The 288,358-nt window shown below is 43.0% G+C and overlaps 3 protein-coding genes across 4 annotated transcripts; 1 reads left to right on the forward strand and 2 right to left on the reverse strand.

Moving 5' to 3' along the window:
• Positions 1-48,165: 48,165 nt before the first annotated feature.
• Positions 48,166-182,579, reverse strand: ASIC5 (acid sensing ion channel subunit family member 5). 2 transcript variants are annotated; one of them, XM_040420519.1, is made up of 11 exons: positions 182,251-182,579; positions 181,991-182,137; positions 100,058-100,379; positions 97,045-97,282; positions 93,786-93,908; positions 90,594-90,743; positions 84,331-84,478; positions 55,240-55,296; positions 53,070-53,238; positions 50,547-50,638; positions 48,166-48,642 (listed from the first exon to the last, which is right to left on the reverse strand). In XM_040420519.1, exons 1-11 carry the CDS (start codon positions 182,264-182,266, stop codon positions 48,461-48,463), a joined length of 1,644 nt encoding a protein of 547 aa, XP_040276453.1. In that variant the 5' UTR covers positions 182,267-182,579; the 3' UTR covers positions 48,166-48,460. The 2 variants fall into 2 exon arrangements, with proteins under 2 accessions (XP_040276453.1, XP_040276454.1); XM_040420520.1 differs by lacking the exons at positions 181,991-182,137; positions 182,251-182,579 and adding an exon at positions 101,889-101,947.
• Positions 182,580-186,546: 3,967 nt separating this feature from the next.
• Positions 186,547-202,812, forward strand: TDO2 (tryptophan 2,3-dioxygenase). Its single transcript, XM_040418581.1, has 12 exons — positions 186,547-186,669; positions 186,755-186,860; positions 188,291-188,381; positions 192,552-192,622; positions 193,649-193,776; positions 194,674-194,860; positions 195,021-195,128; positions 197,713-197,824; positions 198,942-198,999; positions 199,086-199,165; positions 200,048-200,138; positions 202,174-202,812. Exons 1-12 carry the CDS (start codon positions 186,635-186,637, stop codon positions 202,325-202,327), a joined length of 1,221 nt encoding a protein of 406 aa, XP_040274515.1. The 5' UTR covers positions 186,547-186,634; the 3' UTR covers positions 202,328-202,812.
• An 11,894-nt stretch (positions 202,813-214,706) lies between these two features.
• On the reverse strand, positions 214,707-259,702 carry CTSO (cathepsin O). Its single transcript, XM_040420521.1, has 8 exons — positions 259,418-259,702; positions 255,993-256,098; positions 242,513-242,652; positions 228,757-228,924; positions 228,506-228,627; positions 219,680-219,843; positions 216,967-217,059; positions 214,707-215,788 (listed from the first exon to the last, which is right to left on the reverse strand). Exons 1-8 carry the CDS (start codon positions 259,661-259,663, stop codon positions 215,754-215,756), a joined length of 1,074 nt encoding a protein of 357 aa, XP_040276455.1. The 5' UTR covers positions 259,664-259,702; the 3' UTR covers positions 214,707-215,753.
• Positions 259,703-288,358: the final 28,656 nt, after the last annotated feature.

A 288,358-nucleotide genomic window follows, 5' to 3' on the forward strand; every position in this document is an offset into this window, starting at 1 on the left:
AGCCAACTAAAGAAGAAGCACCTCCTTTCCCAAACAGCTCTGAAAAGTGAAAGTTCTTTTACAGTACTTCCCCCCATTCTTGTATCCCACAGCACTTTATAATTGTTAGAATTTATAATTATCACGGATTGCATCTGCAGGGAACAATCCTCTATGGAAAGGAATGCACCATGTAGGGGCTGACTTGAGTTTTTTATGGTCAAATTGCTTATATTTTTTTGTGTGATTATAAAAAAATTGTTTGTTGTGATTAATGCAATAATTTTTTTTTCAAGTGTAGAAACCATAATTATGCCAAATTAAACCAATTTGTGTCACTCTTTAGACCGATTTTAGTTGCAGAAATGCAGATGCATTACTAAATCTGGGCAATAGTGTGATCCCAGCCTGTCTGGCTGGGTAATACTGCATATCTTGAGCCACAAGTCAAAGGGTTTATAAACTGCAAGCAAGTGGCAATTCGGCACATAATTACTGGTGACTAGTGTTGATCACGAATATTCGAATTTTTATCGCGAATATAGGTACTTCGAAAATTCGCGAATATTTTGAATATAGTGATATATATTCGTAATTTCGAATATTCAATTTTTTTTTCGATTTATTTTAATTTTTTCGATTATTATTATTATTTTTTTCAGTACACATGATCCCTCACTGCTTCTAGCTTGTGGGCCAATAAGAAGGCTGCAATATACTTGACTTTAGGAGTAGTAGTGTTTGCGAATTTTGCTCTATATTCGTTTTTTTTTTAATATTCGCTATATTGCTATATATTCTTGTTTTAGAATATTACGAATATTCGAAAAAACAAAGTTATGGCAATACAGAGAATATTCGAAAAAAATCGAATAGAGCAATTTAGCTAATATAGTGCTATAATCTTTTTTGTCTAATAGTTGTAAGTTGAAAAATTCAAATTCCGAAAATTCGCATATTACACAATCATTACCTTCGAATTTTTGAATTTGCGAATTTTTGACGAATATTCTACAAAATATTCGCGAAATATCGCGAATTCGAATATGACCCCTGCAGCTCATCACTATTGCTGACACCATCTACTTGTGTTGCTCCACCTTCTGTCAATGAGGACCCCCAGAGAACATAGGGACGCTTTTAGTTTTATTTTCCAGGGCCAGTTTAAGTTCCCAGTCTGCCCCTTGAATAGTATGATGTGTTACCAGTAGTGATGAGCTGCAGGGGTCATATTCGAATTCGCGATATTTCGCGAACATTTTGTAGAATATTCGTCGAAAATTCGCAAATTCAAAAATTCGAAGGTAATGATTGTGTAATATGCGAATTTTCGGAATTTGAATTTTTCAACTTACAACTATTAGACAAAAAAGATTATAGCACTATATTAGCTAAATTGCTCTATTCGATTTTTTTCGAATATTCTCTGTATTGCCATAACTTAGTTTTTTCGAATATTCGTAATATTCTAAAACAAGAATATATAGCAATATAGCGAATATTAAAAAAAAACGAATATAGAGCAAAATTCGCAAACACTACTACTCCTAAAGTCAAGTATATTGCAGCCTTCTTATTGGCCCACAAGCTAGAAGCAGTGAGGGATCATGTGTACTGAAAAAAATAATAATAATAATCGAAAAAATTAAAATAAATAGAAAAAAAAATTGAATATTCGAAATTACGAATATATATCACTATATTCAAAATATTCGCGAATTTTCGAAGTACCTATATTCGCGATAAAAATTCGAATATTCGTGATCAACACTAGTCAGCAATACCATAGCACAAAATACCATCCCAGCACAACCATGTACCACAGTTCAGCACAATATATTGCCCCAAAAGTTGTCCCTTTGTGGTGGTCATTAATATCTGCCATTTTCTGTCCTCCTCTAACAGTCGCCTTTGATTAAGATATGGAGTAGGGGGATTAGGAGGTGAGATGTGGCCACATTAGTTGAATTCAGGAGGACATGTGTGTTTGCTGGATGGGTACATGAGTACCTGATTCTCACAGTGTTAGTTACTGCTGAAAGCTCATTATGTACCTGGCCAGCGGCAGAGAGGAGGGCTTGGGCAGCCCCTTGGGGATTTGCCCACTGGGAAATTTCCCTGTAAGGGAATAAGGTCTATTGGCCAGTCCACCTCGATACTATCAATACAACCACATAACTAGACCTTTGGAAAGCTAGTTTGTTACCCAATGGAGCACATGTTTTTTGCCACTACCCCATTTTAAAACGACTCATAGACACACAATAATACAGGCTACTGGTGGCCAATAGGTGACTCTCTGGCTGCTGGGAATTTACTCCCGGCATGCCCTTACATCAACTATGCTCCTGATGTTTCTGCAATCTGAGCAGCAAAATTCCATGAAACCAGCATTCTATAGACACTCTACATTTGTACTGTTAGTGCTATATACAGTATGTACATTACTTATCTTGTATAATAATTATGAGTTACAGTCTGTATTATCTTCCAGAACTGTAATCACTATTCTGCTGGTGTACATACATGATTTCAAGTCTGTATTATACTCCAGAGAAGGGGTCTAAACTTGGGGAACAGACCAGGGTATGCACTCTACTTAGTTTACATAGTAACATAGTAACATAGTTTATAAGGCTGAAAAAAGACATCTGTCCATCCAGTTCGGCCTGTTATCCTACAAGTTCATGCAGAGGAAGACCAAAAAAAAAAAAAACTGTGAGGTAGAAGCCAATTTTCCCCACTTTAGGGAAAAAATAATTCCTTCCCGACTCGACTCCAATCAGGCAATCAGAATAACTCCCTGGATCAACGACCCCTCTCTAGTAGCTATAACCTGTAATATTATTACACTCCAGAAAAACAACCAGGCCCCCCTCGAACTCTTTTATTGTACTCACCATCACCCCCTCCTCAGGCAGAGAGTTCCATAGTCTCACTGCTCTTACCGTAAAGAATACTCTTCTATGTTAGTGTACAAACCTTCTTTCCTCCAGACGCAGAGGATGTCTCCTCATCACAGTCACAGTCCTGGGGATAAATAGATGATGGGATAGATCTCTGTACTGAACCCTGATATATTTATACATAGTTATTAGATCTCCCCATAGTCGTCTTTTTTCTAAAGTGAATAACCCTAATTTTGATCATCTTTCTGGGTACTGTAGTCCCCTCATTCCAGTTATTACTTTATTTGCCCTCCCTTGAACCCTCTCCAGCTCTGCTATGTCTGCCTTGTTCGCAGGAGCCCATAACTGTACACAGTACTCCACGTGTACATTTACACATTAGTCACCGTATTTTTCGTCCTACAAGTTGCACCTAGGTTTTAAAAAAGAAAAATAAGAGAAAAAAAATATTTTTTATCTGATCTGAGGTCTGATAAAAATATTTTTTTCTTATTATTCATTAGCAGAGAAAAAAAGAAAATATATATTTTTCATCAGACCTCAGATCAAACTCCTAAATCAGATCCCCAATCCTCATCTGACCTAAAATAAGATCCTCAAACCTCATCAGACCTTCAAATTAGACCCCCAATGCTCGGATCAGACAACACAAATCAGACTCCCAGTGTCAGATCTCCCCCCATGCTCAGATCTCCCCCCTTCTCAGATCTGACCCCCCCCCCATGCTCAGATCTGACCCCCATGCTCAGATCTGAGCCCCATGCTCAGATATGAACCCCATTGCTCAGATCAGACCCCCATTGCTCAGATCAGACCCCCATTGCCCAGATCAGGACCCCCCTATGCTCAGATCAGAACCTTCCATGCTTAGATCAGAACCTCCCATGCTTAGATCAAACCCCAATGCTCAGTTCTATAATTTAAAAAAATCTCTTCCCTCTCCTGAACAGGCACTGGGCTCCTGCTCGAGCACCTGCTACTCTGCAGATCTGACACGCTCTCCACTGTGACCTGATGAGCACATTGTCAGGTCATAGTGCGTGTCTCCACATACTACGTTCTCACACTGTGTGCATCAGGACGTAGTGGAGAGTGAGCTGGAACTTCAAAGTAGCAACGGTGCCCGATCAGGTAAAGAGATCTGAGCATGAGGTGGAGAGTGAGCCGCCTGACTGCTTCCCGGCTCCACAGCTAGAGCCACACTTGAAGAAGCAAAGAGCCGCATGCAGCTCAAGAGCCACGAGTTGGCCACCCCTGGACTAGTGATTTGTAAAGTGGCAAGACTATGTCTATGCCCCTTTTCATGCAACCCATTATCTTATTAGCCTTGGCAGCAGCAGCACTGGTTTCTACAGCTTAGTTTGCCGTTAAATGTAATTAGAACACTAATAGAGGATTTAGATGAGGGTATAGCTTAAAAACAGTCATCTATTATGGCACTGGAGACATAACTGGGAGACATAAGGCACTTCCAATAGAGGGAGATTATTCTATTAGAAGACTACAGGATTTTTTTAAACTATCATTCGACATGACATTCATACAGGGTCAGATTATAGGGAGGACCTTTCAGAGTAAGCTGTTGAGTCATGAGAAATATCACTTTCTCTGGCTATTATATGACTTGTATTTGCCATTTTCCACCAGTTTACCCCCCTGTATGCTCCGTCTCTAATTGTCAGTTTTCCCTGAGCTCAATTTCAAACTGGGTAGATACTAGCTGCTATGATTTCTCCCATATACACAGCACACTGAGAAGGGGAGATCCTGCTCCCCATCTCTCTGTTACATAGCCTCAGAAAGAGCAGCATGGAGGACATTATACAGCAGTAGTGGGCAGTGTGGTAGTGAATCCAGCACTGGAGTGAGATTTAGAAAAAAACTTTCTACTGCTAACAGTTACATCTCTGTGTGTCTCTCTGCCTCTCTCTCGCTGTAGGTAAGTTGCTGGTAAGTTGCAGTGATTTGCTCTATGATAGCAAAGCCTCATCTTGGCTTTTCCCTGTGCCCAAAATTCTGTCAGTGATAGATTTTCTTCGATTGTCACAGTTGCCACGTGTCACACTGCAACATCATTGGCAATCATTAGAAGCAATGTCGTGTAATTTTCATGTTGTGCGCAATATGCCACCATGTAGCCTCAGCCTAAGAGATGGCTTTTATAACTTTAGTTTGCTTCTCATCCCAGCCCTGCAATCAGTGACTGTGTGTGTCCAGATTTTTGTATCTGGTCTGGTAATTTGACAGCATTAAATTGTCTGCTGCATCAGTTAATCGGCCTAGTGAGTTAATAATCCATGACTGATAGCCAGCACAACAGCTTGCTGCACGATTTGATTGTTTTAAGCCTGTCGTTTACCTGTCCATTTCTGTGGTCGTTTTAATTAAATTCCAGAGCATGCCAATATCTTCTGCGCACTCAGGGTCAATACACCAGGCAGAGTATGAGGGATAGATCGGGAGAGACTGGAAAAAAATCTATAATGCATTAGTCTGTCACACAGGATTTTATCATAAGTATTGTCTCCTATCTCAGTAGAGTTTTTGAGCTCTACATGCAGTGGTGTATACAGTTTAATTCTAATTTATATAAATTACCACTGAATATTGGTATATTAATTAGAGGCATGGGATCCATCATTGCATGGCATAGCAAACTGTATTGTTACAGCCACATGGGACATATATGCTATTAATTTTTTGCAGCGGAAATATTAGGGACATATGTTGCCTTACATTTCATATACTGTATGTCAATGGTGTCGCAGCGTGAAATGTTGCGACTGTGACGCGATAGTCGCATAAAATCCAATACGGCTGGATTTTGTGTGACAAGTTGCTTATTGTACGTGACTTTAAGGGTGCAGCTACATGGCGACCCTGGTTGTGTGGGACATTGCAGTGTAGCAGTGATCCCATAGAAATAAATAGGGTTGCAGCGCCAGTCACATGTGCGCCACAAAATCGACCCCACAAAAAGATCTGTGTCACTGTGTAGTCGTGCCTTGACTCCATTGACTTCAAAGTAAGTCGCGCCACACGTTACACGTTACACTTACAAATTCCTTGTTGCAGACAAGTAGCACTTAGTTTTGGGTCACCGTGTAGCCATAGCCTTACAAGATCAGCAAAGTGCATAAAATCTTAAAAATCATCATCCATATGCTGCGAAAAATTTCTTTAACAAAATCTGCACATAGCTTGTCCTGTGGTGGGGGTTTTAAATCAGAAAAATTTCAATTTACGTTGCTGGTTTTAAATACTGATTTGATCATTTGCAATGCAAACCTGTGGAATCAACTATTTGGTGCATATTTGGTGCTGTGCTTTGGGGCGTGTGGACATACTCTTATAGTCTGCTGGAGGCAGGCTGTGGCCTAGCATTACCAGGGGAAGCTATTACCAGTGCATCGCCCCCACATTTTCACCACTCAGATACTGTGGTCACATTTGACCAAGGCATCTGAGTGGTTAAATATCTGCGATCGACATTATAGCTGGGTGTCTGTTGTATGAAACATCAGAAACCCGGCGTCTATGGCGCCAGTGGAACTTGCGAGCAAGCGCCATATTTAAATTGATGACTTCTAAGCGTTAAACCTTCTTTCTGGTGTAGAAAGGTAAAAGAATTTGTGCAAAATGTGCTACTTTTACACCAGGCTCACTTTAGAAAGTGGGTATACCGGGTGTCAATGGGAGGAAAGGGGCGTGTGTGGGATCAGGATGGAGAAGGATGGAGGAGCTCTGAAAAATGAGGTGGAATATGATTGGCTCCTTTGGGAAACTAAGCCAGTTTTCCTTCATACCAATTTTTATAAATCTCCCACTATGTTTTGAACAAATATCCAAAAATGAAAGGCAATTGAAAAAAAATTCCACAAAAATGTTTATAGTGTGTTTCAGAATGTTTTATTGTAAGACTATGTTCACAAGGCTTCCATTTCTAACAGAGGGCATGATGCTTTCTCAGATCTGTCATATGATGAATCTAAGCAGTGCCTTACTTATAATGGGTTTCCTAAGGGTCACATACTTTTGACAGTATGGCGTGCTATGCTTATTGTCAAAACTGATGGAAGCTTGACTGAACCCCCTGTGGAACCTAAAATGCTAATGAAATAAAATAAAAAGCTCATCTCTGCATAATGGGATTGTAGCACCAATAATTTTTTTCACCAATAAAAACTGGGTACTGATGCAGCGAAACCAGGCAGAAGACAAGAGGGTGGGAGTTGTAATAGGGGGTGGTGGAGGTGGTAGTCCACCCAGTGGCTATGATCCTCCCTGGAGACTGGAGACGGTCTCCTGCCTAGGGGTGGTTTGGGGTGCTCTTGGTGTTGGTGACTAGCAAGCCAGGTAGGAACGGCCAGTGCTGAGAGGCCATGATAAGGCTGGTTTTGGTGATACCGATATTTGTCTTTACTGAAAAGTCTTGGCAAAGTGCAAATACACAGTTCTTATTAAGTACCGTCTAAAGTAGGCACAATTCTTGTCAATGGTTGTGGTGGACAGTATATCCTGAGACTGTGAATATGAGGTGAACAAGCCAGGGGTTCTCTCTCTGATTCACTCTCTAATAAACCAAGCTACCTTTCTGTTTCAGCCAATGGGGTACAATATCTCTAAATATATAAGGGGTCATTTATCAATCTGAAATACAGTTAAATTAGGCATATTTCAGGCGCAGATTGCAGCGCAACAGCTAGTTGCACCACTATCTGCAAGTTCTCCCCGCTGCCAGGTCTATAATTGTGAGTGTGGTGTGGGTGGGGAGGGGACGGGCCAGCAGACTTGTCTCATTTACCATTTTCTACGTCTGTTTTAGGCGTAGAAAATGGTCTAAATGTAAGACAGCAAGGAAGCTATCTTACATTTAGGCTACTTTCACACTCACGTTTTGGCTTTCCGTTTGTGAGATCCGTTCAGGGCTCTCACAAGCGGTCCAAAACGGATCAGTTTTGCCCTAATGCATTCTGAATGGAAAAGGATCCGCTCAGAATGCATCAGTTTGCCTCCGATCAGTCTCCATTCCGCTCTGGAGGTGGACACCACAACGCTGCCTGCAGCATTTTGCTCTTCACTTGCCGAAACTGAGCCAAACGGATCCGTCCTGGCACACAATGTAAGTCAATGGGGACGACTCCATTTTCTCGGACACAATCTGGCACAATAGAAAACAGATCCGTCTCCGATTGTTGACTTTCAATGGAGTTCATGACGGATCTATCTTGACTATGTTACAGATAATACAAACGGATCCGTTCATGACGGATGCACGCAGTTGTATTATTTTAACGGATCTGTTTTTGCAGATCCATGATGGATCCGCCCAAAACGAAAGTGTGAAAGTAGCCTTAGACTGGCGCTGGTGCACGGAAGTTATGCAGAGGCCGGCGACTCTTCATAATATCAGCGGATCCTCCACCAGCGCAGGGCCTTTATTAAGAGTGGTGTCTAAAACACCAGTCTTAATAGATTTGCCCAATAGTCCTTTAATACATGGCCATTCTGTCTCTTTAGTATGTTGGGTGTCTGTAGTCTCTAGCTCAACCACTTAGCTGTGAAACCCAAAGCATTACAAGTGCATACTATTCGCAGACCTGTTCCATGCACAATTCCCTTGCAATGGCTGCTCAACTGTCTATTAAGTTCAGTTCTCCTTTACCTCAGAGGCTGGCATCCGTTTCTGTCCCCTCTGGTTCCATAAGCTGACCATTCAAGCTGCAATTTCAGAGCCGTTCACCATCACATCACTACTAAGTGAGGCAGAAACCCCCTCTTGAGGAAGTGGGTAGAGCAGCACATAACTACTGTTACAATGGCCGGCTAGTTAACGCCATATTCACAGTGCTCAGGGGAAAATTTAGACTGAGTAAGTCCACAATTTAACACTTTACCGCTTATGATGTGGGACACATATTCTTTTTTTCTAACCTGTTCTAGTAGTTTTTTTTTTCATTCCAGTTTGTTCAGGGGCATTGTTACTACCAGACATTTAGGGCATAAGCCCCAGATTTTTGGCCCGATGCTCTGAACTTCCAAGTAAACAACTTGGTCAACTGTAGCTGTTCTTTCAAGATGCAGATACAGTTGAATAATATGGTGGAGCTGTCATTTATCTGCTACACCATTCGCTAAACCATATGTAACTCAATGCAGGTGCTATGAGGTCACCTTATCCCTCCAGCCTGTCCTTGGGGTTCCATTCTGATACAGGCTTATAGACCCCTGTACTCCAGTTTTTGTGGAAACAGCTCTAGGAGAGTACACATTTTATTATATTAAGGTGACACAAATATTGTGGAGGCACTGACACCTCTGCTTTGTGGAGGGCACTAAAGTTACTTTATAACTGTATGGGGCCCAGGGATGCCTAACAGGACACCTGTACTTTTGTGCGGACACTAACGTTACTTTATTATTTCATTAGGGGCAGTACTATATTGTGTGTGTGTGAAGGGAGGGTCACCAAGAGAGACTAATGCTATGTCGATCTGATAAGGGAAAATCAATACTTGTGTGGGGGGCACCAAGAGGGCACTCTTACTATGTGTGGGGAACTAAGAGGGTAGTATTATTGTGTGATGGTGATTAAAAGGGGCACTACTATTGCTGTGTAAGGCACAGTGGGGGCACTTTTGCTATGTGGAGGCACTAATACTGTTTGGGTCTAAAGAAGGCATTATTACAGTGAGTGGACATTGAGTGGTGACTATTATTGCCTGGGGATAATATAACTATGTATACTTAGGGGGGCATTAAGTGCGGCACTATTGCCATCTGGGGTACTATATGTTTGCCACAATTATTTTTGTGGGGCTCTATCTGTGTGCCACTATTATATGAGCAGGGAGGCAAAATTAAATGGGGACAGTAGTATGGGAAGTTTGTGTGGCAGTTGAGGTTGGTGCACAGGGAGGAGGAGCCCTGTGCCCATCACCTTTCGTCAGCGATGACTCTTGTGTTGTCTACCTCCAGCTTTATAATAGAACTGTATAATAGAGTTGTTAACTTTCATTGTAATTCTGCCTGTGATGATAAGGAGAGAACTAGTGATGAGCGAAGTTATCAAAGATTCGATTCAGCTCCTTTGCCGAATTTCATAAAGAAATTTGATACGTTATTCATTACTTTGTCACGAATCGCATTCCATTTTCGCCGTCCCCGTCTTGAACCCCTCAGATGCTGTGTTTTTCGCGGATCACGGCATATGACATTAAAATTTAGGCCTTTCAGGGGTTAATCAGGGTAAAAAAAAATACATACTCACTTTATCCATTTGCTCGTGGAGAGGTAGTCGCAGCCATCTTGATTAAAGAAACCACTCAAAATCTTGAGCATGGTGACGTGTAATGTCATTACATCATCATGCTGGCTGGGTAAAGTGACGTTATCACTGATGACATCACCGTGCCCAGCCAGCACAGTGATGTGGTGATGTCACCACGTGCAAAATTTTCCACGTTTCTTCAATCAAGATGGATGCATGGGCCTCTCAACAAGCAAATGGATGAGCTGAGTATGTTTTTTTTTACTGCCATTTCAGGAAAAATAGATTTGTTGCCACGAAGTGCGAGGAAATTAGGCTTCGTGGCAAATCAATTTTTTTTCAGAAAATCAGCTCAAAGTCAATTCGTTTGACTTTGATTCGCTCAACAACAGGACCAAAAATTATATAATTATTTTTTTTTCATATAAAACACATTGGGGGGTATTTATCAAATCAGATACATGAGTTTTATGGTCTAAAAAGTCTCAAGTCATGGCAACTGCAACATTTGTTTACATTTGCAACATTTCGTGATCCTCAACACTTTCCACGGTGGTCGAAATTTAAGAGCTAAAAGTGAGATTAGACCCCCTGGTGTAGTTTTACACATATAAGTGTAAACCACATTACCAAATGAATTACTATGGTGTACTATTTCATAAATTTGGTGCAGGCACACAAGGCAAAGACAGACTTAAAACTGACACAAAAACAACTGCAAATGATAAATGACCCATTACCTTTAAGTATATGTAAAATCACTATGCTGGTAAGATAGTTTGTTTTAAGCAATGTTATAGTAAAGGTTTGTAAGGACATCTGCTGGAACAACTGCAAAATGCATCAATACCGTCATACTGAAGTGAGGCTAATATTATTATTATGATATTCTTTATTTTTGGTTGAGGCTTTGGGGTTATTATCTCACTTCTATATACATTGTATAAGAAACTATTTAAAACTACCACAAGAGGACACAGTTTTAAATTAGAGGGGCAAAGGTTTAAAAGTAATATAAGAAAGTATTACTTTACTGAGAGAGTAGTGGATGCATGGAATAGCCTTCCTGCAGAAGTGGTAGCTGCAAATATAGTGAAGGGGTTTAAGCATGCATGGGATAGGCATAAGGCTATCCTTCATATAAGATAGGGCCAGGGACTATTCATAGGATTCAGTATATTGGGCAGACTAGATGGGCCAAATGGTTCTTATCTGCCGACACATTCTATGTTTCTATGTAAAACTATTTATGTGAAGATGCATAATTTTGGATCTACTAGACAAGCACATTAATGATATAGATTTTTTTTACATGTTAAAGTTGTTGTTAGCAGGATATTTAGAATTTGATATTGTAAATTGGTTATATATATATATATATATATATATATATATATATATATACTAGCTGAAGGACCCGGGTTCGCATGGGTATATTTCATCTATTTCATTTAATGATTGTTTGTCGTTAAAAGATATCGACAGTATCCACTATAACAGTGACATCTACAGTACCTCGCCCCCTTAACACCTTAACGACAGGGCTCATTTTCACCTTAACCACTTCCCATCTGGGCCCTTTGCCCCCTTCCTGACCAGGCCAAATTTTGCAAAACTGACATATCTCACTTTATGTGGTAATAACTTTGGAACGCCTTTATTTATCCAAGTCATTCAGAGATTGTTTTCTCGTGACACATTGTACTTCATGATAGTCATAAATTTGAGTCAAAATATTTCACCTTTATTTATGAAAAAATCCCAAATTTACCCAAAAATTTTAAAAATTCGCAATTTTCTAAATTTCAATTTCTCTGCTTTTAAAACAGAAAGTGATACCTCATAAAATATTTATTATTTAACATTCCCCATATGTCTACTTTATGTTGGCATCATTTTGGAAATGTCATTTTATTTTTTTAGGACGTTAGAAGGCTTAGAAGTTTAGAAGCAATTCTTCAAATTTTTAAGAAAATTGCCAAAACCCACTTTATAAGGACCAGTTCAGGTCTGAAGTCACTTTGTGGGGCCTACATAGTGGATATTCCCATAAATGACCCCATTGTAGAAACTACACCCCTCAAGGTATTCAAAACCGATTTTACAAACTTTGTTAACCCTTTAGGCGTTCCACAAGAATTAAAGGAAAATGGAGATCAAATTTTTAAATTTCACTTTTTTGGCAGATTTTCCATTTTAATCAATTTTTTTCTTTAACACATCGATGGTTAACAGCCAAACAAAACTCAATATTTATTACCCAGATTCTGCGGTTTACAGAAACACCCCACATGTGGTCGTAAACTGCTGTATGGGCACACGGCAGGGCGCAGAAGATAAGGAACTCCACATGGTTTTTAGATGCCATGTCCCATTTGAAGCCCCCTGATGCACCCTTACAGTAGAAACTCCCAAGAAGTGACCCCATTTTGGAAACTAGGGGATAAGGTGCCAGTTTTATTAGTACTATTTTTGGGTACATATGATTTCTTGATCATTCATTATAACACTTTATGGGGCAAGGTGACCAAAAAATTGGTTGTTTTAGCACAGTTTCTATTTATTTATTTTTACAGCGTTCACCTGAGGGGTTCAGTCAAGTGACATTTTTATAGATCAGATTGTTACGGACGTGGCGATACCTAATATGTATACTTTTTCTCATTTATTAAAGTTTTACACAATAATAGCATTTTTGAAACCAAAAAATTATGTTTTAATGTGTCCATGTTCTGAGAGCTATAGTTTTTTTTATTTTTTGAGAGATTTTCTTATGTAGGGGCTCATTTTTTGCGGGATGAGGTGACGGTTTTATTGGTACCATTTTGTGGGACATACGCGTTTTTGATCACTTGGTGTTGCACCTTTTGTGATGCAAGGTGACAAAAATTGCTTGTTTTGACCTTTTTTTTTTTTTTTTTACGGTGTTCATCCGAGGGGTTAGGTCATGTGATATTTTTATAGAGCTGGTTTTTACGGACGCGGCAATACTAAATATGTCTATTTTATTTTTTCTATTTTTAATTTTTTTTTTTATTCCTTACTTGGGATTTTTTTTTTTTTTTTACATGTGAAACTTTTTTTTATTTTATTTTTTCAACCCTTTATTTTTATTTTATTTTACACTTTTCGTCCCCCATAAGGTCATACAAGACCTCTGGGGGACATTTACTTCACTTTTTTTCTTTTTTTTTTTTTTTTACACTGTTGATTTCTCCTGTAACTGGGGCTGACATAGTAGCCCCAGTTACAGGACAAATGCACCCCTATAGAGGCTGTGCACCCCAATCCTGCGCTGTACAGCCTCACAGCAGGGCTGATCGAGGTCTCTGAGAGACCTCACACAGCTCCTGCACTCTCCGGTCACGGCGGTCACATGACCGCCGGGCCGGAACAGGAAGCGCACAGCGCTTCCTGCTCTGCAGACACAGCACTCGGTGAGCGCTGTGTATGCAGCGATCGTGAAGGCAGGGACACCTGGGCACTGTCCCTGCCTTGTCTTAGGGTTGCCCTGCTGTCACTGACAGCGGGCAACCCGATCAGCAGCTGCACGATTAGCGTGCAGCTGCTATTTCTGACAGGACGTTTTAAAACGTGCTGTCAGAAATAGACGTGCACCCATAGGACCTTTATATCCTATGGGCGGACGTGAGGCGGTTAAGGACCAGGCCATTTTTTGCAAATCTGACCATTGTCACTTTATGTGTGAATAACTTTAAAACGCTTTTACTTATCCAGGCCATTCTGAGATTGTTTTTTCATCACAAATTGTACTTCATGACACTGGTAAAATGGAGTAAAAAAATAATAATTTTATTTATAAAAAAAATACCAAATTTACCAAAATCTTTGAAAAATTAGCAAATTTCCAAGTTTAAATTTCTCTACTTCTATAATACATAGTAATACCTCCAAAAATAGTTATTATTTTACATTCCCCATATGTCTACTTCATGTTTGGATCATTTTGGGAATGCCATTTTATTTTTTGGGGATGTTACAAGGCTTAGAAGTTTAGAAGCAAATCTTGAAATTTTCAAAAACCCACTTTTTAGGGACCAGTTTAGGTCTGAAGTCACTTTGTGAGGCTTACATAATAGAAACCACACATTCTAGAAACTATACCGCTCAAGATATTCAAAACTGATTTTACAAACGTCATTAACCCTTTAGGTGTTCCACAAGAGTTAATGGCAAATGGAGATAAAATTTCCGAATTTAGATTTTTTGGCAAATTTTCGATTTTAATCCATTTTTTCTAGTAACAAAGCAAGGGTTAACAGCCAAAACAAACTCAATATTTATGGCCCTGATTCTGTAGTCTGATTCTGCACCTTTTAAACCTGCCCCTCTCCCCCAGCCATTAACTCCTCCTGAGAAAGCGATACTATACGCGAAACGCGCGTCGAGGAGCACCTCCGCCCTGGCACCAGCCCCTTCCTTATACTGGTATGTTGCCCCACTATTTTATGCACCTCTTGGTCGGTAGACTTAATTGTTCAGGGCCTTAGTAGTGTTGCTGTATACTATAGGGGGCACGCTTGTATCTGTCCATTGTATAACCTTTGCCCTGATTGATCATTTTTTTAATAGGATATTCCTTCCACTATGCATTGATCATCAGGGTAATACTCATTTCCACATTGGGATAGGGCTGCTAACAGGGTGGTGCATGACTGTTTTTGTCCCTGCTTTTTTATCTTTTGTGACATATATTGTTGTTCATGTCCATATTTTAGTGATATATTAATAAAATTTGACTTTTTTACCATTCTATAGTGGTGTGTTATGCACTCCTCTTCTTGTTGTGTTACCCCATATGTGGTCGTAAACTGCTGTACGGGCACACGGCAGGGGGCAGAAGGAAAGGAATGACATACGGTTTTTGGAAGGCAGATTTTGCTGGACTGGTTTTTTGACACCATGTCCCATTTAAAGTCACCCTGATGCACCCCTAGAGTAGAAACTCCAAAAAGTGACCCCATTTTAGAAACTACATCCCTCAAGATATACAAAACTGATTTTACAAACTTTGTTAACCCTTTAGGTGTTCCACAAGAATTAATGGAAAATAGAGATAAAATTTCAAAATTAAACTTTTTGGGTAGATTTTCCATTTTAATAATTTTTTTCCAGTTACAAAGCAAGGGTTAACAGCCAAACAAATCTCAATAATTATGGCCCTGATTCTGTAGTTTACAGAAACACTCCATATGTGGTCGTAAACTGCTGTACGGGCACACGGCAGAGAGCAGAAAGAAAGGAATGACATACGGTTTTTGGAAGGCAGATTTTGCTGGACTGGTTTTTTGATACCATGTCCCTTTTAAAGCCACCCTGATGCACCCCTAGAGTAGAAACTCCAAAAAGTGACCCCATTTTAGAAACTACATCCCTCAAGATATACAAAACTGATTTTACAAACTTTGTTAACCCTTTAGGTGTTCCACAAGAATTAATGGAAAATAGAGATAAAATTTCAAAATTAAACTTTTTGGGTAGATTTTCCATTTTAATAATTTTTTTCCAGTTACAAAGCAAGGGTTAACAGCCAAACAAATCTCAATATTTATGGCCCTGATTCTGTAGTTTACAGAAACACTCCATATGTGGTCGTAAACTGCTGTACGGGCACACGGCAGAGAGCAGAAAGAAAGGAATGACATACGGTTTTTGGAAGGCAGATTTTGCTGGACTGGTTTTTTGATACCATGTCCCTTTTAAAGCCACCCTGATGCACCCCTAGAGTAGAAATTCCAAAAAAGTGACCCCATTTTGGAAACTACGGGATAGGGTGGCAGTTTTGTTGGTACTATTTTAGGGTACATATGATTTTTGGTTGCTCTATATTACACTTTTTGTGAGGCAAGGTAACAAGAAATAGGTGTTTTGGCACCGATTTTATTTTCTATTTACAAAATTCATCTGAAAGGTTAGATCATGTGGTATTTTTATAGAGCAGGTTATTACGGACGCGGTGATACCTAATATATCTACTTTTTTTTATTTATGTACATTTTACACAATTATTTCATTTTTGAAACAAAAAAAATCATGTTTTAGTGTCTCCATAGTCTGAGAGCCATAGTTTTTTCAGTTTTTGGGCGATTATCTTGGGTAGGGCATGATATTTGTGGGATGAGATGACGGTTTGATTGGCACTATTTTGGGGTGCGTATGACTTTTTGATCGTTTGCTATTACACTTTTTGTGATGTAAGGTGAGAAGAAAATAAATTTTTTTATTATTTTTTAGGGTATTCACCTGAGGGGTTAGGTCATGTGATATTTTTATAGAGCAGGGTATTGCGGACGCGGCGATACCTAATATGTGTAGTGCATTTTTTATATTTTTTAATCAGTGATAAATGTGTTTTTTTATTTTTACTTTTTTTTAACTTTTTTTTTAACTTTTTTTTGACCCAGTGCTGAGACTCTGCTTGCTAACCGCTCGGCCATCCTAGAAATGAGAGGGGGTGGCCACCTCCCCCCCCTGCAAAGCCCGCCAGAAGATAACAATGAAAGCTGCAGGGGGGGGTTAAATTTAAATTTAGGTCATTTTGAAGATTCTGATCCCCGCGGTCATGGACAGCGGGGATCAGAAACTTCCGAAAGTGCTGCAAACCGCAGGTATGAATTGACCTGCGGTTTGCAACGATCGCCGATACAGGGGGGTCACAGGACCCCCCTTGGCATTGTCCCAGGGTGCCTGCTGATTGATTTCAGCAGGCACCCAGTTACGATCACCGTCCGCCGCGCGGCGGTGATCAGAAATACACCCTGTACCCCCTGTGTCCTTAAGAGGTTAACAGTGGTCTCCACAGCCCCCTCCACTTAACACTGACACCCCCCACAGTGTCCCATCTCCTTAAAATGAAACCTCCACAGCAGCCCACCCCCTTAACTTTGACCTTCACAGCAGCCTGCCCCTTTAACCGTGAGTTACACAGCAACTCACCCCCTTGACAGTGACCTCCACAGGGGCCCGCCCCTTAACAGTGACCTCTACAGAACCTGCCCCTTAACACTGACCATAGGTTATAGTCCCCTTAACTGTGACCTCCACCATTCCTGGCCCCCTTAACAGAGACCTCCACAGCGACTGCCCCTTTAACATTGACTGCCACTGTACCCCGCTCCCTTAACAGTGACCTCACTGTATCCTTCTGACTTAACAGTGACCTCACAATACCCCGCTGCCCCTTTAATAGTGAAGAAGGAAGATGGTCGGCACTCGACTCTAGTGCACGCTGTCACGGGAAGGAGGGAGCTCCACCGAAAAATGCAATAAATTCCCAGCGGATGCTCGTTCTATTCAGTTGATATGCTTTTTTATTCCAATAAGTACATCCAATCAAAAAGGACTCGTTTCGGCCCGTCCAGCATTCGTCAGCTAACAAAGTAAACTAATTCACAACCCTAAATCACAGTTCCCCTCTCACGTGTGATGACGTCAGACACCCAAACTGGGCTGTAGTCTGGGAAATGTCAATCAATCGTAAGACAAATAATGGATAAGAGGAATTATGTTAAGGAAGTGATGCGCCAACTTTCGGACACTGACACATATATGGCATTGGTGTCACGTCTGTATGTGAGCAACAAGAGCATACACAGAGAATTAGCTACTGACCGGACCCAAACTAGGGAGGATAAAGAGTGACCCCTGTCAGACCCTAAAAGCTCTCCCTATGCTGCTAAGCACATGTCCAGATCCAAATGGTGGATCGAGACATGCCCGCGTACCTAAGGCTGATGACCACTGTGACCCCTACAATAGTGGAAGGGGCACGGCCACCGGTGCCCTGCTCAGAATATGGACGGAACCGGGGTCGCCTCGGATCCAGTCAGCAAACAAACAAACACACAATGTCTGCACACTTAACTGAAGGAGCTGCAGCAGCAGTGAAAACAGATCCAAAGTCCGCAGACACTATCCGAAGTACTTGCTTCAGCAGAACTCAGGTCCATAGAAAGATATCACACAAGTGAAGATACTCAAGCGAGAGATACAGCTCAAATGAAAAGTATAATCCACACCCTACAAAGGAGGAGGGGTGATTTAAAGGCAGAGAAATCAAACACAGGAGTAACAGCTGGGAGGAAGGAAACAGAAAGTAAAGACCTCAACACAGGGGCGGAGAAACAGAGCAGAGGGAACTCCTCCAAGCTCTAGTAGTGACATCATCACAGGGGTGGAGAAACAGAGCTGTGAGAACGTCTCAAAGCTCTGGTAGTGACAATTGGATAATGATCCAGTGTTTCGGATTAAGAATAAAATATCTGTAGTGGTCCACCATTATGCATCTTTGGGGGCAATTGATGATAAGATGAGTAAATTTTTGATTAATCAATCACCAGTGACCCCTGTATTTTACATACTCCTAAAGGTGCATAAAACTCTTGTGGACCCACCAGGACGCCCCATAGTGGCGTCTGTGAATTCTATTTTATCTCTGTTAGCAATAGTTTTGGAGAAAACCTTAACGCCATTAGTGAAGAAAACGGCTTCTTTTCTTTTGGATACATCACATTTTCTTAACATAATAAAAGAACTAGGTAGGATTTCTAAAGACAGCTGGCTGGTCACAATAGATGTGGTCAGCCTCTACACCTCCATCGATCATGATGTGGGTGTAGAGGCAGTGTCTTTATTATTGCAATCTAGTGAATATAGCAATACACAGCTAGAATTTTTGTCGAAATTACTACACTTGGTGTTGTTTGAAAACTATTTCCTGTTTGGAGATGCCTTTTATCTAGAGTGTCTAGGGACTGCGATGGGCTCGAATGTGGCCCCGCCCTACGCAAATTCATTTATGTCATCGTTTGAGGAAACTTATGTACATAATGATTTATACTATCAGGAGAATGTTCTGCTATGGAAAAGATATATAGATATTTTTTTTTTTTACGTGTTGGCGGGGCCACTCAAGTCCCTTGTGGCCTTCTTTGGATATCTAAACTATGTGTGTACTAAACTAAAGTTTACCATGACTTATGATCAATCGAAAGTACGTTTTTTGGACACCTTGATTATTAAAAATGAAGATGGTTGCCTAAATACAGATCTGTTTAGGAAGGAGAATGATAGGAACAGTGTGTTACACTTCACAAGTGCACACCCCTTGCCTTTAAAAAAAAGCCATCCCGAAATCTCAGATACAAAGAGTGAAACGTATTGTATCTAACCAACAGACACAGAGAATGGGAGAGATGTTAGAAAGATTTAAGTCTAGGGGTTACCCCAAGCTACAGTAGCCCCCATAAAGGCTAATAATAGTAGCAAAGATCCACGTATTGCCTTTACACATAAATTTCATCCCTTTAAGAAACGTTTTGATCATATTGTTCATAGACATTGGCCGCTGTTGAGTAAATCATACCCACAGATAATGGAATTTAAAAATCCCCCTTTGAGAGTTGCAATAAGCGTGGTACGAACCACCGTGACCAATTAGTCCATGCCGATAGTGGCACTATGAAAGTGACTCCTCGTCAGAGGACAATAGGTAGCCAGAAGAACGGTATTTCCCAGCTCAGGTTTCAAGTGTTGGAGCAAGTTAAAAGACAGAGAAGAGGTGGTGATATTAAAAGTCAATTATTGCGTAGAGAAGCTTATTGGATTCACACTCTGGGCACATTACAGCCCAGAGGACTTAATAGGGAATATGAAGTTATCCATCTGGTGTAAGGTAGTGTTGCTGTATTCACTGCTGATGTGCTGTTCCAGCATTTATTCTTCCGTTTAAGATAAATTGCTGTATTTGTGTAACCATGTAATGCTGCCACCCTGTGGTCATTCTTGTTATAGGTTTCCTGAATGTATTATGTAAATCCAATTTGCCCTTTGCTCTCTGTCTACTCCTCCCCTTTAGGTGACATCACATTCTGTTTTCTCTGTTCCTATGTGCGCCTTTTCTGCAACAGACTCAGAGCTGGTGAGAGCATTTCGCTTTGACCTCTAATATCCTCTAATGTCCTCTATATGTCTTTGCTCAAGGTAAACTCAATAAATTACCAAAGCATTTCCATTGTAGCCTCCTCACTGGAGCTTTACATGCAACTGGTACCACGACCTAGGTATATTAGTGAGTTCAGCTGTCTACCATTGCTTGTACAGAGATTACCACTCACAACCAGTCAGAGACTTCTCTAACGTACATCTGTGGCAGAATAGCTGAGTTATTCATTTTGACTATTTCTTTTACAGATAGCAATCCACGATGATTCACTGCAAGTTAGCGGTACCTACATTTATGTTTGTATTCTGTGATGTGCATTTTGATTATGTTTTGTTATGTCCTAATTATTTGTCTTACGATTGATTGACGTTTCCCAGACTACTGCCCATTTTGGGCGTCTGACATCACACGTGAGAGGGGAACTGGGATTTAAGGTTGGGAATTAGTTTACTATGTTAGCTGAGGAAGGCTGGACGGGCCAAAACAACACGGTGATAACTCTCTGAGTACAGATAATGTAGTAGATGGGTGTGAGGCCCAGAATTTCTGAACACACACAGTGTTACCTGAAGTCTGGGGCCAGGCTGCTACAGAGTGGGCCAAATTCTACATCCACCCTCCCATCACTACAGGACATACAGGGTAATACAGCTGTAGTGTACGGGAACTGTAATACCCGTCACTACCAAAGTGTCACTTGGTGTGCTGTCGTCCCTCCTTAATTATGGGAAGTTGCTATATGTCAGTTTTATAGAATGTAATGTGATGCATGTATTTTCCTTATACTGAAACTTGCATGTACAGGCCTGCTAGGGGTGTCATTCCTACTTCTAGTCCATAGAGGGAGCTAGGGAGCCCTAGTTGATATAAGGCCCAGTCAGGGAAGTGCAAGGCAGACGGAGTCTAGTGTCTGTAATCTACAGTTGGAGATTAGACAATGTCTGAGACAAGTCCAGGCCTGAAGCCTGCTGTCCAGGAGAAGATTCCCTCCTGAATTCCCATGTGCAGAAGCAGGAATATGTTAGACCAAGAGCCTGAGGATCCATTCAGAAGCTGAGAGAGACAGAGGCAAAGATCAGGAAAGCCAGAGGTACTGAGAAAGACAGAGGAGGTACTTATAAAAGCTATAGCCAAGGATATAAAGCCAGAATTAGGTTAATGGGCCTTGGTGAAGAATTGCTGTATTCCAGGATCAGACAGAATTAGAGTGCAAGCTCCTGTGCTGCAAGTCCTGTGTTCAACACTCTGTAATTACCCTGCTATAACTGAATTGCCTGCATCGACCGAATTGCAAAATCGACTGTATGCTTAGGAACTGCATTTCCATTATTGTCTCTGCTTGCAAAACTACTAAAGTTGGAGTTCTGTTTTAAGACTACGTTTCCTCAATTTATTACTGCATCCACAAACGGCGTGCCACCGTTTACTTGGCACTGGCGTCACGAACTATTTCTACCTATACCTGCCCTTGCAGAGAGTCAGCTGTACCAGGTTAGTGTATATTGCACTACATCACCCAGAAACACCTATTGCACACAACTTGAGTACGCTGCACAGCGCCCCATACCTCTTACATCCAGTGAGGTCTCCTTTGATGTAGATGTTCCTTCCCTCTTTCCTCATCTTCTCCTTTCAAACCTTCAGACCAGACGACAATTTTAAGCCATTTCTCGTCTCTGCAGTTTGACCAAAAAAATCTTAGTTTACTACTTTTCCATCATCTTCCCATCTTCGGGACAAATCATCCTACCACCCCCAATACTCTGCCTGCTGTGCTCCCCAATATTACACTGCAGAAACAGATAAACCCCCTGATAATACTAGTACCATGCAGATAGTGCCCTTCAATAATTATTGGCACACAGTGCCCTAAAATAACTGCACCCAGCAAATAGTGCCCCTGACACTAATAGTGTAAACCTAACATCCCCCAAAAATAATTGTAGTAAGCTGATACTGTGCCAAGGGGCCCCGAACAGCAATACTGCTCCCAAAAGTCCCACTAATAGGAATAATTCTCTGCTAGAGCACACATGGTAGTAATAGTGCTCCTACAGTGCCCCCAACATATCCCCACTGTGCCCCAGAAGTAATTCTTCTCAGTGCCAGCACAGCTTCGTCTAGGTCTGTGGGCGGCTGCTGATTATAAGTATCATTGGCAACTAAGAAAGCAGCAAGAAGGAGGACTAGCAGCAGCCAAAGCTCCATCAATAGTAAATTTTTATGAATGTTGAGGGGCAGCAGGGCAGTGGGATGTGTTTGAGTGAGAGTCACTCAGAGCAGCAGAGAGACTCACTGAGGCCAGCAGCAGCCATTTTAGTCAGATTACAGCCATTATGCATTTCTGGCTCTAATCTGATTGAAATGGCTGCTGCTGGCCTCAGTCTCTCTCTCTGCCTGCTCTGCCTCTTTTTTTACAGGTGCCCAGCCCAGCACAAAGTGTGTTTGACCCTCAAAATGGTGTATTATATTAATCGCACATCAGTCAGTGCAGACCAGCACCCCCCTAAGCCCCGCCCTGCCTCTGTTGGAACTGCTATGTGTTCCCCTCATCTCCCCTCCTAGATTGGCCAAGGAACTACGTACTCTGCAGCCAGCTTTGTCAGCTGGAAATTTTTGGAGCAATTTTTCAACAAGGACCTTCTGGTATTGCACCATTTTGCTCATCCTCTCCACGACAGGAATGAGAGATGAGAAGTTCTCTTTGTAGCCGGGGTCGAGAAGGGTGAACAACCAGTAATCTAACATGAAGTCAGCCATGTGTGCCAGAGTCCCAACAGACAAGACTTCGCTGTCCTCATCAGGAGGATGACTCTCAATCTCCCCATCCTCTTCCTCCTCTTCTACCCATCCACGCTGCACAGATGGAATCAAACTTCCATGGGTACTACCCACTGTAGCAGAGGCAACCGTCTCCTGCTCCTCCTCCTACTCATAATCATCCAATTTGCCCTGAGAAGACGAACTGAGGGTGGTCTGGCTATCACCCTGTGTACTGTCTTCCCCCATTTCCACCTCTTCCAAATGCAAATGGTCCGCCTTAATTGTGAGCAGCGAGCATTTGAGTAGACACAGAAGTGGGATGGTTATGCTAATAATAGCGATATCGCCACTTGCCATCTGTGTTGATTCCTCAAAGTTTCTGAAAACCTCACAGAGGTTAGTCATCAATGCCCTCTCGTCGCTTCTGAAGAGCAGGAGCTGACTGGAAAGGCGACGACCATGTTGCAGCTGGTATTCCACTACTGCCCTCTGCTGCTCACAAAGCCTGGCCAACATGTGGAACGTCGAGGTCCAGTTCATGCTCACGTTGCACAACAGTCGGTGAGCTGGCAATTGTAAGCGCTGCTGCAGCGTTGACAGACTGGCGGAAGCTGTCGATGACTTGCGGAAATGAGCACACACGCGGCACACCTTCACCAGTAGCTCAGGCAAATTGGGGTAGGTTTTGAGAAAGCACTGAACCACTACGTTGAACACATGGGCTAGGCATGGTATGTGTGTGAGCTTGCCAAGCTCAAAAGCCGCCACCAAGTTACAGCCATTGTTAGACACAACCATGCCTGGTTGTAGGTTGATTGGCGAGAGACACAGCTCAGTCTGGTCCCTTAACCCCTGCCACAGCTCTGTGGTGGTGAGCTGTTTGTCCCCTAAGCAGATCAGTTTCAGAACCGCCTGTTGCCGCTTCCCCACTGCAGTGCTACACTGCTTCCAGCTACTGACTGATGTCTGACTGGTGGTACACAATGATAATTCAGAGGTGGAAGTGGAGGAGGAGGCACAGAAGGAGAAGGAGGGGTTGCAGCCACTTAGGTAGCTGGGGGTGGAAACCATGATGGAAGTAGGACCCGCAATCCTTGGCGTCGGTAGCACCTGTGCCATCCCAGGGTACGACTCGCTCCTGGCCTCCACAACGTTCACCCAGTGTGCCGTCAGGGAAATGTAGCGTTCCTGGCCAAAAGCACTTTTCCATGTGTCAGTCGTTAAGTGGAACTTCCCAATAACTGCGTTGGTCAGGGCACGGGTGATGTTGCAGGACACATGCTGGTGTAAGGCTGGGACTGCACACCGTGAAAAATATTGGCGGCTAGGGACAGAGTACCGCAGGACAGCCGCCGCCTGAAAGCCTCAGTGTCCACAAGCCTAAATGGCAACATTTCCAGGGCCAGCAATTTGGAAAGGTGTGCATTTAGTGCTATGGTCTGTGGGTGGGTGGGTGGCTGGGTATTTGTGATTTTGTTCAAAGGCCTGGGGTATAGACATCTTTATGCTGCGCTGGGACACAGAAGTGGATGTGCTAGCTGATGGTGCTTGCAAAGGTCCAGGTGCATGGTGGGAAGCATCCGGGCCTGCGTCTTAGACATGGGATTGGCCAACACGTAACACAGGGGAAGAGGAGGCAGTGGTGGGACCCGCAGACACTGGTTGTGGACCCGGGCGTTCGGACCACCTATTAGGGTGCTTTGATGCCATGTGGCGGATAATGCTGGTGGTGGTGAGGTTGCTAGTGTTCACGCCACTGCTCATTTTGGTACGGCACAGGTTGCAAATAATAATTCTTTTGTCGTACGCACTTTCCTCAAAAAAGCGCCAGACTGTGGAACACCTTCCCCTTGACAAGAGAGATTGCTGCAAGGGGGTGCTCAGGGGAACAGTTGCGGGCCTGTTTGGTGTGACCCGCCTTCTCCCTTTTGCCACCCCACTGCCTCTTCCAGCCTGTTGCGGTGCTGCGGATCCCTCCCCCTCTGTACTGTTGTCCTTGCTCGGCTTGCCACCTTCCCAGGTTGAGTCAGTGACTTCATCGTCCAGCACCTCCTCTTCCACTTCCTCACTCTGGTCATCCTCCTGACTTCTTGACCTAACAACAACCTTGTGTCTCATCCTCATCATGAACCTCTTGAGACACTAATTGCGGTTGACTTATTGGCAACTGTGTCTCATCATCATCTACCTCATTAAACACTAATTGCCGTTCCTCACCATCATCTTCTTCTGACTGTGGATTCTCCAGAGTTGGGAATCAGGGCACAAGATCTCCTCATGTCCCTCTTCAAGCGGGCTTGGCGAGAGGCCCAAATTAAGTAATGGCGAGGAAAACAGCTCCTCGGAATATCCGAGTGTGGGATCACTTGTTTGCCAAGACTCTCCATGGTGGGTGGAAGGAGTATCAGGGTGAGAATTCTGTTGACCAGACTCTTGGCTACTGAGACTGGACTTTGTGGAAGACAGGATGGTGCTTAACCGACTGGAAGCATTATCTGCTGCAATCCAACCGACCACCTGGTCTCACTGGTCTGACTTCGAGAGTGGTGTCCTGCGCCGCCCTGCAAACTGGGACATGAAGCTAGTGTAGGAAGGCGCAAGAGTCTGTCATTGACGGACGGTATGTATCAACGAGGTTCCTGGCCTCGGTGAGATAAGCACCGATAATTTTGTGTGTCAGCGGCAGCTGGTGCTCGTTGACACTGTTTTACTTAGTGTGGCTGTAATCCAATTCGGGCTTGTTCTTATTGGGGGCAGCCAAAGAGCAGGGTGGGTGGCTGTTCCCCACGTCCAGGCCAGGTTTTGGGCTGGGGTTTAAAAACCCAGCCAGCAGCTCAGCTGGGTGTGGTATGATCCTCCAAGTGATAGTGGAGATGTGGAAGTGCTCTGTTTTGGGAGCTGAGATCCGCCATACTGCAAGGCTGAGAGCTGCATGAGAGCCGCCTGCTGGGAGTCAGGCGCCCTAAAGCCTGCTGTGGTCTGCCAGGTGATTTATGTTATTTTGGGAACTCTTGCTGTGTGAACTAACACCAAGACCCTGTAAAGCATTGTTTTTCTTTTCTGCCTTTTCAGTGTGAATAAACACTGGACTTTTGTTTTTTCAACCGTGGTATTGCCTCTGTATTGCGTCCGCTTACCCTGCCTACCAGAGCAAATCCCTACAATTGGTGGCTTGGAGAGGGCAAGTGCAGTGAGGCTGGCGTGATCGCCGAAATATTTTTGGTTTGCACACGGGTGTATTTAGTTTATCAAACCTGCTAGATTTAAACCTGTGTCACGTGACAAAATGGAGGCTGTTTTGAAGACCCTCATGGAGGCTAATCTGCAGCAGCGAGAGACCAACTGCAGCAGCAAGAGACCAACCAGTTGCTGCTACAACACGTAATGGCTTTGCAAACAGCAGGAGCAACCCCAAGCGTCCACGATGCCCAGAAAGCAGTCCGTGCATCGATCCCTAAGATGACACCCACAGATGACATTGAAACATACCTGGCGATGTATGAGAAAGTGGCCACCAGGTAAAGGTTGCCCCCGGACCAGTGGGCTGAGGTCGTTGATCCTTTCCTGGCATCAGAGTCTCAGCATGTGTATTTCGATTTGCAGGACGATCAAGTGGCCGACTACCCAAAAGTAAAGGGGGAGATTTTGGCAAGACTGGGGGTGAATGTGCTGGTCCAGGCCCAGCGGGTGCATCAGTTCAACCCGGCTGAGCCCATGAGACCGCAGTATTATAACCTGCTTAACCTGTTGCAAAAGTGGCTACAACCTGACGTGCTGAGCCCCACTGCTATGCTGGAGCGGTTGCTAGCAGACAGGTTCTGGAGGGCTCTGCCACCCCCTTTCCAGCAATAGATTGGCCAGGTCTCTCCAGGTAATGCGCTGGAGATGGTCGACCTGGTGGAGCTCTATGAGGCGAGGCTACCCGGAACTTACAGGGGGGTTCTTTTGGGAGGGGGGCACTCAAATCCCGTGTCCCTCCACCCCGGACCTGGCGACTGGTGCCCACCAAACCTGCCTGGGATGTGGCCCCTGTGGACCCCGCTCCAATGGTCTGCTGGTGGTGTTGGGAGTCTGGCCATGTTCGAGCGGACTGACCACAGCAGGGGGAACCCATGGACACGAACTATGGCTTCCGTCAATCATTATATGCCAGGAAACTGTGTGCCATGGGTGCTCCGGAGTCTCTGAACCACCTGTGCCAGGTTGAGGTGGGAGACACTCCAGCGGAGGCTTTGTTCGACTCAGGGAGTCTGGTGACCTTGGTAAGGGCTTCCCTGGTATACTCTGATGAGTACACCGGCCGTAAGGTCGGAGTCATATGTATACATGGGGACTTAAAAGACTACCCCAGCAGGTGGACCCACGAGGTGGCTGTCGCAACCAACCTACACTATGAACTTATAATAGGGAGAGACTTCCCGGGCTGTGGCCAGTTACGAGAGTGACTGATACCCATGAGACAGGGGTAACCCTAGCAGAATGGCCCGGCTCAGGGTGTAGACCAGAACCCTGGGAACCTGAGTCCGAAGGGCCAGCAGTAGGGGTGACTGCCACTTCGGTGGAAGAGGGGGAGACAACCCCGCTAAGTGTGATGGTGGGAGACATGGAGGACTTGCCACTGGGTCCTGAGCTGGCAGACCTCAATGTCTCTGGGGATAATTTTGGTACAGCCCAGCACCGGGACCGAACCCTATCCCAAGCCAGGGAAAATGTATTAATAGTAGATGGTGAACCACAGCAACCAGGGGCAGAGTCGGTGTTCCCCCGTTTTGTGGTTCATCAGGATATGTTGTATCGGGTAAATCAGCTGCGAAGTGAATCCATTGAACATTTGGTGGTGCCCCAGGCTTATCGCAAACTCGTGTTAGAGTTAGCTCACCAGCATGTTCTCGGGGGTCATCTGGGAATGCAAAAAACACAGGACCGGATACTACAACAGTTTTACTGGCCCAGTGTGTTTAAGGAGGTGGACGAGTTCTGCAAATCTCGCCCGACCTGCCAGGCAACTAGCCCCCAGCACCTTTTTTGCAGTCCCTTGGTGCCTCTCTCAATCATCAAGGTACCGTTTGAGCGAATCGCTATGAACCTAGTAGGCCCAGTACCGAAGTCCGCTAGGGGACATCAACACATCTTGGTTGTCCTTGATTACGCCACTCGGTACCCGGAGGCAGTGCCACTGCGACATGTATCAGCGAGACTTATAGCTAAAGAGCTAATGGAAATGTTCTCCCAAGTGGGGTTACCTAAAGAGGTCCTGACTGACCAGGGGACCCCTTTTATGTCCAAGGTCATGAGGGAACTCTGTAAGTTACTGCGTATTAAACAGTTACAGACGTCCGTGTACCATCCACAAACGGACGGACTGGTTGAAAGGTTTAACAAAACTCTAAAAACCATGTTAAAAAGGGTGGTGTCCAAAGATGGAAAGGATTGGGAACTTCTTCTGCCCTATCTCATGTTCGCAGTGCGAGAGGTGCCCCAGGCGTCTACTGGGTTTTTCGCCCTTCGAATTACTATATGGCAGACATCCTCGTGGTTTGTTGGATGTAGTCAAAGAGGCATGGGAACAACAACCCACTCCGCATAAAAGCGTCCTTGAATATGTTACCAAGATGAAACAGTGGATAGAGACCGTTTTGCCTCTTGTCAGGGTGCATATGGAGGCCGCTCAGCGAGCCCAGAGTCGGATCTATAATCGGTAGGCTCGGGTCCGGATCTTTAACCCGGGTGATCGGGTTTTGGTTCTGGTGCCAACTGTGGACAGTAAGTTCCTAGCCAGGTGGCAAAAAATTGGAGAGGTAAATTACAAGGTACACCATCCGGGGAGGCGAAAACCGGAGCAGGTTTACCATGTTAATTTACTAAAACCTTAGAAGGATAGGGAAACCTGTACGGAAGACAGCCCGCGGCCGGGCTTTCTAGGGCAATTCTGTCTGATGCAAAGGAAGCGGTTGCCACAATAAAAATTGCTGACAGCCTCTCCGCTAAACAGGCTGAGGAAACCAGGGAGTTTGTTAGTCAGAACACGGATGTGTTCTCAGACCTCCCTGGACGCACTTCCATAATCCAACATGACATTGTCACTGAGCCTCAGGCAAAAGTCCAGTTAAAGCCATACCGGGTGCCCGAGGCTCGGCGAAAAGCCATCTCGGAGGAAGTGCAGCTCATGCTGCGGCCAGACATCATTAAGGAGTCTAAAAGTGAGTGGGCCAGTCCTATAGTCTTAATTCCCAAGCCAGATGGGACGTTACGATTTTTGGAAATTAAACGAAATATCTAAGTTTGATGCATATCCCATGCCTTGGGTAGATGAACTTATTGAGATTTTAGGCCAAACCAGGTATTTTTCTGTATTGAACCTCACCAAAGGGTACTAGCAGGTACCCTTGACGGAGGCTGCCAAAAAGAAAACTGCCTTCGTTACATCAGAGGGACTGTACCAATATAAGGTGCTACCCGTTGGACTGCATGGCGCCCCTGCCAGTTTCCAACGTCTAATGGACATTGTACTTCATCCGCCTCGGCTTTCCTAGACGATATTATCATTCACAGTACCGACTGGGAAAGTCACCTGCCCAAAGTACAGGCCGTAGTGGACACCCCTTCGAAAGGCAGGACTAACAGCTAACCCAAAGAAATGTGCGATAGGTTTAGAGGAGACTAAATACCTTGGGCACGGAGTCATCAAACCCCAAGTAAGCAAAATAGAGGCGATACGGAATTGGCCCCGACCTGCCACCTCTACACAAGTAAAGTCGTTCCTGGGAATGGCTATTACATGAGGTTTGTCCCCCATTTTGCCACTTTAAGAGCCCTGTCAACGGAGCCGCTAAAGGGATGGAAGTCCGTGATAGTCCGCTGGAATGACCAGGCGCAAGAGGCTTTCTCCGCTTTGAAGTCGGCCCTGTGTGGGTCCCCGGTTTTGGTGACGCCCGACTTCAAGAGGGAATTTGTGGTACAGACTGATGCCTCTGAAGGCCTCGGTGCAGTACTGTCTCAGGAAGTCAACGGGGAGGAGCATCCCGTTGTCTTCCTCAGCCGTAAGCTCACTCCAGTGGAGACCCGGTACAGTATAGTGGAGAGAGAGTGCCTGGCCATCAAGTGGGCACTCGAGTCTCTCCGCTATTATCTGTTGGGGAGGAAGTTCCGTCTGGTGACCGATCACTCCCCTATCAAGTTGATGAGCCAGGCCAAGGAGAGAAATGCTTGGGTCACCAGGTGGTTCTTGTCTCTGCAAAGCTTTAAGTTCACAGTAGAACACAGGGCAGGCCGGTTACAGGGAAACGCGGATGCCCTGTCCTGAGTACACTGTCTGGTGTGTGTTCACCCTCTTAGGCCTCTTTCACATGAGCGTCATGTTTTTGGCCCGGATAAGATGCGGGTGCGTCGCGGGAAAATGCGCGACTTTTCTGCGCGAGTGCAAAACATTTTTATGCGTTTTGCGCGCGCGTGAGAAAAATCGGCATGTTTGGTACCCAAACCCGAACTTCTTCACAGAAGTTCGGGTTTGGGTTAAGTGTTGTGTAGATTGTATTATTTTCCCTTGTAACATGGTTATAAGGGAAAATAATAGCGTTCTTAATACAGAATGCATAGTACAATAGGGCTGGAGGGGTTAAAAAAAATAATTTAACTCACCTTAATCCACTTGTTCGCACAGCCCGGCTTCTCTTCTGTCTTCATCTGTGAGGAAAAGGACCTGTGGTGACGTCACTGCGCTCATCACATGATCCATCACCAAATAACAATAATGATTGGGTCTCCATCCCGATCATCTCCTAGCAACCTGTGCGTGAAAATCGTACCGCATCCGCACTTGCTTGCGGATGCTTGCAATTTTCACGCACCCCTATTCACTTCTATGGGGCCTTCGTTGCGTGAAAAACGCACAAAATAGAGCTTGCTGCGATTTTCACGCATCACTTGTGCACAGCCCCATAGAAATGAATGGGTCCGGATTCAGTGCGGGTGCAATGCGTTCACCTCACACATTGCACCCGCTTGGAAAACTTGCCCGTGTGAAAGGGGCCTTAGGGTTGAACAAAGGGGGAGGTATGTAGGAAGGCGCAAGGGTCCGTGCGTCGGTGAGATAGGAACCGGTAATTTTGTGTGTCAGTGGCAGCTAGTGCTCGCTGACACTGTTTTACTTAGTGTGGCTGTAATCCAATCCGGGCCAGTTCTTATTGGGAGCAGGGTGGGTGGCTGTTCCCCATGTCCAGGCCAGGTTTTGGGCTGGGGTTTAAAAACCCAGCCACTAGCTCAGCTGGGTGTGGTATGATTGTCCAAGTGATAGTGGAGATGTGGAAACTCTGTGTTTTTGGGAGCTGAGGAGATCCGCCATGCTGCAAGGCTGAGAGCTACATAAGAGCTGCCTGCTGGGAGTCAGGCGCCCTAAAGCCTTCTGTGTTCTGCCAGGTGATTTATGTTATTTTGGGAACTCTTGCTGTGTGAATCAACACCAGGACCCTGTAAAGCATTGTTTTTCTTTTCTGTGTGAATAAACACTGGACTTTTGTGGTCTTGCCTCTGTATTGCGTCCGCTTACACTGCCTACCAGAGCAAATCCCTACACTAGGTATCGTGGATGAGTGTGTTTCTTGTGCTCTGGCAGCAGGCACAGTTTAATTGCGCCCAGGGACACTTCCCTGTCCCTTACTGCTTGGCTTGCACATATTGGTATATATGCTTGCAAGTATGTCACACGTACAGTAGCGCAGGTTTTGTAAGTGTATGCGCAAATAAAGTACACAGAATGTCACAGATGTTTTTAGGATGCGCACACGTTAAACAGGAGGTATAGCGCAAGTAATGTCGCTGTCACCACCGCCTAATAAAAAATTACACTGAATTAATGTCACTGATATTTAGGTTGCACAAAAGTAATACAGGAGGTATAGCGCAAGTAATGTCGCTGTCACCAGCGGCTAATAAAAAATTACACCGAATTTATGTCATTGATATTTAGGATGGGTAAACGTTATACAGGAGATGTAGCGCAGGTAATGTCGCTACCACCAGCAAGCTATTTAGCGCAGTTTGCACTAAAAATATATATTGCTGCCAGATACAACTATAGTCCTTAAAAGGACTTTTGGATCTCTAACAAGTATAAAAACGAAAATATTGCTATTTCAGTCCCTACACTATCTCTCCTTTCTGCTCTCCAGCTCCCCCTGACTAATACTGAGCTGAACACGTGTCATCAGGTGCTATATAGCACCCAATGACGCATTCCGGCCAGCAAATGAATGTAATGCCAGCAGCCAACATGGCTACAGCATTACAGTGAATGGCAGTACCTACCCGCACGTTTATTGGCTGCGTAGCAGCCAACAAACGTGCGGGGAGGAGACCCGAGCATCGCACTCGAGCACGCGCTATATTCGGCCGAACACTGTGATGTGCCGAGCATCATGATGCTCGAGCCGAACTAGTGCTCAGCGGAGCATGGTCCCCCAACACTAATCACATTTGAAAAGACCTTGAGGTACCTTTACAGTTGAAAACTTTGAAATCAACACCCCTCAAGGAATTTATTGAGGGGTGTAGTAGGCACTTTGACCGCACAGGCGTTTCATAGAATTTAGAGACACTTGGCTGTGAAAATTAAAAATGAAATTTTTTCCAATAAAATGTTCTGCTAGCCCCAAATTTTCAATTTTCCCAAGACAAAAAGCACCCTTCAATTTGTTATGCATTTTTCTTGAATATGGCAACAAGTCATATGTGGTCATAAAGTGCTGTATGGATACACCACAGAACTCAGAAGGAAAGGATCGCCATTTGGCTTTTGGAGTGCAGACTTTGCTAGATTGATTTTTGGTCTGCATGTCATATTTGAAGAGACGCTGAGGTACCTCTCCAGTGGAAACCCCAAGAAGGGACCCCATTTTGCAAACTACATTTTCCAAGGAATTTATCAAGAGGTGTAGTGAGTGTGACCGTACAGGCCTTTTTATAGAATTTTGGCCTAGCTTTTGCCATCTGAGACACAACAAACTTCTTAAATTGTAAGGTGGGTTCTACTGGGTACGGAAATGTCATTAACAATGACGTAAACTGCTTTTTGGGTATGCTGCAGGGTTCAGAAGGCAAAGACCACCTTTTAGCATTCGCAGTACAGATTTTGATGGACTGGTTTATGGGAACTATGTTGGTTTCAAACAGCCTCTGGGTTCCAGTACAGCCATTTTCTGAGAACCATACATTTTTTTATTTTTATTTTGATGGAGCTGTGTTAGGGCTTTTTTTTTTGCGGGATGAATTGCTATTATCATTTGTACTATTTTGACGTGCATACCAGTGGCATAGCTAGAACAGTGTCATAGTAGCCCTGTCCGTTTCCCACAGTCACTGTATATAATGTAATTTTATAATACTGCTGAGGGGGCCCTGACAATAAAATGTTTTGGCCCTCCTGTTTGGGCCCCTTCTGAGTTTGGGCCCCAAAGTAGCCACTTCCCCTGCTTCCCCTATAGCTACTCCCCTGGTACATTTTTTTGACCCCTTTTTATTTAGCTTTTTGTTAAGCAGGATGAAATAAAGGCAGCAATTCCTCAATTGCTTTCTGGGTTTTCACAAGTCCGCAAATGGTTCCGCATCCGTTCTGCAATTTTGCGGAACGGGAGCGGACCCATTCATTTTCTATGGGGACGGAATGGATGCAGACAGCACACAGTGTGCTGTCAGCATCCGCATTTGCGGAGCGCGGCCCCGATCTTTAGGTCCGCAGCTACGCAAAATATAGAACATGTCCTATTCTTGTCAGCTTGCGGACAAGAATAGGCATTTCTATAGGGGTGCCGGGCGGGTGTGTTGCGGATCCGCAACACACCACGGACGTGTGAATGGAGCCTTATTGTGGTGTACACTGTGTGGGGAAAAATGACCTCTTTATTCTGCTAGTCAATATATATATATATATATATATATATATATATATATATATATACATACACATAGTTTTGCTACTTTAACCTGTTCCGGACACATGACGTACCAGTACGGCATGATGTCCCGGTACTTAAGGACACATGATGTACCGGTACGTCATGTGTACAGGGAGTGCAGAATTATTAGGCAAATGAGTATTTTGACCACATCATCCTCTTTATGCATGTTGTCTTACTCCAAGCTGTATAGGCTCGAAAGCCTACTACCAATTAAGCATATTAGGTGATGTGCATCTCTGTAATGAGAAGGGGTGTGGTCTAATGACATCAACACCCAATATTAGGTGTGCATAATTATTAGGCAACTTCCGTTCCTTTGGCAAAATGGGTCAAAAGAAGGACTTGACAGGCTCAGAAAAGTCAAAAATAGTGAGATATCTTGCAGAGGGATGCAGCACTCTTAAAATTTCAAAGCTTCTGAAGCGTGATCATCGAACAATCAAGCGTTTCATTCAAAATAGTCAACAGGGTCGCAAGAAGCGTGTGGAAAAACCAAGGCGCAAAATAACTGCCCATGAACTGAGAAAAGTCAAGCGTGCAGCTGCCAAGATGCCACTTGCCACCAGTTTGGCCATATTTCAGAGCTGCAACATCACTGGAGTGCCCAAAAGCACAAGGTGTGCAATACTCAGAGACATGGCCAAGGTAAGAAAGGCTGAAAGACGACCACCACTGAACAAGACACACAAGCTGAAACGTCAAGACTGGGCCAAGAAATATCTCAAGACTGATTTTTCTAAGGTTTTATGGACTGATGAAATGAGAGTGAGTCTTGATGGGCCAGATGGATGGGCCCGTGGCTGGATTGGTAAAGGGCAGAGAGCTCCAGTCCGACTCAGACGCCAGCAAGGTGGAGGTGGAGTACTGGTTTGGGCTGGTATTATCAAAGATGAGCTTGTGGGGCCTTTTCTGGTTGAGGATGGAGTCAAGCTCAACTCCCAGTTCTACTGCCAGTTTCTGGAAGACACCTTCTTCAAGCAGTGGTACAGGAAGAAGTCTGCATCCTTCAAGAAAAACATGATTTTCATGCAGGACAATGCTCCATCACACGCGTCCAAGTACTCCACAGCGTGGCTGGCAAGAAAGGGTATAAAAGAAGAAAATCTATTGACATGGCCTCCTTGTTCACCTGATCTGAACCCCATTGAGAACCTGTGGTCCATCATCAAATGTGAGATTTACAAGGAGGGAAAACAGTACACCTCTCTGAACAGTGTCTGGGAGGCTGTGGTTGCTGCTGCACGCAATGTTGATGGTGAACAGATCAAAACACTGACAGAATCCATGGATGGCAGGCTTTTGAGTGTCCTTGCAAAGAAAGGTGGCTATATTGGTCACTGATTTGTTTTTGTTTTGTTTTTGAATGTCAGAAATGTATATTTGTGAATGTTGAGATGTTATATTGGTTTCACTGGTAAAAATAAATAATTGAAAAGGGTATATATTTGTTTTTTGTTAAGTTGCCTAATAATTATGCACAGTAATAGTCACCTGCACACACAGATATCCCCCTAAAATAGCTAAAACTAAAAACAAACTAAAAACTACTTCCAAAAATATTCAGCTTTGATATTAATGAGTTTTTTGGGTTAATTGAGAACATGGTTGTTGTTCAATAATAAAATTAATCCTCAAAAATACAACTTGCCTAATAATTCTGCACTCCCTGTAGTTCCGATCACAACAAGCTCGAACAAGGTGCCTGCTCAAATCATTGAGCAGACAACTGGGGACAATGCGCGGGGGGTCCTGTGACACCCCCCCGTGTCGGCAATCGCCGCAAACCGCAGGTCAATTCAGACCTGCTGTTTGCATCTTTTACATGTTGCGGCGGGCGGTGGTGCCATCGGGTCCCCATGCGGCTGTAGGGGGGACCCGATGGCATGGAAGGCAGCGCGATGCCTTCCTTAGGCATCGGCGCTGCCTTCCGGTGACGAGCCTGTGAGATCCAGACTCCTGGATCTCACAGACCGGAAGCTGTATGAGTAATACACACTGTATTACTCATACAGCCAATGCATTCCAATACAGAAGTATTGGAATGCATTGTAAATGGTATTAGTCCCCCAAAAGTTAAAGTCCCAAAGTGGGACAAAAAATAAAGTGAAAAAAAAAAGTTGAAAAAATAAAGTTCCCCCCCAAAAAAATTTAACGTTTAAAGTAAAAATAAACAAAAACATCATTTTCCCCAAATAAAGTAAAAAAAATTGATAAAAATGAGGAAAAAATTAAATAAATTGACATATTAGGTATCACTTCGTCCGTATCGACCAATTCTATAAACATATCACATGACCTAACCCCTCAGATGAACACCGTAAAAAATTAAATAAAAACTGTGCTAAATAAACCATTTTTTTGTCACCTTACATCACAAAAAGTACAACAGCAAACGATCAAAAAGGCGTATGCCCACCAAAATAGTACCAATCTAACCGTCACCTCATCCCGCAAAAAATGAGCCCCTACCTAAGACAATCGCCCAAAAAATATAAAAACTATGGCTCAGAATATGGAGACACTAAAACATCATTTTTTTGGTTTTAAAAAAGCTGTTATTGTGTAAAACTTACTTAAATAAAAAAAAGTATACATAGAAACATAGAATGTATCGGCAGATAAGAACCATTTGGCCCATCTAGTCTGCCCAATATACTAAATACTATGGATAGCCCCTGGCTTTATCTTATATGAAGGATGGCCTTATGCCTATCCCATGCATGCTTAAACTCCTCCAACTGTATTTGCAGCTGCCACTTCTGCAGGAAGGCTATTCCATGCATCCACTACTCTCTCTGTAAAGTAATACTTCCTGATATTACTTTTAAACCTTGCCCCTCTAATTTAAAAACTATGTCCTCTTGTAGCAGTTTTTCTTCTTTTAAATATTCTTTCCTCTTTTACCTTGTTGATTCCCTTTATGTATTTATAAAGTTTCTATCATATCCCTCTGTCTCGTCTTTCTTCCAAAGCTATACATGTTTAGGTCCTTTAATCTTTCCTGGTAAGTTTTATCCTGCAATCCATGTACCAGTTTAGTAGCTCTTCCTGAACCTCTCCAAAGTATCAATATCCTTCTGGAGATATGGTCTCCAGTACTGAGCACAATACTCCAAATGAGGTCTCACTAGTGCTCTTGTAGAGCGGCATGAGCACCTCCCTCTTTCTACTGGTAATTTCCTCTTGCTATACACCCAAGCATTCTGCTTGCATTTCCTGCTGCTCTGTGACATTGTCTGCCTACCTTTAAGTCTTCTGAAATAATGATCCCTAATCCCTTTCCTCAGATACTGCTCTATAAAATATCACATGACCTAACCCCTCAGGTGAATACCGTAAACAAATAAAAAAAATATATTTTTTTGTCACCTTACAACACAGAAATGTAATAGCAAGCAATTAAAAAGTCATACGCACCCCAAAATAGTGCCAATCCAAACCATCATCTCATCCCACAAAAATCATACCCATCTCAAGATAATCGCCTAAAAACTAAAAAAACTATGGCTCTCAGACTATGGAGACACTAAAACATGATTTTTTTTTGTTTAAAAAATGAAATCATTGTGTAAAACTTACATAAATAAAAAAATGTATACATATTAGGTATCACCGCGTCCGTAAATAACTTGCTCTATAAAATATCACATGACCTAAACCTCTCAGGTGAATACCGTAAAAAAAAAAAAAGAGTAAAAAAAAAAGATTTTTTTTTGTCACCTTACATCACAAAAAGTGTAATAGCAAGCAATCAGAAAGTCATACGCACCCCAAAAATAGTGCCAATCAAACCGTCATCTCATCCCGCAAAAATCATACCCTACCCAAGATAAATCGCCCAAAAACTGAAAAAAAATATGGCTCTCAGACTATGGAGACACTAAACATGATTTTTTTTGTTTCAAAAATGAAATCATTATGTAAAACTTACATAAATAAATGGTATACATATTAGGTATCGCCACGTCTTGCTCTATAAAAATCTGCTCTATAAAAATACTCCACATGATCTAACCTGTCAAATGAATGTTGTAAATAAAAAATAAAAACGGTGCCAAAACAGCTATTTATTGTTACCTTGCTCACAAAAGTGTAATATAGAGCAGCCAAAATTCATATGTACCCTAAACTAGTACCAACAAAAACTGCAACCCTATCCCATAGTTTCCAAAAGGGGGTCACTTTTTTGGAGTTTCTACTCTAGGGGTGCATCAGGGGGCTTTGAATGGGACATGGTGTCAAAAAAACAGTCCACCAAAATCTGCCTTCCAAAAACCGTTTGGCATTCCTTTCCTTCTGCGCCCTGCCGTGTGCCCGTACAGCAGTTTACGACCACATAGGGGGGTGTTTCTGTAAACTACAGAATCAGAGCCCTATATATTGAGTTTTGTTTGGCTGTTAACCCTGCTTTGTACTGGAAAAAAAATTATTAAAATGGAAAATCTGCCAAAAAAGTTACATTTTTAAATTGTATCTCTATTTGCCAATAACTCTTGTGGAACACCTAAAGGGTTAACGACGTTTGTAAAATCTGTTTTGAATACCTTGAGGGGTGTAGTTTCTTAGATTGGGGTCAGTTTTATGGAGTTTCTACTCTAGGGTGCATCAGGGGAGCTTCAAATGGGACATGGTGTCAAAAAAAAACAGTCCAGCAAAATCTGCCTTCCAAAAACGTATGGCATTCTTTCCTTCTGCGCCCTGCCGTGTGCCCGTACAGCAGTTTTACGACCACATATGGGGTGTTTCTGTAAACTACAGAATCACGAGCCATAAATATTGATTTTTGTTTGGCTGTTAACCCTTGCTTTGTAACTGGAAAAAAATATAAAATGGAAAATCTGCCCAAAAAGTTACATTTTTAAATTGTATCTCTATTTGCCAATAACTCTTGTGGAACACCTAAGGGTTATCCGACGTTTGTAAAATCTGTTTTGAAAACCTTGAGGGGTGTAGTTTCTTAGATGGGGTCACTTTTTTGGAGTTTCTACTCTAGGGTGCATCAAGGGGGCTTTGAATGGGACATGGTGTCAAAAAAAAACAGTCCAGCAAAATCTGCCTTCCAAAAACCGTATGGCTTCCTTTCCATCTACGCCCTGCCGTGTGCCCGTACAGCGGTTTACGACCACATATGGGGTGTTTCTGTAAACTACAGAATCAGGGCCATACATATTGAGTTTTGTTTGACTGTTAACCCTTGCTTTGTAACTGAAAATAATGATTAAAATGGAAAATCTGCCAAAAAAGTTTAATTTTAAAATTGTATCTCTATTTTCCATTAATTCTTGTGGAACACCCTAAGGGTAAACAAAGTTTGTAAAATCAGTTTTGAATACCTTGAGGGGTGTAGTTTCTAGAATGGGTCATTTTTTGGGTGGTTTCTATTATGTAAGTCTCATCAATGTGACTTCAGACCTGACTGGTCCTTAAAAGTTGGTTTTTGAAATTTTATGAGAAATTCAGATTTGCTTCTAAACTTCTAGCTTGTAACATCCCCCCAAAAATAAAATGCCATTCCCAAAATTATCCTAACATGAAGTAGACATATGGGGAATGTGAAAGTAATAACTAATTTTGTAGGTATTACTATGTATTATAGAAGTAGAGAAATTTGGCAAATTTGGTATTTTTTTTATAAATAAAAATGAATTTTTTTGGACTTCATTTACCAGTGTCATAAAGTACAATATGTGACGAAAAAACAATCTCAGAATGGGCTGGATAAGTCAAAGCATTTTAAAGTTATCGCCACATAAATAAACACTGGTCAGATTTGCAAACAATGGCCTGGTCCTTAACCACTTCCCATCTGGGCCATCTGCCCCCTTCCTGATCAGGCCTAATTTTGCAAATCTGACATATCTCATTTTATGTGGTAATAACTTTGGAACGCCTGTACTTATCCAAGTCATTCAGAGATTGTTTTCTCGTGACACATTGTACTTCATGATAGTCATAAATTTGAGTCAATATATTTCACCTTTATTTATGAAAAAATCCCAAATTTACCAAAAATTTTGAAAAATTCGCAATTTTCTAAATTTCTATTTCTCTGCTTTTAAAACAGAAAGTGATACCTCATAAAATATTTATTAATTAACATTCCCCATATGTCTACTTTATGTTGGCATCATTTTGGAAATGTCATTTTATTTTTTTAGGACGTTAGAAGGTTTAGAAGTTTAGAAGCAATTCTTCAAATTTTAAAGAAAATTGCCAAAACCCACTTTTTAACCCCTTAGGACTCAGCACTATTTCATCTTAAGGACTTGGCTATTATTTGCAAATCTGACCAGTGTCACTTTAACCCCTTAAGGACTCAGCCCTATTTCACCTTAAGGACTTGGCCCATTTTTTGCAAATCTGACCAGTGTCACTTTAAGTGCTGATAACTTTAAAACGCTTTGACTTATCCAGGCCGTTCTGAGATTGTTTTTTCGTCACATATTGTACTTCATGACACTGCTAAAATTGGGTCAAAAAAGTTAATTTTTTTGCATAAAAAAATACCATATTTACCCAAAAATTTGAAAATTTGCAAATTTCAAAGTTTCAGTTTCTCTACTTCTGTAATACATAGTAATACCCCCAAAAATTTTGATGACTTTACATTCCCCATATGTCTACTTCATGTTTGTAGCATTTTGGGATTGATATTTTATTTTTTGGGGATGTTATAAGGCTTAGAAGTTTAGAAGCAAATCTTGAAATTTTTCAGAAATTTACAAAAACCAAATTTTTAGGGACCACTACAGGTCTGAAGTCACTTTGCGAGGCTTACATAATAGAAACCGCCCAAAAATGACCCCATTCTATAAACTGTACTCCTCAAGGTATTCAAAACTGATTTTACAAGCTTCGTTAACCCTTTAGGTATTGCACAAGAGTTATTGGCAAATGGGGATGAAATTTGAGAATTTCATTTTTTTGCCTAATTTTCCATTTTAACCCATTTTTTTCCACTAACAAAGCAAGGGTTAACAGCTAAACAAGACTGTATCTTTATTGCCCTGACTCTGCCGTTTACAGAAACAACCCCATATGTGGTCGTAAACTACTGTACGGGCACACAGTAGGGCGTAGAGGGAAAGGTGTGCCGTTTGGTTTCTGGAAGGCTGATTTTGCTGGACTGTTTTTTTGACACCATGTCCCATTTGAAGCCCCCTGATGCACCCCTAGAGTAGAAACTCCATAAAACTGACCCCATCTAAGAAACTACACCCCTCAAGGTATTCAAAACTGATTTTACAAACTTTGTTAACCCTTTAGGTGTTGCACAAGAGTTATTGGCAAATGGGGATGAAATTTGAGAATTTCATTTTTTTGCCTAACTTATCATTTTAACCCATTTTTTCCACTAACAAAGCAAGGGTTAACAGCCAAACAAGACTGTATCTTTATTGCCCTGACTCTGCCGTTTACAGAAACACCCCATATGTGGCCGTAAACTACTGTACGGCCACACAGCGGGGCGTAGAGTGAAAGGTGCGCCGTATGGTTTTTGGAAGCCAGATTTTGCTGGACTGTTTTTTTGACACCATGTCCCATTTGAAGCCCCCCTGATGCACCCCTAGAGTAGAAACTCCATAAAAGTGACCCCCATCTAAGAAACTACACCCCTCAAGGTATTCAAAACTGATTTTACAAACTTTGTTAACCCTTTAGGTGTTGCACAAGATTTAATGGAAAATAGAGATACAATTTCAAAAATTTCACTTTTTTTGGCAGATTTTCCATTTTAATATTTTTTTTCCAGTAACAAAGCAAGGGTTAACAGCCAAACAAAACTCATTATTTATGGCCCTGATTCTGTAGTTACAGAAACACCTAATATGTGTTCGTAAACCGCTGTACGGGCACACAGCAGGGCGCAGAAGGAAAGGAATGCCATACGGTTTTTGAAGGCAGGTTTTGCTGGACTGGTTTTTTTGACACCATGTCCCATTTGAAGCCCCCCTGATGCACCCCTAGAGTAGAAACTCCAAAAAAGTGACCCCATTTTACAAAGTACGGAATAAGGTGGCAGCTTTGTTGGTACTAGTTTAGGGTACATATGATTTTTGGTTGCTCTATATTACACTTTTTGTGCGGCAAGGTAACAAGAAATAGCTTTTTTGGCACGTTTTTTTTTTTTTTTGTTATTTACAACATTCATCTGACAGGTTAGATCATGTGGTAATTTTATAGAGCAGGTTGTCACGGACGTGGCGATACCTAATATGTATACCTTTTTATTTATTTATGTAAGTTTTATACAATAACTTCATTTTTAAAACCAAAAAAAGTTTTAGTGTCTCCATAGTCTAAGAGCCATAGTTTTTTCAGTTTTTGGGCGATTATCTTGAGTAGGGTCTCATTTTTTGAGGGTGAGATGACGGTTTAATTGGCACTATTTTTGGGGTGCATATGACTTTTGATCGCTTGTTATTACACCTTTTTGTGACGTAAGATGACAAAAAATGGCTTTTTTTACACCGTTTTTATTTTTTGTTTTTTACGGTGGTCACCTGAGGGGTTAGATCATGTGATATTCTTATAGAGCCGGTCGATACGGACGCGGCGATACCTAATATGTATACTTTTATTTTTATTTATGTAAGTTTTACACAATGATTTCATTTTTGAAACAAAAAAAAAAATCATGTGTTTAGTGTTTCCATAGTCTGAGAGCCATAGTTTTTTCAGTTTTTGGGCGATTATCTTGGGTAAGGTATGATTTTTGCGGGATGAGATGATGGTTTTATTGGTACTATTTTGGCGTACATGTGACTTTTTTGATCACTTTTATTACCTTTTTTGGGAAGTAAGGTGGGCAAAATTTCAATTTTCTCATAGTTTTTATTTTTTTATTTTTATGGTGTTCACCGTGCGGGGAAAGTAACATGACGTTTTATAGATCAGGTCGTTACGGACGCGGCGATACCTAATATGTGTAGTGTATTTTATTTTTTTAATTTTTATTCAGTGATGAATGTTTTTTTTTTTTATCTTAACTTTTTTCACTTTTTTTCACTTTTTTTTTTGACCCAGACCCACTCATGTGACCCCCAGGGACCGCGGGGCATCAGAAACTGCAAAAAGCGCAGCAAACCGCAGGTCTGAATTGACCTGCGGTTTGCTGCGATCGCCGACACGGGGGTCACATGACCCCCCCTGGCGTTGTCACAGGATGCCGGCTGAAGGATTTCAGCCGAAATCCCGTTCCGTTTAACCCCTCGGGCGCCGGAATACTGATTTCGAGTTAGGACGTACCGGTACGCCCTGAGTCCTTAAGGACTCGGGAAATAGGGCGTACCGATACGCCCTGCGTCCTTAAGGGGTTAAGTGCTAATAATTTTAAAACGCTTTGACTTATCCAGGCCATTCTGAGATAGTTTTTAAGTCACATATTGTACTTCATGACACTGGTAAAATGAAGTCAAAAAAATTATTTTTTATTTATAAAAAAATACCCAAATTTACCCAAAATTTGTAAAAATAAATTCTCTACTTCTATAATACATAGTAATACCTCCAAAGATAGGTTATTACTTTACATTCCCCATATGTCTACTTCATGTTTGGATCATTTTGGGAATTATATTTTAGTTTTTGGGGATGTTACAAGACTTAGAAGTTTAGAAGCAAATCTTCAAAAACCCAATTTTTAGGGACCAGTTCAGGTCTGAAGTCACTTTGCGAGGCTTACATAATATAAACCACCCAAAAATGACCCCATTCTATAAACACCCCTCAATGTATTTCAAAACTGATTTTACAAACTTTGTAAACCCTTTAGGTATTCCACAAGAATTAATGGAAAATAGAGATACAATTTCAAAATTTCACTTCTCCATTTGGCTTCTTACAGCGAAATGCGCATGCGGCCGGCACTTCGCTCAAACCCCTGTATGCGCGAGATCTTACAGCAGGAGGAGGGGGGAGGGAGGGAGAGTGAGAGGCGGCACAGAGGATTAGGAGGCGGCGCAGAAGTCTGAAAAGGCGGCGCTGGGCACAAACGGCGGCGGGTGCGGCCGGCACCTTGCATCCATTAACATCCCCTTGGGCACCTTATTTGTTTAACTGACAGGTTAGTAATAGCTGTTTTTTAGTTAAATAAGCCCACAGATGACATTTATAAGCCCACATTAAGAATCGTGAAGATGCCCTGAACATCAGCATAAAACCTGGTGACAGAATCCCTTTAAGTTTTACACAATGATTTCATTTTTGAAGCAAAAAAAAATCATGTTTTAGTGTTTCCATAGTCTGAGAGCCATAATTTTTTCAGTTTTGGGAGATTACCTTGGGTAGGGTATGATTTTTGTAGGGATGAGATGACGGTTTTATTGGCACTATTTTGGGGTGCGTATGACTTTTTGATCGCTTGCTATTATAATTTTTGTGATGTAAGGTGACAAAAAATTGTTTATTTAGCACAGTTTTTATTTTTTACGGTGTTCACCTGAGGGGTTAGGTCTTTTGATATTTTTATAGAGACGGTCGATATGGACGTGGCGATACCTAATATGTATACTATTTTTTTTATTTATGTAAGTTTTACACAATGATTTCATTTTTGAAGCAAAAAAAATCATGTTTTAGTGTTTCCATAGTCTAAGAGCCATAATTTTTTCACTTTTTGGGCGATTACCTTGGGTAGGGTATGATTTTTGCGGGATGAGATGATGGTTTTATTGGCACTATTTGTGGTGCGTGTGACTTTTTGATCGCTTGCTATTACACTTTTGTGATGTAAGGTGACAAAAAATGGTTTATTTAGCACAGTTTTTATTTTTTACGGTGTTCACCTGAGGGGTTAGGTCATGTGATATTTTTATAGAGTTGGTCGATATGAACGCGACAATACCAAATATGTATACTTTTTTTTATTTATGTAAGTTTTACACACTAACAGCTTTTTTAAAACAAAAAAATTATGTTTTAGTGTCTCCATATTCTGAGCCATAGGTTTTTTATTTTTTAAGCAATTGTCTCAGGTAGGGGCTCATTTTTTGCGGGATGAGGTGACGGTTAGATTGGTACTATTTTGGTGGGCAAACGCCTTTTTGATCGCTTTCTGTTGTACTTTTTGTGATTTAAGGTGACAAAAAAATTGTTTATTTAGCACAGTTTTTATTTTTTTACGGTGTTCATCTGAGGGGTTAGGTCATGTGATATGTTTATAGAGCCGGTCGATACGGACGCAGCGATACCTAATATGTATAAGTTGTTTTTTTTCCCCCTATTTTTTACTTTATTTGGGGAAAATGATGTTTTTGTTTATTTTTACTTGAAACTTTAAATTTTTTGGGGGGAAAACTTTATTTTTTCAACTTTCTTTTTCACTTAATTTTTTGTCCCACTTTGGGACTTGAACTTTTGGGGGTCTAATCCTTTACAATGCATTCCAATACTTCTGTATTGGAATGCATTGGATGTATGAGTAATACTGTGTGTATTACTCATACAGCTTCCGGCCTGTGAGATCCAGGGAGCTGGATCTCACAGGCTCGTCACCGGAAGGCAGCGCGATGCCTTTCTTAGACATCGCGCTGCCTTCCATGCCATCGGGTCCCCCCCACAGCCCCATGGGGACCCGATGGCACCACCGCCGCCTCCGCAACTTAGAAAAGCCGCAAACCGCAGGTCTGAATTGACCTGCGGTTTGCGGCGATCGCCGACACGAGGGGGGGTCACGGGACCCCCGCGCATTTAGCCGAAGTACCTGCTCAATGATTTGAGCAGGCACCTTGTTCCGATCACCGCTCGCCCGGCGGCGGTGATTGGAACAACACATGACGTACCGGTACGTCATGGGTCCTTAAGGACTCGGGAATCATGCTGTACCGATACGTCATGGGTCCCTAAGGGGTTAAGGACCAGTTCAGGTCTGAAGTCACTTTGTGGGTCCTACATAGTGGATACCCCCATAAATGACCCCATTGTAGAAACTACACCCCTCAAGTTACTTAAAACCGATTTTACTACCTTTGCTAACCCTTTAGGCGTTCCACAAGAATTAAAAGAAAATGGAGATCAAATTTAAAAATTTCACTTTTTTGGCAGATTTTCCATTTTAATCAGATTTTTTCTTTAACACATCGATGGTTAACAGCCAAACAAAACTCAATATTTATTACCCAGTTTTTGCGGTTTACAGAAATACCTCACATGTGGTCATAAACTGCTGTATGGGCACACGGCATGGCGCAGAAGAAAAGGAACTCCACATGGTTTTTAGATGCCATGTCCCATTTGAAGCCCCCCTGATGCACCCTTACAGTAGAAACTCCTAAGAAGTGATCCCATTTTGGAAACTAGGGGATAAGGTGCCAGTTTTATTGGTACTATTTTTGTGGGACATACGCCTTTTTGATCACTTGGTGTTGCACTTTTTGTGATGTAAGGTGACAAAAATTGCTTGTTTTGACACCGTTTTTTTTTTTTTTACGGTGTTCATCTGAGGGGTTAGGTCATGTGATATTTTTATAGAGCTGGTTGTTACGGACGCGGCAATACCTAATATGTATACTTATTAAAATGTATTTCACTTTAACACAATAATAGCATTTTTGAAACCCAAAAAATTATGTTTTAATGTGTCCATGTTCTGAGAGCTATAGTTTTTTTTTATTTTTTGTGAGATTTTTTTATTTTTTGTGAGATTTTCTTATGTAGGGGCTCATTTCTGCGGGGTGAGGTGACGGTTTTATTGGTACCATTTTGTGGGACATACGCCTTTTTGAAAACTTGGTGTTGCACTTTTTGTGATGTAAGGTGACAAAAATGGCTTTTTTTGACAGTTATTATTATTTTAATATGGTGTTTATCGGACTGGGTCGATTATGTGATATATTTATAGAGCCGACCGTCACGGAGGCGGCAATACCAAATATGTCTATTTTATTTTACTTTTTCTATTTTTAACATTATTTTTTTATTCCTTTTTTTTTTTAACACTTTATTTTTTTTTATTTTTTTTTACACTTTTCGTCCCCCATAAGGTCATACAAGACCTCTGGGGGATATTTACTTCACTTTTTTTTTTTTTTCACTGTTGATTTTTTCCTGTAACTGGGGCTGACATAGTAGCTGACAATGAAAGACCTCACACAGCTCCTGCACTCTCCGCTCCCGGAGGCCACATGACCGCCGTGCCGCATAGCGCTTCCTGCTCTGCATACACAGCGCTCGGCGATCCAGAAGGCAGGGACACCTGGGCACTGTTCCTGCCTTCTCTAAGGGTTGTCCTGCTGTCACTGAGAGTGGGCAACCCGATCAGCAGCTGCACGATTAGCGTTCTTTGATCTAATTGAACTCGCTTCTCAGCGCTATATTAAAGTGTACAGCCCCCCATACTAATGCCATGGGGGGCATTGTCAGACAGCAGGGTTGCTGTTTGACTCCTGGGTCCTGCCGCCTACTAGGGCAGTACCGCTTTGTCACCGCATTGTCGCTGTGCCTTTTTGTCAGAATAGGTCTCACTCAAAGAGGCAACCTTGGCGTGGTGAGTGGGCTTATGCCTTTTGATCAAAACGTACACTAATGCCTCTTGTACAGCATACAGTATAGGGGTCTGTGCACTTTAGTATGGCGCTGAGAAGCGAGTTTAATTAGATCAAAGTATAGCATTGTGTATGTGCGATCCAGTTCTGTTTTTCTACCCTTGATATATGCAATTTGAATCTTTCTTCTTTATTACTGGTATCAGCACTCCTCCCATTTGGCACAGTTGGTTTTAATTTTGCAGAAGTCTGCATATAAGTGGTAATTGACCTGTAGCTCCTGATAGCAATGGACATGTTGTGTTAGACAACTGTTCACATGGTGCAGTACTGCGTGGTGGCCTTTGTTTATGTGGTGCTGCACTGGTGGGTTGGTGGGACCCAGTACCATGGGTGACATTGTCAGACAGCAGGGCTGCAGTTTGACTCCTGGGTCCTGCCGCCTACTAGGGCAGTGCCGCTTTGTCACCGCATTGTGCTGTGCCTTTTTGTCAGAATAGGTCCCACTCAAAGAGGCGACCTTGGCGTGGTGAGTGGGCTTATGCCTTTTGATCAAAACATGCACTAATGCCTCTTGTACAGCATGCAGTGTGGGGGGCTGTACACTTTAATATAGCGCCGAGAAGCAAGTTTAATTACGGTAGATCAAAGCATAGCATTGAGGATGTGCGATCCAGTTCTGTTTTTCTCCCCTTGATATATTTCTTGTTTATATCCCTGTGGTAACCCCAAAAGGGAAGAATACAATGGACAGTTAAAAGTTCCTTCATCTTTATAATTTTTTTTTACAAGATCCTGAAAAACCTAGATTCTAGTAAATATGTTTGCCTATTGCAGTACCACTACCACCTGCTAGAATGTATGTAAAAAGAGACAATTAAATGTTTTTTATTTTACACATACAGTAATCAAACAGATCACTAACTACTATACATACCTGTAAAATGCACAGGAAAGCATATCATAGAAAAATTTGCCTGTCAATGTCCTATGAATGTACTGAAAGATCTTGCACAGTCACTGTACATGCCTACATATCTGGAAAGTAGAATGGTTAGCTCCGACCAGCATATACACAGGTATGTACAGGTACATGGAAAATAACACCTGGTATGTAGAGACACATAATATACTGGTCATCAACATTGTTGCCCCTCTTGTTTATATCTTGATTGATTGTCAGTGCATTTTGAGATATTGGGTACTTTCAGAATCAGGAAGGCGCAAAACCAGAAGAAGTTAGTAAAGAGAAACTCCAGAACCTCTATGATTGTTATCACACTTGCTCCACAGAACAGACCCATCTGTCCACCCACGTCAGCTAAAAGCAAAGAAAAAAACAGAATGGGAGAATCTGTTAAAATTGTTGACATTGCTATGATGTACATTATCACTTTATAGCTGGTAGAAAATATTTAAAAATGAGCAACTTGGATCCAAATGAGTAAATCCAACTATATCAATTTCTATGCTGCATTGTACCCTTCAAAAGAGAGAATTAAAACAGGCTGGAGTAGACTATGGTCAATTTGTGCAATAGCAGATTTAAGAGTTTGGTTGAGGTGAACTTTTTTAGATGTACTACTAGCAGTCCGACAGGTCCCAATGCACAAGCAACCCATTTAAAGGCTCATGCTCTCTGCCATAGTACAACTTTATTCCCGCTGCCATAGAGATGCATGTATAAGGCCTCTAGTGTACCTCTGTATGCTTCCAATTTCATACGAAGGCATGCAAAATTTTCTTTATCTAATCTGTACAAAATCAACAAAGTAAAATCATGACATGCTCTTTTGGACTCCTTCCTTATGCACTCCTATGAGTCCAACAAGTCCCATGCACAAGGATTTCTGCACTAACTAAAGGCATTCTTAGAGGCAAGTTAGATGTTCTCTTACATGTAAATGTCTTTGGGTGAATATATACATGAAGTATGGGCAATGTGGTGTGGTTTTAAATTATTACTGTTCTATTTGCATTATCTATGTTTATTTTTTTTCCCTGTAGCTTACTCTATTGGTATGTTCAGGTTGCCTAGCCATCACTTCCTATCTGAGTATCATCTGAGTGGGCACAGGCGCCGTTCCACTCACCCTGTATCTGTCGCAGTTCCAGCCCCCCAGCCGGTATCCTGAGTGTGTATTAGAGATGCTATTCATTGAACCTCACCCTGTAGTACTTCAAGGTTTAATTCCTCTTTTGCTCTGTGTGCAGCTGCTTGACTAATGAGCTAATCAATTCTTATATATTCTTGGCTGTTTGTTCTACCACTTGCCTGAGCAATAGGTTTTTCTACCTTGCTAGAGATCCTGCAAAGGTGATATAATCTGTTTGTCTGCCTGTGTATGGGCTTCTGCCTGTTTCCCAGATTCTGAATCTGTGTTACCTGCCCTGACCTTAGGACCTTTTTGGTGGATTCACGCAAACTCTGCCCACCCTAACTTCGGCCTGTTATTGACTATAAAGTTGCCTGTACCCTCAGTGCCTCACTCCGGTGTCACAGACTCCTGTAGGTCAGCAGCCAACCACACAGAGACTACACCAAGAGGTAGTAGCCTGGTGCTTTTCCTGCAGTGAAGACCTGATCCCTGTATTTTTTAAAGGGTGAATACCCACGAGCCACCAGGATACAGCCCTCAGTTGTAACCCATACCTAAATCATTGGTTCACACAGTAGTTGCACCACCATTGTCCACAATATATATAAAAAAAACACGCACACACAAAAGAAGAACAAAAAACATGTTATATTAGATATTGTCCATGATTGCTGAGTAAGGCCTCTTGCACACGGCTGTTGTGCTCCCATGGCCATATTGCGGGCCGCATACGGCGGTTCTGCAATACATGGGGCACCGACCATGTGCACTCCGCATCACGGATGCGGACCCATTCACTTGAATGGGTCCGCAAATCCAGAGATGCGGTGCGGCGTGGAAAGGAAGCACGGAACCACTACAGAGTGCTTCCGAGGGGTTCCGATCCGTGCTTCCGTTCCACAAAAACATAGAACTTTTTCTATTTTTTTGCAGAACAGACGGATCACGGACCCATTCAAGTTGAATGGGTCTGGATCCATCCTGGCCGCTGAACGGACGTTGCCCGTGCATTGGTGACCGCAAATTGCGGTGCCCAATGCACGGAACAGAACCACAACGGCTGTGTGCAAGAGGCCTAATACAGATGACGAATGTAGTTGGAAGGTTCTTTTTCTTGGTAACTTACAAAGTAGTTCACTAGATGTCACAGCTTTCTGTTGCTTGGTTATTTTGTAATTTAACTCCTGGTATTTAATGTCAATGTACACCAAATTATTTCTAAAAAGAAAAACAAAAGAATCAAATGCATTTGCATATTGAAAGGAAACTAAAAATGTCAAGCAATTTCCTAATGAAATTCTGAAATGCCTTTATCACCTTTTGCTGCTGGCAAATGATTAGTCCAGCATCTTGTCATGTTGATCCCACCAAAGTGTCGGGATGCTGGACAAATCAGCTGTATCTCTGTGACAGCAGAACCCTATACTGCATGATTTCCTCAGTGCATCTTGAATATGGTAGTGAGCCAGCCCAACTTAACAAACTGGTTTCTTCAAGGACGGAAGGTGGAATAAATATTGTGGATCCATAATTTTGTTAACACCCATTTGATCTCACTGTAGCCCTTATCCAGGTTATAATGCTGGTACTCAAAGGAAGTAAAATAAGTAATGTTCCTCTGAATCTGTTGTGTCTTTTAAACTATGGCAAGCTAACATATGTCCTTGAAGTAATATGGTAGAGAAGTAGATCAACCGAGTAAGAAGTGCATTACTGAATACAGACTTTATTGTTTACCCATTAAATCTAGTAAAATATGTTTAGAACCAGTTGCTGACTGCCCACAGACCATAAATGTCTGGGAGGCCCACAATTATCATTTTCAAACATTCTACAGAGCTCTCTGTACAAATAAGCAGATATTTTTTGGAAAATAAATGAATATTGATGATATTATAATATGAAATCGTACATCAATATATCTTTTGAAATATAGTATACATTTTAACCATAAATCACAGCAGTTTTACAATGTTTCACTATGTTATGCAGTTTTTTTTTTAAGTAAAAAGTCATGGTGTTCTAGATAGTGATTCCAAAAGTAGTGACAATTTGTGGAAATTATGAGCAAAATATATCGTTTTTTTGCTTTTTTTTTCTATTTAAAAAAAATAATAAAAAAAATACATTTGTTATTATATTAAACCATTTGGATGCCCTATTTCTTCTGAGGAGTACATGTCGATTGGCAGAGAAATGGCTATCAAATTGGCACAGGTCTACAGTTTGAAAATGTGCCTGATCAGGAAGGGAAATAAAGGTTCTGGTCAAAAATTAAAGGTCCACTGTCATAGAAAGTAATGTAAATATGAAGAAGACAGCACTGCATAGCCTTCAACATTCAAGAGACTGATCTAGTGCAAGAGACCTGTGGGAAGTACAAGAAAACACTATTTTTAAACATGCATTGTTCTCTTTTTTAGGCTTGCACACACCCCTTTTATGGGCAGCATCTCATAAATGTGTCCTTTCTTGTGAAAGCTCTAGGTACTAAATATATTAGAAATGAAAATAAAGATATAAAGCACACCTGAGTTCCGGTGGGGGAACAGCCTGCCCAATCCGTGCTGCCGCTAGTGCACCGTGCCTCTGGATGGCTGCTCCAGCCCCATTGACTATAATGGGGGCGGGCCGGAGGTCCGGCCGCAGCACGGCAAACATGCCGAGAAGCGGACGGAATAAAACTACGACATGCTTGAGGCATAACTATTGCATTGCCTCAAGTATGAAATAATATTTCTACACATTTATCAACTGCGTTGTTTTTTATCTCACTTTTAAGTCTGCCTTTGGATTCTTGTCATGCACTAAATTTATGAGATGGCAAAAGGGTTTTATAATTCAGACACACTTCTAATGTGGTTTAGTCTTCTTAAGTGATTGCACGCCAGGGGGTCATCAAACATACTTTGCGACTGTGTGTGACATTTGTGCAACATTTACCAGTGTTTCTAATCATAAATGCACCTTAAAAGTGATCTATTTTCCAAAATAGAACAATTTCTCACTCCCTTCTGAAAGTGGCATGGGAGGCCAAAGGTCACAAAAGTTTCTGCAACAAGGCACTTGTGCCAAAACATGCAATCATTTAATGCCACAAAGCTGGCGTAACAGCCTTCATAAATGCCCCCCACTGTCCCTACAAAATATTAAAAATACACTGAAACGACAATTACACTTTATGTTAAATAACCATGACATCTAATAGAATAAGATTACATAACTTGTATTCTTGACCCTAATGAACATGTGTAGAACACCTTAATGACACCTCCTTTGTGTGCGGTCAATTTTGTTATCTAGCTCTCCTAGGCATGAAATAGCTGAACTAGGCATTCTTTCCTCAGGTTACATATTCAAAATCAATAGACTGTTCATTAGAAAACCATGGCTGATGTTTGTCTCTTGCTGTACATGATTTATGTTGCTTAGGTACATAGTGACACAACAATGTTTCATGCATTAAGATGTTTCACGCTGAGCTTCCTGGGCTTCCTCTGTTTGCAGATAATAAAATCCTAGCCTGAGACAATTTAGGGTCATTGATGAGCTTAGTAATTTCTTTGTGATCAATATTAAAACATGGATAAACCAGTATTAAGGTGACAACGGAAGAACTTTAAATCAGACTGGTGACTTGCACATTTACCTCATGTATGAAGCACTTTTGTTAAGTTTGGTGGAGAGATAATCGGCAGCTTTGTCACTTGGAAATGTTGAATAGGAGAGCGTAGCAGGATAGTCTGTTTCTTCACAAGGAACTGGACACGTAGAATTGTACATTCCTACACTACATAGTTCTTCTTTCTCTATTTCATCTGCAGACAGAGAGACATTACATACAGTATAGGCCCTAAAATGTTAAAGGTGTTCTACCACAATGAATAGCATATTTCTCTGTTAGACCATGCAAAATCTAACAATATTTCCTGTCTAGATATCGTTGTTACATTCTTGATATGGTGCTCCCTAGTTTTCTTTGATGCAGTGTCAGAACATCTACCTGATGTGTCCTGTGCTAATGACAAGAAGTTACTTCTTGTTCAGTATCTCTTACTGGTTGTCCTGCCCAAAATCAGGATTTTTCCCGCAACCCATGCATAAGAGGAGCTATTGAGCATGTGCACTGATCAGGGGTATTGGCCACATTAGGTGGACATTCTGGAAGAGAATCAGAAGAACAACAGGGGATGTTATAACAAGTATGTAACAGCAATATTGAAACACCTCTTTCATTTTGACACTTCTCGGGTCTCCAGCCGAACTCTGCTTCTTCATCCTCTGCTTCGACACAGCCATGAGACTGCTGCATTTAATCATTGGCTGCAGCAGCGTTGGTCACCATTACATTAATTTTTTGGATACAGTGACCACACGTCCATATCAAAACAGAGCAGAAAAAAACAAAGACCTGCAAAACAGTGGGCAAACATTGGAAAGTGTGCATACTGTGTGGTGGAGGATCAACAGAGTAAATATCATTTTTTTATTATTTTAAAAAAATTAGATTTTATTTATATAATGTTTTGCCACTCCATGCATTCTACTTCATTTTCTGGCTCTTTAATGTTCTCTTTTCTTTGGACTTTTAGCACAGTAAACAGTCACACTTGATTTTCTCACAATGAGTGACTCAGAGTATCACACATTACATGGATAAGTGCAATGCTCTTCTGTGGGCATCTTTATCAAGGCCTGTTCAGAGAATAACAAACAGAACTGTCATCTTAATTGTACACCCTACTGTTATACTAGCAGATACAGTATCTCACAAAAGTGAGTACACCCCTCACATTTTTGTAAATATTGTATTATATCTTAAAATCATATGACACTTTGATACAATGTACAGTAGTCAGTGTACAGTTTGTATAACAGTGTAAATTTGGTGTTGCCTCAAAAAAACTCAACACACAGCCATTTATGTCTAAACCGCTGGCAACGAAAGTACACCCTAATTAGCCATTTTCTCTCCCCAGTGTCATTTGAGTCGTTAGTGTTACAAGGTCTCAGGTGTGAATGAGGAGCAGGTGTGTTAAATTTGGTGTTATCGATCTCACACTCTCTCATACTGGTTACTGGAAGCTCAACATGGCACCTCATGGCAAAGAACTCTTTGAGGATCTGAAAAAAGAATTGTCACTCTACATAAAGATGGCCTAGGCTATAAGAAGATTGCTAACACCATGAAACTAAGCTGCAGCATGGTGGCCAAGACCATACAGTGGTTTAACAAGACAGGGTCCACTCAGAACAGGCCTCACCATGGTCGACCAAAGAAGTTGAGGGCACATGCTCAGCGTCATATCCAGAGGTTGTCTTTTCAAAATAAACATATGAGTACTGCCAGCATTGCTGCAGAGGTTAAAGGGGTGGGGGATCAGCCTGTCAGTGCTCAGATCATACACATCAAATTGGTCTGCATGGCTGTCATCCCAGAAGGAAGCCTCTTCTTAAGATGATGCACAAGAAATCCTGCAAACAGTTTTCTGAAGACAAACAGACGAAGGACATGGATTTCTGGAACCATGTCCTGTGGTCTGAATAGACCAAGATAAACTTACTTGGTTCAGATGGTGTCAAGCATGTGTGGCGGCAACCAGGTGAGGAGTACAAAGACAAGTGTGTCTTGCCTACATTTAAGCATGGTGGTGGGAGTGTCATGGTTTGAGGCTGCATGAATGCTGCCATCTGTGGGGAGCTACAGTTCATTGAGGGAACCATGAATGCCAGATCCTCTATGCAGCGCATGCACAAGCATGATACAAATACTGTGCAATCCAAAAAAAATCCATATGACTGTGAATCTGTATACTTACAAAGTGTTGGATATACGCAATTATAATACCGATGAAGATCACACTCTTCCCCAATACCTAGAAAGCAAGAAATAAACATCTGCTCATCAGTGTTGATTCTTCATAGAAATAATTCTGCTTATCATTGAAAAAGCACCAAACGTTTTTGGGCTTTGACCAAAGCAGAAAATTTTTGAGAAAAAGGAATCTATGAGTTCTACTTCCCTCATAGGACACACCATCTTTCACTTTCCATTTATAAACCTTGGGAGCTTTTAGTGGTTACATAAGAATAGAGAAAGAGTATTGTGATGAACTGCAGTACCAGACATATCCAATGGATAAGGCTGGTGCTGTTAAAGGAGGCTGCCAGTAAGAAATTATAGCATACAATACGGTTTGTTATTGATTTTACATTGATTTTTATCTAATATTTCTGGGCACTTGAATGCATTGAGATATACAATAAGGGCTCATTCACACCGTCATTGTCGATTTTTGTGGTCTGCAAACCCGGATACGCAAAATACAGATACCAGCAGTGCGCATCCCACACTTTCCGCTAGGCCTATTGTAGAAATGCCTATTGTTGTCCACAAAAGGGACAAGAATAGGACATGCTTTATAATTTGCTGAATGGCCACATGGATGTGATGACATCCATGTGTTCTCTGCATTTTTTGTGGCTCCGTAGAAATGAAAGGGTCATGTGGGATCCACAAAAAAAAAGCAAAACGAACGCATACCCAATATATGGTCGTGTGTGTGAGCCCTAATTGAATATTCTTGTTGATGGTCTTTACTAGTGTTGAGCAAAGCGAGCTTCGGATCATGGATCTGAAGTCTCTTCGGTCAAAACTTTGTTTGAATGCTGTACGAAGATTCGTCTCCATACAGAATTCGAATGTATGGGCTTCGGCGAGGTGAAGTGAGTTATAACCGAAGACTTGCGAGACTTCAGGATTTGATTTTTAAACTTTGAAACCATTTTAAAACATGGATCCAAAGTCTGCTTCGGTACCGATGTTCCAGTCTGTACTGAAGCCAACTTCGGATCCATGTTTTAAAATAGTTTGAAAGTTTGAAAATCGATGGCCAAAGTTATTCTTGCAAGACTTCGTTGATAACTCACGTCGCCTCGCTAGAGCCCATACATTCGAATGGTGTACAAAGTTTGGAGTGAATCGACTTGGATCTAAGATCCAAAGCTCAATTCGCTCAACACTAGTCTCAACACTCTGGCATTCTCATCGTTTCAGTTGGTAAAATCGGGACATCACCAAAAATAGCTGAGTACTGGTTCGGCTATTTCCCTCTGCCTCATGGAAATGAGTGGGAGCAGGTGCGTGGTGCGCTCCCATTCACTTGTGTGGGAGCAGCGGAAGCATCGGGAGCGGGAGCATCGCTCTCCCCAGTCTGTTCTTGCAGGTGCAGGTCCCACCTCTGGGACCCACACCTATCAGACAATAGGGGCATATCCTAGAGATATGTCCCCATTGTATGTGATGGGAATACCCCTTTAAGGAAATGCCTGGAAACAAACCTGACAATCTATTGTTTTGGTTAGTGTCCAGTTTCCAGAAGGACTGCTCTATGTAATTACAGAAGTGCTGGCCACCTGTCCAAAAGCAAATACATAGATTTCATATGTGGAGTCCGGGCTTTCAGAACCCCTTAGGCTCGAACATATAGTTTGTTTCCTTTTATTGCTAATGATTATTCTGGCTCCCAGAACAAGGGCCCAAGCAATCACACTATAAGGCCTCATGCACACGCCAGTTGCCCAGCCGTGGCCATATTGTGGCTAAGGTGGCCAGATGTCCGGTTTTAGGCGGGTGTGGCAGGCGCAACACTATGAAGTTCCTTTTGCGCTGTGGCATTAGAAGGATTTTGATATCTCTGACTTTTAGTCTAACAAGACTGTCTATTACTCTGTAATTCCTCTAGCGCCGTTCTATGGAAACAGTAGGTTTAAAGAGCACACCAAATGCTTCAAATAACTTCTTTATTAACTTCAACTTTTCTTCATATATAACACTGCCGCCTCCGCAGCAGATAGTCCATGTACAAAACAGTGTTGAAAAGATATCACAAAATGGTGGTATGCATAAGATGGTGGTTCAACTGTTCAATCTTGTCATTCAACATAAAATGGTGGATATATTTATCTCTTCAGTATCTGTACTGTCACTTTAAGTTATTTAAGCACTTTATCATCTCTCTGAGAGGTATATCTGAGATTTAACAGTTCTACTGTCTAAACTGGGTTTTCAGTTTGCAGTAACTATTTGCAAATTGGTTGAGTATGATCTGGTATTGTTGTATGCAATTTGGATTGCAATATGGAATTTGAATTTGGATTGTGAACTTTGTAGTTTGCGATTGTAGCTTGCAATTTGTATTTGGCGATTTGTATTCTGGCAATTTGAATTTGGTGGAACTGTAAGTAAACACACATATAACTGGTTCAGTATACAGTTCTAATCACTATACTAACAGTAGGAACATTATATAACTGTTCTAAATACCTATCTTGTTCCCATAAAACCCAGCACTCAGTGGAGTGAATGTCTTTTCAGCTCCTGTCTCTGGTGAATAAAGATTCTAGCAGCAGGAGCTGGGGGAATTCCCAGACAGGCTGTGTGTGAGGATGGCTGCGATTGGTGAAAACTCTTGCTGTGTGAGAAGCTGGTTGTGATTGGTCTAGACTTCTGCCCAGCAACAACAGATTAACACTATGCTATCTGTTGTTTCTGCTGAGTCACTTAGCTTACATTACAAAATGAATCTTAAAGGCATATTATCTTTTCTGCTTCTGTGAACACAATATATAACAGTTATATGACATCCAAAACATGATATCACAGTAAATAACTCTTTTGTCTTTAACCTCCTTAGCGGTTATCCCGAGTGTGGCTTGGGGTCACATTACACTGAAAGCAGCGGTAACCCTGAGCCACACTCTGTACCGCCATGAGTCGGAAGGCCAGGACGGATGGCCAGAAGTCCTCCTTTTTTGTTGTACAGGGGGACGGGACAGCAGATCCGCTCAGGCATTGTCATTTTAAGTAAATGGCAGGAGGCAGCGCCTGGAAGCACGTTTGGATCACACTGCGCGATTACGTGATGTCACGACGTTATCAGCGCTGCAGTTGCGCCGGCCAATTCTGGATTGTGCGGGAAGGAAGTCGGGAACAGAGGTGCGCTGCACCGGATGAGACCTCACATGTGCGGGCCACCTCCAGCCTGTGTATGGCCAGGCAGCCTGCAGAGAGCAGGTGTGTGCACTTGCAGCAAGGAGCAGAACAGGTTTGTTCGGGAAGTCAAAGGATAGTGGAGGACGAGCCCCTGGGGGCTCCCTGTGTGAGAGTGTGGCACCTGCACAGTGTAAACTTTTCTACTTAGCATGGAGGGTCCGGTCCAGCCGAGGCGCGCTATGGGCACATGTGTACGGCAGTTATTTGTATGTAGGAGATTCTGGCACAGAAGCGGATCTGCATTATTATCTAAATGGATCACCTGCAGATTATCCCCAGTCTTGTAGAGGACATGTCTGCACCTGCAGTCCTTTCACAGTAGTTATTAACCCCTCAGCAGTCCCCCCTTCACTGCAGGGGAACTGCTGAAAGGGTTAATAAATACTGTGAAGGGTTTCCCCCCCAACCCCCGGTGGCGATGGAAGCGTGGTTTCACGGAGGTGGGCGTGGTTACCGGTTTGGGGGCATGGTTGGTGAGGTCCGGCTTTCTTGGGTAAATGGGTCCGCAATCCGGAGCTGTGGTGGTGTTTCTGTCCGTGCCTCCGCACCGCAAAAAAATAGAACATGTTCTTTTTTTTTTGCGGTGGAGACGGATCACGGACCCAATGCACGAAACGTCCACACAACGGCCGTGTTCATGAGGCCTAACTATGAAGTTGTTAGTTCGAAGTGAGAACTACAATTTAAAGGGAACATGCCACATTTAATATGGTATGTGATCTGCAGGCAGTACATCATAAAACAGGAGAAACTAAGCAAATTTATATATTAAGGGAAATGTATCAATTTATATTGCCCATAGCAACCAATTAGATTCCACCTTTCATTTTTCAGAGCTCGTTTGGAAAATGAAAGGTGGAATCTGATTGGTTGCTATGGGCAACTAAGCCAGTTTTCTTTTAAACTAGTTTTAATAAACCTTCCCCATAGTCTTATGGAAAAAAAATCAATTTTAAGACAGGAGACTCTATTATGCTTTAAGATCTTTCTTTTTACTCCCAGCAGCAAATAGTTAACAACGTAAAACAGAAAAAATTCTTTACAAGATATGTAAATCAGTGTTCAGGAACAGCCAATCAACAGGCAGCATAGGTCATATAAGGTTTAACCCATCATAATAGCATCCTTCTTTCTTGCTGCTGACTCCCAGAAAGATATGTATTAATGTTTCTCCTCATAGGATTGTTAATATACACTGCTCAAAAAAATAAATGGAACACAAAAATAACACATCCTAGATCTGAATTAATTAAATATTCTTCTGAAATACTTTGTTCTTTACATAGTTGAATGTGCTGACAACAAAATCACACAAAAATTAAAAAATGGAAATCAAAATTTTCAACCCATGGAGGTCTGGATTTGGAGTCACCCTCAAAATTAAAGTGGAAAAACACACTACAGGCTGATCCAACTTTGATGTAATGTCCTTAAAACAAGTCAAAATGAGGCTCAGTAGTGTGTGTGGCCTCCACATGCCTGTATGACCTCCCTACAACGCCTGTGCATGCTCCTGATGAGGTGGCGGACGGTCTCCTGAGGGATCTCCTCCCAGACCTGGACTAAAGCATCTGCCAACTCCTGGACAGTCTGTGGTGGACAGAGCGAGACATGATGTCCCAGATGTGCTCAATTGGATTCAGGTGCCTTCGTCTTGCAGGAACTGCTGACACACTCCAGCCACATGAGGTCTAGCATTGTCTTGCATTAGGAGGTACCCATGGCCGACCATACCAGCATATGGTCTCACAAGGGGTCTGAGAATCTCATCTCGGTACCTAATGGCAGTTAGGCTACCTCTGGCGAGCACATGGAGGGCTGTGCGGCCCTCCAAAGAAATGCCACCCCACACCATTACTGACCCAATGCCAAACCGGTCATGCTGGAGGATGTTGCAGGCAGCAGAACGTTCTCCACGGCGTCTCAAGACTCTGTCACATGTGCTCAGTGTGAACCTGCTTTCATCTGTGAAGAGCACAGGGCGCCAGTGGCGAATTTGCCAATATTGGTGTTCTCTGGAAAATGCCAAACATCCTGCACGGTGTTGGGCCGTAAGCACAACCCCCACCTGTGGACTTCGGGCCCTCATATCACCCTCATGGAGTCTGTTTCTGACCGTTTGAGCAGACACATGCACATTTGTGGCCGGCTGGAGGTCATTTTGCAGGGCTCTGGCAGTGCTCCTCCTGTTCCTCCTTGCACAAAGCCGGAGGTAGCGGTCCTGCTGCTGGGTTGTTGCCCTCCTACGGCCTCCTCCACGTCTCCTGATGTACTGGCCTGTCTCCTGGTAGCGCCTCCATGCTCTGGACACTACGCTGACAGACACAGCAAACCTTCTTGCCACAGCTCGCATTGATGTGCCATCCTGGATAAGCTGCACTACCTGAGCCACTTGTGTGGGTTGTAGACTCCGTCTCATTCTACCACTAGAGTGAAAGCACCGCCAGCATTCAAAAGTGACCAAAACATCAGCCAGGAAGCATAGGAACTGAGAAGTGGTCTGTGGTGACCACCTGCAGAACCACTCCTTTATTGGGGGTGTCTTGCTTATTGCCTATAATTTCCACCTGTTATCTATCCCATTTGCACAACAGCATGTGAAATTGATTGTCACTCAGTGTTGCTTCCTAAGTGGACAGTTTGATTTCACAGAAGTGTGATTGACTTGGAGTTACATTGTGTTGTTTAAATGTTCCCTTTATTTTTTTGAGCAGTGTATATATATATATATATATATATATATATATATTGTCGTTTTTAGCATTACTGCATTTGGTTTATATATATTCATATATATTCATTATATACACATTCATATATATAACGCTTATATTTTATAATAGACTTTCCTAGGGTTTTGATATATACAGTCAGGTCCATAAATATTGGGACATCAACACAATTCTAAAAATTTTGGCTCTATACACCACCACAATACATTCAAAATAAAACTAACAAGATGTGCGTGAACTGCAGACTGTCAGCTTTAATTTGAGGGTATTTACATCCAAATCAGGTGAACGGTGTAGAAATTACAACAGTTTGCATATGTGCCTCCCACTTGTTAAGGGATCAAAAGTAATGGGACAGAATAATCATCATAAATCAAACTTTCACTTTTTAATACTTGGTTGCAAATCCTTTGCAGTCAATTACAGTCTGAAGTCTGGAACGCATAGACATCACCAGACGCTGGGTTTCATCCCTGGTGATGCTCTGCCAGGCTTCTACTGCAACTGTCTTCAGTTCCTGCTTGTTCTTGGGGCATTTTCCCTTCGGTTTGGTCTTCAGCAAGTCAAATGCATGCTGAATCGGATTCAGGTCAGGTGATTGACTTGGCCATTACATAACATTCCACTTCTTTCCCTTAACCACTTACCGTCACACTAACGCCGAAAGGCGTCATTTCTGCGGCGCTCCCAGGTCACACTAACGCCGATTGGCGTCATCTCGCGTGAGCCGAGATTTCCTGTGAACGCGCGCACACAGGCGCGCGCGTTCACAGGAACGGAAGGTAAGAGAGTGGATCTCCAGCCTGCCAGCGGCGATCGTTCGCTGGCAGGCTGGAGATGTGATTTTTTTTAACCCCTAACAGGTATATTAGACGCTGTTATGATAACAGAGTCTAATATACCTGCTACCTGGTCCTCTGGTGGTCCCCTTTGTTTGGATCGACCACCAGAGGACACAGGTAGCTCAGTAAAGTAGCACCAAGCACCACTACACTACACTACACCCCCCCCCCGTCACTTATTAACCCCTTATTAGCCCCTGATCACCCCATATAGAGTCCCTGATCACCCCCCTGTCATTGATTACCCCCCTGTCATTGATCACCCCCCTGTAAAGCTCCATTCAGACGTCCGCATGATTTTTACGGATCCACTGATAGATGGATCGGATCCGCAAAACGCACACGGACGTCTGAATGGAGCCTTACAGGGGCGTGATCAATGACTGTGGTGATCACCCCATATAGACTCCCTGATCACCCCCCTGTCATTGATTACCCCCCTGTCATTGATCACACCCCTGTAAAGCTCCATTCAGACGTCCGCATGATTTTTACGGATCCACTGATAGATGGATCGGATCCGCAAAACGCACACGGACGTCTGAATGGAGCCTTACAGGGGCGTGATCAATGACTGTGTTGATCACCCCATATAGACTCCCTCATCACCCCCCTGTCATTGATCACACCCCTGTAAAGCTCCATTCAGACGTCCGCATGATTTTTACGGATCCACTGATAGATGGATCGGATCCGCAAAACGCACACGGACGTCTGAATGGAGCCTTACAGGGGCGTGATCAATGACTGTGGTGATCACCCCATATAGACTCCCTGATCACCCCCCTGTCATTGATTACCCCCCTGTCATTGATCACCCCCCTGTAAAGCTCCATTCAGACGTCCGCATGATTTTTACGGATCCACTGATAGATGGATCGGATCCGCAAAACGCATACGGACGTCTGAATGGAGCCTTACAGGGGCGTGATCCATGACTGTGGTGATCACCCCATATAGACTCCCTGATCACCCCCCTGTCATTTATTACCCCCCTGTCATTGATCACACCGCTGTAAAGCTCCATTCAGACGTCCGCATGATTTTTACGGATCCACTGATAGATGGATCGGATCCGCAAAACACATACAGGCGTCTCCCTGGAGCCTTCCAGGGGGGGTGATCACCCCATATAGACTCCCTGATCACCCCCCTGTCATTGATCACCCCCCCCTGTCAGGCTGCATTCAGATGTCCATATGATTTTTACGGATCCACGGATACATGGATCGGATCCGCAAAACACATACGGACATCTGAATGGAGCCTTATAGGGGGGTGATCAATGACAGGGGGGTGATCACCCCATATAGACTCCCTGATCACCCCCCTGTCATTGATCACCCCTCTGTAAGGCTCCATTCAGACATTTTTTTGGCCCAAGTTAGCGGAAATTATTATTTTTTTCTTACAAAGTCTCATATTCCACTAACTTGTGTCAAAAAATTTAATCTCACATGAACTCACCATACCCCTCACGGAATCCAAATGCGTAAAATTTTTTAGACATTTATATTCCAGACTTCTTCTCACGCTTTAGGGCCCCTAGAATGCCAGGGCAGTATAAATACCCCACATGTGACCCCATTTCGGAAAGAAGACACCCCCAGGTATTCCGTGAGGGGCATATTGAGTCCATGAAAGATTGAAATTTTTGTCCCAAGTTAGCGGAAAGGGAGACTTTGTGAGAAAAAAAATAAAAAATATCAATTTCCGCTAACTTGTGCCAAAAAAAAAAAAATTCTATGAACTCGCCATGCCCCTCATTGAATACCTTGGGGTGTCTTCTTTCCAAAATGGAGTCACATGTGGGGTATTTATACTGCCCTGGCATTCTAGGGGCCCCAAAGCGTGAGAAGAAGTCTGGTATCCAAATGTCTAAAAATGCCCTCCTAAAAGGAATTTGGGCACCTTTGCGCATCTAGGCTGCAAAAAAAGTGTCACACATCTTGTATCGCCATACTCAGGAGAAGTTGGGGAATGTGTTTTGGGGTGTGATTTTACATATACCCATGCTGGGTGAGAGAAATATCTTGGTCAAATGCCAACTTTGTATAAAAAAATGGGAAAAGTTGTCTTTTGCCAAGATATTTCTCTCACCCAGCATGGGTATATGTAAAATGACATGCCAAAACACATTCCCCAACTTCTCCTGAATACGGCGATACCACATGTGTGACACTTTTTTGCAGCCTAGGTGGGCAAAGGGGCCCATATTCCAAAGAGCACCTTTCGGATTTCACAGGTCATTTACCTACTTACCACACATTAGGGCCCCTGGAAAATGCCAGGGCAGTATAACTACCCCACAAGTGACCCCATTTTGGAAAGGAGACACCCTAAGGTATTCCATGAGGGGCATGGCGAGTTCCTAGAATTTTATTTTTTTTGTCACAAGTTAGTGGAAAATGATGATTTTTTTCTTTTTTTTTTTTCTTGCAAAGTCTTATATTCCACTAACTTGTGACAAAAAATAAAAACTTCCATGAACTCACTATGCCCATCAGCGAATACCTTGGGGTGTCTTCTTTCCAAAATGGGGTCACTTGTGGGGTAGTTATACTGCCCTGGCATTCTAGGGGCACAAATGTGTGGTAAGGAGTTTGAAATCAAATTCTGTAAAAAATGACCAGTGAAATCCGAAAGGTGCTCTTTGGAATATGGGCCCCTTTGCCCACCTAGGCTGCAAAAAAGTGTCACACATGTAGTATCTCCGTATTCAGGAGAAGTTGGGGAATGTGTTTTGGGGTGTCATTTTACATATACCCATGCTGGGTGAGAGAAATATCTTGGCAAAAGACAACTTTTCCCATTTTTTTATACAAAGTTGGCATTTGACCAAGATATTTCTCTCAACCAGCATGGGTATATGTAAAATGACACCCCAAAACACATTCCCCAACTTCTCCTGAGTACGGCGATACCAGATGTGTGACACTTTTTTGCAGCCTAGGTGGGCAAAGGGGCCCATATTCCAAAGAGCACCTTTCGGATTTCACTGGCCATTTTTTACAGAATTTGATTTCAAACTCCTTACCACACATTTGGGCCCCTAGAATGCCAGGGCAGTATAACTACCCCACAAGTGACCCCATTTTGGAAAGAAGACATCCCAAGGTATTCGCTGATGGGCATAGTGAGTTCATGGAAGTTTTTATTTTTTGTCACAAGTTAGTGGAAAATGATGATTTTTTTTTCTTTCTTTTTTTCTTACAAAGTCTCATATTCCACTAACTTGTGACAAAAAATAAAAACTTCCATGAACTCACTATGCCCATCAGCGAATACCTTGGGGTGTCTTCTTTCCAAAATGGGGTCACTTGTGGGGTAGTTATACTGCCCTGGCATTCTAGGGGCCCAAATGTGTGGTAAGGAGTTTGAAATCAAATTCTGTAAAAAATGACCAGTGAAATCCGAAAGGTGCTCTTTGGAATATGGGCCCCTTTGCCCACCTAGGCTGCAAAAAAGTGTCACACATGTGGTATCTCCGTATTCAGGAGAAGTTGGGGAATGTGTTTTGGGGTGTCATTTTACATATTCCCATGCTGGGTGAGAGAAATATCTTGGCAAAAGACAACTTTTACAATTTTTTTTATACAAAGTTGTCTTTTGCCAAGATATTTCTCTCACCCAGCATGGGTATATGTAAAATGACACCCCAAAACACATTCCCCAACTTCTCCTGAATACGGAGATACCACATGTGTGACACTTTTTTGCAGCCTAGGTGGGCAAAGGGGCCCATATTCCAAAGAGCACCTTTCGGATTTCACTGGTCATTTTTTACAGAATTTGATTTCAAACTCCTTACCACACATTTGGGCCCCTAGAATGCCAGGGCAGTATAACTACCCCACAAGTGACCCCATTTTGGAAAGAAGACATTCCAAGGTATTCGCTGATGGGCATAGTGAGTTCATGGAAGCTTTTATTTTTTGTCACAAGTTAGTGGAATATGAGACTTTGTAAGAAAAAAAACAAACAAAAAAAAAAATCATAATTTTCCGCTAACTTGTGACAAAAAATAAAAAGTTCTATGAACTCACTATGCCCATCAGCGAATACCTTAGGGTGTCTACTTTCCGAAATGGGGTCATTTGTGGGGTGTTTGTACTGTCTGGGCATTGTAGAACCTCAGGAAACATGACAGGTGCTCAGAAAGTCAGAGCTGCTTCAAAAAGCGGAAATTCACATTTTTGTACCATAGTTTGTAAGCGCTATAACTTTTACCCAAACCATTTTTTTTTTTTACCCAAACATTTTTTTTTTATCAAAGACATGTAGAACAATAAATTTAGAGCAAAATTTATATATGGATGTCGTTTTTTTTGCAAAATTTTACAACTGAAAGTGAAAAATGTCATTTTTTTGCAAAAAAATCGTTAAATTTCGATTAATAACAAAAAAAGTAAAAATGTCAGCAGCAATGAAATACCACCAAATGAAAGCTCTATTAGTGAGAAGAAAAGGAGGTAAAATTCATTTGGGTGGTAAGTTGCATGACCGAGCAATAAACAGCTAAAGTTGTGGAGTGCCGATTTATAAAAAAGGGCCTGGTCTTTAGGGGGGTATAAACCTGTGGTCCTTAAGTGGTTAAAAAACTCTTTGGTTGCTTTTGCAGTATGCTTTGGGTCATTGTCCATCTGCACTGTGAAGCGCTGTCCAATGAATTCTGAAGCAGTTGGCTGAATATGAGCAGATAATATTGCCACAAAACACTTCAGAATTCATCCTGCTGCTTTTGTCAGCAGTGACATCATCAATAAATACAAGAGAACCAGTTCCATTGGCAGCCATTCATACCCACGACATGACACTATCACCACCATGCTTCACTGATGAGGTGGTATGCTTAGGATCATGAGCAGTTTCTTTCCTTCTCCATACTCCTCTCTTCCCATCACTCTGGTACAAGTTGATCTTGGTCTCATCTGTCCATAGGATGTTGTTCCGGAACCGTGAAGGCTTTTTTAGATGTCGTTTGGCAAACTCTAATCTGACCTTCCTGTTTTTGAGGCTCACCAATGGTTTACATCTTGTGGCGAACCCTCTGTATTCACTCTGGTGAAGTCTTCTCTTGATTGTTGACTTTGACACACATACACCTACCTCCTGGAGAGTGTTCTTGATCTGGCCAACTGTTGTGAAGGGTGTTTTCTTCACCAGGGAAAGAATTCTTCGGTCATCCACTACAGTTGTTTTCCATGGTATTCCGGGTCTTTTGGTGTTGCTGAGCTCACCGATGCGTTCCATATTTTTAAGAATGTTCCAAACAGTTGTTTTGGCCACACCTAATGTTTTTGCTATCTCTCTGATGGGTTTGTTTTGTTTTTTTTTCAGCCTAATGATGGCTTGCTTCACTGATAGTGACAGCTCTTTGGATCTCATCTTGAGAGTTGACAGCAACAGATTCCAAATGCAAATAGCACACTTGAAATGAACTCTGGACCTTTTATCTGCTCATTGTTATTGGGATAATGAGGGAATAACACACACCTGGCCATGGAACAGCTGAGAAGCCAATTGTCCCATAACTTTTGGTCCCTTAACAAGTGGGAGGCACATATGCAAACTGTTGTAATTCCTACACCGGTCACCTGATTTGGATGTAAATACCCTCAAATTAAAGCTGACAGTCTGCAGTTAAAGCACATCTTGTTCGTTTCATTTCAAATCCATTGTGGTGGTGTATAGAGCCAAAAATGTTAGAATTGTGTCGATGTCCCAATATTTATGGACCTGACTGTATATATATTCCTACACTCCTCACTTTCTTTTAGAGGTTTAATCAGTCATATTTTCTTTCCATTACCCTCACCTCTTACCGAAGTCACTTTTTACTTTCGGTTTACCTCACCGCTCCATTCCCTGCAGTGCGCACACGCTAGCTGGTCCTCAGCCTACGCACTTTTTTCTCTCACACAAGTTTCTGTCAGACACGCTCGGCATTCCTGTCAGATTCACCGCTAGTCAACTACTTCCAGCTCGGCTCCTCTACAGTTCTTTGCTGGCAAAAATCCCAGAAAAGGAATCGATCATTCTTTCAGGTCGATCCAGGACAGACTATTGGACGTTGCCGGTCCATTAACAAAAATTTTTGATTCTACTGAACAGGCCTCTATCTCTGGTAATCCAGTAGACTTATCAGTCCTGAAGGGCTGGTCTCAAAGGGCTATATGTTTATTGGGTAACATCAATGTATCTATATGCATGGAAAGAAAGAGGTCTATCCTCATGCGATTAGACCCACAGCTAGTACACCTCGCAGCTGCAGACAATACCCCATCTTCAGAAGGTTTTCTCTTCGGAGATTTCTTTCTATATACCACCACTCCTTTCTTCCCCACAAGAGGAAGACCATGGCGTGCCAGGGGCAATAGTGGATTCCCAAGGTCCTCTGCAGGTAAGGAATCTTCTTCCATATTCTTCCCACATTCCCTTGGGAGGTCGAATAAAGCATTTTATCCACATCTGGGCTATGATCTCAACAGACGCATGGATACTAAACACTGTGAGAGGTTATCAAATCAATTTTGTCTGTCAACCAATACAAACACAACTACCCCATCCTATAATATTCTCACATACAGATCAGGGTCTGATACAATTGGAAATCAAGGAACCATGTTCCAAGGGGGCATTAATCAAAATACCCGTAAAATCACTGGGTTTCCTGAGCAACCTCTTCTTAGTAAAAAAGAGGGATGGCGGCCACAGAGCTGTCATCAACCTGAAGACCCTCAACAATTATGTCTGTTACAGACACTTTAAAGGGGAAGGTATCCATTTACTGAGGGATCTACTCTTACAAAAAGATTGGCTCGCAAAAATAGACCTGAAAGACGCCTACCTTACGGTGCCTATGCATCCCATGTCTCAACCATACCTCCAATTTATATAGGAAGGTCACAAATACCAATTCACCAGCCTACCGTTTGGACTGTCTTCCGCTCCATGGTGTTTCACGAAACTATTAAAACCAGTGGTAGCAATCTTTCGGACTCGAGGTGTACGTCTCATCATTTATCTAGGCGACATCCTCATCATGGCTCAGTCTCATTCATGAATTCTCCTTCACATCCACTGGACTTTAACTCTCTTATTCAACCTGGGTTTTTTGATCAACTACGAGAAATTAGTTTTAACCCCAATGAGACAGATGGAATTTTTGGGGTTTCTAGTGGATACTCAATCTGCTACTCTGAGTCTTCCATCCAGGAAATTGAAGACAATCAGAAAATAAATTCGGTCTGTCCTCAACAAAAACTTAGTGTTTCTCCGAATCATTGCTCGGATTGTGGGTCTACTTTTGGCCTCAATTCAAGTGATTTTTCCTGCTCCCCTACACTACAGAGCTTTCCAACGTTTGAAAGATCAACATTTGAGGGAGGGGTTAGGTTATTCAGACTAAGTAATTCTAACCCCGGATACCAGGGAAGAACTCATTTGGTGGCTACAATATATCCAAGACTGGAACGGGAAAACCATAATCAATTTTGTCCCAAATATAATTATCAAGTCGGACGCCAGTCGATTGGGTTGGGGTGCTCGGTGTGGCTCCCGTTCCACAGGAGGGAAATGGTCCGCAGAAGAAACTTCCCTTCACATCAATTGCCTAGAGCTCTTGGCAGGATCTTTTGCCCTCAAAAGCTGCACGAAGCACAAATCCCATTTTTGTGTCCTTCTTTGGATGGACATTATAGCGGCAGTACAATACATCAACCATTTGAGAGGAACCAGATCGGAGACTCTAGCCAATATTGCTAAAGATTTTTGGCATTTCTGCCTAGACAAACATATCATTTTGAAGGCAGAGTACCTTCCGGGTTTGTCCAATACCATTGCAGATTGGAATTCCCGATTTCTTTCGGACTCCAGCGACTGGAGATTAGATCCCACTATCTTCCATCAGATCAATTCCCTTTGGGGTCCAATATATTTAGACCTATTTGCTTCTCGACTCAACCGTCAACGTCCTCGGTTTTTCAGTTGGCGCCTGATCCAGAATCTCTAGGCACCGACACTCTATCACAGTTGTGGCCCACAGAAATCCCTTATGCTTTCCCTCCATTCAATCTCATCCCGAGGACACTTCTCCTATCCATGTCTCAACAAGCAACTCTAGTATTAATAACCCCACTCTGGACAACTCAAACCTGGTTTCCCCAGGTTCTGGCAATGACAATAGATTATCCACATCTGTCAATCCTTCTAGATCCGACCGGACAGCAACACCCTCTGATTCTATCGGATCTTTTATCTCTAATAGCCTGGTTCACTTCCGGCCAACAAGACTTGATTGTGAAATTTCACAGTCAGCTAGAAACATCCTCTCTGACGACTGGGCTCCAGGCCTACGATCTTCTTACAGATCAGGCTGGAAGATTTGGTCTGATTGGTGCAGTCAACGGACATTGTATCCCGTATGTGCATCTCTCTAATGTCTACCGATCAGCCATCTCTTTTTATCATCCACCTATCCAGGCTTTACCAATAGGCAAACACCCTTTAGTTTGCAAACTAATGAAGGGCATTAAATTTTGAAGACCTCCTGTTCCCAAATATAACTTTACTTGGGACGTCAACCTGGTACTAAACTTGTTTTTAGCTTGGGAAGATAATGATCTCCTCCCATTGAAGTTGTTATCCTTTAAATTAGCCATACTTTTATGTCTAACATTTTTTTAACATGTTTCAGATGTCCGTTCATTAGACATATCTCGTAGACAATTCTTACCACAAGGAGTTCAGTTTTCTATTGTCCGTCGTACAAAAACTAATATTTCTTCTGTTTTCTACCCCTCTTTCCCTCTACAAGAAAAACTTTGTGTGGTTAGGTGTCTACAATCCTACAAACGTAGAACTTTACCTCTCAGGAATCCATCGGTATACCAACTCCTCATTTTATATTGCAGACCCCATTTACCAGTGTCACCGGCAACCTTAGCTAGATGGGTCTCTCAAACTATGTCCTTAGCTGGGGTGGACACTTCTCTTTTTGGAGCACATTCCACTAGAGGAGGTATGTCCACTAAAGTTAGACAAGCCGGAGGTTCTCTATCAGACATTCTAAAAGCGGCCAACTGGACCTCTGAATCAACATTTAAAACCATTTATTTCCGACCGGAATCACACGTTTCCATGGTATTATTCAGTAACCATTAGTTAGGTATTGATAACTTTTTCTTACAGTCATACAGTTGCAAGAAAAAGTATGTGAACCCTTTTGAATTATATGGATTTCTGCACAAATTGGTCATAAAATGTGATCTGATCTTCATCTAAGTCACAACAATAGACAATCACAGTCTGCTTAAACTAATAACACACAAATAATTAAATATTACCATGTTTTTATTGAACACGCCATGTAAACATTCACAGTGCAGATGGAAAAAGTACGTGAACCCTTGGATTTAATAACTGGTTGAACCTCCTTTGTCAGCATTAACTTCAACTAAACGTTTCCTGTAGTTGCAGATCAGACGTGCACAACGGTCAGGAGTAATTCTTGACCATTCCTCTTTACAGAACTGTTTCAGTTTAGCAATATTCTTGGGATGTCTGGTGTGAATCGCTTTCTTGAGGTCATCTCACTCCAATTAGCTCTTAGAGATGTTATTAGTCTAGGGGTTCACATACTTTTTCCACCTGCACTGTGAATGTTTACATGGTATATTCAATAATAACATGGTAACATTTAATTCTTTGTGTGTTATTAGTTTAAGCAGACTGTGATTGTTTATTGTTGTGACTTAGATGAAGTTCAGATCACATTTTATGACCAATTTGTGCAGAAATCCATATCGTTCCAAAGGGTTCACATACTTTTTCTTGCAACTGTATTATAGAGCATAAGCTTTGAACTTGCATAATGGAGTCTCCTGTCTTGATTTAAAATTGAAGATTTTCCTAGTTTTAATGAAGGAAAATATAGATTTTATGAAAGACAGGAGACGAACATTATCCCACCCTATTGACCTGACCCTTGTTCTTATTTTGTCTCTTTCCTATTAGTTTAAAACATCTATTATCTTCAGGACTGCTTTCTCAGCGAGTCATCAAATTCTACTTCAACCTCCAACCACATGCTGATTATAATTTAATATGCAAAAACAAACTCCTTTTAAATGGCAATTCTCAACTATTTTCTAACTATGGAAAACACATAGTGGGAGATTTATCAAAACTGGTGTAAAGGAAAATGGGCTTAGTTGCCCATAGCAACCAATCAGATTCCATCTTTCATTTTTCAGAACTTCTTTGGAAAATGAAAGGTGGTGTAACGGTCACGTCCACACACACACAGGGGGAAGGGTAGTGACCACTGCGCTCCACCCTCACCCCTGGCCCTGCCTACTTGCCTCACGAGTCCTGATGACAGGGGACAACTGGACAGCAGTCCCTAACTTAGGATATGTGCAGGGAAGACAGACAAGACAAAATACGGAACATGAACGGACTGGGTCAGAACCAAGAGAGCTACGCAGTACAACGGATTAAGCAAAGAATGGTCAGGAGAAGCCGGGGTCAAATACCAGGAGAGTAGCGAAGTACAAGCGGAGTCCTAAGAGAGTAGTCAGGTGGGAGCCGAGGTCACAAAACCAGGATGTATGCGCAGTACAGGAGGAGCAGGCAGAGGATCGTCAGGGAACAGGATCAGGTAAATATTCAGTAGTCCAACAAATAGCCAGGAACCTAGAAATTAACAGGCAACCTGTAGCCAGCAGGCTGCCTGTATTTATAGTGGGGAGTGAGGGTCATGTGACGTGGCCAGCGTCACATGACCGACAGACCAACCAGTCGAGCACCGAGTGATCAGCTCGGCGCTCAAGGCAGACTAGGAGCAGGGAGCCACCCAGCTAGTAAAGCCGCCCTGGGAATGAGGTCAAACACAGAACCTCATTCCAAAAGCTAAGCAACAGTTCTGCGGGCAATGGGGGACCGAGTGCACCTTCGGAACCCCGTGACAGGTGGATTCTTATTGGTTGCTATGGGCAATTGCTTCCCTGTCATTGCACCCACTACTTGCAAAGAAGCAATTCATTATCACAAAGCAAATTTTTTTGTAATATTCAGCGAATCAAATTTTAGAGAACTTCGCTCATCTCTAGTAGTAAGTATGGATACGTGTATGTTGTGAGTATGTATAATATGTACTGTATTTAATATGTATATACATGAAAGTAGTGAATGTTTTTATTATAAATAGTGATGAGCGGCATAGGCAATATGCGAATTTGCGATTATTTTGAAAATTTTTGGACGAATATTCGCCATAAATTGGCAAATTCGAGAATTTGTGATCTCGTCATTGTTTACTTGATTGTGAAAACGGTAATGTAATATATTCGCGATAAATTCGCGATTAGAATATTCTACACTATTCACGAATATGAATTTATAGCACTATATTCAAAATATTCGTTAAATTCTCGAAGTGGAGATATTCGCGATTAAAATTCGCGACTCGAATATTCGCGCTCAACACTAATTATAAATATATATATATATATATATATACATATATATCCCTTTAATACAGGACATCTCTGTTCATAATGCTCATCTTTAGACCAGAGTAGAGAATGATTGCAACAAGCATCCTTCACTCAGGAGGACCTACCTCGCATTACACAAGCAAACTGTTGATTTGTAATGCTGAATTTCCCCTGTGGTGGCGCTGTATGGGTCAGGTTTCACTACATATCACTAGCAAGAAGAGATTGCCTAAAGTGAAGAACTCCTTCAAATATATGCTACAAGTCATAATCCGTTATTATTAATTAAATAAAATTATTATAAATAATTAAATTCCATTTTTGTATGAACACTAGTAATGATCGAGCATGCTCGGCTGAACACCTGTTCGGCTCGAGCATCTCGATGTTCGGCACATGGCGGTACTCGGCCGAGTAACGCATTACAGTTATTGGCTGGCCGGAACTTGCCATCGGGTGCTATATAGCACCCGATGACGCATGTTTGGCTTATTCGTAGTCAGGGAGAGCTGAGCATAGGAAGGGACAGATAGTGTAGGGAGTGTAATTGAATATTTTTTTTTAAACAAAAACGTTTTAGGGACCCAAAAGTCCTTGTAAGGACTATTGAGTGTGACAGCAGCAATATATGTTTGTAGCGCAACTTGAGCTAAATTGCTCAGTGTTAGGAAGAGCTGTGCATAGGAAGGGACAGACAGTGTAGGGAGTGTAATAGGAAGGTTTTTTTTACAAAAAATTTTTCAGAGTTCCAAAAGTCCTTTTAAGGACTATTATGTGTGACAGCAGCAATATATATTTTTAGCACATCATGCGCTAAATACTGTGTAATAGGCCGCTGCGGACAGTTAAATTATTTGCGCCATATCTCCTGTGTAAAGTGTGCACATCCCTAAAATATTAGTGACATCCAGTTTACTTTCTCCGTAAACGGTGTCCACTGCGGACAGTTAAACTATCCGCGCCACATCTCCTATTTAAAGTGTGCGCATCCCTAAAATATCAGTGATATCCAGTGCACTTTTTCCATAGACGGTGTCCGCTGCGGATAGTTAAATTATCCGCGCCACATCTCCTGTGTAAAGTGTGCGCATCCCTAAAATATTAGTGACATCCAGTGTACTTTTTTCCGTAGACGTTGTCCACTGCAGACAGTTAAATTATCCGCGCCACATCTCCTATTTAAAGTGTGCGCATCCCTAAAATATCAGTGACATCCAGTGCACTTTTTCCGTAGACGGTGTCCGCTGCGGACAGTTGAAATATCCGCGCCACATCTCCTGTTTAAAGTGTGCGCATCCCTAAAATATCAGCGACATCCAGGGTACCTTTTTCCGTAGACACTGCAAACAGTGACATTACCTGTGGTACCTGTCCTGTATAACATTTCCTAATCACAAATACCTTTGTAAATTTTTTTGCGCATACACTTTAAATCCTACGCTACTGTACGTGTGACATACTTTCAAGCATATATCACATTTAAAATAAAGAAGGCAAACAGTAAGGGATGGAGAAGTGGCCGTGATGCTGATGGTGCACACAGAGGCCGTGGCCTTGGGCGCGGGGAAACTGTGCCTGCTGCCAGAGCACAAGAAAAACAATAATCCATGATACCTAGCTTCATGTCTCAGTTTGCAGGGCGGCATAGGACACCGTTCTTGAAGTCAGACAACTGCGACCAGGTGTTCCGTTGGATTGCATCAGATAATGTTTCCAGTCGATTAAGCACCATCCTGTCTTCCACCAAGTCCAGTATCAGTAGCCAGGAGTCTGATCAACACAATCCTCACCCTAATCCTCCTTCCTCCCACCATGTACAGTCTGGCCAAACAAGTGATTCCACATTTGGATATTCCGAGGATTTCTTTTCATCGCCATTACTTATTGGCCCTTTCGCCAAGCACGCTTGAAGAGGGACATGAAATCTTGTGACCTGATTCCCAACCTCTTGAGAATCAAGTCACAAGAACATGACGGTGGGAAACGTCAATTAGTGTTTAATGAGGTGGATGATGATGAGACACAGTTGCCAATGAGTCAACTGCAATTACTGTCTCAAGAGGTTAATGAAGAGGATGAGACACAGTTGTCAGTCACTGAGGTTGTGGTTAGGTCAACAAATCAGAAGGATGATCAGAGTGAGGAAGTGGAAGAGGAGGTGGTGGACGATAAGCCAACCTGGGAAGGTGGAAAGCCGAGCGTAGACAGCAGTACAGAGGGGGAGGGATCTGCAACACCGCAACAGGCTGGAAGAGGCAGTGGGGTGGCAAAAGGGAGAAGGCGGGCCACACGACACAGGGCCGCAACTGATCCACTACCTTGCGGAAATCTCCCTTGCCAAGGGGTAGATGTTCCGCAGTATGAGGCTTTTTTGAGGAAAGTGCGGACAACAAAAGAATAGTAGTTTGCAACTTGTGCCATACGAAAATGAGCAGGGGCGTGAACACTAGCAACCTCACCACCACCAGCATGATCTGCCACATGGCATCCAAGCACTGTAATTAGTGGGACGAATGCCTGGGTCCACAATCTGTGTCTGCGGGTTACACCACTGCCTACTCTTCCCCTATGTTACGTGCTGGTTAATCCCTGTCCAAGATGCAGGCCCTGATGCCTCCTGCCCTGCACCTGACCCTTCGCAAGCACCATCAGCGACTATATCCACTTCCATGTCCCAGCACAGCGTTCAAATGTCCTTACCCAAGGCGTTTGAATGCAAGCTAAAATACCCAGCCACCCACCCACAGGCCATAGCACTAAATGCTCAGCTTTCCAAATTACTGGCCCTGGAAATGTTGCCATTTAGGCTTGTGAACACTGAGGCCTTCTGCAACCTGATGTTGGCGGCCGTCCTGCATTACGCAGTCCCCAGCAGCCACTATTTTTCAACGTGTGCCGTGCCCGCCTTAAACCAACATGTGTCCTGTAACGTAACACGTGCCCTGACCAACGCAGTTACTGGGAAGGTCCACTTAACCACAGACACATGGACAAATGCATTCAGCCAGGGACGCTACATTTCCCTGACAGCACACTGGGTGAATGTTGTGGAGGCCGGGAGCAAGTCGTACCCTGGGATGGCACAGGTGCTACCGACGCAAAGAATTGCAGGCCCTACTTCCATCAGGGTTTCCGCCGCCACCTACATTAGTGGCTGCAACCCCCCCACCCCCTTCTCCTTCTCTGCCGCCTCCTCCACTTCCACCTCTGAATTATCATCTTGCATCACCAGTCAGACATCAGTCAGTAGCTGGCAGCAGTGTAGCACTGCAGTGGGGAAGCGCCAACAGGCCGTTCTTAAAATGATCTGCTTAGGGGACAAACAGCACACCACCGCAGAGCTGTGGCAGGGGATAAGACACCTGACTGAGCTGTGGCTCTCGCCACTCAACCTACAACCAGACATGGTTGTGTCTGATAATAGCCGTAACTTGGTGGTGGCTTTGGAGCTCGGCAAGCTCACACACATATCATGCCTAGCCCACATGTTCAACCTAGTGGTTCAGCGGTTTCTCAAAACCTACCCCAATTTGCCTGAGCTACTGGTGAAGGTGCACCGAGTGTGCACATTACCGCAAGTCATCGACGGCTTCAGCCGGTCTGTCAATGCTGCAGCAGCGCTTGAAATTGCCAGCTCACCAACTGTTGTGCGACGTGAGCACGCGCTGGAACTCCACGTTCCACATGTTGGCCAGGCTTTGTGAGCAGCAGAGGGCAGTAGTGGAATACCAGCTGCAACATGGTCATCGCCTTTTCAGTCAGCTTCTGCTTTTTACAAGCGAGGAGTGGGGCATGGATGTCTGACCTCTGTGAGGTTTTAAAAAACTTTGAGGAATCAACACAGATGGTGAGCGGCGATAACGCTATTATTAGCGTAACCATCCCACTTCTGTGTTTGCTCAAACGTTCGCTGCTCACAATTTAGGACGACGCTTTGCATGTGGAAGAGGTGGAAATGGGGAAGGACATTACACAGGGTGATAGCCAGACCACCCTCAGTTCATCTTCTCAGCGCGAATTGGACAATGAAGAGGAGGAGGAGGAGCAGGAGACGGCTGCCTCCGCTACAGAGGGTAGTACCCATGGAAGTTTAATGCAATCTGTTCAGCGTGGGTGGGCAGAAGAGGAGGAAGAGGATGAGGAGATTGAGAGTGATCCTCTTAATGATGACAGTGAAGTTTTGCCTGTTGGTACTCTGGCACACATGGCTGACTTCATGTTAGGCTGCCTTTCCAGCGACCTGCGCATTATACCCATTTTAGAAAACACGGATTACTGGTTGTTCACCCTTCTCGACCCCCGCTACAAAGAGAACTTCTCATCTCTCATTCCTCTGGTGGAGAGGATGAGCAAAACGGTGCAACACCAGAAGATCCTTGTTGAAAAATTACTCCAAAAATTTCCATCTGACAACGCTGGCGGCAGAGTTCGTAGTTCCTTGGCCAACTGAGGAGGGGAGACAAGGGGAACACACAGCAGTTCCAACAGAGGCAGGGCAACACTCTCCAAAGCCTGGGACAGTTTCGTGACACCCCACCATCACCCTCACCCTGATGCTCGGCCTAGTGTCACAAGGAGGGAAACATTTTGGAAGATGATGAAGGAGTACATAGCAGACTGTGTCACCTATACAGCTTGGAGTAAGACAACATGCATAAAGAGGATGATGTGGTCAAAATACTAATTTGCCTAATAATTCTGCACGCAGTGTAAATACCCCATATGTGACCCCATTTCGGAAAGAAGACACCCCAAGGTATTCTGTGAGGGGCATATTGAGTCCATGAAAGATTGAAATTTTTGTCCCAAGTTAGCGGAAAGGGAGACTTTGTGAGAAAAAACAAAAAAAAATCAATTTCCGCTAACTTGTGCCAAAAAAAAAAAAATTCTATGAACTCGCCATGCCCCTCATGGAATACTTTGGGGTGTCTTCTTTCCAAAATGGGGTCACATGTGGGGTATTTATACTGCCTTGGCATTTTAGGGGCCCTAAAGCGTGAGAAGAAGTCTGGGATCCAAATGTCTAAAAATGCCCTCATAAAAGGAATTTGGGCCCCATTGCGCATCTAGGCTGCAAAAAAGTGTCACACATGTGGTATCTCCGTACTCAGGAGAAGTTGGGCAATGTGTTTTGGGGTGTCATTTTACATATACCCATGCTGGGTGAGATAAATATCTTGGTCAAATGCCAACTTTGTATAAGAAAATGGGAAAAGTTGTCTTTTGCCGAGATATTTCTCTCACCCAGCATGGGTATATGTAAAATAACACCCCAAAACACATTGCCCAACTTCTCCTGAGTACGGCGATACCAGATGTGTGACACTTTTTTGCAGCCTAGGTGGGCAAATGGGCCCAAATTCCAAAGAGCACCTTTCGGATTTCACAGGGCATTTTTTACAGAATTTGATTTCAAACTCCTTACCACACATTTGGGCCCCTAAATTGCCAGGGCAGTATAACTACCCCACAAGTGACCCCATTTTGGAAAGAAGACACCCCAAGGTATTCCGTGAGGGGCATGGCGAGTTCCTAGAATTTTTTATTTTTTGTCACAAGTTAGCGGAAAATGATGTTTTTTTTTTTTTTTCTCTTACAAAGTCTCATATTCCACTAACTTGTGACAAAAAATATAAACTTCCATGAACTCACTATGCCCATCACGAAATACCTTGGGGAGTCTTCTTTCCAAAATGGGGTCATTTGTGGGGTAGTTATATTGCCCTGGCATTCTAGGGGCCCTAATGTGTGGTAAGTAGTTTGAAATCAAAATGTGTAAAAAATGACCTGTGAAATCCTAAAGGTGCTCTTTGGAATGTGGGCCCCTTTGCCCACCTAGGCTGCAAAAAAGTGTCACACATGTGGTATCGCCGTACTCAGGAGAAGTTGGGCAATGTGTTTTGGGGTGTCATTTTACATATACCCATGCTGGGTGAGATAAATATCTCGGTCAAATGCCAACTTTGTATAAAAAAAATGGGAAAAGTTGTCTTTTGCCGAGATATTTATCTCACCCAGCATGGGTATATGTAAAATGACACCCCAAAACACATTGCCCAACTTCTCCTGAGTACGGCGATACCAGATGTGTGACACTTTTTTGCAGCCTAGGTGGGCAAAGGGGCCCACATTCCAAAGAGCACCTTTAAGATTTCACAGGGCATTTTTTACACATTTTGATTTCAAACTACTTACCACACATTAGGACCCCTAGAATGCCAGGGCAGTATAACTACCCAACAAGTGACCCCATTTTGGAAAGAAGACACCCCAAGGTATTTCATAATGGGAATAGTGAGTTCATGGAAGTTTTTATTTTTTGTCACAAGTTAGTGGAATATGAGACTTTGTAAGAAAAAAAAAATAAAAAATCATCATTTTCCGCTAACTTGTGACAAAAAATAAAAAGTTCTATGAACTCACTATGCCCATCAGCAAATACCTTAGGGTGTCTACTTTCCGAAATGGGGTCATTTGTGGGGTGTTTGTACTGTCTGGCCATTGTAGAACCTCAGGAAACATGACAGGTGCTCAGAAAGTCAGAGCTGCTTCAAAAAGCGGAAATTCACATTTTTGTACCATAGTTTGTAAACGCTATAACTTTTACCCAAACCATTTTTTTTTACCCAAACATTTTTTTTTTATCAAAGACATGTAGAACAATAAATTTAGAGAAAAATTTATATATGGATGTCGTTTTTTTGAAAAAGTTTACAACTGAAAGTGAAAAATTTAATTTTTTTGCAAAAATTTCGTTAAATTTTGATTAATAACAAAAAAAGTAAAAATGTCAGCAGCAATGAAATACCACCAAATGAAAGCTCTATTAGTGAGAAGAAAAGGAGGTAAAATTCATTTGGGTGGTGAGTTGCATGACCGAGCAATAAACTGTTAAAGTAGTGTAGTGCAGAAGTGTAAAAAGTGGCCTGGTCATTAAAGGGCTTCTGTCACCCCACTAAAGTGATTTTGTTTTTTGGGGCTAGTTAAATTAGTTATATAGCGATATATGAAAATATAATTGTGTTCCTTACTTTGATCCAGCAGTTTATTCAAAAAACGAAGTTTTATCATATGCAAATTCGGTCTCTACCAGCAAGTAGGGCGTCTACTTGCTGGTAGCTGCTGCAGAAATCCGCCCCCTCCTCTTGTTGATTGACAGGGCCAGCCGGGATCTCCTCCTCCGGCCAGCCCTGTCGGCGTTTCAAAAATCGCGCGCCTGTGTCATCGGCGCAGGCGCACTGAGGGAGTTCTGAGGAGACGAGCCTCCTCATCTCAGAGCGCCTGCGCCGATTCAACACAGGCGCGCGATTTTTGAAGCGCCGACAGGGCTGGCCGGAGGAGGAGATCCCGGCTGGCCCTGTCAATCAACAAGACGAGGGGGCGGATTTCTGCAGCAGCTACCAGCAAGTAGACGCCCTACTTGCTGGTAGAGACCGAATTTGCATATGATAAAACTTCGTTTTTTGAATAAACTGCTGGATCAAAGTAAGGAACACAATTATATTTTCATATATCGCTATATAACTAATTCAACTAGCCCCAAAAAAAATAATCACTTTAGTGGGGTGACAGAAGCCCTTTAAGGGTGTTTAAGCTAGGGGGGCTGAAGTGGTTAATCATTTACATAAATATGATAATTTGGGGCAGGGTAATGAGCCCAGTCCTCCAGACCATAGAGCAAAGTGTGCAGATACTGCATATGTTTGGAAAATGTAATAAAAAGTTTGTGAAAAAAAAAAAAGAAAACCTCGCTGAAATGAGAAGTGCACCTCCCTGAAATTAGTTTTTGCAGGTTGGGATGTCTGGTATTTAGTGCTGCTGGTGGCATTATAACAGATAAGCGTATCCGCCTGTCAACTGAAAATGCTGACAGGTTGACTCTTATAAAAATGAACAAGGCCTGGTTTGACCATTACTTCTCGACTCCACGAGAGGAAAGCTTATGAACATAAAGACACTTTAAATGTGTTGTTTATAATGTACTGAATACACTGTATTCCCATGCACCCCTTTCACCACAAACAAGGTTATATGGTTTAATCTTCCTTTTCTCATCCTCCTTCTCCTCTTCCATCATATCAACACATGCTTATTCGTCACATATAATGCCCTCGCATATATGCCCTTCACATATAATGTTTTACAGGGTCAGCTCACCAGCAGGCCCTTGCATATAATTTTTTAGAGGGTCAGCTCACTACCAAGTCCTCGCATATAATGTTTTACAGGGTCAGCTCACCAGCACGCACTCTCATATAATTTTTTAGAGGGTGAGCTCACCAGCAGGCCCTCGCATATAAAGTTTTACAGGGTGAACTCAGCAGCAGGCCTTCAGCTACAATCTTTTACAGGGTGAACTCACCTGAAGGCCCTTGCATATGTTTTAGAGGGTCAAATCACCTGCAGGCCCTCACCTACAACCTTTTAGAGGGTCAGCTCACCAGCAGGCCCACACCTAAAATCCTTTACAGGGTCAGCTCACCAGCAGGACCTGGCATATAATTTTCTACATGGTCAGCTCACCAGCAGGCCCCCGCATATAATGTTTTACAGGGTCAGCTTACCAGCAGGCCTTCACCTACAATCTTTTACAGGGTCAGGTCATCTGAAGGCCCTCGCATATAATGTTTTAGAGGGTCAGCTCACCTGCAGGCCCTCACCTACAACCTTTTAGAGGGTGGGCTCACCAGCAGGCCTGCACCTAAAATCTTTTACAGGGTCATCTCACCAGCAGGCCGGCACCTTAAATCTGGTAAAGGGTCAGCTCACCTGCAGGCCCTCACCTACAACCTTTTAGAGGGTGGGCTCACCAGCAGGCCCGCACCTAAAATCTTTTACAGGGTCATCTCACCAGCAGGCCGGCACCTTAAATCTGTTAAAGGGTCAGCTCACATGCAGGCCCTCACCTACAACCTTTTAGAGGGTCAGCTCGCAAGCAGGTTCGCACCTAAATACTTTTACAGGGTCAGCTCACCAGCAGGCCCGCACCTTTAATCTTTTACAGGGTCAGCTCACCAGCAGGACCTGGCATATAATTTTCTACATGGTCATCTCACCAGCAGGCCCCCGCATATAATCTTTTACAGGGTCAGCTCACCAGCAGGCCTTCACCTACAATCTTTTACAGGGTCAGCTCACCTGAAGGCCCTCGCATATAATGTTTTAGAGGGTCAGCTCACCTGCAGGCCCTCACCTACAACCTTTTAGAGGATGGGCTCACCAGCAGGCCAGCACCTAAAATCTTTTACAGGGTCATCTCACCAGCAGGCCGGCACCTTAAATCTGTTACAGGGTCAGCTCACCTGCAGGCCCTCACCTACAACCTTTTAGAGGGTCAGCTCGCAAGCAGGTTCGCACCTAAATACTTTTACAGGGTCAGCTCACCAGCAGGCCCGCAACTTTAATCTTTTACAGGGTCAGCTCACCAGCAGGACCTGGCATATAATTTTCTACATGGTCATCTCACCAGCAGGCCCCCGCATATAATCTTTTACAGGGTCAGCTCACCAGCAGGCCTTCACCTACAATCTTTTACAGGGTCAGCTCACCTGAAGGCCCTCGCATATAATGTTTTAGAGGGTCAGCTCACCTGCAGGCCCTCACCTACAACCTTTTAGAGGATGGGCTCACCAGCAGGCCCGCACCTAAAATCTTTTACAGGGTCATCTCACCAGCAGGCCGGCACCTTAAATCTGTTACAGGGTCAGCTCACCTGAAGGCCCTCACATATAATGTTTTAGAGGGTCAGCTCACCTGCAGGCCCTCACCTACAACCTTTTAGAGGGTCAGGTCAGCAGCAGGCCCACACCTAAAATCTTTTACAGGGTTAGCTCACCTGCAGGTCCGCACCTAAAATCTTTTACAGGGATACCTAATAGGTAATTTGCGCGCATGCTGCCTTGCTTGGATGTGGTGGGCGTAGCTGTTTCTCAGGCTCCCTCTCCAGATTCGAACCCTGATTCCTCGTTACCCGTAGTCACCATGGTTTGCGCTGACAATAAAAGTTGAGAGGCCAGAAAGTTGAGAGGTCAGAAAGTTGAGAGGCCAGACATCCGAATGGATCGTCGCCGTCACAGGGACGTGCGAGCGGCCCCAGGTTACCTAGAGTCACCAAAACGGCAGCAGGCCCTCACCCATAATGTTTTCAATGGCCAGATCAGCAGGCCCTTGCTCCAAATGTTTTTGAGGGTCACCAGCAGCCCATCAATCATAATTTTTCAAGGCTGTGTATGATGCCCTCCTTTATGTGTAACAAAGGGTGTATTGTAGTGCCGGTTCCTTGTAATTTTTGGCAGCCCTTTCACTTAGTGCATAGGCTTTATGAGTGTAGGAGTCCCACTACCTGAACAATTGGACCACAATGTGAATGAGTGCCCCTTTTTGGCAGCACTTGCACTTTATATACAAGTAAATATACAGGAAATAATGTTTCCTATTAATTTTTCAGTTTTTTTCTTTCTTCGGTTTTGTGCGTATTATTGTCAGTCTGTAAACGTGGCGTACTATTCGTTCCCAGCAGCGACCTACGAGTACAAGATGCATCCAGACATCCTCCCCATGCTGTTCCCCAACCATTTCGGTGGTGTTTCCATCAATTTCTGACCTTTTCCTATGAACCAGGCACCCTCCCCTCTTCAGAGCAGGGGGTGCCTGGTTTAATGCTCGGGTTCTCCCATTGACTTCTATTATACCGAACTCCCGAGCATTCTGATGTGTTCGGCCCGAGTCCCCGAGGACCTGAGCACTATGGTGCTCGATCAACACTAATAAACACTGTTACCTGGCAGCAGAAAAGGCAGACATCCACATTTATCTTGTATGTGAGCAGACTTGCATTCTTGAAGGCATCCGTAAGTGCTGTAGACTTCATCATATGCCAGTACCAAATCAGGATTACATTCCCCCCAAGGATATTCCTGAGTAATTGTCTGAAATTTGTATAAAATAGATGATCTAATTTAGTGGTTTGAAAGGGGAAGGAGACCACAATTATGAAAGGTCAAAGAAAATGAACCCTGAGGTTAATTCATTGGCAAAAATAGCAGACAGCCATTATTTTATTTAAAGGGGTTTCAACTTTTCGCAGCTTTTTGGCTTTTTTAAATATCAATATCACTAGCAGTGTGTTCTACCGGTTGTAAAAACTCATACTCAGCCATTCCCCTCAGCTTCATTTCCAGTTCCCTGGCTCCCTTCAGTGTTCTTCCCGTCCCTGTCCTGTACACTTCTGGATGAACAGGATCACGTGCACTACTGCAGCCAATGACTGGACTCAGCAGTGACGTGACCCCAAGTGGCATATCACTGCTAAGTCCAGTCATTGGCTGCAGTGGCGTAAATTAATCCATCCATCCATCCAGAAGTTTACAGGATGGGGACCAGAAGACCACTGAAGAGAGTCATGGACCCAGGGAGATGGAACAAAGTGGTGAGGATCATGTGAGTATTAGGGTCCATTCACACGTCCGTTTTTTCTTTCCTGATCTGTTCTGTTTTTTCAGGAACAGATCTGGACCAGATCTGGACCCATTCATTTTCAATGGGTCCTGGAAAAAATCGGACAGCACAATGTGTGCTGTCCGTTTCAGTTGTTCCGTTCCGCATGTCCGAAAAAATATAAAACATGTCCTATTCTTTTCTGCAAAAATCGGATCCTGGACCAATACAAAGTCAATGGATCCGCAAAAAACGGAAGACATTCGTATGTCATTACGTATGTCATCCGTTTTATGCGGATTCCGTTCCTGGAAATTAGGCTTCCTCCCCAGTATTAAATGTGACCAGTGCGGCCCCCCTCCCTCTATATTCATTGGTGGCCAGTGCGGCAGTGCGGATTCCCAGTAAGTTTTCTACAGATCAGATTTTTCACTTCGTGAAAAACTCAGATCCGACAGTATATTCTAACACAGAGGCGTTCCCATGGTGATGGGGACGCTTCTAGTTAGAATATACTGAGAACGGTGTACATGACTGCCCCCTGCTGCCTGGCAGCACCCGATCTCTTACAGGGGGCTGTGATCTGCACAATTAACCCCTCAGGTGCTGCCAGGCAGCAGGGGGAAGACCCCCCTCCCTCCCCAGTATTAAATGTGCCCAGTGCGGTCTCACCTCTCCCCCCCCTCATCATTGGTGGCCAGTGCGGATTCCCAGTATTAATAAATGTGCCCAGTGCGGTCTCACCTCTTCCCCCCCCCATCATTGGTGGCAGCGGAGAGTTCCGATCGGAGTCCCAGTTTAAATCGCTGGGGCTCCGATCGGTTACCATGGCAGCCAAGACGCTATTGCAGTCTTGGCTGCCATGGTTACTTAGCAATAAATACAAGCATTATACTTACCTGCGACTGCGAGCTGCGATGTGTGTCCAGCCGAGAGCTCCTCCTACTGGTAAGTGACAGGTCTGTGCTAAAAGCAATGCGCCGCACAGACCTTTCACTTACAAGTAGGAGGAGCTCCCGGCCGGTCAGACATCGCAGCTCGCAGTCGCAGGTAAGTATAATACTTCTATTTTTTGCTAAGTAACCATGGCAGCCAAGACTGCAATAGCGTCTTGGCTGCCATGGTAACCGATCGGAGCCCCAGCGATTTAAACTGGGACTCCGATCGGAATTCTACGCTGCCACCAATGATGGGGGGGAAGAGGTAAGACCGCACTGGGCACATTTATTAATACTGGGAATCCGCACTGCCACCAATGATGGGGGGGGGGGGGAAGAGGTGAGGCCGCACTGGTCACATCCGCACTGGCCACCAATGAATATAGAGGGGGGGGGCCGCACTAGTCACATTTAATACAGGGGAGGGAGGGGGTCTGCCCCCTCCTGCCTGGCAGCACCTGATCTCTCACAGGGGGCTATGATTCGCACAATAATTGTGCGGATCACAGCCCCCTGTAAGAGATCGGGAGCAGGGTGCAGTCATGTACACCGTTCTCAGTATATTCTAACTAGAAGCGTCCCCATCACCATGGGAACGCCTCTGTGTTAGAATATACTGTCGGATTTGAGTTTTCACATGTTTCCGTTTTTTGCGGATCCGCAAAAAACGGATGACATACGGAAACATTTTCAGGAACAACGGATCCGCAAAAAACGGACCGAAAATCGGGATGTAGAAAAATACGGACGTGTGAATGTAGCCTGATTTTGTAAACAGGTAGAACAAGCTGCTGTTGATAATTAAACATGTTCAAACAGCTGGAAAACCCCTTTAACCCCGTAAAAGTCACATTAATGGGGTTCTCCAGGAATAAATAAAAAAAAATGAAAGTACTTAAATACTATTTTATAATAAATATATTCACAAATACCTTTCATTACAAGAATGGCTTGTTTTTTCAAGGGAGCAATCATTAGAAGAAATAAAATGGCCGCTGTGCTATCAGTACACACAAAACCTGTCCTAATCACAAAGGAGGACAAGTTACTTCACCACAATGAGCCATAGTGCTGCCTCATCCTCCTCTCTGCTCTGCTTGTCCGGAATTATGATCCTGAATACAGGTGAATCTCTGTGGGAATGAAGCTGTAGTGTAATAGCGCACATCACCGCTGCAGCAGTAATCACTGGCCTTGGTGCTGTACACCACTGAGGCCAGTGATTAGTTACAGCAGTCAGGTGAGGTACACAGGCATTTTACTGTGGCAGCCAAAACATTATGTCCCAGCTGCAGCTCGACAAAGAGAACAGGGTATTGGTGCTAGATCAAATAGTGATCAGGATGGTGAGTTTAAGTGTTTTGTTTTTTTTTCCTTTTTATTTTAACAGCACCCCTGTAGTTTGGCCTCAATAATTTGAACTTAGGCACCCCCTTCCAGCTCAGTACTTAGATACCATAACAATGCCAAGCTCTGTACTTAGATAAGGTAACAGAACCAAGCTCTATGCATAGATATAGCAACATAACTCTGTTACACACATACTTCTACACATGCCTGCACTATTTCATATACACACTGTCATACATGCATGTACTCTTACATACACACACTGTCATACATGCAGGCACTCTTACATGCACACACTGTCATACATGCAGGTACTCTTAGATATACACACTTTCCTGCATGCAGGCACCCTTTCATACACACACTGTCATACATGCAGGTAATCTTACATACACAAACTGTCATACATGCAGGCACCCTTTCATACACACACTGTCATACATGCAGGTACTCTTACATACACACTGTCATACATGCAGGCACCCTTTCATACACACACTGTCATACATGCAGGCACCCTTTCATACTCACGCTGTCATACATGCAGGCACCATTTCATACACACACTGTCATACATGCAGGTACTCTTACATATACACACTGTCATACATGCAGGCACTCTTACATATATGCACTATCCTGCATGAAGGCACCCTTTCATACACACACTGTCATACATGCATGTACTCTTAGATACACACACTGTCATACATGCAGGCACTTTTTTAAACCAATTACAATACATGTAGAATCCTTCCTCACCTAATGACCCTCTGTATTGCTAGTTGTGTCCCCAGGTCCTGAGCCAGGCTCCTCCCCCTCGTAGGGCTGGGCTCCAGACTGATCACACAGGCAGCAGTCCTTCTAGAACTCTAGAGCTGCCGCATTGGAGGAGATCCGGTCTGTGCTATTGACTGACAGGTTTTAGTCCAATCAGCACTCCTGGTCAGAGTAAGGCTGTTTCTGCATTATCTAATTTACATAAAAATGTGGCAAAATGCCTCTTTTTTGCCGTGATTTTATAAAAAACAGATCATGTGGAAACAGCCTTACTCTGACCAGGAGTGCTGATTACACAAAACTTGTCAGTTCCCATGAATCAGCGCTGGTGTGGATCCCTCCTTCTCATTTAGGATGAGTCGCAGGTAGCATGCATCCTACTGTGTACAGGGGCAGAGCTTATCGCAGATCAGGACAGGTTTTGTGTGAACTAATGGGACAGCGGCCATTTTGTTTCCCCTGATGATTGCTCCCCAGACAAAACGAGCCATTATATATAATGAAAGATATTAAAGAATATATATAAAAGTAATATTTAAGTATTTTCATTTTCTTAATTCCCTTTAAGATAGGAAACATACTTCTCAAAATGTTCCTTTTTTATTGTAGATTTTTAATTTGTATATAGTTAGTGGACAACTCTAGTGACTTAAAGAGGACCTTTCATGTTTTTTTTTTTAGTTTAGATAAGTATCTTTTCCTTACGCTGACCACGGCATACAGGGGGTTTGCGGCAGCTTGTACATCCTCATCGGGTCCCAGTGCTGCGGTGACGGGGACGCGATGGTTGCTATGACAGCCCAGGAGATCCAGCCCCAGCAATTTTTTGTCACCTTACATCACAAAAAGTGTATGAGCAAGCGATCAAAGAGTCATATTCACTCTAAAATAGTACCAATCAAACAGTCATCTCATACCGAAAACAATGAGCCCATACATAAGCCAGTCGCCCAAAAAATAAAAATTAACTATGGCTTTCAAAATATGGAGACACTAAAAAATTTTTTTTTTCAAAACTGCTTTATTGTGTAAAACTGAAACAAGCAACCAAAAAAAGTCATTTTTGGTATTGTCGTGTCCATAACAACCTGCTCTATAAAAATATCACATGATCTAAAACGTTGCCAAAACAGCCATTTTTTGTTAACTTGCCTCACAAAAAGTGTAAGATAGAGCAACCAAAAATCATATGTACACTAAAATAGTACCAACAAAACTGCCACCTTATCCCATAGTTTCTAAAATGGGGTCTTTTTTGGAAGTTTCTACTCTAGGGGTGCATCAGGGGGTCTTCAAATGTGACATGGCAGCTTAAAATTATCCTATTGAAATCTGCCTTCCAAAAACCATATGGCGTTCCTTTCCTTCTGCGCCCTGTCGTTAGCCTGTACAGCAGTTTACGACCACATATGGGGTGTTTCTGTAGACTACAGAATCAGGGCAAGAAATATTGAGTTTTGTTTGGCTGTTAACCCTTGCTTTGTTAGTGGAAAATGTTTTATTAAAATGGAAAATCTGCCAAAAAAGTGAAATTCTGAAATTTCATCTCCATTTTCCATTATTCTTGTGGAACACCTAAAAGGGTTAACAAAGTTTGTAAAATCAGTTTTGAAAACCTTGAGGGGTGTAGTTTATAAAATGAGATCATTTTTGGCTGGTTTCTATTATGTAAGCTTCACAAAGTGACTTCAGACCTGAACTGGTCCTTAAAAAGTGGGTTTTGGAAATTTTCAGAAGAATTTTAAGATTTGCTTCTAAACGTCTAAGCCTTCTAGCGTCCCAAAAAAATAAAATGGCATTCAAAAAATAGTCCAAACATGAGTTAGACATATGGGGAATGTAAAGTAATAAATATTTTTGGAGTTATTACTATTATAAAAGTAGAGACATTTAAATTTGGAAATTTTTCAAAATTTTTGGTAAATTTGGTATTTTTTTTTATAAATAAAGATGAAATTTTTTTTACTCAGTTTTACCACTGTCATGAAGTACAATATGACGAGAAAACAATGTGACGAGAAAACAATCTCAGAATGGCCTGGATAAGTAAAAGCGTTTTAAAGTTATTATTACCACATAAAGTGACACGTGTCAGATTTGCTAAAAATGGCCTCGTCCTAAAGGTGAAAAATGGCTGGGTCCTTAAGGGTTTAATGTACTTTATAAACATTTACTTCATGTTTGTAAGTAGAAGAATTTGCATTGGTATTAGCTATAGCAACCTACCGTATTATTCAACTTTAGAGCAACCAAGAGCTGCCCTTAAAATATCTTGATTCCTATACGGTCCTCGCTGTATTCTACAAAGCTATGCAAATATCTAGATGTTGACATTTATTGGCATTATAGCCTGCTGTTTTTCACTGGTGTTTGCTCTTTCTTTTTTTAAAACATAGTATATTATGTATGTAAATCTAATTAGAGGTATGAATATTCATGTACAGGAAACATTCTTGCCGTTAGATGGTCTCCTTGAATCATTCATTTGCATAATAAAATATAACATCCGCACTTCTAGCTCTATTAAATATGTAAGTACCTTAAAATATCTTATTAAAGTATGCGCATGCATCCCTGCAGGACATTGTAGACCCAAGCCATCAAATCTCGGACGAATCTTTGGAGAGTGTATGACAAATGTTATCCCAGCATCCACATATCCCAGTGATGGATCATCAGTGAATTCTGGCTAGTTTAAAAAAAACATAAAAAATCATTATAACATGATGCCAACATAACCAAAAGTATATGATGTGTGTGTGTAAGACGCAACATGCAAGCATATCAGAAAGCTATTGAATGGTACATACATGTGAAACATTTCTGAAAGCGCTGTATGGACAAATTGTGCTTGACATTCTCACAAGTTTTAAAGGCCCCAAACATCTACAAAATCGATTTACATCATTATGACCACTTCCTACTTTCGACATCGATACGCGACAGGAGATAGAAAGGCGCTCATAGGGTAAATACATCAGAATCTGCTCCTTGAAAGGAGGATGTAATCTGCTCACCTGTTTATGTTGTGCTAGCCTGGCACAACACCAGTGCGAGCGGAAGAGAAGAGGAATGATGATCGGTGCAGCAAAACTATCAGTAACCCTTAGGGCAGGAGCCAAACCGCCGGTGGGGTGAGGTATAACAGTGGAAATTGTCAAGACTGAAGTCATCGAGCTGATTGTTGATAGTAAGAGGCGCAAGTACACAACCAGACATGAGTGTTGCGATGAATAGGATTTTATTTTGGGATCAAGACAATAAAATGGCAATTTCTACTGTTATACTTTCGACATCGGCAGCTCATGAAGGAAGTCACGTGTATCAGATTTTCAAAAAACAAAAAAAAACAAATGCTGATTATTGGCTTTAAGGCAGGAGATGGCAGTGTGTGAATTGTTGAAATTCGTGAAAGTGTATAGTGATTAGTCTTGATCGCAAATTTTTATTGCGAATATCGGCACTTCGAGAAATTACAAAAATCTAGACTATAGTGCTATATATTCATAATCGCGAATATTCTATTTTTTTTTTTCATCAGTGCTACTGCTTCTTGCTTGTGGACCAATGAGAAGGCTGCAATATCTTAGTCAGAGCTTACCAACACCCCTAGCAACCAATAGGAAAGTTGCCTACCCCTTACTATATAAGAAACTCCCCAGCAGCCATTTTCTGCTGTTTTTTGCAGTTCTGAGAGAGAGAGAGCAGTGTCATTGCTGTGCTCTGTGCTTTCATCTGGATCCTATTCCTTATTCAATTACATTAGATAGTTAATTAACTCACATATATAATACAGATAGTTAGTGGGAGATTGTCAGTGTAGGTTAGATAGTGATATAGTATAGCTGATATGTTCCAGTGCAGGGTGTGATAGGAATTACTGTTTCTCTGATGTCCATACATATATGCTACAGACATAGTGCTGTGATGTCACAACAATACTTAGTGCACCAATCAGTAATATCTACTCAGACCTGATAAAATGTGAAGTTGCATGTATTGGGCAAAAAATATGCGCATCATTAGTGCCAATTTTAGAATTCGCTAATTTATTGAGAATATTATGCGAAAAATTTGCGAAATATCGCGGAAACGAATATTGCCTATGCCGCTTATAACTAATTGTGATTAGACAAATGGCAAATAAGCAACTTGGGAAGTGCAGAGCACAACATGAACATCAGCTACGAAGGTGCGTGAGGGCGGACTGATGCTACAGTGGAGCAGCTCACCGCCAAAATGAACCAGGGGACTACCAGACATGTATCTAAGGATGAGTTCACATCACGTTTTATGCGGCCACACCACATTTTGGTATCCTGGTGAACGGATGCCACTGTATGGTGTCCATCTGAGGCATTCGTTTAACATATAAGTGTTCATAGAAATGTTCATTCCCGATAATTGACTTGTATAATTGGGCAGTCATTGAGTCAATGAACAAGCAGATGCTTGATTATTGGCTGATGGGCATCTTTCATCATTCCTCCCACATTCAGTTTGCATCCCTGTACCATTGTATTATTATCCATCGGAACTCACACTGCCTGGACATCGGTGGTATAATAGCATCCTTATGTTCTTAAAGAGGACCTTTTACTGGCCTTGACATTACCTTATACAGTAAATACCTGGCTGGGTAGGGCATACTGCTGACATGTGATATCACTCAATTTTTACGGATGGTACAGAATTCAGGCATGCTCAACCTGCGGCCCTCCAGCTGTTGTAAAACTACAACTCCCACAATGCCCTGCTGTAGACTGATAGCTGTAGGCTGTTCAGGCATGCTGGGAGTTGTAGTTTTGCAACAGCTGGAGGGCCGCAGGTTGAGCATGCCTGGTACAGATGGTATGGATTAACATACAGGGTAGTAAAACCAAAATGGGGGGCACAGCGGGGGAATGGAGCACCGCATAGAATAAAAAATGAGTGATATCACATGTCAGCAGTATGTCCTACCCTGCCAGATGTTTATATGGTAATGTCAGGGCCGGTGAAAGGTCCTCTTTAAGTGATTGGTGTGGAAATGGCCTTGCTAATCTTCTGTATTTTGTTTTAGTCTTAGTATACATGTCGCAGGGGCAAAACTAAATATAACCTACAAAGCTCTAAGAGAGGGGTCACTGACTGGTGCAGTGATATGGTCCATAGAGGTGGGGAATTTTGGTCAGCTTTGCTCAACCTCTTCCTTTTGCTGGTAAACCAAAGATGAACTTATTTAAAGGGGTTGTGTCATTTGAGACAGTGATGGCATATTGCTAGGATATGCCATAAATGTCAGATAGGTGCGGTTCTCACCTCTGTGACCTGCACCTCTCTCTAGAATGGGGCCTCCAAAGTGAACAAATGTGCATCGCACATGCACAGCATGCTCTTTATTCACTTCTATGGAAGTTCCCAAAATAGCCGAGCGAGTGTGCATGCCCTGCCACCTCTGCATTTACCTCTATATAACTGCTCGAAATAGCCACTGGAAACAGCTGAGCCAGCACTCTGCTATTTCGGGGGGGCCCTGTTCTAGAGATAGGTGCGGGTCCCAGAGTCGGAAAATCCACCGATCTGACATTGGCAGCATATCCTAGCGATATGCCACCAATGTGTCAGATTAAACAACCCCTTGTATGGACTTTTCTTATTTACTTTGATGGCAAAAATGCTGAATGAAACTTTTAATGTTAAAATTAATATCATGAGGATTTTAGACTTCAAGTACCAGTCATTTCATTACCTGTTTTATATCAAAGAGCACACTTAATCCTCTTCCAGAAGTACTGACCCTTGCATGTGATTTACAAGAATTCGGATTGAAAGTGTAACAGTTTCCATATTCTGTGAAAACGTGTTCAAAGTCCTTAAAGAAAAAAATAAGAAATATAAAAGACAAATTCAATATATCATTTAACAAATGCTTTGATCTGAAATCAAAACTTCCAACAATAATGTCTGAGTTTGGCTGAATAGCTTTCTGTGTAATTATGTTTCATTATGTTAAAAGGAACCTGAAAAATCTATTTTCAACATTTAGCTATGCCCATTACCTTATTCTTTCAAGCATATTGTACCGATTACATCTTCATTCTGATTTTGTGTTTCATAGTTGCTATGAAAAGGTACCTGTCACGATCAGTGTGGGGGAAAAACTCCACACTAAACACAGGAGGAAAGGGGAACAGTAACTGGGCCTGGAAACTAGGGAAGAAACAGGTTACCTCCTAAACAACCCTAATCCGGGCCCTAACTACCTATCAATATGAATAGACCTTGAAGGTAGGAATATTCATATGCTGGATACCTAGGCCCTTATATCCCTATAAGGCCCTGGAATAAGGTTAGGACCAGAGGCAACTCATTCCTCCCCAGATGGACGAATGGAAGTCTCTGCCTCAGGCCCAGATACAAACAACAGGGAATATAACAAACACAAAACAATAAGAAAAGACAAGGCAATATCTGAAAGTAGAAAACTGGCAACTCCAGAAGCACCACAGAGTACAACCGACCAGCTATTTAGAAGGCAGGAAGAAAATCTATAAACCGCACCTCCAAGAGTGAGAAGCCAACAAGCAACACCTGAAGCAAGGGGTGTGGCATTCACCAAAACACAGACACAATAAGATCCACCGTGAACTTGTCAATTTAACCCACGAGTTGCCAGTCTCTCCGATCTCCTGGTACCTGCCACGGGTACGTCCGTGACAGTACCTTACTAATGCTTGCCATGCCTTCTTCCTGCCTCCTGGCCCTTGAGGGTGTGGCAAACATGACTTGGAGGCAGGAGTGTAACTATAGGGGGTGCAGAGGTAGCAGTTGCTACTGTGCCCAGGAGCAAGAGGGCGCCCAAAGACCCTTGTGCTACATAAAAAGACACCAATATTATAGAAAGTGCATGCTTGTCAAGTTAAACCTCTGGCTGGAGAGAAAGGGTTAGGTCAAGAATTTGGCATGGAGGGTTGCTGTTTCAATTTTTGCCTCGGTCAGCAGGAAGGCTATGTGCTCACCTGCCCTTTGCCACAAATAACTGAGAGAAGGGGGGCCCAAGCTGAACTCTTGCACCAGGGCCCATGAGCCTTTAGCTACTCCTCTGCGTCGAAGAATGCAAGAGCCAGCCTCCTCCAGCCAGCATTAGCATATGGTGGTATCGTGGAATAAAGTAGATTTTCACAGCAACCATAAAACATAAAAGCAGAATAAGGGCACCATCAGGAATAATATGCTTAAAAGAATAAGGTAATGGGCATTGCTAAATGTTAAAAATCGGGATGTCAGGTTCCCTTTAATCCACCTGTAAATATATACATTTGATATTGGAGCAGAACTTTATTTTTAGAAGAAAATCTAATTTTATGACTGGCATAACAAAGTAGATTGGTTTCATCTCCTTTGCTGTCAGTACAGTGCCAAAACTACTGCTTACCAATATTTACTAGCGACAAACTGCCTAAGGCTATGTTCACACAGGACTGATTTTACTGGATAATGATGGACACTGTAGTGGAAGCTGAAGAACCCCATCATAAGTCAATGGAGTCTGTCAGTTGATGTTGATTTCCTTTTTGTAACAGATCCGGCACTGTGTTGCATTTTTCTTATATAATAGAAACAATGATGAAAATGAACGGAGCCTAACAGCCACATTCTTCAATGGGTGTGTAAGACAATATGTCCCCAGTAGCCAGTCACACAGAACAGACACATTGCAATGAAGATTGGTGGTAAAACCAGGTCTTTTTACATGTTTTGCTCCCGCTCTATTTTAATTTAACAAAAAATACATTTAGGTGGAAAACCTCTTTAAAGGGAACCTGTCATGTGGATATTTGATTATAATCTAACTAATTATATACAATCATTAACTACCAAAAAGTACCTTAGATGTATTCACTTACTGGTGTGACAGATGGTTATCTCATAATATACACGAAAAGATGCCACATGCTAATGAGCTGATTAGAGTCCAGCGTGATGTCATTGAGTCCAGAGTATATTTAATTCAGAGCTATAGCCACTCCCCTGCCCACCTGCTGCTGATTCTTATAGAAAATAACTGTCATTCAGCAGCAGGTGGGCGGGGAGAGTCAGAAGCTCATGAATATTTATAAATCATCATTATCAGCTGGAGCTTTTCAATACAAGATGTTGGCAGATTGACTGGGTCAATTAAAGAAAGTGACCCAGCATTTTGCTAAGAGAATCAGTCACTTATTTATGTTGCCCTTAGTTAGGACACCATAAAACTGGTGACAGGTTCCCTTTAAGTCTTGTGATATACTGTATATAGTACATATAGTACATAGTCTTCTGTTAAAGAAGACACTGTATCCAATCAGTGCTGCCTGTGTCAGACTGTGTAGGGGACACCCCCCCCCCCCTCCAACCTAGGTGGTAACACCCATCTGGACCTTCATTGCAAACTGCTAGCAATTAATTTAGAATTTCTAGCAGGAATAATAAAGGGATGGCACAACATAGAGTCATAACAATAGAAGCTCCAGAATTGTTATTACATGGGAAATTTCAAGTTGTTACTAAAACAGACATGTCAAGAGGGATAACAGGTCCACTAGCATCATGACTACCCCCTTCTCCATTGACTTAGAATTGGTGTTAGTTTTTTTCCCCCTGCATAGAATAGCACAGCATACTACACTATTCCAACCAATAAAGAGCTATGGAAAGCTGGTGGAAAAGAAGCACTGCAAGCCATTGAAAAAAAAAGCCTTTTGGTTATATACTGGATAGTTGACTATTTAGCCTCATTAAATAAAAACCCAAATTGAAATAAGTATCAGAATTATATTGCATATGATATTCAGAATTTACAATAATTAGACATTGGTAAATATGTTTTTGTACGAGATTACTTGTAATTATTATATTTATATATACATATAGATAGATAGATAGATAGATAGATAGATAGATAGATAGATAGATAGATAGATAGATAACTGCTTATAAATTACTTGAAGAAGTCAGAGCTGTTATACCTCTGGGTAGCATGGCATGCCATAAAAATCACACTTCAATAAAGTGCTGTTATTGATATAAAATCCATAGTTTTTGGTGAAGTCTTTAATGCTGAAATTTTGGTTTAATTGCAAAAAATCAATGACTTCCTGTAAATTGTGAGAAATTTCCCCAGCGTTTGAAAAATGAAGAACTGTAGACACAATGTTCCACATGAAAAATGCAATACTCAGGTTGTTAACAGCATTTGTTTGGTACCTAAAAAACAAGAAAATATATGTATAAAGAACTCCAAGGTGACTCAAGTCAACAAAAGGAATAAATCCAAGTAAGGGTCCATTCACAGGTCCGCATGAATGGGTCCGCATCTTTTCCGCAATTTTGCGGAACGGGTGTGGACCCATTCATTTTCAGTGGGTTCGGAAAAGATGCGGATAGCACACAGTGTGCTGTCCACATCCGCACTTCCGTTCCACCAAAAAATAGAACATGTCCTATTCTTGTCCGCAGACACGGACAAGAAAAGGCATTTCTATTAAAGTGCCTGGCATGTGCTGTCCGCCGGTGTCCGTGTTTTGCGGACCGCAAAACACTTGCGGACGTGTGAATGGAGCCTAATTGTGAAAATACTGACTGACACCTTCTGCAGATGGAAATAGGAGGAACTCCTCTAGGGGGCAATATGACATAAAATGGAATATAAGTTATAGACACAAGGAGGTACAGAATCAGCTCATAGATAGCTCTACAACCTGGATTAGTGATGAGCGAAGTTATTAAAACTTCGATTTGGCTGCTTCGCCGAATTTCACAAAGAAATTCAGTTTGTGAACCGTAATTGAACCCCTCAGATGCCGTGATCAGTAATGAACATTGAAGGCTTTCAGGGGTTAGTCAGGTGATTTCACACAGGATCTTCAATCAAGATGGCCGCCATGGCCTCTTCACGTGCAAATGGATGAGGTGAGTATGATTACCCCCCATTTCAGGGAAAATTGATTAGTTACCACGAATCACGAGTAAATTCGGCGAAGTGAATTTTCCCTGAAATTCGGATTGAAGTCCACTTTGGATATTTCGATTCCCGCAACCCTAACCTGGATCACAGTGTTCTTAGGCTGTTACACCATGCATGAATCTTAATATTATCATAATTGCTAATAACTTAGTAAGTGTACAGCCCTTCTTCCATAGAATGCAAATTTTCCTTAACCTCTTGAATACCGGAGTTTTTTTTAGTTTTAATTTTTGTTCCCTGTCTTCCCGGAGCCATAACTTTTTTTATTTTTACGTACACATAGCCGTATGAGGACTTGTTGGGACAAGTTGGACTTTCTAATGCCACCATTTAATATACAATGTAGTGGGAAGCCAGAAAAAATACTAATGTGGTGGAATTGGAAAACAATTGCAATTCCGCCACAGTTTTAGGGGTTTTGTCTCTATTTCCTATATGGCACAACTGACCAGTTCTCCTCATTCTCTGGTTCAGTCTGATTACAACGATACCACATATGTGTGTTTTTTTTGTGTTTTAACACTGCAAAAGTAATAGAAACTTAGAAAAAAAAATTTTTTTTACATTTTTATTTTATTTATATTTTTTTACTTTTTTAAACATTTTTACAGTTTTTTTTAGCCGGTTCTAGGAGGCTACAATGTTCACTAGTCACATTTTTTTTTAGCTTATACTGTAGTTCTATAGAACTAAATTCTAAGCTAAATTTGCTATTACCCTATGTTGGTCTGCCACTTGCAGGCCAACATAGGAATTGCAACTCTAATACACTGGGTCTCTGCAGAGAGACTCAGAGTAATAGATCAAAGGACCGGCTTCCCCGATTGTCGCTTCTGGATTTTTTGCTATTTAGAAACTGTGGTTGTGCTTTACCACTGCATCTAAAGGGTTAAATGCCTACGATCAGCATTATTGCTGGTCACAGACATCAGCCATGGGCCTCTGCTGTTTGAAACAGCAGAGACCGACTGGCTATGGCGCCCCCTGCATGTGTGAGCCGGCACCATGTTTAAAGACCCTCCATGTACAGCGCTGGGAACCTAAGGGTTAATAGCAGGGTTAATAGCAGTCTGACCTTTCATTTTTTTGCTAATATCACTACTGAGAAAAGCTTTAAGGGGTTCTGCAAGAATGGGGGGGAGGACTTTGGCAACACTTCTTCTTCTACCCCAGGCCTATGACTCCACTGGGCCACCTTGATGTCAACATCTGGATTCACATCGCCAGGTGGTGACCAGCTCCCCTAACGTCATGACAAATGGTCATATGACGTAGTGTTATGTCAAACCTGATGTTGACATCGAGGGAACCCAGCAGAGCATTGAAGGCCTAGAGAAGAAGGAGCGGAGTGCTGACGCTGGGATGCAGATAAGAAATCTTTCCTTTACAGCTCTGGTCAAATGGGAGGGGTTTACTAAACCCCCCTCCCATTTTTGTACAACCCCCTTAAAGCTGTTTTTTCAAGATTTATATGTATCCCCTACAGGATAGGGGATAGGTGTCTGATCAGCTGGGGTCTGACTGATGTGCCCCCCACTGGTCACAATGGGTACTTGGCTATCTCCAGTAGCCTCATAGAGGATGAATGGAGCCGCAGCACTTACGCTCACCACCACTATATTTGTATGGGGAAAACACAGAACCCCTGTTCTCATGATTGGTGAGGGTACCAGTGGTTAAACCTCCACCTATCAGGCAATCTCTTGCAAAGCAAAAAAATATTATGGTATGTTATTGACACACAGATTAAAAGATCTGTTTGGAACAAAAAAAAAAGGAAAAAAAAACTTTGAAAATCCATTCTTAACTAATGCAAATAATATAACTTTTGTACCATTATAGCTAATTCCTTGACATAAATGTTAATGATAATTATCCAGACAAAAGCTCAGACTAAGATCCTATGCACATAGCAGTATTAATATGTGAATGTCCTCTAAAATAGGCTAATAAAATGCTTTAACTTTCCTAGAAATCATCAGTACCAATTATTGAAAATAAAATAGTAAATGTACCTGTTTAAATTACAGAACGTCACAGAAGGGAATTCAATTGTATCAGCATATTGGACAGTCACTGAAGTGGTTGTTGGCCAGCTGAAATAATTGACAACTCGCAGACAGACCTGTGAAAAAGCTGCCATGACAAAAGTCAAGACCACAACACCCCAAAGTACTCTACGGATTTGCCAACTTGTTCCATCAGTATTTCTTTCTACAAGGTTATGCAATCCATGGAATGAGGTGGAAACAGCAAAATCATGGTTATATTTCCGACGTTCTTCTACAGATGGTGCTCTGTGCTTTCTAACATAGGACTGTATTTTATACCAGAACGCTAGAAGAAAAGTAATAACACCATTATTTTTATAGGCACTCGCTGTGGGTTTATATCAGTAGAAATGAAACTCAGATACTATACATAATAACCACAAAACACAACTTCTAATGATTAAGTAGCTATCAGTAAAATATATATCCTCAAGCATTGACCCTCTAGCTATATGCAGAATATTGCACACAGAGAACATATCATCAGTATCGTGAAATTTGTTGTTTGTGAATCAATCCATGAGAAGTGGACCCTAGTGGCAAGTAATAAGTTCCGAAGTCAGCTCCAAATCTATTCTGCTAAATCTCTTGGGCCTATAATGGTGCCAGGGCCTGAGCCAACCAAAGTGCTGTGACCATTTATGGGATGAATTTCTACCTTGCGAAATCAAGAACCTATTTCCCCAAATCTTCTGTATTGTAGATGTATTTGTCCCTAGAAGCATATAGCAACCCACAGAGACCCATATCTACTCTGAATCTCTGTGGCTCTGTATTCTGAACCTCTTGGGACTCAGTGTGTCCCCAGTCAGCCTCCTGCACGTGGCTCTGTCGTGGGAACGAGCCATTTGAGAATTCTTAAGTATAATGTGTCCCCAGAGGTGTAATCACTTTATGGTCACATAGTGGTATAGGAATCATATAAAGAGTAGTCAGTCATCTATACAGATTGCTTTAATTCATTTTAAAGGTATCTCAAATGTGTGGTGTATGGAAACTTTGGTATGTGCACATTTCATACATAGAGCTCATCACACTCTATCTCTCAGAAAAAATTCAGAGGTGTAAAATGGCAGTGGAAATGACCCCATAGGTTGGCCTTATGTATGAGATAACTGTCAACCAAATGCTCAATTGGCTGACAGCTATCTCTCCCAACCCTCCATACATATGACCACCCTGATTAATATGCATGTTGTCTGAACATGGAGAGGGGAGAAAAGGACACCTTTAGCAGCAACTTGTCTCACTAAGAACAAAGGGATTGGGCATGTTGAAATCCAACAGCCTGATCCCATATGCATTAGATGGTCAACCGATCCCATGGGCAGGTCCAGCCAATATACATCTAATGTGTATAGCCAGCTTAAGTCATCAGATCTACACAATATAAGGTTTGATTCATATGTACTGTAGTCGTTCATTGGATTGGATCCTAGGTAGAAAAGAAATGCAAAGAAGAGCTTTATGCTGCACATTATTCGGGGCCAACACTCTTCTGACAAAGTTGGGGCTAGGACAATTATTTGTCCTATGATAAAATATTTAAAATGGTCAGCATCCACGGTGGGAAAAAAAAGAAGACATACTACGTGTGAAGAAAGCCTAAAATAAGTTAACCTGCGGTTTAAACCACCTTTAAAAACAAGATAATAAAACAATATAATTTATAGTACATAAGTGAAATGCTAAATGTACAAGAGCTACAATAACCCAGTTATATTCATATCATATATAGACTGGTTACTTCACAAATACAATGGAAAAAAGAACTGAAACTGTAAAGTGTACATACCATTTCCATCAGTCGATTTGTTTGGTTCATCCATTTTGCTGAAAAGAAAATGCAGAATCCATGCAATGTGTAAGTTCAGGTGAAGGTTTTATTGACAGTCAAGTGTGGGTGGAGAAATTATTGCCTGTGCATAACCGTGTCGTTAACCTGCCTGTGTTGCTACAATGCGCTCCACACACTAATAATGCAGACCTAATTACACTAATGTAGAGGCAATAAAATGGTCTGATTTGAATAAATGTGATTAAAAAAGACAAGTCATATCTAAAAAAAAAATAAGTACTGTAATACATTAGCAACTGAGAAAATAATACATGTTCATTGATTGCCTAGCATTAGCCACTAGGATTGGAGAAAACTAAAATCCTAGCTGCTTAAAGGTGTTTCCAGGATTACTATGGTTTTTAAGAGATATGCTCATGTAGTTGCCTACCTCATATATATCTTCCCTAAGCTTTTTTTTTTTTCAATTTGGACTTTTCAAATTCGTTTTTACCATGTAGACAAATTTATCTGGTTTGTTACATCCTGTATGTTGCACTTCCTGTTGCTGTATCCAACCAAACCCATGATGCACTTATCCTTTCTCTACCACAGCTCCAGCACCACCCCTAATAACGACCAGCTAGTTTATAGCTCCTCCCACCCTGCTAGTTACACAGACACTCCCCTATCACTGCCCTTGTTGCTGCTTTGATACGTCCATGAACACAACATCACAGGAAATAAGAAAGAGCTGCATGGACATGGTCATGTGACCACAACCCAGACTGGGAGATAAGAGAAAACATTTTTTTTTCATAAAAAAGTATATGTTCATTTCAGCTGTATTTAGTATAGAATTTTCTTTTTTATGCGTAAGATTTTTAAATACACAAATATTTTTTCATTCATACAAAAGTTTTTAAAAAGACAAAAGTATATAATGTCCAAATTTCCCTCAACATAAAAAAGTCACTTTGAAAGTGTTTCTAATGTTTTGGCACTGTATAACATCTTTTTTTTTTTTTAGCAGTATGGTACTACAGAAACTGTAAAAATAGGCCTACAAACATACAGTAATGGTTTTAGAAATGTTTTGTTTTGAAATTCTTTGTAACAGAAAAAAATAACTGATAAGAAAGGGAAAATATATATTTTTTCAAAATCTTCAGTTTTTCCTTCAATACTTTTAAAAATATTATATTTGTTATCTAATGGCACAAAATAAATATCAAATGTGTCCCGTGAAAAATAAAATCAAATACATTTCGGTTGGCTCAAAAATTTGTATTTGTAGTAAGATAGGCCCATTGCTAAAACTGGAACAAGGAAAGGGGTAAACACTCTGGTAATGAAGCAGTTAACAATCTTTTCATGTTGTTACACTTACCATTCTCGGGACTTGTAAATTCAGAGAAAAACAACTTCATTCCCTGGTCCTGTCGAATGCATCATGGGTAACATGATCCCCTTACCTCTAGATGCCTGAGAAATATTATTACAGACAATGGCAAAGACAAGAAAAATGGGTCATCAAGCAGGCTCCTTTTACTTTTTACAGCCTACCACCTCCTCTAGCAACCCGCATCTAGTGAATCCTGAACTACCCTATGCTACCCAGCCTTCTTCTTCTTTTGTAGAGAAGGGTGGCCTCCCATACCAACTACAGGGGTGACAACAGGGAGTCAACAAAGAGAACCGTTGGGGTGATTGATGAGGGAAAATGATGGCATGCAGATTATTAATCATGCCTCTTTAGTGTCCCTCTCTTCTTTGACCCAAGTCCCTCTTTCCTCTTTATTGACCCAAGTCCATCTGTCCCTCTTTGCTCCTTAAATGTCCGTATTTTTGACCTGGGAAATAAATGTGCATTAATACATTTACTAAATTGCTCCTTTCTAAACTACTTAAATGGTTTCTAGCTGCATATTAGATCTCAACTTCATTATCTGGTACAATTTGGACCTTAATATATCTATAATCGTATGAGTTATATGTTAATATTTAAGGCATATTGAAGCCCAAGAAAAAAAAATCTGTCCCAGGGGCTGCACATGCTTTAAAAAAAAATAATAATTTATACCTCACTGATCCCCTGCTGTACCTCGCTTCCTGCTACTATCTTCAAATGGCTATTAATTCTGGCCAATCAATGGCTGCAGCATTGACCCGCCTCATACAGTGATTGGATCTTTCACAAAAATAGCTGCAAGTGTTCCTCTTTGACCATCCAAAAAGTTGGGTGGTATGTATTAATCTTTCTTCCAGTGTACTTTGTGCCTTAAACTAGGTTTAATTTGTTTAACTGGATAAAGGATACCAATTTATTCACTTGAAAATTGAAATGGCTATTTTTTAAAACATAGTGATCCCTGCACCTATTTAGAACTGAGTCTTACATCCAGTCCAATTTTGTTGGGGAGCAAGGATTCTGCGCCTTTTTTTAATTTATTTTTTATTCACCCAGGGTGTTCTGGAGCGTCCTCCTGGCTTCCTGTCATACTGCCCGTTAACCTCTTCATCCCCTTTCTTCCATCACTGCTATAGCTCATCAGGGGTTGAAGCGGTGATGGAGAAGGGGGCAGTGATTTATATGGAGCGCTGAGCGGCGACTACAGTATGAAATGCTGCTCAGCGCTCCTGCTCCAGGCTCCCTCCCTGAAAGGGTAAATATTAACCCTTTCATCCCCTTTCTTCCAGCTGCTCCAGCTGCTCAGCGGACGAGATAACACAAGTGAGTGTCAGATGGGAATGAATATTCAACTTCCTGCTGAACTTTGTGGAACTGCAGCTGTGATACCTATTTGCATACAGATACATAAGAGCTTAATTATATTTTGCTGGGAACAATCATCCAGCGTATTGTGGAATGTTATGGAGCTGTGGCTGTAATATCTATATATCTATATATATGAACTATGGACTAAGCGAAAATATATCTTTATGCGACAATACAGCCATAAAAAGAAATATATAGGATCAGACCAACCATATATAGATCTGGTTAATATTGAGCATTATACTAAAACTGTAGATACAAGCTAACTATAACAAGTTACATACAGTTGCTAGACAAATCAGACTGTATAGTGTAATTTTATAAACTATTAAGTGTGGACACAGAATTAGAATCATTGATATCACTGTTTGATATTCTGTGCCATATTTTATTTGTATAACTTTTTTTTTTTACTTTATATCTATACTAGCAGAAGGACCCGGCTTCGCACGGGTATATTTAATCTATTTGATTTGATGTTTGTGTGTGTTGTTAAAAGATATCAACAGTATCCCCATAACAGTGACCTCTACAGCACCCCGCCCCTTTAACAGTGAACTCCACAGTCCCCTATACTTAACACTGCCCCCCCAGTGCCCCGCCACTTTAAAATGGGACCTCCACAGCAGCCCATCCCCTTAACTTTGACCTTCACAGCAGTCTATCCCTTTAACAGTGAGTTTCACAGCACCCCCACTCCCTTGACAGTGACCTCCACAGTACCCCGCTGCCTTAACAGTGACCTCACAGTATCATGCTGCCTTAACAGTGATCTCCACAGTGCCTGCCCCTTCAAAAGTGACCTCCACAGTGCCCGCCTCTTTAACAGTGACCTTCACAGCACCTGTCCTTTTAACAGTGACCTCCACAGCACCCCGCCCCTTTAACAGTGACCTTCACAGTGCCCGCCCCTTTAACAGTGACCTTCACAGTGCCCGCCCCTTTAACAGTGACCTTCACAGTGCCCGCCCTTTCAACAGTGACCTCCACAGTGCTCTGCCCCTTTAATGCTAGGGCTACATGACGACAAGCTATGGTGTCGCGCTGCAACATGTGACATGCTGCGACTGCGACACGATATTTGCAAAAAATCCATTCAAGATGGATTTTTCTGCGACTGTTGTATCACATGTCGCAGTGCAACACCATAGACTATCATTATAAAAATTATCGTGCGACATTGGTGCGACATCAATGTCGCACAACACATGTAGCAGTGTAGTTGTGCCATATGTGTCGTGCGACTTATTGTCGCTCGACACATGTCGTCATGTAGCCCTAGTCTAAAGCTGACATACAGCAGTGAAGAAAAATGGTTGGGTTGTTATGGAAACCTGGAGTAAAACTGTGTGTATGTGGAGACTAAGGTCCTGCGAGCTTCTATTAGCTGATAAGGGACATGTGACCGTGTGTATGACAGTTGTGATATGAAGAGAAAGACTTGCAGGCTTGTATTGGCTAATGCAGGTCATTTTTTGGGAATATCTCAGGAACTGTACTTCCTAGAGAGCTGTGACCCCACAAGATTTCTTTACAGGTAGCAAGGGATGTGTATACCAACTTTAGTTGAAATCGATGGTTGCGTTTTTGAGTGATGGCGGAACATACACACATATATATGGCCTTCTTTATATATATATATATATATATATATATATACACACTGTAAATATATATATATATATATATATATATATATATATACAATTGCAAGAAAAAGTATGTGAACCCTTAGGAATTATATGGATTTCTGCACAAATTGGTCATAAAATGTGATCTGATCTTCATCTAAATCACAACAATAGACAATTACAGTCTGCTTAAACTAATAACACACAAAGAATTTAATGTTACCATGTTTTTATTGAACACACCATGTAAATACTCACAGTGCAGGTGGAAAAAGTATGTGAACCCTTGGATTTAATAACTGGTTGAACCTCCTTTGACAGCAATAACTTCAACCAAACGTTTCCTGTAGTTGCAGATCAGACGTGCACAACGGTCAGGAGTAATTCTTGACCATTCCTTTTTACAGAACTGTTTCAGTTCAGCAATATTATTGGGATGTCTGGTGTGAATCGCTTTCTTGAGGTCATGCCACAGCATCTCAATCGGGTTGAGGTCAGGACTCTGACTGGGCCACTCCAGAAGGCGTATTTTCTCCTGTTTAAGCCATTCTGTTGTTGATTAACTTCTATGCTTTGGGTTGTTGTCCTGTTGCAACACCCATCTTCTGTTGAGCTTCAGCTGGTGGACAGATGGCCTTAAGTTCTCCTGCAAAATGTCTTGATAAACTTGGGAATTCATTTTTCCTTCGATGATAGCAATCCGTCTGGGCCCTGACGCAGCAAAGCAGCCCCAAACCATGATGCCCCCACCACCATACTTCACAGTTGGGATGAGGTTTTGATGTTGGTGTGCTGTGCCTCTTTTTCTCCACACATAGTGTTGTGTGTTTCTTCCAAACAACTCAACTTTGGTTTCATCTGTCCACAGAGTATTTTGGCAGTACTGCTGTGGAACATCCAGGTGCTCTTGTGCAAACTGTAAACGTGCAGCAAAGTTTTTTTTGGACAGCAGTGGCTTCCTCTGTGGTATTCTCCCATGAAATCCATTCTTGTTTAGTGTTTTGCGTATCGTAGATTCGCTAACAGAGATTTTAGCATATGCCAGAGAGTTTTGTAAGTCTTTAGCTGATACTTTAGGATTCTTCTTCACCTCATTGAGCAGTCTGTGCTGTGCTCTTGCAGTCATCTTTACAGGACAGCCACTCCTAGGGAGAGTAGCAGCAGTGCTGAACTTTCTCCATTTATAGACAATTTGGACTGATGAACAGCAAGGCTTTTGAAGATACTTTTATAACCCTTTCCAGCTTTATGCAAGTCAAGAATTCTTAATCGTAGGTCTTCTGAGAGCTCTTTTGTGCGAGGCATCATTCACATCAGGCAATGCTTCTTGTGAAACGCAAACCCAGAACTGGTGTGTGTTTTTTATAGAGCAGGGCAGCTGTTACCAACACCTCCAATCTCATCTCATTGATCGGACTCCAGTTGGCTGACACCTCACTACAATTAGCTCTTGGAGATGTCATTAATCTAGGGGTTCACATACTTTTTCCACCTACACTGTGAATGTTTACATGGTGTGTTCAATAAAAACATGGTAACATTTAATTCTTTGTGTGTTATTAGTTTAAGCAGACTGTGATTGTCTATTGGTGTGACTTAGATGAAATCACATTTTATGACCAATTTGTGCAGAAATCCATATCATTCCAAAGGGTTCACATACTTTTTCTTGCAACTGTATATAGATGTTTTTATTCCTATTTTTATATTATATGCTATATGTACAAATAAACGTTTAGTCCTGTATGCAAGACCAGAATGAGGAGTTCATACCTATTTTTGGATAACTTTTTCTCATAGCAAGATAAGAACCTCCGCATCTAACATCCAGCGTCTTCACAGGAGGGGGAGGGGGTAAGTGCACAACCCCATACATTTTATTATTATGAACCCTCCATAAGAGACATATCGCTGATGTTATACAGATCACTACATGTATCAAGCATTAAGATTTAGCCGATCACCCAGTTATCTGTAGGACATTGTAGAATGATCTGGACAATATTTGCTACTTGAGTTTTTAACCCTTTAGAGGTTATGCACTGACTAAGATACATTTAACCTACAAAATATCTACAAGAATAAGTTACACTATCATACTAGCATTTTTTTGATTTGGAACCAGCCTAATTCGAAGTATCGTCTGGAACGTTATCTGATTTAAATATACTGATCTGGATTTGATACCATATATTGATTTGAACTGTGTACATAAATATATATGTGATATCTGAATGATTGGCATGATTGCTGTTGGGTACCTTATCATTTGATCTATTGATTTTAAGGGTTTACTAATACTATTTAATTATGGATAATGTGGATTCTCTCACCTCAATGAATTTATGAATCTTGATAGGATCATGCTTATATATTAATTCTTAACAGAATTATGTATATTAATTTTCTCTTTAGGATCATGACTATATATGGATATTAATTGATCAATTGGTATCTATGTATATTTTAATACTTTTTTTAATATTTTACTAAACTTTTATTATATATTTTCTAATTATATTTCTCATTGGTTTCATTATAGTTTTATTTATTTGTATTTGTTTGTTGTTTATTAAACGATCAGAGCCGCATGCAAAACCAGTAAGAGGAGTGCCTACTGTTTTTCTTACATTTTTCATTATAAAAAATAAACATGTTTTTATATGAGGCTCTTTCTTGAATCATTAAGCAGCCCTAATAAGAGCCCTTGTTTATGATTTTGTCTTCATTTCTTTTCTTCATTTAAGCTTTCTTTCTTCTCCGGTTTTCTTAAATTTTTTCTTCTTTCTTCTAAGAGTAAGAGGCAGGGTCATACAGCATGAATGAGTACAGTACAGGGATTTACAGTACAATGATATACATGGAGCGCTGAGCGGCAACTATAGTATGAAGTACTGCTCAGCGCTCCTGCTCCAGGCTCCCTCCCTGGGGATAAAAAAATACAAGAAAAAATAAAAAAATTGAATTTTACTGTATAGGATATTATGAGAGGCTCTTTCTTGAATAGTTAAGCAGCCCTAATAAGAGCATTTGTTTATGATTTCTTCTTCATTTAACCCTTTCGTGACCAAGGGACATTGATGCCCCAGTGTCCAGGTCAAAATTTACAAATCTAACATGCGTCACTTTATGTGGTAATAGCTTTGGAACACTTTTATTTATCCAAGCCATTCTGAGATTGTTTTCTCGTGACACATTGTACTTCATGATAGTCTGAAATTTGAGTCAATATAGGTTACCTTTATTTATGAAAAAATCCCAAATTTTTGAAAAATTCACAATTTTCTAAATTTCAATTTGCACTTTTTGTGATGTAAGGTGACAAAAATGGCTTTTTTGCACTTTTTTTTTTTTTTTACGGTGTTCACCTGAGGGGTTAGGTCATGTGATATTTTTAGAGAGCTGGTTATTACGGATGCGGCGATACCTAATATGTACACTTTTTTTATTTATTTCACTTTAACACAATAATAGCATATTTGAAATAAAAAAATTATGTTTTAGTGTCTCAGTTTTTTTTGTTTTTTTTATGGTGTTTATCGGATGGGGTCTATCATGTGATACATTTATAGAGACAGTCGTTACAGACGCGGTGATACCTAATATGTGTAGTTATTTTTATTTTTTTCATTTTTTATTGGAAAAGGCAATACATTTTTTAATTAACTTTTAAATTATATATTTTTTTACTTTTATTATTTTCACATTTTTTATTTTTTTTTATCAAGTCCCTCTTGGATCTTGAAGATCCAGTGGGGCTGATGGCTGTACTATACTTTGCAATGCTCTTGCATTGCAAATTATAATACTATCAGATGTCCTGTAGGTGGCAACACCGGACGCTTTGCAAAGCCATGGCAACCATCGGGCCTGATGGTTGAGAGAGGGAGCCCCCTCCCTCTATTAACCCCATGAATGCCGCTGCCGCGGCATCTATGGGGTTACAGCAGAGTGTCAGCATAGAGCTGACACTCGCTGCTGATGGCGGCGGCTCAGGAACAGAGCCACCACCATTACACACAGCAGGGGGGCCACACCGCATCGGGGGCAAAGGGCAGGGGGCAGTGCTGGAAAGGGGGAGGGGGAAGGTACGGCCAGCATTGAGGGGCAGGAGCAAATGGGGGCAGGATGAATGTATGGGGCGGGGAGGGGGCGGACCGCATCAGGGGCAGGCTGCATGAATATGGATGGGGGCGGGGGGAACTGCATCAGGAGCAGGTGGGGACAGGAGGCACACAGGAGGAGGGCACAGATCGAGGGGCAGGAGGACACATTACCTGATTTCAGGCTCTGATCTGCAGAGCGCAGTTCAGAGCCTGGAACAGGCATTTTTTCACTGCTGCGATCCGATTGGTTAGTCTGCACAGACTAACTAATCGGATCTATTGTCGGCAAGAGACCACTCTGATTGGTCCCTTGCCGGCATTACTGCACTGTATGCTGTCCGTGACAGCAGCAGGACAGGGGCAGAAGCTTTAATCCAAGCGTTTTGCAGCGCTTGGATTAAAGAGCTGGCTTGACGTTTATACACGTGGTAGCTGCACGGGGCATGTGCAAATATCACGTATATAAACAGATTGCAGTTGGGAAGGGGTTAAGCTTTCTTTTTTCTCCAGTTTTCTTCTATTTTTCTATTTTTTCTTCTTTCTTTCACCAGTTGGGTCATTTGTGATCTCCTTCCTTTGTGTTTGGTGATGCAGGAAACAAACTGTGATTTAAACTTTTCCCATAAAGCTTTGTAATTAATTCATGGTATTATCATGAATTCAGTAAATAAAAAATAAATTAATAAAATAAAAATCAATTAAGCAAAGTTTAACTCCTGCTTTCTGTACTGCGCCACCGCAGCCGCCCTGGAGTGTACCTTCTTCTGCTTCTCTAGCTGGGCGCAAGCTCCACCTCCCGTCACTGCGCGGGCCGGATCAAACAGCTTCACGGGCCGGTTGTGGCCCGCGGGCCGTAGGTTGGGCATCACTGATATAAACTATACATAATATATACTATAAATATACTGAACTACTCTAAAATATCAGATATTGTAAGAATTCAAATATATGCAATTTTATAGTTATTAATTCATCTTAGGCTATCTAGAAGATACCGTAATAATAAATAATATATAGTAAATACATGATAAGATTACATAAAATTACAAAGAAATTACAAAAAAAAAATTCAGGAAATTGTGAAATACATTCAAAATATTCAAAATATACAGTTGCAAGAAAAAGTATGTGAACCATTTGGAATGATATGGATTTCTGCACAAATTGGTCATAAAATGTGATCTGATCTTCATCTAAGTCACAACAATAGACAATCACAGTCTGCTTAAACTGATAACACACAAATAATTAAATATTACCATGTTTTTATTGAACACACCATGTAAACATTCACAGTGCAGGTGGAAAAAGTATGTGAACCCCTAGACTAATGACATCTCCAAGAGCTAATTGGAGTGAGGTGTCAGCCAACTGGAGTCCAATCAATCAGATGAGATTGGAGGTGTTGGTTACAGCTGCCCTGCTCTATAAAAAACACACACCAGTTCTGGGTTTGCTTTTCACAAGAAGCATTGCCTGATGTGAATGATGCCTCGCACAAAAGAGCTCTCAGAAGCCCTACGATTAAGAATTGTTGACTTGCATAAAGCTGGAAAGAGTTATAAAAGTATCTCCAAAAGCCTTGCTGTTCATCAGTCCACGGTAAGACAAATTGTCTATAAATGGAGAAAGTTCAGCACTGCTGCTACTCTCCCTAGGAGTGGTCGTCCTGTAAAGATGACTGCAAGAGCACAGCGCAGACTGCTCAATGAGGTGAAGAAGAATCCTAGAGTGTCAGCTAAAGACTTACAAAACTCTCTGGCTTATGCTAAAATCTCTGTTAGCGAATCTACGATACGTAAAACACTAAACAAGAATGGATTTCATGTGAGGATACCACAGAGGAAGCCACTGCTGTCCAAAAAAACTTTGCTGCACGTTTACAGTTTGCACAAGAGCACCTGGATGTTCCACAGCAGTACTGCCAAAATACTCTGTGGACAGATGAAACCAAAGTTGAGTTGTTTGGAAGAAACACACAACACTATGTGTGGAGAAAAAGAGGCACAGCACACCAACATCAAAACCTCATCCCAACTGTGAAGTATGGTGGTGGGGGCATCATGGTTTGGGGCTGCTTTGCTGCGTCAGGGCCCAGACGGATTGCTATCATCGAAGGAAAAATGAATTTCCAAGTTTATCAAGACATTTTGCAGGAGAACTTAAGGCCATCTGTCCACCAGCTGAAGCTCAACAGAAGATGGGTGTTGCAACAGGACAACGACCCAAAGCATAGAAGTAAATCAACAACAGAATGGCTTAAACAGAAGAAAATACGCCTTCTGGAGTGGCCTGACCTCAACCCGATTGAGATGCTGTGGCATGACCTCAAGAAAGCGATTCACACTAGACATCCCAAGAATATTGCTGAACTGAAACAGTTCTGTAAAGAGGAATGGTCAAGAATTACTCCTGACCGTTGTGCACGTCTGATCTGCAACTACAGGAAACGTTTGGTTGAAGTTATTGCTGCCAAAGGAGGTTCAACCAGTTATTAAATCCAAGGGTTCACATACTTTTTCCACCTGCACTGTGAATGTTTACATGGTGTGTTCAATAAAAACATGGTAACATTTAATTCTTTGTGTGTTATTAGTTTAAGCAGACTGTGATTGTCTATTGTTGTGACCTAGATGAAGATCAGATCACATTTTATGACCAATTTGTGCAGAAATCCATATAATTCCTAAGGGTTCACATACTTTTTCTTGCAACTGTATATATGTTAGTCTATTTTTGTCTGTCTATTTTGGGTATATCCGCTATGATGAAACAATTCAAATATATATGATTTTCAGAACTATTACTTCATATTAAGCCATCGCCAAGATACTAATAGATAATAAGAATTACACAAATACATTAAAAGACAAAGCAGTGCTGAGCTTCCTTCCTTTCCCGTGCTATAAAGACACTAAATGCAGGGACAAATACTACCGTACTGCAGTTCCATGCGCCATCTGCTGTTTACAAACACAAATTGCACCCTGAATTTTCTCACTACTCTTTTTACGCACTTTGTTAGCTAATGAAACAGGATATCGCTCTGCGTTCACTCGATTCTACATGCTGCTACATCTGTAATTCAATTCATCAGAATCTCCTCTTTAACCCCTTAGTGACCAGCCTATTTTGGGCCTTACTGACCAAGCGTTTTTCTTCCTTTTTTTATCGTCGCGTTCCAAGAGCTATAACCTTTTTATTTTTCCATCTATATAGCTTTATGAGGGATTGTTTTTTGCAGGACAAGTTTTGGTTTTTAATGGCGCTATTTTGGGTTACATATAACTTTCTGATTAACTTTTATTAACTCTTTCTGGGAGAGAGATGGGAAAAAAAGCAAATTTTCAATGAAAAAAAAAAGCGTAATTTTTTTTAATGGGATTTTACATTTTTTTTAAACTTTTTTTCCACTTTTCCGCGGCATGTAAAGTGTTAAACAGCCCGGATCAACCATTCCAGCAAAATCAGTGCTCAAAATAAAAAATTGCGCTCCTTCACTTATTTATTGAATTTCTGTACCCAGTATAACATGCCAATCAATTCAAGAAGTGTAGTATGAGTCTCAGACAGCACCAGCTGGGCATTAAAGCACCATATCTATGGAAAAATTGCAATGCTCATTTTGCATGGTCTGCTGCTCATCAATTTCCATTGAGAGTCAGTTTCCAAAATTCCAAAATGGGGTCACTTCTTGAGGCTTCCATGTATTATTATTTCACCCCGGAGCTTCTACACTGCGTGCAGAATTATTAGGCAAATGAGTATTTTGACCACTCCATCCTCTTTATGCATGTTGTCTTACTCCAAGCTGTATAGGCTCGAAAGCCTACTACCAATTAAGCATATTAGGTGATGTGCATCTCTGTAATGAGAAGGGATGTGGTCTAATGACATCAACACCGAATATTAGGTGTGCATGATTATTAGGCAACTTCCTTTCCTTTGGCAAAATGGGTCAAAAGAAGGACTTGACAGGCTCAGAAAAGTCAAAAATAGTGAGATATCTTGCAGAGGGATGCAGCACTCTTAAAATTGCAAAGCTTCTGAAGCGTGATCATCGAACAATCAAGCGTTTCATTCAAAATAGTCAACAGGGTCGCAAGAAGCGTGTGGAAAAACCAAGGCGCAAAATAACTGCCCATGAACTGAGAAAAGTCAAGCGTGCAGCTGCCAAGATGCCACTTGCCACCAGTTTGGCCATATTTCAGAGCTGCAACATCACTGGAGTGCCCAAAAGCACAAGGTGTGCAATACTCAGAGACATGGCCAAGGTAAGAAAGGCTGAAAGACGACCACCACTGAACAAGACACACAAGCTGAAACGTCAAGACTGGGCCAAGAAATATCTCAAGACTGATTTTTCTAAGGTTTTATGGACTGATGAAATGAGAGTGAGTCTTGATGGGCCAGATGGATGGGCCCGTGGCTGGATTGGTAAAGGGCAGAGAGCTCCAGTCCAACTCAGACGCCAGCAAGGTGGAGGTGGAGTACTGGTTTGGGCTGGTATCATCAAAGATGAGCTTGTGGGGCCTTTTCGGGTTGAGGATGGAGTCAAGCTCAACTCCCAGTCCTACTGCCAGTTTCTGGAAGATACCTTCTTCAAGCAGTGGTACAGGAAGAAGTCTGCATCCTTCAAGAAAAACATGATTTTTATGCAGGACAATGCTCCATCACACGCGTCCAAGTACTCCACAGCGTGGCTGGCAAGAAAGGGTATAAAAGAAGAAAATCTAATGACATGGCCTCCTTGTTCACCTGATCTGAACCCCATTGAGAACCTGTGGTCCATCATCAAATGTGAGATTTACAAGGAGGGAAAACAGTACACCTCTCTGAACAGTGTCTGGGAGGCTGTGGTTGCTGCTGCACGCAATGTTGATGGTGAACAGATCAAAACACTGACAGAATCCATGGATGGCAGGCTTTTGAGTGTCCATGCAAAGAAAGGTGGCTATATTGGTCACTGATTTGTTTTTGTTTTGTTTTTGAATGTCAGAAATGTATATTTGTGAATGTTGAGATGTTATATTGGTTTCACTGGTAAAAATAAATAATTGAAATGGGTATATATTTGTTTTTTTGTTAAGTTGCCTAATAATTATGCACAGTAATAGTCACCTGCACACACAGATATCCCCCTAAAATAGCTAAAACTAAAAACAAACTAAAAACTACTTCCAAAAATATTCAGCTTTGATATTAATGAGTTTTTTGGGTTCATTGAGAACATGGTTGTTGTTCAATAATAAAATTAATCCTCAAAAATACAACTTGCCTAAAAATTCTGCACTCCCTGTACAGTTGTTAGCACAAGCTGTCTCAAATACACATGGTACTCCTGAGCCCTGATGTGTGTTCAGGCTAAAAATTAGAGTCACATGTAGGCTGTTTGTAAAATCAGGAAGCACAGCATAATAATAACAGGTTCCCTACTCAACGGCGGACACGCGGCGTCACAACACATGTTTATATATACATACACCATATATATGCAACACACATACACATTAATACACCATATACATGGTACACATACATAAATACACCATGTATACACTACACACACATATCACTCAACTAAGGAGCTAAACTATCAGCGGTGCACAAAGCAATGGAAGTGAACATCTCCAGCTGCCCTGCCACCACCAGATCGGGACTCAGACGGTAACACAGTTCTCTGATCCAGTTGTAATTTTAACAACCGAATCTGGCGAACTGGAGAGAACTGGCTGAATCCCATGCCTGAGAGTGACTGTGTATTTAAGCCTATGCTGATTGCTGCATGTAGGGCATTTAATATTACCTCTCACAGGTCTACACCAGGGGTCTCCAAACCCCGGCCCGCGGGCCACAACCGGCCCGCTTGTGCGTTCGATCCGGCCCGCCCGCAGCTGGCAGGTTGCAGGAACCAAATCCGCACAACCGCCCATGCTGTCACGCTTGTGTTGTGTGTTCGATTCCGCGCCCGCCCGCAGCTGACAGGTTGCAGGAACGAAAGCCGCACAACCGCCCATGCTGTCACGCTGTGCTTTTTGATTGGCTGCTGGGACCGCCGATGTCCCGGCAACCAGTGACGTCACAGGTGCGGCACCTCCCCTCTTCCCGCCCGCTGTTTGAAATAACAAATCCACGTGTGTAGCAGCGGGCGGGAGTCGGGACTCAGGAGTCCAAGAAGAAAAAAAAAAGAAGAGGAGCAGAAGCCGGCTACAGCGGAGGCAAGTGTTGCACAACGCTGATGGGGACACAATGGGGAACGCTGACATTGCTGTGCTGCGCTGATGGGGACACAAGCTGCTGAGGACACATACTGATGGGGATATTGCTGTGCTGCTGGGGACACTGCTGATGGGGACTTTGCTGTGCTGATGGGGACATTGCTGTTCTGATGGGGACACCGTTGATGAGGACACGGGTGTCCCCATCAATGGTGTCCCCATCAGCACAGCAATGTCCCCATCAGAGGTGTCCCCATCAGCGATGATGGGCACACTGCTGATGGGGACAATTCTGTTCTGATGGGGACATTGCTGGGGACACCGCTGTTTGGCACACTGCTGATGGGGACATGGGTGTCCACATCAATGGTGTCCCCATCAGGATAGCAATGTCCCCATCAGCGGTAACCCCATAATCGATGTCCCCATCAGCACAGCAATGTCCCCATCAGAGGTGTCCCCATCAGCGGTGATGGGGACACATGCTGCTGGGGACACCGCTGACAGGGACATTGCTGTGCTGATGGGGATGTTGCGGTGGACACTGCTGATGGGGACATTGCTGTTCTGATGGGACATTGCTGGGGACACCGCTGATGGGGACATGGGTATCCCCATCAGCGGTGACCCATCATCGGTTTCCACATCAGCACAGCGGCGTCCCCATCAGCAATGATGGGGACGCTGCTAATGTGGAAACTGCTGATGTGAACATTGCTGTGCTGATGGGGACATTGCTGAGGACACCGCTGATTGGCACACTGCTGATGGGGACAAAGGTGTCCCCATCAATGGTGTCCCCATCAGTACAGCAATGTCCCCATCAGCGTCCCCATTCTGATGGGGACATTGCTGTTCTGATGGGGACACCACTGATAGGGACACGGGTGTCCCCATCAACCGCGTCCCCAAAGGCAGTGTCCCCATCAGTGGTGTCCCCATCAGCTGCTAATGGGGACTCCGCTGATGGGGACATTGCTGTTCTGATGGGGACATCATTAATGGGGACATTGCTGTGCTGATGCTGACATTGCTGTTCTGATGGGGACATTGCTGTGCTGATGGGGACACCGCTGATGGGGACATTGCTGTGCTGATGGGGACAACGCTGATAGGGACACGGGTGTCCCCATCAATGGTGTCCCCATCAGTGGTGTCCCCATCAGCACAGCAATGTCCCCAACAGCAGCGTCCCCATCAGTGGTGTCCCCATCAGCACAGCAATGTCCCCAACAGCAGCGTCCCCATCAGTGGGTGTCCCCATGATGGGAATATTGTTTTTCTGATGGGAATATTGTTTTTTTGATGGGAATATTGTTTTTTTTATGGGAATATTGCTTTTCTGATGGGGACATTGCTGTTCTGATTTGGCCATTGCTGTTCTGATGGGGACACCGCTGATAGGGACACGGGTGTCCCCATCAATGGTGTCCCCATCAGCCGCGTCCCCAACAGTGGTGGCCCCTATCAGCTGCTAATGGGGACTCCGCTGATGGGGACATTGCTGTTCTGATGGGGACATCGTTGATGGGGACATTGCTGTGCTTAAGGGTGACACGGCTGATGGGGACATTGCTGTGCTGATGCTGACATTGCTGTGCTGATGCTGACATTGCTGTGCTGATGGGGACATTGCTGTGCTGATGGGGACATTGTTGTGCTGATGCTGACATTGCTGTGCTGATGCTGAAATTGCTGTGCTGATGGGGACATTGCTGTGCTGATGGGGACATTGCTGTGCTGATGGGGACATTGCTGTGCTGATGGGGACATTGCTGTGCTGATGCTGACATTGCTGTGCTGATGCTGACATTGCTGTGCTGATGCTGACATTGCTGTGCTGATGGGGACATTGCTGTGCTGATGGGGACATTGCTGTGCTGATGGGGACATTGTTGTGCTGATGCTGACATTGCTGTGCTGATGGGGACATTGCTGTGCTGATGGGGACATTGCTGTGCTGATGGGGACATTGCTGTGCTGATGGGGACATTGCTGTGCTGATGCTGACATTGCTGTGCTGATGCTGACATTGCTGTGCTGATGGGGACATTGCTGTGCTGATGGGGACATTGCTGTGCTGATGGGGACATTGCTGTGCTGATGCTGACATTGCTGTGCTGATGCTGACATTGCTGTGCTGATGCTGACATTGCTGTGCTGATGGGGACATTGCTGTGCTGATGGGGACATTGCTGTGCTGATGGGGACATTGCTGTGCTGATGGGGACATTGCTGTGCTGATGGGGACATTGCTGTGCTGATGGGGACATTTTTGTGCTGATGGGGACACCGCTGATAGGGACACGGGTGTCTTTGCGTTGTTTTGCTAAAGTTTTTTCTCTTTTGTTCTCAGTCATATCATGCTGATTACAAAAACGATCCATGTAAAATATATACATTTAATTTAATACATAACTGATTTTTTTTTCCGGCCCCCGAATACTTGTAAAATCTTCAATGTGGCCCTCCTGTTGAAAAGTTTGGAGACCCCTGGTCTACACTATGCAAGCTCAGCTTACATAGGAACACTGTGAGCACTACTATGTTGTTTTGTATGGTTGTAATTTTTTAGGTTTTAAAATATTTAATTGAAAACAAATCTTAAAGTGACATAGCAGCTAAAAGAATGCACATGACTGGTACAAATATCATTGTCTGGTAGTGTACATCATGGTGCTGCAGATTGTATTATATCTGTACATTACTCAGTTGCATAAATGAGAAAACATTCTGTTTTTAATTTTTCTCTTATTTTATCGCTCAACAAAGATAAAGAAAAGAAATAAAAAAATTGAAAAGATAAAACATCCAGATAGATGTACAATCGTAGGGATGGACAACCGGGTAAGGGAAAATAAGAAGCCACTATCGCAAATAATACTCATTCATGATATATACTCAGTTAGAAGAGAGATTCCTGAAATTCCTCCATGGGCCCCAAATACGATCAAATAAATGTGAGGTGTTTCCCAGTGGGCTAGCTGTTCCATACGGTATATTTGATCACATTTGATTAACCATTGTGGTATCGATAGGGGGGCGGTTTTAGCCGTTTTCCAGCTAGCTGCTATCAAGACCCTAGCTGCTGCTAATAAGTGCTGGTATAATCGAGTTTCATACCAAGTATTATAAGTTGATGTAAATAATCCCAGAAGACACAGCTGAGATGAGAACTTCCTGTTAGACATTTGAGGTAAATATTTACAAATGCAATCCCAAAAATTGGTAAAGACAGGGCAAGTCCACCAGATGTGTATAAAAGCACCTACGTTACCCTGACAATGCCAACGGATCGGAGTTGTAGATGGAAACATTTTATGAAGTCTCTCTGGGGTATAGTAGTACCACCTGGTGAGCATCTTAAAATAATTCTCCTGTAAGAGAGCACATCTGGATATCTTAGGAGTCTGGGACAACAAATATTTCCCTTCTGCTCCAGTGAATTTCAACTCTAAGTCTGCCTTCCATTTTTCAATAAAAGAGGGTTTGTCCGAGTTATTACGTGGGAGTAGTGATGAATAAAGTTTGAAAATTTTCCTCAGTGTTTAGGGCCATTGTTTCAAAAAGAGTGGGGGTAGGCTCCTTCATCACTTGCAGCTCCATAATAGTGTAGGTGGGAGATCTGAAATTGTGTCAGTTTATGTTGGATTTGACCTTTTGTGGTCGTGTCAGGTAAACAATACCCGTCATGGTAGAGATCTAGAACCACTGAGCTATTGCTGTTGCTAGCGTCTGACAATGAAGATCTGAATTCAGCAGAAGAGTCCCATATGAAATCTCTAATTTGTAGCAAAGGTGTTAGGGGGCTTGTGAGAAATACCATTGCCTTGATTGTGTTTCGGGTCACAGGTTTGAGCACTAGTGTTGAGTGAGCACCAAAGTGCTCGTGTGCTCGGGCCGAACACATCGGTATGCTCGTGTGTTCTACCAAGCACAATGGAAGTCAATGGGAGAACACCAGGCACCCCCTGCACGGAAGAGATGAGGGTGTCCGGTTCATAAAAAAAAGGTTAGAAATGTATGGAAAACCCCATCAAAATGGTTTGGAAACAGCATTAAGAGAATAGCTGGGTGCATCTTAGACTCCTATGATGTACGACATACAATAGAGAACCACAAAAAGGCTATATGCCAAAAGCCAGGTATGTGCAAGCCATCAATCTATACATGAGACAGATAACAGCCAGCATACCTTACAATGGCAGCCTTGTGCTCTATGAGATATTCCAAACCAGCTCACATCTGACTGAGAACCAGTAAACCTCAAAGTTATTTTGCATCTGTTGGATGACTTGGGTGGACCTGCACACCTAGATCAATATCATTAGGGTGACAAAAAGTTTTCTGATTGTCCTAATATAATATTTAATAACCTTTCTTTACAGTTTTGTCATGTAAAAACTCATTTGCATAAACATGGGCATATGGGAAAGACATGCAAATGAGCAGAATCTGCCTTGTTTTTCAGCTGTCATAAGACTGAAAACCAATAGATGGTGCTATTGTGAACAGCGCTATTGTGAACAGTGCTATCTATTGGTTTCACAGTCTTATGACAACAGACTAATAGTTTTGTCAGAAGACTATGAAACCAATAGATGGAGCTGTTCATAACTCTATTGGTTTCATAGTCTTCTGACAAGAATATTAGACTATGAGTCTTATGACAAGCTTATTAGTGTAGCCTTTTGCATGGAAAATTCACAATAAAAATTCGCGATTAGAATATTCACGATCTACACTTTAGTTATTACCCAGCTTTCCCAGTGTCAGATATCTTCACTGAATTATTACCCAACTTTACTAGTGTCAGATTTTATCACTGAGTTATTACCCAGCTTTCCCAGTGTCATATATATTCAATAAGTTATTATCCAACTTTCACAGTGTCAGATTTTATCACTGAGTTATTACCCAGCTTTCCCAGTGTCAGATATCTTCACTGAGTTATTACCCAGCTTTCCCAGTGTCAGATTTTTATCACTGAGTTAGTCATAGTCTTATGACAGCTGTAAAACAAGGCAGATTCTGCTCATTTGCATGTCTTTCCCATATGCCCATGTTTATGCAAATTAGTTTTTTTTTTACATGACAAAACTGTATAGAAAGGTTATTAAATATTATGTTAGGACAACCAGAAAACTTTTTGTCTCCCTAATCATATTGATTTAGGTGTGCAGGTCCACCCAAGCCATCAAACAGATCTGAGGTAACTTAGAGGATTACTGGCTACCCTCTTAATGCTGTTTCCAAACCATTTTGATGGGGTTTCCATCAATTTCTTACCTTTTATTGTGAACCAGACACACTCTCTTCTTCAGAGCTGGGGGTGCCTGGTTTGATGCTCGGGTCTCCCATTGACGTTCTTTGTATTAAATTGTACTCAAGCACCCAAAGTATTCGGCCGAGCACTCGGATCTGCCGAGCATAGTGATGCTCGAGCCGAACAGCAGTTCAGCCGAGCATGCTCGCTCATCACTATTGAGCACACTTTACGTTTTAATTCAGTCTTATGTGACCTGTGCATTATAAGGGAGTGTAGAGGTATGCTCGTCATTGATTGCTCTATAGATATATCCAATCTGCCCGGTGGGTTCCGTAGCCACTCTAACTCTATGGCCATGTGTCTCTTTATAATACAGGTGGAAGTCTGGGACTCCCAGGCCTCCACTACTGGTAGGCCTAATAATTTGAGCGTGGGACAGTCTAGGTATGGTATGGTTCCAAAGGAAGTGTGAGAGAGTTTTTTCCAGTTGTGTGAAAAAAGATTGTGGGAGGGGAATTGAAAGAACTTGTAGATAATACAGTATCTTTGGGAGGATCACAGTCTTAATTAAAGATCTGCACCCAAACCATGAGGTAAACGGATCATCATCTTGTGCCAGTTATCAACCAATATCATTGCTCAACAATTGCTTAAAGCTTTTGGCTAAAATGCTGGCTTTTAGATTACAACATTTTTCCCCACACCTGATTCATATGGAACACGTTGGCTTTGTAAGTGGTAAGGGTCAAATGAACACTAGTGTTGAGCACGAATATTCGAATAGCAAATTTTTTTACCGAATATCGGCAATTCGCTAATTCGCAAATATTTCTAATATAGCACTATAAATTCGCTATTTCGAATATTCTTTTTTTTTATTGTTAGATTTTTTTCTTTCCCACTTCCCAAAAGTAGTTCTTACCTGTCCTGAGGATTCCTGGCTGCTCCAGTCAGTGCCCGTTGCCGCTTCTGCCGACTTCCGTGCTCATGGAGCGTCCCCATCACCATGGGAACGCCTCCATACTAGAATGTACTGTCGGATGTGAGAATTAAGTTGAAATCGCAATGCGATTACATCAAGTTATATTAATCGAATTGCGATTTCAACTTAGCACTGCTATATTCCATATTCATTAATTCTAGCAAGCTGACCCATTAGAAACACAGCTCTAAGTTGAAATCGCAATTCGATTATTATAACTTGAAGTAATCGCATTGCGATTTCAACTTAGACCTGGTTTACTATGGTTGGCTTGGTAGAATTAGCGAAGATGACGAATATGACGAATGTGTTCGTCATATTCCTCAAAACGAAGATAACGAAGTATTCTCCATCTTCGTTTTAGCTCCATATTCAGTGGTGGTGAAGGTGACGATGATGACGTGTCGATGGATGTCACATGGGTGCCCACAAGAGAGAAAGAGGAGGGGAGTTCAGTGGGAGAAGCAGAGCAGCAGATAAGGGGTAGAAGGAGGAGAAGCAGGCAGAACTCGCAGTGCACAGGAGGCAAAAAGCACACTGCAAATGCATCTGGAGGGAGCCATCTACCAGGCACGGTCTCAGGCTCTGCAGTGTGGACTTTTTTTTTACCTGTCAGCTGCTGACAATAGTGTTGCCATCTGCAGCCTGTGCTGTCAACGCATAAGTCGCAGTAAGCCCAACACTTACCTAGGAATGAACGCCTTAAGAAGGCACCTGGCCTCCCATCACCGAGCCCAGTGGGAGCAACACCGTCAGAACCCACAAAGCCACACTCCTGGCACTCCACATCCTGCCTCTTCTCCTTCTCCTCTCATTTGTCCTCCACTCCACCTTCCACCGTGCTGTTGTGGCGTTTATCTGGCAAAAGGCAGGCTTCTGTGGCCCAAATGTTAAAGCATAAAAAGTTGATGACGCCGGATAACCCTCTTGCCCAACGGCTGACCGTTGGCTTGTCGGAACTGCTAGCCCACTCCAGTGGCCTACAGTAAAACTTGTATCCAGTGACTGCCTAATGTACCTCCAGCCACATCATCACAAGTTTTTTTCTGTCAGGTGAATGCCTAATTTTTGGGGCCTGTACTCCCGTGGCCTAAAATAAAAATTTTCTAGGCTCCAGCAGGGCACATTTTTGAGAGTTTCCCTTTAAGACGTATAAAAATGGACCTTGATTAACCCCTTAAGGACTCAGCCCTATTTCACCTTAAGGACTTGGCCATTTTTTGCAAATCTGACCAGTGTCACTTTAAGTGCTGATAACTTTAAAACACTTTGACTTATCCAGGCCATTCTGAGATTTTTTTTTCCGTCACATATTGTACTTCATGACACTGGTAAAATGAAGTAAAAAAAATTAAAAAATTTTCAGAAAAAAAATACCTAATTTACCAAAAATTTGGAAACATTAGCAAATTTCAAAGTTTCCGTTTCTCTACTTCTGTAATACATAGTAATACCCCCAAAAATTGTGATGACTTTACATTCCCCATATGTCTACTTCTTGTTTGAATTATTTTGGGAATGATATTTTATTTTTTGGGGATGTTACAAGGTTTAAAAATTTAGAAGCAAATCTTGAAATTTTTCAGAAATTTACAAAAACCCAATTTTTAAGGACCACTACAGGTCTGAAGTCACTTTGCGAGGCTTACATAATAGAAACCGCCCAAAAATGACCCCATTCTATAAACTACACCCCTCAAGGTATTTAAAACTGATTTTACAAACTTCGTTAACCCTTTAGGTGTTGCACAAGAGTTATTGGCAAATGGGGATGAAATTTGAGAATTTCATTTTTTTTGCCTAATTTTCCATTTTAACCCATTTTTTCCACTAACAAAGCAAGGGTTAACAACTAAACAAGACTGTATCTTTATTGCCCTGACTCTGACGTTTACAGAAACACCCCATATGTGGCCGTAAACTACTGTACGGGCACACAGTAGGGCGTAGAGGGAAAGGTATGCCGTATGGTTTTTGGAAGCCAGATTTTGCTGGACTGGTTTTTTGACACCATGTCCCATTTGAAGCCCCCCCTGATGCACCCCTAGAGTAGAAACTCCATAAAAGTGACCCCCATCTAAGAAACTACACCCCTCAAGGTATTCAAAACTGATTTTACAAACTTTGTTAACCCTTTAGGTGTTGCACAAGATTTAATGGAAAATAGAGATACAATTTCAAAATTTCACTTTTTTGGCAGATTTTCCATTTTAATATTTTTTTTCCAGTTACAAAGCAAGGGTTAACAGCCAAACAAAACTCATTATTTATGGCTCTGATTCTGTAGTTTACAGAAACACCCCATATGTGGTTGTAAACTGCTGTACGGGCACACGGCAGGGTGCAGAAGGAAAGGAATGCCATATACGGTTTTTGGAAGGCAGATTTTGCCGGACTGGTTTTTTTGACACCATGTCCCATTTGAAGCCCCCCTGATGCACCCCTAGAGTAGAAACTAGAGTTGAGCGAACACCTGGATGTTCGGGTTCGAGAAGTTCGGCCGAACTTCCTGGAAATGTTCGGGTTCGGGATCCGAACCCGATCCGAACTTCGTCCCGAACCCGAACCCCATTGAAGTCAATGGGGACCCGAACTTTTCGGCACTAAAAAGGCTGTAAAACAGCCCAGGAAAGAGCTAGAGGGCTGCAAAAGGCAGCAACATGTAGGTAAATCCCCTGCAAACAAATGTGGATAGGGAAATGAATTGAAATAAAAAAAAAAAAAAAATGACCCAATATCAATTGGACAGAGGTCCCATAGCAGAGAATCTGGTTTCACGTCAGCAGAGAATCAGTCTCTTCATGCCATAGCAAAGAATCTGGCTTCATGTCAGCACAGAATCAGTCTCTTCATGCCATAGCAGAGAATCTGGCTTCATGTCAGCACAGAATCTGTCTTCATGTCATAGCAGAGAATCAGGCTTCACGTCACCCACCACTGGAACAGGCCACTGTCACACATTTAGGCCCCGGCACCCAGACAGAGGAGAGCGGTCCCGTAACAGAGAATCTTGCCTTATGTCAGCGCAGAATCTGTCTTCATGTCATAGCAGAGAATCAAGCTTCACGTCACCCACCACTGGAACAGGCCACTGTCACACATTTAGGCCCAGGCACCCAGTCAGAGGAGAGAGGTCCCGTAACAGAGAATCTGGCCTTATGTCAACACAGAATCTGTCTTCATGTCATAGCAGAGAATCAGGCTTCAGTTCACCCACCAATGGAACAGGCCACTGTCACACATTTAGGCCCAGGCACCCAGGCAGAGGAGATAGGTCCCGTAACAGAGAATCTGGCCTTATGTCAGCACAGAATCTGTCTTCATGTCATAGCAGAGAATCAGGCTTCACGTCACCCACCACTGGAACAAGCCACTGTCACATATTTAGGCCCCGGCACCCAGACAGAGGAGAGAGGTCCCGTAACAGAGAATCTGGCCTTATGTCAGCGCAGAATCTGTATTCATGTCATAGCAGAGAATCAGGCTTCACGTCACCCACCACTGGAACAGGCCACTGTCACATATTTAGGCCCAGGCACCCAGGCAGAGGAGAGAGGTCCCGTAACAGAGAATCTGGCCTTATGTCAGCGCAGAATCTGTATTCATGTCATAGCAGAGAATCAGGCTTCACGTCACCCACCACTGGAACAGGCCACTGTCACACATTTAGGCCCAGGTACCCAGGCAGAGGAGAGAGGTCCCGTAACAGAGAATCTGACCTGATGTCAGCGCAGAATCTGTCTTCATGTCAATGCAGAGAATCAGGCTTCACGTCACCCACCACTGGAACAGGCCACTGTCACACATTTAGGCCCAGGCACCCAGGCAGAGGAGAGAGGTCCCGTAACAGAGAATCTGGCCTGATGTCAGCGCAGAATCTGTCTTCATGTCATAGCAGAGAATCAGGCTTCACGTCACCCACCACTGGAACAGGCCACTGTCACATATTTAGGCCCAGGCACCCAGGCAGAGGAGAGAGGTCGCGTAACAGAGAATCTGGCTTCATGTCAGCACAGAATAAGTCTTCATGTCATAGCAGAGAATTAGGCTTCACGTCACCCACCACTGGAACAGGCCACTGTCACACATTTAGGCCCAGGCACCCAGGCAGAGGAGAGAGGTCCCGTAACAGAGAATCTGGCCTGATGTCAGCACAGAATCTGTCTTCATGTCATAGCAGAGAATCAGGCTTCACGTCACCCACCACTGGAACAGGCCACTGTCACACATTTAGGCCCAGGCACCTAGTCAGAGGAGAGAGGTCCCGTAACAGTGAATCTGGCCTTATGTCAACACAGAATCTGTCTTCATGTCATAGCAGAGAATCAGGCTTCACGTCACCCACCACTGGAACAGGCCACTGTCACACATTTAGGCCCAGGCACCCAGGCAGAGGAGAGAGGTCCCGTAACAGAGAATCTGGCCTTATGTCAGCACAGAATCTGTCTTCATGTCATAGCAGAGAATCAGGCTTCACGTCACCCACCACTGGAACAGGCCACTGTCACATATTTAGGCCCAGGCACCCAGGCAGAGGAGAGAGGTCGCGTAACAGAGAATCTGGCTTCATGTCAGCACAGAATAAGTCTTCATGTCATAGCAGAGAATCAGGCTTCACGTCACCCACCACTGGAACAGGCCACTGTCACACATTTAGGCCCCGGCACCCAGACAGAGGAGAGGTTCATTCAACTTTGGGTTGCCCCGCAATATAATGGTAAAATGAAATTAAAAATAGTATTGAATGAGGAAGTGCCCTGGAGTAGAATAATATATTGTTAAGGGGAGGTAGTTAATATCTAATCTGCACAAGGGATGGACAGGTCCTGTGGGATCCATGCCTGGTTCATTTTTATGAACGTCAGCTTGTCCACATTGGCTGTAGACAGGCGGCTGCGTTTGTCTGTAATGACGCCCCCTGCCGTGCTGAATACACGTTCAGACAAAACGCTGGCCGCCGGGCAGGCCAGCACCTCCAAGGCATAAAAGGCTAGCTCTGGCCACGTGGACAATTTGGAGACCCAGAAGTTGAATGGGCCCGAACCATCAGTCAGTACGTGGAGGGGTGTGCACAGGTACTGTTCCACCATGTTAGTGAAATGTTGCCTCCTGCTAACACGTTCCGTATCAGGTGGTGGTGCACTTAGCTATGGCGTGGTGACAAAACTTTTCCACATCTCTGCCATGCTAACCCTGCCCTCAGAGGAGCTGGCCGTGACACAGCTGCGTTGGCGACCTCTTTCTCCTCCTCTGCCTTCGCCTTGGGCTTCCACTTGTTCCCCTGTGACATTTGGGAATGCTCTCAGTAGCGCGTCTACCAACGTGCGTTTGTACTCGCGCATCTTCCTATCACGCTCCAGTGTAGGAAGTAAGGTGGGCACATTGTCTTTGTACCAGGGATCCAGCAAGGTGGCAACCCAGTAGTCCGCACACGTTAAAATGTGGGCAACTCTGCTGTCGTTGCGCAGGCACTGCAGCATGTAGTCGCTCATGTGTGCCAGGCTGCCCAGAGGTAAGGACAAGCTGTCCTCTGTGGGAGGCGTATCATCATCGTCCTGTGTTTCCCCCCAGCCACGCACCAGTGATGGGCCCGAGCTGCTTTGGGTGCCACCCCGCTGTGAACATGCTTCATCCTCATCCTCCTCCACCTCCTCCTCATCCTCGTCGTCCTCCAGTAGTGGGCCCTGTCTGGCCACATTTGTACCTGGCCTCTGGTGTTGCAAAAAACCTCCCTCTGAGTCACTTTGAAGAGACTGGCCTGAAAGTGCTAAAAATGACCCCTCTTCCTCCTCTTCCTCCTGGGCCACCTCCTCTTCCATCATCGCCCTAAGTGTTTTCTCAAGGAGACATAGAAGTGGTATTGTAACGCTGATAACGGCGTCATCGCCACTGGCCATGTTGGTGGAGTACTCGAAACAGCGCAACAGGGCACACAGGTCTCGCATGGAGGCCCAGTCATTAGTGGTTAAGTGTGTCTGATCCGCAGTGCGACTGACCCGTGCGTGCTGCAGCTGAAACTCCACTATGGCCTGCTGCTGCTCGCACAGTCTGTCCAGCATATGCAAGGTGGAGTTCCACCTGGTAGGTACGTCGCATATGAGGCGGTGAGCGGGAAGGCCGAAGTTACGCTGTAGCGCAGACAGGCGAGCAGCGGCAGGGTGTGAACGCCGGAAGCGCGAACAGACGGCCCGCACTTTATGCAGCAGCTCTGACATGTCGGGGTAGTTGCGAATGAACTTCTGCACCACCAAATTCAGCACATGCGCCAGGCAAGGGATGTGCGTCAAACCGGTTAGTCCCAGAGCTGCAACGAGATTTCGCCCATTATCGCACACCACCAGGCCGGGCTTGAGGCTCACCGGCAGCAACCACTCATCGGTCTGTTGTTCTATACCCCGCCACAACTCCTGTGCGGTGTGGGGCCTGTCCCCCAAACATATGAGTTTCAGAATGGCCTGCTGACGTTTACCCCGGGCTGTGCTGAAGTTGGTGGTGAAGGTGTGTGGCTGACTGGATGAGCAGGTGGAAGAAGAGGAGGAGGAAGCTGAGTAGGAGGAGGAGGAGACAGGAGGCAAAGAATGTTGCCCTGCGATCCTTGGCGGCGGAAGGACGTGCGCCAAACAGCTCTCCGCCTGGGGCCCAGCCGCCACTACATTTACCCAGTGTGCAGTTAGGGAGATATAGCGTCCCTGGCCGTGCTTACTGGTCCACGTATCTGTGGTTAGGTGGACCTTGCCACAGATGGCGTTGCGCAGTGCACACTTGATTTTATCGGACACTTGGTTGTGCAGGGAAGGCACGGCTCTCTTGGAGAAGTAGTGGCGGCTGGGAACAACATACTGTGGGACAGCAAGTGACATGAGCTGTTTGAAGCTGTGTGTGTCCACCAGCCTAAATGACAGCATTTCATAGGCCAGTAGTTTAGAAATGCTGGCATTCAGGGCCAGGGATCGAGGGTGGCTAGGTGGGAATTTACGCTTTCTCTCAAATGTTTGTGAGATGGAGAGCTGAACGCTGCCGTGTGACATGGTTGAGATGCTTGATGACGCAGGTGGTGGTGTTGGTGGTACATCCCATGTTTGCTGGGCGGCAGGTGCCAACGTTCCTCCAGAGGCAGAGGAAGAGGCCGAGGCGGCGGCAGCAGCAGCAGAAGAGGCCGAGGCAGCAGCAGAAGAGGCCGAGGCGGCAGCAGCAGAAGGGGCAGCAGGGGGAGCCTGAGTGACTTCCTTGTTTTTAAGGTGTTTACTCCACTGCAGTTCATGCTTTTCATGCAGGTGCCTGGTCATGCAGGTTGTGCTAAGGTTCAGAACGTTAATGCCTCGCTTCAGGCTCTGATGGCACAGCGTGCAAACCACTCGGGTCTTGTCGTCAGCACATTGTTTGAAGAAGTGCCATGCCAGGGAACTCCTTGAAGCTGCCTTTGGGGTGCTCGGTCCCAGATGGCGGCGGTCAGTAGCAGGCGAAGTCTCTTGGCGGCGGGTGTTCTGATTTTGCCCACTGCTCCCTCTTTTGCTACGCTGTTGGCTCGGTCTCACCACTGCCTCTTCCTCCGAACTGTGAAAGTCAGTGGCACGACCTTCATTCCATGTGGGGTCTAGGACCTCATCGTCCCCTGCATCGTCTTCCACCCAGTCTTGACCCCTGACCTCCTGTTCAGTCTGCACACTGCAGAAAGACGCAGCAGTTGGCACCTGTGTTTCGTCATCATCAGAGACGTGCTGAGGTGGTATTCCCATGTCCTCATCATTAGGAAAAATAAGTGGTTGTGCGTTAGTGCATTCTATCTCTTCCACACCTGGGGAAGGGCTAGGTGGATGCCCTTGGGAAACCCTGGCAGCAGAGTCTTCAAACAGCATAAGAGACTGCTGCATAACTTGAGGCTCAGACAATTTCCCTGATATGCATGGGGGTGATGTGACAGACCGATGGGCTTGGTTTTCATGCCCCATCTGTGCGCTTTCTGCAGAAGACTGGGTGGGAGATAATGTGAACGTGCTGGATCCACTGTCGGCCACCCAATTGACTAATGCCTGCACCTGCTCAGGCCTTACCATCCTTAGAACGGCATTGGGCCCCACCAAATATCGCTGTAAATTCTGCTGGCTACTGGGACCTGAGGTAGTTGGTTTACTAGGACGTGTGGCTGTGGCAGAACGGCCACGTCCTCTCCCAGCACCAGAGGGTACACTACCACGACCATGTCCACGTCCGCGTCCCTTATTAAATGTTTTCCTCATTGTTCCCGTTCACAACAATTTTGAGAATGGCAAATTTGGGAATGCTTTTTCAACCCAGAACAAAAAGTCTGCTTTTACAGTCACTACAAATAACTTGACCAGCTAAAACTGTGCAGATTTGGTTGAATAGAGATGTGAGACCTGTTTTTTTTTGCGCTGTGTGACAGTTATAGGTTTAATCATAGAATGACACTTCTATCAGCACGCTAGCGTGTGTCTTAGGTTTTTCTGAATCACACTATCAATACCTTCAATGTAAGATTTTCTTTTTGGGATAGATTTCAAGTAGGCCTCAAATACCACAAACTAGTTATTTTCAGAATGGCAAATTTGGGAATGCTTTTTCAACCCAGAACAAAAAGTCTGCTTTTACGGTCACTACAAATAACTTGACCAGCTAAAACTGTGCAGATTTGGTTGAATAGAGATGTGAGACCTGTTTTTTTTTTTGCGCTGTGTGACAGTTATAGGTTTAATCACAGAATGAAACTTCTATCAGCACGCTAGCGTGTGTCTTAGGTTTTTCTGAATCACACTATCAATACCTTCAATGTAAGATTTTCTTTTTGGGATAGATTTCAAGTAGGCCTCAAATACCACAAACTAGTAATTTTGAGAATGGCAAATTTGGTAATGCTTTTTCAACCCAGAACAAAAAGTCTGCTTTTACGGTCACTACAAATAACTTGACCAGCTAAAACTGTGCAGATTTGGTTGAATAGAGATGTGAGACCTGTTTTTTTTTTGCGCTGTGTGACAGTTATAGGTTTAATCACAGAATGACACTTCTATCAGCACGCTAGCGTGTGTCTTAGGTTTTTCTGAATCACACTATCAATACCTTCAATGTAAGATTTTCTTTTTGGGATAGATTTCAAGTAGGCCTCAAATACCACAAACTAGTTATTTTCAGAATGGCAAATTTGGGAATGCTTTTTCAACCCAGAACAAAAAGTCTGCTTTTACGGTCACTACAAATAACTTGACCAGCTAAAACTGTGCAGATTTGGTTGAATAGAGATGTGAGACCTGTTTTTTTTTTGCGCTGTGTGACAGTTATAGGTTTAATCACAGAATGACACTTCTATCAGCACGCTAGCGTGTGTCTTAGGTTTTTCTGAATCACACTATCAATACCTTCAATGTAAGATTTTCTTTTTGGGATAGATTTCAAGTAGGCCTCAAATACCACAAACTAGTTATTTTCAGAATGGCAAATTTGGGAATGCTTTTTCAACCCAGAACAAAAAGTCTGCTTTTACGGTCACTACAAATAACTTGACCAGCTAAAACTGTGCAGATTTGGTTGAATAGAGATGTGAGACCTGTTTTTTTTTTGCGCTGTGTGACAGTTATAGGTTTAATCACAGAATGACACTTCTATCAGCACGCTAGCGTGTGTCTTAGGTTTTTCTGAATCACACTATCAATACCTTCAATGTAAGATTTTCTTTTTGGGATAGATTTCAAGTAGGCCTCAAATACCACAAACTAGTTATTTTCAGAATGGCAAATTTGGGAATGCTTTTTCAACCCAGAACAAAAAGTCTGCTTTTACGGTCACTACAAATAACTTGACCAGCTAAAACTGTGCAGATTTGGTTGAATAGAGATGTGAGACCTGTTTTTTTTTTTTGCGCTGTGTGACAGTTATAGGTTTAATCACAGAATGACACTTCTATCAGCACGCTAGCGTGTGTCTTAGGTTTTTCTGAATCACACTATAAATACCTTCAATGTAAGATTTTCTTTTTGGGATAGATTTCAAGTAGGCCTCAAATACCACAAACTAGTTATTTTCAGAATGGCAAATTTGGGAATGCTTTTTCAACCCAGAACAAAAAGTCTGCTTTTACGGTCACTACAAATAACTTGACCAGCTAAAACTGTGCAGATTTGGTTGAATAGAGATGTGAGACCTGTTTTTTTTTTGCGCTGTGTGACAGTTATAGGTTTAATCACAGAATGACACTTCTATCAGCACGCTAGCGTGTGTCTTAGGTTTTTCTGAATCACACTATCAATACCTTCAATGTAAGATTTTCTTTTTGGGATAGATTTCAAGTAGGCCTCAAATACCACAAACTAGTTATTTTGAGAATGGCAAATTTGGGAATGCTTTTTCAACCCAGAACAAAAAGTCTGCTTTTACAGTCACTACAAATAACTTGACCAGCTAAAACTGTGCAGATTTGGTTGAATAGAAATGTCAGGTCTATTTTTTAGGCGCTGGGTGACAGGCTCAACTTGCCCCTGATGTAATATATGGCCAAAAAATAACCACACTGTTGATGGTTAAATGCACTTGGGTGACACAGGCTCAGCCTGCACCAGATGTAGTATACGGCCAAAAAATAACCAGACTGTTGATGGTTAAATGCACTTCTTTGACACAGGCTCAGCCTGCAGCTAATGTAGTATATGGCCAAAAAATAACCAGACTGTTGATGGTTAAATGCACTTCGGTGACACAGGCTCAGCCTGCAGCTGATGTAGGATATAGCACAAAATAACCACACTATCGATGGTTAAATACACTTGGTGATAGCTCGTGCTGGCGCACCACAAGTCACAAAATGGCCGCCGATCACCCCAGAAAAAAAGTGATCTAAAAACGCTCTGGGCAGCCTCAAAAAAGTGAGCAAGTCAATAATAGCACTTCAATGATCCACAGCTGCAGATCGATCACAGAATGAAGTTTTTTTGAGGAGTTAATCTGCCTAATCTCGCCCTAACGTCGCAGCTGCAACCTCTCCCTATACTGATCATAGCAGAGTGACGTGCGGCGCTACGTGACTCCAGCTTAAATAGAGGCTGGGTCACATGGTGCACTGGCCAATCACAGCCATGCCAATAGTAGGCATGGCTGTGATGGCCTCTTGGGCCAAGTAGTATGACGCTTGTTGATTGGCTGCTTTGCAGCCTTTCAAAAAGCGCCAAGAAAGCGCCGAACACCGAACCCGGACTTTTACGAAAATGTTTGGGTTCGGGTCCTTGTCACGGACACCCCAAAATTCGGTACGAACCCGAACTATACAGTTCGGGTTCGCTCATCCCTAGTAGAAACTCCAAAAAAGTGACCCCATTTTAGAAACTACGGGATAGGGTGGCAGTTTTGTTGGTACTAGTTTAGGGTACATATGATTTTTGGTTGCTCTATATTACACTTTTTGCGCGGCAAGGTGACAAGAAATAGCTTTTTTGGCACGTTTTTTTTTGTTATTTACAACATTCATCTGACAGGTTAGATCATGTGGTAATTTTATAGAGCAGGTTGTCACGGACGCGGCTATACCTAATATGTATACAATTTTTTTTATTTATGTAAGTTTTACACAATGATTTCATTTAAAAAAAATATATATGTTTTAGTGTCTCCATAGTCTAAGAGCCATAGTTTTTTCAGTTTATCTTAAGTAGGGTCTCATTTTTTGCAGGATGAGATGACGGTTTGATTGGCACTATTTTGGGGTGCATATGACTTTTTGATTGCTTGCTGTTACACTTTTTGTGACGTAAGATGACAAAAAATGTTTTTTTTTTACACCGTTTTTATTTTTTTACGGTGGTCACCTGAGGGGTTAGGTCATGTGATATTTTTATAGAGCCGGTCAATACGGACGCGGCGATACCTAATATGTATACTTTTTTTTATTTATTTATTTAAGTTTTACACAATGATTTCATTTTTGAAACAAAAAAAAAATCATGTTTTAGTGTTTCCATAGTCTAAGAGCCATAGTTTTTTCAGTTTTTGGGCGATTATCTTGGGTAGGGTATGATTTTTGCGGGATGAGATGACGTTTGATTGGTACTATTTTGGCATACATGCGACTTTTTTGATCACTTTTATTACCTTTTTTGGGAAGTAAGGTGGGCAAAATTTCAATTTCCTCATAGTTTTTATTTTTATGGCGTTCACCGTGTGGGGAAAGTAACATGACCGTTTTATAGATCAGGTCGTTACGGACGCGGTGATACCAAACATGTGTAGGGAATTTTATTTTTTTCATTTTTGATCAGTGATAAATGTGTTTTTTGATTTTTACTTTTTTTTTCACTTTTTTTTTACCCAGACCCACTTGGTTCTTGAAGATCCAGTGGGTCTGATGTCTGCATAATACAGTACCGTACAATATATAGTGTACTGTACTGTATTTTACTTACACTTTGTCTGAACAGATCTATGCCTTTAGCACAGATCTGTTCAGCACCATGGACAGCAGGATGCCTGAGAAGGCGTCCTGTTGCCATGGGAACCTTCCCCGTCTGCTCAGTTGTGGCCACAACTTCGCAGACGGGGAAGGGTAAGGAGGGGGGCTGTCTGGGGGCTCTCTCCCTCTCCATCGGGGGGCTGCAAAGGCACAGCAGCCCCCCGATGGGAGAGGGAGGGAGCCCCCTCTTACTGTTAACTTTTTCCATACAGCGGTCCGTACGGACCGCGGTATGGAAAGGGTTAAACGGCTGACATCACATCACAGATGTCAGCCGTTTATACCAGAGTCACACTCTGGTATACCACTGGCCACCAATGATTATTCAAGAGGCGGCGACACCCCCCCTGCACCACCCGCCGCCATAAAATCATTCGGGGGTTCAGGGGGGTGAATAAAACTTTATTTGGGGCATTTTAAAGTTTGATCCGCAGGGATCAGAATCGACCTGCGGTTTGCTGCGATCCCCCCCGGCGTTGTGACAGGATGCCGGCTGAATGATTTCAGCCGGCATCCTGTTCGATTAACCCCCGCAGCGCCGAAATCTCATTTTAAACTCATGACGTACTGGTACGTCATGGGTTCTTAAGGACTCGGAAAACATGCCGTACCGGTACGTCATCCTTCCCTAAGGGGTTAAAATAAAAAAAATTGTGGGAATTTTTGCCAATGATCCCCCTTTGGTATATCACTGTCTATGTTTTGGGACTATTTGTGCACTTCTAGTAAGTATTTGGTGGCTGCAAATATCACCTGAAGGTTTTTCAGGTTCGCATGACATTAAAGTCAATGGGGCCCACCACGAACGAGCGGTATGCGAACATTTGATCGCGAACGTGCATTCGCCGTCCTGGCTTATGTTCGCCCATCACTTCTGTTCATGTCCTGGAAGAAGTGGGCGAAACTGAGCACTGTGTTTTTTAACTACATGCTTGCTACGTATTTACACTTGTGTGTATGAAGAATAAAACCACTCTGTACTGAATTGTCTTCTCATCCTCAACTCAGTGAGAAGATTTATTGAGACTGGTCATGGCCACCTTATTTGTATACACACGGATCCGGATGCTATTGAAGAGTAGAATTAGAAGGAATTAAAGTGTTTTTGACAGAAAGGGCTCATGCACACGAACGTATTTTCTTTCCGCTTCCATTCCGTTTTTTTGTGGACTGTATGCGGAACCATTCACTTCAATGCGTCCGCAAAAACAACAGAAGGTACTCCGTGTGCATTCTGTTTCCGTATTTCCGTTCTACAAAAAAGTAGTGCTTGTCCTATTATTGTCTGCAAATCACGGTCCGAGGCCCCTTTCAAGTCAATGGGTCCGCAAAAAATACGGAATGCACATTGAACACATTCGTATGTCATCCGTACTTTGCAGATCCATATTGTAGAAATGCTATGCCCAGCCCATATTGCTCATATGGTTTGGTGATTAATAAGTTACTGTTTCCGTTTCCGATCCGCAAAAAACGGATTGCATACGGAAACCATATGGATATGTTTTTTGGAATAACGGAATGGAAGAGGACTTAAATCAGAGAAAAAAAACCTCAGATACGGAACAACAGATCCGTGATAAAACGGACCGCAAAACAACAACGGTCGTGTGCATGAGCCCTAAAGGAGATCTGTCTCAAGATCTACATCTCTGGTCAGGTAGTGGTGAATTTTACTGGGACATCTGCCGATTGTGACTTTGTTATGTGATAGCCAGGAAATATTGGGGGAAATTTATCAAAAATGGTGTAAGGGGAAAACTGGCTTAGTTGCCCATAGCAACCAATTAGATTCCAATTTTCACTGTTCAGAGCTCCTTTGGAAATTGAAAGGTGGAATCTTATAAGCTTAAATAAATCTCCTACACTGTGTTTATTTACTACTGTGTGAATTGAGGACTGGGTGGACTTGTCCTCCAGTCTGTGGATTATGCCTCCTTCACACGACTGATACGGATTGTGTCAGGATCTGTTCAGGAAAAAACTGATGGTTTTGCACAACACTTCTACCTTCTGTCTCACCCCCATCTCCATATAGATTGTAAGCTCTTGTGAGCAGGGCCCTCATTCCTCTTGTTTTAGGCCTCATGCACATAGCTGTATATGAGCAATATATGAGCCCCGGCCATTTGTCTATCGCATCACGCATGCGGACCCATTCATTTGAATGGGTCCGCAATCTGGAAGGTTCGGTGCAGTGCAGAACGGAGGCAAGGAACCCCACGGAAGCGCTACAGAGTGCTTCTATGGGGTTTCTCTCTGTACCGCAAAAAAATAGAATAAGTTGAATGGGTCTGGATCCATATGAGGCAGCCACATGGATGGTGCCCTTGCATCGGGGACCGCAAATTGCGGTCCCCAATGCACGAAACGGCTGGGCAACGGCTGTGTGTATGAGGCCTTAACTGTTGACCTGTTTGCGGATGTTATTTATGACTGTATTTATGCTTGAAGCCCCTGATTGTGAAGCACTGCGGAATATGTTGGCACTATATAAATAAAGATTAATTTTATCAGTTTTGTCTGCAATTGCATTCAATATGTGTGTTTTTTTTCAACCCAAAGTGTATCTGGATTGCATGCAATTTTTACGCAACACCATTCAGTTCTGTGGGGCCAGGTCTGCATAAGCAATATAGCAGATGCTGCGATTTTTCCTGAATGGAAAGGTGATCCAAAAAAAACGAGACCCATTGGAATAAATGGGTCAGGATTCAGTACGGATGCTATGCGTTCACTACACGCATCACATCCGAATGGAGATCTCGCTCATGTGAAAGAGCCCTTACTCTTTTTTTTTTTTACTATGTATATTAAACATGAAATATGGGTATAATATTTGAGGCATAATTTCCACTACTGGATACTGTAGGCCAGGGGTGTCAAACTCAAATTCATCGGGGGCCGCATCAGCAGTTTGGTCACCCTCAAAGGGCCGGAAAACTTACATTTACTTGGCTTGGCCCTTGGGGATCTCGGACGCCACTTCCACACTTTGGCCGGGGGCTCGGTGGAGCTGATGAGGTGTTTTATCCTAATGAGAAAGATTTCATAATAAGTATTTGGAGATAATAGCAGCCCCCAGTAATAACAGCCCCCTGTAATAACAGCCCCTCTGTGCCAGTAATAACAGCCCCCGCCAGTAATAACAGCCCCCTTTGCCAGTAATAACAGCCCCCCCTTTGCCAGTAATAACAGCCCCCCCTTTGCCAGTAATAGCAGCCCCCAGTAATAAGAGCCCCTCTGTGTCAGTAATAACAGCCCCCAGTAATAAGAGCCCCTCTGTGTCAGTAATAACAGCCCCTCTGTGCCAGTAATAACAGCCCCCAGTAATAACAGCCCCTCTGTGCCAGTAATAACAGCCCCCAGTAATAAGAGCCCCTCTGTGTCAGTAATAACAGCCCCCAGTAATAAGAGCCCCTCTGTGTCAGTAATAACAGCCCCTCTGTGCCAGTAATAACAGCCCCCAGTAATAACAGCCCCTCTGTGCCAGTAATAACAGCCCCCAGTAATAAGAGCCCCTCTGTGTCAGTAATAACAGCCCCTCTGTGCCAGTAATAACAGCCCCCGCCAGTAATAACAGCCCCCTTTGCCAGTAATAACAGCCCCCCCTTTGCCAGTAATAGCAGCCCCCAGTAATAACAGCCCCCAGTAATAAGAGCCCCTCTGTGTAAGTAATAACAGCCCCCAGTAATAAGAGCCCCTCTGTGTCAGTAATAACAGCCCCTCTGTGCCAGTAATAACAGCCCCCAGTAATAACAGCCCCTCTGTGCCAGTAATAAGAGCCCCTCTGTGTCAGTAATAAGAGCCCCTCTGTGCCAGTAATAACAGCCCCCTTTGCCAGTAATAACAGCCCCCCTTTGCCAGTAATAACGCCCCCCTTTGCCAGTAATAACGGGCCCCGCCAATAATAACAGCCCCCCCTTTGCCAGTAATAACAGCCCCCAGTAATAACAGCCCCTGCCAGTAATAACAGCCCCCTTTGCCAGTAATAACAAACAGCCCCCCCTTTGCCAGTAATAACAGCCCCCGCCAGTAATAACAGCCCCCCCTTTGCCAGTAATAACAGCCCCCCTTTGCCAGTAATAACAGCCCCCAGTAATAACAGCCCCCGCCAGTAATAACAGCCCCCTTTGCCAGTAATAACAGCCCCCCCTTTGCCAGTAATAACAGCCCCCGCTTTGCCAGTAATAACAGCCCCCGCTTTGCCAGTAATAACAGCCCCCGCCAGTAATAACAGCCCCCCCTTTGCCAGTAATAACAGCCCCCCCTTTGCCAGTAATAACAGCCCCCGCCAGTAAAAGTATTGTACATAATAATTTTTTTTTAAAAAAACACATACTTACCTCCATGTCAGTGATGCGATGCAGGCCTCTTCTGGCCTGTGTCCCACGCTGTATAACTCAGGCAGCGCGATGACGTCATCGCACCGCTTGCGCCGGCCTCTGATAGGCTGCAGACACTAGGCCGGCAGCCTATCAGAGGAAGGGAAAGGGACACGCCTCTCCCTCCCCTACCGCAGCACAGGCAGGCATCTGTATCGCTGTCCTGAGGACGGCGATACAGATGACTGGAGATGAGCGCTTCCACAATGGAAGCGCTCATCTCCCTGTGCCCAGCAGCCGCCGCCAGCTCGCTCGCCTGCCGCATATAGGCGGCGGCTGCGCGGGCCACATGACAAGGTCTGGCAGGCCGGATTCGGCCCGCGGGCCTTGTGTTTGACACCCGTGTGTAGGGTATAATATTGTAACTAATGGGAAGGGTGCTGGAAAATGTGTTTCTTCTGTTCATCGTTGGTTATTGCTTAATTGTATTTACCTGCAGGCACTTTGACACATGCTGCGCAATGTGTGAATGTGTCTCAAAAGTGTCTGCCATCCCACCAGACAAATTGTAATAAGGCAAGAGGTAACACCTTGTCCTGTACCGTGTTTTATAAAAGATGGCTGGGCCATTATGTAAAACATTCATCTTTTGAGTCTGCCCTCTTTCCTCATACACTGCAAGCTTTTGTAAGCAGCTGCTCCATTGTTTGAATTGTTGATTTTTACTCATCAATTTTTTACATCTGATTTTGTAGACATACCCTCTGAATTGTAAAGTGCTTTGGAAAAAAAAAAGATAAAAGATTAAGATTATTATTAGTGTATAACATAATGTGGAGGAGGGTCTTTTAAGTAAAAAAAAAAAAGAAAAACAAAATAAGACAGCATGCTTAGGCCTCATGCACACGGCCGTTGTGCGTCCGTTCTGTGCATTGAGGAACGCAATTTGTGGTCTCCAATGCATGGGCAACATCCGTGCGGCGGCCGGGACGGATCGAGACCCATTCAACTTGAATAGGTCAGTGATCCGTGCGCACCATGACAAAATAGAACGTGTTCTATTTTTTTGCGGTGTGTGGAGGTACGGACAGAAACACCACGGAAGCACTCTACAGTGGGCTTCCGTTCTGCACCACACTGCATCTCCCAGATTGCGCACCCATTCAAGTGAATGCGGGGTGCACGCGGCCTGTGCCCATGTATTACGGACCCGCTGTATGAGGGCCGAAATACAGCCACGGCCGGGCAATGGCCGTGTGCATGAGGCCCTAAAAGGGTTATCCTGAAAATAATATTGATGACCTATCTTCAGGAGAGGTCATCAATATCATATCGGCGGGGGTCCAACATCCGGGACCCCCGCTGATCAGCTGTTATGAGAGACCGGGCAATTCGTGAGCGCTGTGGCCTCTTCCTAGGCCATGTGACATCACCGCAGATTGGTCACATGGCCAAGTTGCAGCTGCAATACCAAGCACAGCTGCTATACTATGTACGGTACTGTGCTTGGTAAGCTGCCAGGAGCCCGCGACAATCACCAGAGCTCCGGTGAGCACGGTGGCTCCCTGGAACAGCTGGTCTTCGGGGTTGCAAGGACTCGGATCCCCAATAATGTGATAATGATAACCTGAGGAGTAAAATAAAAAATTTAATTAAAAAAATTATAATAAAATGAGCAGAACCCCTCCACCGAAAATACATGCCATTATTTAGTATAAAATACAGTTGCAAGAAAAAGTATGTGAACCCTTTGAAATGATATGAATTTCTGCACAAATTGGTCATAAAATGTGATCTGATCTTCATCTAAGTCACAACAATAGACAATCACAGTCTGCTTAAACTAATAACACACAAAGAATTAAATGTTACCATGTTTTTATTGAACACACCATGTAAACATTCACAGTGCAGGTGGAAAAAGTATGTGAACCCTTGGATTTAATAACTGGTTGAACCTCCTTTGGCAGCAATAACTTCAACCAAACGTTTCCTGTAGTTGCAGATCAGACGTGCACAACGGTCAGGAGTAATTCTTGACCATTCCTCTTTACAGAACTGTTTCAGTTCAGCAATATTCTTGGGATGTCTGGTGTGAATTGATTTCTTGAGGTCATGCCACAGCATCTCAATCGGGTTGAGGTCAGGACTCTGACTGGGCCACTCCAGAAGGCGTATTTTCTTCTGTTTAAGCCATTCAGTTGTTGATTTACTTCTATGCTTTGGGTCGTTGTCCTGTTGCAACACCCATCTTCTGTTGAGCTTCAGCTGATGGACAGATGGCCTTAAGTTCTCTTGTAAAATGTCTTGATAAACTTGGGAATTCATTTTTCCTTCGATGATAGCAATCCGTCCAGGCCCTGACGCAGCAAAGCAGCCCCAAACCATGATGCCCCCACCACCATACTTCACAGTTAGGATGATTTTGATGTTGGTGTGTTGTGCCTCTGTTTCTCCACACATAGTGTTGTGTGTTTCTTCCAAACAACTCAACTTTGGTTTCATCTGTCCACAGAATATTTTGCCAGAACTGCTGTGGTACATCCAGGTGCTCTTGTGCAAACTGTAAACGTGCAGCAATGTTTTTTATGGAGAGCAGTGGCTTCCTCTGTGGTATCCTCCCATGAAATCCATTCTTGTTTAGTGTTTTAGGTATCGTAGATTAGCTAACAGGGATGTTAGCATATGCCAGAGACTTTTGTAAGTCTTTAGCTGACACTCTAGGATTCTTCTTCACCTCATTGAGCAGTCTGCGCTGTGCTCTTGTAGTCATCTTTACAGGACGGCCACTCCTAGGGAGAGTAGCAGCAGTGCTGAACTTTCTCCATTTATAGACAATTTGTCTTACCGTGGACTGATGAACAGCATAGCTTTTGGAGATACTTTTATAACCCTTTCCAACTTTATGCAAGTCAACAATTCTTAATAGTAGGTCTTCTGAGAGCTCTTTTGTGCAAGGCATCATTCACATCAGGCAATGCTTCTTGTGAAAAGCTGTGGCTGACACCTCACTCCAATTAGCTCTTGGAGATGTCATTAGTCTAGGGGTTCACATACTTTTTCCACCTGCACTGTGAATGTTTACATGGTGCGTTCAATAAAAACATGGTAACATTTAATTCTTTGTGTGTTATTAGTTTAAGCAGACTGTGATTGTCTATTGTTGTGACTTAGATGAAGATCAGATCACATTTTATGACCAATTTGTGCAGAAATCCATATCATTCCAAAGGGTTCACATACTTTTTCTTGCAACTGTATATTTTATTGTGCACACATTAGGTATCCAAAGTCCCATCATAATCAAAACAATTAATTCAGCAGTTATTTAGTGTAAGATATGACGGTAAAAAAAAATGTTTTAATTTTTTTTTTTGCTGCAATTAAATGTATTCTCCTGCATAAGGCCTTATGCACATGACCGTTGTGTGTTTGGCGGTCCACAAAACACGGATGGCGTCCGTGTGCGTTCCGCAATTTGCGGAATGGCACGGACAGCCATTGATATAACTGCCTATTCTTGTCCGCAAAACGGACAAGAATAGGACATGTTATATTTTTTTGCGGACCACGGAATGGAGAAACGGATGCGGACAGCACACGGAGTGCTGTCCGCATCTTTTGCGGCCCCATTGAAGTGAATGGGTCCGCATCCAAGCCGCAAAAACTACGGCTCGGATGCGGACCAAAACAACGGCCGTATGCATAAGGCCTAAACAAGGCTTCAGACAACGACGTCAACAAAAAATTCAAATGCTGCTCAGGAAGGTCAAGAAGGTGCTAAATGGAACTCATCACATTAACCACTTCAGCCCCCCTACCTTAAACACCCTTAATGACCAGGCCACTTTTTACACTTCTGACCTACACTACTTTCACCGTTTATTGCTCGGTCATGCAACTTACCACCCAAATGAATTTTACCTCATTTTCTTCTCACTAATAGAGCTTTCATTTGGTGGTATTTCATTGCTGCTGACATTTTTACTTTATTTGTTACTAATCGAAATTTAACGATTTTTTTGCAAAAAAATGACATTTTTCACTTTCAGTTGTAAAATTTTGCAAAAAAAACGACATCCATATATAGATTTTTCTCAGAATTTATTGTTCTACATGTCTTTGATAAAAAAAAAATGTTTGGGTAAAAAAAAAATGGTTTGTAAATAGCATTTACAAACTATGGTACAAAAATGTGAATTTCCGCTTTTTGAAGCAGCTCTGACTTTCTGAGCACCTGTCATGTTTCCTGAGGTTTTACAATGCCCAGACAGTAGAAAACTCCCACAAATGACCCCATTTCGGAAAGTAGACACCCTAAGGTATTCGCTGATGGGCATAGTGAGTTCATAGAACTTTTTATTTTTTGTCACAAGTTAGCGGAAAATTATGATTTATTTTATTATTTTTTTTCCTTACAAAGTCTCATATTCCACTAACTTGTGACAAAAAATAAAAACTTCCATGAACTCACTATGCCCATCACGAAATACCTTGGGATGTCTTCTTTCCAAAATGGGGTCACTTGTGGGGTAGTTATACTGCCCTGGCATTCTAGGGGCCCTAAAGCGTGAGAAGAAGTCTGGAATATAAATGTCTAAAAAATTTTACGCATTTGGATTCCGTGAGGGGTATGGTGAGTTCATGTGAGATTTTATTTTTTGACACAAGTTAGTGGAATATGAGACTTTGTAAGAAAAAAAATAATAATTTCCGCTAACTTGGGCCAAAAAAATGTCTGAATGGAGCCTTACAGGGGGCTGATCAATGACAGGGGTGTGATCAGGGAGTCTATATGGGGTGATCACCCCCCTATAAGGCTCCATTCAGATGTCCGTATGTGTTTTGCGGATCCGATCCATGTATCCGTGGATCCGTAAAAAACATACGGACATCTGAATGGAGCCTTACAGGGGGTGATCAATGACAGGGGGGTGATCAATGACAGGGGGGTGATCAGGGAGTCTATATGGGGTGATCACCCCCCTGTGATTGATCACCCCCCTGTAAGGCTCCATTCAGACGTCCGTATGTGTTTTGCAGATCCGATCCATGTATCAGTGGATCCGTAAAAATCATACGGACGTCTGAATGGAGCCTTACAAGGGGGTGATCAATGACAGGGGGGTGATCAATGACAGGGGGGTGAGCAGGGAGTCTATATGGGGTGATCACCCCCCTGTGATTGATCACCCCCCTGTAAGGCTCCATTCAGACGTCCGTATGTGTTTTGCGGATCCGATCCATGTATCAGTGGATCCGTAAAAATCATACGGACGTCTGAATGGAGCCTTACAAGGGGGTGATCAATGACAGGGGGGTGATCAATGACAGGGGGGTGATCAGGGAGTCTATATGGGGTGATCACCCCCCTGTAAGGCTCCATTCAGACGTCCGTATGTGTTTTGCGGATCCGATCCATGTATCAGTGGATCCGTAAAAATCATACGGACGTCTGAATGGAGCCTTACAAGGGGGTGATCAATGACAGGGGGGTAATCAATGACAGGGGGGTGATCAGGGAGTCTATATGGGGTGATCACCCCCCTGTCATTGATCACCCCCCTATAAGGCTCCATTCAGATGTCCGTATGTGTTTTGCGGATCCGATCCATGTATCCGTGGATCCGTAAAAAAACATACGGACATCTGAATGCAGCCTTACAGGGGGGTGATCAATGACAGGGGGGTGATCAGGGAGTCTATATGGGGTGATCACCCCCCTGTAAGGCTCCATTCAGACGTCTGTATGTGTTTTGCGGATCCGATCCATGTATCCGTGGATCCGTAAAAAACATACGGACATCTGAATGCAGCCTTACAGGGGGGTGATCAATGACAGGGGGGTGATCAGGGAGTCTATATGGGGTGATCACCCCCGTCATTGATCACCCCCCTGTAAGGCTCCATTCAGACGTCCGTATGTGTTTTGCGGATCCGATCCATGTATCAGTGGATCCGTAAAAATCATACGGACGTCTGAATGGAGCCTTACAGGGGGGTGATCAATGACAGGGGGGTGATCAATGACAGGGGGGTGATCAGGGAGTCTATATGGGGTGATCAGGGGTTTATAAGTGACAGGGGGGGGTGTAGTGTAGTGGTGCTTGGTGCTACTTATTACTGAGCTACCTGTGTCCTCTGGTGGTCGATCCAAACAAAAGGGACCACCAGAGGACCAGGTAGCAGGATCGCCGCTGGCAGGCTGGAGATCCACTCGCTTACCTTCCGATCCTGTGAACGTGCGCGCGTTCACAGGAAATCTCGCGTCTCGCGAGATGACGCATATATGCGTGACTCTGCGCAGGGCTGCCGCCTCTGGAACGCGATCCTGCGTTAGGCGTTCCGGAGGCGGTTAAGGCCTCATGCACACGAAACTACTACACCCAGCATGTTCTGGCAGTAATAGTAAATGGATATTGGTGCAATTCTGAGCTACTAGTCTATATAATACATTATATGTATTATATAGACTAGTAGCTCAGAATTGCACCAATATCCATTTACTATTACTGCCAGAACATGTTGGGTGTAGTAGTTTCAGCCCAACTGGGCAGTCAGAGGTTGCAGGCTACAGAAATATAGCAGAGTTAGGCTACTTTCACACCTGCGTTAGGTGCGGATCCGTATCCGTACATTGTAAGTCAGGACAGATCCATTTGGCTCCACATCACCAGGTGGACACTAAAACGCTGCAAGCAGCATTTTGGTGTTCGTCTCCAGAGAGGAATGGAGGCGGAACGGAGCCAAACTGATGCATTCTGAATGGATCCTTATCCATTCAGAATGCATTGGGGGTAAACTGATCCGTTTTGAATCGTTTGTGACATCCCTGAAACGGATCTCACAAGCGGACCCAGAAACGCCAGTGTGAAAATAGCCCAAGGCTACTTTCACACTGGCGTTTTGAATTCCGTTTGTGAGATCCGTTTCAGGGATGTCACAAACGGTTCAAAACGGATCAGTTCAGCTCCAATGCATTCTGAATGGATAAGGATCCATTCAGAATGCATCAGTTTGGCTCCGTTCAGTTTGGCCCAGCCGTTACTTTCAATGTAAGTCAGGACGGATCCGTTTTGACTTAGACTTTTTTTTTTTAAGAATAATGCAAACGGATCCGTTCTGAACGGACACAAGCGTTTGCATTATAGGGGCGGATCCGTCTGTGCAGATACCAGACTGATCCGCACCTAATACAGGTGCGAAAGTAGCCTTAGTTATAAAGGCATTGATGGGCCAATGGAGTATTTTACCATATGAAGGCAAAATAAATGCATGACAAAACCAGCTCTGCTACATGATGTAGCTGGTTTTAAGTGGGAAATGCATTGCTGGTACCTGATGCTGACACCTGCAGTTCTGAGTAAAAGTACATAGTTATGGTTGAGGCCATTTGTTAACTCTGCTACATCTGCTTATAAAGGGATGAACAGACTGCGCACATTGGGGTATACCTTCTTGTTCTTGCATTAGTCTTCTGCCTGTGGCTTTCTAGACCTGGTGGAAGTACAAATTTAGGCGGTTTGGGGGTGGAGGGAGGTTGGGGGGGCGGCGATGGGGAGGGGGCCCCATGGATCAGTTTTGCACTGGGGCCCCATGGATTGTGTGTACGCCACTGGAACCGAAGATTCGATGAGCTGAGCATGCGCATTGATCTTCGTTTCACTTGCTTCTGCCGGCTCAGGAAGTGAACCGAAGATCCGATTCATGAATCGGCTCTTTTGAATGAACTGATTCATGAAAAAGATCCGAACTTCCCATCTCTAACAACCACTGAACTAAATCTGTCTCACTAGGCCTGACCTAGGTATTTATATGACCTAAGTACTATCCCCATCTAGTGGTGGGATGTATAAATTACACCAGACCAGCCTATGAACAGGGATACAACAGGTGTTGTAGTACGAAATGACATGCAATAGGATAATGCAGTTTTAGGCTCCATTCACACGTCCGCAATCTCGTTCCACATTTTGCAGAACGGAATTGCGCACCCATTCATTCCTATGGGGCAGCACGATGTGCTGCCCGGACACGGAATTGTGGATCCGCACTTCCGTTCCGCAAAAAAACTGCGGACAAGAACAGGCATATTCTATTAGTGCCGGCAATGTGCGGTCCGCAAAATGCGGAACGCACATTGCCGCTTTCCGTGTTTTGCGGATCCGCGGCTCCGCAAAACACGTAGCGGACGTGTGAATGGAGTCTTAAAGCTATTTTGCAGTTCCCACGTGTCCTGAGTGGGACGCTGCAAGTCTTCCCTCCATAAGGCCTCTTTAACATGTCCATGTCTGTAATCACATCTGTGACAAGGCAACCACACCCACAAAGTGAAACAGTCGGCACTCCACTATTCATGCGCGGTGCACGTGTCCAGTGTCGGCGTCCCGCAGATACACAAAGTAGAAGACCGGCACTCGCTAAAGTAGATGCAATACTTTGTTTTATTGCCACATGGAGGAACCAAGTAAGTGATGCGTTTCGACTCGGTAATCGAGTCTTTGTCAAACAAGACTCGATTACAGAGTCAAAACGCTTTACTTTGTGTATCTGTGACAAGGCAGTCAGTGATTCATCTATGAGGATCTCTGTGAAGGATCCGTGACTGGTTTGTGTGTCTGTTTTTTACCCTCCATGTGTCATCCATAATCCACGGACATGGCTAGGCTGAAAATTGATTTCCAGAGCATCTTCTCGCAAGGATTGATGAAAACCACGGGCCAAACACAGATGGCATCCGCATTATGCCTGTGGTTTTCACATACTCATACACTACAATGTAAGTGAGGGATCCCTAATCATGGAAAAAATGAGGGCATGCTTCCATGGTGTCACCATAGACCCACGGTTTGCGGAAAACTACTGATGTGTGAATACATGCATTAAAGTCAATGCATACGTGGGCAGTCTGTGGAGAACACTAACAGCACAAGTGTACAATTCAAAGCTGTGTAAAAGAGGCCTAAGGGTAAAGACAGAGATAGCTGTCAATCACTAAGTAGGACCATCTAATGAGCTCCTAAGCATTTTACTTAAAGGGGTTTTCTGTGATTTGTATACTGATGACCTATCCTCAGATTGGTCATCAGTATCTGATCAGTGGGAGTCCAAACAACATCTGAAAATTTCAGAACAATTAAAATAATTTTTGTGGTAAACTCTGTAACAGAAAAGATAAAAATGTGCAATTTTAATTTTTTTGGTCACTTTGTCCAAAAAGGCGTCGCTCCTAGAATCACTGCACACTTCACTTATTTGAGCAATCACGGGGCCAAAACTGACCAAATAACTCAAGTATGAACTAAACCTTACAGGTCAATGTTAGCACCAAGAAGATGCGCACTCCTTTTGCACCTTCGTCAGCTGATTCCACATAGATGCTTATACAAGTAGAGCCCCCCCGACAGAGTGGAGAGGGTGTCAGCAGTAAATTTGTGTTGACGTCACTGATTATTTTGCCCTTCCTCTGATCCATCAGAACAATAACCACCAAAAAATAGATCCTGTCTGTTGAGCATCCGCCTTCACTCGGTCAGCATTTGGTCAATAATCCATCAGTATTGCTAATGCCAAAAAAACAGGAGTGGATCCAAAACAGAGATGACACGTGAATGGAATATTTGCATGACTTCTGTGTTTTGTACCCACTCCTGCTTTTGGCTACCAAATCACAAGCTAATTCTAATGGGACCATACAGGCCTTACAGCTGCTACACAGACAGGATCCGATGTGCGTAAAATTTTTCAGTCCTTCTGACAGATCAGAAGGGTCAAATAAATGATGATGTCAGCCAGGCCGAAAGGCAAAACAGTCATGAAAAGGGCAGGGTGGGAACAGCATGAGAAGTCCACAGAGTGGCCCTATGACAGTGTGGAGGTGGCAGTAGCATGAGGAGACCACAGAGTGACAAGGTGACATAGTGTGGAGGTGGCAGCAGCATGAGGAGACCACAGAGTGACCCAGTGACAGAGTGTGGATGTGGCAGCAGCATCAGGAGGACGCAGACTGGCAAGGTGACATAGTGTGGAGGTGGCAGCAGCATCAGGAGACCACAGAGTGGCAAGGTGACAGTGTGGAGGTGGCAGCAGCATCAGGAGGCCACAGAGTGGCAAGGTGAAATAGTGTGGAGGTGGCGGCAGCAGTATCAGGAGGCCACAGAGTTGCAAGGTGACATAGTGTGGAGGTGGCAGCAGCATGAGGAGGCCACAAAGTGGCAAGGTGACATAGTGTGGAGGTGGCAGCAGCATCAGGAGACCACAGAGTGGCAAGGTGACATTGTGTGGAGGTGGCAGCAGCATCAGGAGACCACAGAGTGGCAAGGTGACATAGTGTGGAGGTGGAAGCAGCATCAAGAGGCCACAGAGTGGCAAGGTGACATAGTGTGAAGGTTTCAGCAGCATCAGGAGACCACAGAGTGGCAAGGTGACATAGTGTGGAGGTGGCAGCAGCATCAGGAGACCACAGAGTGACCCGGTGACAGAGTGGGGAGGTGGGTGGCAATAAAATACCCGCTGACAATGGAGGGTGTAATAAGGAGCACTTAGCATCAGATGTGTTGCATCAGTCGGGTGGCAGCATCAGAATAATAGCTGAGGCAGGTAGCCAGAAGAAACTGGTCTATTTTGGCAAAGTGTTGGTGTGGCACCATAGATGAACTTACTGGTCTGATGCATCAGGCAATGGTGGGTGGAAATCCTGGCTGATCCATGCCTGATTCATCTTGACAAAGGTCAGTCTCTCCACATTTTGGGTAAACAGGCGAGTTCTTCTTGGGGTAACTATGGCTCCCTCCACACTAAACACCCGCTGTGATGCCACACTACTGGCTGGGCAGGACAGCTTTCCCAGGGCAAACTCTGCAAGTTGCGGCCACAAATTCAATTTGGCTGTCCAGTAGTCCAGCGGATCTTCAATGTGGGGTGGCAGGGTGCTGTCCAAGTATGCCAGCACCTGCTGGTTCAGGTCCTGCTCTAGGTCTAGCTGCTGGTGAATAGTTTCTTTACTATGCGGGTGAAGAAAGCTTCTCATCAGCAACTCTAGACTCAGGCTGCTGCTGACGGAGCTGGTACTGCTCCTGCCACCCCACCCCCCCCTAGCAGTCATGGCAGTGGAACGTGAGCGCAGAGGGCCCCCCGTTCAGACTTGTGAGAGGATGGTGACCATGTGATCTAGGTGCCACGTCTCCAGTCCCCTGACCAGCCAGATTTAGTAGCTTCTGTTCCAGGACATGAAGCAGTGGAATTACATCGTTCATCCCGTAATCCTGGTGACTAACAAATAACATGCCCTCCTCAAAGGGCCTGAGAAAATGGAAGGTGTCACACATGAGCTGCCACTGGCTGACATCGAAGTTACACAGGGCAGTACTCCTGTTTGTTTGGATCATCAAGAAATTGTTGATGGCTTTTCTCTGTTCGTATAGTCGGTCCAACATATGGAAGGTGGAATTCCAACGGGTGGAAACGTCGCATATCAGCCTATGTTGGGGGATGCAATTCTGCCACTGCACTCAAGGAGAGTGTGCTTTGCAGTGTACGAGTGGCTGAAGTGAATGCAAGTTGCCTGGCCATTTTTAGGATGTCTTGCAGATGGTTGGAAGACTTCAGGAACTGCTTGACAACCAGATTGAACACGTGTGCCATGCAGGGTGCATGGCTCAGGCCTCCTAGATGCAGCTCCGACACCATGTTCTTTCCATTGTCGGTCACCGTGGTTCCGATTTTCAGTTGTCGCGGAGAAAGACAGGATTCTATTTCTTGATGAAGGACATGGAGCAGTTTCTCCCCTGTGTGACTCTGTTCTCCCAGGGAAACGAGGAGCAGAACAGCATGACACCGCCGTGCTCTGCACATGTGGTATGCTGGAGGGGCACTGTGAATTGTCCCTGCAGTGGAGGCTGAGGACACGGTGGAGGATGAGGAGGCAGAGGCGGACATTGTCGCAGGACCAACAGCGTCACCTGGCCAAGTTGCTGGTGTGGCTGTGCAGGAACCGCATTCACCCAGTGGGCCGTAATGGAGATGTTTTGTCCCTGACCGTAGTTACAGCTCCACACGTCGGCGCTGCTGTGCACTTTGGCAGACACCGACAGGCTCAAGGACTGGCCCACCTTCTGTTCTACATGTGAGTGCAGGGCTGGTACTGCCTTTTTGGTAAAGAAATGACGGCTTGGGACTCTCCACCTCGGCTCGGCACAAGCCATTAGTTCTCTGAAAGGTGCAGACTCCACCACTTGGAAAGGGAGGGACTGCAGGACCAGCAACTTGGACAGGAGCACATTCAGCTTCTGCGCCATTAGATCAGTGCATGCATATTGTTGTCTCTTGGCAATCGCTTCAGTGATCGATTGCTTACGGAATGACTGACAAGGAGTAGGAGGGTGAGGAGCAGGAGCATCAGGACCAGCAGATGATGGGAAAGACAGACAGCTCCCTTCGGCTGAGGTGATGGAGCCTTGACTGCCTGAAACCAGGTTCACGCCACTGGGTGATGCAGCGGTTGCTGCGGCAGGCTGGACCACCACATTGGAGCCACGGTTCTCCTAGGCCACTTTATGGTGACGCTGCATATGTTGACGCACGCCGTGGTGCCAACATTGGTACCCTCTTTACGCTTCATCTTCTGCCCACAGATTCTACATATGGCATTAAGCATACATATGCGCATTAAGGAATTCAATGTATGGCTTGGTGAATGGTGTCTGAACCAAGGGTTTGGCTTTGTGTCTCATGTTAGCTCTCGTTGGAATTGAAAAGAACTGTACAAGAGAGATGGTTTGCATCTTTCTCTCAAGGGAATAAATGTCCTCACAGAACAGTTCAAAGTATTTGCTAAGGAGCATTTAAACTAGGAAAGGGGGGGGCAAAAGAGTGATAATCCTGCAGTCCGACTGCCCCCCGGAACAATCCCAGAAGATGCCAGTAGCACATAGGTTAAGAAATGACAAGCTCAGAGTCTTGTCTACAAATGCTCGCAGTTTAGGGAAAAAGATCAATGAACTTGAGTCTATAATGGCATCTGAGAATATAGATTTAGTGGCTGTTACTGAGACATGGTTCAATGGGAGTAATGACTGGGATATAACAATACTAGGGTTCTCTCTATATAGGAAAGACAGAGAAGGCAAGAAAGGGGTAGGGGTGGCCCTGTATGTGAAAGATAGCATAAAATCAAATTTATTTCAAGTTAGCGAGACCAATTTAGAGTCAGTTTGGGTTATGTTGCAGCTTGATAAACATAAGGTAACTCGTGTAGGTGTGATATATAGACCACCTAGCCAAGTCAAAGAATTAGATGATCTACTAGTTGAGGAAATAGCTAAAATGACATTGAAAGGGGAAGTTATCATTATGGGAGACTTTAATCTTCCTGATGTAAACTGGAAAACCAAAATAGCTAGTTCTGCCAGGAGTACAGATATTCTAAATTCCCTACTGGGATTATCTCTACAGCAAGTAGTGGAGGAGCCAACACGGAAGGCGGCCATTTTAGATTTAGTATTCACAAATGGGAATTTGGTATCTAATATTATTGTAGGGGAAAGTTTGGGATCTAGTGATCACCAGTCAGTGTGGTTTACTATAAGTCACACCACACAAAAACAAAAGTTTTAGATTTTAGAAAAACTGACTTTTCTAAAATTAGATTAGAGGTATACGAGTCCCTATCAGATTGGAACAGTTTCAATGGAGTCCAGGAGAAATGGGACTACTTAAAAGTAGCAATATTTGGAGAATATATACCATGGGTGCTCTTGGATTTATTTCCAGAAGTCCCCACGGGCTTGTTACTTGAAAATAATGTTCTGTAATGCTAATCATAGAATGTACTAATACCTCAGACTTATTTGTATGACCAGTTTTCGACCTTTGTAATTTTCATGTTTATGTATACATATTGGATATATTTATACATTACTCATTTATATGCTTTAATAAAATAATGATTGAACCGTAAAAGTAGCACTATTGCAGACAACAGATAATTGCATTAGGCTTGTCAGTAAAAGCAAAAAAAAGGAAGAGACCACTGTGGTACTCAGCAGAAGTGGCCAAAATCATTAAAAACAAAAAGATAGCATTTAGTAATTATAAAAAAAACAAAAAAACGAGGATGACAGGCATATTTATAAGATTAGGCAGAGAGAGGCCAAGCAAGTTATAAGAGCTTCTAAAGCACAGGCGGAAGAGAAATTAGCTCAGTCAGTGAAAAAGGGTGATAAGACATTCTTTAGATACATAAATGAAAAAAGGAAACTAAAACAAGGAATTACCAAATTAAAAACAAAAGAAGGAAGGTATATGGAAAAAGATAAAGAAGTAGCTGACTGCCTCAATGAATACTTCTGTTCAGTTTTTACACAGGAAAATGAAGGAAAAGGGCCTCTGTTAGGAAGGAAGACTAATGATTCTTTTGATGCATGTGTCTTTACAGAGGAAGAGGTTCTAAGTCAGCTGTCTAAAATTAATACAAATAAGTCACAGGGGCTTGATGGGATACACCCAAAGCTATTAAAAGAGCTTAGTGGTGAACTAGCAAAACCATTAACAGATTTATTTAACCAATCACTGGTAAAAGGAGTCATCCCAAAAGATTGGAAATTAGCAAATGTTGTGCCCATTCACAAGAAAGGTAGTAGGGAGGAATCGGGCAACTATAGGCCAGTAAGCCTGACATCAATAGTGGGGAAATTAATGGAAACCATACTTCAGGAGAGGATTGTGGAACATCTAAAATCCCATGGATTGAAAAGTGAAAAACAGCATGTGTTTACTTCAGGGAGATCATGTCAAACTAATCTTTTTTTTATTGACTAAAATAATAGATGGCGGAGGTGCAGTAGACATCGCTTATCTAGACTTTAGTAAGGCTTTTGATACTGTCCCACATAGAAGGCTTATCAATAAATTACAGTCTTTGTGCTTGGACTCCCATATTGCTGAATGGATTAGACAGTGGCTGAGGGACAGACAACAGAGGGTTGTAGTCAATGGAGTATATTCAGACCATGGTCTTGTTACAAGTACCTCAAGGATCTGTTCTGGGACCCATATTGTTTAATATCTTTATCAGCGAAATTGCAGAAGGCCTCGATGGTAAGGTGTGTCTTTTTGCTGATGACACAAAGATTTGTAACAGGGTTGATGTTCCTGGAGGGATACACCAAACGGAAAAGGATTTAGGAAAACTAGAGGAATGGTCAAAAATCTGGCAACTAAAATGTAATGTTGATAAGAGCAAGATAATGCACCTGGGGTGTAAAAACCCAAGAATAGAATATAAAATCAGTATCTGAGGAAAAGGATTTAGGGGTCATTATTTCAGAAGACTTAAAGGTAGGCAGACAATGTCATAGAGCAGCAGGAAATGCTAGCAGAATGCTTTGGTGTATAGGGAGAGGCATTAACAATAGAAAGAGGGAGGTGCTCATGCCGCTCTACAGAACACTACTGAGATCTCATTTGGAGTATTGTGCACAATACTGGAGACCATATCTCCAGAAGGATATTGATACGTTGGAGAGAGTTCAGAGAAGAGCTACTAAACTAGTACATGGATTGCAGGATAAAACTTACCAGGAAAGATTAAAGGACCTTAACATGTATAGCTTGGAAGAAAGACGAGACAGAGGGGATATGATAGAAACTTTTAAATACAAGTTAAAAGAGGAGAGAATATTTAAAAGAAGAAAAACTGCTACAAGAGGACATAGCTTTAAATTAGGGGGCAAAGGTTTAAAAGTAATATCAGGAAGTATTACTTTACTGAGAGAGTAGTGGATGCATGGATTAGCCTTCCTGCAGAAGTGGTAGCTGCAAATACAGTGAAGGAATTTAAGCATGCATGGGATTTAGGGCAAGGGGCTATTCATAGTATTCAGTATATTGGGCAGACTAGATGGGCCAAATGGTTCTTATCTGCCTAAACATTCTATGTTTCTATGGCCATGTTCACCTTCTCCGGCAGCTTAACAAAAAACTGCCATACCACCGAGTAGGTGATTTTACCCCCAACACTACGCACTGACTGACTGCTACCGCCGCTGCCTCCGTGGACCCGTGCACCTCTACTTCCTGGGCAGGTAGGCTCCTGCGAAGCGGGTGGTGTGGTCTACCCCAGGCACGTTTGGCTCCCGACCTCCCACTGCTGCCACCCTGCTGACTCCCGGCCACGCTAGCAACTTGCTGGCTCCATCGCTGGCTCACGGGCAAGCTGCCACCCTCTTCTCCCTATGATGTTGAAGTCCATTCATCACTCGGCTTACAAGTGCGATCAGCTATATCATCATCGAGTACTGTCTGCATGTCAATGATGTCCTCCTCAACCGTCTCTGGGTCAGGAGACTGTCCACTCGCAAAACACCAGCTCCCACGCCACTATCCTCATCACGACTTGCCAGCCTAGTGGAGGAAGCTGCGGATGTCTCCTCCACATCTTGGCTTGCCAGTGTCTGCTGACTGTCTTCTAGTAGCTCGTCCTCACTGAATAGTGGAGCTGAGCCCACAGCATGCAATACTTCTCTGGCTAAGGGTTGTGTCTGATGAACCCACCGACTCTTGGCTGGGGGTCTCTAATGTCACTTGTGACGAAGTCGAAGATCGAGTCAACCATTCAAGAACCGCTGGGTTGCTGGTAAAGACACGACCGCTAACTGATACTGGGAGCTCAGGCCTCTCGAAGTGACCCCTGCCGTCACGGCCCCTTACTCTGCTGCGACCTCTGCCTGCGCCAAAAACATTTAGGCCTCTGCCACTCCCCTGTGCAGTGTCTGGCACTTCTCTGTCTGACATACTGTTAGATCAAATAAGTAAATAGAAAGGAAATTAAAACACCCCCAAAAAAGTCAGTAATTTTCTCACTTCACCACACAGCAGCTAATAAGCCCTTTTTCCCCCAACTAATACACACACAAAAGGGCTTTAGAACATATAACTGCACCGCTGAACGGCAAATATATTTTTATTTTGCCACTATTACACGACAAAAAGGCGTTATAACTTATAACATAAAACTGGACCGCTGAACGGCAAATATATTTATCTTTTTCCACTAATACATTCCACAAAAAGCTTTAAACCATATAACTGCACCGCTGAACGGCAAATATATATTTCTTTTGACACTAATACACACCACAAAAGGCTTTAGAACATATAACTGCACCGCTGAACGGCAAATATATTTGTATTTTTCCACTAATACACGCCACAAAAGGCTTTAGAACATATAACTGCACCGCAGAACAGCAAATATATTTTTATTTTGCCACTATTACACGACAAAAAGAGCTTTATAACACATAACTGCACCGCTGAATGACAAATATATTTATCTTTTGCCACTAATACACGCCGCAAAAGGCTTTATAACATAACTGCACCTCTAAACGGCAAATATATTTTTATTTTTCCACTTATGCACGCCACAAAAGGCTTTAGTACATATAACTGCACTGCTGAACGGCAAATATATTTTTCTTTTGCCACTAATACACGAAAAAAAGGGCTTCATAACATAACTGCACTGCTGAACGGAAAATATATTTTACTTTTGCCACTAATGCACAACAAAAAGGGCTTTAGAACAGCAGAGTGAAAAGTATATTTTTCTTTTGCCACTAATACATGACAAAAGGGGCTCTAGAACATATAACTGCACCGCTGAACAGCAAATATATTTTTCTTTTGCCACTAATACACAACAAAAACAGCTGTAATTTTAGCACTTCACCACACAATGGCTAATAAGCCCTTTTTTCCCACTAATACAAGCAAAAAAATGCTTTAGAACATATAACTGCACCGCACAAGGGCAAATAAAACGTAGAAATATTTCCTTGTAATAAACCCTGTTAATGGCTGTATCAAACACCACTTGCAGCCCAATAACAAGAACGGTTTGCTGGAATTACAGAGCTGTATAATGGCAATTTGGTTCCCCAGTCAGTGCAGCAAGGTGTAATAGGATTGTTCCTATTACCCAGTCTGTAACCTCCCCTACTGAACCCTGTTCAACATAAATGCAGTGGAATGATTCCTCCTTATCCTTTCCCTACACCTTGAATAATCTTTCCCTGCACTTGTAAATCAATTACATTTTTCCTAGCACTGTCCCTAGCGCCTGCTGACGTCTCTCTTTCTGCACTAAGTACACTGCAAAATGGCTGAATCCAAGATGTCTGAGGCTATTTATAGGGCTATGACATCACAGGGCTGGCTGCTGATTGGCTGCATGCATGGAATTATGGGTGATCCCGCCTTCCCAGAGTTCCTTGTTCCATGTCCTCACACATGCAGTGGGAGGTAGAGCTGGAAAGAACTGGTTCCTTGGGCACACTGGCAAGAATAGCAAGCTATATGCCTGCTTTCTTAACCACTTCAGCCTCCCTAGCTTAAACACCCTTAATGACCAGGCCACTTTTTACACTTCTGCACTACACTACTTTCACCGTTTATTGCTCGGTCATGCAACTTACCACCCAAATGAATATTACCTCCTTTTCTTCTCACTAATAGAGCTTTCATTTGGTGGTATTTCATTGCTGATGACATTTTTACTTTTTTTGTTATTAATCGAAATTTAACGATTATTTAGCAAAAAAATGACATTTTTCAATTTCAGTTGTAAAATTTTGCAAAAAAAACGACATCCATATATAAATTTTTCTCAAAATGTATTGTTCTACATGTCTTTGATAAAAAAAAAATGTTTGGGTAAAAAAATAATGGTTTGGGTAAAAGTTATAGCGTTTACAAACTATGGCTTCCGCTTTTTGAAGCAGCTCTGACTTTCTGAGCACCTGTCATGTTTCCTGAGGTTCTACAATGGCCAGACAGTACAAACACCCCACAAATGACCCCATTTCGGAAAGTAGACACCCTAAGCTATTCACTGATGGGCATAGTGAGTTAATAGAACTTTTTATTTTTTGTCACAAGTTAGCGGAAAATGATTTTTTTATATTTTTTTTTTATTACAAAGTCTCATATTCCACTAACTTGTGACAAAAAATAAAAACTTCCATGAACTCACTATGCCCATCACGAAATACCTTGGGGTGTCTTCTTTCCAAAATGGGGTCACTTGTGGGGTAGTTATACTGCCCTGGCATTCTAGGGGCCCTAATGTGTGTTAAGTAGTTTGAAATCAAAATCTGTAAAAAAATGGCCGGTGAAATCCGAAAGGTGCTCTTTGGAATGTGGGCCCCTTTGCCCACCTAGGGTGCAAAAAAGTGTCACACATGTGGTATTGCCGTACTCAGGAGAAGTTGGGCAATGTGTTTTGGGGTGTCATTTTACATATACCCATGCTGGGTGAGATAAATATCTTGGTCAAATGCCAACTTTGTATAAAAAAATGGGAAAAGTTGTCTTTTGCCAAGATATTTCTCTCACCCACCATGGGTATATGTAAAATGACACCCCAAAACACATTGCCCAACTTCTCCTGAGTACAGCAATACCACATGTGTGACACTTTTTTGCAGCCTAGGTGGGCAAAGGGGCCCACATTCCAAAGAGCACCTTTCGGATTTCACCGGACATTTTTTACAGATTTTGATTTCAAACTACTTACCACACATTAGGGCCCCTAGAATGCCAGGGCAGTATAACTACCCCACAAGTGACCCCATTTTGGAAAGAAGACACCCCAAGGTATTTCGTGATGGGCATAGTGAGTTCATGAAAGTTTTTATTTTTTGTCACAAGTTAGTGGAATATGAGAAAAAAAAAAATCATAATTTTCCGCTAACTTGTGACAAAAAATAAAAAAATTCTAGGAACTCGCTATACCCCTCAAGGAATACCTTGGGGTGTCTTCTTTCCAAAATGTGGTCACTTGTGGGGTAGTTATACTGCCCTGGCATTCTAGGGGCCCAAATGTGTGGTAAGTAGTTTGAAATCAAAATCTGTAAAAAATGACCTGTGAAATCCTAAAGGTACTCATTGGAATTTGGGCCCCTTTGCCCACCTAGGCTGCAAAAACGTGTCACACATGTGGTATCACCGTACTCAGGAGAAGTTGGGCAATGTGTTTTGGGGTGTCATTTTACATATACCCATGCTGGGTGAGATAAATATCTCGGCAAAAGACAACTTTTCCAATTTTTTTATAAAAAGTTGGCATTTGACCGAGATATTTCTCTCATCCAGCATGGGTATATGTAAAATGACACCCCAAAACACATTCCCCAACTTCTCCTGAGTACGGCGATACCACATGTGTGACACTTTTTTGCAGCCTAGATGCGCAAAGGGGCCCACATTCCTTTTATGAGGGCATTTTTAGACATTTGGATCCCAGACTTCTTCTCACGCTTTAGGGCCCCTAAAATGCCAGGGCAGTATAAATACCCCACATTTGACCCCATTTTGGAAAGAAGACACCTCAAGGTATTCAATGAGGGGCATGGCGAGTTCATAGAATTATTATTTTTTTGCCACAAGTTAGCGGAAATTGATTTTTTTTTGTTTTTTTCTCACAAAGTCTCTTTTTCTGCTAACTTGGGACAAAAATTTCAATCTTTCATGGACTCAATATGCCCCTCATGGAATACCTTGGGGTGTCTTCTTTCCAAAATGGGGTCATTTGTGGGGTGTTTGTACTGCCCTGGCATTTGAGGGTCTCCGCAATCATTACATGTATGGCCAGCATTAGGAGTTTCTGCTATTCTCCTTATATTGAGCATACGGGTAATGAGATTTTTTTTTTTCGTTCAGCCTCTGGGCTGAAAGAAAAAATGAACGGCACAGATTTCTTCATTCGCATCGATCAATGTGGATGAAAAAATCTCTGCCAAAAAAAAAAAAAGGAGGGGAAAGGCGTCTGCCAGGACATAGGATCTCCGCCCAACATCCATACCCACTTAGCTCGTATGCCCTGGCAAACCCGATTTCTCCATTTACATCAATCGATGTGGATGAATAAATCATTGCCGGGATTTTTTTTTTTTTATATACAAAGTGTTTGCCAAAGTATATGAACACCGCCACCTCCTCAGCTCATATGCCTCGGCAAACGTATCTTTTACTGCAGAGGAGAAATCTCGTCTTGCAGCGCCGCATACACTGACTTTTGTGTAATCTGACAGCAGCGCAATGCTTCTGTCAGAATGCACATCAGTGCTGCAGCTAGTCGATCGGTTGGTCCACCTGGAAGGTAAAAAAAACAAAACAAAAAAGAAAAAAACAGGCCGCAACGCAATAAATTTTATTAACTTTATAATAACTTTTGAACAGAACATATAAACTTTTTTTAACTTTTTGAACTGAAAGTTAACTTTTTTGCTTACTGGTGTTTTTTTTGTTTTTTTTACCTTTTATAGGACAAACCTCTCCTTCCCCATGGGACAATATGCAAAGCGCAAATCGCCCAAAGATGTGGCGAAGTACATTATGCACTTTATCCCAGGTGAAAGGAGAGGTTTGCAGCAGCTGTGAGAGAAAGGGCCCTAATAGCCCTGTGTGCCTGTCCTGTGAGATGCAATCCCTATGCTAAGTGTACCTGTGTGTGGTACTTCCGGAAACACTCTCCAAAGCATAGGGCAGGGTGGTCAGGGCAGTCAGGACAGAAATAGCGGGTGTCACGCCTTATTCCACTCCTGCTACAGACACGACATCTTTTTCGGGGTGACGGTTGGGTTGAGGTACCAGCAACGACACTGGGGAAATGTCGCTCGTGTAGACGGCTAACTACACTGGTGGATGGGGCCACGGAACCTCCTGGATACAGGAGGTTCGCGATGATCTCTTCCTGAAATTTGAGGAAGGATCCCATTCTCCCAGCCTTACTGTAGAGAACAAAACTATTGTACATCGCCAATTGAATCAAATATACAGACACCTTCTTATACCAACATCTGGTGCGTCGGGAAACTAAATAGGGAGCCAACATCTGGTCATTGAAGTCCACCCCTCCCATGAGCGCATTATAGTCGTGGACTGAGAGGGGCTTTTCAATGACACGGGTTGCCCGTTCAATTTGTATTGTCGTGTCTGCGTGAATGGAGGAGAGCATGTAAACGTCACGCTTGTCTCTCCATTTCACCGCGAGCAGTTCTTGGTTACACAAGGCAGCCCTCTCCCCCCTTGCAAGACGGGTGGTAACGAGCCGTTGGGGAAAGCCCCGGCGACTAGGTCGCACGGTGCCACAGCAGCCAATCTGTTCTAGGAACAAATGCCTGAAGAGGGGCACACTTGTGTAAAAATTGTCCACATAAAGATGGTACCCCTTGCCAAATAAGGGTGACACCAAGTCCCAGACTGTCTTCCCACTGCTCCCCAGGTAGTCAGGGCAACCGACCGGCTCTAGGGTCTGATCTTTTCCCTCATAGATCCAAAATTTGTGGGTTTAGCCTGTGGCCCTTTCACAGAGCTTATTCAATTTGACCCCATACCGGGCGCGCTTGCTTGGGATGTATTGTTTGAAGCCAAGGCGCCCGGTGAAATGTATTAGGGACTCGTCTACGCAGATGTTTTGCTCAGGGGTATACAAATCTGCAAATTTCTGGTTGAAGTGGTCTATGAGGGGCCGAATTTTGTGGAGCCGGTCAAAAGCTGGGTGGCATCTGGGACGGGAGGTGCTGTTGTCGCTAAAGTGCAGGAAACGCAGGATGGTCTCAAAACGTGCCCTGGACATAGCAGCAGAGAACATGGGCATGTGATGAATCGGGTTCGTGGACCAATATGACCGCAATTTATGCTTTTTGGTTAGACCCATCTTCAGGAGAAGGCCCAGAAAAATTTTAATTTCGGAAACTTGGACTGGTTTCCACCGGAAAGGCTGGGCATAATAGCTTCCCGGGTTGGCGGCTATAAATTGAGTGGCATACCGATTTGTTTCTGCCACGACTATGTCCAAGAGCTCCGCAGTCAAGAACCGCTCAAAAAATCCCAGGGCCGAACCGATCTGAGCTGTCTCAACCCGAACTCCAGACTGGGCGGTGAAAGGGGGAACTACAGGTGCGGCTAAAGTTGGGGACTGCCAATCAGGGTTTGCCAGCACCTCAGGGACTCTACAGGCCTGTCTTTGCGGTGGCTGCGACGGGGTGACTACTGCACGTGCCACCGTACCAGCTTCAACTGCCCTTCTGGTGCTCGCCACTTCACCATGTTGTACGGCAGTGCTGGTACTAGGTCCAGGGAGGGCTGCGCTGCTGGTGTATGCCTCACCACGTAATCTGACAGCGCCAGCCCCACTCTGCTGCTCTTGAAGCGGATCCTGCACAACCTGTGGTCTAGCGACACGGGGCCCCTTTTTTTTATCGCCGCAGCGCTTGTAAAGTGATTGTGCAGTGATCAAAAAAAAATCATTTTTTTGTCACTGCGGCGGGGCGGGCGTGGTCGAAAGCACGTGTGGGCGACCGATCAGGCCTGATCGGGCAAACACTGCGTTTTTCGGTGGAGGGCAAGCTAAGGTGACACTAATACAATTATAGATCTGACTGTGATCAGTTTTGATCACTTACAGATACTATAAAAGTACAAATGCTGATTAGCGATACGCTAATCAGCGAATAAGTGACTGCGGTGCGGTGGGCTGGGTGCTAAACAATCGCTAAACTACCTAACCAAGGGACCTAAACTATCCTAAAACCTAACAGTCAATACCAGTGAAAAAAAAAAGTGACAGTTTACACTAATCACTTTTTTCCTTTCACTAGGTGATTGACAGGGGAGATCAAGGGGTGATCAAGGGGTTAATTGGGGTGATCTGGGGCTAAGTGAAGTGTTTGGTGCTACTCACTGTGATGTCTGCTCCTCTGCTGGAACCAACCGACGAAAAGGACCAGCAGAGGAGCACAGAAGCCATTTAACACATTATATTTACAAATATAATGTGTTAGATGGCTTCTGATTCGATTTTTTAAAAATCATCAGCTTGCCAGCCACGATCATTGACTGGCAAGCTGATGACGCGACCCCCCTCTAACTTTTGCCGGCCCGCGATGCGCATGCGCGGGCCGGCTTTGAGCGAAATCTCGCGTCTCGCGAGATGATGCGTATATGCGTGACTCTGCGCAGAGCTGCCGCCTCCGGAACGTGATCCTGCGTTAGGCGGTCCGGAGGCGGTTAAGTACTGACAGGTGTATCCCTCATATCAAGCAGTCTGATGATTACTGGATAGCCATGGTTTGTTTTTCTTCTGATAAAATGGAGGCCAAATTATCTTACCAGGAAACACTTCAGCGAGCATACACCTCTGCCCACGTGTCTAAAGTCCACCGACACCCCCGCAGAGTCACCCACTTCCCACAAGCAGCAGAGGCCGCAGCAGCCAGTTCAGTATCATCATCATGATGGAGAAATTTTTCAATGTGTCACACCAGGCTGAGGCAAATCAGCAAATGGAGACCTACCACATAAACACCCAGGTTCAGTACAACCTGGGCTATGGTATTTTCCCACAGGCCAAGGGTGGCTATGGCCTGTTCTCTCTTGCTCAGTCTCCAGTGTCACCTCAGAGAGGGTTTTCAGTAGCGATGGGACGGGGGATTCGTCGAATCCACGAATCCCTCGAATCTTGCTGGATTCGTGGGATTCGTGGACTCGAATCCCGACGTAATTTACCTGATATGAATCCGGTGGGAGGGACTGGGAGGAGGAGCTGGGGGCCGGTGCGTTCACTGTGCTCCGGCCCCTCCGCTCCAGTACAGTTCTAAAATGTGTATTCTATTAATAATAATTCATGCTGCCCCCTCTGTCTGTAGTACATTCAATATATCCGACTTACAGGGCTACTGACATCGTAATGCAGGCCGGCCGGGCAGACGAGCGGCAGAGTGACTGACTGACGTCACCTGCCTGCGCCGCCTGCTTCATTCATGAAGCAGGCGGTGCAGGCAGGTGTCGTCAGTCAGTCACTCTGCCGCTCGTCTGCCCGGCCGGCCTGCATTACGATGTCAGTAGCCCTGTAAGTCGGATATATTGAATGTTATACTACAGACAGAGGGGGCAGCATGAATCATTCATTATTAATTAAATTACACACTTTATAACTGTACTGGAGCGGCAATGGGGGGTCTGTGGATTACACTGTTAAGGGGTGGGGGGAGGAGGTCTGTGGATGGTACTGTTATGGGGTGGGAGGGTCTGTGGATGGCACTGTTATGGGGTGGGGGGGTCTGTGGATGGCACTGTTATGGGGTGGCACATGATTAGGGGGGCATCTATGGGGACACTTACTGGCACATTATTGGGTGGCACTGTGGGGCCACTTCTTATTGGCACATTATTGGGGGGCACTATGGGGGCATCTACTGAGGCCACAAAGAAGGGGTATTTTATATGGGGGGCTATGTGTGGTACTAGTATTATCAGGGGTATTATCTGTTTCTGCAGTATAGTATTGGGAAGCACAGCGGCACAGTATTGGGGGTGTTAGGATGATTTGTCCAGAAGATGGGAGGATGATGGAAAAGTAGTAAACTAAGATTTTTTTTGTCAAACTGCAGAGACGAAAAATGGCCGAAAAATGGTGTCTGGTCTGAAGGTCTGAAAGGAGAAGATGAGGAAAGAGAACATCTACATCAAAGGAGACATCACCGGATGTAAGAGGTATGTGGCGCTGTATTACCCTGTATGTTCTGTAGTGATAGGAGCAGGGGTCATAGCAGGGGTCATCGCGATCATATAGGGTGCGACCGTGACTGGGAGGTGGAGGTTCAGACAAACTGACACGGTCTGACTTTGTTTCTTACACTGTGCGTTCACACAATTATGTACAGGATTCGTAGGATTCGAGATTCGAAAGATTCAATATATTCGAGAACCTTTTTGGATTCGGATTCGAAAAAAATTGGATTCGTCCCACCTCTAGTTTTCAGCATAGCAGGGGACATTGTGACACCCAAACAGACCAAGTTGTCCAGTGTCCAAAACATACATTTTTATAAAAATGTATCATACATGGATCTGTGACGATTTTCACACTCCCTCAGCCTGAAGCTGATGAATAGATCTGCTCTACCTGACCATGCCCCATCTTGCCACTACCACTGTCTGCCTGCCTACCATCATGTTCCGTGCTGTATGGCTGCTGCTGCCGCCATCATGCCACTGTGCTGTCTGTCTGCCTACCATCCTGTTTTGTACCATATGGATGTGGCTGCTATTCCCTGCTATTAATCCCCTACTGCCATTACCATTACTGTTACACAGTTAGCACTACCACTACTACTAAACACATCTATTGCTTTTTCTGTTCCATGTAGTGCTGCTACTGCTGCCGCTACTATTGCCACCAGATGCAACGATTACCTTCCCCATTCCACATCCACAAAGGGAGAATTTTTCGAGGCTTGTTCAGAGTAGGCCACTCTTTAATCTGATAATTAACACTTCTGCATTTTTGCATTTATAAATTCCTGTTAAGACCTAATTTCTGGACGCTCATGCAGAAAGAACCACTCTTTCTTCTGACAAATAACATTTGTGCATAAAAGGCAAGTGTTATGGCCCCTTAAATGCATACTTTTTGGACACTTGGTTCTAACAAGCCACTGTTTTTTTTTATCCCCATAACACAGTGTGTGTTTAAATACCATCTGCCCCAGATAGGAAAATTTTTTGGAGGCTTCAAATTATGGCGCAGTATGTTTTTAAACGCTGTTTGTTAGCACCATCAAACATGCTTTTACCCAAATCTATGTATGTCGGTATCACTCTGACATTATTTGCTATTGCTGTTATAAAAAAATCATTAAAAAAATTAACACAAAGAGAACATCTTGTCCTAAAAAAATCAGAATCCTAGGAGAATAGAAGGTGTTATATACCAGTTTTAGGGCAATTTGAACAACTTTGATTTGTGATAAATTATTCGGTTACGATTCAAATTTTTGGGGAAATTCGATGAATCGAACCTCAAACGAATTTCAAGAAATTTGCTTATCTTTGGCCTGGTCCTTAAGGGGTTAAAATATGTAATGTATGTGAATCCAAGGGATACTGATTCTTTTAAACATTATATAACTGCATATACCTTTATGTTTGTATATTTGTATTTTAAACATGTGCTCAATGTACTGTTTAGGCTACTTTCACACTAGCGTTCAGAGAGGATCCGTCTAGTGTCTGCACAGATGGATCCTCTCCTATAATGCAGACGTTTGGATCCGTTCATAACGGATCCGTCTGCATTATAGTTTAGAAAAAATTCTAAGTCTGAAAATTCGGGTGTCCGCCTGCTGAGCGGAGCGGAGGCTGAACGCTGCCAGACTGATGCATTCTGAGCGGATCCGCATCCACTCAGAATGCATTGGACGGATGCGTTCGGGGCCGCTTGTGAGACCCTTCAAACGGAGCTCACAAGCGGAGCCCCGACGCTAGTGTGAAAGTAGCCTTAGTGAGAATATCTGTCAGAACAAAGTCTGATGTAATAGGAATACAGGTCACCAATCATTGGTCAGTGATGGTGGGTGGAAAAGGTCAATGACTCCTATTCCAAGTTGCAATCGCGAAAAAATAAACTTGTGAAATCAGAGAATGCTAGCATGCCTTTCACTTTGCTTTAAAGTGAAAATATTTATGTGTGTGTCTGTCTATCCATCCATCCTTATGCAAATGTTTAGGCACCTAATGATTTTGCAACAATATGGAAGGGAAGTAACATTTCTACATTGATTGGAATGTGGAACATTGGATGAGCCAAACTAATAAATGCAACTAAAATACTTTTGAGGCATGAAACATGATTTATATTAGGGCTTGTTCACACGACCGTGTGAAGACCGTTCCCGTGCTGTGGACCGCAAATTGCAGTCAGCAATGAATGGGCACCAACCGTGGCCCAGCCGCATGGGGATCGTGGACCCGTTCACTTGAATGGGTCCGCGATCCCTCCGTACTGCAAAAAGATAGAGCATGTTCTATTTTTTTGCGGTGCGGAGGCACGGAACAGAACCCCAGAAAGCACTCTATAGTGCTTCCGTAGTGTTCCGTTCCATGCTTCTGTTCCGCATCTCCGGATTTGCTGACCCATTGAAGTGAAAGGGTCCGCATCCGTGATGCGGAATGTAAACGGAACCATGCCTGTGTATTGCGGATCCGCAAATGCGGTCCACAATACGGCAGCTGGCAGCACACATTCGTGTGAATGAGCCCTTAATGGGGTTGTCCAGATTTTAAGAAACTTGTGGAGATGTAGTAAATAGTATTAAATAAAGAATTAACTTATACTCACCCTGTTCGGTTTCATTTATTTTTTTTTGGCTCACCTCATTTTCTATGTTCCAGAGAAAACATTGCAACAATCGATGTAGAAATGTTATTTCCCGTTCACAACGAGGGTCAGTTAACAGCTTGTTTGCCACACGACTTTATGAAATGGGTTTTTCTGTATACGTGTTGGACTGGTAATAAAATGAATCTAGCTCCAAGACATTACATTAGTATTCTGGTACATAACCTTTGGCAACATTACTCCCATTTTTTCTCCTGCTGGCAATAAATATTTGTTATTGAGTTCAACATCTCACTCCCTTTCCCCCCTTGTCCCATTTTTAGTTGCCTCTTTACTTTATTTCCTCAATAACTTTATGTATCTTGTAGGTAAAGCCACGAAAACTAGAATTTATACTTCAAAAGTGTACAAAAATAGTCTAAGACAATTATTCTACACATACGAGTGTTTCTTGTGTACCAAGCACCCAAAAAAATCTATTGATTATGGGGCTTATAAAAACCCTAAAGGTGGATATTTAAATTAGTCTAAAGTTGAACAAAACTGACTAAACAACTAAAACTATTGTTATTCAGATGAAATTTACCAACAATGATCTTCGTAGCCAACCAATGACAAACCATTGAAAAAGGATTGAAGATTCACAGTGTGTCTGCATACTTTGCAGTAAAACATAATAAAAATCCTAGTGGATTAAAAGCTATGGGGATTTACCAACACATGATATCACAGAAAAAAACTGAGTTTATATATAGCATGAACATCCTTACCCCAAATGGGTTAAATGTGGAGTTGGACATTAACTGTTTCATATAGGTGTGTCTATAAAAGAGGTGAGTGGGGAGCAATTAGTGAACTTGCAACTCTTGTTAAAGCCGCATGGCAAAATCTGTCAAGTATAATAAAGTGTTGAAATGTGCTGGACAGGCCAAGAAGCACATCACTTCAGTATTCATAGAGGAGATCACGCTTTGCAAGCCAGTGAGGGAAACCAACATGGGATCCAGCCAGTATGTTTACAGTATATACAGGTTTATCGGGATTGCCAATGAAGAGAACTGTAGTGCAGTGAAATAATAATATATAAATCTCTAAAAACTGACATTATGTAAAAGTTCCTGCATCTACATTTTATGTACAAACTTTTTACCTCAATCACAGGAGATTATTGGACTTCATTGATCATTTAGGCTACTTTCACACTTGCGTTTGGGGTTCCGCTTGTGAGATCCGTTTGAGGGCTCTCACAAGCGGCCCCGAACGGATCCGTTCATCCCCAATGCATTCTGAATGGATAAGGATCCGTTCAGAATGCATCTGTCTGGCTCCGTTCCGCCTCCATTCCGCTCTGGAGGCGGACACCAAAACGCTGCTTGCAGCGTTTTGGTGTCCGCCTGGTCGTGCGGAGCCAAACGGATCCGTCCTGACTTACAATGCAAGTCAATGGGGACGGATCCGTTTGACGTTGACACAATATGGTGCAATTGCAAACGCATCCGTCCCCCATTGACTTTCAATGTAAAGTCATGAGTCCCTATTAATATACCATCGGATCTGAGTTTTCTCCAATCCGATGGTATATTTTAACGAAGCGTCCCCATCACCATGGGAACGCCTCTATGTTAGAATATACCATCAGATTTGAGTTAGATCCAACAGTATATTCTAACACAGAGGCGTTCCCATAGTGATGGGGACGCTTCAAGTTAGAATATACTAAGAACTGTGTATATAACTGCCCCCTGCTGCCTGGCAGCACCCGATCTTTTACAGGAGGCTGTGATCCACACAATTAACCCCTCAGGTGCCGCACCTGAGGGGTTAATTGTGCGGATCTCAGCGTCCTGATCGGGTGCTGCCAGGCAGCAGGGGCCAGACCCCCCTCCCTCCCCAGTATTATAAGCATTGGTGGCCAGTGCCATTGGTGCAGACGGATCCGCACTGAACGGATACCATTGTTTGCATTTATAGGTGCGGATACGTCTGTGCAGATACCAGACGGATCCGCACCTAACGCAAGTGTGAAAGCAGCCTTACTCAGTCTGTGTTTCTCTTTTATGTTTTATCTGTGTATTGTTGGGGATTTTCTCTGGTAGGCAGGTCAGCGGACGCAGTATAGAGGCAACAACAAAGTCTTTGAATTAAATAGTTCAGTGTTTATTCAAACATTAAGTAAATAACAAAACAAAAAGTCTGCTTCAAGGAAAATAGTCACCTTGTGATTCTGGAGTCTGTTCACACCATACGGCCAAGAAGAAGTCCTTGGACAAAGCCGAATTCACCTGCTTTCACACCAACAAGGTAGCAGGCCTTAATCCAGGCCCAAACTCCCAGGTCCCAACACAGAGACTGACAGAGCTCCACTATCAGAGAGGAGTAATCCATGCACAGCTGACACTGCTGGCTGGGTTTTATATAGGCCAGTCAAGACCCGGCCTGGAACGTGGGGAGTAATCACCCACCCATCACTTTGGCTACTCCCAGTAAGACCCGTTCTGGATCAGCTATACAGCCATACTAAAATAGTAAAATGTCAATCAGCATTAGCTGCTGCAGACACCTGAAAATACCGTCTCTTACTTCACCGAGGCCAGGAACCCTCGGTGACACATACCTTCCGTCAACGACGGACCCTTGCACCTTCCTACAGTATATACACTTATACAGGGAAGATTGCCAATCACTGATAAAATAGCCCACTTGGCTACTGAGCTCAGAAAAAACGATATTTTTTTTATGAATACATACACTGCTTGACCAAAAAAAAAGTCGCTACCAAAAAAAAATAACTTTAGCTTTGATTATGGCACTCATTCGCTGTGGCATTGTTTCGATAAGCTTCTGCAATGTCGCAAGATTTATTTCCATCCAGTGTTGCATTCATTTTTCACCAAGATCTTGCATTGATCATGGTAGAGTCTGACTGCTGTGCAAAGCCTTCTCCAGCACATTCCAAAGATTCTCAATGGGGTTAAGGTCTGGACTCTGTGGTGGCCAATCCATGTGTGAAAATGATGTGGGGGGTACTATCTCTCCTTAGGGAGAGAGCGCCTTAATCAGCGTGAGGAGACTTATAAGCCATACATGCTCCTCTGGAATTCTGGCAGGAAAGGGATGCAAATGAGCTCTTAACAAGCTCTGACTCTAATGCCACCAGATGTAAGGCAGCTATCCTATAAGTCAATGTTCAGCTCCTTAACTAAGCCTTGAGACATGACTTGTATATTAAATAAGCCAGCACCTCATCTGCAGTCAGGTGTTTCAGGGTGATTGCCTCTCATCAGTGCAGAGCAGAGAGTACTGGCTTCACTGGGTGAGAGGCCTGTCAGTGTTAGGGGGGTACGATCTCTCCTTAGGGAGAGAGCGCCTTAATCAGCATGAGGAGACTTATAAGCCATACATGCTCCTCTGGAATTCTGGCAGGAAAGGGATGCAAATGAGCTCTTAACAAGCTCTGCCTCTAATGCCACCAGATGTAAGGCAGCTATCCTATACATCAATGTTCAGCTCTTTAACTAAGCCTTGAGACACGACTTGGATATTAAATAAGCCAGCACCTCATCTGCAGACAGCTGTTTCGTTTTTTTTTGCCCCTCATCAGTGCAGAGCAGAGAGTATTGGCTTGACTGGGTGAGAGGCCTATCAGGGTTAGGGGGGTACCATCTCTCCTTAGGGAGAGAGCGCCTTAATCAGTGTGATAGCTGCCTTACATCTGGTGGCATTAGAGGCAGAGCTTGTTAAGAGCTCATTTGCATCCATTTCCTCCCAGAATTCCAGAGGAGCATGTATGGCCTATAAGTCTCCTCACGCTGATTAAGGCGCTCTCTCCCTAAGGAGAGATAGTACCCCCCTAACCCTGCCAGGCCTCTCACCCAGTCAAGCCAGTACTCTCTGCTCTGCACTGATGAGGGGCAATCACTCTGAAACAGCTGTCTGCAGATTAATATCAAAGTCATGTCTCAAGGCTTAGTTAAAGAGCTGATCATTGACTTATAGGATAGATGACTTACATTTACTGGCATTAGAGGAAGAGCTTGTTAAGAGCTCATTTGCACCCCTTTTCCTCTCTGAAAATGATATATCATGCTCCCTGAACCACTCTTTCACAATTTGAGCCCGATGAATCCTGGCATTGTCATCTTGGAATATGCCCGTGCCATCAGGGAAGAAAAAATCCATTGATGGAATAATCTGGTCATTCAGTATGTTCAGGTAGTCAGCTGACCTCATTCTTGGAGCACATACTGTTGCTGAACCTAGACCTGACCAATTGCAGCAACCCCAGATCATAGCACTGCCCCCACAGGCTTGTACAGTAGGCACTAGGCATGATGGGTGCATCACTTCATCTCCCTCTCTTTTTACCCTGATGCGCCCATCACTCTGGAACAGGGTAAATCTGGACTCATCAGACCACATGACCTTCTTCTATTGCTCCAGAGTCCAATCTTTATGCTCCCTAGCAAATTGAAGCCTTTTTTTCTGGTTTTCCTCACTGATTAGTGGGTTCAGTCCCAATCACTTGAGTTCCCTTCACATTGTGCATGTGGAAATGCTCTTACTTTCACTATTAAATATAGCCCTGAGGGGTTGCGGAGCTAGCCGAGCATGGTGGTGGACGCTTAACCTTGAGCTCCTCACCACATCTCCCGGCCAAATAGCTTTTTACAGCACTCAACCTACTCGAAACATGGGCAAATTGTCCAAGGAGAGAGGCAAAGACTCAGAGGGTATACTGAGACCCCAGAAATCACAAGGGGACTTGACAAGATTCCTGAAAAAGGCAATGCCTTCCCTGGCCAGAGTGAAGAAAATGGCGGCAGCCACTGCCCGCTCTGAGACACAGGAGGATGATTCGGATGGAGGCAGTTCATGTACCTACTCCGACATGCAAGGAGCTACCAACACGCTACTGATCACAAGGTCCTTCCTGAAACACACTCTGTGGCAGGCCCTGTCTCCGGTGATGAAGGAGCTGGCGGACATAAAGATGGAGGTACACCAAATGGGGTCACGAGTTGAATCACTCGAAAGCTCCCAGCTAGACATCACAGAACACAGCAGAGGGCTTCAAACTCAAATGAAATCGCTACGCACACAGCTAAATAATGCCTACCTTAGCCTGGAAGACCAGGAGAATAGGGGATGGCGAAAGAATGTAAGAATCAGGGGGATCCCAGAATCCATCCCTGCTGAGGAACTCTCAGAATGCGTACGTCGAATCTTTCCAACGCTGGTGGGGCAGGCGCATGCAGACGCCATTATTATCGAACGAGCCCACAGAGCCCTAAGGCCCAAGCCCGCAGATGGTGACCCGCCAAGAGACACAGTCTGCGCACTTCTGAATTACCTAGACACGGCGGAGATCCTCAAAAAAGCAAGAGATAAAGAGGACATTTTACTGGATGCCCACGAAATCCAGGTCTTCCAGGACTTGGCGGCTAGCACACTTGCTAAATGAAGGGCCTTGCGTCCCTTGACAGCAAAAAAATTGCCTATGAGATGGCTCTTCCCTTTTGGCCTGAGCACCTCAATTAAGGGCCGACAATACACAGTGTGGCACCCGGATGACCTGCCGAAGATTTGGGAGGCCCTTGAGATATCGCCCATGGACATACCATCGTGGCTACCAATATCTACCGCAGAAGATCTCCCTCGTTTGCCCTCATCTGAGCCTTGGGCACTTTCAACTAAGACCAAGCCGACAAGAAAGAAACAGGCCTCTTTGAGCTGAAGTTCAGTTCTGTAGGGAGAAAAGGCTACCAGTTGTAGCGTTATGATCTCCTTTTTGGTCTTATGATCCATGTGTCTGCAAACCGCTGGGTTCCTGTTAGAATTGTTATAAGCGGATTTGCCTTACCTGGACAGGTATCATGCGAAACCAGATATGGAATGCAGAACCGAATGCAGAGATTGCTGGGTGGGGGGGGAGAGACTGCCTAACTAGGCTAGACCCTCCAAATAGCCTCCTTTAACCATCACGGGAGGCGGTTCTCTCCCTCAGGCCCTGCAATAGTCTATGCATATGTTTTCGTATGTTTTCTTATGTTTTTCTATGTTTTCTGATTCGAGTAGGCCTGGAAGGGCCCTTATACTGGCCGGAGGTGTGTGAATTCCCTGGTCATATTGGGCTCTACCACTGATGTCCCCCCCCCCCCGGCCCTATACTATCCGATAGTTATTGCACTATTGCGCAGATGCGCGCTGTTAGAGCCTCAGTGCTCTTCTTCTTTTTCTGTTTATATTACTGTTTTCCCCTGTACCCCCTCCAATGTCGACCTACAAGCTGATATCACTGAGGTGGTTGTGATAGATATCGATTGTTTAAAAATAATATGGCTGAAATAACTGTTTGCACACTTAATGTTAATGGGATGAACATAACCCAGAAGAGAAGCCAAGTGTACCACACCCTTAAAAGGGAAAACACTGACATACTCTTTTTACAACAGACTCACTTTAGGCATCAACATGTTCCTAATATGAACAGTAAGTGCTTCCCTGTTTGGTACCATTCTACCTATTCCTCAGCTGCTCGAGGAGTCTCTATTGGCATAAGCAAAAATATACCATTTACCCTGACGGCTAAGATGGAGGACCCTCTTGGGAGGTACTTGTTTGTTAAGGGGAAAGTCCTTAATAGTACTATCACCATGGCAAATGTATACGCCCCGAATGTCAAACAGATCCCGTGGTTTATGCAGATGTTAGACACTCTTCGGGAGTTTGTGGAAGGCTTATTGATATTAGGGGGTGATTTTAATTTAGCTTTAGACCACAATATAGATTCCACCTCAAAAACCCCACTCCTCTCTAAGAAACAAGTACGTAGATTCCAATTATCTCTTTCGAACTTGCGAATTTCTGATGTTTGGAGGGTCCTCAATCCGGAAGGGAGGGACTACATGTTTTTCTCGCAGGTACATGGTACCTACCAGAGGTTGGACTACATCTTTATGTCTAACAGCTCACTTACTTCTGTTACAAAAGCAGAAATTGGAAGTTCCACTGTCTCTGACCATGCTCCGGTCAAGGTTAAGTGGAAACTGAAAGACTTGCCCCCAAAAGTATGGACGTGGCGGCTCAACACCACGCTTCTAGAGGATGAGGTTAACAAGATCCAGATAGAGCAGAAGATCCAAAACTATTTTAATATAAACGACAGACCCCAAACCCCCATGCCCATGATTTGGGAGGCCCATAAGGCGGTTATTAGAGGAGAACTGATTAGCTTAGGCTCCAGAGTAAAGAAGCAAAGATCCCAACAGTTAAACTCCCTGCTGACGCAGATTTCTACCCTGGGAACCTTGCATAAAACAAGACAGTCTGACAAAGTGCAATGTACGCTTAAGACGTTACGCCATCAGGTTACAGACCTGTTAAACATTAAAACAGCCAAAATATTGCAATCTCTATTTAAGTATTTCTGTCATGGGGATAAGGGATCTACGGTAATGACTAATCTTTTCAGAACTCAAAAGAGCAAAACTTTTATCCAAGCTATTAAAAACAAGGAAGGGAAAAAACTTACTTCAACTCCTGATATAGCTAGAGAGTTTTGTAGTTTTTATTCATCACTATATAACCTTGAACGAGAGAAACAGACAGCAGAGTCTGACCAAAGCCTCTTAAGCGGATACATAGATTCCTTCCTTGAATCCATCACAATCCCCACTCAGTGGAAAATAGGTCTGCACTGATGAGGCCTTTTACCACCGTGGAGGTAGATAAAATCCTTGGGTCTATACCAACGGGCAAAAGCCCAGGTCCAGATGGGTATCCTATTTATTACTATAAGAAATTTAAACATATCTTGTCCCCATACTTTGTGAGACTCTGTAATGACCTGCTGCAAGGCTCCACCCTTCCTGCCCAAACACAAGAAGCACATATTACCATCATCCATAAGGAAGGGAAAGATCAGGAGCTGTGCGGTAGCTACAGACCCATATCTCTCCTAAACACAGATTTGAAGTGGTGGGCCAGGCTGCTAAGCCATAGGATTGCTTCCTTGCTTCCTAGCCTGATTGGTGAAGAGCAGGTGGGATTTGTATTGGGCAGGGAGGGTAGATACAATGTTAGTAGAGTCTTAGGTGCAGTTGCTCACGCACATTCTAAAAAAATGCCCCTAGTTCTGCTGGGAACAGACGCAGAAAAAGCGTTCGACAGAGTTAACTGGAAATTTATGCGGAAAACTCTGGAAGCTTTTGGGTTCCCGGATAGATTTGTACAGGCAATATTTACAATGTACTCCTCTCCCTCAGCCCGTATATTGGTGAATAACGCACTGTCAGACTCCTTTGGCATTGGAAATGGTACCAGACAGGGTTGCTCGCTTTCTCCTTCACTCTTCATATTAGCCATGGAAACGTTGCTACTTAAATTTAGACAGACCCCTGACATTAAAGGATTTAGAATAAACAAAACTGAACACAAAATGGCAGCGTTTGCCGATGATCTGTTGATGTTTATCTCGAACCCAGAAGTAGCCATGCCACATGTCATGAATATTTTTGAGGCATTTGGGAAGGCGTCTGATTTCAAGATCAATTTTGACAAGTCAGAAGCTCTAGGGATTTCTATTTCTCCTCCCCAGATGAGAAGAATAAGAGATATGACTCCCTTTAAATGGCCTACTAAAGCCATTAAGTATCTAGGGATCATGATACCTGCCAATCTGAATCTACTATATCAACTCAACTATGCCCCCTTATTGGCTAAAATACAAACTACCTTAGCAGGATTTTCAAAGAAAATGCTTTCTTGGCTGGGAAGGAAAAATGTATTGGTCACATTCATCCTCCCCCAATTGCTGTATTTATTTTGATCTCAATACCTGGTGCATTTCAAACCAAATTGAAGTCGGTCTTTAGTACGTTTCTGTGGGATGGTAAAAAAGCAAGACTTCCCTATTCACTCCTTACTAGGAAAAAGAAACAGGGTGGCATCTCTCTACCAGATGTTAACTTGTATCTACATGCCATACACTTAGAAAGATGGTTAGCCTTGACACAACCTGAACCAGTCCCTATACATGTTGACATGGAGAAATCCCTATTGGGGGAACATAGAGAATTCTTGCTTTGGTTTAAATCACCATTGCCGAGTAAACAGGATTTACCATATGACCTAATCAGAAGTACGATCTATAGGTGCCAAAACTCAGATGAGCTCAATATGGGGAAGGATAAATTGTCACCCCTGATACCCCTCCATATACTACCACAGATACTTGCAAAACATCCTATAGAGATCACAAATATTTGGTCATCTGTGGCTCATCTTTGATTAGGGGATCTGAGTCGCTCCAATGCTAGTAGAGGTTTTTTACAAAGACATCACAGGCAGTATTGACATGCCAGGTGATATCCTACAAATCTGGGACTTTGAGAAATCCTGTACTAGATTTAAGAGATCCAATCACCTACCTCTGCCCGACCCTATATGGTTAGAGAATTACATAATGCTCCCCACCCTGCCAGCTAAATGCCTATCCATGGTATACAGACAGGTGTCAAGTAATGGGAATTCCCAGGACCCCAACTATCTAAATAACTGGGAACGAGAGTTGAATATAAAATTAGATGATAGTAGCAGAGCGTGTATTCTGGCCAACTCTCATGGGTTCTCTACCTGCATCAGAATCCAAGAAAATTCCTATAAAATACTATTGAGGTGGTATAGAACTCCAGAATTCCTCCGCCGAATAAACCTTTCCCCCTCAGACAAATGTTGGAGATGCTCATCGGGTATTGGCAACATCTCACACATTTGGTGGTCTTGCCCCAAAATGAGAGAGTTCTGGTCAGGAATTGAAGATATAATTAATAAAATATGCCCTGAGAAGGTAAAGCTCTCTGCCTCATTAATACTGCTTTGGTTACTGGAAGCAGGTTTTAAACCAAGTAAATCAAATTTAGCCACTCATATGATTACTGCAGCTAAACTATTAATTCCGCTAAGATGGAAAGATGAAAGGCTTCTATGATCCTCTAGAGATTGCTACCTCAACTCAACTATGAGTAAGCTCTTAGTCGACAATTAACCCCCCCCCCCCCTCCACTGTTCTCCCCCCCACCTCTCTAAATCTAGTTACTATTTCTTGCTCTTACAAGGCCCAGATATTCAGATGTTCAGCAATTAAGATCTTTGTATTGATAGAGATGTCGTGTATTCCATGCCTCCTGTGTTGTCAGGCACATAGCCTCTGAAGATACTGTCTAATATGCCCATTCCTTGCATGGAAATGGATTATTGTTTTGTGTCAATGCAATGTCATTTGTCTCTGGATCATATCTGGCTACATCTGTATACTGTAAGTGCAAGCTCATTTCTTACTATCACAAAACTTCAATAAAAAGAGATTTGTTAAAAAATATAGCCCTGAGTTCTACTGTTGTTTTTCTTCGATTTGATTTCACCAAACGTTTAAGTGATCGCCGATCATGATCATTCAGGATTTTTTGCCTGCCACATTTCTTCCTTGAATACGATGGGTCCCACTTTCCTTCCAGTTTTTAATAATGTGTTGGACAGTTCTTAACCCAATTTTAGTAGTTTCTGCAATCTCCTTAGATGTTTTCTCTGCTTGATGCATGCCAATGATTTGACCCTTCTCAAACAGACTAACATCTTTTCCACGACCATGAGATGTGTCTTTCAACATGGTTGTTTAAGAAATTAGATGCAACTCATTGCACCAGTTGGGGTTAAATAGCTTATTGCCAGATGAAAGATAATCGCCCATGCAGTAATTATCCAATAGCAGGCTCATAACTATTTGCTTAGTTATTTCCAGGTGACAACTTTTTTTTTGTACAGGCAGTGTATATAAAATATAATTTTCCCATAAAACTACAATAGTAGCAAATGAAAAAAGAACACCTGGAAAACTTAATGTAATTAATATGAGATTGACAAAGTATAAACTGCTAGTGATACTTAGTCAATGATCACACAACCAATGTGGTGCATCCTTTATTTTGGGTTCAGCAGCAGAGTATATGTTGAGGCAGGGTCACAGTAATACTGAGTAGTATCTCAGCTTTCTATGATACAGGTCATTCTACATGGTAACGATCATACAGATTCTGGATATTCTCCTGTGGTATGTCATTCCCAGATCTTTCAACTTGGATTCATAGTCCAGCCAAGGTGATTGTTGGCTGCTGTGCATGGGAGATATGTTGCCCCATTCAGTCCCAGACATTTTGCATGGGATAGAGATCTGGCGAATAAGCTGGCCAGAGGAACTTCTGGATACTCCTAATGATATAGTGTATTGTGGGCAGTGTGTGGGTGAGCATTATCTTGTTGGAATACCACATCTCCTAAGTAAAAGAAGGCTGTAGGACTGGTTCCTTGATGTTCTGGACATACAAAATGTTGGTCAATATTCCCTCCATGAATATCAGATAAGAACGGGTATGGTAGCTAGTGGGACCCCATGCAATGACACCTGGTGTTGGTCCTGTGTGTCTCTGCACAATGCATGATGGCAGTAGGCACTCTTAAGCCATTCTGTGAACTCTGATGTGACCATCATTAGTACCAAGGCACACCCTGCTTCATCACTGAACACTATTGTTTGCCAATTATGCCTCCAATGGGCTCTCTCATGGCAACAATACAAGCGTTCTTAGTGATGATGAGAGGTAAGTGGAAAATGCAGACTTTCTTAGTGAAGATGAGAAGCCAGTGTCAGGAGAGAACCTGCTTCATCACTGAACACTATTGTTTGCCATTCATGCCTCCAATGGGCTCTCTCACAGCACCAATAAAGACACACTTAGTAATGAGAGGTCAATGGCAAATGGGCTAGCAGGGTGTGTGAATGCAGTCCTGCTTCAAGTAGCTGTTTTTTTTTATAATATAGGTGGTTTCTACAGAAGAAATCTGATGCTGTGGCTGTCCTTTGAGATATAGCATCTCTTTATATATGGCGATCTTGGAGTGCATCTATCTTTCTTGACCATCTAGAACTCTCTATGTGTATGAGGGCCCTCCTTTGACCTCACTAATGCACTACAGAAACTTCACATCAAGCTTCTCAAAGCCCCAGTATTCGCCCCTTTTCAAAATCTGCTAATTGCACAAATGGTGCATACTTGTTTCGTCTAACAGGCACAGTGAGCACCTCAACAACACCCAATCAACAGTACTGTAAGAGGTACCATAATAAACAGTATTGTCAGCCAAAAGACAACCGTGATGACAGACAAAAAAGGCTGTGGAGCATCTGTATGTAAAGTAAGGATCCTGATCACTACCTATAATACTTTCCAGAATTGCCATATTGTAAAATAGTTTATTTTTACCCTAAAGGATATAACCACAATTTTTTTTTTAATGGTCCCACAACTTCATATGATTAAATGCTTTAACAGTGGTTAGTTTGAAAATATTCCTACCGGGCCACCACTGTGCTCCCTGCGCTCTCTGGTATAATTAGGTTGCGGTCACTTCATGGATCACATGCTGTACATTCAGCATGCGCTCCTAGCCCAGGTACTACCCGCTATGTATGTGGGTTGCGCCCATGCAGTCAAGCAGTCAGGTACGTGATCCAGGAAGTGTCTGCAACCTGATTACATCGAGAGTGTTGGCCCGGTAGGAATATTTTCAATCTTACCACTGTTAAAGCGCTTAATCACATGAAGAGTTGGACCATAAAAAATGGAAGATAACCCTTTTAACTACTTCTAGGTGATCTTTCTTTCATTTTTTTGGTTGTGTATATAATAATCTGCTCATTCTCATTTAAATTACATGTATTCTTGTGCTTATATCAATCTTTTAAATAGGGTCTAACCACTCACATTAATTAAAAGTGGCAATTCCATCAGAAAATAAAATTACATGCATTTACAAAGATAACCTCTAGGGATACTCCTAAATACAGTGCAGCTTTGAAACCTTGATGATATACTGTACATGCTACATCCAGTTCTGGTCATTTCCATCTACACTGTCAGTAACGTTTAAGACATAAAACATAAAAAGCTATTTGACTTAGTTCAACAAACACCACCATATACTGTACATATGATGCAATGCCCAAGATAATGCCCTACTATTTGTAGAGACAGCAGTACAATATTCCTTAGGTTAGTCACACTACGCCTGCTTAATATTTTACCCATACCTATGCAACTACTGTATATTGGTCAAACAAATACCAACAGGACACTCTTTTGGCATACACCTGGCTACTGAAGTCCGTGATCACATTAGACGTACATGTCGGGAGACATTGCCAGCATATACCCGAACTGTTTACAAAACACATATAATGAATTACTTTGACTAAATTATCAAATGCACATATAGTTTTTCAGTACTAGTAAATTTTGCTCACATTTTCCTACATTCTAGTAAAGCAGGAAATTATATTTTTTTTATAAAGCCATTCCTAACGCTGACAAAAGCTTTAGTCCCACCGATTATGATGTTCTCAATTGCGACATGGTTGACTATATCCCTTGGGTTGCCCATACTCTTCGTTCAGATGGCTGCTATCTCTTCTGACTCCCACATGCAGTCTCAGTTCAGGAGGAGAGAGGAGAAAGCAGATGCCAGACACTTCTGGACGTGGCTTATCGCCTTGGAGAACAAAAAAAAAGAGAATAATAGCTCCCCATATAGAATAGTTTGTTGCCAAATCCCTTCAAAAACTAGTTCGGACGACAATACACTAATTTAGAAACCATCCCATATCAATTTACCCAGAGGGCAACCAAAACCCTTTTTGCACCTTACCAATATACAACAATAAACCAGTTTTGCACATTACCAGCTGATGTATTACAATGTATGTCTACAGTCACGTGCTGTAGCTTGAATGTAGTTCGGTATATTCAAGGAACCTGGGGCTACTGCAGCAATTTATAACATAGCGAAGTACTGTAACCTCTGATGATGTCACTGGAGGAGTGCCATGTTGCTAGAGTGCCATGTTGCTAGCTCCATCGGAAGATATCTACGTGCGATGCCTCTGTTTTCTTATGTTTGACAGAACAACCTGCCAATGAACATTATAGAATATTACCAATCAGCAGTCAAACAGTGGGCAAGCACTGTGACACCACTTCTGCCATCTGTGATCTTAAAAAATTTCTAAAACAGCATAAACTTCTGGGCCCTAGCAAAGGAAACCCCATGCCCCATAATTTCTTACCACAACACCCCAGTTTAGTTGTCCTCGCTGTCCTCTTTGTCTGTAAACAGCAGATGTCGGTGGCTGTCTTGTCCAAGCAAGCAAGATGGCGGTGGTCACATGACATATATGACTGCTGCCCCGAAGGCACCCTCTTCTGTGTTTGTGCTGAAAGCATTTAAAGTGCATGTCATAGGTCTTGGAACTGCACAGATTTTCCTTAATACATGTCTGACATAATTCCTGTAGAGTTGCTAAGTAGTTGCTTTTGCTGCTCTAACCTTGATGTAGTTCCATCCTTGGCAATCTGATTCCATTCCCAAAAAATTCTTGTAGCAGCAATTACGGTAGGTTTTCTTCCTGAAGCCCAGATGATACAGAAGGAAATTTGGACTCCTGCTGAGCATCAATTTTTCAGATTTCTTCAGCGGTAGCCTCTAGAAGGATTTGTACATTATGTAAAAGTATATTTCTGGCCATAATCTTTCACCTGGTTAGAAAGTTGTGAGACCGCTTTTTGATTTCAAAAGACATATCTCCAACATGGGGAATGCAAGTTTAAGTTACATCAATGAAGCCGAACTGGCAGCCCTTGTATGTGTGTAGTCAGTCAAGGCCAGGCAGAAAGCAGGTGAATATAGTGCAGTACATGCTAATGAATGGGCAGGAGCACTGCTGTACTGCTTAACAATCTGAAAACTCTGTAGGGAAAATTCATCATCGCATTTGTGCCACTTTGGCATAGAAAAATTGAAAATGATGGCACTTATGGTATATCATATTTGTGCTATAATTTTCCATTTTTTAAGCCGCTTTTTAAAAATGTTGAGAAAAGTTACCTTTGCGAGGGGGGAGTTTTAAGCCACAAAATGCTGCAAAAGTGGTGCAAATCTGATCACAGATGCCCTTTGAAGTAGGCATACATTTCATTTTCTAACTTCAAGACAAACCAAAATGAACCAAATTTATTAAGACGTGCACCTTTTAATACATTTGGCATATTTTATTGCAAAATTCTTCCTAAGGCTGGCATATAAAATGTCAGTCTTAATAAATCTGTTGTTGTATCCTCTCACTACCACACCAGTCTCAAACTCAGTTTCAGAGTCAATTTTTTTTTAAAGTGATTAACATTAGCGCCTGTCCTACACAGAGGTTTGAAGCTCCCAGAGCACAATGCAAAATTTGTAACATCTTCCACCTACCATGTGTCATGTATAATTCTGGTGTCTTCTTATGTGGCAAAAGTATTGGGAACGCTAAAGGCATCAGAGCTGGATTGCGACTGATACCTCTGTAATACATACAGCTGCCACAACATCAAAAGTTACCATTGAAATTAACCACCTCCGGACCGCCGAACGCAGCGACGCGTCCTGGAGGTGGTTGATTCATTCCTCCTGGACGCATATACGCGTCCTCTCGCGAGACGCGAGATTTCCTGTGAACGCGCGCACACAGGCGCGCGCGCTCACAGGGTCGGAAGGTAAGCGAGTGGATCTCCAGTCTGCCAGCGGCGATCGTTCGCTGGCAGGCTGGAGATGCGATTTTTTTAACCCCTAACAGGTATATTAGACGCTGTTTTGATAACAGCGTCTAATATACCTGCTACCTGGTCCTCTGGTGGTCTCCTTTGCTTGGATCGACCACCAGAGGACACAGGCAGCTCAGTAATATGTAGCACCAAACACCAGTACACTACACCCCGCCCCTGTCACTTATTAACCCCTTATTCACCCATGATCACCCCATATAGACTCCCTGATCACCCCCCTGTCATTGATCACCCCCCTGTAAGGCTCCATTCAGACGTCCGTATGATTTTTACGGATCCACTGATACATGGATCGGATCCGCAAAACACATACGGACATCTGAATGGAGCCTTACAGGGGGGTGATCAATGACGGGGGTGATCACCCCATATAGACTCCCTGATCACCCCCCTGTCATTGATCACCCCCCTGTCATTGATCACCCCCCTGTAAGGCTCCATTCAAACGTCCGTATGATTTTTACGGATCCACTGATACATGGATCGGATCCGCAAAACACATACGGACATCTGAATGGAGCATTATAGGGGGGTGATCAATGACAGGGGGGTGATCACCCCATATAGACTCCCTGATCACCCCCCTGTCATTGATCACCCCCCTGTCATTGATCACCCCCCTGTAAGGCTCCATTCAGTTAGCGGAATTTTTTTTTTTTCTTACAAAGTCTCATATTCCACTAACTTGTGTCAAAAAATAAAATCTCACATGAACTCACCATACCCCTCACGGAATCCAAATGCGTAAAATTTTTTAGACATTTATATTCCAGACTTCTTCTCACGCTTTAGGGCCCCTAGAATGCCAGGGATGTATAAATACCCCACATGTGACCCCATTTCGGAAAGAAGACACCCCAAGGTATTCCGTGAGGGGCATATTGAGTTCATGAAAGATTGAAATTTTTGTCCCAAGTTAGCGGAAAGGGAGACTTTGTGAGAAAAAAAAATAATAAATCAATTTCCGCTAACTTGTGCAAAAAAAAAATATTCTATGAACTCGCCATGCCCCTCATTGAATACCTTGGGGTGTCTTCTTTCCAAAATGGGGTCACATGTGGGGTATTTATACTGCCCTGGCATTTTAGGGGCCCTAAAGCGTGAGAAGAAGTCTGGGATCCAAATGTCTAAAAATGCCCTCATAAAAGGAATGTGGGCCCCTTTGCGCATCTAGGCTGCAAAAAAGTGTCACACATCTGGTATCGCCGTACTCAGGAGAAGTTGGGCAATGTGATTTGGGGTGTCATTTTACATATACCCATGCTGGGTGAGATAAATATCTTGGTCAAATGCCAACTTTGTATAAAAAATGGGAAAAGTTGTCTTTTGCCGAGATATTTCTCTCACCCAGCATGAGTATATGTAAAAAGACACCCCAAAACACATTGCCCAATTTGTCCTGAATACGGCGATACCACATGTGTGACACTTTTTTGCAGCCTAGGTGGGCAAAGGGGCCCACATTCCAAAGAGCACCTTTCGGATTTCACCGGACATTTTTTACAGATTTTGATTTCAAACTACTTCTCACGCATTCGGGCCCCTAAAATGCCAGGGCAGTATAGCTACCCCACAAGTGACCCCATTTTGGAAAGAAGACACCCCAAGATATTCCATGAGGGGCAGGGAGAGTTCCTAGAATTTTTTATTTTTTGTCACAAGTAAGTGGAAAATTATGATTTTTTTTTTTTTTTTTCTTACAAAGTCTCATATTCCACTAACTTGTGACAAAAAATAAAAACTTCCATGAACTCACTATGCCCATCACGAAATACCTTGGGGTGTCTTCTTTCCAAAATGGGGTCACTTGAGAAATATCTTGGCAAAAGACAACTTTTCCCATTTTTTTTATACAAAGTTGGCATTTGACCGAGATATTTATCGCACCCAGCATGGGTATATGTAAAATGACACCCCAAAACACATTGCCCAACTTCTCCTGAGTACGGCAATACCAGATGTGTGACACTTTTTTGCAGCCTAGGTGGGCAAAGGGGCCCACATTCCAAAGAGCACCTTTCGGATTTCACCGGCCATTTTTTACAGATTTTGATTTCAAACTACTTCTCACGCATTCGGGCCCCTAAAATGCCAGGGCAGTATAACTACCCCACAAGTGACCCCATTTTGGAAAGAAGACACCCCCAGGTATTTCGTGATGGGCATAGTGAGTTCATGGAAGTTTTTATTTTTTGTCACAAGTTAGTGGAATATGAGACTTTGTAAGAAAATAAATAAATAAAAAAATCATAATTTTCCGCTAACTTGTGACAAAAAATAAAAAGTTCTATGAACTCACTATGCCCATCAGCCAATACCTTAGGGTGTCTACTTTCCTGAAATGGGGTCATTTGTGGGGTGTTTGTACTGTCTGGCCATTGTAGAACCTCAGGAAACATGACAGGTGCTCAGAAAGTCAGAGCTGCTTCAAAAAGCGGAAATTCACATTTTTGTACCATAGTTTGTAAACGCTATAACTTTTACCCAAACCATTTTTTTTTTACCCAAACATTTTTTTTTATCAAAGACATGTAGAACAATAAATTTAGAGAAAAATTTATATATGGATGTCGTTTTTTTTGTAAAATTTTACAACTGAAAGTGAAAAATTTCATTTTTTTGCAAAAAAATCGTTAAATTTCGATTAATCACAAAAAAAGTAAAAATGTCAGCAGCAATGAAATACCACCAAATGAAAGCTCTATTAGTGAGAAGAAAAAGAGGTAAAATTCATTTGGGTGGTAAGTTGCATGACCGAGCAATAAACGGTTAAAGTAGTGTAGGTCAGAAGTGTAAAAAGTGGCCTGGTCATTAAGGGTGTTTAAGCTAGGGGGGCTGAGGTGGTTAAATACCTTTGCCAATCAATGGTGGTGTAAATAACCTACCATCCATTGCTATAAGTAACTACTCCAATTATTGAGATGATCTCGGACTGGAACACAGTGACGATAAACAGACAGTGACATAGATACTCGTCATTGTTTAATAATTAACAAGGGCAGAGAGCGAGAACAGCCAGGGGATTGGGTAAAAGTACATGAGCAGCAGCTATAAATACAAGTGCATATTGGGATGTCCAGGTTATTGAAGAAGACATCATTGCATAAACAATGAGTGGCTGTCCATTTATGGGGACGAGGCATCGGTAAGTATTTTCTGTAACAAATATTCGAGGTGTTCGAGGTGATTTGACAACACTGTAAGGAATGATAAACTGTCATCTCTTTAAGGTACACTTTCAGCGAATTATCTCTGGAAGAGAAAAATGGGGAAAACTCACAAGAAGGAATAAATAAAGCCAGCCGAGGAGGACTTGTATATGGGGACTATTTACAAGTATGTGATGCCATATGTAAAATTACATATTTCAGTTTACTATAAACTTAGTCTCCACTTTTGGAATTTATTGATGCATCAAAATAACATAACAACTAAATGGAATAACATAGTAACATAGTTTGTAAGGCTGAAAAAAAACCATCTGTCCATCCAGTTCAGCCGGTTATCCTGAAAAGTTGATGCAGAGGAAGTCAAAAAACTCTCATGAGGTAGAAGCCAATTTTCCTCATTTTAGAGGAGAAAAAATCCTGACTCCAATCAGGCAGTCAGAATGCCTCCCTGGATCAACGACCTTCCCAGAAATCGAGTAACTATAATCTGTAATATTATTACACTCCAGAAATACATCCAGGTTCCTCACCTGAATTCACCATCACCACCTCCTCAGGCAGAGAGTTCCATGGTCTCACTGCTCTTACCGTAAAGAATCCTCTTCTATGTTTGTGTACAAACCTTCTTTCCTCCAGATGCAGAGGATGTCCCCTCGTCACAGTCCTGGGGATAAATAGATGATGTCAGAGATCTCTTATACATAGTTATTAGATCTCCCCTCAGTTGTCTTTTTTTCCAAACTAAATAACCCTAATTTTGATAATCTTTCAGGGTTCTGTAGTTCACTCATTCCAGTTATTACTTGAGGTGCCCTCCTCTAAACCCTCTCCAGCTCTGCCATGACTTTGTTGTGCACAGGATCCCAGAACTGCACACAGTACTCCATGTGTGGTCTGACTAGTGATTTGTAAAGTGTCAGGGCTATGTTCTCATCACGGGCATCTATGCCCCTATGGATGCAACCCATGACCTTATTGGCTTTGGCAGCAGTTGCCTGCCTATCGTCAGGATAGGTCGAATGGAGCACCACCTCCTCATCAAACAGCTTGAGGATAGGTCATTAATATCAATCACTGCACAACCCCTTTAATTCTCTTAGAACACAGGAATGTATGTCATCTAACACTCTGTATTAAATCTGAAATTTTTCCAGTGAATACAGTGGAGAAAAAATATTTAATAAATTTACTTTCTCCTCATCGCCCTCTACAACTGCCTTCTCATCACTCTTTAATGGGCCAACACTTTCAAGCTTAACCTTTTTACCATTTATATGCTTGAAGAACATTTCAGGATTACTTTTACTCTCTTTGGCAATGAGCCGCTCTGTCTCCAGCTTGGCCGCCTTTATCTATCTTTTACATACACAGTCCCTAGTTTAAAAACTCCTTCAACCTTCTAGCCATCTTCTCCCCCAAAACAGCTGTACCTCCCCCATTGAGGTGCACTGCATACCTACGGTATAGTCTGTAGGTAACAGAGAAGAGATTTTTTTAAAGTAAAGTGATCCCTAAATGTATTATTAGCTTTATAAATTTTCACAGCAAGCAAAAATACTAAATATCAATTTTTATTATTTAACTTTTTTTTTTAAGCTTTATAAAGTGTTGGATGCTCAAGAACTACAGAGTGAAAAAAAGGGAAATAAAATCCATGATGAGCACCTTTTCATAGTCACTCATCAAGGTAAGTGGATAATTAAGCTATAGACATAGGCCAGCTCTGCAAAGTAGATCTTGCCATACTCCCACTCTCCATACCTGCGTCTGCTTGGATGAATGTTCATATTTTCTGAACAGAGAGAGAGGGGAGACAGCTGCTACTACTCTTCTAACAGCAATTTATTTCCCAATAGAATTGGTTAGTTGAAACCCAACTTAGTCCTTATCTCCCCGACTTATGCCATTGGGGAGAGTCAGGAGGCCATCAAACACATTAGGTTATCATCTGGTCCTTTCAAAATCAGCGGGTTCAGGAGACATTTAAAGGGGTTGTCCGAGTTATTTTTTTTATTCTTTCTATGTTTCTAACTAGGCAAATGTAACAGCTTTCCAATTAACTCACTTTATCTCCAGTGGCTGGTTTCTCAGATTTCACTGAGGGTCACATGACCTGTGATGTCAGATTCTCTCCCTGCTCTGATAATGTTTGTGCACAAGCCTGAGAGATCTGTACACAAGACGTCACTGTGTTGGCCACGCCCCCCTGCACTGCCAGCTGCTGCTTATTTTACTGCTGTGTTTACTGTGTAGCTGCAGGCAGTGAGGAGACAAATGCTGGGCACAGGAGCTGAAAGAGAAGTTCTGCAGAGCATTGCAGGTAGGGGCAAGATCCTGTGTGTATTAGCAGTGTCATTATACATCTGGGACTTGTAGTTCTACACATACAACATGCTGCTGAGTCTCCCAGCAGGCAGACTTGTCACTCAGGGCAGCACTTGTATTCACTCACTTAGCAGTGTCATTATACAGCTGGGACTTGTAGTCCTACACATATAACATGCTGCTAAGTCTCCACTAATTAACAATTCTAAGACCCATAGCTATGAGGAACGTAATGCGTATCCTGTGGATTTGTTATCAATGTTTACGATGGGAATATTCATTTAAGGGCTCATGCACATGACAATATGTATTTTGTGGTCCACAAAAAACGGGTCTGCAAAAATTACGGATAACGTCCGTGTGCATTCCGTTTTTGGGGAACAGAACAGCTGGCCCCTAATAGAACAGTACTATCCTTGTCCGTAATGAGGACAATAATAGGATATGTTCTTTTTTTTGCGGAACGGAAATACGGACATATGGAAAACGGAATGCACACGGAGTAACTTCGGTTCTTTTTGCAGACCCATTGAAATGAATGGTTCCGCATACGGTCCGTAAAAAAAAGGGAACGGACACGGAAAGAAAATACATTCGTGTCCATGAGCCCTAAGGAAATATGTACACATTGATGTATTGACATTGATATAAATAAGATGTGAAGTTATAGATGCCACCATGAACTTTGGTTACACATACTGCCTTTATCAGGTATATAAGTGAAACTATCAGAGTGATACATGTACAGTGAGGAACAGAAGTACTTGAACACCCTGCGATTTTGCACTCCCACTTAGAAATCATGGAGTGGTCGGAAATTCACATTGTAGGTGCATTCCCACTCTGAGAGACAGAATAAAAAAATAATAATTCAGGAAATCACATGTTATGATTTTTAAAGAATGTATTTGTCTTGCACTGCTGAACATAAGTATTTGAACACCTAAGAAACAGAAAGAATTCTGTCTCTCAAAGACCTGTTACTGTGCCTTTAAAAAGTCCACCTCTACTCAACTCATTAATAAGTAGCACCTGTCTGAGCTCTTTAAAGACACCTGTTCACCTCACAGTCAGTCAGACGCCAACTACTACCATGGTCAAGATCAAAGAGCTGTCATAAGACACCAGAGAAAAAATTGTGGACCTCTACAAGGCTGGAAAGGGCTACGGGGCAATTGCCAAGCAGCTTGGTGAAAATAGATCAACTGTTGGAGCAATTGTTAGAAAATGGAAGGGGCTAAAGGTGACTGTCAGTCTCCCTTGGACTGGGGCTCCATGCAAGATTTCACCACGTGGGGTATCACTGATGATAAGAAAGGTGAGTAATCAGCCCAGAACTACAAGAGAGGAGCTGGTCAATGACATGAAGAGAGCTGGGACCACAGTTTCAAAGGTCACTGTCGGTAGAACACTACGCCGTCATGGTTTCAAATCATGCATTGCACGGAAGGTTCCCCTGCTCAAGTCATCACATGTCCAGGCCCATCTGAAGTTTGCCAATGACTATCTGGATGATCCACAGGAGGCACTGGAGAAAGTCATGTGGTCAGATGAGACCAAAGTAGAACCTTTTGGTCTAAACTTCACTCGTCGTGTTTGGAGAAAAAAGAAGGATGAGTTGCATCCCAAGAACACCATCCCTACTGTGAAGCATGGGGGTGGTAACATCATGCTTTAGCGGTGCTTTTCTGCAAAGGGGACAGGACGACTGCACTGTATTAAGGAGAGGATGAATGGGGCCATTTATTGTGAGATTTTGAGCAACAACCTCTTTCCCAACATGACAACGACCCGAAGCACACAGCCAAGATAACAAAGGAGTGACTCCGTAAGAAGCATATCAAGGTTCTGGAGTGGCCTAGCCAGTCTCCAGACCTAAATCCAATAGAACATCTTTGGAGGGAGCTGAAACTCTGTGTTGCTCAGCGACAGCCTCTAAACCTGACAGATCTAGAGGAGATCTGTGTGGAGGAGTGGGCCAAAATCCCTGTTGCAGTGTGTGCAAACCTGGTCAAGAACTATAAGAAACCTTTGACCTCTATAATTGCAAACAAAGGCTTCTGTACTAAATATTAACACTGATTTTCTCAGGTGTTCACATACTTATGTGATTGCCTGATTTAAAAAAAAAAATTCTGTCTCTCAGAGTGGGGATGCACCTACAATGTGAATTTTAGACCCCCTCCATGATTTCTAAGTGGGAGAACTTGCAAAATCACAGGGTGTTCAAATACTTCTGTTCCTCACTGTATGTAGTTTTGTATCACACCCAGTAAGAAATACACCATTACATGCTACAAGGTATAATGTAGTGAGTACAATGTAAATGTACCACCATTTTTTTCTCCTAATGATATCTGTATATAGTATTGATATTGGTGTGGTTATATAACAGACAGTATGCAGTTTGCATTGACAGTATATGCAATATAGAAAGTATGTCATTTGTAGAAAGAATGTATGTAGCTTTTCTTTAGTAATAACCAACAAACTTTCTACTAAAACAAAATTTACTATAACATTTAACCTGTTATCAACCACATGCTGTAAGTTTATCACTCATGGTCAAGAGCTTAAAGAGGATCTGTCAACAATCCAATGCTTCCCTGAGTATGGCATGCTTTCACCTAGAAACATTCCTCTGTTCTGCAGTAATGTTCCCCGAGATTTCTGGCACTACACATGTCAATCTGAAGTGGCTAGCCACAGTGGAGTGGCTGGTCACTTCTCTTCTTTGCAAAAAGTTTCTCTGTTAGACTACTTTCACACTTGCGTTTTGCTTGATCCGGCAGGGATCAGCAAAATCGCTTCCGTTTCTGATATAACGACCAGCTGGATCAGTTATGACCGGATCCGGTTGTATTATTTTAAAAATAGCAATGACAGATCCGGCATGAATTCCAGTGAAAGTTCATGGGGACGGATCAGTTTTCTATTGTGTCCGAGAAAACGGATCCGTCCCCATTGACTTGCACTGTGTTTCATGCTAGATCCGTTTTGCTCTGCATCCCATGACGGAAAGTTTGCTCTCCGGTATAAGAACGCAACCAAATGGAATGAAATGCATTCAGTTCTGTTCAGTTCAGTTTTGTCCCCATTGACAATGAATGGGGATAAAACGGAAGGGCTTTTCTCCAATATTGAGATCCTCTGCCGGATCTCAATACCGGAAAACTTAAACGCTAGTGTGAAAGTAGCCTTACACTGCAAAACGTAGGAGTGCATATTCATAAGTGGAAGTATACCATGCTCAGTGAAGCAACTAGAATATATATTCTGTAAATATCTCACTGTTTTGGATTGGTGACAGGTCCACTTTAAACCCAGCTTTCTTGCAGGAGCAGTGGAATTGCCTCTTCTCCTGCATCAAGGCCAGAGTAAGTGAGGTGCAGTTGGAAAGCTTGGAGAAAAGACAAAACAACGTATTACTTCTACAAAGAGTATACAGAGTATGGTAAACCATTAGTGCTGCTAAACCCCCACTTGTACAAACTTGCTACCTATAATATGTAAAAACATTTTTTTTCTCTAGCATATGAACTTTGGTTTAAGCAAATACTTTGGGAACTGGATTCTGTCAGAGAAATCTTCCAAAATGGACATGTGAGTTAATAACGTTCTGAATAACATTTTGTCTCACATTATTCATGTACATAGACTAATAATGGGTCAATACACAGTAGATTTTCAGTAGGTTTAGTGACATACCTACAGACAAGTATCCATTATTAATTTCAAGCAACATTTCCTATTATATAAGTTGACACCTACAATCAATGATGAACTGTGATTTGAACCCCCAAAATTATACTGCTGCCTAGACTAGCCAATTCTTTTAGTTTGCCACACCAAAGTTAGCAATATCACTGGAATATTTATTTGTTGGTGCTACTGTACAAATGGGGAGTCAGGACGCTAAGGAAGGCAACAACCCCTTTTCAATTAATATGAATGATATTTCCATTGGGTTAAGTCGTAACATTTAGATTTTAAATACATAAGCAGCAACATGTCACCAGTGATGGTCAGTTCGCAGTGTTCGCCAGCAAACACATGCGGGCTGCCATCTTTAGTAAGGTAGACTCGCCTGTCCGGCGATGCACAGATAAGCCCGTACCTGTGCCTGTATCGGGAGCCGGTCTGAAATCAAATGCAATCACCGGGAGCAGGCAGTTCTGAGAACAGCCGCCGGGGGCCTTCATCGGGCTGTTCTCCGAACTGCCTGCTCCCGGTGACTGCATTTGATTTCAGACCGGCTCCCGTCACAGGCACAGGTAAGGGCTTACCTGTGCATCGCCGGACGGGCGAGTCTACCTTACTAAAGATGGGAGCCCGCATGTGTTCACTGGCGAACAGTGCAAACTGACCATCACTGCATGTCACTACTTTAACCGTCTGTCCACTTTATAGATGGTACGGTGGCTGAGTATTCAGGCATACACCCCTCACACACTTCAATAATGTTATATGGCCAAATGGCTTCCTAGAAAATTGGCCCTAGTGTGTGGCTACAAAGGTTAGATACATAAGATAACAAAATCCCATATGTGATAGAAACAGGTGTGAATGCATTTTCTTAATTGCGCTAAAAGATTTTTAATACCATAATGCACATGTATTTTTGTACAGGTAAGAGATGAAAGAAATATGCTGAAAGTTGTGACTAGGATTAATCGCATTTCCATGATTCTCAAACTATTGGTTGAACAATTCTCAGTTCTAGAAACAATGACCGCCATGGACTTCTTTGATTTCCGGTAAGAACTCAACTCAATGTAGGATGCACCAAGCAATTAAAGGGGTTTCCTGGACTTGAAGGGGTTCTCTGAGAAAAAACGCCTTTTTATCTAATGCATGCAGGATGTCCCAGTAAATATAAAATCCATACTTACCCGCTCCCTGCCACTAAAGTCTTCAATGCTGGCTCCCACATGTCCATGTCCTTGATTGTGTACATGCTTCACTGCAGCCAATAACTGACTTCAGTGGTGATGTGCCATTTGTGGCCATGCTACCCTGAAGCCACTTATTGGCTGCAGTGGCGCATGTGACTATGCCCAAGCAGAGCCGGATGTAAACAAGAACATGGACAAACTCAGTCCCATTCAAATGAATAGAGCTGTGCTAGCTCTGGCACACTGTAGCTTCTTCTATCAACTGATCACAGGATTCAGACCCCTACCGATTTGACATTTATGACCTATACAAACAGTAGGACTTCCTTCAATGGTCAAGTTTTGGAAAGTCCCTTTAAGTGACTGAAATACATAACTATTCAGCAAATCTATACCTTCAGCAGACCACTTGCTAGAAGCAAGGAAATGGTTCTGTACACTCTCATATATTTGAAAAGAACTAGGATCTCGTGTTCAGGATCACACTATAGTAGCCAATGAGGTTAGTCACTACAAAAGGGATCTTTCCCGTGTATAATTGACTATTTGTAATAACATGTGGTGCAGCAACACTGCAGAAGAGCTAAATACTCACAGGCCACTTATCTCAGCAGAAGGCCATTCATGGTAAAAGGGACGGTGCAAGTAAGACAACCCTTTTAATTTTAGCTACAAAGACTAATTTTACACTCTTAGCAATTTTAAAGTAAGGGTTAGACTTCATACATGGAAATGACATTGTATATTTTGTTTCCAAAGAGAATACTTGTCACCTGCATCAGGCTTTCAGAGCTTGCAGTTTCGACTTCTTGAAAATAAAATTGGAGTTCCAGAAAGTCTTCGAGTTCCTTACAACAGACGCCATTATCGTGATAACTTCAAGGGGAAGGAGAATGAATTGCTTCGTAGATCTGAGGAAGAACCTACCCTTCTGGGTCTTTTAGAGGTAAAGTACTAAACACAATATACAGTATGCATAAAACATAAAAATAAGTTAAAAAAAAGTTATTATTATAAGAGCAGCTGAGAAGACTCATTTCTACTTTCTCAACTCAATTATACAACATTTGAACTTGTATGACAATGACAATATATGTTCATTTAAGGCATGGCTGGAACGCACACCTGGCTTGGAAGAAGTTGGTTTCAATTTTTGGGGAAAACTACAGGTCAATATATTTCAAGGATTAGAGGAGGAGCTTCAAAAGGCTAAGGTAACACCAAATCATTTAATCCTTGATTCTGTTAACACTATAAATCGTAGTACTTTTATTTACTTTATATAGAAAAATACTAACTAGACAATCTGATTTTGGTTAAAGGCGTCTACGTAGTTACAGATTGGGAAATTGGGTTTCTTGTAAGGGTACTTTCACAGTTGCGTTGTTAGATTCCGGCAGGCAGTTCCGCCGCCGGCAATCTGTATGCAATCGGATACCATTTGTAGATGGATCCAGATCTGTCTCACAAATGCATTGCAATACCGGATCCGTCTCTCCAGTTGTCATCCAGAAAAACTGATCCGGTATTTATCTTTTTCACATTTTTAAAGGTCTGCGCATGCGCAGACCACAAAACCGGAGCCGTTTTTCCGGAACACTTGTGGCCGGATCCAGCATTAATGCATTTCAATGGCAAGTGTTCTGGAATTTTGGACGGAGAAAATACAGCAGCATGCTGCAGTATTTTCTCCGTCCAAAAAACGTACAGTGGCTGAACTGAAGACATCCTGATGCATACTGAACGGATTGCTCTCCATTCAGAATGCATTAGGATAAAACTGATCAGTTTTCTTCCAATATTGAGCCCTGAGGACGGAACTCAATACCGGAAAAGTTTAATGCAAGTGTGAAAGTACCCCAACACTGCATACAATTACATAGCATACATGAAATACAAGAGGACATTTTAGTATCAAGAAAGACAAATAATTTAAAGGGGTTGTCCGGGTTTGAGGACTTTGTTCCATTAGTACAAGATAGACATATACAGTACAGACCAAAAGTTTGGACACACCTTCTCATTCAAAGAGTTTTCTTTATTTTCATGACTATGAAGGCATCAAAACTATGAATTAACACATGTGGAATTATATACATAACAAACAAGTGTGAAACAACTGAAAATATGTCATATTCTAGGTTCTTCAAAGTAGCCACCTTTTGCTTTAATTACTGCTTTGCACACTCTTGGCATTCTCTTGATGAGCTTCAAGAGGTAGTCCCCTGAAATGGTCTTCCAACAGTCTTGAAGGAGTTCCCAGAGATGCTTAGCACTTGTTGGCCCTTTTGCCTTCACTCTGCGGTCCAGCTCACCCCAAACCATCTCGATTGGGTTCAGGTCCGGTGACTGTGGAGGCCAGGTCATCTGGCGCAGCACCCCATCACTCTCCTTCATGGTCAAATAGCCCTTACTTTCAAAGTTTTCCCAATTTTTCGGCTGACTGACTGACCTTCATTTCTTAAAGTAATGATGGCCACTCGTTTTTCTTTACTTAGCTGCTTTTTTCTTGCCATAATACAAATTCTAACAGTCTATTCAGTAGGACTATCAGCTGTGTATCCACCTGACTTCTCCTCAACGCAACTGATGGTCCCAACCCCATTTATAAGGCAAGAAATCCCACTTATTAAACCTGACAGGGCACACCTGTGAAGTGAAAACCATTTCAGGGGACTACCTCTTGAAGCTCATCAAGAGAATGCCAAGAGTGTGCAAAGCAGTAATCAAAGCAAAAGGTGGCTACTTTGAAGAACCTAGAATATGACATATTTTCAGTTGTTTCACACTTGTTTGTTATGTATATAATTCCACGTGTTAATTCATAGTTTTGATGTCTTCATAGTCATGAAAATAAAGAAAACTCTTTGAATGAGAAGGTGTGTCCAAACTTTTGGTCTGTACTGTATATAACATACATACATGTCCTACCTTTTCCACATGTTTCTGAAGCCCCGTTTTCTTAGACTCTGTGACGTACCGGGTCCCTTGCAGGAGCGCTGAAGCCTCTTCTTCTGGCTGCTCAGGGAGCCCGGTGACGTCACCGGCACTGATGGGCGGGCTGTAGCGCTGCTCTAGCCAGTAAAACGGCTAGCGCAGCGCTAAAGCCCATCCATAAGAGCCGGTGACGTCACCGAACACACTGCCGGGCGGAAGCCTCCACCCGGCAGTGTGTTATTGTAAACAAAAGAGCCTTTGCCCTGCGCGATTTAGTGCAGCGCAAAGGAGAGCATGAACTGCTCCGATTCTCAAGTCAGGGTGGCTGCCTAGGTGAAAATAGAGGTTTGTCCAGGTTCAGCTCTGAACCTGGACAGCCCCTTTAATTTGCAAAACCTGAAGGAAATAAGAGAATGGGGGACGTGATCAAAACCTTTAAATAAGTTAAAGGTTTAAATAAGGATCAGGAGAAAGGTGTTTTACCAAGAAACTAAACACGAGAAGGAGGCACAATCTGAAATTAGTTGGGGGGGAGGGGGGAAATCAGAAGCAATGTCAGAAATTATTATCCTACTGAAAGAGTGGTAGATGCTTGGAACAAACTTCCAGCAGATGTGATAAAAATAAAAAGGTAATAATATAAGGGCAGACTAGATAAACCATGTAATCTTTTTCTGCAGTCATCCTTCTATGTTTCTATGTATCACTCTTCCACATGGATGCAAGGTCCATGAAAACACAAGAAGCTCCATATATATATATAATTAGAGATATCTTATCTGAGTTTTATTTTTCAGATACAAGAAGAGAGTTTAGACATCAATAAGAAATACATTTCTAATGACATTTGGTTATAATTAGGCCAAGCCAGACTCAGAAGACAAAGAAGAACAGCTGGCAGAGCTTCAGAAACAAAAAGAAGTCTTTACAGCTTTGTTTGATGAGAAGCGACACGTACATCTTCTCAGTAAAGGTAAGTACTTATCTAAAACTGAATATATTCTGATTTGCTAAAGGGTTGTTCCAGCTTTTATCAATGTTCAATTTGGCAACAGAGCCCTTATCCTAAAGTAAAAAACTCATTTGTTCCCTGTTGTTCTGTTCCAGTGCTGAGAGTCCGGGTTGACTCATTCTGGTCCGCGGACTGTAAACTTCTAGATGGGGTCACGGGTGCAACTGCAGCCAGTCACTCGCCTCAGCATTGCACCTGAATGGCATATCACTGCGGGGTCGCATGCTGTTTGAGGACACATCACTGCTGAGGCCAGTGATTGCCCACAGCGGCACACATGACCGTGTCAATGTGTGCAAGCTGGGGCCTGGAAGAAGCTGGACCTTAAGAACTTGAACAGAGTGGCATGCAGCAGGTGTGTCCTTTTTAAAAAAAACTTTAGGCTAGCGTTCTACTGGCCTAATTAAAAACTGACATAAAAGCTAGAATGACCCTTTAAGGCCTTTCACACAGCAGTACTTTGGTTAGTATTTTGCTATTAGTATTTAAAAGTCAAAACCAGGACTGCTATTTTTTCTTATACATTTCTTTATGTTCCACTCCTGGTTTTGGCTTTCAAATACTGATGCAAAATAGAGCTTTTGCAACTTTTTGGACTTACTTGCTCAAAATTTTTTGCATTTTTACACCACCCACTCCAGTTTTGAAATGAGCGTGGGAAAGTGGGCATGCTTAGCTATGTTGAATTTCACTCCAGGTTTATCACTGAGACTTAATCTTAAAGTCTTAATCTCACTCCAATAGGAAGATAAATTAGGAAAACTGGAGTAGCTTTTCTAGACAAAAGTGTTAGGTTTAATGATAAGACATGTTTATCAAGCAACATACGACATTTGATAAATGTGGCATAAAGTAACACAGACTCAAGTAAAACTGGCCTCAAATAACACCCTCATGATAAATTCCCTCCTATGACTCCCACAACTCGACTGAAATCTCCAAATGTAGCTACAATAGACATTGGAAGTACGGTATCTTATGTTGTTTACATTAAACAGCACATCGGTAAGAAAAAGTTAGTTTTTAAAGATGATTTCATTTTCATTATATAACTATGCCTTGATCAAATGTTTTGCAGGAGAAAGACGACTGTCATATAAAGCATTAAAAGGGGCTTTAATGATATATTTCTACAGGTATAGTCAAAGAAAGCCAATTCTCAGTATGTTCTCATGTCATTTAAAATGTTGGTCGAATGCTAATTCTATATGTCTTTTTTAAGGGAGGAACCACGGTTCCAGGTTCCATTTCAGCTCCTAACTTCTCTAATGGACATTGATATTTTGATGACCAAATGGAGATGTAAGTAATAAATGTTTTGATGTTTGTGGTCAGATGTAAAGGCCAAAGCTATTTCTCTCTCTATATATTTACATATACTTGTATCAAAAATGTTATCAAAAGTTACAACAACCTGGAACGTTCTCCGTGATGCACAGCTATTTTAAATGTTAAATGTGTTGTCCCTGGTGCTGAACACAGAACTTTGAAGTTATAAACTTTCTGTTCTGATAACTTTTGAACCACGAGAGTTATTGCAAATCTGATTGCATCAATCGATTTCTAAGAAAATTCAGGGCTTCTTTAATATTCTACATGACCTCCTTCCCCTTGGAAAAATTTGCCCTTGATCCACTATGGTGGCTTTCAAGATGGTGGCCATGTTCCAGACATAGCCTAAAAGATAGGCCCCATTACCCATTATTAGCTATGGTATTTAGATATTTAATTTTCTATTTTATTTCTAAAATAAAAGGGTGTCCTCAGACTTTTGACTCACCCTGTATTTTTTTTTTTTACAGATATAGTATAGTCAATGGGAGATATGAAAACCATAGTGGTTCCTATTATAATTTGTAATTTTAAATACACTGTATACTGTAAATGACACCATTTTGCTATCGAATGACACATTCCTTTAAAGGGGTGTTCCTCACTAGACAATCACTTCATGAAAATCTGGCTGATCACTACAGGACTGGGTACTAAAATACTGAACATCGTACATATGGATTAGGAATCTTCAGTTGAACCAGGCATCGCTTCTTAGTTTGAGTTTTTTACATTTCTGAAACATAAGATCCAAAGTATGAAAAAGTGATTTATCCTGACATCTCTGGCATGGTTATTTAGATTATTTTCATGTTGTGCAGAGTTTGTAATCTATGGCTATATGTTCAACAGATAATCATGTCTGCATGGTGCACAGAATGATTGGCAGCAAAGCTGGAACTGGTGGTTCATCGGGCTATCATTATTTGCGCTCGACAGTGAGGTAAGATGATTGTTTGGAAAAAGCAAAAATGGAAGGGTTGAAAAAATTCTAGATATTTATGAGCAATGATAATGCATTGTAAGACAACACTGGGCACAGGATATCAGTACTTTAAAGCTATTTAGGAACACTGCTTAAAGTAGTGATACTAAAGGTATCCCCAGAGCTGGAGTTCCATGTGGGGGATGGAGTAGAGGTGAAAGTCAGGTAAGCCACTGTCCACAAATGGTTCTCCTCTAATCAGTAACAAATACGTAGACAAACAAAGGCATTACTGAATGGAAGAGAAACTCTAAACCTGGCCCCATGCATTGAGGGTTCCCAGATGTCAGGGAAAGCTGGATATCAACACGCCCGATCCTTTAGTTCTCTGGGAGAACAACTGCTGCTGGATATCAACATGCCCAATCTTTCTGTTCTCTGGCAACTGCTTTTCCCCCTCTTCCAATCACAACAAATTTATACTCAGTCAAGTGTATGGGGGGATTTGGAAAGATAGCAGTCAGCCGAACAACTGTTTGGTTGACAGTTATCTTGCCAGTATAAATTTCATCTGGATGATGCAAGTAGTTGAAAGCACCCCAAAATACCAACTTAGAAGGCTATACAGTGGGTGCCCCTAACCGCAAAAAGTCTTATTTATATTGAGGCTCAATATCCATCCTGTCTTAAGCTGCTTAAGCAATAGCTGTTTGGCCGAATGCTTTCTCTCCTGACTTCCTACCAGCTTTTCCATGCTAATTTGGTTCAGCCGAACATGTCTAAGTATTTTATGCAGAGAGCAGGTAAAGTTGCCACCAGACACCTCTCCCAGGAGAACAAATATTAATTTTGCCGCCCAACCCTTGTCTCGCCTGACATCAACTGTTGTGGGGAGTTGGGAGCTTCCCATACACATTTGGACGGGTTTAGCTAATAAAAGACTAATGTGTATGGCAGGCTTTAGTCCTTCTTTCACACAGATGCAGTTTGTTAAAATGGTGCAGTGTGAAGCAGGGCATGGCATTCTGAGCAGACGGTTTTCCTTACCCTAAGAATTCTCAGCCTGGAACTCAGAACAGAAGAGACATTTGTACTGCTGTTGTAAGGCTCTGAATCTAAATAATACTGGTTTGATTCACTGACAGAAGTGGAGATCTTGAAAATGGTGGGGCTTGAAACAAAATATATTAAGGTTGCATAAAGGAGTTGTCCAAGATATTTCATCAATCTAGTAAACTCCCAGAAGCCTGTCAAAATGGTCAACAATCTTATACTTAACCCAGTGCAATTCAACACTGATCTCCTCCATCCTTCTCCCCTGGCTGCAATCAGCGACAGACTATTGTGGCTGCAGCTATTTACTGGCCTCAACAGTGTAGGGCACATGACACACCCCTGGCAGTTTAATGAAATAATAGAAAAATAATTGAATAACCCCTTTAACTTTTTATTACATAACAATTAAAGGGCTATCCAGGATTTGTATATTGGTGGCTTATTCTCAGAATAGGTCATCAATGTCTAATCGGTGGGGGTCTGACATCTGCCACTCACACCAATCATCTGTTTAAAGAGACCTAGGCCTATTCATTTGAATGGGACTGAGCAGCGCTTAGGCCATGTGACTAATGGACGCAGTCTCTTCAAATGGCTGATTGTCATGACCCCCTCCGATCAGATATTGATGACCTATTCTGAGGATAAGCCATCAATAGAAAAATCCCAGACAACCCCTTTAAGCTTTATTTACATAAGACATGTATGTTTCATGGTGACAAACAAATCATCTGAAATGGTATCATTTATTGATATTGTGTAGTGGATGGAACTGGTTACTGCAGCTCTGCTCCCACTGAAACTACCCCAGCACAGTTGATTGGCTGGAGTTCAAGGTGTGAGACCCCTGCCGATCAGATATTGATCGCCTATTCTGAGATTAGGTCATCAATATAAAAATAACAGAAAACCCCTTTAAGAACATTTGCCAGACATGATTTTGAGTAGCAGAAACATTATAAAATGATCATATTAAACATGTCTCTTTCTTCCACAGTGACAGATACAAAGTCTTTGTTGATCTGTTCAACCTCTCAACATTTTTGGTGCCAAGACACTGGGTACCTCGACTTAACCCAAGCATCCACAAATTCTTGTACACTGCAGAATGCTGTGACAGCTCATATTTCAGCAGTGATGACTCAGATTAAAATTTCTGTATTTAGTATATGATTTAAAGTAATATAAACCATTATATATTATATAAAATAATGTAATATACTTAAGCATTTATTTTCATTGTATGGTCTTAAACAAGGCAAGCATTAATTTAATTATATGTACAAACTTTATAGTATTCAATATTATAGACACTTTTGTAGATAAGAGATAATGTAGTAAACAGATTTGTGGAGTACACGACTAATAGTTGTCCTGTGGACAGATCCTCCCACCTGTGGATCTCTGCAGCTCCTCTAGAGTGACCATGGCTGCTACTCTAATTAGTGCTCTCCTTGCCTGGGCTGTCAGTTTAGATGTACAGCCATGTCTTGGTAAGTTTGCAGTTGTGACATACTCCTTCCATTTTGGGATGATGTATTGAACAGGGATAAAAAAAAAAATTAAACCTATTCCTGCTTTATTCTTCTCCACAACTTTATCCCCGGCCTGTGTGGTGTCTTCCTTGGTTTTCATGATGATGTTTGATCAGTGTTCGCTAACAAACCTCTGAGGCCTTCACAGAATAGCTGTAGTTATACTGAGACTAAATTACACTAGGTGGACTCTATTTACTAATTAGCTGACTTCTGAAGGCAATTGGTCACACTGGATTTTATTTAGGGGCATCAGAGTACAGGAGGCTGAATAGAAATGCACTTCACGCTTTTCAGTTTTGTATTTATTAAAAATGTTGAAAACCATGCATCATTTTCTTTTTACTTCACACATACTTGCTACTGGGTTGATCTATCACATAAAATCCCAATAAAATACATTTAAGCTAGTGGGCGTAATGTGAAAAAATGTTGAAAACTTCAAGGGGTATGAATACTTTTTCAATGCACTGTATACTTTATTAATGGATTTTGCCTTTCTACCAAAGACATAGGCACCTTTGGATAAGCAGAAACATTAGAAAATGACCATAATTAACATGTCACTTTCTTCTACAGTGACAGATACAACATTTTTGTTGATCTGTATTAATTCTAAAGCGCATAGGAGAGCTGAAGTTCAGGTGTTTTTGTTTAGTGGAAAAGGTATGGCTCTCGGAAGGCAGTAATTGAAGGGCCACGAAACTTTTGTAAAAACAAAAAAAAAGGCTCTTGCACACAAACGTATTTTTGGTCCAAATTTTTTGCGGGTCAGATACGTACCCATTCACTTCAATCAATCAAAAGATGCAGACACCACACCTTGTCCTGTCTGCATCTGTATGTCCATTCCTTGGCACATGCAAAAATATAGAACATGTCCTATTCTTGTCCACATTAGGGACAACGACAGAACAGCTCTATTATGGGCCAGATGTTCCGTTCATTAAAATGCGGAACGCACATGACCGTTATTTGTGTTTTGCGGATCCGTATGCATTAGCCCTAATAGGAAGAATCTCAGGGCGATCTGCTTCTGCTTGGGTTTTTGAGCGTTTGGAGTATGGATCCCATATACTTTCTATGGATCCTTACTTCAAATGAGCAAAAAGCCTCGCATAGGCGATGAAAGTTTTTACAATGGTTCAGGTACACTTTTTAAAAATTTGCAGCGTCCTGAAGGTGCAATGGTTAAAGGGTATCTGTCAGCAGCAGATATATACCTACAGATGGCCTTTCGGTTCGCCCGGCGGTTCGCAGCGAACTTTGCACGTTCCCAATTCGCCGAACATGCGAACATATGGCAATATTGGTGCCCGCCATATTCTTTTACATTGTAAAGAACTTTGATCCATGACACATCCATCAGGTGGTACAGGACAACCAATTGAGACATTTCAGCACATGGACATACCCCCTACCTTATAAATAAACCTGATTTGGCTGCCATTTTACATTCAGTATTTTGCCAGTGTAGGGAGAGGTTGCTGTGTGGAGCAGGGACAGACTGTTAGGGACACAAAACGCTAGCTAATAGGGCAACAAAAGTCCTTTAAGGACTGGTATAGGTGTGCTATCGATAGGTGTGACATACTGAGGGGTATAATATACTTATAATATACTTTCTAACATAGAAAGTATATCATAGTGCAATTGTATTGTGCAGCAGTTGTGTGCGGTTCTGCTGCGAAACTGCAGCCTCACAGAGTGTCAAACGCTATTGGAACAAATAATTTCTACTGGTGTGATTTACCAGTTGCCCCCCCCCCAAAAACTGATTGAGGCAGGGGTGTTATATACCTTCTTCCACAAATACTGCTCTTCCATAGGGACTTTTGTCACAGGGTCATTTTGAAAATGACAGCAAGAGGCAGGCCATTCCGCAGCTGTGGTAGGGGTTGGGCAGGTGCACCAGGCCGGAGCCTAAGTGGGAAGTTTCAGAAGGTGCGTGCGATTATTTCCAAGGATGCACCAGACTTGGTTGAGTGGCTCACTCAGCCTTCCGCTTCTGCACCCTCCTCATTCTCTCTATCTGCACCCTCTTCACTCTATGCTGTGTGCAACCCCAAAGACACCACCACCACCATATCCCCTCCCCTCGAGTCAGAGGAATTATTTTCCAATTTATTACCAGACCTTACTGATGCGCAGTCATTCTTGGCATCGGATCAGGAAGAGGAGGTATCAACGGTCGCCACTCAGCAGTCTGAAGACAGTACCTAGATCAGCCCAAGGAGGATAGTCCCCGCTGTTGCCGCCTACTCCGAGATCTTTAATGTCAGTGGTAGTGAAGGTGACGATGATGACATGTCGATGGATGTCACGTGGGTGCCCACTAGAGAGGAAGGGGAGAGGAGTTCAGAGGGAGAGACGGAGCAGCAGATAGGGAGGAGAAGCAGGAAAAACTTACAGTGCACAGGAGGCAAAAAGAAGACTGCTAATGTATCTGGAAAGAGCCATCCACCATGCACGGTCATATCTGGCGCTCCCAGGATGCCAGGACATAGCTCCGCAGTGTGGGCTTTTTTTAACGTGTCCGCTGCTGACAATAGTGTTGCCACCTGCAGCCTGTGCTGTCAACGCATAAGTCGCGGTAAGCCCAACACTCACCTAGGGACGACCGCCTTAAGAAAGCACCTGGCCTCCCATCACCGAGCCCAGTGGGAGCAACACAGTCAGAACCCACAAAGCCACACTCCCGGCGCTCCCCGTCCTGCCTCTTCTTCTCCTCTCTCCTCCCAGTTGTCCTTCACTCCACCGTGCCGTCGTCACGTTCATCTAGCAAAAGTTGTCGTCACCACCTGTCTGTCAGACGTCTGATTTGTGACTGCCCGACGCGATGGAACTCCACCTTGTATATGCTTGATATGCTGCTCCAGCAGAAACGTGCAGTTAATGACTACCTGTACAAACTCTGCGGCAGTACAGGTTGTGGGGAGACAGTTTTTTTTCACTGCACCAGTGGCTGCTTAAGCGCAACGCATGCCGACTTCTGCGGCCATTTCATGAGATCACCAAACTGGTCAGTCGCAGTAACATCGTAACTTACGCCTTCTTTCTGGAGCGTGCATTGCTTCGTGTCATTGATCAAGCCGTCGAGGAGCAGGAAGATGAGGAAGTCGCAATGCTGGATGAATTCCCAGGGGAGGCTACTTCATCTGAGACAAGTCAACAACAGGAGTCTGAAGAGGAGTCAGAGGAGGATGGTGCCGGAGCAAGAAGAGCATGCTTTAAACTTTTCTGGGATCCCTGGTGTTGTCCGTGGCTGGGGGGAGGGGAACGAGAACGACATTATCCTGGATGATGAGCAGGAGCCAGGCCACTCCACCACTTCAAGTTTAGTGCAAATGGGGGCCTTCATGCTCCAGTGTTTGAAGAGGGACCCCCGTATAAAAAGCATAAAGGGCAAGGACCAGTACTGAGTGGCAACATACTTAGACCCCTGGTACAAACACAAAATGGTGGACATGTTACCACCATCACAGAGGGCTGTCAGAATGTAGCACTTTCAGGCCTTGCTTTGAGAAATGCTGCATTGTGCTTTTGCGGACGCTAGCAGAGGAATTTCCACTCACAGAGAAATAGTTGCGGGTACCAATCCAACAGCGCATGCAAGAAGAGGGCAGTTTGAAGATGTGTTGGTCAGTTCGCATATGAGATAATTCTTGCAGCCAACCCATCGACAGCCGTCCTCTGGATCCAGCCTCAGGGAACGCCTAGACCGACAGGTGTCCGACTACATTGGGTTAACAGAGTGGACGCTCTGAGAAGAGATGAACCCCTGGACTACTGGGTGTGCAGGCTTGACCTGTGGCCAGAGCTGGCACAATTTGCCATGGAACTCTTGGCTTGCCCCTCATCCAGTGTCCTGTACGAAAGGACATTCAGCGCAGCAGGGGGGGATCGTGACCGATATGCACACTCGCCTACCTCACCACAGTGTGGACTACCTCACATTTCTAAAAATTAATGAGGCATCGATCTCGGAGGAATTCAACACATGTGACGAGTCGACCACGTTTGATTGAATTTCCTCATGACAGCCCACAAATATCCGCCACCATCCAGAACAAATCATGGTCCCTGTCTTAGGTAAATACAGCGGCATAAAAGGCCTTTTATGTCCGTTAAATGCCTAATTTTTGTGGCCTGTACTGGCCGACCGTTACATTTTTATCCTGTGACCACCTAATGTCACTCCAGCCACAGAATCTTACAAAGTTATGTGCTGTCAGGTGAATGCCTATTGGCTAATTTTTGGGGCCTGTACTGGCCGACAGTTACATTTTTATCCTGTGACCACCTAATGTCCCTCCAGCCACAGAATCCTACAAAGTTGTGTGCTGCCAGGTGAATCCCTATTGGATAATTTTTGGGGCCTGTACTGGCCAACAGTTACATTTTTATCCTGTGACCGCCTAATGTCCCTGCAGCCACAGAATCCTACAAAGTGGTGTGCTGTCAGGTGAATGCCTATTGGATATTTTTTGGGGCCTGTACTGGCAAGTTCTCACAACAATACTTAGTGCATCAATCACTAATATCTCATGAGACCTTATAAAATGTGAAGTTGTGTGTACCGCAAAGGTGCTTTTTTTTAAACACTCAATCTGCATATACAGCGATTGTTCTAACATGCATGTGAAATGTAATCAAATACACTGCTTTAATGTCAAATTACTTACAGTGAGAAGTTCTTCCTCAACGTTGCGAAAATTGTTGCCAACCATCTTTTCTGATCCCATCCAACTTCGGTCTGGTGGAAACCAGTTACTGTAGAAGGCCGCGCCTATTTTGCGCATGCGCATATGCAAAAATTACATTGCCGATATTTTGCATTGAAAAAAATAATGAATGGAGATCGCAAATTCGAATAATACATCTGGTATGTCACTGTCCGTGTTGTGGGACTATTTGTGCACTTCTAGTAATTATTTGGTGGCTGCAAATATGATCTAAAGGTCTTTCAGGTTCGCTCGCCATTCAAGTCTATGTGGCCCGCTGCAAACACACGGTTTCGCAAACATTTGAGCGCGAACGCGCATTCGTGTTCGCGAACCGTCAGGGCCAATGTTCGCCCATCACTACTCTCCACCTTTTGTGGGCACAAGTCATCAGTTTCTCTGAAATGTGCAGAGTCAACTATGTGGAAAGGGAGGGACTGTAGTACCAGCAACTTGGCCAGATGCACATTCAGCTTCTGCGCCATTGAATGAGTGTACATATCCTGTTGTCTTTTAGCAATCATCTTGGTGATCGATTGCTGTCGAAACAAGCATCAAGGAGTAGGAAGAGGACTAGCATCAGGAGCAATAGACAACGAAAATTTTACACCAATTACAACACATCAAGAAGAAAATGTGTGTGCTGAATTATCATCATCAGACTCCTTTTCACCAGATAATAGCCCTGTAAAGCAAAAGGCTAAATGGAGCGATGAAGAACAACAAGGCCCACAAGCCGACTCTCCTAATTTGGGGGACACAGAAAAAGAGACTGACCCAGATGATCCTTGATGCACTACCATCAACAGAAAAATCTGCATCAGAATCTTTCATTAAGGAATCCTTGATGCTACTAAAAGTCTTTTCTACAAGACATCTCACAAATGATCTCTCCTATCAATAAACAACTCCAAGAAACAACAAAAAGTCTCTCACATAGAAACAAAAATGTCTGAATACTGTACTGTACAAAATTCAATTGCAGACCAAGTAAACGACCATACAGATGAAATAAGCCAATTGAAACTTAAGATTGCAGACCTAAAAGAAATGAGGAGGAACAACCGCAAATTTCGAGGAAACCCTGAAAGCATACCCAACAGCAACCTATCCTGATTCTTACAAGAATTTTTAAAAAACCTACTACCAACATGCTCAGAAAAAGATACTGAGATTGACAGGGCTCACAGGCTGCCCAGACCAAAATCTATTCACCCCTCAGTTACTAGAGACGTCATTGCACGGGTGCACTTTTTCAACACTAAGGAAAAAAATCCTACAAGAAATGAGGAAACCAACTAGTCTTCCTGACAATTTCAAGAATATTACAGTATTCTCTGACCTGTCAAAACTCACAATTCAAGAAAGAAGAAACTTCTCACAAATCACTTCTACTTTAAGAGACAACGTCCCCTATAGGTGGGCATTCCCTGTGAAACTCCTCATTCCAAACGAGGGAAAAAGGATAGTCATTTCAACAGTGGAGCAGGGACTTGATCTTTTAAAAGAGTGGAACCTTACTATTTCATCTTCTTCTGAAGTTCGTGACAAAGACAGGAAAAGAGACGGTCGGAGGAATGCCATACATCATCCTTCCCAAGATCGCTGGTGACACCCTCTAAAACCCGGTTGGAACAAGAAAGTCAGCAGCGGTCGATGAGAAAAACCAGAGCGGACAGGACTTGATACATTTGAGTGACCCTGTCCTGCCCTTCAAACCTATCCCCTACCCGCCCCTCCAATTTAAGTAGCGCTGAGCTACACCTCTAAAGAATCTATACTTCACTTCATCCTATAATTTGTATTGCGTTTTCTTTTATCGTTTGGTTTAACTGTTAATTTTCTTTGTTTATTAGAGCACAACAGTGAGCCTCACTCCTCCTCAGCTTCAACTTCAGACAACTTACCCACTAACCATAGACAGTAAGAGTCTACAAATTACCTACACACAGACCCATAACATAGATTTCCACCCGTCCCATTGCTGACCCTAATATCTGGATTTGCACTGAGACGCAAGGAAAGACCATGTCTCTCACTTTCACTAGCCTAAATGTGCGAGGACTAAACAGTCCACATAAAAGATCTTTCTTGAAAAAAGAAATAAAATCAATAAATCCAGACGTACTCTGTATCCAAGAGACGCATTTTAAGAAGGATAACCACCCCGATTTAAAATTCCCAAACTTCTCACAAATATTTATAGCAACAAATGAGAAAAAAACTGCAGGTGTTTTAACAGCCATCAAAAACTCCGTAACGTTCAAACTTCTCGACTCAATTATTGATAAGAAAGGGAGATACATTATCACAGTTTGTGAGCTTAACAATAAAATCTTTACATTAGCTAATCTATATGCACCCAATGTAAGGCAGATGAGCTTTCTCAAAAAAAATTACCAAACAACTAGCTAAAGTTAAAAAAGGTACATTGATTATCTGCGGAGACATCAACGCAGTGAACGATGCATGTATAGATGCAACGAACCATCCTAGGAAAAATTGGATCACTATTAAACATTGGTTGCAAAAGGAAGAGCTATATGATGTATGGTGATGCTTACACAATCATGAAAGAGATTACTCCTACTACTCAGCAGGTAGGAACTCATATTCACGCATTGATATGTTCATTACACAAGCTTTGACTCTACGAGACATTATCTCGTGCTCGATAGGAAACATAACCTGGTCAGACCATGCTCCGGTGACACTAACAATAAAAAAATCCCCTTTACCCAACTAATACATATAGTTGGAGGAATAACGCGTTTATAATGTCACACACAGAGATCAATAAAAAAATTAAAGTCCTAATCCAAGAGTTCTTCACAATAAATAACCCCTCGGTAGACAACCCACTGATAACTTGGACTGTAGCAAAAGCCTATATCAGAGGCATTTTAATTCAACAATCAGCGAAATACAACAGGCAAAAAAAACAAGATTTAAAACAAACCCTAGAAAACATAAAATAATTGGAAAAACAACACAAAATGAATACTTCACTTACCCTACAGTTGACCCTAAGAGAAGAAAAGCTGAAATTACACAAACTCTTGGTTGGACAGTTTATAAAACAGACCAATAAAACTAAAATTAATTACTACACAGAATTCAATAAACCCACCAGATTAATGACCATTAAGGCAAGGGGAATAAGAACAAAAAATAGAATACATCACCTAAAAACAAAATCACCTGGAGTCACTACCTCCAATCCAATAGATATTGCTAACGAAATTGCTGAATACTATAAATCTCTTTACAACTTGCAGAAAGATAACTCAGCTTCACATCCATCATTGGAAGAGATAAAAAAAAAATTTAGGTAACTGCACATTACCCTATGTAGACCCTACCAATAAAACCAAACTAGCAGAACCCATCACAGAACTAGAGGTCAAATAGACCATTAAAAAGCTAAAAATCACCAGGTCCTGACGGATTTACATCCGAATTTTACCAACTATTTGAGGAAACATTAACTCCTAACATTACTTCAGCTTTTAATAAAGCATTTACAACAGGCGAATTTCCAAAAGAAATGCTTGTCGCAAATATTATAACTCTTCCAAAACCCGGGAAAGACCATGATTGCCCAGGTAACCTACGTCCCATCTCCTTACTCAATGAGGATATTAAAATATATGCCAAAATACTAGCAGAAAGATTGAAAAACATCATACCAAGCCTGATAAACCAAGATCAAATTGGGTTTATAACCGGGAGACAGGCACAGGAGGTACTAGAAAGGTCCTGAACTTAATGGTTAAAGCCAGTCAAAGCAAAGTGCCTTCTCTGCTCCTATCTTTAGGTGTGGAGAAGGCCTTTGATCGGGTAAACTGGGTATACATGAAAGTACTACAAAAATTTGAATTGCCTGACCCCTTTATCAATGCAATTTTCTCTATGTATTCAGCTCCTTCAGCCAGGGTTTTATGCAAGATGTGCTCTCAGAACAATTTGACATAACTAATGGCACTAGGCAGGGGTGCCCACTATCACCCCTGCTTTTTGTGCTTACCATAGAACCATTGGCGGAACAAATAAGGAAATTGAGGGCATCGCAGGCATCATCTCTACAGGACATGAAAACAAAATAAACCTGTTCGCGGACGACGTACTAATGACGCTTACCAAACCTGAGACCTCTTTGCCCAATCTCCAAACAGAACTAGAAAAATTCAGCAGAATATCATATTACAAAGTCAACTCCTCAAAGTCACACATTTATCGAATAAACATTCCCGCACAAGTAAGGGAAAATCTAAGGCTACTTTCACACTTGCGGCAGGACGGATCTGACAGGCTGTTCACCCTGTCGGATCCGTCCTTCCGCTATTTCGCCGTGCCGCCGCTCCGTCCCCATTGACTATAATCCGGCGCAGTACGGCAGTTCGCGGTGAGAGACCGCCATCCCCATTGACTATAAAGTCGGACATGCAGGACTTTTAGTCCGGCGACCTTTCGCCGTGAACTGCCGTGCTGCGCCCGGGCGGAGCCCCCGTCCCCATTATAGTCAATGGGGATGGAGAGGCGGTCCGGCGAAATAGCGGAAGGACGGATCCGACAGGGTGAACAGCCTGTCGGATCCGTCCTGCCGCAAGTGTGAAAGTAGCCTAAAACAAAACTTTCCATATACATAGAAAAACAAATCAATCACATACTTGGGGGTAGAGCTGGCATGTGAAAACAGAACTATTATCTCTGAAAACTTTACAAAAATTTTTGAGAATATTAAAAAAGAACTAGACAACTTTCTAAAATTAAATTGGAGCTGGTTTGGCAGACTTACTCTGTATAAGATGTTCACCCTGCCAAAACTGTCCAACTACCTCAGGGTACTGCCAATCTCCATACCTAAAACGTATCTACTTAAGTTCCAATCCCAAATGTCAAGATTCATATGGAACAACAAAAGGCCCAGAATTGACGCATATATGCTTCAGAAAAAAATGATCAATGGAGGTGTTGCCCAAACATCCTAGCATATTACAAAGCAAACCTGTTGAAACAATCAGCAGAATGGTTCAGACCTATAGATAATCAAAAACAATGGGTCAAGATAGAAGCGGAACTAAACAAAGTAGAGAACTGGTACCACGTAATTACAAATAATGACAGAACTAGATATAAACCCCACCCCTTCACCCCAACTGTAAAAGCAGCACTTGAGATTTGGAAAACAAAAGAATTCTCCCACATTGATCAAAGACAAGTGATTGCTCCTAAAATTCCCCTTTCAACACTGCACCCCTATACTGGACTAAACGCTCTCTCAGTTTGGTCAGATAAGGGAATGACTTTCATACATAACATTATGGACAATGGAAAAATAAAAAGCTTTAACTTCCTAAGAGACCGTTATCATTTAAATCCAGAAGAAGAAAAAACTTATCAAAAACTCTCCAAACATCTTAACAAGTTCCCTATGCAAGAAACTTGGTTTCCCAGCAATATCTCCGATCTAATCACAAAACCAAGCCTAAATAAAAAAAGGCAACATTAAAGAATTATATGACATATACAATAAGAACTCCCAATTTGCTGCTTTACACTCACACAGCAAATGGGAGATAGATCTTGGAAAAACTATCCATCCTAAAGAATGGGAGGCAGCCCGCAACATTATTCGCAAAGCGACTACATGCATCTCGCACAGAGAGCAAATATAGAAAATGATTTCTAGATGGTACTTCACACAGAAAAAACTCCACAATATATATCCTGATCACCCGGACCGGTGCTAGAGGAACTGTGGTGGTGTAGGAACGATAAAACACATTTTCTGGTCTTGTCCCAAACTGAAAAAACTGGGAAAAGACCTGGAAAGTCTTCTGTTCTTACTGACAAAAAAAAAAAAGAATATTCTCACTCCAGAACTGGTCCTATTAAATATAGGACTAGAAAATTTACCAGCGGACTGGAGATTCCCAATTTGCCATATAGCAATAGCCACCAGATTTCTACTAGCCATATCTTGGAAATCAGCAAAAATCCCAGATATAAACGAAATAATCTCTGCAGTATCGAGCAATTATATAGCAGAACAAGCGTTTGCTTGGCAAATTGGGAATGGCCATAAATGTTTGACGGGCTGGAGCTGTTGGTTAACACACTTTCCAAAAAAGAACTTAGGAACATGATCTAGGTCCTCCTTAGCACATCTACACAATACAAGACTCATCTCTACTCTAGGTAACTCCCGTGAAGCCGAGGAGGAATTTATATGCATTAGCTGAGCCGATCATTCTTCTGCTAATAAAATAACACTATGAGGCTCAACTCGAGTTCTACTATGTTTTATGTTTAATGTAACATATTAAACTTTACTTCGTAACATATTGAAACATGAATATGTATAAATTCTTGCTACATTTAAACCATACTACCAATACTTTGATGTAACTGGAAATGTTAACAAATTATTATTTATTACTTGTATTTACATAAACATGCTTCAATTTTTTAAATGTAAATTTACATTGAAAAAAAAACCTAATAAAATCACCTTTGAAAGAAATTGCTTATACTGTAAAAAACCATTTCCCGAACTCGGGTTCGGTTCCAAGGTACCACTTGGAACCGAACCCGAGTTCGGGAAATGTTTTTTTACAGTATAAATCAATGCCTATAGAAATGCCTATTCTTGTCCGTGTCTGTGGACAAGACATGTTGTAAAACTACAATTCCCACCATGCCCTGCTGTAGGCTGATAGCTGTAGGCTGCCTGGGCATGCTGGGAGTTGTAGTTTTGCAACAGCTGGAGAGCCACAGGTTGGCCATCCCTGTTCTATACAGTTAGTGCTTAGCTGAGCAGAATTTATTTTGTGCTTTTGCCTAAGGCTACTTTCACACTGGCGTTTTGGCTTTCTGTTTGTGAGATCCGTTCAGGGCTCTCACAAGCGGTCCAAAACGGATCAGTTTTGCCCTAATGCATTCTGAATGGAAAAGAATCCGCTCAGAATGCATCAGTTTGCCTTCGTTCCGTCTCCATTACGCTGACGAAACTGAGCCAAACGGATCCGTTCTGACACACAATGTAAGTCAATGGGGACGGATCCGTTTTCACTGACACAATCTGGCACAATAGAAAACGGATCCGTCCTCCATTGACTTTCAATGGTGTTCAACACGGATCCGTCTTGCCTATGTTACAGATAATACAAACTGATCCGTTCTGAACAGATGCAGATGGTTGTATTATGTGAACGGATCCGTCTGTGCAGATCCATGACGGATCCGCACCAAACGCGAGTGTGAAGGATTTTTTTTTTTCTGGACACAAAAAACACATGCAAGCCCCTTTTTGGGATATATTCTTCCATTGTGTCACTATGTCTATCAGTTCTGAGCCTGTTGTGTCTTCACCACTTGATGCTACAGTAATTTCCCTCTATGACAGAGGTGAAATATTGCTGTGACATGGGTGAATAAACCACTCCAAATTCCCCAGTTTTCAATCCCAACTGAGATGTGCTGTAATAACAAGTCTGATCCATTATGGGTCCACCTCGTAATTTACATAGTTTAAGGGATCTCCTGCTAATATCTTGGAACCACATGACACCTTCAGAGATCTTGTGCTGTCATGTTTCGATGGCTACGAGCTGGTTTGGTGGCACAAGGGAGGCCTACACAATATTAGACAGGTGGTTTTAATGGTCTGGGTTTGTTACAAAGTAAAAAGCAGGTTTGCCCAACAGCAGACTAATGTCTATTGGGCCATAAGAGTTTATTATGTTGATATATATCTGATATTTCAATATTGCATTATATTTTCCTTTTGAGACAGAGCTCAGTTTGTAATCGTCATAATACAGAGTCTTTAAAAAATTTGAAATTCTATATATAAAGTTATATTTAGTTATATCAGTCTGCTTTTGGTCCACAAAAGACAATTAATTGCTGATCACTCCAAGTACTATGTAATATATAGTGTGGAAAAAAGACCTGGCTTCATCTTGCCGTAATAAACATTCAAGGTTCCCTTTTGTTCACTGTGTAACAGCAAGACTGTTAAAATCCCACAGCATCCAATGTTTTAATTCCACAGGCCATATTTCCTGCTTTGGACATTTGTGAGAAAGCTTCACATTCTTTACAGAACTTAATCTATATTTCTGATGATCTGCAAAGTTCATCTCAAGTCTATATATACAGTATCTTGATATTTAACTTGCAATTGTCTGGATGTCCTGTAGGAGGCAAACTTTTGAGGGACACCCAGGACATTGCTCATGCCATTCAATGTTGCCAACAAGAAAAACTGCATCTGTTTAATGGATTCGTGTTTTTCCTGGTTTTCATCTACATCACATCACTGGGAAGGTCACAAAGTCTGCTATTCCTGGAAAAAGTGTAATAAGAAGAACGAGAATGTTAATTGTTCTAACCAATATGAATTCCAAGACAACTAAACAAATGATTCGGATTAGTAATATCATTTACATGGAACGTCCTCAAAATGTATCTAAAAAAAAAATTTAAAAAAAAGCTACACCGGAGGTATTTGAAACAATGGAAGTTCTCAGGCGCAATACAATCACTAAAGTTGGGCAGGTTTCGAACCAGTCTTAAAATACAAAAGTCAACTAGTGGAATCTGAGAGCTACACCTAAAGGGGTTGGCCAGCTTTTGGATATTGATAATCTATGCTATGTATGCGGTCACCAACATTAGTTTGGTGGGGGTCCGACACCTGGCACCTCCACCGATCAGCTATGAGCAGAGCCGCAGTGAGAAGGCTCCATCGACTGCTTACTGCAGTTTGAATGGGGGATGAGCTGCGGTGGATGGAGCCTCCTGTTTCCAGTGCCTGCTGAAAACAGCTGATCAGTGGGGGTGGCAGGTATCAGACCCCCACTGATCTGATATTGATGACCTGTCCAGAAGATAGGTCAATATCTAAAAGTTAAACAACTCCTTTAAGATACCAGGTCAACACCCTCAGCTGAGAACTTTTCAAAGTCTCTGCATAAATGATCATCATTCCAGGATCAGATTGCATTTCTGTGCATCACAGATTGCTACTGGAAACTCCAGGTTACTGATGTCCACATTCTTCTCACATAGAACGCTCTCTGCAGTAGAAAGCAGTGGGGACACCAGTCCCCAATAGTGAAGTACTGTGACTTCCACCTCTCAGAACTAAGCATTATTGTACTTACAACAAGCGGGCAGTGACAACAGAAGTAGGCGGGGCTAACCATACCGGCGTGCGGTGGCAATACAGCTGCTGGTCTGGTGCATAACTACCTGATGCATCTAGCATTAAATAAAATCTATCAAATTTCTTAATTTTATTAATTATATTACAGCTGAGCTCCTGCTATAATCTTGTGTGGACACTGGGCAGTGCCCATGAGAACTAACACCTGATTATGACGTATATAGCCATCATTCTTCATTAATAGGCTAAGGTACACTGCAATACCAGACAATAATTTGCAATACTGTTTCTAGAGAAAAAAAAAAATCAGCAAAATTTTAGTTGTTAATATGATTAGTTATGAAAATAAAACTCACCGCATACATTTTCCCCCATTTTAACATGTACATATCCATCTACACCCCAAGATGTACCCCAAGAATTCTTCACTATCCAGTAAGGAGTGTCACCTGTAAACAAGACAAAATTAAGGAAACCAAAAACAAATAAATGAGCAAAACACTGATCCTGAGAATAGGTCATCACTAGGGCTGCACGATAAATCGAAAAAATAATCGAATCGCGATAATCGGCAAATGCGATATGGCGATTTGGCCGACCCGAAAATGCCGCGATTATATATGAAGGGGCCCCGCGCACATAACTGGCTTTGTGTGTAAATTATTTTACTACTGTCTGAAACAAGCTCTCTCCTATTGATAACGGTCCAGCCTCTGTACTCACTTTCACGATGAATGCACTGCAGCGACGAGCGGGAGCGAGCGGGCCGGCCGGCGCGTGACTGACGTCACTTAGTAACGCTCCTGCTTCCTGAAGTGGGAGGAGCGTTACTAAGTGACGTCAGTCACGCGCTGACGCTCGCTGTAGTGCATTCATAGTGACAGTGAGTACAGACTGAGGCTGGACCTGTTATCAATAGGAGAGAGCTTGTTTTACACACTAGTAAAATACTTTACACACAAAGACAGTTATGTGCGCAGTTTAGGACACATAGGGCCATGAGGGGGACCAGCATAAGATGCTATATGTCTTATGCTGCCCCCCCTCATGGCCCTATGTGTCATAGCACACATCCCCTATAACAGCGTCCTCACACAGATCCCCCATAACAGCGTCCTCCACAGATCCCCCACATAACAGTGTCCTCCACAGATCCCCCATAACAGCGTCCTCCACAGATCCCCCATATAACAGTGTCCTCCACAGATCCACCCCATAACAGCGTCCTCCACAGATCCCCCACATAACAGTGTCCTCCACAGATCCCCATAACAGCGTCCTCCACAGATCCTCCATAACAGCGTCCTCCACAGATCCCCATAACAGCGTCCTCCACAGATCCTCCATAACAGCGTCCTCCACAGATCCTCCATAACAGCATCCTCCACAGATCTTCCATAACAGCATCCTCCACAGATCTCCCATAACAGCGTCCTCCACAGATCCCCCATAACAGCGTCCTCCACAGATCCCCCATAACAGCGTCCTCCACAGATCCCCCACAACACAGCGTCATCCACAGATCCCCCACAACACAGCGTCATCCACAGATCCCCCACAACACAGCGTCATCCACAGATCCCCCACAACACAGCGTCATCCACAGATCCCGCACAACACAGCGTCATCCACAGATCCCCCACAACACAGCGTCATCCACAGATCCCCCATAACAGCGTCCTCCACAGATCCCCCATAACAGCGTCCTCCACAGATCCCCATAACAGCATCCTCCACAGATCCCCCACAACACAGCGTCATCCACAGATCCCCCACAACAGTGCCATCCACAGATCCCCCACAAGAGTGCATCATCCACAGATCCCCCATAACAGTGCCATCCACAGATCCCCTATAACTATGTAATACCCAGCCGCGTCAGCGGCTCATATGGGAAAATCGAGGCAAATAGACCTCTAGCACAATTCCCTTAAAATATCGCATCGCATATCGTTATCGCAATTTTTAGTGCCCTAATCCCATTCGCACAAAATTCCCATATCGTGCAGCCCTAGTCATCACCCTCTAAGGCTACATGCACACAATCGTATGTGTTTTGTGGTCTGCAATTTGCGGATCCGCAAAAAAAATAAAAAAAACGGATTACATCCGTATGCCATCCGTTTTTTTTTGCGGATCCATTGTAACAATGCCTAAAACGGACAAGAATAGGACATGTTCTATTTTTTTTGCGAGGCTACCAAATGGACATACTGATGCGGACAGCACACGGTGTGCTGTCCATATTTTTTGCGGACCCATTGAAATGAATGGGTCCGCATCCTGTCCGCAAAAAAAACGGAACGGACACGGAAACAAAATACGTTCGAGTGCATGTAACGTAAGGCTGAGTTCACACTTCAGTTATTTGGTCAGTTATTGTGAGCCAAAACTAGGCGCGGGTCAAAAAAACATAATAGGTGAAAATCTTTTCATTACACCTCATCTCTGTGTAGGCTTCACTACTGGTTTTGGCTCACAATAACTGATCAAAATAACTGACCAAATAACTGAAGTGTGAACTCAGCCTAAGGCTACTTTCATACTTGCGGCAGAGCGATCAGGCAAGCAGTTCAGTCGCCGGAATCGGCAATCTGCATGCAAACAGACAGCATTTGTAGACGGATCCGGATGCGGATCAGTCTTACAAATGCATTGCCAGAACATATCCGTCTCTCCGTATGTCGTCCGGAGAAACGGATTAGTTATATATTTTTTTTCACATTTTTACGAATCCGGCGTCGCGGTATTTTTAATGCCGGATCTGGCACTAATACATTTCAATACATTCCGGCAACTGATCCGGAATTTTGGACGGAGATAATACCGCAGCATGCTGCGGTATCTCCTCCGTCCAAAACGCCATTCTGTGACTGAACTGAAGACATCCTTATGCATCCTGAACGGATTTCTCTTCATTCAGAATGCATGGGGATAAAGCTGATCAGTTCTTTTCCGGTATTGAGCCCCTATGATGGAACTCAGTGCCGGAAAAGAAAAACGCTAGTGTGAAAGTATCCTTAGTTAGTTTATGAAAGTGACAGTAGAACAGATGTGCGTCTATCATACCTGTTTTATCAAAACCAACCACCAGGACAGCGTGATTGGAGTGTCCACTGGAACAGTGATGCTGTATTATACCTCCCAGATAATCCTGCCAGCTCACAGCATCCACTATGACCGCCAGTGGGCCAACACTTATCAACAGCTTCATCATTTCCTCTTCATAGTTACTAAAGGAAGATATGCCATTGATTAACACAACACAAACATATATTTCTAAAGCATGGTTATTAAGGTGATCTCCATGATTAAAGAATTGAAAATTTCTACTATACGGCACAAAATGAACTTCTAATAATGTAGGGCACAGTTCTCCAACATGCGGCTCTGAAGCTGTTAAAAAAATACAACTGTGATGTTATAGGTGTTGCTGGGAGTTGTAGTGTTGTAACAGCTGGACAGCCACATGTCCAGAGATCTTGAATTTGTATACCATCAAAACCATTAAAAACTTCAGGACCAGACATTTCTGCATTTTCATTTTTTCCTTCCTGTCTTCCAAGAGCCACAAATTTTTTTTTTCTTTTCCATTCATATAGTCATATAAGGGCTTGTTTTTGTGGCATAAGTTGTCCTTTTTAATGGCACTGCTTATCTAATCTTGAATCAAAAAATGGAACAGGGTGCAATATGACCAAAAAATAATTTGACCATTTTGTTTTTTTTCCACCGGTTATAACATTTACAGGGTAAACGTAATACTTTTTTTTACTATATTTTAATAGTTTGGACAGTAATTTTTTTTAGATGTAAAATTGGGAAGAGGGGGTGATTAGAAATTTACATTATTTTACATTGATGACCTATCCTCAGGTGAGGGGACATACACCCCCGCCGATCAGCAGTTTAAAGAGAAGGCAGTGCTAGTAAGTGAATAGGAAGGAGACGTCCAACTGAAGTAAATGGGATGGCTTAGTTGTAATTCCACCTGCACCCCGCTGCTGTTGCAACAGCAAGCAGATCAACTATTTTGAGATGGCAGTGCTCATACGAGCACTGCTTTCTCTTCAAACAGCTGATTGGCAGGGGGCAGACTCCCGGCACATGGGATAAGTCATCAATATAAAAAAAGTGGACAACCCCTTTAAGTCCTTATAGGAGACCTAAACATGCAATTGTTCTACCACTAATACCACAGACTGCAAGAGTATACTACTGCAGTCTTTGGAGATTCTCCTTACTTCCTACTAAGCACTTGTGTAATCATGGCTTAACAGCTTACTATGGCAGGCCTGGAAGCCTTCACAAACGTTTTCAGTATTTGAGCTGAAAAGGACAGTTTGATCCATGAATAATGTCTTCTAGCACTGTCTCCACTTTGCTGACACAGAACAAAGTCTGCTTGGTCTTTATGAATAAGGGTGGGAAGATAAAGATTCAAGCAATTAGCCAAAATCTTAGCAAAGACCTTTAAATCAGAGTTTAGGAGGGCAATTGGCCTATAACACTTGGAAACTGAATGGTCCTTTCCTAAAAATACTAAATAATATAAAATAGCAGAACAAGTCGGTTCCTGGGGCTTTTCCTCGTGGCAGTTCCCTGGGAATTCTTTAAAATGTCCACTAGCAAATTGCCCTAAAATGTGAATATGTGGGTTGCTTCCAGTTGCCAAGCTGTGAGGGGAATGAGGGGCCTCACTTTATTACACTGTGCTCCATACAGTACAGTGGTAAGTGACAGTCATGGCTGAGCAGCCTGACAGGAAAAGGGAGGCGATCCTGCTCTCTATTCCTGTCAGGCTTCTTATCCATGACAGCATATCTCACAAAGGATTGCATCAGTTCTATCTATTGTAGAGACGAGTTCCTGCTGTACAAGAGACAGTAATAAAGACTGTGGGAGATATGCTGTTAGGCTGTGCACCCTGACAGTCACTTACCACTGTACTGTACACAGCACAGTGTAATATAGTGAGAAATTCTATTCAGATTCTAGGTTGGGTTGCTAGTGACCATTTTACAGCATTCCAAGAGAACTCCTTTGAGAACATTAGTTATTTTGTAAATGAAAATAGGTTTTTAGGGGAAGCAGGCAACTCCCTTGATTACGTGGGGAGTTTGCAAGATTCCAATAAAGAGGCTCACACCTTATCCCTCTCAGACGGGAGGAATGGCAAAGTATTTGGCAAGAAGTACACAGTAGTATAATATTCATGGATACACCTAAAACAGAAGTGGGGTCATAGACCGAGCATCCAACTCTGCATCTTATGACATGAGAAACAGTATGTTCAGCATGATCTCTGAGGTGCTTTGCCAGATGGGTTAAAGGATCGTCTGATAATTAAAAGTTTAAGAAACCCCCCACCAACGTCCTAAATTAAAATAAATAAAAAAACAACATTCAAATTTCTCCAGCACTGTTTTCGCCGCTCCTCTGGTACTCCCGCTGCTATTTGATTTCCAGCAGTGGCACATGACCGCTGCAGCCAATTACTGTCCTCAGTGGTCTACAAGTGAAGACACTGATTGATTGTAGCAGTGAGGTGCTGAATCCAGACAAGTCACTCTGCACATCACAGTAGACAGTGACATGTACAGTGATGTGCCTAGAAAACAAACATCGGTGGGAGTAACAGATGAGCGCCACAGAGACTAGCGCTGGAGAAACGAGTATATAATTTTTTTTAAATGTTTTTATTTTACATTTTAACAGTTGTTTGAGATATTTAATTATCTCAGACAACCTTTTTAATGCTTTAATTTAACCCTCAACACCAATAATACGTTTGAGGTTCCATTTAGGGGGGATGGATGTCAAAGACGTGTCAAGACACTGTTAGCTCACCCTAACTCAGACATCTTAGGAGTGAAGACCATCTTAAACCCAGAACCCAAAGTGATACAGTAATCCCTCAAGAACACTTTATGGGTTTCACAGACAAATCCGAACCAGCAATGAAAGTAAAGTAATCATGTAAATGCTTATGAAGAACTTCTCTATGCTGAGTTAGCTGAACATCCTGAGAGGGGATTAAAATTAAACAATATCTATACACAGGAACATTTTCTCTGAGCATTAAAATTTAAAAATCTTTAATTTATGTGAACATTTTGCAAAACTTATTAATCATCTGACATCCCTTTTAGGATTCTTTCACAGGTACTCTTTATACAGTTTTAAGGAATAAACAGGAAAGGTTTAACTAAAAACTTTAACTTCTAATTCCCCTCCCTTCACAATCCACTTCTAACATTGGCTTCAATAACTGTATTGAAAGTCAAGACGGCACATGTGAAAGCATTCTCAAAGAAGAGATTTAATCATACATGGGTCAAATTAAAAAGTCCATGGTGTAAATTTAAGGTATTCGTAGGAAAGGTAATTACAAAGATGTAAGAGTAAGTCTTTATATGTCCTCGACTCCAACGAAGACAAATCAAATCAGCTTTGGAATTTATTGGTAACCAATGGCTTTCATCTCTTCATCTGAAAACAAATGATCTTTTTTTCTTTCTTTTCGTAAACCTTCTACTCAGTAACACTTCATAAATGAGCTCTGTGATATAGAGTGGTTTATGAGCTGAAACAGGATGTCTGAGTAAAAAGTGTAAATTCTGATAGGACTCAAAATGTAAGATTCTGCCTGTTGTACTTTTTCTCCCATCAAAAAAGAGCAAACTGACACCTGACACTAACAGCGGATGCTCAAAATAAACGGAGAAATATCATATCCCTAAGCACCAGTTTTTTTAGCCTTAGCATCATAACTAAAAAATTCTGTAGATGGACAAATATCATCCATAAACTATATCTAATCCCAGGTGGTAATTCAGGAGTTTATCAGATTTTTTATATTATGCTACCTCTGCAATCTAGACCATGAAGCACTCATCAGATCTCAGCAAGGAACCATCATGAATAAATAATCTTACTCCCACCTGAGCGTATTTAACTCCTCACTGTAAGTACTTCATATACCGGTATATCTACAGATGTAGCAGGGTTAGCACTCAAGCTCTTAACTCATTGCGTTATCTTGAGACATAAGCCATTGAAAATCAATTGTAACACGTCTCATAAATCATGAGTGTTAACTCTACTACATCCGTATTTATAGTTTAAATGGGATTTACAATCCACAATTCGCTGGGTCATTAACACTACCAAGCGGATTCCTCTGCTAAAACTCCCTTTCTCCATAAAATGCTGTAGCAGACCATAATGATCTTTGACGAACTTGACGCACTACTATAGGAACTCCCTTTCCTTGAAGCAACTGGCATACTTAGCTGAGACTTTGTTCCCCTGATGGCAAATGCTACATTATAGTTAGTAATTGCTTTTCTTAATGGCAATTAGTACAGAATAGCTGGCAGTTGCTTTCCCTGGAGTACAGTAATAGCAGATATCCCTGGCTTTCACTGAAGAAAGGGATGCAAATTAGCTCCTAACAAGCTCTGCCTCTATTGCCACCAAATATAAGGCAGCTATCCTATAAGTCAATGTTTGACCCTTTAAATAGGCCTTGAGACATGACTCGGATATTAAATAAGCCAGCACCTCATCTGCAGACAGCTGCTTCAGGGTGATTGCCCCTCATGGGGACTGTATCAGACAGTATTTTGATTGCTTTTAAAATGCAATGCATTATCCCTATAGTGCATTTTATTTTAATGGCAATGCTATTCTAACATTGACCAGCAGGCTGCGCCAGAGAGGCGCAGCCTGCTGGAAATTACTGAAGGCTGGTCTGGGGTCTACATCAGAGCCCTGCCAGCCTTCACACACATCGGCACCCCACGATCGCATTTGCGGGGTGCCGATGGGAGACAGAAGAAGTCCGGTCCCTCTGTCAGCACTTTACATTGCCCGCCCCATGTAAAGTGTTAAACAGTCAGGATCGGCACTTCTGCAGGTCCAGACTGTTAGAGCAGGGCAGCGGCTCCTTAGTGACGGCTGTAAAAACACGTATGGGTGGTCACTAAGGGGTTAAAGGTTCGAACACTAACTTATAGGATAGCTGCCTTACATCTGGTGGCATTAGAGGCAAAGCTTGTTAAGAGCTGATTTCTTCCCAGAATTCCAGAGGAGCACGTATGGCCTATAAGTCTCCTCACATCGATTAAGGTGTTCTCTCCACAAGAAGAGATAGTACTCCCCAAATCCTGGCTAAATGCAGCTGGCCCTTTAACAAATATGTTGGATTACTGCCCTTTAACTGTTGCATGCAACTTACTTTAGAATCGATTGTCCACTTGTTTGAAGGGGCAGTCTTCAGCTTGCAAACGTTTTTTTTTTTTTTTTTTTTATAATCTGAGGCCAATTACTCTCCAGCTCACTAATAAAAGTATTCTTTTACTGTGCAAACCTTCTGCCTGTAAACAGCCCGTTTATATCTTATGTATAGGCTATTGTTAGCCTACACACAGTTTTATAGCTCAACTGTGGCATCAGTCCTTTCTCTCAAGGATGGCGCCTTTCATAGGATTATGTCTACAGGCTATGCTTTCTTCTTCTGGATGGATGGAGACTTTTCTCTATTAGCTCTGACCTGTTCTCTTCCAGGTAGGTGAGCTATTTGTCTCTCTCTCTCACTACTGTTCTCATCTTCGCTGTTATGCTCTGTCACTACTGCTGCCACCACCGCTCTTCTTCTGCCGACACCACTCTTCTGCTTCTGCTCTTGGACTCCTCTGTTATGGATGCTTTCTTCCTTCCTTTGCGCCAGCAGACTTCCCCCTCCCTCCCCATGCACTGGACTTTATAGCAATTGAGGGGAAGGGGGGAGCTATGATGTCACAACTCATAGTGGTTATGATGTGATGCCACTGGATCGGTCTATTTCCAATGTGGCTGCTCCATATAAATTACAATTGAGAGCTTTGCCTGACTTTCACTACAGTGGCAGTGGCTGACCACTTTTCCAATACAGTGCCGCTGACTGAAGAGAGTTCAGTGTCATATGCTGTATTCTTCTACACCGTTCTGCAAACACTTATTTATTTGGGGGGTGCATATGCACTACACTAGAAGACACAGTGAGAGGCCTGATAACTCAAGCCATACACAATAATTGACAGCCTTCTGTGTACATACACGCATACACACTACTCACAAAAAGTTAGGGATACTTGGCTTTCAGTGATGTTATATCATGAAAGTAGGGCATTAAAGTAGAAGCATGCAATGGTGGTTTCCTCATCTGAAACAATTTATTGAAACAAAAGCCAACAACAGTTATGTCAATGTCTCAATAACTTGTGATGCCTTGAGCATCAATTACAGCTTGACATTGATCTCTCATGCTGTTAACAAGTCTACTTATTATCTTCTGAGGAATGGCATCCCACTCTTCTTAAAGGGCGGCCCTCAGGTCATTAAAGTTCTGGGATACATAGTTACGAGCCTCTACATGGCGACTCAGCTGATCCCATAGGTTTTCAATGGGATTCAGGTTTGAAGAAAATGTAGGCCACTCCATCTGAGGTACCTTAGTCTCCAGCAGCCGTTCCCTAATAATGCAACCTTGATGAGCTGGCGCATTGTCATTCATGAAGATGAAATTAGGCCTGTGTTGTTCATGCAGAGGCACAATGACTGGATTAATGATGTTATTGAAGTAGTATGGGCTTGTAACTGTATCATTCATAAAGTGTAGCGCAGTTCTGTATTGACTAGACACACCTGCCCGCACTGTAACACCACCACGACCACCAACAAAGGCTTGTCTGGTGACAACAGTGGATGATGCATAGCACTCTCCTTGACGTCTCCAACATTGTTGGTGGCCATAATTTCTGCTCAGCATGAATCGACTTTCATCAGTGAACAGCACTGAGGCCCACTGATCCCTCATCCAGCGTAGATGCTCCCTGGCCCATGAAAGACGATGGCGTCTGTGCTTGGTGGCGTGGTCAGGTACCTTTGCAGGTTCTCTAGCACACAGACCACACTGATGTAAAAGGGTTTCGAATGGTCTGACGTGACACTTGGGTGCCTCTCACCTCGCTTAAATGTGCTTGAAGTTGAGTGGCATTCATCATCCGGTTCCGCAGGGCATTGTTCACAATGAAGCGGTCATCAGTGTAGGATGTGGCCAAAGGATGTCCAATTCTATGCCTTTCTGTGACTATTCCTGTCCCTCTGTATCTCTGTTGCAACCTGCTGATGACACTCCGTAACACTCTAAGCTCAGTGGTCACTTCCATCTGAGAACATCCTTCTTGAAGCACGTAATGGCGAGGTACTGTTGATCAATTGTTAGGTGTCGTCTTGGTCTCATGATGTCAAAATGTGAACAGCAGGATGAGGAGAATTCTTTAAATACCAATTCTGATTGAACCAGAAAATGTATTGGGCGATTCATGGATCAAACACCTTTAATGAATTTTGCCGTTAAGGCTACTTTCACACTAGCGTTTTCAATTTCGCTATTGAGATCCGTCATAGGGTCTCAATAGCGGAAGGAAACGCTTCAGTTTTGTCCCCATTTATTGTCAATGGGGACCAAACTGAATGCACCAAAATGCATTCCGTTTGGTTGCATCCCCATCGCGGATCCCCAAGACAGATCCATCCTGACACACAATGTAAGTCAATAGGGACGGATCCGTTTTGTCTGACACAATAGGAAACTTATCCTTCCCCCATTGACTTTCAATGGTGTTCAAGACGGATCCACCATGGCTATAGAAGACCAAATACAACCGGATCCGTTCATGACGGATGCATGCGGTTGTATTATTGTAACGGAAGCGTTTTTGCAGATCCATGACGGATCCGCAAAAAACGCTAGTGTGAAAGTAGCCTAAGCTCCTTGTTAGAGAACAGCAAGTTGTGCAAAACTGAAACATTGAACAGCTGGAAAGGTTCACCTGTAAAGGTTAGAGTACATTTTAGGTTCATCCTGAATTTTCACCCACAAGCCAAAAATCCCTGTTTGTGAGTAGTGTATATGTATATATATATAATATATCTCTCTACATGCCACACATAATATATATAATAATCCATAAGCTGAATTTCATTAAAAAAAACATCACGCCTATTCACAGTCACACACAGGAACTTCATGAATGCAGTTAGGGACAGATTATTATTTGGCTCATGTTCCCATCTGTACAGGATTACTTTACAGGGCTGTCTCCAGGCCATGATTAGAACAACTCTGAAAATCATTTACTTCCACCCAGTGGGTTCGTGCCACCTGTCGTCAAGCATACACTGGCGCAATCCCAGAGTTTAAGATGCTATATCTGTAATTTTCATTATCATAGACAACTGAGCTGACTAATCCTTAGTACAGGGATCACCAATCTCCAGCTGTTTTGAAATTACAGTTCCCAGCATGCTCCATTTACTTCTGTGAAAGTTCCAAGAACAACTGAGCAAGTGTGCATGCTGGGAGTTGTGGTTTCACAACAGATGGAGTGCTGGAAGTTGCTGACTTCTGCCTTGATTCTCCTTACATTGTATGTAATAGTAAATGGTGCCATTAAAAAGTACAACTTGCCCCACAAAAACAAGCCGCCATACGGCTATGTGAACAGAAAAATAAAAAAGTTATGGCTCCGGTATGGCAGGGAGTAAAAAACAAAAAGGCAAAATCGGAAAATCTCCCAGTCCTGAAGGGGTTAAATGAGCAAATTATAATTTATACTGATTCAGTTCCTTTTAAATTACATATTAATCTGCTCAGCGTCTTCTGTTCTATAACATGCTACCTGCAGATTCAATGCATTTTATGGAGACAGGTTCCCTTCAAAGGGTTTGTCTGCTGTTTCTATTGATGACCTTTTCTCCTGTGGGCCTTCTGTGCAGAATCTAAACCAAAAATTTGCATGGCAAACATGCCATGTCTGAACATTCTGATCCACCAACACGATTTACCTGAAATCATAAGCTTCATATCCATTTATAGAAACCCCATGTTCTGTCGGAGGAAAATAATGGCATGTTCCAGTTCTTGCTTTAAATGGGTATTCCGAAGACCTCACAAGCTTTGTATGAGTCTAAAAAAAATTGTTGATAGTTTTTTTCAAAAGTAAACAGAAGGAACTGGATTTCTCATTCATATTCGCTGTATAGCATGCACCTCATGTATAGTTAATAACGAAATTCGGAATGTAAAATGTAACAACCTGATTCAGCCATTTCAGAGCGCTGTCTGTGGATCCACCATTGCAGCCTCTGTCCAAGTATGAACAGTCAATGACCTGCTGTACGCTGAGGTCCTCAAGTGGATTTCCACTGATGGCGTTAGCAGACTCTATAGCACCAACTATACTGAAGGCCCAACAGGCACCACACTAAAAAGAAACATAAACAAGTGTTAGATGAATCATTCATATAACAGTACATATTAGTATATTTTATTCATAACCTACCAGTGACTATTTACTTTGACTAAATGGATATATTGGTAATTCATTAAAGGGAAACGGTCATCTCCAAAAACCATCCAAAGCCGCCAGCAGTAGGGATCGACTGATTATCGGTTTTACCGATATTATCGACCGATATTCAGGATTTTGACAGTTATCGGTATCGGCATCTATTTTGCCGATATTCCGATAACGTATGGGGAACACAGATCGCGCTGCTCTCAGCGTTCCCTCAGAAGCACAGGGGAGAAGGAAGCCGTGTCTCCCTCCCCCTGTGCTGCCGCCAATGAAGAGACAGATGGGAAGAGGAGGGGAGGGGCTGTGCCCACTGCGCCACCAATGATGTTAACTTACTCATTCATTCAAATTGAATAGGAGGCGGGAGCTGGCTGCAGAATCACATAGCCGGCTCCCGACCTCTATGAGCGGTAGCTGCGATCCGCGGTAGTTAACCCCTCAGGTGCCGCAGCTACGGGAGCCGGCTATGTAATTCTGCAGCCAGCTCCCGCCTCCTGTATATGAATAAATGAGAGATTTATCTTCATTGGTGGCGCAGTGCGCCCCCCCCAAGCCCTCCAGTATTAATCATTGGTGGCGCAGTGCGCCCCCCCAAGCCCCTCAGTATTAATCATTGGTGGCGCAGTGCGCCCCCCACCCCCACATTAAAAACATTGGTGGGGCAGTGCGCCCCCCCAAGCCCCCCAGTAATAATCATTGGTGGCGCAGTGCGCCCCCCACCCCAGTATTAAAAACATTGGTGGCGCAGTGCGCCCCCCCCCCCCACCATTAATCATTGGTGGAAGTGGCCACAGGGTCCCCTCTCCCCCCAGCAGTGTAAGCCTGGGGCTCCAATCGGTTACCATGGCAGCCAGGACGCTATTGAAGCCCTAGCTGCCATGGTAAGCTCCATGCTGCTGTGTGCACAAAGCACAGAGCAGCAGGGACAGTGTGAGGTCCTATTCACCCTAATAGAGATCTATCAGGGTGAATAGGACAAGGGTTCTAGACCCTAAGGTGGCTAAAAGTTAGTAAAAAAAACAAAAAACAACACCAAAATATGAAGTATAAATGAAAAATAAAGATTTACAAAAAAAAAAAAATACACATTAACAATAAACATATTCATTTTCAGCAGATTTGTGTAGTATTTTTTTTTTTTACAAAAATGAAAATTCACAGTATATCGGTATAAATTATAGGCTATCGGTCTGAAAGTTCACAAATTATCGGTATCGGCCCTAAAAAAATCTATATCGGTCGATCCCTAGCCAGCAGTGTTTCTGACGATCATATTCTTCCTGAAGGTAGATGCGGCAAAAGCTCAGAAAACGTTATTTTATCCCCTGCCAGCGCAATTTTCTAGTCATGCTTGAAGTCAAGGGGGCAGCAGCCCCCTTCCCTGCCCCTTCGCTGTGACTGACAGCGCTTATGCAGGGAGTTCAGCAAAGCCAGCCTAACTGCCGTTTGTCAGTCACAGCGAAGGGGTAAGGGCGCCGCTGCCCCCTTGACTTCAAGCATGACTAGAAAATTGTGCCAAAACATCACTTTTGTCAGAATGAACCAAGCCTAGATTCAGGAGGATTTTCACACTCCTCTGGCAGATTCTGATGATTAGACCTCACCTTGCTGGCGGTGCCACAACTTGCCACTGTTCCTGTCTGTCTGCCTACCATCACGTTCTGTAGAGCTGCTGCTGCCGTCTGCATCATGCCAATACTGCAACCTACCTACCATCACGTTCTGTATGGCTGCTGCTGAGGCCTGTATCATGCCACTTTCCAACCATCACGTTCTGTACAGCGGCTGCGACTACTACTACCCATAGACAGCCTTGTATGTTCCATGCTATTTTGCTCCGGCTGCTGCTACATGCCACTATAGCCGTACCGTGCTCTTTCCACATCCACACTGCACTGCTGCTGCTCCCAATTAAAAGGGAGAATTTTGGCTTGTTATAATAAGCACTTGTGCGTGTCATACCCGCAGACATTCTGACCCTGTCAAGGCATCATTTTTGGACGATTGGTCCCCATGCCACTTTTTAAAAAAAAATAATAACACTGTGTGTGTTAAAACTTTATCTGCCCCTGATAAGCAACAATTTTTGGAAGCTTTGGAATATGGAAAGGCATAACACAAGCTGTATGTTAACGCTGTCAAATGTGCGTTTTCCCATAGCTATGTATGTCAGTGTCACTCAGATATCATTTACTATTGCAGTCATTGTGTTCCACAGCTTGGGGAGGGAAAAAGAAGTAATAAAAAATAAACGAAAAGAGATAAGTTTTCAAAAAAATTATGAGTCCTAAAAGCCTAGAGGGGGTTATACAAAAATTTCAGGGCAATTGGAGCAACTTCAGTTTGGTCTGAACAGATTTGGGGAACCGAACCCGAAACAAATCTCGAGTGGTTCGCTCATCTCTACATGAAGCTGTTTAGTTCTGGCACAGGGGTGTCACTACCAGAGCTTTGGGACGTTCTCACAGCTCTGTTTCTCCACCCCTGTGATGATGTCCCTACTAGAGCTGGGAGGAGTTCTCACTGCTCTGTTTACTTTTGGTTTCCTTCCTCCCAGCTGTTCCTCATGCGTTTGATTTCCCTCTCTTTATATCACCCCTCCTCCTATTGTAGGGCGTGGATTATAGTTCTCATTTCAGTTGTAGCTCTTGCTTTAGTATCTTCACTTGTAGCTATCAGTTCACTGGACCTGTGTTCTGCTGCAGCAAGCACTCCGCATATTGCCAGCTGTCCTTGGATCCGTCTTCTCTGCGGCTGCAACACCTTCAGCTAAGTGTACAGACATTGTTGTGTACCTGATTATTTTCTGACTGGATCTGAGGTGGCCACGGTTCCCTCCATATACTGAGTAGGGCACCGGTGGCCGTGCCTCTTCCACTATTGTAGGGGTTACAGTGGTCATCAGTCTTAGGCACGTGGGCATGCCTCGTTCCGCCATTTGGATCCGGGCATGTGCTTTAGCAGCATAGGGAGAGCTTTGAGGGTCGGACAGGGGTCACCCTTTATCCTCCCTAGTTTGGGTCCGGTCAGTAGCTCTTTTACTGTGTATACTATTGTTGCTCACATACAGCCGTGACAAGGGGTTACTCAGGAACAGCTGATCTACAGGGGTGCAGGTATCAGACCCCCAACCAATAAGATACTGATGGCCTATCTTTAAAGATTAGGGTTAGTTCAGCTCTGCTTTGTAAATTTCCTTATTATTTCAAACTATAGATGTGTCCACCTTACCTTTCTTCTTGGCTGGAGATATTCCAAGATGAGTGGTGCAAGATGAGCAGCTTTGAAAAAAAAATAAAAAATCTTTTGCATTACTCACACTGCCCAGCAGAATAACGTTGACGTTTTTCTTTCAAAGCTGTTCATCTTGTATCACTCATCTTGCAATATCTCCAGCCAAGAAGAAAGGCAAGAAAGAACACAACTATATTTCAGTGCACAAGACCTGAAATGGAAAGGAGAAAAGAACCACACAGCAGTTCTCTAAGAAAAAAGAACAAAAGAGTGACACATTTTGCTGGTTTCTATTAGTGCTTGTGCACTACGTTCAGTTTATATGCTAGGAGCATATAATGTTAGCATATACGTTAACATTTCTTTAGGACCACATTCACCTGATGGGAGTCCAAAGGAGTGCACTTTTGACCACCATCAAGCTGGTTATGCATGGGCATACCATTTTTTTCAATAGTACAGGAAAATGCTGCAGACTGCGTTTCCCTATAAAGTGGGCCACGGCAAAATCCTGTGAATCTGTGATGAAAGATAAGTCATGCAGGACATATAAATCTGGTTATATGGGGTAGTGCTTTAGACGTACATCAACAAAGTTTCAACATTTTATTAAAATACCATAAATATTCCTTAACCCCTTCCTGACACATGACAAGTCGAGGAGTCGGAGTCAATTTTGGGTACCTGGAGTTGGAGTCGGAAAAAATGAACCGACTCCGACTCCTACTAAATTTAAATTGGAATAAAAGAAATTAAAAAAGCAAGTTTAAATGTCCCGACTCCCAAGTCACAAAAAGTTATAATTAATTACTTCTCTACTGTAAGAATAAAGGCCAATGCATGCAGTGCGTCACGTTACCGCAAAACGAACACGTTAAGTGACCGTGAAGAAGCATGCTTTTCATATGCTTCACTATATGGCAGCAAAGCACAGTTAAGGAGCGGCAATACTTATACTTTCCATTGTGTTAACCATGGTTAACCTAGCCTCTCACTGATAACTGATTAAGTAAATATGTTTTTTGCAGGACTAGAGACACGTGTATAAGTGAAGGGAATATATAGTCAATAATTCAAGACTGAAGCTGTAAACCATTTGAAAAACTGCTGTCATTCAGTTAAGGCTATAAAAACTTTACAAACTCAGATTGCTAGTTTAAACTTTAAACATGACTATGGGATTCTACTAGGGTTTTAAAATAAATGCCCCTTCCCCTGCCCCTTTCTGGATCCTCCCACTGCTCTATCTTCAGCAGAAGATCAGCACACAAAGGAGAAGGCAGCAGCAGCAGCACCATTTTTGAACTGGTAAAGTTCCTGTTCCTGATGCTTATGCCTGCTGCTACTATCCAGCCACTTGATAAAATAAAAAACTGTTGTTGTTTTCATTGTGTTTGTCTTTTGTTTAAACTGTTCAATACAGTAGACTGTTGGCTTCCTAGCCAGTAGTTCTGTGGTAATAACATGTATGTTCGCATATTAAATTCAGAGGAGTCTGAGTCGGAAGTACCAAAAACTGAGGAGTCGGAGTATTTATCTGCCGACTCCACAGCCCTGCACATGACGTACTATTACGTCATGGAAGCCACTGCGTTCCCGCAATTTGACGCAATAGTACGTCATGGTGATTTGGCGCGCGATCACTGCAGGGGCCCGAAAGTCCCTGGTAGCCGAGCCCCTGCTGTATCCGCTGGCATCGCTGTAAAAGCCGATGCCGGCAGATTAACCCCTTCTATGCTGTGGTCCACGCTGACCGCGACATAGAAGGGGTTTGTGTCGGGTGAGGGAGCGAATCGAGTCCCCACGCTGCCTTGCACGGCATCGGGACCTGCCTTCTACGGATGCCCAGGGTCATCCGTAGAAGGCACGGATGCCCACTGTAGTACACGAACAGGCAATGCATTACAATACAGATGTATTGTTATGCATTGCAGAGGGGATCAGACCCCCAAAAGTGGACATCAGAAAAAAATAAAGAGAATATAGCAAAAAAAAAAAAATGTGTTTTCAATAAAATAAAGTAATAAAATTAATAACGTAAAAAAAGAAGAAAAAAAAAAGCCCCTCTCTATAAATATATAACATGATCCACCCTGTCAAATAAACACCATAAAATAAATAAAATAAAAACTGTGTAAAAAAAAAAGCTATTTTTGTCACCTTAAATCACAAAAAGTGCAACACCAAGCGATCAAAAAGGTGTATGTCCCACAAAATGGTATCAATAAAACCGTCACCTCATCCCGCAAAAAATTAGTCCCTACCTTTAGAAAATAAAAAAAAACTATAGCTCTCAGAAGATAGAGACACTAAAACATAATTTGTTTCAAAACTGCTATTATTGAGCTAAAGTGAAATACATTTAAAAAAAAATAATATATATATATATATATATATATATATATATATACATATTAGGTGGTATCGTCAAGTCCATAACAACCAGCTCTATAAAAAATATCACATGACCTAACCCATCAGGTGAACACCGTAAAAAAGAAATTAAAAAAACTGTGTAAAAAAAAAAAAGCTATTTTTGTCACATTACAAAAATTGCAACAGCAAGTGATGTATGCCCCCCCCCCCCCAAAATAGTATCAATCAAACGGTCACCTCATCCCACAAAAATGAGACCCTACTTAACTCCTTAAAGGGCTTCTGTCACCCCACTAAACTGTTTTTTTTTTTTTTGTGTACTTATAATCCCTATACTGCGATTTATCCATACATAATGTGATTAATCATTTTGGTTCAGTAGATTCTGCTAAAAACGTACTTTTATAATATGTAAATTACCTGTGTACCAGCAAGTAGGGCAGCTACTTGCTGGTAGCAGCCGCATTCTCCTATCATAATGACGCCCCCTCCGCATGTTGATTGACAGGGCCAGCGGACGGGATCTTTCTCTGCTGGCCCTGTTTGCATTCAAAATCTGGCACCTGCGCCGTACCTGTCTTCAGTCAGCGCAGGCGCACTGAGAGGCGGACGCTCGCTCGGCCGCTCCATCCTCAATGCGCCTGCACCGATGACGTCACATCTACACCCGGTGCAGGCGCATTGAGGAAGGAGCGGCCGAGCGAGCGTCCTCCTCTCAGAATCTACTGAACCAAAATGATTAATCACATTATGTATGGATAAATCGCAGTATAGGGATTATAAGTACACAAAAAAAATAAAGTTTAGTGGGGTGACAGAAGCCCTTTAAGGACTGGGCTCATTTTCACCTTAAGGACCAGGCCACTTTTTGCAAATCTGACCAGTGTCACTTTATGTGGTGATAACTTTAAAACGCTTTTACTTATCCAGGCCATTCTGAGACTGTTTTTTCGTCACATACTGTACTTCATGACACTGGTAAAATGGAGTCAAAAAAATTCATTTTTATTTATAAAAAAAAATACCAAATTTATCAAAAATTGGGAAAAATTTGCTAATTTCCAAGTTTCAATTTCACTACTTCTATAATACAGTTGTTTTCAAAATTATTCAACCCCCACTGAAATTGAGTGTTTTGGCCAGTTTGACATTGATTTTGATCATTTCAGTCATCTTGTTTACAATTAAATCAAAGAGGCACTTGTAAGTCAGACAAATATAACATAACATTTATAATGAAATAACCACAAATGTCTTTTCTGTGCTCACATCATTATCAGTTTTATTCAACCCCCAAGTGACATTCAATCTTAGTACTTAGTACAACATCCTTTTCCAGTTATAACAGCTTTTAAACGTGAAGCATAGCTTGACACAAGTGTCTTGCAGCGATCTACGGTTATCTTCGCCCATTCTTCATGGGCAAAAGCCTCCAGTTCAGTCACATTCTTTGGCTTGCGCGCTGCAACTGCTTTCTTTAAGTCCAACCAGAGGTTCTCAATCGGATTTAAGTCTGGTGACTGCGATGGCCATTTTAAAATGTTCCAGCCTTTAATCTGCAACTATGCTCTAGTGGACTTGGAGGTATGCTTGGGATCATTGTCCTGTTGAAAGGTCCAACGTCTCCCAAGCCTCAGGTTTGTGATGGACTGCATCACATTTTCATCCAATATCTCCTGGTACTGAAGAGAATTCATGGTACCTTGCACACGCTGAAGCTTCCCTGTACCTGTAGAAGCAAAACAGCCCCAAAGCATGATTGACCCCCCACCATGTTTCACAGTAGGCAAGGTGTTCTTTTCTTCATAGGCCTTGTTCTTCCTCCTCCAAAGATAGCGTTGATCCATGGGCCCAAACAGTTCTAATTTTGTTTCATCAGTCCACAGAACACTATCCCAAAACATTTGTGGTTTGTCCACATGACTTTTGGCATACTGCAGTCGACTCTTCTTATTCTTTGGAGACAGCAAGGGGGAGCGCCTGGGAGTTCTGGCATGGAGGCCTTCATTACGCAGTGTGCGCCTTATTGTCTGAGCTGAAACTTCAGTACCCACATCTGACAAATCTTTTTTCAGTTCCTCAGCAGTCACACGGGGACTTTTCTCCACTTTGCGCTTCAGGTAGCGCACAGCAGTCGAAGTCAGCATCTTCTTTCTGCCACGACCAGGTAGCGTTTCAACAGTGCCCTTTGCCTTGAATTTGCGATTGATGCTTCCTATGGTGTCTCTTGGTATGTTTAACATCTTTGCAATCTTCTTATAGCCATTGCCCTTCCTGTGAAGAGAAATCACCTCTTCTCTTGTCTTCCTGGACCATTCTCTTGACTTCCCCATGTTTGTAAACACACCAGTAAATGTCTAGAAGGAGCTGAGTATCACAGTCCTTTTAAATCTGCCTAATTGGTGCTTATTATGCTTGATTGCTGCTCCTTGACATCCACAGGTGTTTTCAATACCTGATCGAAAACACTTGAATGAACCTCTGTTCTTAAGAGTGGTAGTCTTTAAGGGGTTGAATAATTGTGTCAATGAAGAAATCACAAAAAAAAAACATTTAATACTGTATTACAAAAACAATTGATGTCATTTTAGTTGCATTTGGTTCTTTAAAAAGTCCTTGTAAGATTTCATTCTGAACACAATTACAAATGTACACTAAATTCCCTAAAACCCTTTACAGCATTGGGGGTTGAATAATTTGGAACACAACTGTACATAGTAATACCTACAAAAATAGTTATTACTTTACATTCCCCATATGTCTACTTCATGTTTGGATCATTTTTGGAATGACATTTTATTTTTTGGGGATGTTACAAGGCTTAGAAGTTTAGAAGCAAATCTTGAAATTTTCAAAAACCCACTTTTTAAGGACCAGTTCAGGTCTAAAGTCACTTTGTGAGGTTTACATAATAGAAACCACCCAAAAATGACCCCATTCTAGAAACTACACCCCTCAAGGTATTCAAAACTGATTTACAAATGTCGTTAACCCTTTAGGTGTTCCACAAGAATTAATGGAAAATAGAGATAACATTTAAAAATTTCACTTTTTTGGCAGATTTTCCATTTTAATAAAATTCAATATTTATGGCCCTGATTCTGTAGTTTACAGAAACACCCCATATGTGGTCGTAAACTGCTGTACGGGCACACAGCATTGCACAGAAGGAAAGGAATGCCATACGGTTTTTGGAAGGCAGATTTTGCTGGACTGGTTTTTTGACACCATGTCCCATTTGAAGCCCCCCTGATGCACCCCTAGAGTAGAAACTCCAAAAAAGTGACCCCATTTTAGAAACTAAAAGGGTGGCAGTTTTGTTGGTACTATTTTAGGGTACATATGATTTTTGGTTGCTCTATATTGCTATATATACTTTTTGTGAGGCAAGGTAACAAGAAATAGATGTTTTGGCACCGTTTTTATTTTTTGTTATTTACAACATTCATCTGACAGGTTAGATCATGTGGTATTTTTATAGAGCAGGTTGTCACGGACGCGACAATACCAAAAATTACTACATAACAAAGCATTTTTATTAAAAAAAAAATCTTTATGATTCTTTAGTGTCTCCACATTCTGAAAGCCATAGTTTTATTTATTTTTTGGGCGACTTTCTTGTGCAGGGTCTCATTTTTTTCGGGATGAGATGACGGTTTGATTGGCACTATTTTGGGGTGCGATGACTTTTTGATCGCTTGCTATTACACTTTTTGTGATGTAAGGTGACAAAAAATGCTTTTGCATCGTTTTTATTTTTTTACGGTATTCACCTAAGGGGTTAGGTCATGTGATATAGTCCTGATCAAAAGTTTAAGACCACTTAAAAAATGGCAAAAAATAATATTTTACATTATTGGATCTTAACAAGGTTCCAAGTAGAGCTTCTACATGCAACAAGAAGAAATGAGAGTGAGACAAAACATTTTTTAAGCATCCAATTAATTGAAAATAACGATTAAACTGAAACAGGCTGTATTTTAGCTGATCCAAATTTTAGGACCACATGCCTTTAAACGGCCAAATCTGTGGATTCATTGTCATTTTCTGTCAGGTAGTCACACGTTGTGATGGCAAAGGCAAAAAAACTCTCCCTTTTTGAACGTGGTCGGGTTGTTGAACAGCATAAGCAGGGTCTCTCACAGTGCGCAATCGCTGCTGAGGTGGGACGCAGTAAGACAGTCATTTTGAATTTCTTAAATGATCCTGAGGGTTATGGAACAAAAAAGTCAAGTTGAAGACCCAAAAAAATTTCACCAGCACTGAGCTGGAGGATCCAATTGGCTGTCCGTCAAGACATTGGACAATCCTCGACCCAAATTAAGGCCCTTACTGGTGCTGACTGCAGCCCCATAACCATCAGACGCCATCTGAGACTGAAGGGCTTCAAAAACAAAAAACGTCTTCAAAGACATCGTCTCCTTGAACGCCACAGAACTGCTCGTTTGGACTTTGCAAGAGAGCACCAAACATGGGACATTCAAAGGTGGAAGAAAGTTTTATTCTCTGATGAGAAAAAAATTTAACCTTGATGGTCCTGATGGTTTCCAACGTTACTGGCATGGTAAGCAGATCCCACCCGAGATGTTTTCTACGCGCCACAGTGGAGGGGGCGCCATAATGGTCTGGTGTGCTTTTTCCTTCAGTGGAACAATGGAGCTTCAGGAAGTGCAGGAGCGTCAGACGGCCGCTGGCTATGTCCAGATGTTGCAGAGAGCATTCCTCGTGACTGAGTGCCCTCGTCTGTGTGGTAACGACTGGGTTTTTCAACAGGACAACGCTAAAGTACACAATGCCCGCAGGACAAGGGACTTCTTCCAGGAGAATAACATCACTCTTTTGGCCCATCCTGCGTGTTCCCCTGATCTAAATCCAATTGAAAACCTTTGGGGATGGATGGCAAGGAAAGTTTACAAAAATGGACAACAGTTCCAGACAATAGATGGCCTTCGTGCGGCCATCTTCACCACTTAGAGAAATGTTCCCACCTCACCTCATGGAAACAAGCATGCCGAAACGAATTTTAGAAGTGATCAACAATAAGGGCGGAGCTACTCATTACTGAGTTCATGTTTGGAAGTTGGATTTCATGGAAACAAGCATGCCGAAACGAATTTTAGAAGTGATCAACAATAACGGCGGAGCTACTCATTACTGAGTTCATGTTTGGAAGTTGGATTTCTGTTTTGGGGGGGTTTCGTTTTTTTTTGGAGGTGTGGTCCTAAACTTTTGATCAGCTGAAAAACAGCCTGTTTCAGTTTATTCATTGTTTTGATTAAATTGAATGCTCAAAAAATGTTTTGTCTCACTCCCATTTCTTCTTGTTGCATGTTGAAGCTCTACTTGGAACCTTGTTAAGATCCAGCCATGCTAAATATGATTTTTTGCCATTTTTCAAGTGGTCTTAAACTTTTGATCAGGACTGTATTTTTATAGAGCAGGTTATTACGGATGTGGCGATACCTAATATGTATACTTTTTTTATTTATGCAAGTTTTACACAAAAAAAATCATGTTTTAGTGTCTCCATATTCTGAGCCATAGTTTTCTTAATTTTTTGGGTGATTGTCTTAGGTAGGGGCTCATTTTTTGCGGGATGAGGTGACGGTTAGATTGGTACTATTTTGGTGGGCATACGCCTTTTTGATCGCTTGCTGTTGTACTTTTAGTGATGTAAGGGGACAAAAAATAGTTTATTTAGCACAGTTTTTATTTTTTACGGTGTTCATCTGAGGGGTTAGGTCATGTGATATGTTTATAGAGCCGGTTGATACGGACGCGGCGATACCTAAAACTGAATTTTTTTGGGGGAGGGAAACTTTATTTTTTCAACTTTTTTTTCCACTTTATTTTTTGTCCCACTTTGGGACTTCAACTTTTGGGGGTCTGATCCCCTTTACAATGCATTCCAATACTTCTGTATTGGAATGCATTGGCTGTATGAGGGGCTGGAACTCACAGGCTCTTCCATGCCATCAGGTCCCCATTACAGCAGCACGGGGACCCGAAGGCACCGCCAATCCCCGCCGGAACGACCCGTAAACGCCGCAAATCGCAGGTCTGAATTGATCGGAACTACACATGACGTACCGGTACGTCATGTGTCCTTAAGTAACAGGACATCATGACGTACCGGTACGTCATATGTCCCTAAGAGGTTAAGACAATCGCCCAAAAAATAAAAAAGCTATCACCCTCAGACAATGGAGACACTAAAATATGATTCTTTTTTGCTTCAAAACTGCTATTATTGTGATAAAGTGAAATAAACAAATAAAAAGTAGACATATTAGGTATCGCCAGCTCTATAAAAATATCACATGACCTAAACCCTCAGATGAACACCGTAAAAAAAAAAAAAAAGTAAAAAAAAAAAAACATTTTTGGCACATTACATCACAAAAATTGCAACACCAAGCAATCAAAAATACATATACTCCCCAAAATAGTACTAATCAAACCATCACCTCATCCGGCAAAAAAAAGAGTCTTTACCTAAGACAATTGGTCAAAAAATAACAAAGCTATGGCTCTCAGACTATGGATATACTAAAATATCATTATTTTGGTTTCAAAAATGCTATTATTGTGTAAAACTTAAATAAGAAAAAGTATACATATTAGGTGTCGCCACGATATGCTCTATAAGTCACATGACCTAATCCCTCAGGTAAACGCTGTAAAAATAAATAAATAAAAACTGCGCCAAAACAACCAATTTTTTGGTCACCTTGCCCCATAAAGTGTAATAATGAATGATAAAAAAATTATATGTACCCAAAAATGGTACCAATAAAAACGTCAACTCTTCCTGCAAAAAACGAGCCCCTGCACAAGATGATCGGCAGAAAAAAAAAAAAAATAGGGCGTTCAGAAAAAGGAGATACAAAAACCTAATTTTTGTTTTAAAAAATGCTTTATTATGTAAAACTGAAACAAACATCATAAAAAGTAGACATATTTGATATTATTGCATCTGTAACAACCTGCTCTATAAAAATAGCGTTGGCCAATCGTAGCGCACAGCTCATAGCCTGGGAGTCCCAGGCTATGAGCTGTGCGCTACGATTGGCCAGCGCTGCAGCAAGGGACAACCCTAATACAAAAACTCTGCCCCGTACAACAGAGGGAGCTGCACACACCGGAGCCTATACCGGGCGAACGGAGCGGCGCCCAGACATACTAGTAAGTGCAGGGGGACCCCTGGGCGCCGCTCTGCCCACTGATATAGTTAGTTTTTAGACTAGTGAAAGGTCCTCTTTAACTAACAAAGTTTGTAAAATCAGTTTTAAATACCTTGAGGGGTGTAGTTTCTAAAATGGGGTCATTTTTGGGTGGTTTCTATTATGTAAGCCTCACAAAGTGACTTCAGACCTGAACTGGTCCTTAAAAAGTGGGTTTTGGAAATTTTCAAGATTTGCTTCCAAACTTCTAAGCCTTCTAACGTCCCCAAAAAATAAAATGTCACATTTTCAAAGTGATCCAAACATGAAGTAGACATATGGGAAATTAAAAGTAAGAACTATTATATGAGTTAACACTATTATAAAGTAGAGAAATTGAAATTTGAAAATTTGGGAATTTTTCAAAATTTTTGGTAAATTTGGGATTTTTTCACAAATAAAGGTGAAATATATTGACTCAAATTTATGACCATCATGAAGTACAATGTGTCACAAGAAAACAATCTCAGAATGGCTTGGATAAGTAAAAGTGTTCCAAAGCTATTACACATAAAGTGACATGTCAGATTTGCAAAAAATGGCCTGGGCAGAAGAGCGAAAACTGGCCCGGGGTAGAAGGGGTTAAAGAGGTTTTAGATATTGACAACCTATTCTCCAGCGGGTCACCTAGATCAACCCCATTTATTCTCTATGTAACTTACATCCAGCTGATTTTTCACTCCTGTCACCAGATTTTTATCTCTCCAGTCAAACTGCAAAGGCAAAGACTTTTCTCCAAAGGCTTTCTTTTTAGGCACATAATAATCCTTATTCCTGGGAGGGTGACTCCTCAGATAGATATCTGCACAATAATAAAATAAGTAATAATTTCATTAGGTATGAAACTGTAGAAATCAAATTATACAGTAAAATGAGATTTTTGTGAACTCACCTGTAAAATCTCTTTCTCGCTTGATTCATTGGGGGACACAGGACCGTGGGTATAGCTTGCTGCTGCCACTAGGAGGCGACACTAGGCTGAAAACTGTTAGCTCCTCCCCTGCAGGCTATACCCCCCTCCAGCCTGGAGAGAGCATTTCAGTTTGTGCTCCAGCAGTAGGAGAGACCAAATTAAAGTGAAAATCAACAGAAAACTGTACACTGTCATGAGACCGAACCGAACACAAGGTCCCAACTGGCAAAACAGGAACCCCACTTGCCTCACAACAACATGTGGGTGGGTGTTGTGTCCCCCAATGAATCAAGCGAGAAAGAGATTTTACAGGTGAGTTCACAAAAATCTCATTTTCTCGCTCATATCATTGGGGGACAAAGGACCGTGGGACGTCCTAAAGCAGTCCCCGGGGAGGGAAACAAAATTGTCCCAAACCAACTTTCTATGGAAGTCACTGAACTGCGGCCTGCAGAACCCTGCGGCCGAGAGAAGCATCCGCCGAGGCCAATGAATGCACCTGGTAAAATTTAGTAAAGGTGTGTAGAGAGGACCAAGTCGCTGCTTTACACAACTGAGACGCAGAAGCGTGGTGGAGGTGTGCCTAAGAAGCCCCGAGCGCTCTGGTAGAGTGAGCGGTGATCCCGGGTGGAGGAACCTTGTCCCTGGAACGATAGGCCTCGGCAATGGCCGAGCGAATCCACCGAGCAATAGTCACCTTTATCTGTAAAGAATAAATCAAGGCAACTGGACTTAGATTTCTTGAAAACGTTTTACTCGTTCTTCCAACGAGCTTTCTCAATTCTAAATGACTGTACAAGAATTCTCTGGGAATAAATATGTAACTGAATCAGCATCTGGTAATTATCAACATCTGGTATTCAGTTACATATTTATTCCCAGAGAATTCTTGTACAGTCACTCAGAATTGAGAAAGCTCGTTGGAAGAACGAGTGAAACATTTTCAAGAAATCTACAGTAAGTCCAGTTGCCTTCATTTATTCTTTACAGATATACCATGACCTGGATAAATGAGAACCTTCAGAGACAATAGTCACCTTTGAAGCCGCCAAACCTTTACGAGGGCCTTCCGAGATAACGAACAGAGCGTCAGTGCGTCTAAAGGGGGCCACCACCGACAGATAGATCTTCAAGGCCCGTACTACATCCAGACGATGGAGGGAGACCTCCCGCGGATGAGAAGGCTGAGGGCAAAACAATGTCCTCATTCATGTGAAAGACACAACCTTTGGTAAAAAAGATGGCACTGGACGAAGAACCACCTTATCTTGGTGAAACACCAAAAAGGGTTCCTTGTAGGAGAGAGCTGCCAGTTCCGAAACCCGTCGAATAGAGGTAATGGCCACTAAAAAGGCCACTTTCCAGGAAAGTAGACGGACGGAAACTTCAATCAGGTTCGAACGGCGCTGTCTGGAGTGCATCGAGAACCAAGTTCAGGTCCCAAGAATGTAATGGGGGCCGATATGGGGGAACGGTGTGAGCTACTCCTTGCAAGAAAGTCTTGACCGGACCTAGGATGGCTAGAGTACGTTGGAAAAAAATGGACAGGGCCGAGACCTGCCCTTTGAGGGAACTGAGAGCCATGCCCAGGTCCAATCCTGACTGAAGGAACGCTAGAACCGTCGGAAGGGAAAAACGCCTGTGAGGAAGAGCTCGTTCTTTGCAGAAACGCAAGAAGAATTTCCAGGTCCGGTAGTAAATCCTAGAAGAGGAAGGTTTCCTGGCCCTAATCATGGTTCGAATGACCGCATCAGAAAAACCTCTGCGTTTCAGCAGAAAGGTTTCAACAGCCACGCCGTTAAACGTAGCGTATCTAAACTCTGATTGAAGACTGGGCCCTGGGAGAGTAGATCGGTTCTGATTGGCAGAGGCCACGGAGCATCTCCTAGCAGAAGAATGAGTTCTGAGTACCAAGCTTGTCGAGTCCAGTCTGGGGCGATCAGGATCGTCTTGATGCCTTCCTTCTTGATTCTGCGTAGGATCCGCAGTAGAAGTGGTAACGGTGGGAACACGTAAAGAAACGCGAAGCTGTCCCAAGGCGCCACGAGAGCGTCCACGCCGTGTGCTGTTGGATCCCTTGCGCGAGAGAGGAAGCACGGGAGCTTGTGATTGAACCTGGACGCCATCAAGTCCACTTCCGGACGTGCCCACCTGAGACAGATGGCCTCGAACACCTCCGGATGGAGGGACCACTCCCACGGGTCCACTGTTGTCCGGCTGAGAAAGTCTGCCGTCCAGTTGTCCACTCCCGGGATGAAGACTGCCGAAATCATCGGAACATGGGACTCCGCCCACTGCAAAATCTTCGAGATAAATGGCCCGGAGTTCCAGTATGTGGATGGGAAGTTTGGACTCCGATGGAGACCAAAGACCCTTGACCATCCATATGGTGAGAACTCCGCCCCAACCGCGAAGGCTGGCGTCTGTTGTAATGATCGTCCATATCACTGGAAGGAAGGATTTCCCCGCCAACAGATGCGCAGACTCTGTCCACCAACCGAGGGCTGTACGTGTTTGGAGGGACAGCCGGATCCGGCGATCCAGAGAATCCGGGGATTTGTCCCAAGAGGACAAAATGGCTTGTTGAAAACACCTTGTGTGAAATTGAGCGAAGGGAATGGCCTCGAAGGAGGCCACCATCATGCCCAGCACCCGCATGCAATTGCGGATAGACGTATTGCGGCGTTGGAGTAATATGCGTATAGATCTCTGAATGTACATGCTCTTGTCCAATGGCAGGCGTACCACGGCTAGTATCATGCCCAGAAACCTGATTTGCCTGGAGACTTAAGTGGAGTGTGGAGGAAGAGCGCTGAAAAGGGAGAGATCGGCCCGCTCCCCTTTAGTAGCAGGGCCACCCAACGACCGCTGGCAGAATGCATCAGGGGTCCGGGCAGGATAGGGCTGGTGAGTAGGTGGCCCTATTGCTGGTGGGAAGCAGGGGAGCGAGGCTGCCCTGGTCCACTTGTCTTCTTGCGGGGGCAAGGTGGTGGGACAACCGACACCGGCTAGCCTCCCAGGGAGACAGAGACGCCATGCGAATCTGTGCCCCATGAACCTAATAAAATAAAAATAAAATTTCCAGAAGAGCCACCCTGCTAAGCAGGGAGGTCTGCCTCCTACGACACTAAGCTGAAATGCTCTCTCCAGGCTGGAGGGGGTATAGCCTGCAGGGGAGGAGCTAACAGTTTTCAGCCTAGTGTCGCCTCCTAGTGGTAGCAGCAAGCTATACCCACGGTCCTGTGTACCCAAATGATATGAGCGAGAAATATCTATAAACAGAAGTGTATTCCGTGTATTGAAAGGGGTTCTGCCACTTCATTTAAAAAACAAAAATGCTCACAGTGGTGTACAATAGTTAAAGGCTATGTACACACTGAGGAAATTTTTGTTTATTGCATTCTACTAATTTTGGGCTAAAAATCATATTTTCAATTGGCCTTTATTAAAACATTTGAGCCATTCTGTCACAAAGGGTTAACAGTTTTTTTTTTAGATGTGAACAGTACTTTCAGTTTGTGCAGGTCATCTAATAACCCTCATCTCTAAACTACTGAGAGGTCATACACATTCTTATCAGTAAGATAAGAACTGAGCTATAATGGGTGTTTATAATGTCAGAGAGCAGAGATAAGGAGCCTGTCAGCTCCTCAGTTGACAAGCTGACGGAAAAGACAAAGAATTCACAGGCAACTAGTAGAGCATGTCAGCTCTGTACAGAAAAAAAGGATTCCATATTGTTAATAAAGACCAATTGATAAAATGTTTTTTTTTTAGCTCAAAATAAGTACAATGCAATAATAGCAGAATAGCATTCTTGACAGGTACTTAAATGACCTGGCGCGCATGTCATACACTCCTCAACATTGAAATTGCAACACCAAGAAGAAAAAGTCGAGGACATTTATCAAGACTGGCGTATCCATCCGCCAGTCTTGATCTCCCTGCACTGGTGTGAGATGCACCTAATTTATTAAGGCTACTTTCACACTTGCGGCAGTGTGATCCGGAGGGCAGTTCCGTTGTCGGAACTGCCCGCCCGATCCGCCGATTTAGATGTGACTTAAAGCATTTGTGAGACGGATCCGTCTTACAAATGCATTGCAAGAACGGATCCATCTCTCCGCTTGTCATGCAGACAGATGGATCCGTCTTGTATTTTTTTTCATATTTTTACCGGTCTGCGCATGCGCAGGCCGGAAGGACGGATCCGGCACTAATACATTCCTATGGGGAAAAATGCCCGATCCGGCATTCAGGCAAGTCTTCCGTTTTTTTCGCCTGATCGGTCAAAATGACTGAACTGAAGACATCCTAAAGTATCCTGAATGGATTACTCTCCATTCAGAATGCATAGGGATATGCCTGATCAGTTCTTTTCCGGTATAGAGCCCCTGTGACGGAACTCTATGCCGGAAAAGAAAAGTAAAGTGTGAAAGTACCCTAAGAGGCAGATGCCTCAGGCACATCTCTGCCTTGTTGTGCGCCACAAGCCTTGGCATGCTATCAGTAAGGTTATCAGAAGACCGTTCTGCCAGGCTGCAATGCACTTGGGCACGCAAATAATCAATATCTTCTGCTGGCAGCTCCCATTGCAATTGCTTACCAATAATGTTCCAGTTGTGCTCGATGGGAGATGCTACAGGCCATGGTAGCACATTAAGGCCATGAAGGCTGCTCACATTAGCACAAGCAACAGTGGCCTGGCGTGGTACTGTTGAAAAATGGCTAGACCACAGGTTCCACAACCAAATCAATGTAACGGCGAGCTGTTAGTGTACCAGAAATTAAGACTAGAGGGTCCGGCTACCATACATAATGCCACTCAACACCATAATCCAAGGAGTAGGACCACTGTGACGTTCCCATGTGAAGGCCTCCTCATGGTGTTGCACAATATCAAGCCTGAATGGAACGCTAAAATAAAATAACAATTCTTTATTGTATTTCCTAACTAAAATGAGGAGCTCAAAAACTCAATGGGTATATATATCTAGTCAGGCTAGTAGGTGCACTATAGTTGAGGGAAGGGGAGTCAATATGGATGTTAGACCCCACCTAAATTCTCAGAGTGGTTGTTACTCCATTAATAAGAGTACGAGTACCAAACACCCCTCCAACTATAGTACCCCAATGGATAGTGCCAGTGTAGTTGAATATTATATGGCAGTGGCACCTCTGCCACATAAAGTAGTCTGCCTAATAGTGTGGACAGGCTGGCTACTATATGCAATATCTCAGGAAGCCTTCCCTAAGACTGCACATACAAAGAGTAAGCACCCTCCTTTAATATGGGTGCGCTAAAGCAGAGTGCTGGTACCCGGCACCTCTGCTAGCTGTCTCTGTGTCAATCTACCCCGCTCGACACGTTTCAATGCAGGTTTAATACCACATTTCATCAGGAGCAGGTTCGCAGGTCTAAGAGTAGATGCTGGTAACAAGTGGCATAGACTCACAGCACATAGTGGCGTACGGTAGTGCAAATACTGGCACTGTGACGGCTGTGCCCAGCCGCTCAAATACCGGCATTAAATGGCCCCAACCTCTGCCTCCGCAGCCGCGGCCACCGCACACAGCCAATCCCAGTGGGGGCGCGTCACTTGTCAACTCCCACCGCTCGCCGCCAGTATTATGCGAGATACAGCCCTGCACTATGGTATCAGGGGGAACTTATAGCATCACTGAGTGTTTCCAGATATGGATGTAGATCTGTCCATTCCGGATCCAACATGCTATAACTCTATATTCATTTTTATTGTTAGCGACATTTCGCCCTAGATACATAGGTAGCTTGTCTTTATTAACCCCTTTAGGACCCTGCCATTTTTCACGTTAAGGACCAGGCAATTTTTTTCAAATCTGACCAGTGTCACTTTATGTGGTGATAACTTTAAAACGCTTTTACTTATCCAGGCCATTCTGAGATTGTTTTCTTGTCACATATTGTACTTCATGACAGTGGTAAAATTGAGTAAAAAAATATATGTATTTTTTTTAACAATGCCAAATTTACAAAAAAAAATGAAAAATTAGCAAATTTCAATTTCTCAACTTTTATAATAGATAGTAATACCTCCAAAAATAGTTCTTGCTTTACATTCCCCATATGTCTACTTTATGTTTAGATCATTTTGTGAATGCCATTTTATTTTTTGGGGACATTTTAGAAGCAAATCTTGACATTTTTCTGAAAATTTCCAAAACCCACTTTTTAACCTCTTAAGGACACAGGGCGTACAGGTACGCCCTTATGTCCTGGTACTGAAAAGTTCCGATCACCGCCACCCGGTGATCGGAACAAGGTGCCTGCTCAAATCATTGAGCAGGCACCTTGGGTCAATGCACGGGGGGGGGGGGGGGGGGGGGGGGGGTCAATCACCGTATCGGTGATTGCTGCAAACCGCAGGTTAATTCAGACATGCGGTTTGCGGCTTTTACAGGTTGCGGCGGGCGGCGGTGCCATCGGGTCCCCGTGTGGCTTTAGCGGGGACCTGATGGCATGGAAGGCAGCGCGATGACTTCCTTAGGCATCGGCGCTGCCTTCCGGTGACGAGCCTGTGAGATCCAGCCCCCTGGATCTCACAGGCCGGAAGCTGTATGAGTAATACACACTGTATTACTCATACAGCCAATGCATTCCAATACAGAAGTATTGGAATGTATTGTAAAGGGGATCAGACCCCAAAAGTTGAAGTCCTAAAGTGGGATAAAAAATTAAGTGAAAAAAATGTTGAAAAATAAAGTTTTCCCCCGAAAAAATTTAAAGTTTCAAACAAAAAAAAAGAACTTCATTTCCCCCAAATAAAGTAAAAAAAAAGCTAAAAAATAGGGGAGAAAAAAAAAAGTTGACATATTAGGTATAGCCGTGTCCATATCGACCGTCTCTATAAACATAGCACATGACCTAACCCCTCAGATGAACACCGTAAAAGAGTAGAGAAATTGAAACTTAAAAATTTGCAAATTTTTCAACATTTTTGGTAAATTTGGTATTTTGTTATAACTAAAAATGAATTTTTTTACTCTATTTTACCAGTGTCATGAAGTACATTATGTGACGAAAAAACAATCTCAGAATGGCCTGGATAAGTCAAAGAGTTTTAAAGTTATCACCACATAAAGGTCAGATTTGCACACTGGTCTGATTTGCAAAAAATGCCCTGGTCCTTAAGGTGAAAATGAGCCCGGTCCCTAAGGGGTTAAGGACCAGTTCAGGTCTGAAGTCACTTTGTGAGGCTTACACAATAGAAACCACCCAAAAATGACCCCATTTTAGAAATTACACCCCTCATGGTATACAAAACTGATTTTATAAACTTTGTTAAGCCTTTGGGTGTTCCACACAAATTAATGGAAAATAGAGATGAAATTTCAGAATTTCACTTTTTTGGCAGATTTTCCATTTAATAAATTTTTTCCAGTTACAAAGCAAGGGTTTATAAGGGAAAATAATAAAATCTACACAACACCTAACCCAAACCTGAACTTCAGTGATGAAGTCCGGGTTTGGGTCTGGGTACCAAACATGGCGATTTTTCTCACGCGCGTGCAAAACGCATTAAAACGCTTTGCACTCGCGCGCAAAAATTGCGCATTTTACCGCAACGCACTCGCATCTTATCGGGCCCTCACACGCCACGGTCGTGTGAAAGAGGCCTAAGTGTATTACACACTGTAATACACTTACAGCTTCCTACCTGTGAGATCCAGGGGGCTGGATCTCACATGCTCTCACGGAAGGCATCGGGCTGCCTTCCATACCATCGGGTCCCTGTCACAGCATCACGGGGACCCAATGGCAGTTCCGATACCCGGAAGGACATCGCATGTGCCGCAGTCAGCGCTGACCGCGACACATCAAGGGTTAATGCGCCTGCATCGGTGATTTCACAGATGCCGGCGCATGCAGCAGGGATCCGGCTATCAGTGACTGCCAGACGCCCTGCCGCGGATCGGGCGGGTGCATCTCCTGCACCGGCCCGATCACAGCGCAGTACATGTCAGTGCTCCAGACTAAAAAAAATACCTAGTAGCCATTGGCTCCTGAAGTGAAAAATTTAGGAGCCAAATTACATTTTTAGTCGCCAAATCGAAACCTAATCAAAATTTTGGTATCGTGACAACCCTACTCCGATCAGATCGGCGTACGGTTGTTTCGATACCAAAATTTTGATTCGCTTGTGTCACCATAAAAAGTATTGCGATACTCAATACCGCGCAAAAAAAAAAAAAAAAAGCTGCGTGCATTTCGCATTTTATAAAAAAATTCGGCCCATAATAGAACAGTCCTATCCTATTTTTTGGGGTGACAACGTGACTAAAAAATGGCGAATGCTCACCGCATAGGAGATATTTTTTAATAATTTAATAGTTTGGACTTTTCGGACGCAGTGCTATGTAATATGTTTATTTATTTATTGTTTATATATTTTATATGTAAAATTGGGAAAGGGGGGATTTAAACTTAATATTTTAGGGTCCTTTCACACTAGCGTTTTTCTTTTTCGGCATAGAGTTCCGTCCTAGGAGCTCTATACCAGAAAAGAACTGATCAGTTTTATCCCCATGCATTCTGAATGGAGAGTAATCCGTTCAGGATGCATCAGGATGTCTTCAGTTCAGTCGTTTTGACTGATCAGGATGGAGATAATACCGCAGCATGCTACGGTTTTATCTCCGGCGAAAAAAACTGAAGACTTGCCTGAATGCCGGATCCGGCATTTTTCCCCATAGGAATGTATTAGTGCCAGATCCGGCATTCAAAATACCGGAATGCCGGTAAAAATGTGTAAAAAGATACAAGACGGATCCGTCTGTCCGCATGACAAGCGGAGAGACGGATCCGTCCTTGCAATGCATTTGTGAGATGCATCCGCATCCGGATGCGTCTCACAAATGCTTTCAGTCACATCCAGATCGGCGGATCCGGCAGGCAGTTCCGACGACCGCAAGTGTGAAAGTAGCCTTAGTGTTTGTGTTTTTTTTTTACTTACTATTAGCCCCCTTAGGGGCTGGAACCCTTGTCCTATTCACCCTTAGGCCCATTTCTGCACGGGTGCAATGCGTGAGGTGAACGCATTACACCCGCACTGAATCCGGACCCATTCACTTTTATGGGGCTGTTCACATGAGCGGTGATTTTCACGCATCACTTGTGCGTTGCGTGAAAATCGCAGCAAGCTCTATATTGTGCGTTTTCATGCAACGCAGGCCCCATAGAAGTTAATGGGGCTGCGTGAAAATCGCAAGCATCCGCAAGCAAGTGCGGCTGCGGTGCGATTTTCAAGCACGGTTGCTAGGTGACAGTCTATTCACTGTATTATTTTCCCTTATAACATGGTTATAAGGGAAAATAATAGTATTCTTTAATACAGAATGCTTAGTAGAAGGTCAATATAATAAACATTATATACACCCCAGTATAATAAACATTGGTGGCGCAGTGCACCCCCCCAACACCCCAGTATAATAAACATTGGTGGCGCAGTGCACCCCCCCAACACCCCAGTATAATAAACATTGGTGGCGCAGTGTGCCCCCCCCAACACCCCAGTATAATAAACATTGGTGGCGCAGTGCACGCCCCCCCCCAGTATAATAAACATTGGTGGCGCAGTGTGCCCCCCCCAACACCCCAGTATAATAAACATTGGTGGCGCAGTGCGCCCCCCCCCCCAGTATAATAAACATTGGTGGCGCAGTGCCCCCCCCAACACCCCAGTATAATAAACATTTGTGGCGCAGTGCACCCCCCAACACCCCAGTATAATAAACATTGGTGGCGCAGTGCGCCCCCCCCCCAGTATAATAAACATTGGTGGTGCAGTGCCCCCCCCCAACACCCCAGTATAATAAACATTGGTGGCGCAGTGCACCCCCCAACACCCCAGTATAATAAACATTGGTGGCGCAGTGCACCCCCCCAACACCCCAGTATAATAAACATTGGTCGCGCAGTGCGACCCCCCCAGTATAATAAACATTGGTGGCGCAGTGCCCCCCCCCCCCCAACACCCCAGTATAATAAACATTGGTGGCGCAGTGGGCAGTGCCAATGAGGGTTAAAAAATTAAAAAAAATTAACTCACCTCCTCCAATTGATCGCGTAGCAGCCGGTCTCCTGTTCTTTCTTCAGGACCTGTCAAAGGACCTGTGGTGACATCACTGTGCTCATCACATGGTACATCACATGATCCATTACCATGGTAATGGACCATGTGATTAGCTCAGTGATGTCACCACAGGTCCTGAAGAAAGAACAGGAGACCGGCAGCTACGCGATCAATTGGAGGAGGTGAGTTAATTATTTATATTTTTTTTTAACCCTCATTGGCACTTCCCACTGCGCCACCAATGTTTATTATACTGGGGTGTTGGGGGGGCACACTGCGCCACCAATGAAGATAACTGACCTGTTAATACAAATACAGGAGGCGGATGCCGGAATCAAATAGACTGCACCCGACCTCTATGACAGGGAGCTGCGATCAGCGGCAATTAACCCTTCAGGTACCGCACCTGAAGGGTTAACTGCAGCGGATCGCAGCTCCCTGTCATAGAGGTCGGGTGCCAGCTATTTGATTCCGGCACCCGCCTCCTGTATTTTTATTAACAGGTCAGTTATCTTCATTGGTGGCGCAGTGGCCACAGCCCCTCCCCTCCTCCTCCTGTCTCTCTTCTCATTGGCGAGGCGGCGGCAGCAGCACAGGGGGGGAGGGAGAGACTCCTCCTCCACTGCGCTGCTGAGAAGAACATAGGCGGCGGGGCAGAGAACTATTATGTCCTGTGCCCGCCGCTGTATTCAAATGCAGAGCTGCGGCGGCCGGTCTAAAAAATCTTGTCGCCATTTATGAATTCTAAGTCGCATTGGCGACCATTTTGGTCGCCATCTGGAGCCCTGCATGTACGGCGCTAGTCCTTAAGTCATGGACATCTGCGCCGCACATGTACGGCACGCGTCCTCTACGGGTTAAAGGGCACATCATTTTGACAACAGTCCCTGCATGTGAGTTAAGGTTATGGTATATTGAGATATTGCCAACATAATAGGGCTCAGCTCGTCGTATGGGTGCCTTTTAAGAAAGCAGCCCAAGATGGATATTGAGTTATCCTAGATCAGTGATGGCGAACCTTTTAGGGACCGAGTGTCCAAACTGCAACCCAGAACCCACTTATTTATGGGAAAGTGCCAACACTGAATACTACAGTCCAGTATAGTATATCTTCCATGTACTTTATAATTTAGCTATAATAGCCTTACTACATTTAGTGCCCTGCCTGTGCTGTCCATAGTGTGCCCTGCACTGATGAATGGCAGTAAAAGTCTAAGGCATATTGGTACACCATAGACCTTATCCAGGGAGTGGGTGCCCACAGAGAGGGCTCTGAGTGCCGCCTCTGGCACCCGTGCCATAGGTTCGCCACCACTGTCCTAGATGATTCTCTCTATTTCTTCAGACTTGGTCTCATGTATCAAGCATGAATGCTAGTAGTCACATTAAACTGGTATTTTGTTGCCAAGGACAACTCACACTGTCCACTTGCTGTATATGCATAAGTTACAGTATTTTCTATAGATAGCAGCTCAGGATGGACATTGAACTTCCATCAATGATTACCATTTATCATTGTAGGCATGATCTCATGTATCAGACATGAATGAAGGTCATATTAAATCTGTATTTTGTTACCAGGGGCAAACATTGTCTACTTGCTGTATATGTGTAATTACTGTGTACTAAAGCAGCCACATTTCTGATAATATGATACCATAATGCAGCCACATTTAGAATGATAGGGCCAAAGATGGTTCCCGGTATAGCGGTTAGACGGTACTTCAAGATCCATTGTGTCTCCTTTCATAGCAAAATTAAATCCACATGACCTCCTCATTGAGGTCGTTTAACATGTTGGAATTGCACTCGTTTAAAGGGGTTAGCCAGGTATTAATATTGATGACCTATCCAGAGGTCTGGATAGGTCATCAATAACAGACTGGTGGAGGTCTGACTCCTGGGATCCCCACCGATCAGCTGTTAGAAAAGGTGAGCGCTGTGGCCTTTCCCTAGGCCATGTGACATCGTACATTAGTCACATGGCCTAGGTGCCACTCAGTCCCATTCAAGTCAATAGAGCTGAGCTGCAGTACTAAGCACTGCCACCATATGATGTGCAGCGCTCATCAGAGCTCCAGTGGCGGGTCCCTGCCAGGACATGGACCCCAGCTGATGTGAGAATGATGACCTATCCTGAGGACAGGTCATCATTATCTTAAGGGTCCATTCACACGTCCGCAGAATTGGTCCGCATCTGTTCCACAAATTGCGGAACGGTTGCAGACCCATTCATTCTCTATGGGGCAGGAATGGATGCGGACAGCACACAGTGTGCTGTCCGCATCCGCATTTCCGGAGCGCGCCCCCGATCTTCCGGTCCGCGGCACCGGAAAAAAATAGAACATGTCCTATTCTTGTCCGCAATTGCGGATCTGCAATTTGAGGATCCGCAATACACTACAGACGTGTGAATGGACCCTTACCTAGTTAACCCCTTTTAACTATTTCTGAAATTAACTGTAAAAGGATCCAATGGATCACACTGACTTAAATTAGGGTCCATTGGGGTTACGACCAAGTTCTTGATGCCCTGATAACAGAGCATAGTTGCCAACTGTCCCAAATTTGGCAGGACTGTCCATGATTTTCAGAGACAGTCCCAGCAAATTTGTGCTGTCCCATGCCAAAAATGAGAAGGGCTAGCACAAACTCTGCCCATAAGTGGGTGCTCCTGAGCATGGTTCCCGGGTGGGGTTTACGTGCCACGATTTTACCAAATGAAATGCTGGTAAGCATGGATGACAGAGCTGAAATGGAAAGCTCCAACACAAATGTGACCGTATCGTGGGTTACAGCCACATGTAGTGTAAATGTCATCCACACGCTGCGTAAATGTTCTGCAGATAACGTGACATGTGGTGCGGTTTTAAATTTGCCACAAGTCAATTTACAGGGACGTTGCAAATATCTGCCTCTGGAACGCTTTTCTGTGATCAATTTCACAATCTGCTCTCGGTGTGGATTTTGACGATTCAGAATACCAGCAGATCCCCTGAAGATGTTATTTTTAAGGGGCACCAGCAGTGGTGTTGTTGTTGTTGTTGTTGTCAACCTTCCCCCCCCAAAAAAAAATAAAAACATTTTTTGTGAGTTAGATAATTGACGTTGACTTACTGGTAAATTCTTCAACTGACAAATCAGAAAATTGATTTATTCCATAATGTGCATCACTGGTGTCCCGTGCGTCACTGTTCAGAAACCTGTGCCGCTCCAGGCTTTTCTGGAAAAGAAAAAGTGACAGCACATGAAGCACAGTGTGATCTCATCATCCTCACTGAGCATCAGAAAAAGATCATTTAGAATAATTTTAAGTAAGACGGACCAATCAGCAATGGCTTACATCTTAGATTCAGTTGGCTTTCAACCTGATAAATTACAGGTAGAGTCTTTAACCCCTTAAGGACAGCCTATTTTAAATTCTTTTTTTTTTCCTTCTCATATTCCAATAGCCATGACTTTTTTATTTATTTTTACATTCACGTAGCCATGTGATGGCTTAAATTTTTTTTTTGGGACAAGAGGTATTTTTTAATGGCACCATTTAATTTACTATGTCTTGTGGGGTAAAATTGAAAAATACATTTTTTAATTCCGCCATGGTTTTTGGGGTTTTGACATTAAGGTGTTTAACGTGCGCCAAAAATGACATGATGCCATTCTGAAGCTCAAAACGATACCAAACTTGTATAGTTTTTATTCTGATTACTTTTTTAAAAAAATTTAAAAAAATTTAAATTTTCTTTGCATCGCCTTTTTCTGACCGCCATAACTTTTTTATGTTTCGGTCCACAGAGCTGTATGAGGGCTTGTTTTTTGCAGAACAAAACATAATTTTTATTAGTACCATATTTGTGGTATTTACGACTTTTTGATCATTGTTATTCAATTTTTTTAGGGGGGGACAAGGTGACTAAGAAATGGCAAATCGTGTTTTTTATTTTTTCTGTTACGGTGTTCACCGAGCAGGAAATGTTTAATTGTTCAGACACTATCGGACACGGCAATACCGGATATGTTTATTTTTTATTATTTATATATCTTTATATGCAAAATTGGGAAAGAGGGGGTGATTTCAACGTTAAATTTTTTTATTTTTAAACTATAATCTGGGATCTTTTGATCCCTTGTCCCATTCCCCCTAGATCAGGGATGCCCAACCTGCAGCTGTTGCAAAACTACAACTCCCACCATGCCCTGCTGTAGGCTGATAGCTGTCTGGGCATGCTGGGAGTTGTAGTTTTGCAACAGCTGGAGGGCAGCGGGTTGGGCATTGCCCTAGATCTATTGGGGTGAATGGGATTCTGACGCGCTCCCCGCTGAGTTGTGCCTCGAGAACAGCTTAGCGGGCAGCTTACCATGGCAGGCCTGGGAACCTCCAGCACTCCAGCTGTGGTAAAACTACGACTCCCATGATGTACACTTGCTTGGCTGTTCTCAGAACTCTATAGAAATGAATAGAGCATGCTGGGAGTTAGGGATCGACCGATATTGATTTTTTAGGGCCGATACCGATACCGATAATTTGTGAACTTTCAGGCCGATAGCCGATAATTTATACCGATATTCTGGGAATTTTCATTTTTGAGAAAAAAAAAAATTCCTACACAAATCTGCTGAAAATTAATATGTTTATTGTTAATGTGTATTTTTTTTGTTTATTGTTAATGTGTATTTTTTTTTTATAAATCTTTTTCATTTATACTTAATATTTTTGTGGTTTTTTTTTTACTAACTTTTAGCCCCCTTAGGGACTAGAACCCTTGTCCTATTCCCCCTGATAGATCTCTATCAGGGTGAATAGGATCTCACACTGTCCCTGCTGCTCTGTGCATAGTGCACACAGCAGCATGGAGCTGAACATGGCAGCCAGGGCTTCAATAGCGTCCTGGCTGCCATGGCAACCGATCGGAGCCCCAGGCTTACACAGCTGGGGCTCCGATCGGAGGAGCAGGGGAGAGGGGATCCTGTGGCCACTGCCACCAATGATTAATACTGGGTGGGGGGGGGGGGGCGCACTGCGCCACCAATGTTTTTACTATTGGCCGGGATTGGGATGGGGGTGGGGGGCGCACTGCGCCACCAATGATTAATACTGGGGGGCTTGGGGGGGCGCACTGCGCCACCAATGAAGATAAGTCTATCGATCATTCATATACAGGAGGCGGGAGCTGGCTGCAGAATCCCATAGCCGGCTCCCGACCTCTATTAGCGGTAGCTGCGATCCGCGGCACCTGAGGAGTTAACTACCGCGGACCGCAGCTATTGCTCATAGAGGTCGGGAGCCGGCTATGGGATTCTGCAGCCAGCTCCCGCCTCCTGTATATGAATGAAAGGCTTATCTTCATTGGTGGCGCAGCGGCCACAGCCCCTCCCCTCCTCTTATGTTCTATCCCCTCATTGGCGGCAGCGGCAGCAGCAGCACAGGGGGAGGAGACACTGCTTCCTTCTCCCCTGTGCTGCGGAGGGAACACAGAGAGCGCTGTCAGCAGCGCGTTCTGTGTTCCCCATACGTTATCGGTATATCGGCAAAATAGATGCCGATACCGATAACGTTCAAAATCCTCAATATCGGCCGATAATATCGGCCGAACCGATAATCGGTCGATCCCTACAGTGGGAGTCGTGGTTTCACCACAGCTGGAGTGCCGGAGGTTGGCCATCACTGCCCTAGGCTGTCATTGTAACTGATCGGAGCCCTGCGATGTCACTGAGGGGCTCCGATCCGAAGGCAGATCGAGCGACATCTTCTGCCCAACCTCACAGATGCTGCAATCGCTTTTCAACGTGGTATCTTAAGGGTTAAATGACTGTGTTCGGCATGATCACAGTTCTCTGTCCGCCGCGTATGGAGTAGGCTCACCGCAGCAGTCCGCACCATACAATTCCCGGCGTATAATATGGATAAAATGTGAAAATGTTATTTTTCCCTATTTTTATTTTATTTTTTTTACACTTTCCCTGGTATTAAAAAAAATAAAAACAAAAACTAAGATAAAAACTACTAAATAAATTTATTTAATGACACGAAAATAAAAACTTAAATTAGGGTACTAGTGTTAAAGTTTTCCATCATAGGAACTCAATACCGGAAAAAAACGCTTACGTTTTGTCCCCCTTCATTGTTTAGTTGCGTTCCCATACAGGGGAGCAAACCGCAACACATTGTATTTTGCTTTCCGTTCTGGGAAAAACGGATCCGTCATGACCCCCAATACAAGTCAATAGGGACGGATCCGTTGTCTCTGCCACAATAGAAAACGGATCCGTCCGCCATTGACTTTAAATGGAGTTCATGACGGATCCGTCTGGGCTATGTCACAGATAATACAACCGGATGCGTTCATAGCGGATGCAGGCGGTTGTATTATCAGTAACGGAAGCGTTTTTTCTGAACCCATGGCTTTTCGAAGGCATGTGTACTAAAAATAAAACTACAATGCGTCTGGTCAGGAAGGGGGTAACTTGCCAGGTGTTGATCAGTGTGACCCACATGCAGACACCGTGACGACTGGACACAAGACACAGACATGCACTAGTACCAGGAACACTTGGTATCTCTCCTGAGACGGCAGACTGCCCGCCGGGGACTTCCTGCCCCATTTCTCCATAAAGAAAAGGAAAGAGGAGAAGGAGTCTGCTCTGGGAGGAATGGCGGGGGCGCCGCTGCTACTCCCATTGCACATGGTGCTGCCTGCGTTACATGGAGGCTGCGGCTGCTTCTCCCCGGCACACACAGGCGGCGAGGAGCTGGCACACACAAGGCACACGACACCCAGCCACAGCATGCCGCTCTGTACGGTCCGAGCACACAGGAAGTGACTGACCGCTTGGTGGTGGATTTCCTTGTCTCAGTAAGAGAAGCTTGAGCGCCACCTTGTGGTAGACCAGCGTCACTGCACGCACCCGTTCACCGCTGTAGCACAAACAGGGTAGACAGTGCGACCATTTACCATGACCGGACTTTTTGCAGTTTTGCTTTAGTGCTTGTTGTTTTTTTTTGCCTTAGTGAAAGCTCAACCAACTTTATCAAAAGTCACATATATTTGTTGCATCTATAAACCTAATACTTCTGTGCAGAAACACTACTCCCTTTTTTCTATGCCATCCACCTATTGGAGATTTGAAAAAGTCACACTGATGGATGAGGCATCATCATACCTAAACGTGCCGCTTTCCTATCCGTTTTTCAAAAGTGAGGGTGGCATAAAATGTCAAAAAGTCACAAATCTTGGTACAAAATGCCACTACAAATTTGCAACTTTTGTACTCTAGGCAGCCCCCCCTGCATTTCATGCTTCGATGCTCTCCCTTGTCCTGCGCTGGATCGCGCAGGGCAAGGGCTCTCTTATTTACCATAACACACTGCCGGGCGGAGGCTTCCGGCTAGCAGTGTGTTCGGTGACATCACTGGCTCTGATGGGCGGGCTTTAGCGCTGCCCTAGCTGTTTTACGTCACCGGGCTCACTGCTGGGCGGAAGCCTCCGCCTGGCAGCCCCATGGAGAGCCCGGTTCGTCACCGGAACTCCAGAAAATGCCTTTGCCCTGCGCGATTCAGCACAGGGCAAAGGAGAGCATCGGAGCATGAACTGCTCCGACGCTCAAGTCAGGGGGGCTGCCTGAGTGAAAATGGGGATATGTCCGGGTTCAACTGTGAACCTGGACAACCCCTTTAAAGGTGCACCAAATGTATCAAACATTGTGCAGCATTTCATACATTTGGCCCTATTTATTGCAAAGCAGATTTCCCCTCATAGTAAATTCCCCCCATAGTTGAGAGAACTAGAAGGCAGAGATAGGGAAAAGGCAGAAAGAAAAGGGGGTGAAATGAACAGAAAAAATAAGCAATGGTGGAGTGGATATGACAAAATTCTTACCTGTCAATTAAAGAGAGGTTAGACCTGACATCCATAAAACTGGCATAATTTGATCCCATTTTTTTGTAATTTGTTTATCTAGGTTGACATTTTGATCCTTGACCCTTTACTTTGTGATTTGAGACCAAGAGTGTTCCTTACCATTCTTTCTTATTACTCAAGTACTGCATTTCTCCTAGTGTTTCTGAACTTCCCATTTGCTATGGGATTTTGACTCTGTATTGCACATTCTCATTGCAACCAACCCCCAATTGTCTCACTATAGGGCCCTTTACATGGGCCGACAATTGAATGAATCATCGCTAACCAGCGTTAAGGGCCCTTTAAAAGGGCCGACAATTGAACGGATCAGCAGTAACCAGTGTTACTAGTAATACTCGTTAGTGATGATCTGGCGGTGTATCTCTGTCTGGCGGGTTTTATCTCTGCACATCACTGGGTCTGAGAGTATTACATATTAAATTTTATATGGATCATGGCACTGATTAGAGGCTTAGAGCCAGTAAATGGTAAAAAAAATAAATCCTATTGAGTACATCATGTTTTTTATTTAATATATTTTATTAAATTAGCAAGTCACATTTGGTAGTAAGATTCATGGTTTGCACTTCTGCCAACATTGCTTGGCATGGAAACCAACAAATCTGAGGCAGAACATAATATTAGCTGAGATCTACAGGGCGGCCCACGAAAAAGTAGCCCACCACCAGCGATAGTATGACAAGATGAACGAGCAAGTGGATTGTTTTTTCTAATTACCCACAAGTCACAAAAGATGCTGAAAGTGGTCCCCGTTCAGGTCTCTGCATCTTTGGGCACATCGGATTATGTTGGCTGATATTGGTTGCAGCTCTTCAGCAGCGATGCTGCAGATGGTGTTTGTGATGTTTTCCTTGAGTTCATCCAGGGGATGTCGATTGTTTTCTGTTTTAAATTTCCCCATAGATACAAATCGCATGTGGAAAGTCTGGGGAACATGGTGGCCATAACCCCTTGCTCACAGTTCACTCCTCCGTAAACAGTTCATGAACCCGTGTCAGCGAGGTCCCTGAGGTGTGGCATGTCGCCCCATCTTGTTGGAAGAAGCAGGACATTTTTTCTTCTGGTGTTAGTTGGTTGTAAAACTGTTCAAAGATGTCCAGGTAAAATTGCCCACTACTCGTGCGCCTGACACTGCGCACCAAACGGCAATTTTCTGGTTGTGAAGTGGAGTCATATGGGGATTTTCTGCGGAACAGTACCTCGTATTCTGGGAATTTACATAACCTGATAAATGAAACCAAGCTTCGTCCATCATGAAGTGCAGCAATGGGTCCAAATGTCCATCAGCAGTCAAATTTACGCATTTAGCCATGTCAGGCTCTTTCAGTTCCTGCTCACACGTTATTCGGTATGGTTTAAGGCTCAGAGATTTCAGCAGTCGCTGGAAACTTGCTGAGACAGTCTTCAAGATGATTTTTGGGGGCTACTTGCAATCTGCTGCTGATTTTCATGCACAACTTCAGCTGTCCTGATCGATGGAGGCCTCGGTTTTTTCATGTTTGCAACAAAGCCAGTTTGATCACATTTCTGGACCAGACTCTGAATACAACGTTTAGTTGGTGGTTTGTTCCTGGGTACTTGTCAGAAAGGTCTCTTGCATTTCCTTAATCGATCTGCTTCGCACATAACCTTCCACAATCAATATTCGCTGTTCCAGGAAGAACACCATCTTTCTGACACGGCGACTTTTATCAAACGGAATAATAAATCAGTCTTAGTTGCCCATACCAACCAATCAGAGCTCAGTTCACTTCCAAAAAAATGAAAGCTGAGCTCTGATTGGTTTAAATGGACAACTAAGACAGATTTACTATTTGGCAGCTTGATTTGGAGATATTGGAGGGGAGCTACTTTTTTGTGGGCCACCCTATATAAAGAAACTCGTCCAATTTCTACTGAACTTATTTGAAATAACATTAAGAATTTTTTTTGCGTTATTGCGGTAACGTGATATGACATGAAACTACTTTATCCAAAGTGGTCCATGTGCTCAGAAGACTAGTCACCACTGATCCATGTAATGCTATCTGCACATGCTACAGTCTCTGGGCCTTTTCTTATCTAGCACAAGTCTACAGCTGAAACACAGCCACCTCTTCCAAATAGGAGGCCAAAAATTTTCTGTTTAATGCACTCTCTACAGATCTACATGATGTCCAAATAAGATGAGCCAGGAAAGGCCAGTCTGCATACATACTGATATGTCACAGTTTTGTCATATAGTTGCTAAACGCCCCTTTATAGTGTCTCTCTACTAGTGGATGAATGGTTAATGTTTTCTGCTGTGTGATATGTTAACATATTTGTACATTTACATGAAAATGCTGTATTCTTTGCACTGTCTTTGCATAGTTTGCTTTTACTTTTTAAAAAAGCCTTGTGTCTATTAATTTATTATAGAGCAATTCAGCTGAAACTTGGCTCTCCTTTTGTGTCCCTGGTTGCGAGATGTTGGGGGCAGACATTGAGCGTGCCGCACTAAATGGCCAACAAATTGATAGTCTGTGGGCCTTGGCAGAGCCCAAGACTACATTAACAGGCCTAACTAAAGGAGTATATAACAATTTAAAATACCTCAATACCAGTCCCCCTGTGCTGTCCAAACTCCCTCTGTCCCTTCCTGCTTATTTGCTTCTATACTTTGATCTCCCTTCTCGTACTCATGCTCCAAGTTTCTGGGCTAGACTAAAGGGCAACTCAGTTGGGGAGCTTTTAACGGGAATAGGAACAGAGGAGAGTATTTCAGCTTATTGTTCTACAACACTCCCATCTGGGATTTTTCTAGAGAAACAGGAACTCTCCCGTTCCCTCATTGACCTTTTCTTGGCAGAGAAAGATTCAGGGGACCCCACTTGGCTAGATAAATCAATAAAGCCAGTGCCTGACCACCCTAGATGGATTTCCTTCTTTTACCACACCCTTTCACTGAACCTGAGATTGTTACCATTCACCTTGGGTCCCATGGGTTCTCTAGATGCATTCAAACGCAGGAACATTCATTTAAAGGGATTCTGTCACCACATTTTACCCCCTACAGTAAAACATAGCTACTTGTAGGACTCCCTGAGCTGTATTAAATGATGCCCTTATTAACTAATAGTCTTGATTTATTTCTTTATAAAATAGATTTTAGTGATATGCTAATGACTTACATAAGGTGCCCAAGGGGATGTCCTTTCCTAACTTGGTGCCCAGCCACACCCATAATTCCGGTGCCCAGCGCCGCCTTCCTGAGTCCAGCGCCGCCTCTAATATAATATATTCAAGAGGCAGCGCGCTGACGTAATCCCTGAGCCTGTTTGAAATCCTGCGTGTGCGCACTACATACTGTAGTCTGCGCCCATGCGGACTACAGGTAATGGCATCATCTAGCGAAGTGCTATTAGTTAATAAGGGCATCATTTAATACAGCTCAGGGAGACCTACAAGTAGCTATGTTTTACTGTAGGGGTAAAATGTGGTGACAGAATCCCTTTAAGGTTTTGACTAAATGGTACAATTATCCGAAAAAGCTACTTCAAATGGGCATATCCCAATCAGACCTATGCTGGAGGTGCCACCGGGATTCAGGTTCCCTTCTGCATGTATTCTGGTCTTGCCCACTTATTCAGGTGTATTGGCAACAAATAGAGAACAGGATCTATGAGATATGCAGTACTCAGGTTCAATTGTCAACGGAATCAGTTATTTTATGACTACCAAATGATCTGTGGTCTCCATACTCTACTAGTACAGGCAGCACATCCCCCTGAAGTGTCTCAGTAAAGATCTGCAACTATGTACTGTAGATTTGAGGAACTGGCTAGGTGGGCCTCCAGACAACATGCCAAATTCCATAAATTATGGCAAGCGTGGAGGCAGTATAGAAGAAGCCATGGGACCTAGCACTCATGAAGAGGCCGTAGTGCTACAGTGATTTGGAGCATGTATATTTTCAGTTTTTCATTTTTTAGTCTTTTTTGTGTCCTAGTATTCAGTTTATGCTCTATTCGCGCTATGGTTTGCCAATGGTAACCTTTTGTTCCTTTGGGACTTTATGAGGAGGATAATAACGTGGTGTATTAAGCAGTTGGGCCATATGTTATTTTTTATCCTGTTCTTACCTTGTCATAGGGTCTCACTCCAGTTTGGAAGCATCATTTATGGGTACTATAGGCTTTTGCTTCGCTGATGGATCATCTGTAGATTTGAAATACTTGTCTGATATATCTGATTGTATGCATGTCTGTTATAACTTGAAGAAAGCAACCTTTGTTCACCTTGTTCACCCTGCTCTTCCTTTTATGTTTGGGATCTTACTGTATCTGTATTTGCAGATTTATTCTTAAAAAAAAAAAAAAAAAAAGCCTTGTGTCTTTACATATGTCTTATATATATTGCTGTGGCTTCCATCTTTTCCATAGAGATGCTTCTGGAGGAGGGCGAAGCAAAACTAGCTTGAGCTCAGCCATTGTTCTCCACTGTGCTCAGCCACAGTGTGAGATGAGCCTTAGGAGAAAAAGCTTAGGTTGTGGCCTCACAGGCATGGACTAGGCCTTAGGCTTCTGACCTGGCTTAGCATCTTTTGCATCTGTCATTGCTGCTTGTGATTTGAAGATCTGCACCTCGCTTGTAGCAACTGCTGAAAATTTCAGATATGTATGCACCCCTCAGCTGGCAACTGCATAGAGAAATGGGAAACCTTGCACCAGCCCAGCCACACCTTTGTTAGAAAAACTGCCTTGTGAGACTGTGTGCCTCTATCTCGTTTGGACGTGTTCTGCATCTTACTTCCGAGTGAAGAAAACCATGAGTCATCTTATTGTGCGAATTGATAGGCAGGAGACTAACACCAAGGACAGCCTGCCTTCCACCAGCCTGGAGACTCCACATCAGGTGTCCCCCTGGACTACTCCTTCCATCAGCCCTAGTGCAACCATCACTACACCAGCTCTAGGATACAGGCATGTTTGGTAGAGAGGGGCCCAGCCACTGTGAACACGGTGACTAGAACCCACATCCTAGCTACTTCAACTCCCATCCTCTCCACCCTCCCACTCCTTGATCAAAACTTTTCTTACTGTTTTCTGTTCTTGTTGTTATTCTCCTAAGGCCTCTTTCACACGACGGTATGTCTTTTTCAGTGTTTTGCGGTCCGTTTTAAACGGATCCGTTGTTCCGTTTTTTGTTTCCGTTTCCGTTCCGTTTGTCCGTTCCGTTTTTCCGTATGGCAAATACAGTATACAGTAATTTCATAGAAAAAATTGGGCTGGGCATAACATTTTCAATAGATGGATCCGCAAAAAACGGAACGGATACGGAAGACATACGGATGCACTTCCGTATGCATTCCGTTTTTTTGCGGACCCATAGACTTTAATGGAGCCACGGAACGTGATTTGCGGCCAAATATAGGACATGTTCTATGTTAAAACGGAACGGAAAAACGGAAATACGGAAACGGAATGCATACGGAGTACATTCCGTTTTTTTGCGGAACCATTGAAATCAATGGTTCCGTATACGGACCGTATACGGACCGCAAAAAACGGCCCGCAAAACGAAAAAAAAAAAACGGCCGTGTGAAAGAGGCCTAACACAAAGAGCTCCGATTCTATGAACAGTGCCCTTACCCAATGCTAGAAAAAAACTAGGGGAAAAAAAAAGATCACCATGAAGGTAAAATTCTGTAGTTTGATCAAACCTTTCCACCTGTATATAAATAACAAAGGACGGCTAATGCAGCCTATGGGACAAAATCTGTTAAATATATGTATAAACATTTGTTTATTTCTTAACTCTATTCGTCTGAAAATGAAACCAATTTTCAATGTGAGCGAGCGTACAACAAAAGGAATTAGCATCAAGGAAAAGATTACATACGGAATTGCCTTGAGCAGAATATCCTTAACTGAAGCAATATGATCTGAGCATAAATTTGGCTTGATGTCAATTTGCCTGGGTCATTTTAATGCACCTACAGTATAAATCAATGTGTCCTTTTTAATGTTGCTGCAGCGTATAGTGCATCTGTTTCTAGCACCTGTTCCATGAAAACTGTTCAGAAATCTACTTTGAAGACAAAAGAGACCTGGAAACTGCTCTGAAAATCATTTATCACAGTTTGATTTTCTATGCTGAGAAAATATTAAATTATCATAAAATTAACATTTTCACTTTTTGGACACATCAACTGAACTAATTCCTCTGCAGCTTGGTAGAGTAAAATTTGATTTCTGTTTTCCTGTAGGTTAGTTAGTGTTTATTTTACTGTTAGGCTATATATGTGTATATATTGTCAGGAATTTTGTTTGTAAGGCCTGTGGGCTTTGAGGGGAGCAGATGTCTGGCCGATGGCAAATGGACATCCAAACTCTTTGTTCTTCAGGTGGCAAATCATCTCTACCTTGTAACTGAGCCAGATATATAATTAGTACTGAACAAAGTTCTGGTGCATCTCTGTTACCAGTCTATCTGTACAGAAAAGTTTTGCAATTAGAAAACGTAGTATCAGGGGTGCACCTAGCCTTTCTGCTGCCTGAGGTGAAAATTGAAATGGAGCCCCCCTCCAGCCCTACTGTTAAAGGCATACTGTGACACAGGTGAATATAGAAAGATGAGCACTTCCACAACGGAAGCACTCATTTCTCATGGCCCTGCCACCGCCCCTGCTTGTCTCTAGGTCTCACCGCCTCACCTGGCCTCATTGGAGGTGCACCCCTGCGTAGTATACTTGAAAGCAGTGGGTGGAACTTATTAGTTAACAAAAGTTATCTAGCCAGTACATTAACTGGTTGCTGTGACCACGGTATTTCTTTACATATATTTTTTTAAACTTTTGTTATGAATGAATATTTTGTGTATCATGTTTTACAGTAGAATAATAGTCTAGGTATAAAAGTGTAGGTGTCATGTGAATGAAAGATGTGAGGTCAGACAATGTGACACTAGCTGCTTGTGGTAGGCAGGGCTGCATTTGGATCAAGGCGCATAAGGGCATGTGCCTAAGGTGTCAGGAAGGAGGAAGGGGTAGCACTTCACAAAGAAAACTTATTTATGTCAAGTATTTTATCTTAGTGCTACTTCTCTCCTTATCACTAACTTTTGCTCATTGCAGCTCAGGATATTTAACCCTCACACTGCTTAACTACAACTAATGTAATGGTAATCTCTTTAGGAAGGTGTTAGGAAAATTTACTCTCTTGCCTAACGGTGTGTCCCTGACACATGATTTCAGTGGCCAGCTTGAATTAAGTCTTACCGGTACCGGGAGAATGAAGAAGATAGACCACATGAACACATGTCTATTTCCAATCCATTCTGGTTTATTCACAGCTGGCAAACAGTTTTAATAGAGGGGGTTGAGCTTCCTTTACATCCAATCATATGTTAGCATTAGTATTTGACCAATAGTATGGTCACACATAAGCTCTGCATTAACATAATAGCTGACTCATAGTAACAGCATTTGACCAATCAGGTATATACACATAAGCTAGTAGACACTTGAGTCAGATGTCCTTTTATGGCTAGAAGGCTGTTCATACTTTCAACATGTATGGATTTCCTGAAACAGTTTAAGGAAGTGTCTCACATTCCATAGGGGGGAGGGAGGTTTTGTAGTGCACTAACCAAATGTAATACACGTGGCTAAATGAGACAAAATGGAGTCACATATATCCCATCAAATCCCCTCTTAGAACCTTATATATATATATATATATACTATATGGTTCTTTCTCTGCTCTTCCTTGGTTTGCTTATAAGCCTTTAGGTATTCCATGTACTCTTCAGGAGTATAATCCTCAGGCTTTGTTGGGGTTATGTTTACCTCTTCTACCTCTACCGGAGTATAGAGGAATGTCGAGTGTACCCCTCTTTCGGCCACCTTTTTGACATATGGTAAGAAGGGAGGGCACACACTGTAGACAACAGCAGAGACACACTATTGCAGCGACCACGGCGAGTGCCACTCCTAAAACATATCTTATTTGACCAAAGTCAGATATTCAGCCAAAAAGGCCAGTCCCACCAACCTTGGTCAACATCTTGTTTTATATGTTTTATCATCTCTTCTAATTGGCCTATGTTATCTTTTATTCCACGGGAGTGATCTAATAAATTGAAACAACACATCCCTGCGAACGCTGAGCATCCTACACCATGCTGGAGCAATAAATAGTCAATAGTTGCCCTATTCTGCAAGATAGCCTTTTTATACGATTGTATATCCAGCAGCATATCTTGCAGAACTGCACTAGTGACATTTATCTGTTTTACCATAAAACAGGCAAGTTTTGATATTGTCCTGTGGTTATATATGGCCAACCCTGGTACCCCTATCAAAGATACCCCTAAACTCATATATTCTAATCTAGAGAGGAGATTCACATTATAATCACAATTTCCTGGTAGCTGTAGGGAAGTGTCTCTCGTGTATCGTGTCTGCATTGCTGGAAATAGTGGTATCATTGCTAATGTCAACCTGGCTATTGTACAGGGTCCCTCTGTAATATTGGCCGGTATGTATGTGTAACTAGTATTCCCACAGGCCAATACCCATCCTGCTGGTAGAGGTACATGTTTGTCTAGGGATGGTACTGTTTTTGTAATATTACATTGCATATTCTTTCCTGATATTATCTTTTTACAATTACCTAAATCTCTATCACAAATATTTGGCTTAATCTTATTCTGCATTTTTGCTTGTATGCAGGGAGGCAATAGTGTCTCATCACAGGGGAAGTTATAACATATTTCTGCTGCTGTGACAAGACCTGTAATTACTTCTATCATATTACTCTGCAGAGTCTCATATGTAGGACAGTCATAACAAGCATGATAAGGATTTACATATCCATATTTAACATCATGATCCTCCAAGTCTGTCGTTCCATTGGGAACGTAGGAGCTCCGTCCATACATCTACTGGGGTGAGGACTGCTACCAGACATGTCTCCAAAATGTTAGATGCCGATAAAGTGGTTTGGAGACAAAAGTCAGTTAAGTTCAGAGTTTTGGCCAGGTACAGCCATAAGTTCTCCTTTGTCTTGCATAGACTGTCTTCCCCTCTGCATTCTGTTTCCAGGTATATCTGTCTGTTCCACAGCCATGGGACAGTAAGTAGGAGACACAAAACTGCAATTATTAAGGCACTACATCTCAGCCATCTCGAGGAATTTCCCGACTGCGTCATCTCGTTGGGGGTCAAGGCTGTCTGCCTCCGTTAGTACCCCTTCTGTATCTTCTTCGAGGTCAAGGCTGTCTGCCTCCGTTAGTACCTCTGGGCCTCGTTGGAGGTCAGGGCTATCTGCCCCCGTTAGTACCTCTCTTTTCTTCACCACCTTAATCCTTGTGGCGTGGATCCACGTGGGCGATTGTTCAGTGAGGACCGCTGTTCTGGTGATCACGACTACCTCGGTGGGTTGTCCGTAGGTGAAACTTCCTGGTTCCTTTTCCTTCTTTAAGATCTTGATCATCACCTGGTTGCCTATCCGGAATGGACGGGTTGATTCCTGTGAAAGAGAAGGAGACTTACAAGCCACTTTTTCTTCAGTTTTACTGAGGACTTTGATCAGATTAGTACTTCTCTCTGATCAGGTCCAAGTCCCCTTCCTGCACCACCAGGGGGCGTCTTGCCCATGGTGTGGGGAAAGGCCTACCCATGAGTATCTCAATGCTGTTTATGTCCTACTCTGTGGAAATGTGCTACTTAAGATGGAAGCACTGTATTGGGGGAATGCATAACTTCCCCTCTTTGCAGACTAATTCTAATCCTGTCTTAGGATTTTTCTGCAATACTGGATAACACCAGTCTTGCTGTTCCTGTTCAGTGGCATACCACTGAAGATCAGTAAGCATGTGCAACATCTCAGGGGTTGGAGGTGCCAAACATGGCATCTCCCAATGGTTATACAAACCTGTGAGGTTGCTTTTGGCCACTCATTTCGCCATCTTAACTGCCAGCGCATTGCCCTGTGAGACATGTTCCTTACCATCTGCTGCCGTAAATCCTCTCCTCTGCCAGATCATACCATGGTCCCACACTACCCCATGTGTGTACCTACTCTCAGTATGAATGGTGACAGGTCTATCAGCATGTAGAATACATATCCTAGTGAGTGCAATAAGCTCAGCTGCCTGCTGTGTTGAGTGCGGATGTCCTTGAGTAGGCCTACAACATCATGAGTGGTGTGCAAAATGGTGTAATGTCACATTGTGAAAGAATTTGCCGACTCTACCATCAAAGCACAGGCTGCAAGAGAACACAGACATGCCGGCATCCCTTGAACAGGGGTGGGCATTACCTTTGAGAAAAACACACAAGGACGCAACTTGCCTCCGTTTTCTTGTGTCAGTACACCCGCCATGGTTTTACAATTTTGGCGTGCAAACATGTGGAAGGGCATATTATAGTCAGGGAGGCCCAGCCCTAGGCTCGACATGAGTAAACATTTTAAATAATCAAATGCATTGTACATTTCAGAAAACCATTTAATCAAATCTGGATTTCCATCCAGAGTGGCTTGCCTCAAAACATTGTCAATAGTGGGAGCAATCAGTAATCCATTGTCTACCGTTTATCATACCAAGGAAAGATAACATTTCTTTCCTGGTGTGCGGGGCGACCAAACTCGCAATAGACTGGACTCTTTCTGTGCTGATTCTCCGTTCACCTTTTGTGAGGACAAAGCCCAAGTATTCAACCTGCATTTTACACCATTGCATTTGCTTAAGTGTCACTTTGTGACCACATCCTGACAACCATTATAACAGTGATAAACCATCCTGAATGCTGGCCTCCGCTGACATGCTACACAGTAACAAATCACCGACATATTGCAGCAGCACAGAACCTTGGGGGGATGTACCATGACTCTAACATCGCTCGGAGGACTATGCTGTACACTACAGGTGAATCAGCATATCCCTGGGGCATTTCTGCACCAGGTCAGTTGGCGTCTGTCAAAGGAAAAAGCAAAAAGTAGTCTGGTTATCTTATCAACTGGGATAGAAAAGAAAGCATTTTTCAGATCTATCACACTGAACCAAACAGCGTCTGCTGGAATGGCAGATAATAATTAAGTGACATCAGGTACAACAAGGGCTATAGGCACAATGATGTTGTTGATGGCCCTTAAATCCTGTACAAAGCGGGTAGCACCATCTGCCTTTGTCACTGGATTCACGGGCGTGCTGTAGGGTGAAATCACCTCTGCCAGGATTCCCTTTTGTAGGAATTCCTTTATCATTGGCCTAAGCCCATCAAGTTTCTCTTTTAACAGCAGGTATTGTTTCTGGAACACTGAGATGACACCTGGTTTCACAGTAGCTGTGTAATGTGTGCAATCTATGAATCCTGTGTCATATTCATTTGAGGACCATAATGCAGGGTTAATGTTATTCTGGGTGGTCCTGTATGTTTGCAAGAATCAGTGGCACTGGTGTAGAGACTGGAATGAGACCTGAGTGTACTCTTATGTCCTGATTCTTTGCTGATACCTGCAAGTTAAGCCTAATGAACAAATCTCTCCCTAATAGGCTGACTGGGCAATCTAGTATAATGCTAAATACATGACATGATGTATTCCCTGTCCATGGTTTCTACTGGTAAGGAATCTGTTCTGTATGTCCTTGTCAGTACCCCATTTATTCCCATAGAGGGCTCACATTTCCTTCCTCCCATTCTGAGTCATCTAAGTCCGCCCCTTTCAGTCGGACGCTTTGGTCTGTCTTCTGTTCTGCCATTAGTATCTTAGCTGTCCATACGAGCAGAGCTCTGATGTTAAGCACAACACTGAACATGTAACATGTAACTGCAAACATTGAAACAAACAGATCTGACAATACAGACATGAACACACAAAGGGCCCATAAAAACTTTTCATTGAAATAAAAATGTACAGCTTGATCAATGCTGTTGGTACCAATAAAAACCCAAAAACTTCCAAGAAAATAAAATAAAATTCTTAATGCGCATATTTAAAAACAAATACCGTATTCCATACGCATTCATATACATTTTCATGTACTCATCTTCACAAACTAGCTCATAACCACGCCCTTACACATAGAATATGAATTTCACACACACAGCTCTGCTACGTACATACAACTCAGAGCCACACCCATTCACATTCCACTGAATCATGTATCTTTCACCCAATCACACAATCTCTTTGTTACATCCCAAAACTTGCAGCACAGACAAACACAGCAATTGCTGATGGTCTGTCGCTGTAAAACAATATACATGTTAATCATACAGTCATTTTGTTAAAATTAACAAATCATCTTATATGCCATGTAGTTTTTTTGTTTAGTGTTACACACATCACCCCTTATTGTATATAACTATGCCTTCTACTTCCTCTTGTCTTGCGTCTCTTATTTCAGGAGTGTTCAAACAGGGGAAGTAAAGCAATACATCAAGACGTTCAGCTGTACCACATGTTCCTCAAACTTTTACTCACATCTGAATAAGAACTTATTGGGTGCAACCTTAGATTGATACGAGTGGACACTTCCAATTAGCATCATCACTGCAGGCACATTTTAAACCATCGGAACATACAATTTGGAAAGATACAATTAATACTGGAGCCCTGTCTGGAATATCTTATAGATAACACAGGTTAGTATCTTCACATTGCTGCTTATGCATTACCAATTAGCAGCCCCCCTCCCCCCCCCAACCCCCATATGAAATTCCTGAGCAGAGGAGGGGGGTGAGATGGGAGGGAGTTCTCTCTGAAAACACATCTCAAACAGGACAGGAAGAAATTCTTGTAGGACTACAAGTGACATTTTGGAATGTGGTGGGGGGGAGGGATGCCTCATGGCAACCTTTGTTCTCTCTATAGGATTCAAAATCCTCCATCTTGAAATAAGAAATGCTGCTCATTTCATTTCTCTAACTTCAAGTTCTCTCAGTCACTTCCATATACACTTTTTCACCATAACTCAGCTTGCACCAGGCTATTATTATCCTTCAACAACTTCTCTCTTCAACTATCAATACACTTATGCATTAACTGTCCATCTTTTAGTGCTGTAATCTCTAATTCCAGGGACTATAAATCGTCACTATTTAAACACACACATATCATTAGGGCAACAAAACTTAACCAGTTCATTTCTGAACGTTTAACACAAGCCCTTTCTAATTGCAAACACTGAAACACTTTTTCCCTTGCCATGAATTAACTTCCTGACTCTGCTGTGTCTTGTCACTCACTATAGCCCAATTGTCTACTCATGTGTTAACTAGGAAATAATTTGTGGGACTAGACCGTGCAACAAAGTTTACATGTTGGCAGTGATAGAAACAGAATGATTTCAAAGCGGGATGCGACCGTAAACTTACCACCCGGCCAACATCTCACACAGACAGATAATCTTAATACTTCTAAAATACTTATACTATATATACATAAGAGTTAATTCAAGCTTGTATCCTTCTGTTCCCGGAACAGATATCCTTAGTGCACTATCTAACGATACGGACTCAAATGAGCCTCTTACAATCAACATTTTATAACGATATGGACTCAATGATATGAGCCGCTTACAATCAACAAGTTCCCTGAGCTTTTGCGCGTGTCCCAGACATCGCAATTCACCGAAATCATAAATAGATGGTTCGACTTACTTGAATGGGATTTTGGTCATTGCTCCAGGTCCAAGAGGACAAAAATTTATGTCTTTCACTGTAGACCTGAAGAGGACCCTCCCAATCCCGGAAACCGAGCCCCCAGAACTGTTAGGAAAATTTACTCTCTTGCCTAACGGTGTGTCCCTGACACATGATTTCAGTGGCCAGCTTGAATTAAGTCTTACCGGTACCGGGAGAATGAAGAAGATAGACCACATGAACACATGTCTATTTCCAATTCATTCTGGTTTATTCACAGCTGGCAAACAGTTTTAATAGAGGGGGTTGAGCTTCCTTTACATCCAATCATATGTTAGCATTAGTATTTGACCAATAGTATGGTCACACATAAGCTCTGCATTAACATAATAGCTGACTCATAGTAACAGCATTTGACCAATCAGGTATTGTCACGGCTGAGGATGGGGGAAATCCTCAGCCGTGCGATGCCAGTTGATGTTTTGGCTGCTCGGCCAGGACAACAGGATTAGGGAGCAGGTCACCTCCTAAAGCGTCCCTAACCTGACCCTAACTCCTAGCTGCATGGGCCGACCTTTAAGGTAGGAGGACCCATGCTCCGGAACCTCGGATCCCTAACTCACCCTCCGACCGGTCCCTGGACTAGGAGTCAAGGTAAGACGGCCTATTCCTACTGTACACGGAGGAACAGGGGTCTCACTGGCCAAGCTGCAGGAAAAAGGGAAACACAAACAAACTTACGGATATGGCAGGTGAACTATCCGAGTTCCACCTACCTGCCACAGCCCTGCTGACTGGATCCCTGTGCAAACAGGAATCCAGATCCATAAGCTGCACTAAAACAAGATAGGACAGGAAAACATCAAATAGACATCACACATAAACTAAAATGTGACATATGGTTTATGAACCACAAGGGTGGCTCTCACAGGCAGTTGGTATACACAGGCGGTTGCTATCAGCAAGCATGCTGAAGCAACCTACTGAGCCCTGCCAAACACCAAGGCTATATAGGCCTAAGAGGCCACACCCAACAGTCAGACACACCCAGTGACATCACACACACTGGGAAGGGAGTTAACCCTTCCAGCACCAGGGAAGGGAAGACATCAACTTAAAGGAGACGTGCACACAATAACATAAAAAGCAAGTGCACACATACACACATCACACAAAACCGCATGCACAACGTAGCAAGCTGCAATGGCACAGCTCCGACTGCTACGCTGCCCATACACACTGTTGCCAGCGGCAACCACAGGTGAGGCATATACCACAGCCCTCACCTGTGATTGAACACCAAAGAGAACCGCTGACAACCGCATGCGGTTCAGGAGTCACGGTCATAGCCATGGCCGTGACAGGTATATACACATAAGCTAGTAGACACTTGAGTCAGATGTCCTTTTATGGCTAGAAGGCTGTTCATACTTTCAACATATATGGATTTCCTGAAACAGTTTAAGGAAGTGTCTCACATTCCATAGGGGGGAGGGAGGTTTTGTAGTGCACTAACCAAATGTAATACACGTGGCTAAATGAGACAAAATGGAGTCACATATATCCCATCAGAAGGCAGTGTAAGGGTTAACTCTCCTGACCTGGAGCTGCAGTTAACAAAAGTAAGTGATAAGGAGATATATGAGGGCGGTGATCGGAACCCGGTGCCTGCTCAAACCCCCCCCCCCCCGTGTCGGCGATCGCGGCTTTTACAGCTTTTACCTGTGGTTGCGGCGGCTGGCGGCGGTGCCATCAGGTCCCCATGGGGTTGTAGGGGGGACCCGATGGCAGGGAAGGCAGCGCGATGCCTTCCTGAGGCATCGCCGCTGCCTTCCTGTGACATGCCTGTGAGATCCAGCCCCCTGGATCTCACAGGCTGGAAGCTGTATGAGTAATTCTCACTATTACTCATACAGCCAATGCATTACAATACAGAAGTATTGGAATGCATTGTAAAGGGATTAGACCGCCAAAAGTCCCAAAGTGGAATAAAAAAAAAGTGAAAAAAAAGTTGAAAAAATAACGTTTTCCCCCCAAAAATTAAAAGTTTAAAGTAAAAATGAACAAAAATGTCATTTTCCCCAAATAAAGTAAAAATAAATTGGTAAAAAATAGGGGGGTAAAAAAATTATACATATTAGGTATCGCCGCGTCCGTATCAACTGGCTCTATAAGCATATCACATGACCTAACCCCTCAGATGAACACCATAAAAAATAAAAACTGTGCTAAATAAACTATTTTTTTGTCACCTTACATCACAAAAAGTACAACAGCAGGCGATCAAAAAGGTGTTTGCCCACCAAAATAGTACCAATCTAACCGTCACCTCATCCCGCAAAAAATTAGCCCCTACCTGAGACAATCGCCCAAAAAATAAAAAAACTATAGCTCAGAATATGGAGACACTACAACATAATTTTTTTTGTTTGAAAAAAGTTGTTATTGTGTAAAACTTACATAAATAAAAAAAAGTATACATATTAGGTATCGCCGCGTCTGTATCGACTGGCTCTATAAAAATATCACATGATCCTACCCCTCAGATGAACACCGTAAAAAATTTAAAATAAAAACTGTGCTAAATAAACCATTTTTTGTCACCTTTCATCACAAAAAGTGTAATAGCAAGCGATCAAAAAGTCACACGCACCCCAAAATAGTGCCAATAAAACCGTCATCTCATCCCGCAAAAATCATACCCTATCCAAGGTAATCGCCCAAAAACTGAAAAAATTATGTCTCTCAGACTATGGAAACACTAAAACATGATTTTTTTTTGCTCCAAAAAGGAAATCATTGTGTAAAACTTACATAAATAAAAAAAGTATACATATTAGGTATCACAGTGTCCGTAATAACTTGCTTTCTAAAAATATCACATGACCTAATCCCTCAGGTGAATACCGTAAAAAATAAAAATAAAAAACGGTGTAAAAAAAGCCATTTTTTGTCACCTTACATCACAAAAAGTGTAATTGCAAGCGATCAAAAAGTCACACGCACCCCAATATAGTGCCAATAAAACCGTCATCTCATCCCGCAAAAATCACACCCTACCCAAGGTAATCGCCCAAAAACTGAAAAAAATATGCCTCTCAGACTATAGAAACACTAAAACATGTTTCAAAAAAGAAATCATTGTGTAAAACTTACATAAATAAAAAAAAAGTATACATATTCGGTATCACCGCGTACGTGACAACCTGGTCTATAAAAATACCACATGATCTAACCTGTCAGATGAATGTTGTAGATAACAAAAAATAAAAACTGTGCCAAAACAGCTATTTCTTGTTACCTTGCCTCACAAAAAGTGTAATATAGAGCAACCAAAAATCATATGTACCCTAAACTAGTACCAACAAAACTTCCACCCTATCCCGTAGTTTCTAAAATGGGGTCACTTTTTTGGAGTTTCTACTCTAGGGGTGCATCAGGGGGGCTTCAAATGGGACATGGTGTAAAAAGAAAAACAGTCCAGCAAAATCTGCCTTCCAAAAACCGTATGGCATTCCTTTCCTTCTGTGCCCTGCCGTGTGCCCGTAAAGCAGTTTACGACCACATATGGGGTGTTTCTGTAGACTACAGAATCAGTGCCATAAATATTGAGTTTTGTTTGGCTGTTAACCCTTGCTTTGTTACTGGAAAAAATGGATTAAAATTGAAAATTTGAAAAAAAAATGAAATTCAGAAATTTCACCTCCATTTGCCAATAACTCTTGTGGAACACCTAAAGGGTAACAACGTTTGTAAAATCAGTTTTGAATACCTTGAGGGGTGTAGTTTCTTAGATGGGGTCACTTTTATGGAGTTTCTACTCTAGGGTTGCATCAGGGGGGCTTCTAATGGGACATGGTGTCCAAAAAACCAGTCCAGCAAAATCTGCCTTCCAAAAACCGTTGTCACGGCTGTGTGTGAGCAACAATAGTATACACAGTAAAAGAGCTACTGACCGGACCCAAACTAGGGAGGATAAAGGGTGACCCCTGTCAGACCCTCAAAGCTCTCCCTATTCTGCTAAAGCACATGCCCGGATCCAAATGGCGGAACGAGGCATGCCCACGTGCCTAAGACTGATGACCACTGTAACCCCTACAATAGTGGAAGGGGCACGGCCACCGGTGCCCTACTCAGTATATGGAGGGAACCGTGGCCACCTCAGATCCAGTCAGAAAATAATCAGGTACACAACAATGTCTGTACACTTAGCTGAAGGTGTTGCAGCCGCAGAGAAGACAGATCCAAGGACAGCTGGCAATATCCGGAGTGCTTGCTGCAGCAGAACACAGGTCCAGTGAACTGATAGCTACAAGTGAAGATACTAAAGCAAGAGCTACAACTGAAATGAGAACTATAATCCACGCCCTACAATAGGAGGAGGGGTGATATAAAGAGAGGGAAATCAAACGCATGAGGAACAGCTGGGAGGAAGGAAACCAGAAGTAAACAGAGCAGTGAGAGCTCCTCCCAGCTCTAGTAGTGACATCATCACAGGGGTGGAGAAACAGAGCTGTGAGAACGTCCCAAAGCTCTGGTAGTGACAGTACCCCCCCCTCTACGGGTGGACTCCGGACACCCAGGACCCACCTTCTCAGGATGAGCCCTATGAAATGCCCTGATGAGGCGAGTGGCTTTAATGTCCGACACCGGAACCCACATCCTCTCCTCAGGACCATAACCCTTCCAATGAACGAGGTACTGAAGAGAACCGCGGACAATGCGAGAGTCCACAATTCTGGAAACCTCAAACTCCAAATTGCCATCAACCAAAATCGGAGGAGGAGGCAAAGAGGAGGGTACCGTGGGCTGGACATATGGTTTTAAGAGAGATCTGTGAAATACATTATGTATCTTCCAAACCCGTGGAAGATCAAGACAGAAGGCAACAGGATTGATGACTGACAAGATTTTATACGGCCCAATAAACTTGGGACCCAATTTCCAGGAGGGAACCTTCAGTTTAATATTTCTTGTAGACAACCACACCAGATCACCCACATTCAGGACCAGGCACACGTCTCTTATCAGCCACACGCCTATACCTCTCACTCATCTTTTTAAGATTACTCTGAATCTTTTGCCAAATGGTAGACAAAGACGAGGAAAATCTCTCCTCCTCAGGTAAACCAGAAAGAGCCCCTCCCGAGAATGTCCCAAACTGCGGATGGAACCCATATTCACCAAAGAATGGTGACTTATCAGAAGATTCCTGAAGACGGTTGTTCAGAGCAAACTCAGCAAGAGAGAGAAATGAACACCAATCCTCCTGGTTCTCTGCCACAAAACAGCGCAAATATGTCTCCAGATTCTGATTGAGGCGCTCAGTCTGACCATTCGACTGCGGGTGAAAAGCAGTAGAGAAGGACAGCCGAACCCCCAGGCGAGAACAGAAAGCCTTCCAGAACCTGGACACAAACTGCGTGCCTCTATCGGAAACAATATCAGAGGGAATGCCGTGCAATTTAACAATATGGTCGACAAAAGCTTGCGCCAACGTTTTAGCATTGGGTAAACCAGGGAAAGGTACGAAATGAGCCATCTTGCTAAAACGGTCCACCACCACCAGGATCACCGACTTCCCCGAGGAACGAGGAAGATCCGTGATAAAGTCCATGGACAGGTGTGTCCAAGGACGGGTAGGTATGGGTAACGGGAGAAGGGAACCTGAAGGCCGTGAACGAGGGACCTTAGCGCGAGCGCACGTCTCACAAGCAGCCACAAAACCCTCCACCGACTTACGAAGAGCCGGCCACCAAAATCTCAGAGCAATGAGATCTACCGTGGCTCTACTCCCGGGGTGACCAGCAAGAACCGTATCATGCTCCTTAAAGAATTTGTGACGTAGCTCAGGAGGCACGAACAACTTCCCAGAAGGACAACGGGCAGGTGCCTCAGTCTGGGCAGCCTGGACCTCGGCCTCCAAATCGGAATATAGAGCAGAAACAACTACCCCCTCCGCCAAAATGGGACCCGGGTCCTCAGAGTTTCCTCCTCCCGGAAAACAGCGAGAGAGAGCATCAGCCTTCACATTTTTTATCCCAGGTCGGAATGTAACAACAAAATTGAATCTGGAGAAGAACAGAGACCATCTGGCCTGTCTCGGATTCATACGCCTGGCCGACTCAAAGTATGCCAGATTCTTATGGTCGGTAAAAACAGTGATAGGGTGCCTGGCCCCCTCCAACCAATGGCGCCATTCCTCGAAAGCCAACTTGATGGCCAACAACTCCCTATCTCCCACATCATAGTTTCTCTCTGCCGGGGAGAGTTTTTTAGAGAAAAAGGCACAGGGTCGCCATTTGGCAGGAGAAGGGCCCTGGGACAAAACCGCACCCGCACCCACCTCGGAAGCATCCACCTCAACAATAAAAGGTAAGGAAACATCGGGATGCCCCAAGACGGGAGCAGACGCAAAACTCTCTTTAATCTTAGAAAAGGCTGCAAGCGCCTCCTCCGACCAAGAGGAAAAATCCGCCCCCTTTTTTGTCATGTCAGTAAGGGGTTTGACAACAGAGGAATAATTCAAAATGAACTTTCTGTAATAGTTCGCAAAACCCAGAAAGCGCATCAATGCCTTCTGATTCTCAGGAAGCTCCCACTCAAGTACAGCACGGACCTTCTCCGGATCCATGTGAAAACCAGAAGCAGAGAGGAGAAAACCCAGAAATTGAATCTCCGATACCATAAAAAGACATTTCTCCAGCTTGGCGTACAATTTATTTTCCCGCAGAATCTGCAGAACCTGAAAAAGATGATCCTGATGGGTCTGAACATCAGGGGAAAAAATCAAAATATCATCAAGATACACCAATACAAATTTCCCCATTAAATGGTAGAAAATACTATTAACAAAATGCTGAAAGACGGCCGGAGCATTCATCAGGCTGAAAGGCATAACGAGATTCTCGAAATGCCCGTTAGGGGTATTAAAGGCCGTTTTCCATTCATCCCCCTCTCTGACCCTGACCAGGTTGTACGCGCCTCTCAAATCCAATTTGGAAAACACCTTGGCCCCAACAATTTGGTTGAAGAGGTCCGGGATCAGAGGAAGGGGATAGGGATCGCGAATCGTGATACGGTTCAGCTCCCTAAAATCTAGGCAAGGTCTCAGAGAGCCATCTTTTTTTTTAACAAAAAAAAACCCGCGGCCACAGGTGACTTTGAGGGACGAATATGCCCCTTCTCGAGACTCTCGGAGATATAAGTTCGCATTGCGATTCTTTCCGGTTGTGAGAGATTGTAGAGGCGTGCTTTTGGCAGCTTGGCGCCGGGAATGAGGTTAATGGGACAGTCAAACTCCCGGTGAGGAGGTAGCTCCTGAACACCGCTCTCGGAAAACACGTCCGAGAAATCAGAGAGAAATGATGGCACAGTTTTAGTAGACACCTCTGCAAAAGTCGCTGTGAGACAATTCTCTCTACAAAAGTCACTCCACTCATTTATTTGCCTTCCTTGCCAATCAATAGTGGGGTTATGTCTAGTGAGCCAGGGTAACCCCAAAACTAGAGGAGAAGGCAATCCGTTAAGGACAAAACAAGATATATCCTCCACATGAGTGTCACCTACAGCTAGCCGGATATTGTGAACAATGCTCTTCAGAGATCTCTGTGAGAGTGGAGCAGAGTCAAAAGCAAAAACAGGTATATCCTTTTTTAATGTGCAAACCTGAAAACCATGCATGGCTACAAATTGAGTGTCAATAAGATTGACGGCCGCTCCACTATCAACAAAAATCTCACAAGAAATGACTTTGCTCTCTAGCGCCACCCTGGCAGACAGGAGAAAACAGGAACTGCAGGTCAGAGGAAAAGCATCAATTCCTACATCAACTTTGCCCAAAGTAGCAGATGAAGCAGAATTTGATGATTTACCTTTTGAGGTTTTTCTCTTATTATTGCTCTTAGTACAGTTCAAGAATCTTCTAGAGGGACAAACATTTGCCAAATGACCTATGCCCCCACAACAAAAACACACCATACTCTGAGGACTAAATCCTCTTTTATCAGGGGCAAGTCGACCTAGCTGCATGGGCTCCTCCTCAGAGGGGAGCGAGACAGGATGAGGCCCCTGCACACTGAATGAGTCCGCACCACTGCCCCTAGACTGACAATGGCTGGACAGAGAGGTCTCGTTTCTTTCTCTTAGACGCCTGTCAAGGCGTACCGCCAATGACATGGCAGACTCTAAGGACGTTGGTCTCTCATGGAAAGCAAACGCATCTTTCAATCTCTCTGAGAGACCATGACAGAACTGACTCCGGAGTGCAGCATCATTCCAACCCGAATCAGCTGCCCATCTCCGAAATTCAGAACAATAAAGCTCCACAGACAGTTTGTTCTGGCATAAAACACGTAAGTTAGATTCGGCCAGAGCAACACGATCCGGGTCATCATAAATCTGCCCCAGGGCCACAAAAAATCTTTCCACGGATCGAAGGGAGGGATCCCCTGATGGCAGCGAAAAAGCCCAAGTCTGAGCATTACCCCTGAGCAAGGAGATGACAATCCTCACCCTCTGCTCCTCCTTACCAGAGGAGTGGGGACACAAGCAAAAATGGAGTTTGCATGCCTCTCTGAAGCGAACAAAATTCTCACTGCCCCCGGAGAACGTTTCCGGAAGTGAGACCTTTGGCTCGCAACAGACTCCATGAGCCGGAGCAGAGCCCAATGCTTGAAGCTGAGTCATAGATTGACGGAGATCCGCTACCTCCAAAGAAAGACCCTGCATGCGGTCAACCAGGCCAGAAAGCGGATCCATGTCAAAAAAGGACGGTTTTGGTGGATTATAATGTCACGGCTGTGTGTGAGCAACAATAGTATACACAGTAAAAGAGCTACTGACCGGACCCAAACTAGGGAGGATAAAGGGTGACCCCTGTCAGACCCTCAAAGCTCTCCCTATTCTGCTAAAGCACATTCCCGGATCCAAATGGCGGAATGAGGCATGCCCACGTGCCTAAGACTGATGACCACTGTAACCCCTACAATAGTGGAAGGGGCACGGCCACCGGTGCCCTACTCAGTATATAGAGGGAACCGTGGCCACCTCAGATCCAGTCAGAAAATAATCAGGTACACAACAATGTCTGTACACTTAGCTGAAGGTGTTGCAGCCGCAGAGAAGACGGATCCAAGGACAGCTGGCAATATCCGGAGTGCTTGCTGCAGCAGAACACAGGTCCAGTGAACTGATAGCTACAAGTGAAGATACTAAAGCAAGAGCTACAACTGAAATGAGAACTATAATCCACGCCCTACAATAGGAGGAGGGGTGATATAAAGAGAGGGAAATCAAACGCATGAGGAACAGCTGGGAGGAAGGAAACCAGAAGTAAACAGAGCAGTGAGAGCCCCTCCCAGCTCTAGTAGTGACATCATCACAGGGGTGGAGAAACAGAGCTGTGAGAACATCCCAAAGCTCTGGTAGTGACAACCGTATGGCATTCCTTTCCTTCTGCGCCCTGCCGTCTGCCCGTACAGTAGTTTATGACCACATATGGGGTGTTTCTGTAAACTACAAAATCAGAGCTATAAATATTGAGTTTGGTTTGGCTGTTAACCCTTGCTTTGTAACTGGAAAAAAATTATTAAAATGGAAAATCTGCCAAAAAAGTGAAATTTTGAAATTGTATCTCTATTTTCCATTAATTCTTGTGGAACACCTAAAGGGTTAACAAAGTTTGTAAGATCAGTTTTGAATACCTTGAAGGGTGCAGTTTCTAGAATGGGGTCATTTTTGGGTGGTTTCTATCCTCGCAAAGTGACTTCAGACCTGAACTGGTCCCTAAAAATTGGGTTTTTGAAGATTTCTGAAAAATTTCAAGATTTGCTTCTAAACTTCTAAGGCTACTTTTACACTTGCGTTCGGGGTTCCGCTTGTGAGTTCCGTTTGAAGGCTCTCACAAGCGTCCCCGAACGGATCCGTACAGCCCCAATGCATTCTGAGTCGATGCGGATCCGCTCAGAATGCATCTGTTTGGCACCGTTTGGCCTCCGTTCCGCTCAGCAGGCGGACACCCGAACGCAGCTTGCAGCGTTTTCGTGTCCGCCTGGTCGTGCGGAGCCAAACTGATCCATCCAGACTTACAATGCAATTCAATGGGGACGGATCCGTTTGAAGTTGACACAATATGGTGCAATTGCAAACGGATCCGTCCCCCATTGACTTTCAATGTAAAGTCCCTATTAATATACCATCGGATCGGAGTTTTCTCCAATCCGATGGTATATTTTAACTTGAAGCATCCCCATCACCATGGGAACGCCTCTATTTTAGAATATACCATCGGATTTGAGTTAGATCGTGAAACTCAGATCCAACAGTATATTCTAACACAGAGGCGTTCCCATGGTGATGGGGACGCTTCAAGTTAGAATATACTAAAAGAACTGTGTACATGACTGCCCCCTGCTGCCTGGCAGGTGCTGCCAGGCAGCATGGGGCAGACCCCCCCTCCCCTGTCTTTAACTCATTGGTGGCCAGTGCGGCCCCCCTCCCTCCCTCCCCTGTTTTTAACTCATTGGTGGCCAGTGCGGCCGGGCCCCCCTCCCTCCCTCCCCTATATTTAACTCATTGGTGGCCAGTGCGGCCGGCCCCGCCCCCCCTGTTTTTAACTCATTGGTGGCCAGTGCGGCTGGCCCCCCTCCCTCCCCCCCTGTTTTTAACTCATTGGTGGCCAGTGCGGCCGGCTCCCCCTCCCTCCCCCTTCCTAATTAAAATGAACCACCCCCCATCGTTGGTGGCAGCGGAGAGTTCCGATCGGAGTCCCAGTTTAATCGCTGGGACTCCGATCGGTAACCATGGCAACCAGGATGCTACTGCATTCCTGGCTGCCATGGTTACTTAGCAATTTTAGAAGCATTATACTTACCTGCGATGTCTGTGACCTGCCGGGCGCTCCTCCTACTGGTAAGTGAAAGGTCTGTGCTATAAGCAATGCGCCGCACAGACCTTTCACTTACCAGTAGGAGGAGCGCCCGGCCGGTCACAGACATCGCAAGTAAGTATAATGCTTCTAAAATTGCTAAGTAACCATGGCAGCCAGGAATGCAGTAGCGTCCTAGTTGCCATGGTTACCGATCGGAGTCCCAGCGATTAAACTGGGACTCCGATCGGAACTCTCCGCATGCAGCTGATAGTTTAGCTCCTTAGGCTTTTTAAAAGTTGGGTGGTATGTGTGTGTAGTGTACAGTATATATGGTGTATTTATGTATGTGTACCATGTATGTGGTGTATTTATGTGTATGTGTGTTGCATATATGTGGTGTATGTAAAAAGTTGAGTAGGGAACCTGTTGTTAAAAATTTGAATCCCACCCCTGGTTAGGGTTTAGAAGTTAAAGGATTATTGTGCTGCCAACATTGGGCTAGACCAACTAGAAAGTTTAGGGTGGCATGACCAATATTGGGAGGATGTACTATGAGACCCTTGTTCACAAGGTACAGAGGTTATAGTACAGAGGGTGTTCTCATACAGGCAAAACAGTAATATGCCTGTTGTAGTGATACAGGGTGAAGATACAGCTGATGTCCTGGAGACATCTGAGAAAAATGATAGGTCTAAGAGGGCCAATGAGACTTTGTTAATTGGTCCAGGTGTAGGTCCTGAAAATAAAATTGTCAATGTCTGTATGTAATGGTGAGATCAAGATCACAAATCCCAGTGTGGTGACTGAAGAATCTGTACAGAAGTTTGTTATGCCATCAACATGGATGGGTAGTTGTGTTGGTGTTGAAACAAATTCTCAGTGTGAATTGTACCATGTACGTAAAAAGAAAAATCACTAAATTAATGTTCCTGTGAGAGGGGTAAGCAAATGGAAGAGCGGTTTCGTGAAGAAAATATGGAGGAGTAAGTCCATATCTGAACAAGTGTCTTGTACACCTATGGAGGGTAATATACATGGTATGCCTACTGCAGAGGTGACCCCTGATGTTTCCCAAAATAGGAGCTTTGAACCTGGAGAGGGGTTATGTAATGTGAAGAGTCCTATGGCCTTTAATGGGCTGGGGGGGGGGGGGCAGAGGAAGCTTGGTGAGAACAAGAAAGGCTGGAAAAATAGGGCTTTCCCCCTGTGTGCATCAGCCAGGCTGGTAATGAAGATAAGGCGATGGGAGACAGGACCATCTGACTCTGCGTGGGGTAGGCACCGAGTTGTATTTTGGGGAGCTGGGTGGTAGATTGAGAGGGGAAAATACTGTGCAGTTAGTGGTCAGATGACCTAGGACTTTGTATTTTGAAAGTACACGGTCTGCTGTAAAAACATAATAAAGCTGGTTGTGGCCAGTTTGCACCCAAATCTGCAGTGTTGGATTAGCTTCATGTGGTGTGCCAACCTTCTAAGGTGAGAAGACTGCGATCCTGGGGAGCTAAGTGACTCCAAGTTGTTACAGCCGTAACAGAAAAAAAGAAAAACACAGGAGTCACAGTTTTTTGTCACCTTTCCCTCCCCCAAATTTTTTTATAACAGTGATCAAAAAGTCGTACATGCCACAAATATGATATCCATAAAATCTACAGTTCGTCCTGCAAAAAACAAGCCCTCATATAGATCTAAAATTTTTATGGGGCGGCTCACCCTGATTCAGGATTTCTATGGTGCTCCAACTGAGGTTGATCCACCCAATTCAAGAGATTAAGAAAGTTGTGAGAATATATAGAAGGGCACTCAACACATGGAGTCACATCGAAATCTGAGAATTTGAAATAATTTGAATATATTAAGATTTATTGAACACTGAGGAAGGAGTAAAGTACCACTCCGAAAAGCGTTTGGTGCTCAATTTATTGACTTGCATAGTGGGGATATCATCATAATCCACACTAACTGGACTTCACTTATCTATTTGAAGAAAAAAAGACTAAGGAGTATGCACTTTAATCACCCGAAAGACACAGTACCTGGAGAGGAACGCTCATAGGATCAAGGAAGAGGCAAGCACTTTTGCTGTACCCGCAAAAGATCCATCGAATGTGCGGGACTCGATTATCCTAGTGCCTGGGTTGACAATTACCGAATCCGTGTTCGAAGGTAGTGACACATGGGACGCCGAAGGTTAAGTCCGATACACGTGGGACGCCGAACACAAAATCTTCATACTCTACAATATACAGCCTGACTACTGCTACGGTGATTACCGGCAGAAGGCCTCAAACAAGCTCCTATGCATAAAGATATGTAAAGATTTCTTTACTTAACTTGTCGAACTGCTGTGCCGATTTTTATTACCATTCGAAAATGTGGGACGCCACAAAATGGTTTTAATATAGACGGCCTCAGATTATATGATTATTCACCACGATATTATTGAAAGTCTTCATACCTGCAGATTTAGGACCCTAATCTGGATGTGGTGTTGACCTGCGTTTTTTGTGGTACTGGACAATTTATTGAAACCCCCACCCTTTTTTACATTATATTATCATCGGTATTGTTTTATAATTCATCGTTTATGGTATCGTTTTATTGTTGCTGATTTTATTGCTATTTGTCGATTTTCTATTATGTTCAATAAATCTTAATATATTCGAATATTTTCGAATTCTCAGATTTCGATGTGACTCAATGTGTTCAGTGCCCTTCTATATATTCTCACAACTTTCTTAACCTCATATAGATCTGTAGACCGAAATATAAAAAGTTATGGCTGTCAGAAAATGTTGATGCAAAGAAGATTTAGATTTTTTTCCCGAAGATAATATATATTTTTTTAAGTAGTAAAACTAAAAATATACAAATTTGGTATCACTGTATTCATATTGAGCCGCAGAATAAGGATGTCATGTCATGTCTAGCGCACAGTAAATGGTGTGATGTCAAAACTCCAAAAACCTTGGGTAATTGTTTTATTGTAGTTTTGTTTTATTCAATTTACTCAAAGAATTTTTTTCACGTTTTCCAATAAAAAAACATGGTAAATAAAATGATGCCCTCAAAAAGTGCAACTTAT

This window comes from Bufo bufo, chromosome 2, assembly GCF_905171765.1.
Source record: "Bufo bufo chromosome 2, aBufBuf1.1, whole genome shotgun sequence".
Taxonomy (NCBI): domain Eukaryota; kingdom Metazoa; phylum Chordata; class Amphibia; order Anura; family Bufonidae; genus Bufo; species Bufo bufo.

Excerpts from the sequence above, each read along its gene's own strand:
- ASIC5 (XM_040420519.1), bottom strand. Across the intron at positions 93,909-97,044 it reads GCATGCCATGCTACCCAGAG|GACTTTGAACACGTTTTCAC; the intron begins GTATAACAGCTC and ends TTTTTCTTTAAG. Across the intron at positions 48,643-50,546 it reads GACATCTAGTGAACTACTTT|CTGACGTGGGTGGACAGATG; the intron begins GTAAGTTACCAA and ends CTTTGCTTTTAG.
- TDO2 (XM_040418581.1), top strand. The coding sequence starts at position 186,635 with ATGAGTGGCTGTCCATTTATGGGGACGAGGCATCG. Across the intron at positions 186,670-186,754 it reads TTTATGGGGACGAGGCATCG|GTACACTTTCAGCGAATTAT; the intron begins GTAAGTATTTTC and ends CATCTCTTTAAG. Across the intron at positions 199,166-200,047 it reads TTTGATGACCAAATGGAGAT|ATAATCATGTCTGCATGGTG; the intron begins GTAAGTAATAAA and ends TATGTTCAACAG.
- CTSO (XM_040420521.1), bottom strand. The coding sequence starts at position 259,663 with ATGCTGTGGCTGGGTGTCGTGTGCCTTGTGTGTGCCAGCTCCTCGCCG. Across the intron at positions 242,653-255,992 it reads GTCAGTTGAAGAATTTACCA|ATATCTATCTGAGGAGTCAC; the intron begins GTAAGTCAACGT and ends ATTATTGTGCAG. Across the intron at positions 217,060-219,679 it reads GGTTGGTTTTGATAAAACAG|GTGACACTCCTTACTGGATA; the intron begins GTATGATAGACG and ends TCTTGTTTACAG.